General features: G+C 37.0%; 30 protein-coding genes, 2 non-coding genes and 3 pseudogenes across 35 annotated transcripts in view; 14 read left to right on the top strand and 21 right to left on the bottom strand.

The window, feature by feature from the left end:
• Positions 1–8,521: 8,521 nt before the first annotated feature.
• LOC137727045 (GDSL esterase/lipase At1g28580-like) lies at positions 8,522–11,815 on the bottom strand. The gene is made up of 5 exons (XM_068465988.1): positions 11,522–11,815; positions 11,228–11,449; positions 9,388–9,536; positions 9,020–9,296; positions 8,522–8,804 (listed from the first exon to the last, which is right to left on the bottom strand). Exons 1-5 carry the CDS (start codon positions 11,769–11,771, stop codon positions 8,572–8,574), a joined length of 1,131 nt encoding a protein of 376 aa, XP_068322089.1. The 5' UTR covers positions 11,772–11,815; the 3' UTR covers positions 8,522–8,571.
• A 4,880-nt stretch (positions 11,816–16,695) lies between these two features.
• LOC137724348 (signaling peptide TAXIMIN 1-like) lies at positions 16,696–17,000 on the bottom strand. Its single transcript, XM_068463086.1, has one exon. It carries the CDS (start codon positions 16,963–16,965, stop codon positions 16,723–16,725), a length of 243 nt encoding a protein of 80 aa, XP_068319187.1. The 5' UTR covers positions 16,966–17,000; the 3' UTR covers positions 16,696–16,722.
• Positions 17,001–18,443: 1,443 nt separating this feature from the next.
• Positions 18,444–21,527, bottom strand: LOC137722738 (pentatricopeptide repeat-containing protein At1g28690, mitochondrial-like; annotated as a pseudogene).
• A 6,512-nt stretch (positions 21,528–28,039) lies between these two features.
• On the top strand, positions 28,040–31,563 carry LOC137726090 (GDSL esterase/lipase At5g45920). The gene is made up of 5 exons (XM_068464957.1): positions 28,040–28,262; positions 28,364–28,597; positions 30,750–30,817; positions 30,953–31,117; positions 31,246–31,563. The coding sequence occupies exons 1-5, from the start codon at positions 28,164–28,166 to the stop codon at positions 31,403–31,405; spliced, it is 726 nt and encodes a 241-aa protein (XP_068321058.1). The 5' UTR covers positions 28,040–28,163; the 3' UTR covers positions 31,406–31,563.
• Positions 31,564–62,703: 31,140 nt separating this feature from the next.
• Positions 62,704–65,089, bottom strand: LOC137721690 (uncharacterized). Its single transcript, XM_068460718.1, has 7 exons — positions 64,956–65,089; positions 64,514–64,739; positions 64,271–64,430; positions 64,045–64,112; positions 63,869–63,908; positions 63,571–63,745; positions 62,704–63,423 (listed from the first exon to the last, which is right to left on the bottom strand). The coding sequence occupies exons 2-6, from the start codon at positions 64,522–64,524 to the stop codon at positions 63,710–63,712; spliced, it is 315 nt and encodes a 104-aa protein (XP_068316819.1). The 5' UTR covers positions 64,525–64,739; positions 64,956–65,089; the 3' UTR covers positions 62,704–63,423; positions 63,571–63,709.
• Positions 64,722–67,806, bottom strand: LOC137722590 (uncharacterized). The gene is made up of 9 exons (XM_068461634.1): positions 67,743–67,806; positions 67,468–67,603; positions 66,944–67,132; positions 66,055–66,855; positions 65,900–65,907; positions 65,493–65,757; positions 65,307–65,408; positions 64,956–65,087; positions 64,722–64,857 (listed from the first exon to the last, which is right to left on the bottom strand). Exons 1-9 carry the CDS (start codon positions 67,804–67,806, stop codon positions 64,722–64,724), a joined length of 1,833 nt encoding a protein of 610 aa, XP_068317735.1.
• Positions 67,807–71,933: 4,127 nt separating this feature from the next.
• LOC137724565 (magnesium-chelatase subunit ChlI, chloroplastic-like) lies at positions 71,934–74,080 on the top strand. Its single transcript, XM_068463328.1, has 3 exons — positions 71,934–72,188; positions 72,406–72,512; positions 72,778–74,080. Exons 1-3 carry the CDS (start codon positions 72,083–72,085, stop codon positions 73,828–73,830), a joined length of 1,266 nt encoding a protein of 421 aa, XP_068319429.1. The 5' UTR covers positions 71,934–72,082; the 3' UTR covers positions 73,831–74,080.
• A 174-nt stretch (positions 74,081–74,254) lies between these two features.
• On the bottom strand, positions 74,255–76,039 carry LOC137724564 (nudix hydrolase 15, mitochondrial-like). The gene is made up of 4 exons (XM_068463327.1): positions 75,633–76,039; positions 75,386–75,528; positions 74,647–74,766; positions 74,255–74,555 (listed from the first exon to the last, which is right to left on the bottom strand). Exons 1-4 carry the CDS (start codon positions 75,976–75,978, stop codon positions 74,331–74,333), a joined length of 834 nt encoding a protein of 277 aa, XP_068319428.1. The 5' UTR covers positions 75,979–76,039; the 3' UTR covers positions 74,255–74,330.
• A 2,160-nt stretch (positions 76,040–78,199) lies between these two features.
• LOC137722581 (uncharacterized) lies at positions 78,200–78,922 on the top strand. Its single transcript, XM_068461623.1, has one exon. It carries the CDS (start codon positions 78,200–78,202, stop codon positions 78,920–78,922), a length of 723 nt encoding a protein of 240 aa, XP_068317724.1.
• Positions 78,923–79,163: 241 nt separating this feature from the next.
• LOC137726876 (protein IQ-DOMAIN 9-like) lies at positions 79,164–80,544 on the bottom strand. The gene is made up of 3 exons (XM_068465828.1): positions 80,300–80,544; positions 80,011–80,124; positions 79,164–79,882 (listed from the first exon to the last, which is right to left on the bottom strand). The coding sequence occupies exons 1-3, from the start codon at positions 80,477–80,479 to the stop codon at positions 79,565–79,567; spliced, it is 612 nt and encodes a 203-aa protein (XP_068321929.1). The 5' UTR covers positions 80,480–80,544; the 3' UTR covers positions 79,164–79,564.
• Positions 80,545–86,982: 6,438 nt separating this feature from the next.
• LOC137722547 (aspartic proteinase nepenthesin-2-like) lies at positions 86,983–88,838 on the bottom strand. The gene is made up of 2 exons (XM_068461579.1): positions 88,146–88,838; positions 86,983–87,738 (listed from the first exon to the last, which is right to left on the bottom strand). Exons 1-2 carry the CDS (start codon positions 88,836–88,838, stop codon positions 86,983–86,985), a joined length of 1,449 nt encoding a protein of 482 aa, XP_068317680.1.
• A 3,379-nt stretch (positions 88,839–92,217) lies between these two features.
• Positions 92,218–97,675, bottom strand: LOC137722539 (protein ASPARTIC PROTEASE IN GUARD CELL 2-like). The gene is made up of 4 exons (XM_068461568.1): positions 97,259–97,675; positions 96,498–97,143; positions 92,376–92,706; positions 92,218–92,224 (listed from the first exon to the last, which is right to left on the bottom strand). Exons 1-4 carry the CDS (start codon positions 97,673–97,675, stop codon positions 92,218–92,220), a joined length of 1,401 nt encoding a protein of 466 aa, XP_068317669.1.
• Positions 97,676–100,023: 2,348 nt separating this feature from the next.
• LOC137725368 (sodium/calcium exchanger NCL2-like) lies at positions 100,024–103,029 on the bottom strand. Its single transcript, XM_068464029.1, has 7 exons — positions 102,651–103,029; positions 102,108–102,296; positions 101,822–102,003; positions 101,530–101,651; positions 101,166–101,436; positions 100,646–100,954; positions 100,024–100,452 (listed from the first exon to the last, which is right to left on the bottom strand). The coding sequence occupies exons 1-7, from the start codon at positions 103,021–103,023 to the stop codon at positions 100,204–100,206; spliced, it is 1,695 nt and encodes a 564-aa protein (XP_068320130.1). The 5' UTR covers positions 103,024–103,029; the 3' UTR covers positions 100,024–100,203.
• A 2,658-nt stretch (positions 103,030–105,687) lies between these two features.
• LOC137725367 (probable pre-mRNA-splicing factor ATP-dependent RNA helicase DEAH9) lies at positions 105,688–112,741 on the bottom strand. Of its 2 annotated transcripts, XM_068464026.1 has the most exons (22): positions 112,461–112,741; positions 112,225–112,299; positions 111,610–111,694; positions 111,372–111,456; positions 110,993–111,062; positions 110,794–110,879; positions 110,424–110,493; positions 110,126–110,221; positions 109,875–109,980; positions 109,651–109,697; positions 109,467–109,550; positions 109,314–109,367; positions 108,911–109,011; positions 108,418–108,508; positions 107,961–108,125; positions 107,554–107,643; positions 107,237–107,308; positions 107,041–107,139; positions 106,872–106,958; positions 106,600–106,653; positions 106,317–106,396; positions 105,688–106,087 (listed from the first exon to the last, which is right to left on the bottom strand). In XM_068464026.1, exons 1-22 carry the CDS (start codon positions 112,686–112,688, stop codon positions 105,940–105,942), a joined length of 2,073 nt encoding a protein of 690 aa, XP_068320127.1. In that variant the 5' UTR covers positions 112,689–112,741; the 3' UTR covers positions 105,688–105,939. The 2 variants fall into 2 exon arrangements, with proteins under 2 accessions (XP_068320127.1, XP_068320129.1); XM_068464028.1 differs by lacking the exon at positions 112,461–112,741 and having other exon boundaries at positions 111,372–111,451; positions 112,225–112,273.
• Positions 112,742–118,844: 6,103 nt separating this feature from the next.
• Positions 118,845–122,565, top strand: LOC137726822 (glutamate receptor 2.7-like). The gene is made up of 5 exons (XM_068465779.1): positions 118,845–119,162; positions 119,275–120,524; positions 120,620–120,926; positions 121,172–121,551; positions 121,726–122,565. The coding sequence occupies exons 1-5, from the start codon at positions 118,865–118,867 to the stop codon at positions 122,296–122,298; spliced, it is 2,808 nt and encodes a 935-aa protein (XP_068321880.1). The 5' UTR covers positions 118,845–118,864; the 3' UTR covers positions 122,299–122,565.
• A 7,530-nt stretch (positions 122,566–130,095) lies between these two features.
• LOC137726746 (glutamate receptor 2.7-like) lies at positions 130,096–133,809 on the top strand. Its single transcript, XM_068465696.1, has 5 exons — positions 130,096–130,390; positions 130,503–131,752; positions 131,848–132,154; positions 132,430–132,800; positions 132,976–133,809. The coding sequence occupies exons 1-5, from the start codon at positions 130,162–130,164 to the stop codon at positions 133,495–133,497; spliced, it is 2,679 nt and encodes an 892-aa protein (XP_068321797.1). The 5' UTR covers positions 130,096–130,161; the 3' UTR covers positions 133,498–133,809.
• A 527-nt stretch (positions 133,810–134,336) lies between these two features.
• On the top strand, positions 134,337–134,407 carry TRNAG-GCC (transfer RNA glycine (anticodon GCC)). Its single transcript has one exon. It is a non-coding gene; the product is annotated as a tRNA-Gly (tRNA).
• Positions 134,408–134,763: 356 nt separating this feature from the next.
• On the bottom strand, positions 134,764–137,544 carry LOC137725913 (E3 ubiquitin-protein ligase At1g63170-like). The gene is made up of 5 exons (XM_068464753.1): positions 136,760–137,544; positions 136,362–136,481; positions 136,125–136,257; positions 135,425–135,589; positions 134,764–135,210 (listed from the first exon to the last, which is right to left on the bottom strand). Exons 1-5 carry the CDS (start codon positions 137,305–137,307, stop codon positions 135,034–135,036), a joined length of 1,143 nt encoding a protein of 380 aa, XP_068320854.1. The 5' UTR covers positions 137,308–137,544; the 3' UTR covers positions 134,764–135,033.
• An 888-nt stretch (positions 137,545–138,432) lies between these two features.
• On the bottom strand, positions 138,433–145,052 carry LOC137725319 (apoptosis inhibitor 5-like protein API5). The gene is made up of 17 exons (XM_068463966.1): positions 144,893–145,052; positions 144,672–144,791; positions 144,395–144,556; positions 144,049–144,148; positions 143,888–143,953; positions 143,531–143,628; positions 143,367–143,441; positions 142,948–143,097; positions 141,996–142,061; positions 141,835–141,900; positions 141,047–141,157; positions 140,512–140,601; positions 140,321–140,427; positions 139,906–140,020; positions 139,755–139,820; positions 139,555–139,658; positions 138,433–139,032 (listed from the first exon to the last, which is right to left on the bottom strand). The coding sequence occupies exons 2-17, from the start codon at positions 144,756–144,758 to the stop codon at positions 138,825–138,827; spliced, it is 1,671 nt and encodes a 556-aa protein (XP_068320067.1). The 5' UTR covers positions 144,759–144,791; positions 144,893–145,052; the 3' UTR covers positions 138,433–138,824.
• Positions 145,053–145,735: 683 nt separating this feature from the next.
• LOC137726695 (uncharacterized) lies at positions 145,736–148,052 on the bottom strand. Its single transcript, XM_068465632.1, has 4 exons — positions 147,673–148,052; positions 146,732–146,811; positions 146,589–146,647; positions 145,736–146,179 (listed from the first exon to the last, which is right to left on the bottom strand). Exons 1-4 carry the CDS (start codon positions 148,045–148,047, stop codon positions 145,875–145,877), a joined length of 819 nt encoding a protein of 272 aa, XP_068321733.1. The 5' UTR covers positions 148,048–148,052; the 3' UTR covers positions 145,736–145,874.
• Positions 148,053–152,564: 4,512 nt separating this feature from the next.
• On the bottom strand, positions 152,565–155,899 carry LOC137726392 (glutamate receptor 2.7-like). Its single transcript, XM_068465316.1, has 5 exons — positions 155,590–155,899; positions 154,216–155,477; positions 153,794–154,100; positions 153,139–153,533; positions 152,565–152,920 (listed from the first exon to the last, which is right to left on the bottom strand). The coding sequence occupies exons 1-5, from the start codon at positions 155,882–155,884 to the stop codon at positions 152,657–152,659; spliced, it is 2,523 nt and encodes an 840-aa protein (XP_068321417.1). The 5' UTR covers positions 155,885–155,899; the 3' UTR covers positions 152,565–152,656.
• A 4,963-nt stretch (positions 155,900–160,862) lies between these two features.
• LOC137724386 (peroxidase 19) lies at positions 160,863–162,374 on the top strand. The gene is made up of 3 exons (XM_068463129.1): positions 160,863–161,144; positions 161,272–161,472; positions 161,738–162,374. The coding sequence occupies exons 1-3, from the start codon at positions 160,863–160,865 to the stop codon at positions 162,317–162,319; spliced, it is 1,065 nt and encodes a 354-aa protein (XP_068319230.1). The 3' UTR covers positions 162,320–162,374.
• Positions 162,375–162,828: 454 nt separating this feature from the next.
• LOC137726547 (negative regulator of systemic acquired resistance SNI1) lies at positions 162,829–167,581 on the bottom strand. Its single transcript, XM_068465479.1, has 16 exons — positions 167,329–167,581; positions 167,012–167,078; positions 166,721–166,814; positions 166,546–166,626; positions 166,366–166,449; positions 166,047–166,118; positions 165,340–165,421; positions 165,210–165,259; positions 164,877–165,089; positions 164,730–164,800; positions 164,547–164,616; positions 164,336–164,401; positions 164,011–164,166; positions 163,550–163,686; positions 163,335–163,417; positions 162,829–163,176 (listed from the first exon to the last, which is right to left on the bottom strand). Exons 1-15 carry the CDS (start codon positions 167,432–167,434, stop codon positions 163,345–163,347), a joined length of 1,422 nt encoding a protein of 473 aa, XP_068321580.1. The 5' UTR covers positions 167,435–167,581; the 3' UTR covers positions 162,829–163,176; positions 163,335–163,344.
• A 50-nt stretch (positions 167,582–167,631) lies between these two features.
• On the bottom strand, positions 167,632–167,704 carry TRNAE-CUC (transfer RNA glutamic acid (anticodon CUC)). Its single transcript has one exon. It is a non-coding gene; the product is annotated as a tRNA-Glu (tRNA).
• A 2,492-nt stretch (positions 167,705–170,196) lies between these two features.
• Positions 170,197–170,988, top strand: LOC137724381 (ethylene-response factor C3-like). The gene has a single exon (XM_068463125.1). The coding sequence runs from the start codon at positions 170,197–170,199 to the stop codon at positions 170,986–170,988; it is 792 nt and encodes a 263-aa protein (XP_068319226.1).
• Positions 170,989–171,819: 831 nt separating this feature from the next.
• LOC137727051 (pathogenesis-related genes transcriptional activator PTI5-like) lies at positions 171,820–172,673 on the bottom strand. The gene has a single exon (XM_068465994.1). The coding sequence runs from the start codon at positions 172,589–172,591 to the stop codon at positions 172,019–172,021; it is 573 nt and encodes a 190-aa protein (XP_068322095.1). The 5' UTR covers positions 172,592–172,673; the 3' UTR covers positions 171,820–172,018.
• A 3,286-nt stretch (positions 172,674–175,959) lies between these two features.
• On the bottom strand, positions 175,960–177,528 carry LOC137722467 (LOB domain-containing protein 12-like). The gene is made up of 2 exons (XM_068461477.1): positions 176,592–177,528; positions 175,960–176,000 (listed from the first exon to the last, which is right to left on the bottom strand). The coding sequence occupies exons 1-2, from the start codon at positions 177,526–177,528 to the stop codon at positions 175,960–175,962; spliced, it is 978 nt and encodes a 325-aa protein (XP_068317578.1).
• An 18,778-nt stretch (positions 177,529–196,306) lies between these two features.
• On the top strand, positions 196,307–199,152 carry LOC137722134 (WUSCHEL-related homeobox 9-like). Its single transcript, XM_068461113.1, has 4 exons — positions 196,307–196,639; positions 196,888–197,757; positions 198,433–198,650; positions 199,013–199,152. Exons 1-4 carry the CDS (start codon positions 196,501–196,503, stop codon positions 199,016–199,018), a joined length of 1,233 nt encoding a protein of 410 aa, XP_068317214.1. The 5' UTR covers positions 196,307–196,500; the 3' UTR covers positions 199,019–199,152.
• Positions 199,153–204,984: 5,832 nt separating this feature from the next.
• On the top strand, positions 204,985–206,697 carry LOC137725731 (ras-related protein RABA1f-like). The gene is made up of 2 exons (XM_068464502.1): positions 204,985–205,493; positions 205,972–206,697. The coding sequence occupies exons 1-2, from the start codon at positions 205,273–205,275 to the stop codon at positions 206,402–206,404; spliced, it is 654 nt and encodes a 217-aa protein (XP_068320603.1). The 5' UTR covers positions 204,985–205,272; the 3' UTR covers positions 206,405–206,697.
• Positions 206,698–207,513: 816 nt separating this feature from the next.
• LOC137726355 (uncharacterized) lies at positions 207,514–209,709 on the bottom strand. 2 transcript variants are annotated; one of them, XM_068465272.1, is made up of 8 exons: positions 209,446–209,709; positions 208,993–209,030; positions 208,817–208,903; positions 208,627–208,713; positions 208,506–208,540; positions 208,334–208,419; positions 207,907–207,972; positions 207,514–207,785 (listed from the first exon to the last, which is right to left on the bottom strand). In XM_068465272.1, the coding sequence occupies exons 1-8, from the start codon at positions 209,510–209,512 to the stop codon at positions 207,751–207,753; spliced, it is 501 nt and encodes a 166-aa protein (XP_068321373.1). In that variant the 5' UTR covers positions 209,513–209,709; the 3' UTR covers positions 207,514–207,750. The 2 variants fall into 2 exon arrangements, with proteins under 2 accessions (XP_068321373.1, XP_068321374.1); XM_068465273.1 differs by having other exon boundaries at positions 208,627–208,710.
• Positions 209,710–212,440: 2,731 nt separating this feature from the next.
• Positions 212,441–214,220, top strand: LOC137721507 (cyanidin 3-O-galactoside 2''-O-xylosyltransferase FGGT1-like; annotated as a pseudogene).
• Positions 214,221–217,595: 3,375 nt separating this feature from the next.
• LOC137723914 (cyanidin 3-O-galactoside 2''-O-xylosyltransferase FGGT1-like) lies at positions 217,596–218,937 on the top strand (annotated as a pseudogene).
• Positions 218,938–221,627: 2,690 nt separating this feature from the next.
• Positions 221,628–223,301, top strand: LOC137722384 (cyanidin 3-O-galactoside 2''-O-xylosyltransferase FGGT1-like). The gene has a single exon (XM_068461376.1). The coding sequence runs from the start codon at positions 221,878–221,880 to the stop codon at positions 223,255–223,257; it is 1,380 nt and encodes a 459-aa protein (XP_068317477.1). The 5' UTR covers positions 221,628–221,877; the 3' UTR covers positions 223,258–223,301.
• A 2,463-nt stretch (positions 223,302–225,764) lies between these two features.
• LOC137725998 (uncharacterized) lies at positions 225,765–230,117 on the bottom strand. Of its 2 annotated transcripts, none has more exons than XM_068464848.1 (8): positions 229,675–230,117; positions 229,108–229,311; positions 228,463–228,957; positions 228,017–228,127; positions 227,268–227,456; positions 226,743–226,970; positions 226,282–226,402; positions 225,765–226,197 (listed from the first exon to the last, which is right to left on the bottom strand). In XM_068464848.1, the coding sequence occupies exons 1-8, from the start codon at positions 230,065–230,067 to the stop codon at positions 226,085–226,087; spliced, it is 1,854 nt and encodes a 617-aa protein (XP_068320949.1). In that variant the 5' UTR covers positions 230,068–230,117; the 3' UTR covers positions 225,765–226,084. The 2 variants fall into 2 exon arrangements, with proteins under 2 accessions (XP_068320949.1, XP_068320950.1); XM_068464849.1 differs by having other exon boundaries at positions 228,463–228,954.
• Positions 230,118–231,763: 1,646 nt separating this feature from the next.
• Positions 231,764–232,632, top strand: part of LOC137725179 (transcription elongation factor 1 homolog) — a 1,848-nt gene continuing 979 nt past the window's right edge. Inside the window, exon 1 of the mRNA XM_068463777.1 lies at positions 231,764–231,869. The gene's annotated coding sequence lies outside the window, so the exon portion shown is untranslated. The remainder of the gene's footprint in view (positions 231,870–232,632) is intronic.

Raw genomic sequence — 232,632 nt, 5'->3', positions numbered from 1 at the left:
ATAAGCTTCAACTTTCCGCCTCCAATATGAGGATTGGGGAGAGACTCTCTCATGTCATCCTAGGACCCATTTATGTTAATTTTTTTTTCCAGTAAATTATATCTTTTGCAGTTTTACTCATGGGTAAGTTTGAATCTCTGCAAATTCTTTCGCTGGACACGTTCTTTTACAAGTTTGCTCCCTTCTGTTGAATGTTGAACCAGAAAACTGAGTGAGTTTGGAGAATTAGTGAACAATAAATCAAGCCCAAACATACAAAATGGAAAAATTAGTAAAACAATTCATATGAATGCATACCAAAGCCAAACCTTTCAACAAAACTATCCCAAAATCATCTCCTGATAAACAAGAACCAAATGAAACACTTCGTCAATGAAGTTAAATCAAATCAAGCATCCAATTCAGACTTAATTTAGTTTATCTCTTTCCAAGAAACTAAACACATCCAGGGAAAAAATGGGTGTCTGAAACCCTAAATAAATAAAACTGCAACCAAATTATAAAAAGAATTAAGAAAATTTCACTCTTTAAGCTATGCTCGTTTTTGACGGACGAGCCAGAGAAGATGCTAATATTTTCACGTTATCACACACTATCACAATAAAGCATTGAAGAGTCCAAGTGTGGCAACTGTGAATCATACAGCAAACTCCACAGCCAAGTGAGTTCGCATCATGCTCCTGTAAATAGGCCTATACTAGGCCTCTGCTGAAGAAAGTGAAACCGTTTATTACTGTCTCTTTGTCCTCCATGGCCAGTGGCGGATCTAGGATTTTAATATTGGGTGATCCTAATATAAAAACACTAAGAAAAAAAAAAAAGATGAACATTAAATAATTAAACGATGAACTACAACTTTTCTTTTACAGTTTTTGTATTAATTGACGATGATTTTTTCATGTAATATTGTTCTGTATTTCTAATTATACGCATATCAATTAATCAAAATAAAAAACATATCTTGATGAAGCTAAAAAATATGAAAGAACAAACAATATAAAAAATCATGATAAATTAATAAAAATTATACTCTATTATGAATTTAAAATTTTATATGTTTATTTAGATTAAAATAAAAAACTAACTTAACTTACTTAAAAACTTTGGCACAAAGTACTACAGTGTAATAGTATTCTTCTTCACTTGTAAGTGATAGATTTTAAGTTTGATTCTCGTTAAAACGAATTTGAACTACATTATTGTTCACTCATTGTGAGGCTAAATCTAACTCTTTTCCCCTTAGTTAGATAATAAAGTTTGTTCAAAAAAAAAAAAAAAAAAAACTTCCTTAAATTTAGAAAAAGGGGAATTAAATGGTGGTAGAGAAAAAGATAGCAGACAGAATTTGAAAGTCAAACACTTGTATATATTTAATAAAAAATGTCGAGGCGTGCGTTCATTTAAATGACTCAGACATAAACACTTGTGAAAGTCGAACACGTGTTTTCAAACCGTGTATCAAGGCACACCTTTTTATTTAAACGACATGGCCAAAACACACCGTTTCATTTAAAGAGAAAGTAGCCCTCTTGTTCATCTCACTTATCCAAAACACACCGTTTCGTTCGTCTTCTTCTTTTGGTTTGCAGGATGACTGAACAGTGCAGCGGCAACTGCTCCTCCTCCACCACATACCCAGACTTGGGTGGTCCTCGGAGGTCCCTTTTTATGGCTCATGAGGAATACTCATGTATATCATGAAATGTCGTCGACAATGGTCAAAAAACAAAATGCTCCTGTAAGAGAAGTGGTTATGCGAGGTCTCCAAATGTCACATTAATGTATAAGGGAGAAGGGACCAAGAGAACTAGAAATAGATCACTCGTCACAAGAAGAAGTCGTGTTTGTTTAGCCAAAGGGAAAATTAAGGAAGCTTTGATAAAGTTCTAGATAAGAATTTCAAACGACTAGAAGAAAAGTGGCCAAACGATGATGCCAAAAATCGGAAGAAATGATAACAAGATTACGAGATGGCTTATTTTTGGGATGGGATTGTTTAGTGGCCAACACCACAAGATAGTAGAGGCCTCCATGTTGTTTACCCAAACCAAACGTCTTTTTTGTAACCAAGCATCTCCAAAGGATATGTCAAATATGATATGTCAAAATTTTATTTGATGACTGATGTAGCAAAATTGAATACAAGTGCTAAATCTTCTTATTTTCCAATGAATGTGTCAAATATTTATTTTATTGGGTCTAGAGTTACATTAATTATTAAAAAATAATCAAAATTTGTTTTAATTTGTATTATATTGGTTGTTAATGGGACCCATGCATAAAAAAATTAAATTAAATATATTTGACTCATTCTTTGTTTGCTGTAAAAAAAAGCAACTAAAAAGTAAGGAGTCAAATGACTCACATACCACATCATATATGGCATATCCATTGGAAAACACATGAATGTCTTTTAATCTTATTTGACATATTTGACATCTCCTTTGAAGACGGTCTAAGTCATCCAAAATACGTCAATATGGAAGAAAAAAACGTCACAATAACTCAGTCCTATTGTAATCTTGCTCACGGACGGACATAAGGTCCACCTAAAGCTAGAAACACCCAAAACATTTTTCAATCGCATATATGTATTTCAAGGTAAATTGCCAATAGAAGTGATAGGAGCATTCTCTCCGCTAGGTAACATAACCGGTGGCAGTGAAGTTTTGGTGGTGGTGTCGAGCAAGTGCTGGGAGGACGTGTAGTTCGTCGCTTCACTATCAATGAGCCATTGACGAGGGTGCTCTGAAGATTTTGAAAAAATTGGTTCACTGCCTGCGACATTGGTTTGAGGAACAGTTAACGGCGTAGTGCACTTGTTGTTTGTGATGGAAAAGATCTGTTGAAATTGGGTGTCAGAGAGAAATTTGCACCAGGTTGCATGTATATATGTCTCCATTGGAGACGAATATATGAATGAAAATGGGATTAGAGCTCTTTGGGTTGCTTCCATTTGAGCTTTGGTCGTTATTACCATGGCTGGAATTGACGACACAAAGTAAGAAAAATGAAAGAAAAAAATAACTAGCAGTATAGGCTCGAGGAAAATTGATGGAAGCAAGGCAGAGCAGAGCAGAGCTAAGGAAAACCTAGCTCTGATACCATGTAAAATTGGATCATTTGAATATGTTCTGCAGGAATATTTTCATTGATGCTAAATATACAATCTTTGTACAAAGCTTACCTATTAGTCAAAAACTACGGAAAGGCACTAACACAAATCCATTACAAATCAATTTGTTTGGGCCCAAAATAGTATTAACAGTAGTGCAGAGAAGCACAGAAATGCAAAAAGAGAATAAGAGAAAGAGAGAGAAAGTAATTGATTACATTGATACTGAATTAATCTTTACAACTATGAGAATACAATTTATATAGCCATCATGACTAACTTGCAGCCTAAGCTATTTAACTAACTAATTTTGATAACAACTCTAACAACCTTTAGATATTGTCAACATCCCCCCTCAATCTCAACTGGGATTGCCCAGTTTGAGATTGAAGCAGACCATCCAGCAATCAACTTCTTACAATCACAGAAATCAAGAAACACAACCTTCTTCGGCAATCGGCCTTAATGGAGTTGCACACAATAACAACAAACAAAATTTTTCAAGAACGTTACTCCGGCTATAGGCCTTTAAGGAATAACACACAATATCTGAGACAAAACTTTTCACTCCGGCTATCGGCCTTATGGAGGAAACAAAATGCATTCAACACACTCTTGGCAATCGGCCTTTTTCGAGTGCACAAATCTGAACAAATCTGAAGTATACGGCTATCGGCCTTGACACTTCCAAAATTCCCAAGAAAATTCTCACTGAGACGTTGTCACAAACAGTTGATATGCTGGAAAGAAAATTAGTAATCTAAGACAAAACCTGAGAACTTGAACCTTGAAACCCAGAACACAATGTCCTTACTCCGAATCACTTGCAGACACTTCCTTCTCCTTTTCTCTCCCTCCGCCTCCATGGCCGCCACCACTATAGCGCCTCCACCTTCCGCCACAAAACCCACCAAATCGATCACCAAGACGGTGAGGAAAGCCGTAAACGCCCTCATCAAATGGCGAAATGACAAGCTGCAGACCCAGAACCCCGATCTCTCTCTGTTCGCAGTTGTTGAAGCCCGGAGACGCAAAAATGGCGACGGGGTTGATACGGATAGTCCGGGGGAGGAGGCACGGGACGACTTCTTGAGCGGCGGTGACGGCTTCGGTGGAGAGCACAGAGACGCTGTGGTTTTCGTCTCTGTCCAAAATCCCCAACTCGAAATAACATCTTAGCCAGGTCGGATCCGTTATCTTGTGAGGTCGGAGTATCAGCCCCTTAACGAACACAACCGCCGTGTCTCCGTCAATAACCGCCTCGTAAACCACCTTGTTCCATGGAGAAGCCGTGCCGTTAGTCCCAGCCCTCGAGTAGTAATTGCTGCGTCGTCGCAAATCAATGGCTGTGGAGAAACTGAGCGGCGGCAGCGGACACCGGACGATGGATCGGAACTCATCGTAGTCGTCGGTGGATAAAACCGGTCGAACAGCAAAATCCAGGTGCTTATTCTTTTCTTTAACTTCAAGAATGTCGTCACCCGAACCGTTGAACTGCTTGTGGTAAACGCACTCCAACTCCTCGTCTTGGCGGAACCGATTGGGCGCAATGAGAAGCACGTGATCGGGAAACAAGATTCGATCTTGGACTCGAAACGACGGCTGCGATTCTTTGCCGTGGGCAGCGAAGGACTCGAGTATCGAGTTGCTGGCGGTGGAGGAGAAGAGGGAGAGGGTGGTGGAGGAGAAGGCGTCGGTGGAGAAATCTCCAAATCAGAACAATCAACCAACAATTGCAGAAAAATCAACCCAAGCTCGCGGAAGCACTGAAAATTTAATGGAAATTTGGAAAGAAACTAAACTAGGAAAAAAAAAAAAAAAAATTTGCAAACTACTACGAAGAAACCACCAGAATCCATGGCGTGAGCTGGTGGCTCTGATACCATATTAACAGTAGTGCAGAGAAGCACAGAAATGCAAAAAGAGAATAAGAGAGAGAGAGAAAGTAATTGATTACATTGATACTGAATTAATCTTTACAACTATGAGAATACAGTTTATATAGCCATCATGACTAACTTGCAGCCTAAGCTATTTAACTAACTAATTTTGATAACAACTCTAACAACCTTTGGATATTGTCAACAAATAGGGTTAACACATTACAAGTAAAAAGGCTTGATGTTTGAGTTCTTCGTTGCACTCTCTGAAAAATGCTACGAGAGTATATTTTGTCTGACTCTGGATCAAATTTGTATCTGTGCAATTTACAGAAGCAAATATCTGATTTTACGGCCGCATCTTTGGACGCATTTATATCAATAAAATGCCTACTTGAATATCAACGTAGGGTTTCAGTATGTCATTTTTAATCTCTTGCCAGCCATGTAAGCAGCTACATCACCATGTCCTCCACAAACACCTCTATTGTGTTGCCGCTGTTACTTTTTCAAAGAAAAACAGATTACAGAAACCTGTAGTGAACTTTGTAATTGCTTCCTGCAGCGAACACTGAACTGAACTTGCTTCTTGGTTGCTGCTGGACTTAAATTTGTAATTGCATCTCGGTTGCTGCGGTTAACTAAAATTAAAAACAAAAAAACAAAAGGATCCGTGGACCTGCAGGAACTGGTCCGTATGAATTGGGTCGGGTTAGATCCAGTTCTATTTCTTAAAAAAGCAATCCGCCCCATCCCGCCTATTTCATTTACAAACAGGTCATGTTTGGTTCCTCCAATTTCAAACTCGACCCAGCCTGAGCCCATCCCTACTTAAATCTAAATGATAAAAAAATTAAAAATTAAAATATTTGGACGCATAAAATACACACATTCTCTAATAACATGTGTACTTACTATTATGTAGGGACAAGTATATACAAATAACAACACCACCCAAGAAAATAGCTTGGCAATTGACCTGTAGATGTATTGCATAAGCAAACATTTATGCTCACCATCATTAACTCTCGGTATGCCCATCATCTATTTCAAAGATTGCCCCATGTAATTCGCAATAATCTTAGTTAAGCTCAATTTTTTTAATTTATTCCAAATCTTTTAATTTATTCTGCTCTAATTAATTCAATCAATTACTTCCAAATTGACTTTTATATGATATTCTCTCTCTTCTCTTTCATGCCTCCTTGAAACTCTCTCCCAAGGGGTTTTTCTCATTTTCCCCTGGGCTCCGAACGTTTCTGGGCGGGGTTGCTTTTTCTGGGCCTCTCAGTTGTCCGGTAGCTGAAGCCCTGAAAAAAGCAGAACAAAAATTTGAGCTTTTGAGGCCAGAGCAGCTGCTGCTTTGAGTTGCACGGTGGCTGAAGCAATGAAAGTAGGTCGATCTTCCCATATGGAGGGAAGAAGAAGTGGAATGGATCGTCATGGCGGTCAACGGCATTGGTGTACGTGTTGCCAGTATCAGCAAGTGAATCTCCAGACCCAATGATTGATGTGTAGCAACAATTCGCATGCGGGATGATCCCAACTGTTGCGAGGAGGACGACCACGACGTTCACCAAACTTGCCCTAGCCATGGAAATATCTTTCTCTCTACCGCTGATCGATCGAGAGACACACACTCCCTCTCTTTTAAGGTTGACTAATTTTTTATGAAAATGAACATAATTTTTGTCAAAATAAAATTATAGTAGGCGCTCATTCCTTAGGCCATCTCTAACTGGACGAGCCATAAGATCATAGGCCAAAAGAATAGTTTTTTTTTTTTTTTCACAGAAAACTCATCTCCAATGGAGGTATGGGTAAAAAATTCTTGGGACACACGAGCCAAAATCCAGCCATATGGCCAGCGAGTTGGCCATCTTTAGCCAACCAGCTAGCCTCTTTAGTTGGGCAAAGCTGGATTTTTTTTTTAAGACCAAATTAAAAAAAAAATTCTAATTTTTTTCTATAAATACATAAGACATTTCTACACCATTTCTCACATCATTTTCACCCTTTCATGCTATCCTATCTCATTTTATTTCAATTTTTCACATTCTATTCACCTCAAATATTCTTTTCATACACACCCCTCTCTTACCTCTTTCAATAATCTTTACTTTAATAATTCAATAATTTTCAAATGGCCACATCTTCAAGTGGCACTCAAAATATGTCTGGAGGTTTATTCATTTAGTGATAAGTGACACTCAAAATATGTCTGAAAACTTTATTTTAATATGGTAGTTTAATTCAATTAACTAATAAAATTAAAGAATAAACTTCAAATAATAAATTATTGAGAGGGCTAAAAAATAATCCCCTTCGGTTGGAAATAATATATAAATATGACATGATATTGTTCATTAAAAAATAATTTGCTAAAGAACTATAATCTGGACAGAGACTAAATATAGTCGGTAAATTGAAGATGGCTCTAAGCACAAGGTCGCTAGAAAAATACTGGTTCTTGTCCTGGAGTGCAAGAACCAAGAAGTCTCCACCTTTCTGTCAAATAACAGCACGTGACAAAAAATAGAAAAAAACTAATCCACATGATAAATGTGCCCTGCAACTATAAGTTTATCTGAGGAGACAACCGCTTTCCATCTACAAGTCTATGAAAGCAATTCTATATATTAATTTGTACTCCTTTTATTTAAGCGCAGTATACAACTGTTATATTAGTTACAAGCTAAATATTGTGGTAATTATGTCAATTTTGATCTATCTTTCCGTCAAATAATACGGTGAAAAAATAAAATACGTTATAACATTTGTTCAAGAATCAACTTGCTCATACCACATTCATTTCGTTATAACATTTGTTCAATATTTGAAAATTGATCTTCTTCATAATTCTCTCTTTTTTAAGATCTTGTTGTTTTTGTCAACAATTTTAATCTTAAATTGCACCCGATATTCATCATGAATATGCGTTTGCCTTGTTTTGGATAGTACTTGCAACCAATTTCACTATAATGTACTTACAATTGTTTTAAATATCAAATGTTTATTAGCCACATATCCATTGTGAGTAGGGTGTTCCATGTGGGTATAGTATCAAACTCAACGATCTCATATAACCAATCATTTTAATGTCATGCTTAGTTACAAATATGTGGTACCAGGCTCAAGAACGAATCCATAAAATTGATAGATCTTTGGCGTCTCTATTGCAAAGAGAGATTCTTGTGTTTGGCCCTATAAAAAGGAAGGTAAAGTAGTATATTGAAGGGCCCTGCTTCTTCAAGGTTATTGTATAAAATTGCAACTCTGAGCTGGCTTGTGCAAAGCAAGTCAGCATTGGGAATTGCCATTATGACCAAATAGTTCTGAAAATCCTATTAGGACGGTAAAAATGTTACTTTTATCATATTTTATATACCATATTTTTATCACTTTTCTATTAAAGATAGGACTCACTCTCATTTAGATAAGAACAACTCATCACATTTATCAAAAAAAATGTTAGAGAGACTATCTAATTAAATCACATGTGTAGACAATATAACGTATTACCAACAAAACCAAACTAACACTTATAAGCACAGGTGGAGAAGTACACAATACATATCACAATGTGGAAACACACAAGAAACTAATACAAGGATCGGTGTAATTTCCTTTCAACAAAGCATTTGTTATCCACTTGTACGCTGCTTCAGTAAAGTGGATACCGTCCCAGCTGATACACTCTTCAGGATTTTGACAAGCACTTGCCTGTCGCATACCACATTGTGCTGATGAATTGTAATTGTATGTCCCTCCTCCTCCGCAGCACGCTTTTGGAGTTCCCCCGATAAATCCTGCAATTACACGAATCAAATTTTTTTATCGTAAACAGGTTCAGCTTCAGCATTTGAAAACATTGCACCAAAAATCCGCAAGCTATTTCATAAGGCCTATTGAAAAAACTAAGTTTTGAGTAGTGACTAAAATATATGTACATGAAGTTTGAATCTTCATCGTTTAACAAAACATGAAAACAAACGTGGATAAAATTAATTGAGAGTTGAAGTACCAAATTGTTCTGGAGAATGATATAAGTCCATCATAGCATTGTAATAATCTGCATAAATGATGTTGACGTGAGGATGAAGGCTACGAATGCGGTTTAGTTCTGTTTGAAGCTGCTCATTGTAATACTCAACAAACTTGTTTAACCAATTTAAACAACCAGTTGAAGGGTCGTAGTCACTCTTATCTGAACCCTCATAGTTTGTAAGATAGATGGGAAGGCAACCAATTGGAACGTTTCCAGGTACCAAAAGCGTCGCGGCCCCAAGCTCGATTAACTCCTGCAAAGCAATGCAGCACAAAAAGTTAGACAAGCCTAAAGGAGATCGCGTTTTTTAGAACCATTGTGATCCAAGCTTTTCAAACTCTTACATTGATGGATAAACCAATTTCTTCTATCACCAATGGCACATATTCTTGAACCTGTTCTATACTTTTCCCGCCAAGCAAGGCATCGTTGTAATCATTGCCTCCAATCTCTCCCATGAGAATTAGAGAGCCCGAAAGGAATTCACTGCAATCTGCAATAAGAATCGATCAGACAGGCATCATGCACAACCTAATTAATTTCCAAAAGTTACGATTAAATGCCAAGAACTAGAGTTAGTTTTTAATCTTACACAAGGTTTTATTCTAAGAGTAATTTTTTCATGGATTGGAATGAATTTTTATGTTTTTTTTTTCCTTGATACAAGGATACATTTACCTTAAGAGGTGTGAGAATAAAATAGTACTGAACTCGCTATTCATGATATTCAAACTTAATATTTCTTATTTACAAAGCTGGAGATGAGCTCATTATAGCGTAGAGAGGGGGAAGTGTCAATGAGTTCATATGGACCCCAACAACTTTATATTGCTCCTCGGGGTGGGAGGCAGATTCTCTGTCCTCCCACTTCCCGTGTCCTTCTGTTTGTGTGATTACGGTTAAATTATATCAACATTTTATATTACTATTCATTTTTATCTTATTATCTTTATAAAAAAAATAATATAAAATATTAACCTTACTTAATTATGACCACACAAAATAAAATAATACGAAAAAACACGAAAAGTAAAAGGGCAGAGAGTCTGCCTCCTAGGGTGGGGGTGTTAAAGTGTCAATGAGTTCGCATGACCCACCAACAACTTTATATTGCTCCTGGGGGTGGGCCCGTGGGGTGTTAAAGTGTCAATGAGTTCGCATGACCCACCAACAACTTTATATTACTCCACACAAATTTTGCTATTGATCCCCACACCCCAACCTAATTTCCAATATTTAGGTTTATTCAGTAGCGAGCGGGGGTGTCAATGAGTTCACATTGACCCCAACAACTTTATATTACTCCACACAAATTTTGTTATTGATCTCCACACGCCAACAAGAATTTCCAATATTTAGGTTCAGTTCAAGTTTATGCCTGCATGCTTTTGATTTCCATTATTTATCAAAACACTCTACCAATTAACAATATTTCACAGTGAGTTCAATCAATTGAAAGGATTGATCGATAATCTTTCACAAACGTTGGTGTATTTACTTATGGGAGTCAAATTAAAGGTAGTGGCTGCTTAAGTGGAAAAAAAAAATTCTAGTATTACACAATTAAGAACTTAAGATCACTATATGGTTATAATTTGGTTGTATACATTGAAATAAATAATGACACTATTGATAATGATATCGTACAATGACAAGTCAAATATAAGAACCAATCGTGAATTATATATCTAAGTAACAAAATGTTAACACATCTACTTTTTTATCATGACCCCAGTGAATTCAAATCCTATCTCCGTCACTGAGCTCATTCCTTCTCCTCTGCCCCCACTTACAATAATGTATCTTGATCGTAAAAATTTCATAATCAGAACCGTTCAATTTCTTAATCATCATGTGAATATCATCCTTACAAGAAATCATTCGAATCGGAGATCGTTAAGTCGTTCAAATGTTTCAAATAAACCAACGGTCCATCATGAATATGTTACTTGGCACCTACAATTTTGATTTATTTGATACATTTAAATGATTAAACAATCTCCGATCCAAATTGTTTTTTTTAGGGTTAATCTTCAAATGAAGATTAAGAATTTGAACTATTTCAATTACGAAATTTATATGGTAAAAATATGGTATTTGCAAGTGAGAGAATAAGCTCATCCTGGAGGAGAATGCAGATACTATTCTCTTTACGATAAGCATGGGAAGGAATTCCAAACTTACTTGAAGATATGTTGCAAAAATATGGAAGAATTTCTTTAAACCAGTCCATTTGAATTCCCAGAGAGTTGTTGGTACGTGGATTAGAGTCTCCCATTTCTTCAAGAAAGGTGGCGTCAAGGGCCGTGGCTCCTGCCACGGCGAAATTCACTCCCCCTTCAAAGTTTTGGATACTTTTTTGGCTTTCGAGATAAGGTCGAACAAGCGGAAGTCCGAGATATTCAGCTGAAAACGATAATGTGAATTGAGAAGCTGATAAATTTGTAAATGTAAGATATACTGTAAGTGGATGCATACCGATGAAGTCTATGACTAAGCGACCATCGGAGCAGCGTCCGGTGGGGAGATGAAAGTAGGTCATCCCATATGGAGGGAAGAAGAAGTGGACAGTCTCGTTAGGAGAGCTGATCTTTAAGTTTCCGGTATCAGCTAGTGAATCGCCAAAGCTGAAAATTGAACTGAAGCAGCATGAGGCATGAGGGATGAGTATGAAAACTAATAAGAGGAGGAAGTTCATCCAATAATATTGTTGGAAAGATGAACCCATAGAATTGAAAGATCTCTAGCCAACGTCTCCGTTGCAGGGAGAGATTCTTGTGTCTAAACTCGCGTATGAGAATGAATATTGTGGTTGAAGGCTGGCTTGACTTTCTTTAGCAAACTTTATTCCCTTCTCTATGGAGGATTATTAACTGGACTAAAATATGATAATGGGTTTTTAAGTGTGGATTAAGAAATCATAATTGATCTACCTACAAACAGTATAAAAAAGTTTCTGATTACCATGATGGATGGAATTGGTAACGACTAAAATCGTCGCCATGTGTCGAAATTAAATCCCATTTTCAAATACTTAGGAACAAAAATGTTATGGTTCCCAACATGAAGAAGCAGTATTAAAAAGTTTCTGATTTGACACCATGATGGATGGAATTGGTAACGTCTAAAATCGTTGTGATGCGTCGAAATTAAATCCCATTTTCAAAGGATTAGGATACTCTCCTGAGCAAAAGGTGAGGATTCTCTTGACTAAGCCCATCGGGCTGTTAAAATTTTATACAACGACTACAATTATTATAATTTTTAGAGGGACCCTCTGTTTGTAGCCGTTTGATAAAATTTCAACGATCTGATAGACTTGGTCAGGAGGATCCTCACCCTTTGCTCAGGAGAGGATCCTAATCCGTTTTGAAATACTTAGGAACAAAAATATTATGGTTCCCAACATGAAGAAAGCTTGTGCAGTTCTTCAGGTCAACTTTCTGTAGCAAATTAACTTTATTCCCTTCTCTATGGAGGCTTTAAGCTCGGGTATCAGACTTTCAGGGCTTGTTTACGTAATTGTAATCAAAATAAAAGAATTGGATTGAAGAAGAATTGAATTGAGAAGAAATTGGATTGAGGAGGAGTCATAATTAGATTTCTGTTGAAGCTTCTGGAATCAGAATAAAAATGAAACGAAATTCATTTAAGTTGTTTACTAATTCACCTTAATCGGAATAGAAATCAATATGATTACTAAAATGCCCTCATTCCTTTTGTTTTATTTCTTTCCCATGTTTTTTAAATAACATTTTCACAAAATGTCATGATTGTAAACCTTCATCTATCAGACTTCCCTAGCATAAAATAAGAACTCCTCCCTCCCCTTTTCCCTGTCGCTTTCATCTTTCCCACTCACCCTACCCCGTAATCACCACCCCTCCTCCCTGCCAAGTATTTCAATTTCAAGATTTTCTGGGTTTTGAGTGATTTCTTCACCAGATCTATTGGTTTATTATCTGGGGTTTCGGTGACAAATTCTTGAATCCGATTCGGGGGATATGTGGTTGGGTTTTGCGAGGCAGTAGGCATGGCTACAAGGGGAGGTGGAAGGTGTGGTGAAGACAATGAAGATGAAGCGTAGGGAGCGATGGGTTTGTTGGGTTGAATAGCAGCCGAGCGCCAAATCGAAACAGACGATACCGTGAGAGTGAAGGGAGAGAAAGAATGGAGGATTGGGAGGAGCATGAGGAGGAGGTGTTGGGGTCGAGCTTGACGCTTCATAGAAAACCACTACAGAGCTCAGATGAAGAACATTCAAGTACGGAATGAGAGGTAATCTGCAATCTGTAGCTTTGATTGCTTCTGGATTTTCTTACTTAGGCTCTGTTTGGATTGCTGAATAATGTAGATTGGGTAGTAATCCAAGCTCTAAATCGTGAAACTATTCGGTGTTTGAATTGGGTGTTGGCATTTCATGAATTGGTTTCGATTTCTGTTGTTTGGTTGCTGAGAAAATGTGGGAAGAACAAAATGTGTAGAGGATTTTGAGGTAGTGGAGTGAGAGGAGGTGGCGGAGGAGCAGAGGGCTACTGAAGAGGATGGCGGAGGACAACGAGAAGATGGAAATGAATACAGAAGGTGCAGGGTATTTTGGGGAGGAAAATTTGATTCCGGATGGAGCCTTCTCTCCGGAATCCAAATACTACCTTCTTCTAGGTAATTCAATTCCGACAATATCAGGAATTGAAATCCTGATTTTATGTGGGGCCCGTAGAACTATGCATTCCGCTTAAGTTGGTAAACGGAGGAATAATCAAGAATGGGGAATGACTCCCATTCCGCCATATCCATTCCCTATATGTAAACACGCGCTCAAGGCCATGCTTCTCATAGTTAGACAACGATCCCAATCCAAGAACTTCATCGATGCCATTCTTCCCTAGCCTTACCTGTAACAGTTGTAACAAATGAAATTAACTAAGGAAACTATTCCAATATAACATCACGTAACAACATAAAACTAAGTTAAGAGAGGCGTCCGACTTGGTTAATCAAAAGAAAGGCAATTTTGTGACGCTTGATTGCACAAACGAGCATTCAACATCTGGAACCAACTTAAATAAAAAAGAAAAAGCTAGAGATAGAAAGAAAAAAGCTTACTTGCGAAAACAGAGGAAAAATGGTTATTCCAGCAAGACCAACTAGATATTAACGTCTGCAATTTCCGGCAGTCATTTCACGAATATGTATAACAAAAGGGAAAAATACGAAGATAGAACGACGATCTATTGTGTAACATCGATATTGTTCCTAACTTAATCAGATTCACGTCCAAGTAGTGTGAGGTTTACTAGTAGTGGAGCCACTCATTTCTATGCTATATTCTATTTTGTCAAATATCAGATGTACATTTTCGGTTACAAGTCCTTCTACTATACATAATTACATATGGGCTTTTTAGCCAAAATAGTCTCTGAGATTTGCATAATACATCACTTTGGTTCCTGAGGTTGAAAATCAATAGAAATGGTCCCTGAGATTGTCCACCATCCATTATTTTGGTCCTTCCGTTAAGTGTCTTCGAGCTCTTGCCCAGAAGTTTGAGCAAATTTCAAAGCTTCGTAACTCAATCGTTTATTAACCAAATTTGATCCATAATATATCAAAATGAAGATAGGAAAGTGTAGAACAAGTTTACACCTATTTGGAAGCCCAATGGTTACAGGAGATGGCCGGAAAATAGCTTGAAATGTGACTGGTCCGTGGGAAAACTGGAAAACTCACCGGAAACTGGGTAAACGTTAAATGTTCATAACTTCTTCAATACTCAATGAAATCGAGTGATTCAACAACAAAAATTATACTTCTTGACAAGATAAAGAGAATTCTACCTTTATCAATGGTTAAACCGCCATGGTTTGACCGAAAAACGGTTCGAAAGTGGCTAACTTGATGACCAAGACAACCACTTTTGATCTGTTTTCCGGCCAAACCATGGCGATTTAGCTTAGAGAAGGTACCATTCTCTTCATCTCGTCGAGAAGTATGATTTTCGTTTTTGAATCACTCAATTTCGTTGGGTATTGAAGAAGTTATGAACGTTTAAAGTTAACCCAGTTTTCCTGCAAACCAGTCACTTTTCAGATTATTTTCCGGTTATCTTTGGCAACCATTGGGCTTCCAAATAAGTATAATCTTGTTCTACACTTTCTTATCTTCATTTTGATATATTATGGGTCAAATTTGATTAAGAAACGATTGAGTTATGAAGCTTTGAAAATTGCTCAAACTTCCGGGCAAGAGCTTTAAGACATTAACGGAGTTTTTAACAGAATGACCAAAATAATGGATGGTGGACAATATTAGAGACTATTTCTATTGATTTTCAATCTCAGAGACCAAATTGATGTGTTATGCAAATCTCAGGAACCATTTTAGATAAAAAGGCTTATATATGCTTTGCATTTTTGGCAGTTCAAATTGATCCACTAAATTCCAGTCATGCACTGATGTGGTTTAGAATTGGTACTTTCGGTTTCGGGTCCGAAATATTGTTTCAGTAGTTGGTGGCAAAGCCATGAGTGCCCGGAATACAATGCTGTAATACAAAATAATCAACATGTCCTACTCCTACTGCATGAAATTTGAAAAACCAATTACAGCATGAAAATACATTTAGTGATGATTTTTGTAGAACTTCGCATCATATTAAAAGTGTAGATTTGATTAATTTATTACTTCTATATAAAAAGGGGTTAAGCCAAAGAAATTTAACATGTCATCTTTGTAAATGGGCCATACTATTGTGGTTGGTGTAATTACAAATTTTATTGGATGTTCCCGTAGGGACATTCTCTATACATATTGTAAAATGTGGAAGAGATGATCCAGATATTTGCTTCTTGTAGAAGCATTTAAAGTATTTTTTTCATAATTCATTTGAATTTTTATTAAGGATTGACTTCAAAAACATTTTCACCAAAAACACTTTCAATCATATTAAAAGCACTTCCAAATAAGCAAAAAATGATTAAACAAGAAGTAGTGTAAGGAGGTACAAGTCAGAAGACGCTGCAACAATGGACATGATTATACATGAATATATGTGCTAAAATTGTTGTGTGTGTATCATTTCCGTAACCACAAAGAAGTATTATGTCCCAAAATCAAGAATATTGCATGTTTCTTGGTAACTATTTCCTAATCCTACCAGGATAGGAACTCCATATTAGAAAGGTACCACAGCAAATTATGATGTAAAATTTGTGAACTATTGATAGCAACGAAGCCTCTTAGGATAAAACTCTACACTTGAATGTTGAATGAATTCATTGAGCCTTATCTCACCCAATTAAGTTCAGAATAATATATGTTGAAATTGTATAGCCACCAATAAAATTGCAGTAAGTAAACAAATGCTCACGCTATGGAAAAAAATTCAGTAGAGCAATAAAATTTCCTTTGCATTGTCGAAGTTTTCTAAAAATAAAAAAAAGAATAATAATGAAGATTTGTAATAACAAATAATTAATGAAACTTTCTAATTGCCAACCCAAATTTCATAAATTTACCCTAATTCATCGAACAAGGATTCGTAAGGCTTTCTTTTGCAATGTTTGAACAAATCTTCAACAAAAAAAAATCAACAGAAAGTGGAAAGATCGAGAAAAAAAAACTGTGGTTGAAAAATGAACAAACCACTATTAGATTACACGCTACGTATCAGATAGTAATTAACAAGGAATCTTAGATGTGAACCACTTCATGATCGAAAAGGGAAGCTTGATCAACGCCAGAGCAAACTCAACTATGATCGTCACGCACAAGCAGCACGGACATATGCAAGTCAACGCCAACCCGACTATCCAGATGACGACGCCGATGACGGAGAGAATGAGAGCGACGAAGGCAAAGGGCAGGCCGAGGAGAAACCCTAGCGGCCTGCATTCACAATCGTCTCCGCAGCAGCAGCTCATCGCTTGTCTTTTGGTGTTCTTGTCTCTCTTCTACTTCTTTATAGTTTGCAGGTTGCGGAAGACGATAACTACGGAAGGCAACTTCGTTTGGTTTGTTGTCGATTGTAGGAAACGATATGACTACGGAATAGGTATAGTTTGGGGGTGTATATAGTCAAACAAGGACTTGTATTCTATTGCCGGCTTTCCTCTAAACTACAAGAATTCCTATATATTTTATACTAGGAAGATTAAATTTGTAAACAAAACTTTATAAATTAAATGATATGAAAGTTGATAATTGGATTACTAAGTAAGCATTGATAAACGTGTTCATTCCTATTGATGGCACATCATTTAATTTACCAATTTTATCTACAAATTTAATATATCTAGCATTACCCTTGTCGCAGCTCATCCTGGCTGTTCATGTTTGTGGAATTCACAGTAGCAACGGTTAAGATCAGCTGCACCACACAATTTATTTATCCTCTAGGTGGTTTTTTATTTCATTTTGATAATTACGATAAGGGCATATTTTTGTAAACATATAAAACTCAAGATTTAAAACGATTTCCATTCTTATTTATTGGAATTAAACGTGCAATATATTTATCCAAATAAGAAAAATACAAACTTATATTCATAGAGCAAAACACATTGATTTATTTACTTTGATCAAACTCAGGTTTGTAAAAATAAACAAATCGTTGGAAAATAAAAAAAATAAAAAAAATCTTCGAACATGAGAATCGAATCCGGATCATCTTTGTGAGAATTTCGGGGATCCGTAAATTGTGTCCGTTTATCATACATTATGCGGTCAGAAAATTATTTTAAATTATTTTTATTTAAAATTGAACAAAAACAGTATCTGATAAAAACTGACCGCATAATGTATGATGAACAGAGACAATTCATTGATCTCCGGAATCCTCACAAAGAGGATCCGAAGATAATTCTTTTGGATGAGAACCAACCAATAACACATTCCCAGGTCGTTCTCCCACTTTTCTTGACCAACGAACCTCCTTTTCCGATTCCAAGCTCCACATGGACTTGCATTTAATATGCAAATATAATGATTCAAGGAATCCAAATAGCCGTTATAACTCTATTATTTTTCGGCTGTATTCAATATTTTTTTTTTAATTATAAACGAATTTTTTTTTTTTTTCCAAATAATTATAAACGAAATTAGAGGAAGAACTCCAGGCTTCAGATGAAAAGATAAATGACAAATTGAGCTATAAGTTCTGTGCACGTGAATTCCATAGCTGTTGGACTTGTATTTGACTAGTAGACGCCCATTAAAATTGACATTTTGATGGTGAAAGAAGTTGTGATTATCACATTGTCTATTGAGTAATGCTAGGTAACCAATTTTTTAGATCAAATTTGTAAATTATATAATGTATCACCAATAAACATTAAACAATAAGCACGTTAATCAACAGTTGACGTGATTTTCAAAATATAGTCGAAATAAATGGTCTCCCTAATATTACCCCTATGCGTTTCAATGTAAAATTACAATTAGGTAACTATTTAATTTGTGATCAGCAAATCATACTGTGGTTTAGCTTTGAGAGTGAACAAACTTGAATTACTGACTGCTAAAGTATAACTTAACAGTAGACTGCAATCCGATTCTTGCTCCACACGAATAAGTATCCCCTTTCCACAGAAAATTACCTCTGGACATGGTTATGGCTTGTCAAATTGAGCAACATTCTATGCTCCCCGAAAGCCGGAGCAGTCCCGCTGCACGAACTCAATGAGACACCGGCTGAGTTAGCACCCGTTAATTTGTTTGTCAGGTTCAAAACTGAGCTAGGAGGCTTTTCCTCAGGCTCCATACAGCTTGAACATCGTGTGCTCTTGAGTCTTTGCAGTGAACTTGTCCTCAACCATACGAAAGCTCATCAACCACTATCAGTATCAATCCAACTGCAGGCGGTGTCTTTAGATATCCCGCTTAACTTCATTTTCTCTCTAAGCTCAATTACACTTTCCCATTTCCCAGCGGTCGCCAAAGTATTAGAGAATGCAACATATGCCCCTGGCCGGCCATCAGGATTCAATTTAAAAAGTTCCTTGGCAGCTATATTTGCCATCTCAACATCACCATGTAGTGTGCTTGAACTAAGAAGAGCTGCCCAAACATCGGAGTTGGGCTTCTCAGGCATCTCCATTGCAAACTCCCACGCTTGACGCAAACTTCCTGCACGTCCCAAGAGATCAACCATGCAAGCATAATGCTCCATCCTTGGTTTTAATGAGTAGTCCCTATCCATACTTTCAAAGATCTCCATGCCTTTGTCTACTAGCCCAGCGTGTCCGCAGGCTGAGAGAGCACTGAGGAATGTTACAAAATTGGGTTCAATTTGGTGTTTTCTTTGCATTATATGAAAGAGCTCAAGTGCTTTGTCAGGATATCCATTCTTCCCATAACCATCGATCATTGAAGTCCATGAAAACACATTTTTTTCGGGCATGTGGTTAAAAACTCTCCGAGCATCCTCAACTCTTCCACATTTTGAGTACATGTCAATAAGAGCACTGCCCATCTTTATGTCCAAAAACAATCCAGTCTTCATAAGATGACTATGGACTTGTTGGCCAACTTCAAACAATGCCAACACTGAGCAAGCTCCAATAACACTAGCAAATGTAGAGAGATTAGGTAGGAAATTCAATCGTTGCATGTCAATATAAACCTCAAGTGATCTCCTCGCATATTCAACCGATTTGCTGTAACCTTCAATCATTGCGTTAAATACCACCACATCTTTTTCAACCGTTTTCCTAAATATATCTTCAGCATCTTCCACAGACCCCCGATTCATGTATCCAGAAATCATGGACGTCGAACATATCACATTCTTTTCCAACGTCATATCAAACACAGTCCTCGCATACTGGACCTTCCCATTCTTAACGTAAGAGTCTACAAGCGCAGTATAAAGTACATCATCAGGCTCAACGTCTTTTCTAATCATCTGGCCATGAATTACTCGTCCTAAACTACATGGCAATGCAACAATACCAGCACAAGTAGAGGCTCTCAAGATCATCGAAAACGTATACCTATCAGGCTTTTCACCAGATAAAACCAGTCTCCGAACCAAACTAAGCGATTCTTCTACCTTCCCACGTTTGAGGTAACCACCAATCAAGTAATTATAAGCGGAAAGAGTTTGTGCAGGCAATTCATCAAACACTTTGCGTGCATAAGCCAATGAACCGCATTTGAGGTGGAGGATAAGGAGTTTGATGGAAATATTGACATTGGGTCGGAACCCAGATTTGAGAATATGGGTATGGATCTTTTGTCCATGGGAAGGGTTATCTGAGTTGATGAAGTGTTGCAGAGCAGATGATAGAGTGGTGGCAATTGACTGAGAGACGGAGCCTTGTGGTGGCGGGAGAACCTGATTTGGTGGGGGCGGCATTTTCTGGTAAATCGACGGTCTGATTCTGAGTTAGTTTTCCATTATTCACTTACACCGTTGGATCTGATATCAGGTGTTCCTGGAACACTGAGTAGGATATTCTCGCCATTTCGATCTTATGTAATTTTTGGGCCAAAAGTTATGGCCAATAGGCCCATCAACTTCAAAGGGTGCATGTCATTTATGATAAGTACTTGGCTCCTTAAGAATAGATGACCAACTTTTCTTAAAATATTTCATGGTTTATTTACAAAATTTTGTGTTTATGATGGGTACAATTTATATTATAAATTACTATGCAAAGATTATCTCTACATAAAATCAATTAAAACTAAGATCATGTAATCATCGAACTATTTAAAAACAGATGGACGGATTCAGTAAAAGTATTATGAATTGTCTATTTATTTGCTACAATTTAGTAACTAAACGATCTTAGTTTTAATTGATTTTTTGTAGAGATGATATTTACAGAGTAAATTATAATATAAATAGTTCCCATCATAAGCACGATATTGTATATATAGGCCACATAGTGTTTTGAGGATAAACTCCTCCTTAAACTTAAGGAGCCAAACTTTTCTCTTTCTCAAATATGAAAAAGAAAAGTTGTTTATACAAATATAATCTCCTCTTTTTCAGGCATATGTGGATTTAAGAGTAAATTTGATATAAGTTTAATTTCATAAAATAGAAAAACTGAACTAAATCCAATAACTCCTCAAATTTTTGGACCTAAATCGAAGTACCCCTTAAAATACCAAAAAAAAATTAACACAATTTTTTTTTATGAAGCGGTTACAATGTTAAAAGGGATGACTTTAGTGTGAATTCTATTGTGGTTGATAACGGGTTATAAATGCCCCACCCCTGGCACTAATATTTCGTTCGGCCAGCAATCATTTACATGTGCTTTGAGTTTGCCTCTTTTTGTGTGCCTCGCTTTCCATTCGCCGGCCCAACTCGTTTTGCATGCACGAAGCCTGCTTTGTTTTACTTGCATGGAACCCGCCTCATTTCTATGAGCAGAGCCTACCTAGTTTTGCATGCACAGAGCCCACCATATATTCCCTTCAGTGGCCACTCTACCTCTTTCTGCTTCGGCACGCTGCCGCAAAGCTTCCCCATGGTCGTAAGAATGTTTGACGCCATTGATGAGGTGAGAGTCTTGTGTGTTTGGCGCCATCTCGAAAATGTTCTTATTGCTTTTGCACTTCCAAAATGGGTGAACCCTAGTTTGGCAATGTTTTCAGGCCTCGTTGCTATTTATTCCCTTTATTGTCTAGTTTTCGACTTAAATATTATGTTAAAAACACATTTGAGGCTCAATAAATGGTAAAACCAACTCCAAGTGCCTTATCAAGTTTTCCTTAACAAGCACGAAAAATATTTTGTGAGAACAAAAAATTTGCATTTTTCCTAAAACAAATTTGTTAACACATAGTTTTTAGTCAATTTTACGATCTTGTACAAAGTTCATTATAAAATCCATTTGCTTTCATCTCGTCTTCACTGTGAGCTTTTGAGAATTTATGGAAGACTTTTCGTTGACATTCTTGAGAGTGAAACACTATTTTGGCAACGTTTTGGGCATCGCTCCTATTTATTCCACTTATTGTTTAGTTTTTGACTTAAATATTCTATTAAAAATACATTTTGGGCTCCATAAATGGTAAAATCAATTCCATATGCCTTAGAAAGTTTTCTTTAATGCTTGAGACAAATATTTTCGTGAAAATAAAATTTTGGATTTTTCCCAAAAAAAACGCATGTGTTAACTCTCATGATTTTTAATCAAGTTTAAAATTTTGTACAAAGTTCATCATAATACCCATTTGCTTTCACCTCCGCCTTACCATGAGATTTTGAGAATTCATGTAAAATGGAAGTGACGACTGTAGTGTGAATTCTATCGTGGTTGACAGCAGCTTATAATTGCCCCAATCTCGGCACCAATGCTTCGTCCCGCCAACCATGGTTGACCGCCTCGCATTCCATGCGTCGACCCGTCTCGTTTTGCATGCAGTTTTTTCGTGCATGGAGCCTGCCTCTTTTTACGTGAGCAAGCCTACCTCGTTTTCTATGTGCCACCTCGCCTCGTTTTGCATGTGCGGAGCGTACCTTGTTTTGCATGCGCAGACTCAGCCTCATTTCTCGTGCTAGAAGCCCACCTCGTTTTCTGTGAGTAGACTTAACCTCGTTTTGCGTGCACATGGCTCACCAAATATCCACTTCGGTGGCTACTCTGCCTCTTTCTGCTTCGGTACTAGACAAATAAATAGAAGTGTGCCCAAAAAAAATGTGCTAAATTCATTTTTATAAAATGTATCTAGCTTTAATTTGTTCTTGATGATTCTATAACTTCTTCTTCTTCTTCTTCTTCTTCTTTTTTTTTTTTTTTTTTACTTTGCCTCTTTCTACTTCGGTACTAGACAAATAAATAGAAGTATGCACAAAAAAAATGTACTAAATTCATTTTTATAAAATGTATTTAGCTTTAATTTGTTCTTGATGATTCTATAACTTCTTCTTCTTCTTCTTCTTTTTTTTTTATTTTTTTATTTTTTTTACTCTGCCTCTTTCTGCTTCAGTACTAGACAAATAAATAGAAGTGTGCACAAAAAAATGTGCTAAATTCATTTTTATAAAATGTATCTAGGTTTAATTTGTTCTTGATGATTCTATAACTTCTTCTTTTTTTTTCTTTCTTTTTTTTCTTTTTTTCTACGTTCTTTTTTTAAACAACTTTAGGAGTGCGGGATTCCAAACATATAATGCTGACCCAATGGTCCCATATTCAAAAGAATTAGCATATTATGCAGTGGTTTAAGAGTTCTTGGCCATCACTTCTTCCAAGCCAGTTTTTAGGTGCAAAATCTATAAATCGACTCTTATCAAAACCTTGTTTCACCATGCGACTTCTACAATCGAGTCATTGAGCACTACTAGAGGACTGAAACCACCTCAAAGGGAAGGAAATGGCTACCGCTAAGTCAGTGCCGATAGAGGTGAACCAACATGGATGTTGGGTACGTTAGCAACTCAGCATGGTGGAGTATTAATATTCAATTGCCCACATCGAAATAGTTAGCATAATTTGAGGTAGCTTTTGGAGACCCTTCTTTAACAAGCAAGTTTTTGAGAAAATCTGCTTGTGTTCTCAGAAACCGAATACATATTCTTAACCAACTGAATCACAAACACGTTATCATAATTTTATAGCTTTAACGCCACCGGTGTAGCTACTTTGGCGCAACCCCACTTGCAAGTTGCAACTGTCATTTTAAGAAGAAAAGTGACTACGCATGAGGAATTTTCTTCATTGTGGGGACAGGGAAAACAACTTCCATTTTGATTCTAGATCCTACACATACAAACCCTTATTGAGTGGATTGGTTGGATTTCAAGGGATTAGGATCCTCTCCTGAGCAAAAGATTCTCCTGACCAAGCTCATCGGGCCGTTGAAATTTTATTCAACGGCTACAAACAAGGGGCCCCTCTAAAAGTTATAATAATTGTAGTCATTGGATAAAATTTCAACGCCTCGATGGGCTTGGTCAGGAGGATGCTCATCCTTTGCTCAGGAGAGGATCCTGATCCGATTTCAAGAACCTTTTGCTTTCCCACATTTAAAAAAGAGTAATGCTAATAAGTAAATCAATTTTTTAGACCAAATTTACAAATCATGTGAACTGTCACCAATAAAAAATCAACACGTAAGTAATAATCATATTATTAACAACCACGTCATATATTTTTACAAATTTAATCTAAATAATTGATTTCATTAACATTACCCTTTATATTACGTTACATTACAAAGCTACGTAAATTACAAACCAATTGGCCGGTTTTGCTTTACTCAAACTTTTGGGATTGCACTAACCAATAATTATAGCTCTGCTGATGATTGATATTAAACAAGTGGGGCTGTTGTGGACTTTCTTTCACAAAACCTAACAAATGAAAACGAGATCCACGAATCGACATTGGAGTAAAATATCATATTCAAACAAAGCTATCACTCTTGAGTCCCACTGGTGGGCCACAAACTTGCATGTATTTGTTGATACTTCAACTCTACATATGTTGATAATTGTTGATATGTAATATTCATTTACTTAGGAACGTATTACGACCGTTCATTTATGCTTACATATGTAAACCATCAGAGGTTATTGAAGAAGAAGGTTAAACAGAAGCAAGAAAGAAGAAAGGGATAGAGAGAGAAGTAGAAGATCGAGATATTAGAGAGAAATCTGTTGAGAATTGTAGTATATTTTCTTATTTTTTACAATGGTTTGTTACAATCTATTTATAATAGCATTTGGTAGCTTACAGTAACAATATAACCAACTTAACTAACTTCATAATCTTTTGACACTTGTCTATTTCATAACCATTGGATCTTAATCCTCCTAACAACATATACTTGAGTAATAGAGATGTGATGCCATAATTACAGTGGCTTTGTGGGCGTGCAAATTAGTAAATCCTAAAACTAGACAAAAAGGCATTCGTTAATCATGCTACTGAATCATTGATATGTGCATGTTAATAGTATGATGGGAAAGGCATATAAGAGGAAAGGAAACTTTATAATCTTGCAAAAAGGCCGTTGATCTCCACACGTTCAACAGATGGTTAAACACTTTTTTCAATTGGAAATGATGAATATTAATCCAGATTATTTTAACATCAAATTTAATCGTTCTTTCAATTAGTAATCATAGTTTCAAGGTGTGCAGAGCTTCATCACCAGTTATTATATTCTTATACACCTTTTGTGTAAAAAGACAGTGCCAATTCTAAATATTAAATCCATTTTGATTTATCTGCAAGTATCTACTGCGATTCATGCATATGATAATTTTCTTTTTGCAAATTGTATTTCCAATCCCTGGCTTCTAAACCCTAGTATGGCTTTACGTACTGTGTCGGTAGGTTTACTAAAATAGGTCAAGAGAGTTATTGTTGCCTCTTCAGATGCCTCAAGAGACAAATGTATATCGAACTTGACGATGGCATAACCATATCGATCAGTTTTTTCATCAACACGGGAGCATGAAGTCGAGCTGGAGACATTTTTTTACATCGGGAAGAGAAATATCACTAAATAATTAAGAGATAATTGACCATCTCGATCAATATTAGTATTAGTACTGCTAGATGTAGAATGAATTTATGTATTAATTGTTTGGTAGATATGTTTACCTACCTTTACTTGCTAGCATTTGAGTTGCTCTCTTTAAAGTTGATGCATGGTCCTTCAGTTCATCCCCAAGTCGATGAGTTGAAGTCATTGATAAAGTTCTTAAGTTTCCTTTGGGATCCTACCTTTACTTGCTAGCATTTGAGTTGCTCTCTTTAAAGTTGATGCATGGTCCTGCAGTTCATCCCCAAGTCGATGAGTTGAAGTCATTGATAAAGTTCTTAAGTTTCCTTTGGGATCCTACCTTTACTTGCTAGCATTTGAGTTGCTCTCTTTAAAGTTGATGCATGGTCCTTCAGTTCATCCCCAAGTCGATGAGTTGAAGTCATTGATAAAGTTCTTAATTTTCCGTTGTGGTGGGGGGGGGGGGGGGGGGGGGGGTTGGGTTAGGTGGGTGGGTGGGTGGGGAGAGATAGACAGGAGGAGAGGCCAAAGGACCCACGAATGACAGCACGCATTACAAACAATTTAATGTAAAGTCAAGCAGGGTCATGTCACCAATCCATCAGTAGCAGTTCAGCAAATATATCATCTCTGAAGACTGTTTAACTATCCAGATTGGAACACAAGACTTCAGTGCAAGAATATATAATCATGTTTACTTGAGCTATAAGTTCTTTGTAAGAAAAAGACAAAGCTTTTGACTTCTTGATGTGTGAAGTCTTAAAAGGCTAAATAAACAAAGAGATGTGTTATCCACACATCTCATTTTACTTCTCATACATCATTTAATAATTTATGTCCGTTGATCTTCTTCAATTCATCTGATCCGATGGTTGAAAATAAAAAATGTGTGTGAGAAGTAAAATGGGATATGTGGATATCTCAACCCTAAATAAAATAGAGAGATTGAGCAAGTCACAGTGAAAAATATGTTGATAATTTGGTCAGATATCGATAATGTACTAGATATTGTAGATTAAAACCGGTAACTTTGACACACTTGTTTAATTCTATCCACTCCTTTTGTAAGTGCATAGAGAAAATAGTAAGATTTTTAATTTGAAATGTAGACTAAATTTGTAAACTATATTTATAGGATAAGAAAATATAGGAGCGTCTCGATTTGTATATGCTTGAACAAATATGTTGTATATGCTTGAACAAATATGTTGTATATGCTTGAACAAATATGTGGTCTAGCAATCGAATACAAGAGTCTCGATTTGTATATGCTTGAACAAATATGTTGTATATGCTTGAACAAATATGTGGTCAAGCAATCGTATACAAGAATCTTTCTAAAAGATGAGCACCAAGATAATTACTCTAATACTTGTGGAGAGTGGAAAACCACCAACAGAGAATTAAGGGATTTTGTGTGTGTTATAAGGAAATGGGATGTTCTTTATGTTGTCAATTGATTTTATGATAAAAACTTAATTTTTTTTTCTTTTCAAAATATTAGAGCATGTTACCTGAATGTTGAGCCAACGTACAACTCACGTGTTCCCACATCATTTAATAAGTGTGTTGTCGACGTTAAGTTTAAATGACTCTACAGAGAGTGCAAATTCCACATTTAAAATCATGACCCTACATATAAAAAATCATGTTGAGAACATAAATCTCACGCTGAGAATTACTAAACTTTATGAGCTCGTTTGGATATGCTTTTAAAATAACTGAAAGCATTTTTGATGAAAATGTTTTTGATACCAATTCTTAGTAAAAATCTAAGTGGATCCTAAAAAAAACACCTTAAATGCTTCCTACAAGAAGTACATATCTGGTGTTTCTTTCAAGAAGCACTTAATTGGTGCTTTTGGAACTCAAATCCATTTAACCAAAAATGTTTTTAGTTATTTTAAAAGTATATCCAAACAAGCCGTATATGTTCTTCTTACTACTAGTTGATTTTAGTGGTACCAAAGCTTCCTTTGATACCATCAGTATCAATCACTCCACAAAGGAAAATCTAGAAAAATTATGTTTTTAGATCAAATTTTATAGATCGCATGATATGATGATTGATAATTGAATATTTTTTTTAGTAACTTGAAAAAAAAAAAAAAAAAACTCAACCAACTATTATATCATGTGATTTACAGAATCTAATTCGAACAATGAAACCAAAATTTTAAATTAAATTTGCAAACCAGATGTGTCATCAATAAAAAATAAACACGTTAATTTATATTTAAGTAATAATCTAATCATTAACTAACACATCATTTAGCTCATAAATTTAATTTAAAATTTTGTCCTTCTTAACATTATTCTAATTCGAATAAATCCACAAATAATGTTCGTTTCCTCTTTCTCTCTCACCCATCCATACCAAACTTTTTGGCTTGGGTGCATTGCAATTTATTAAAAAGTCTATCGATGTATGAGAGAAGAGCTAGGAGGCTAACGCATCAACAGTCAGTCATCACAAATGGAAGTAGCTGAGGTTTGAGCTGTCGTCTTGCATGCCACATGAAACTTGACATCAACAAGTACTAGCTATCGTCATATTTCTACATATAATATAACATCCCCTTGGAAACCACAAACTTCGCAAAAACAAAGGTTTCAATTTTGGTCCGCGATCGACTCTTCCCAAATTATGAGGCCAAAGATTTACCTTTTCGGCGACTCCATCAGCGAGGAGTCCTTCGGAGACGGCGGCTGGGGGGCCTCTCTCGCCCACCACTTTTCCCGCACGGTATTTCTGACTCGTCAAATTTACATCTGGCACTGCAGTTTTGATCCGAAGTCGGAGCCTTTGACTTTTCTTGTGCGATTTGTGAATTGGGTTTTGATTAGGTGGACGTGGTGCTGAGAGGGTACAGTGGATACAACACCAGGTGGGCCTTGAAAGTTTTGGAGAGGGTGTTTCCGGGTGGCGGTGTTGAAGGAGGTGAGGAGGAGCCGCCGCTTGCTATCACCGTTTTCTTTGGCGCGAATGACGCTTGCCTTCCTGACAGATGCTCTGCTTTTCAACACGTGCCTCTCGACGAGTACAAGCAGAATCTCCTCTCGATTGTCTCATTTCTCAAGGTACCCTGTTTTTGTCTCTTCACACACTCAAAACATAGTAAGGGTGCAGATTTTCAGTTGAATCATATTATAGCAGACTATATTGATTAGTTTCCTTAAAAAGGGTTCACAAAATCTTCATTTTCGGAGTTGAAGATGTATATTGGCTTGGAATATAGCCACAGTGCCATTCAGTTTTTGTCGGATTTTTGGGGTAGGAGAAATGGACACGAGAAGGCGATCATTGTTTGTTGAAGTGATAATATTTGTAGAATCAAGCCTTGTGGTTTTGCCCTTGACTAATAAAATGGGATCATGAATTTGTTATAGAATCAAACATAGTGATCCGAAGAGGTGGTATAAATTGTATAAGGTTATCGAAAGATGTATGGTTCTGTCTTTTGCCCTCTAGCCACTCGGCCGTTGTTGCACAGAAAAATGGATCCTTTGCTGCTGAGTTTACTTCTTCCTCTAGATGGTTTTCTTTCTGGAAAATAATTTCCGCACTCCTTCCCCAACACTCGTTTTCTTTTTTTTCTTTTTTCTTTTTTCTGACATTTGGATTGCATACACTAAAAAAAAAAAGGGAAATGTTATTAGCACTAAAAAAATCTTATTCTACACATCAAACTTTTTATATTAAGAAAGAAAAATACACTTACGAAGAGTGTAGAATAAGATTTTTTAAGTGTCAATAACACTTCTAAAAAAATGACAAAAACAAAAGAAAAAGGCCAAAAGAGAAAACGTGAAGGCGAAAATAATTGTTCTTTTTCTTTGTAAATAAAAGGCGGAGGTCATTGCTGATTGCGCCAACAGGAGCAATGGATTGGTGGCCTTTCTTAATTTCTGCCACGTTGATAATAGTATACGTATTGTATAGTATGGGGGGGTGTATTGTATTTTGTTTCAAGGATTGGAAGCTGGGGACTCTAAAGTTTACCTTTTTATTTATTATTTCTTATCTAAGTTTGGGACCCTAAAAGTTGGCACATAATTCAAAAAGGACTTGAATAGTATTTCAATGTTGTTTTAGCTTTAAGATCCTTAGTTTCACAGGTTACGTGGTTGTTGGGTTTTGTATGCCTTTAGTTTCCTCTCCATATGCCTGGTTGTTTCTTCATTTTTTTTTTTGGTTTCTCAATTCTTGTGTATCTTATTGATTTCTCATATGGCATAACCTTTGATATTATACTTTCAATGGGTCACTTCCAGCATGCTTAAACGAATTTACCCGGTCCTCCGGGTGCTAACCTTGTCTGGAACTTCTTAGAATCGTGGTCTGTTTGGATGGAGACGTCAGAAACGTGACAACCAACATTCGTGAGGCTTTTGTTTCTCATGCTCAAAATCTTCTATTATAAAAATGTAGTCCGGGAGTACTAGATATTTTCGATTCGATGATGCATATTGGTCATTGACTCATCGCATGTGGTCCATGTGAATCTGATGCCTAATAGGTGTAACCTTAGCAGAAGTCCTGCTATTAGGTATTGCTTTTGCATGAGAGCTTTAATCTATCTGAGAAATGAAGAAAAAAGGGGAGGAAAAAAAAAAAGGTATTGATTTCTATTTCATATTTTAGGCCAATAGGGATCGTTTATATGTAGATGGTGGTTGCAATCATAAAGTGGAAATGACAGAAGAAACGAAGGCTGCAAGCCTGTAAGTTATGAATAAATTCTCGCAGGATTAGGTTGAATCTGATCCTTTTCTTTAGGTTTCCTTCTTAGTCACAAATAATGAACCTAATATCCACATCAGTGTAGGCACCTTTCGATTTCATATTGTGAGGCAACTTAAACATGGTTGATAGTGATGGTGGGATCATCGATTTACTCAAATGTGGTTTTCATTTTCATGTATGACATTTGAGGACGTCTGTATAAGTTTAGGACCGTTACATGACAAACAATCGGAAGCTAAGTTGTATATTTTTGTATGATTGATATCGTACGAGTGCACCTGCACTCGTATGGAGCGACCATTATTCGGAAGCTTGTAAAGCACGTGTATATTGAAGCTTCTCTACTTCGACCACAGAAAAGTGTGTTTTTCTTTTTCTTTTACATGAAACACAAGTTGTTTGCTGTTGGTATCAGCACATAAAACTACCCTTTTGTTCATGCTTTGTACATATGTATATATTTTCTTCATATCTATTCTATTTCAGAAGCGATGGCCTTCAACTCACATTCTCCTTATCACCCCTCCTCCAATCGATGAAGATGGGCGCCTCCGGTATGGTTTTACTATTTATGGCTTTCGTAATATTCTCTCATTCTTGAACCAAATGTAAATAACTTTACCATATATTAAGATATGAAATTGGTTGACAATAGAAGAGTTTGATTTCAGTTTGTGTTTATGGTCCAGATTTCCCTATATTGATAATCCATTGAATCAGCCTGAGAGGACAAATAAAGCTGCTGGGGCTTATTCAGAAGCATGTATTTCTGTAGCTCGAGAAAGTGGGATCCCTGTAATAGATCTCTGGACCAAAATGCAGCAGTTTCCTGACTGGGAAAAAGCTTTCCTGAGGTCTCTCTCTCTCAGCCGTGATATTGGTCTACATGCAGTTTTATATGCATCAACACACAGCACTTTCATGTGTACACATTGCATTGGCATTATGAATATGTAATTTGATTTGGTGATTGGAATTGCAGGGACGGTTTGCACCTCAGCCCCCGGGGCAACAGGGTTGTGTTTGACGAGGTGGTCCTAAAGCTGAAGGATGAAGGCTTGAGTCTAGAAACATTGCCAGTTGATCTCCCGCTTATAGAGGACATCGACACTAAAGACCCTCTTAAGGCTTTCCAAATTTGAAAGAAAAATATTGTGTATCATGGCCAGGATCTTCTACTTTGAGTCTTATTTTGGCTCTGGTTGTTTCACATCTGGTTCTGTTGGTGTAAAAACACGCTTTCGTTGAATTAATTTTAGTTTCAGTTAGTTTTATACAATAACAACTTATCTTTCTTTTTCCGCCAAATCTTGTTTCAGTCTACAGTTTAGAGTCTTACCAGCAAACATTTCGATATTCAACGAATCCATGGCGAGAAATATCGATAAATATACTTCCTAAAAATAAAGTAATCAAATAAGTTGCATGTTAAAACTTGAAAGAAAGCAAACTCCCTTTATTCATGCAAGATTAGCACACAAGGGAATACAAGAACTTAAAGAAGCAGAAAATGAAAAAGCTCTTAACACCAGGTTTCTTTTGTCGCACACGTTCTTTTCTCCCATATACCACCACAACTCTTTTTAACTGAAAAACTCTAGAGAAGGTGCCATCCAACGCAAGTAGTCCGTCAAGCCATAATCCTTGACGAGTTTCGGAGAGTACTCGGATAGTACCTTAAGATGCTTGAGACTAGGTAATGGTGGGGAGAGTTCCTCTCTCATGCTATCCGGAAAGATGAGAGCCTGCATCAATTTCACAACCACAGCAAGAAAATTAACAAGAAATACACAATTAGGATTGATAAATACATATACTGTTAGTAATTATAGATACCTCAGGGTCAGTCACATATACGGGTAACTTTTCGCAGCAACCGAAATTTGCTAGGAACTTTCTTATACAAGAACTCGCCTGGAAGCTGCAAGTGGTGTGTCGATCCCAGTCCTTCTCGAGCATGATTGTAGCCTTTGATAAATTTGGAGCATTTATACAAATTTTGCACTCTGAGATAGTTACCTTGCCCCTGAACCAAAAATAGCGTAGATTTGGGAGTATCGATTGTGCCACTCCCAAGGGAACACTGCCTTAATTTAAAACATTTTATATTTTGACTAGTGAAGCTATATGTCCCGAGATGCGGCATTTTTTTTAAGGTCAAACTCTCAAGGAGGGTAATCCTGAAACAAAGCTTTCAAACCATTGGCCTTCAAAGTCGGTGTAAACGAAGTCTAGATTCTTAAGTGCTCCAAAACAAGCAAACATGTTGACATTTTTGCACCTCAGAAGACCAATATAAGGAATGCAACCGAATCTACAAGATTCAAGATTCATGGCTTCAACTTCAATATCAGTTCAAGGTTCATGGCTTCAACTTCGATATCAGTTCAAGATTCATGGCTTCAACTTCAATGTTATACTCTACAGAAATCAGTTACTTTCAAGGATTTGAGATGCTGACTCTTGATGCCCATATGTCTCGAGGCATGGCATGCATTTAAGATCAAAATCTCAAGGAGGGGAAATTTTTGATCGAATCAAAGCATCTGTGTACAAACTTTGTGTGCATGAAATCAAGATATCTAAGTGCCCCACAAGAAGGAAAATCGATATTGTTGCAGCTCACACTACGACAATAACTAGCACTTTCCAATCTAAAAGATTCAAGATTCACAGCTTCAACTTTAACTTCATTATGAGTCACCTTATCACCTATACGATAACATTGGAAAGACCAGAACATACTTTTCTAAGGGACATAGACTTTAAATAGGGAAGGCTCGCTGATTCATACAAATTCCAAAGATTTGAGGAAGGAACTTGAAACTTTATGATTCGAAAAGCCAAAGCATGAACTTACCGAAATATTATCAATGGAAGGGCACCAAAAGCAAATGAAAGAATCCCAAGTCACTCAACTGTACTTCGTCAAGGGACAGAGATTTCAAGGATGGAAGCCATATTGAATCATCTGACGTCGTTAATGTCACATACTCCAGATTTAAAATAGTTAAAGACTCGCCATTGAGAACGGTATCGGATAAGCGGAGTGACAACCCCAATAATCCCACGAGGAGTGGTCCACTGTAAGCATGCTTAAGTGGAACGTTTCTCTCAAATGAAAATTTTAATCACGGATCGACGAGATTAGGGTCGACAAGGTATCTTATACGAAGCCTGAATTTATCTATGATATCATCTTAATTGCAGCGCTTCAAACACTTCTGTCACAAAGTCGATAAAATCTTTATTATAAAGCTTGTCGAGGGGGTCATGCTCTTCCTCGTCGAAATCTAATGCATGAACAAAAGACCACCCGCATTCCCATTGCTTGGAAAGAATGCTGGCTCGGATTGCATCCCTAGTGGAAAGGAATTTGAGGATGTGGTGGCCAGCGATGTCGGGTAAGTAGGCGGCCATGACATTTTCTTTTGATCTTCTTGTGGTTTCTGTTTGTATGTCATTGTTGCTGCGGCCACTTCTTTCCTAGACATAAAGGTCTAGAAACTCTCAATTTCTGCGATGTTTATGGAGACGGAGAAACCTGATGAAGATGAAGAGGTGAAATATGAAGAACACAAAGAAAAGCCTAGAATATCTAACGGACAAAGTTATTCACACATCCATTTTTATTTTTCACACATCCTAGTTAAATTTTGATCATTGATATTCTTTAATTCATTAATCTGACGATCAAAATTTGAGAAGAGTGTGTGAGAAATAAAAATAGATGTGTGGATAACACTACGCTATATAATAATCTTCCGTTCCTGCCCTATTAATTAACCCTAGCTTACCTTAGCCTCTAATTCTACGAAGAGGAGGATTTTTCCCCTCTTATTTCCCTCCCCTTCCCTTCCCTTCCCTTCCCTCCTCTCGTATAAACCACAACTTTTCTACCATGCCAACTTAAATTGGGCTATTGTACCGAGGATGAAATATGGGATTTGGATCCTCTCCGTTCATCAAAGATCATGCGGCCATAATTAAATGCTTTTTACACAAAACGAGATTGCTTTACTTTTAAAAATATAAAAAGCATTTAATTGTGGCCGCACGATCTTTGATGAACGGTCCTTGTGCCTTGATCCCCGGGATCCCCAAGGAGGGGATCCGGAGAGGATCCAAATCCTAAAATATGGGTACTGAATAGTGAGTAGTCACCTTTTGATTTGTTCAGTGATATTTAACACATGTTTTATTATTTTATAAAATAATGGACGTATTATTAATTTTTCTTGGAATTTTAAAAACAAGCCACTTGGTATTACGGTTTAGAAGTATTTCTCTTTACTTGTAAGTAAAAAGGTCTTAGGTTCGATTCTTGTTAAAGACGAATACAAACCACATTATTGATATTCCATTGTGAGGTTGAGCCCACCTTCTCTCCTTTAGTATAGATAATAAGGAAAACTAACGAAAAGTCTAAAAAAACTTTAGTTTTAATGAAAAATAACAAGTAAAGGTATATTGAATAATACCAAAGAAAGATAAAAATGTGGTTTTTCGTTAGAAGTGAATAATACCGAGAATGTTTCGTTAAAACTCCTTAGATAATATCTTCTGTTAAAAAAAAAAAATTATATATATATAAAAGAAACACGCGATATTTTTTTATTGGGCTAAATCAGATAGTGAATACATAGCATACTCACTATTTTCCTTTTAATTATTACAGGCATATCGGTCGACTGATTAGTACATATGGTATATTACAAGGGATGTGCTATCCACACACTCCATTTTACTTCTCACACATCCCTTAATAATTTCTATCCATTGATTTTCTTCAATTCATCCGATCCAACAGCTAAAAATTCAAAAGGTGTGTGAGAAGTAAAATAGGATGTGTGGATATCACACCCCTTTTATTTTATCTTACACATGCAGGCACTGCACTTAAGATAACAAACTCATAGGATCTCTCATTGAAAAAAAAAAAAAAAAAAAAAAAAAAAAGAGGAAAAAGGACATGAAAACGTTCCCTCGTTTACCATATGATCTTGTACTCAAATAAGTTGCACCTAACACATATCAATTGGTCCAGTGAACTTCATGAATGATCTGGAATTAGCACCTACGAGTAATAAACTTCCTTTGAAGATCATCTTTGCAGTCCAGTGCCGGAGGACTACTGTTGTGCTGGTGGTCTGGCCCTCCTGGTGAGACTCTGTCAATCAAATTCCTCATCCTCTTTTTATATTGCTGCTGATTCATTTTAGACAAATCATAGCGTAATCCACGTAATATATAAGCGCTATTCATCCTAGTTCTCTGCATCGACTTGCGCCCGCCATAATATTGTGTCGCTTCCAAACCGCTGACATGCAATGACCAAATAAGTATGATCATCAGCACTGATGCTCTCACGATGAGACTTGAATCTGCAGACATTATATTAGCTAGCAACGACTGTTATAAGCGATTTAGTTGATCAAGTGCTTGTGAACAGAAGTGGTGGAACTCCTTGCTTTACAAGCCCAAATTTATAGCACCACTCGGATGTGGATTAGAGTATATTGCCAATGTGGAACTTTGTCTTTTCTCTGACCCTTTGCTTCTAATTTGACCCCACTTTTCGAGAATCTATCACGATCATGTTGAAACATTTCTTTTATCATGTTGCATATCCAGTTGAACCATAATCATTAATTTTGGTCTAGTCACCTCGAATATTTACAACCGTAGTTTAATAATGGAAATCTTTCTTTTAATAATCCAACGGTTGTTGACAATAATCATGGCAGAAAGTTTGACCTAAAACAAAGTGAACGAGAGTCTTGTACGAGTTTATAAGTAAATTAAGTTATTTTATGTATTGTTAATTGATTTTATGGTGAAATTTTAATTTTCTTCATAGTAACAGAGCGGGTTGTCCTACATGTGAAACTCAATGCTACATGTACTCCACGTTACCCATTTTGTGTTGTCAACTGCTTGAAAATTAGCCACATGCAAGGGGGCCTGTTGAGAATGAATTACACATTGATAAGAAGAGAGATCATGCATAAACTTGTAAGTAAGTTAAGTTACATCTTGTATGATCAATTCTATAATAGAAACTCAATTTTCTTCGTGAAGTACACTTGGAGTAAAAACAGGTAAGCATATACCAATTTGTCCAAGGTTCTTATTTGACTTGATAATGTGTTTAAATGTTTTAGATAATTGACGTTGTCTTCTAAGGTCTTTGGGTAGATATCTACCAATTCCCACTTTGGATGTTGCAAATTTTCTTTCCACGTGGTTATTAATAAACAAGTACCGTCTGCTTTTCTTAAAATTGGCATTATACGTCTTTATGTCCGTTTTATGATATGGTGCTCAATTTCATTTGTCAGCTCTTCCTCAATCTTCACAGTTATCTTTCGATTATTTTAGAATATATTTCTCTATCAAAAGTGTACAGATAAATCTTCTTAGGATGATTTATAAACAACGCACTAGCTAAAATGCCACTTGCACTTGACAAAAAAAAAATAAATAAAGGATAAGACCTTTGGCTCTTTCTTTCCCTTCTTTTTGTGGGTTTGAGGTTAGGAATATATTAGGTGTGATATTTACACGTTTTTTTTTTCTCATAGATTTTTTAAATTTTTGATCGTCGAATAAGATGAATTGAAAAAGATCAAATAACAAAAATTAACAAAGAGTATGTAAAAAGTAAAAAAATAATATGTGAATAGCACATTCTTATTTTTATCAGGCTTTAGTTTTTGGCACCTTTTCAAAAAATGTACTGGTATCCTTTAATTTGAACGATAGTTTTTATAATGGAACTATGTCTGCGCATAATAACTTATTTTGATAGTGTGAGAGTTATTTTTGTTCACACACCAAAGTGGTGAAAATGCTCACCACATTATTAATTATTGTTAGATTAATTTAAATTTTAAAATTTGTGTAATAAATAGATTAAATCAAACTCATTAAACAGTAATAAATAGGGATAGTTAACATCACCATTATTTTAGAATGGTGAGCAAAAATATTTCCTAAGACACCCACAACATAAACACTAAGCTTGTTACACTAATCACAATATCATTCTTTGTTATTAACTACTATCTTACCATTATTATAATATAACATTACCTTTCTTGTAAAATTTAGAGGTTGAATGTTAATGCTTTGTTGTAATACTGCCAAAATGAGGTAGTGAGTCCAATATTTTTTTATTTTATTTTATTTTATATATAGTGACTCAGTGTGAGGTTAAGTTCCCCATCTTTTTATATTAGTGTAAATATCATTTGCCAAAAAAAATTATTCAGTGAGTCGTGATTCTTTTGACCACGGATTAAGAAAATAGATTAACCCTTTTCATAAAGGTCCTTTTGCCATGCGTGTGGAGGTTCTTCTTTTAATTAATACAAGTGAGGCGCCGCATATTAATGTATCTTGGTCACTGTTTCTCTCCGCTTTTAGGGTTTTGGAAGGTTTTATGTCTTTCCGCCACTCTTTATTTGCCGTCGTGTCCACAAGTTCGTAAATATATAAAACTCATTTTTGACGTTCAACATTTGGCAGTTTGCTGTCATCATTCGTCTTCAAGTCCACGGGCAGCCTTGTGCACCATCCTACACAAATTTCGTAAAATATTCAGCTAGTGATCTGAGACATGAAAGCAAACCTCATTCGTTAATCAAAACTTAAAGTTGCTTTACTTTTCTTTTCAACCATGAGCTATTCACTTCTTGCACCACATTTCTAGTTGGATTCTTCAACTGGTTCACCGAGTATCTAGTTTAAGCCCTTTTCTCTTCTTGATGCCGATCGAGAAAGAACATCAAGGAATTTGACTTCTGCCCACCAAGCATCAAGCATCCAAAGTCCCTTCAAGTGGTGACATATCGGTTTATTTGACAACACATCTTCTGCACATTTGAAATTAACTTACATTGATCAAAATTTGACTAGCCTCTTATGCATGAATTTCCACATCTCCCACCATGAGAGCTTGCCATCCTCTTTCAATGATGACGAGATATTATTTCACCGCACAAATATAAAAGCGGAACAATTTACTCTATTTTATTATGTAAAGATAATAACTAGAAAATTTCATTTCATATGAATTAAACAAATTGATAGTTTATCAAGAGAGTGTTACGTTTATCAAATCTGCGATTTGTTCAACACATAGAGATACCAATTCCATCTTCAACTTGAATGAATTTTTTTACAAATAATATTTAAATAATAATAAAGAAAATTAACAGTTCCAGCTATGAACTCAGTATGGTAACATGATGCCATGTTGTCATTAAATAAAGAAGCATTCCTTACATGTAGGAAGCCAAAGCCAAATTATACAAAAGGATACATCGTACAAATTAAAAAGTACAAAGAAAGAACTTGGGTAACCGTAACCAAATGCAAACCCAACCTGAACTTGGGCCAACTCAGATGCTAAGGTGCGTCTAGTTTCAGATTTTGTCGGATTACAAAGGACCCATGCTAAAATTAGGTAGTCATCGCAAGCCCAATAATACACAGTTCATTGCTAATTAACTCGCTAACTTTTAATAATTTTCCAACACTCCAGTGAAAACATTAACAAGAGAGACAAAATCAAAACTAATACTGGCTCCATATGAAATAATAGTGATGTGCCTTGTTGATGATGAGTTCTACGTTGATGGTAGATGGACATTGCATGTGCTTATAAGTAATTGAGCTACTTTTCATATTGCTAATTAATTTTATGGTGGAATCTCAACTTTCTTCATGGTATCATAGCAGGTTATCCCATGTGTGAACCCAACGACCATACATATTCTACGTCACCTGATTTGTGTTGTTAACTTGCTAGGCTTGAAAATTCCTATGACATGAGGAGCCGTGTTGAGAGTATTAATCCCACATCGGGAAAAATAGAGACATTGCATATGCTTATAAGCAATTGGGCTACTCCCCAAATTGTCAAGTGACTTTATGGTGGAACCTCAACTTTTGATTCTTTATGGTATCAGAGCAGGTTGGCCCATGTCTCCATGTCATCCCATTTGTATTATCCATGTGTTAGGCTTGACAATCCCCCACACGTGAGGGGTGTGTTGAGAATGAATCTCACATTACCAGGAAGAGAGATATTGTATGTGCTTATAAGTAATTGAGCTACTCTCCATATTATCAATTAATTTTATGATGGAATCTCAACTTTAAAGTATCCCCATAACTAAGAAGAGAGAAGTTTGATGTTGAGGGTGAGTCCACAAGGACCTGAAGCCATACTGGATGTTCTCAACCATGACGGACATCTGACCTTCGGAACAATAAGATGGTTTGAATATATTCATACCCCAATTAAGGTTGGTTTAAAGTATGAAGGGTGTGGTATTTTAGAATTTTCTTGTCCTTTATGAACACCAATATATGATGATAGTGCTTCAAGTTACTGTTATCTTACGTGGACTGGATCGTCCGTGTCGTTTGCCTCATGCATTGTCTACATTGTTGATTGTAACCTAATAACCTTTTATCTGCTGGCAATCAAACTGGTTTGTAAATCCTTTGTCTTGTCATCCCCTATTGTTTACATGCAATTTTGTCTGCGGATGACTTTCGATCGATGTTGGAACATCAAATATGTCATCCCCCAAGTCATCCCATTGCACATATTAAAGGTAATTGTTAATTTTTTGTCCTTTTCCGCTTGTCTTAATACGTCATGTTAGTTAATACTTAGCCTATTATGAAATCAAGTGGCGCTAACCTTTTCCTAGAAAGGGCAATGGGGCTCAAAATAGGAGGAAAATTTTGGATTTTGGTTATAAGTATATTGTTTGATAATAGAAAGGCTTTTTTACTCACCAGGGTGACCATACTATATGGTAACTTACCCTTTGATTTTGAATTGTTTTCTTAATTATAAATGCCTTCATAATAAATGGCGACTTAAATTATTTTCTTAAAAATATAATATATTATGTTGTTAGAGCTGTGAATTTTGTGTTAAATTTATAACTATATGATTTCAAGCTAAAATTATATATTCAATAACATGGTGTGTGAACTTGCCATGCACGCTTGCTAATAATGAAATGGTGTAAAAGTGTTAAAATATAGGGTTCACCCTTGTGTGCCAAACCTTTGGCTATGACTTTATCTTCTTCGATTTGTGTAGTTCTTGTCACTTAATTAATAAGCTCATCCTCTAACACCAAAGGCTCAAAGCTAATCCTTTTCAGCAAATGTGATTATAACAGTTAGCAATCACTCTCAAAACTTTTTCATCTGAATCGGTACTCGTCTTTATTAGATTCTTGGTGCATTATGATCTTCTCTATTTATTTTATTATTATCTTGTACATCTTTCAAAACTTATAGGAAGTGGCTATATAACTAGGTATTTCGGTTTTCTATTGGTTCATGTACAATTATAACATAACCACATTGACTGAAATATCCAAGGATGTACGAACTTCTTATTAACTAGTTCATAACAAATTGATAACGTACTATACAATCTCCAGGGAAGTCGGATCTTCTAGAGACAAGATATATATGCATGATGCATATATGAGAACCTCATATGTATTGTTTGTCATTGAAGGTAGCACATGCTCTATGCAGTGTATACAATATCAGTCATACGTATTGACACACTCAGATTTCAAACCACCAATACAATATTTGATACCATAAATTTAAGGGAGTTACGGGAACACGAGTTATGTAGTGTACTATTTCACTAGTTGAACGATATGATTGATATGTTCCACTTCTAAATTTATTAATAAAAAAAATACAAATCAACCTGTTATACTTTAACTGAAATAGTAACATTACGTAATCGTTTATGTTTCTAATACACTGAAATCGATCCCTTGATACATGAACAACTGTAAAGTGCGATAATATCCATTATTGATTAGTAATGTTCTCATACCAAAAATTATAGTGCCTTTTATTTTCATTTCATTCGGATACATTAAAAACGGGTTTACCGCCTGCAAGTTAATCCTCAATTAAGCAGGAATTACTCGTTCTACCACACATCGATCTAATTCAATATAAAAGAGAGAGAGAGAGAGAGAGAGAGAGAGAGAGAGAGAGAGAGAGAGAGAGAGAGCTATATAAGCTGGAAACCGATTAGGGTTTAATGATGATGTTGGTCAGGTCCTCCAGGACTCACTCTCATCGGGTGTTCGAACTCGCTTGATTTGCGGGCAACGTGAATTGAAGACCGGAAAGATATTTGGCTTGCGTACTTATTCCTACTCAAGAGAGGCCGAGTTTCTGCAGTCCTCGCTGATAAAAGCAAAACCAGAGTAACAATGCACAAGAGGAAGCATACAAGTTTCGTCATCCTCAAAATTAGGAGTGTGCAAGAGTGTTCATTACAATTAATTTTGTAGTTATTTATAGATTAGGGTTTAGGGGTTGGATAGATATTGTGAATTTTTGTTTTTATCTGATTAACTCAGTGGATGAGGTGGTCGACATATCATTGTTATATAATCAGTTGTCGTGTTATAATTTCTACGTGTGATGAGTTGTCGTTTTTCAGTTGCCTGGATATCACTACATATCATATAAGTCCAAGCCTGCTGCCATACATATTTGGCCATGCAGATGATGAGGCTTAATTAAAAAACCAGGGATCCAAAAAGTAACAGCTCCTTTCTGATCTTAATGACGATTGCTGGATCTAGATCCAAAAAGTAACAGCTCCTTTCTGATCTTAATGACGATTGCTGGATCTAAATCCAATGCAATAGTGATGTGGTTGCCATTCTAATCCCATGCAAATTAAGTAGAACTGCCACCGTCTCTGGCAGTTGATGTCAGCTGAGGTAAACTAGAAAGAGTATTGGGTGGAGTCTTTAGCTAGCTAGCTAGGCTGATGCTGCTGATTGCATTCGTTATTTGTCCAGTGGACTCCACCTTGGATGAATTGACCTAAAGTGGATTTGGGATAAGCCATAAGATCAATTAGACATAGATTGAGTACTTGAAGGCGGTGTATTCACTTGGAACTTTTATAGGATGTAGAAAAGTTGAAAAATTCAAGGTTATTCAGTCAAAAATGTTAAAGAGTTTATAGAAGTACATAAAAATTCAGGGGTATTTAATTGTAATTTTAAATGAATGTATAAAAATTACATATTTATTAAATTAAAGGGTGTAGTATATTAAGATTTATATGGACTATTGTTGAGTTTTTAAAGTGATAGACTTTTAATAACTTAGTAAACTTTTACTGACTATTATGAGCTCTATAAAAGTTTAATGATATACTTTTGTAGAATTCTAGAGAGTTTGATGCTAGAATGTTTTAAAATTCTATATATTTTAATGACCAATTTATTAATAAGCATTATTATTTTACTATTGAAATGTGTTGAGGACGAAAGTGGTCTGGTGGTGGAAGTGTCACGTGGTGACTGTTAGCAAGATGGTGGTATTAAAGTTGATGTCTTCAGTGGCAGCAAAAATACTAGGGGTCATGATTAATTGTGGTGGTGGGGTGTTGGGGTGGTGGAGGAGTACGGATGGTGGAGGTGGTGACGATGGTGGTAAAGGTGAGGGTCAAGTGGTGTCAGTGGTGGTCATAGTAAGGTTGGAACTTTATGCCCATGGCAGTGATCGATGGTGGTGCCCATGGTGACAACAGAGGTTGTGGGGATGGAGGGTAGTCATGGTAAGGCGGTGCTCATGGCATGGTGATGAAAGTGATAATAATAATAGTTATTGCGTAATGGTGAGTAGTGTTGTTTATCATTGGAGAATGGAGAAACAATGAAATCCATCAAAATCTTAGATTAAAAGCAATACAAGTTTATCCATGACATATTAAAATCCTCAAATTCAATAAAATGTTGAATACACCTAGATTTTTGTAGACAAAAAAAAAAAAAAAACATAATTGAATACCACAAGATTTTCATAGACTTTTTAGAAGGGATAATGCTAAGGAGACTAAATTTGTAAACAAAATTTGTAAACTAAATGATGTGTCACATAGAAATGAATACGTTTATCAAAACTTAAGTAATAAACTAATCATCAACTTCCATATCCTTTAATTTCCCAAAATTTATCTACAAATTTAGTCTCCCTAGCATTATCCTTTTAGAAGTCATAAAAACTCTTTATTTAATACTGGGTGATTTTTTTTTTTTTTTAACAAACGATATTATCTACACTAAGGAGTGGGGAGTGGGCTAAGTCTCACAATGGGCTAGCAATAATGTTGTTTAAATTTGCCTTTAGCGACAATCAAACCTAAGATCTCTCACTTACAAGTGAAGAGGAATACAATTAGACCATAATACAAAGTGGCTATACAAGGTGATTTATATTGTCTTCTTAAATGTATATATATTGAATACACCTGAATTTCAGAGTCAAGCAAAGTCCATCAAGCTCCATATACAATACATCACCCTAAAATTTGCTTTTAAAGAATTTTGGTAAGAATTTTAAAATGTACTTTATGTTTTAACAAATTCAGCTTCTCTGAATTTTAAATTGTAGTTTACTTCAGTCCTTGCAAATAGGATAAAAGAAGCCCATGAGAATAATATGGTTTGAATATTCTTCCCTTAATTAAGGTTGGTTTAAAGTATGAATAGTTGTGGTATTTATAGATTTTTCATCTTCATGAGAGCAAGTCCATCCATGACCCAAAAGGCAGGGTGAGGGCTTTGGTATTTATAATCGTCCTTGTCATTGTCGAAGCTCAATGGTGGAATTGCACAAGTGCAATCACATTTCAGAAGGCAATTTGTATGCCCTTTCCCTTTTTTTGCCCTTACAATCCTAAAATGAGTGGACTTGCTTTAAGAGTAGTTCCAGTGTTACAAGACTCCTCTGGACAATAGGTAACTCAATCTTATATAAACTGCATGTAGTGAACAGTAACTATATAAGTTTGTTCTTTGAAAATAAAACTCTATGTTTACCTATGATAGTTTAACTTCAAATACAAAATAAAGCATCACATTACAACAAGCATAATTAAAATGCGAATGAAAAAGATGATTGGATATTATAGAATAAAAAATTATCAAAAAAAATTTCCCCATTTTTTTGCATTTTAACGATTGTATTTATCATGACCATTTGATTTTCCTTATTATTGCATATGACGCTCCAGAATACTGAAAATCCAACAGCTCTCGTAGTGCCACGTCAGGCAACCATTGTGATTTCTTTTGCACTTGAAACAGAAAGGCCCATGATATTAGGAGCCATCAGCCCACTCGCCCAATTCACGCGTGTATTACCTGCACCAGACAAGGGGGAAAAAAAAAAACATGACTGATGTCATGATGATGTTAGTCTTGCCCGCTGCCACACAACCAACCTCAAATGAACACCCATTTATGATGATAGTGCTTCAACTTATTGTTATTGTACGTGGACTGGATCGTCTGTGTCGTTGGCCTCATGTACTGTCTACATTATTAATTGCAACCTAATAATCTTTTCTCTGCTGCCAATCAAAATATGGTTTGTTAATCCTTTGTTCTGTCATCCCCTATTGTTTACATGCAATTTTGTCTGCAGATGGCTTTTGATCGAGGTAATTGTTAATTTTTTGTCCTTTTCCTTGTCTTAATACGTTTTGGGCATGTTAATTAATACTCAGCCTATTATGGAATCAAGTGGCGCTAGCCTTTTCCTCGAAAGGGCAATGGGGGCTCAAACTAGGAGGGAAAATTTTGGATATGATTAAGAGTATATTGTTTGATAATAGAACGGCTTTTTTATTCCCCACGGTGACCATAATATATGGTTACTCTTCCTTCGATTTTGAAATCAAAGAGAGACAATTATATGATTTTTTGGTCATCAGGTGACCAAGAGAACAAGATTATGTATAATAAATGTCGAGTTTATTTTTCTTTTAAGTCCAGCATGTTATATTGTTCAAGTTGTGAATTTTGTGTTAAATTTGTGAATATATGATTCCCAGCTAAAATTAGATCTTCAATAACATGGTATGTGCACTCACCATGCATGCGTGCTGGTAATGAAATGGTGATAACGATGGTGGTGGAAGTGTCATGCGGTGATTGTAAGCAAAATGGTGGTATTAGAGTTGTAGTCTTTAGTGGCAGCGATAGTAGTGGGGGTGGTGATTCGTTCTGGTGCCTGGCGGCGTGTTGTTGGGGTGGTGGAGGAGTAGGGATGGGGGAGTTGGCGACGATGGTGGTAAAGGTAACAGTCATGATGATTGTGGTGTCAGTGGTGGTCATAGTAAGGTTGATGGTTATGCCCATGGAAATGATGTGGTGGCCATAGTGACAATAATGGAGGTTGTGGGGGTGGAGGGTGGTCATGGTAAGGCAATGGTGGCGACATGGTGATGAAAGTGATAAAAACAATAGTAATTGGATAATGGTGGGTGGTGGAGGTCTTTTTTTTTTTTTTTTTTTTTGTTTTGGTTAAGCAATGGATTTTGTTAGATTAGGTTTTAGTTTAGCCACCGACAGAATTCAAACCCACGCCGTCATGCAATGACTCAACTCCTCTCCACCAATGTGGTAAAGGGCCACCTACACTGGTGGAGTTTATCATTGGAGAGTTGAGACACATTGAAATCCATCAAAATCTTAGGGAAGAGGTTGGTTTTGATATGACAAAAAGATTACCATAAAAGCAGTAAAAATTCATAAAAATCGATGAAATATTAAAATCTTTTAAATTCAACGAAATTTTGAATACATTGGAGTTTTTGTAGACACACAAAAAATCATAATTGAATACCACAAGATTTTCATAGACTTTTTAAAAGTCATAAAAACTTTTTGTTCAATGCATGGTGATTTTATTGACTCCTTAAAAGTAATATTGAATATACCTGAATATCAGAGTCAAGCAAAGTCCATTAAGCCTCATATACAATACATCACCCTAAAATTTGATTTTAAAGAATTTTGGTAAGAATTTTAAAATGTACTTTATGTTTTAACAAATTCAGCTTCTCCAAATTTTGGAGAAAATTCACTCAAAATATGTCTCTAGAACCAATGAAAACTCCGTCAAACTCCAATAACCAATAGTAATAAATTCCTAATAATCTAATATAGCTTTCATTTTATTTTCAACACTGTCCCTTGATCCAATTTTCAGTCAACGGTGAACTATGGATAGGATCAGATGGTTCTCTCTGCAGCCTTTTGCTGCAAACCATTGTACAACTTTAACCCTATTATTCAAAGGGATAAAACATAATCAATCGCTCCATTTTCAGCATTACACTTTCTACGCAACTTTCTCAGATTATTTTCATTTGAGTTAATAGCCATGGGGTGAGACTTGGTTGAAATCGACTCCATTGAGTTAAAATAGGGATGATCAGGGCAAGAAAAAGGAATGCCCTAGTCTTGAGTTTAGGGCCAAAGCCCTTACCTTAGGCCTAGGTGTTTCTGTTTATTAGCAGCAATGCCAATGCTCGAACTTTTTGTAGGAGTTTCCGTTTTGTAGCAATATATTCAGTTTGTTCTAAATTTACACGTTATTAACAATATACCTGGCACTTCAGAATCGCCTCGGTCGGTTTTTTTTTTTTCGTTTTTTCACTTTCTGTTTTTTGTAATTACTTGCTTCCGTAATGAACAACGTTGGCAATAAACTAATATAACAAAACAAACACCATAAAACTGATCCATAAATAATTACATGTGGGATGGCGTCCTCCATCAAACGACAAAAAAGCATAGGGGGCTAACGTTCGAGTGCATTCTATTGATTCCTCAATGGTGTGGTTAGACTAAGCCTCGTGCACATAAACACTAATCTAATCTTGTCCTCAGGAGATTTTGGTTTGCCCCTTCGCGTTTCTCAAATTGCTCCAGCTAATGAAACGGAGGCTTAAAGCTTTCTCCTCTTAAATCTTAATGTTTCCCTATCTGTTATGGGGCATGACAGAGACTTCGTAGTTTTGGTTTCTTTCCATCTCCACGCGAGCTCTGTCTCGTATATATACTTTGCACAAGCTTTAAAATTTGTTCATATATGTGTTTTGCTTTTCAGCTCCATGACAAATTCTTGCGGACCTACCATGCATGCTTGGGTTTCACAAGTTATAGCATTTAAACATTTGAGACTGAGAGTTTTGACCATACAGATGTAACACGCAAGAATGTGCGGCGTGCAGATGCATGCATGTCCATGTAGGAGAAGGCTTGCATACATTATATGTATTTGATAGCTGGTACCTGGAGCAATTTAAAAGGGTCTTAGAAAGACTGTAAATGTGATGTGGATCATATATTGTGGAATAGACTGTCGATCAAGTTAAAAGATATAAATTTGACAACAAGAAGAAAACTTTATAAATTTGAATTCTGGTGTATGATTTGGGTCATAAAATGTCGTTTTGAAGCCAACAACGTTATAGGTCCAAATCGATCTCAGCCACAAGTCTTCTAGTGGATTAATGATTCCATATACACATGTATCATGCATTCAAACTTCAAAAGGACAAATATATATATATATATATATATGCTGTTTTTTTTGTGTGTGTTATTGATGGCCACTTACTATATAGTTTAAAAGTAGAAAAGAGTTTTGACTTTTGTTAATTTATACATGATGGTTGCATTTTCCCTGTATAACACTTGCAGCTTAATTTAATATATGAAGGTGCTTCAAGCATAAACACAAATAAAAAAATGACTACTGAACACGATAACATATATGAGCGTACCTACTTGCATTTCATATGGACTGAGAAAAGAAAAAGAAAACAGATAAACCCTGGAACCCAGAACGAGTTCAACTTCAAGCTTTGTAATTGTATGTAGAAATTAGAAGACTTTGATCATTGATCAAACCCTAATGCCTTCACTTTCTAACTCTGATGTGACTTCAAAATCTATGTGAAGTCAATGTGAGGATAAGAGAAACATTCCACTTGGGAAAAGCTAAATACCTTTTTAAATATAATTAGTAAATTTTATTTCAGGAAACTTTAACAAAAAGCTTCCGGTACTGTTTACTTTAACGAAAAATCACATTTATACACTACAAAGTCAATTCTAATATTATTCACTTTACCCTTTATTTTATCTTTATCGTTAAAACTTAAAGTTTTCAACATTTTTCATTAGTTTTATTTTTATCTTTATCCCTTGTCACTTCCTAATATAAGAGCATTAGCTATCATTTTCTGTTCACCAATATAAAACTTAAAAAGTGCATGTTCCATGTGAGCCAATCATGTATCCAACTACTAACCCTTCTGTCTTTTTAATTTCTTTCCCATCATCATGATTTTGTGGAAAATGATACTCCTTTTACTCTTTTCCGTACCATTCCAACTGAAAAAGATATATTTATCGGCGTGTTCAAATCACGAACACATTACGCTATATGTCATTATATAAATAAAGGGGCATGTGGAAAAAGAAAAAAAAAATCCCTCCACTTTATGAAAAACATATGACGTACCGTACTATTCTTGTTACATTAAAAAAAAAATCCTGAATAATGAACAAAATTAGGTAAATATATTGCTCAACTGCTGGTATATTTTTATTTCAAAAACCAGAATTATCATTACATACAGTACTGGTAACTTCTCCATGCCACGATCGATAACTAACGATCATAACAAGTTCCTCGAGGTTTCAACAGATTTTCTGGTTCTGAGTACATGCACTCATGTAAAATACACTCAAAACCGAAACATACTTGTGCTAGTGTAGATACTGATTTTTTTTAATGATGTCTGGGATCAGGACCTCCGGGACTTGATCGCTTCGGGTAGTAACGAGTTTGGTTCGCGTCTTTTCTCAACCAAACGTTTAGTAGTTCCCTAGCACTTCCTGCCAATGCTTGTCTCGACCTGGTTAAATTCTTCTTCTCCCGACTCGGACTGAGACGCCGAGTTTCAGCACTAGAAAATAGCAGCAGCATTAGTACGATGCAGGCACAACATCTCCAGTTAATGAGCATTTTTCTGGAAAGGGTTACATAAAAATGCTAGACTTGTAGAGACTCCCCAAGTGAGTATGGTATATATATAAGATTAAACACCATCAAAGTGTTCCATTTTTTGCTATAATACTATTCAAAGTGGGTGGAAATGAGACCTCACAAAGCCCATATTATAATGCTTTTTTGTTGTGTTTTGTCCTTTTGAGCCCTTTTTCACTAATCGAAAATAACAAATACCGACCAACTCTTTGTACTCAAACAATACGCTACATCCCCCCACCACCACGACCACCCCCTCTCCCTCCCTCCCCCTCTACCCTCTACCATTAGATGAAGTCTATAAGCTGGGACATTTAAACTGAATAAATTTCATCTCTTACAACCTCTCAGGCTGTTTGTTTAAGTGAGCATTTGCCTTGGGTGCTCCAATGATAATATTGATTAGGGTTTCAAGGCACCTTTTGAAAATCAAAGGGGAGTAGGTTAATAATTTGGCCGGCTTTAGTCGGCTAAAAATTATGTGTGGCCGGCCGGATTTTCTTTCTCTATACTTCAAGTAGAGTTATAGGCTCTCCATGTCCATATTCTCCTAAACTTTCCATCAACGAAGGAATAGACTAAGGAAATCAAAAGGTCCATATATAGTATTAACAACTGAAGCCACCGAAAATCCTCAAAATATTCCTAAGATGTTATGGTGTCGAGCGCCATTGAAAACTTCAGTGTCGTCGTCGTTTTATTTTGGGAATTCACAGGTTTGGAGAGGAGTTCACGAGCTAAAACAATCCATGTATTGAGTCCTGTAATATATTTTTCAATAATTGGTGGACAATTGCCACAGGCGTCTCAGATAAGTTGGGTAGGTGATTTTAGTTAGAGAACTTTAACGAAAAACTCCCGTACTGTTTATTTTAACGAAAAACCACATTTTTACACTAAAAAATCAATTTTGATACTATTCACTTTACCCTCTATTTTGTCCTTATCGTTAAAACTCAAAGTTTTCAAGCTATTTTTATTAGTTTTTCTTTTTAGAGTTATTACATGAATTGTAAATTATGTAGTGGGTGTCTTCGGCATAGAAGTGCCTTCAAGTAAACGAACAACCACATTTTTACATTAAAAAGTCAATCCTGATACTATTCATTTTACCCTTTATTTTGTCCTTATTGTTAAAACTCAAAGTTTTCAAACAATTTTCATTAGTTTTCCTTTTTAGAGTTATTACATGAATTTTAAATTATGTAGTGGGTGTTTTCGACCTAGAAGTGACTTCAAATAAATTGGGGAGTGGCAATGAAGCCTTCTAGACTAGAAAGAAGACAATACCATTTACATTAAGAATGGGGATAGAACGAAGCTATGGTTTACAAAGTGATCGATCTTTCATGACCTTATCATTTAGATGCCAATGGTAATTCAGAAGTAATTAGGAAGAAATATAATAACCAGAACACCCGTATGTACGAACTTTAGACGGGAGATTTATATACAGAATCGAGTCAGAAACCTGATTGTGTCCAAATAAGAACATAGTATATATATTTAGGAAGGAAAATATAAAAGAGAGATGCCCAACTCATGCTAGCTTCTGAAGAACCGGCAGTCCGACTTCAGAAGAACAGCTTGTAATATGCTAGTAAGAAGTTGTAAACTCAAGGCTTGATTCAACTCTGAAGCGTCGCATTTAGGTTTCAGATGATCCTTCGTGTAGCGGATTCTCGTTGTCTGAATAGAAAGCATAACACGATCCTGATATTCAAACAACATAGTAAATCATCGCTATAACAGTATAACCACAGTTTTACATGCACTACTTTAAGTTTGTAAAGAAAAATAAGGCAACCCAACCTGCCATTGCATATAAGAAGCTTTTTTTATATAACAACTGTCGGCGATCTTGAACATGTCTGAAGCTCCTTTAACACCAGTTTTGCGGCAAATTTCTGAACTTTTATGAATGTGATTAATTATTAAGGAAAATGCAACTTTATCTCAATGATCAAAACGGTAGACAGAAAAACAGGAAATTAACATCTAAAACAGTCTGAAGGATATCTTTGCTTCGTAAATGGGATGGTTAAGCATCAGTAGATTATTGTTGTTCACAATAGTTCTAACTTGCAATTCCTTGGCTTCCTCGTGTTTCTTTCTCAGCACGTTGCATATCTGCAAGGAAGATAATTAGCGATGCACAATCACTCGAAATGGCGCTATATACTCAAATTATGACAGAAGATAATGATGCCTTGCAGTCCTATTTCTCTTTATAATGCACACACAGTGTTACAGTAAAAGTAGTGATAATTTACTCACATCTTCAAGCTCCTTAGCGTACGCTTCAGCCTTTTCAACATTTCCATCATTTTCCATTACTGAAGGAATATCAAGTTCCATCACAATGATCCCACAAGGACTACCAAGTTCAGAGGTCCGATGGTCATCAAAAGTGCTGTTAGTCTTGCTCTCCACATTACTATCATGAATGCAAACCTAGCGAAAACGTAAAGAATATTTTAGTAAGTTTATCTAGTACAGGCTCCCACCTATAATTCACTTCATAGACACACTTAGCAGTCATTATAAATCATTAATACTATAGAGTTAGCCAAGAACCTGTTCTGCAACCACTTCTTTTGAAGGTTCTTTGAAGTTTCTGCACGTATTATTGGAAAAAGAATGTGAGATGTCAGCAGATTTCCAGTAAACCACTTTAGAACACGTAAATAGTAATAGGCTGGAAAAAGATTCAGAACAATAAGTTAAACACATATCTGCAGATCCCTGCAAAATAGCTTCGTGTAAGAAATCGAGAAAGTTTAATAAAATTTTCACAAATCATTTGGATAGAATAGAACACAGCTTCAAATAAGAATGCTAAAGTCATGATATCATTTCAAAGAGAACTCGGAAGTTAAAGGAATGGGTTAATAATAGAAGACCTCAAATTTTTTTCGCTTCAAGGAAAAGTTTGGTGGCTTTTGTTTCTCACTGCGATCAACAATCTGGGCCGTCTTTGATTCCGCATTTCATTGCACTTCCATGTTTTGCTGTGGACTCCTCTGGGAAGCATTCGATGAAACTTTACTGCCACCAATATTCCTACATTTAGAAACATCAAAACATTCAACATCACAATCAAAACATTTCTGCATAGAAAAGAACTGAAGAATAGGAATAATTACATTCGCACCATACTTTGAAATGTTCAAGGTAGAAAGGTCGGTTTTCTTCTGGGCAGGTTTATCAGGACAAAGTTTACTCCCTTCAGCTGTAATGATCTTTGTGTTCCTCATAGACTCCAGGCTTGAAAGCATAGATTTAGGATTTACACATGTCTGAGCACTAGGTTTTATAGTCTTCTCAATTGCGTTGGAAGGATTTGCTTGACCACTGGAAATATTCACATGCCTGAGTACATATATTGACAGTCAGATGTTTCACTAGAAGGTCCTGTGGACCATTGATAATGTTGCTGAACAGTGTACAAAATAAATTGTCATGTGCATGAGAATAAGCAGAGCCACATCTTTGCATAAGAACATCAGTCAAAAGAGCCACATTCTTAATGATAAGATATGCAAAGTAAAGTACAAGATGGAACAAGGTCTTTTATAAATGCCTTACCTTGGATCATGAAGACTTTTTCTCAGTCCACTTCCCAGGACAGGTTCCCTTTCTGTTACTTCTTTGTCAGACAGCCGTGAATTGCGAACCAGTTTGGCCCTGTTTGGTACACCATCAGACTTGAGGTCCTCTCTGTTGATGATTACAAAGGAAGGGACACTGCTATTTAGCATCATCAATAGCTTTATAGTATTTTCTACGAACTAAAATGGCGTCATTTATTGTTTGAGTGATTCAAAATAATACGATATCAGTGTAAAAAGTTTACAAATCTATGTATTCAAAACAAAAAGATTACTGGAATATTGTGCCTAGAGTCATCAGCAGATAATACTAAATTTTTACATTACCTTCCCGATATTACATGTTTTGCTTTTGTTTCTTTATCAACTAACAGGGGAGTATCATGCAATTTGCTTCCAATTTGTGCATCATGAGCATTAGTAACCACCCTGTTGAGGATTATCCAAAACAGCTTACAACTTAAATACCTAATATTCAATTTGTTAAGGGAAAAGTATCACTGTATCATTCACCTTTCCTCAATTGCAGGACGTAGATGCATGGTATCAATCCCGACGAAACCAGATGAGAGAGATTTTGCTCCTATTAATGATGGCTGACACATTTGAGATCCAACTTCCTTCAATCTCTTAGAAATCTTTGAGTGGAATTCTCCACTTTTGCTTTCATTTGTCAGCATAACTTTGTCAACCGCAGATTCACTATATCAAAAGAGGGAAAATGTAAATGACGCGTTGATACTAAAGCTCATATGTTTGCTCCTATCAGAGCTATCTACACAGTCCAAGAGCATACCTGTTATACATACAGATTAGAGTCTGTTGGTTATAAGCATTTTTTTTTTCCGATTAACTCAGTGGATGAGGTGGTGGACATATCATTGTTATGTAATCAGTTGTCGTGTTATATATAATTTCTACGTGTGAGAGTTGTCGTTTTTCAGTTGCCTGGATATCACTACATGTCATATAAGTCCAAGCCTGCCATAGATATTTGGCCATGCAGATGATGAGGCTTAATTAAAAAACCGGGGATCCAAAAAGTAACAGCTCCTTTCTGATCTTAATGACGATTGCTGGATCTAAATCCAATGCAATAGTGATGTGGTTGCCATTCTAATCCCAATCAAATTAAGTAGAACTGCCACCGTCTCTGACAGTTGATGTCAGCTGAGGTAAACTAGAAAGATTATTGGGTGGAGTCTTTAGCTAGCTAGCTAGGCTGATGCTGCTGATTGCATTCGTTATCTGTCCAATGGACGCCACCTTGGATGAATTGACCCCAAGTGGATTTGGGATAAGCGATAAGATCAATTAGACATAGATTGAGTACTTAAAGGCGGTGTATTCACTTGGAACTTTTATAGGATTTAGAAAAGTTGAAAAATTCAAGAGTATTCAGTCAAAAATTTTAAAGAGTTTATAGAAGTACATAAAAATTCAGGTGTATTTGATTGTAATTTTAAATGAATGTATAAAAACTACATATTTATTAAATTAAAGGGTGTAGTATATTAAGATTTATATGGACTATTGTTGAGTTTTTAAAGTGATAGACTTTTAATAACTTAGTAAACTTTTACTGACTATTATGAACTCTATACAAGTTTAATGATAAACTTTTGCAGAATTCTAGAGAGTTTAATGCTAGAATGTTTTAAAATTCTATACATTTTAATGACCAATTTATTAATAAGCATTATTATTTTACTATTGAAATGTGGTGAGGACAAAAGTAGTCAGGTGGTGGCAACAATGGTGGTGGAAGTGTCAAGTGGTGATTGTCAGCAAGATGGTGGTATTAAAGTCAATGTCTTTAGTGGCAGCAATAATACTACGGGTCATAATTAATTGTGGTGGTGGGATGTTGGAGGAGTACGGATGGGGAATGTGGTGACGATGGTGGTAAAGGTGACGGCCAGGTGGTGTCAGTGGTGGTCATAGTAAGGTTGGCGCTTTATGCCCATGGCAATGATGGTGGTGGCCATGGTGACAACAGAGGTTGTGGGAATAGAGGGTAGTCATGGTAAGGCAGTGGTGGTGGCATGGTGATGAAAGTGATAATAATAATAGTTATTGCGTAATGGTGAGTAGTGTAGTTTATCATTGGAGAATTGAGAAACAATGAAATCCATCATAATCTTACATTAAAAGCAATACAAGTTTATCAAAATCCATGACATATTATAATCCTTAAATTCAATGAAATTTTGAATACACCCAGATTTTTGTAAACCAAAAAAAAAAAAAAAACAAAAAAAAACATAATTGAATACCACAAGATTTTCTTATACTTTTTAGAAGGGATAATGCTAAGGAGACTAAATTTGTAAACAAAATTTGCAAACTAAATTATGTGGCACCAATAAGAATGAGCACGTTTATCAACATTTAAGTAATAAACTAATCATCAACTTCAATATTCTTTAATTTCCCAAAGCTTATCTACAAATTTAGTCTCCCTAACATTATCCTTTTAGAAATCATAAAAAACTCTTTATTTAATACTGGGTGATTTTTTTTTTTAACAAACGATATTATCTACACTAAGGAGTGAGGAGTGGGCTAAGTCTCACAATAGGCTAGCAATAATGTTGTTCAAATTTGCTTTTGGCGAGAATCAAACCTAAAACCTCTGACTTACAAGTGAAGAGGAATACAATTAGACCATAGTACAAAGCGGATATACAAGGTGATTGTTATTGTCTTCTTAAATGTATATATTGAATACATCTGAATTTCAGAGTCAAGCAAAGTCCATCAAGCTCCATATACAATACATCACCCTAAAATTTGCTTTTAAAGAATTTTGGTAAGAATTTTAAAATGTACTTTATGTTTTAACAAATTCAACTTCTCTGAATTTTAAATTGTAGTTTACTTCAGTCCTCGCAAATAGGATAAAAGAAGCCCATGAGAATAAGATGGTTTGAATATTCTTCGTCCAATTAAGGTTGGTTTAAAGTATGAATAGTTGTGGTATTTATAGATTTTTCATCTTCATTAGAGCAAGTCCATCCATGACCCAAAAGGCAGGGTGAGGGCTTCGGTATTTATAATCGTCCTTGTCATTGTCGAAGCTCAATGGTGGAGTTGCACAAATGCTTTCATATTTCAGAAGGCAATTTGCATGCCTTTTCCCTTGTTTTGCCCTTACAATCTTAAAATGAGTGGATTTGCTTTTAGAGTAGTTCCAGTGTAGCAAGGCCCCTTTGGACAATAGGCAACTCAATCCTCTTGAATGAATATACACTGCATGTAGTGAACAGTAACTACATAAGTGCATCTCTACCCCTAGACAGAATAGCCCAAACAATTTGTATTAAAATATTAGTAATTTTTATTTTATAAAATAATTAAAAATAATTTTATTTTTAATTTCATATAAGATATTTTAACCAAAGGCAGATGAGCATGGTTAGGTATATTAGAAAAAAAAAATTATACATTTTTTTTCAATATTTTTCTGTATTTTTATAATTTTTAAATAATTTTTGTTATTTTTTTAAAAATTAAAATTGAGGCTGACATCAATTACATGGATTAGGTGCTAGGTGGAATTTCGCCTGATTCAGTCATCGGGCTCGCCTTGAGCCCAATTACACGAATGAGCTGGAGTGTTTTAGAGGGAGATGGAGTGGATTAGGTTGCCTATCAACAGGGCTACAGCCCACAGTGAACTTAGAAAGGTAATGACAAGGCAAAGGCAAGAGCATTTGAATTGCCCTCTAAAAGGTGAGTCCCCTTGTGCAACTCCACCTACTGGGTTTGGGTAAGGGCGAGTACTATTCACAACTATCTTTTTTTTTTTTTTTTATGCCTTGTAAGTGTGTTTAAGTATGAACTTTATAAGTTTGTTCTTTGAAAATAAAGCTCTATGTTTACCTATGATAGTTTAATTTCAAATACAAAAAAAAAAAAGCGTCACATTACAACAAGCATAATTAAATGCGAATTAAAAAGATGATTGGATATTATAGAATAAAAAAGTATCAAATTTCTTTTTTTCCCACCCCCCCCCCCCCTTTTTTGTGCATTTTAACGATTGGATTTATCATGACCATTTAATTTTCCTTATTATTGAATATGACGCTCCAGAACGTTGAAAATCCAACGGCTCTTGTCATGCCACGTCAAACAGCCATTGGGATTTCTTTTGCACCTGCAACAGCAAGGCCCAGGATATTAGGAGCCATCGGCACACTCGCCCAATGCACGCGTGTATTACCCGCACCAGACAATAAAAAAAAAGACGGGACTGATGTCATGATGATGTTAGTCTTGCCCATTGGCACAAAACCAACCTCAAATTCCGACATTTGTTGGCCCATCAATTACCCTAAAAAAAAGACCGGTAGTTTTTATGGAGTAAAGGGTAATTTCAGTCTTTGTTCTGCCTTTTGGATTATGGGTGAACTTGCTCCTATGAACACCAATAGATGATTATAGTGCTTCAGACCCAATGGGTGAACTTGCTCCTATGAACACCAATTTATGATGATAGTGCTTCAACTTATCGTTATCGTACGTGGACTGGATCGTTTGTGTCGTTGGCCTCATACATTGTCTACATTGTTAATTGTAACCTAATAACCTTTTCTCTGCTGCCAATCAAAATATGGTTTGTTAATCATTTGTTCTGTCATCCCCTATTGTTTACATACAATTTTGTCTGCAAATAACTTGCGATCGAGGTAATTGTTAATTTTTTGTCCTTTTACTTGTCTTAATACGTTTTGGGCATGTTAATTAATACTTAGCCTATTATGGAATCAAGTGGCGCTAAACTTTTCCTAGAAAGGGCAATGGGGGCTCAAACTAGGAGGGAAAATTTTGGATATGATTAAGAGTATATTGTTGGATAATAGAAAGGCTTTTTTATTCACCACGGTGACCATAATATATGTTTGCTCTTCCTTCGATTTTGAATTCAAAGAGAGGTAACCATATGAATTTTTGGTCATCAGGTGACCAAGAGAACAAGATTATGTATAATAAATGTCGAGTTTATTTTTTTTAAAGTGTAACATGTTATATTGTTAAAGTTGTGAATTTTGTGTTAAATTTGTGAATATATGATTTCCAGCTAAAATTAGATCTTCAATAACATGGTATGTACACTCGCCATGCATGCATGCTGGTAATGAAGTGGTGATAATGATCGTGGTGGAAGTGTCACGTGACGATTGTAAGCAAGATGGTGGTATTAGAGTTATTGTCTTTAGTGGCAGCAATAATAGTAGGGGTGGTGATTCATTTTGGTGCATGGCGGGGAAGTGTAGGGATGGGGGAGGTGGTGACGATGGTGGTAAAGGTAATGGTCATGGTGATGGTGGTGGTCATAGTAAGGTTGACGGTTATGCCCATGGAAACGATGTGGTGGCCATAGTGACAATGGTGGTTGTGGGGGTGGAGGGTGGTCATGGTAAAGCAATGGTGGCGACATGGTGATGAGCCACTGACGGGGTTCAAACTCACGCCGTCATACAATGACTTAACTCATTTCCACTAATGTGGTAAAGGGCCACCTACGGTGGTGGAGTTTATCATTGGAGAATTGAGACACATTGAAGTCCATCAAAATCTGAGGGACGAGGTTGGTTTTGATATGACAAAAAGATTACCATAAAAGCAGTAAAAATTCATCAAAATCGATGAAATAATAAAATCTTTTAAATTCCATGAAATTTTGAATACACTGGAGTTTTTGTAGACACACAAAAAAAATCATAATTGAATAACACAAGATTTTCATAGACTTTTGAGTTTTTGTAGACACACAAAAAAAATCATAATTGAATAACACAAGATTTTCATAGACTTTTTAAAAGTCATAAAAACTTTTTGTTCAATGTATGGTGATTTTTATTGACTCCTTAAAAGTATATATTGAATACACCTGAATTTCAGAGTCAAGCAAAGTCCATTAAGCCTCATATACAATAAATCACCCTAAGATTTGATTTTAAAGAATTTTGGTAAGAATTTTAAAATGTACTTTATGTTTTAACAAATTCAGCTTCTCCCAATTTGGAGAAAATTCACTCAAAATATGTCTCTAGAGCCAATGAAAACTCCATCAAACTCCAATAACCAATAGTAATAAATTCCTAATAATCTAATATAGCTTTCATTTTATTTTCAACACTGTCCCTTGATCCAATTTTCAGTCAACGGTACCCTATGGATAGGATCAGAGGGTTCTCTCTGCAGCCTTTTGCTGCAAACCATTGTACAACTTTAACCCTATTATTCAAAGGGATAAAACATCAATCGCTCCATTTTCAGCATTACACTTTCTACGCAACTTTCTCAGATTATTTTCATTTGAGTTAATAGCCATGGGGTGAGACTCAGTTGAAATCGACTCCATTGAGTTAAAATAGGGATGATCAGTGCAAGAAAAGGAATGCCCTAGTCTTGAGTTTAGGGCCAAAACCCTTACCTTAGGCCTAGGTGTCTCTGTTTATTAGCAGTAATGCCAATGCTAGAACTTTTTGTAGGAGTTTCCGTTTTCCGGCAATATATTCAGTTTGTTCTAAATTTACGTGTTATTAACAATATGACTGGCACTTAACAATCGCCTTGGTCAGTTTTTTTTTTTTTTTTTTTTTTTTTTTTTTAGCTTTCTGTTTTTTGTAATTACTTGCTTCCATACGTAATGAACAACGTTGGCAATAAACTATCATAACAAAACAAACACCATAAAACTGATCCATAAATAATTACATGTGGGATGGCGTCCTCCATCAAACGACAAAAAAGCATAGGGGGCTAACGTTCGAGTGCATTCTATTGATTCCTCAATGGTGTGGTTAGACTAAGCCTCGTGCACATAAACACTAATCTAATCTTGTCCTCAGGAGATTTTGGTTTGCCCTTTCGCGTTTCTTAAATTGGTCCAGCTAATGAAACGGAGGCTTAAAGCTTTCTCCTCTTAAATCTTAAGGTTTCCCTATCTGTTATGGGGCATGACAGAGACTTCGTAGTTTTGGTTTCTTTCCATCTCCACGTGCGCTCTGTCTCATATATATACTTTGCACAAGCTTCAAAATTTGTTCATATATGTGTTTTGCTTTTAAGCTCATTGACAAATTCTTGCGGACCTACCATGCATGCTTGGTTTCACAAGTTATAGCATTTAAATGTTTGAGACTGAGAGCTTTGACCATACAGATGTAACACGCAAGAATGTGCGGCGTGCACATGCATGCATGTCCATGTAGGAGAAGGCTTGCATACATTATATATATTTGATGCATAGCTGGTACTTGGGGCAATTTAGAAGGGTCTTCGAAAGACTGTAAATGTGATGTAGATCATATATTGCGGAATAGACCGATGGTCAAGTTAAAAGATATAAATTTAAATGTAAGAAGAAAACTTTGTAAATTTGAATTCTAGTGTCTGATTTGGGATATAAATTTAACAGTAAGAAGAAAATTTTGTAAATCGATCTCAGCCACAAGTCTTCTAGTGGATTAATGATTCCATATACACATTTATCATGCATTCGAAATTCAAAAGGACAAATACACACACACACACATATATATATATATATGCTGTTTTTTTTGTATGTGTTATTGATGGCCACTTACTATATAGTTTAAAAGTAGAAAAGAGTTTTGACTTTTATTAATTTATACATGATGGTTGCATTTTCCCTGTATAACACTTGCAGCTTAATTTAATATATGAAGGTGCTTCAAGCATAAACACAAATAAAAAAATGACTACTGAACACGATAACATATATGAGGGTAGCTACCTGCATTTCATATGGACTGATAAAAGAAAACAGATAAACCCTGCAACCCAGAACGAGTTCAACTTCAAGCTTTGTAATTGTATGTAGAAATTAGAAGACTTTGATCATTGATCAAACCCTAATGCCTTCACTTTCTAACTCTGATGTGACTTCAAAATCTATGTGAAGTCAATGTGAGGAAATTAATATTTGGTTTGATAAGAGAAACATTCCACTTGGGAAAGCTAAATACCTTTTTAAATATAATTAGCACATTTTATCTTATCCCTTGTCACTTCCTAGTTCCTAATATAAGAGCATTAGCTATCATTTTCTGTTCACCAATATAAAACTTAAAAAATGCATGTTGCGTGTGAGCCAATCATGTATCCAACTACTTTTCTACTCTTCCGTTTTTCAGATTTCTTTCCCATCATCATGATTTTGTGGAAAATGATACTCCCTTTACTCTTTTCCCTACCATTACAACTGAAAAAAATATATTTATCGGTGTGTCCGAATCACGAGCACAGATTTTTTATGTCATTATACAAATAAAAGGACACTTGAAAAAAAAAAAAAAAAAAAGTTCCCTCCACTTAGTGAAAAACATATGACATACTGTCCGTATTCTAGTTATATTAAAAAAAAAAAATCTTGAATAATGAACAATATTAGGTAAATATATTGCTCAACCGCTGGTACATTTTTATTTCAAAAACCAGAATTATCATTACATATGATACAGTACTAGTAACTTCTCTATGCCACGATCGATAACCAACGATCATAACAAGTTCCTCAAGGTTTCAACAGATTTTCTGGTTCTGAGTACATGCACTCATGTAAAATACACTCAAAACCGAAACATACTTATGCTAGTGTTGATACTGATTTTTTTAATGATGTCTGGGATCAGGACCTCCGGGACTCAATCGCTTCGGGTAGTAACGAGTTTGGTTCGTGTCTTTTCTCAACCAAACGTTCAGTAGTTCCCTAGCACTTCGGGCCAATGCGTGTCTCGACCTGGTTAAATTCCTCTCCTCCCGACTCGGACTGAGACGCCGAGTTTCAGCACTAGAAAATAGCAGCAGCATTAGTACAATGCAGGCACAACATCTCCAGTTACTGAGCATTTTTCTGGAAAGGGTTACATAAAAATGCTAGGCTTGTAGAGACTCCCCAAGTGAGTATGGTGTATATATATAGATTAGACACCATCAAAAGTGTTCGATTTTTGCTATAATATTATTCAAAGTGGGTGGAAATGGGACCTCACAAAGCCCATATTGTAATGCTTTTTTTGTTGTGTTTTGTAGTTGAGTTCTTGTACCTTTTGACCCCTTTTTCACTAATCGAAAATAACAAATACCGACCAACTCTTTGTACTTAAACAATACGCTACATCACCCACCACCCCCCCCCCCCCCTCTCTCCCCCTCCCTCTCTCTCTCTCTCTCTCTTCCCTCCACACCCACCCCCCCACCCTCTACTATTAGATTAAGTCTATAAGCTGGGACATTTAAACTGAATAAAATTAAAGCCTGCTAAAAATTATGTGTGGCCGGCCGGATTTTCTTTCTCTATACTTAAAGTAAAGTAGAGTTATAGGCTCTCCATGTCCACATTCTCCTCAACTTTCCATCAACGAAGGAATAGACTAAGGAAAGCAAAGGGTCCATATATAGTATTACCAACTGAAGCCACCGAAAATCCTCAAAATATTCGTAAGATGTTACGATGTCGAGCGCCATTGAAAACTTCAGTGTCGTCGTCGTTTTATTTTGGGAATTCACAGGTTTGGAGAGGAGTTCACGAGCTAAAACAATCGATGTGTTGAGTCTTGTAATGTATTTTTCAATAATGGGTGGATAATTGCTACAGGCATCTCGGATAAGTTGGCTAGGTGATTTTAGTTATTACATGAATTTCAGATTATGTAGTGGGTGTTTTCGGCATAGAAGTGCCTTCAAATAAATTGGGGAGTGGCAATGAAGCCTTTTAGACTAGAACGAAGACAACACCATTTACATTAAGAATGGGGATAGAAGGAAGCTATGGTTTACAAAGTGATCGATCTTTCATGACCTTATCATTCAGAAGCCAATGGTAATTCAGAAGTAACTTGGAAGAAATCTAACCAGAACACCCGTATATACGATCTTTAGATGGGAGATTTATATACATAATCGAGTCAAAACCCTGATTGCGTCCAATTAACAACATAGTATATGTATTTAGGAAGGAAAATATGAAAGAGAGATGCCCAATTCATGTTAGCTTCTGAAGAACCGGCAGTCCGACTTCAGAAGAACAACTTGTAATATGCCAGTAAGAAGTTGTAAACTCAAGGCCTGATTCAACTCTGAAGCGTCGCATTTAAGTTTCAGATGATCCTTTGTGTGTCAGATTCTTGTTGTTTGAATAGAAAGCATAACACAATCCTGATATTCAAACAACATAGTAAATCATCACTATAACAGTATAACCACAGTTTTACATGCACTACTTTAAGTTTGTAAAGAAGAATAAGGCAACCCAACCAGTCATTGCATATAAGAAGCTTTTTTTATATAACTGTCAGCGATCTTGAGCATGTCTGAAGCTCCTTGAACACCAGTTTTGCAGCAAATTTCTGAACTTTATGAATGTGATTAATTATTAAGGAAAATGCAACTTTATCTCAATGATCAAAATGGTACACAGAAAAACAGGAAATTAACATCTAAAACAGTCTGAAGGATATCTTTGCTTCGTAAATGGGATGGTTAAGCATCAGTAGATTATTGTTGTTCACAATAGTTCTAACTTGCAATTCCTTGGCTTCCTCGTGTTTCTTTCTCAGCACGTTGCATATCTGCAAGGAAGATAATTAGCGATGCACAATCACTCGAAATGGTGCTATATACTCAAATTATGACAGAAGATAATGATGCCTTGCAGTCCTATTTCTCTTTATAATGCACACAGAATGTTACAGTAAAAGTAGTGATAATTTACTCACATCTTCAAGCTCCTTAGCGTACACTTCAGCCTTTTCAACATTTCCATCATTTTCCATTACTGAAGGAATATCAAGTTCCATCACATTGATCGCACAAGGACTACCGAGTTCAGAGGTCCGATGGTCATCAAAAGTGCTGTTAGTCCCTCTCCACATGACTCTCATGAATGCGAACCTAGCGAAAACGTAAAGAATATTTTAGTAAGTTTATCTAGTACAGGCTCCCACCTATAATTCACTTAATAGATACACTTAGCAGTCATTATAAATCATTAATTCTATAGAGTTAGTTGAGAACCTGTTCTGCAACAACTTCTTTTGAAGGTTCTTTGAAGTTTCTGCACGTTTTATTGGAAAAAGAATGTGAGATGTCAGCAGATTCCCGGTAAACCACTTTAGAACACGTAAATAGTAATAGGCTGGAAAAAGATTCAGAACAATAAGTTAAACACATATCTGCTAGTAAAAGAGGACCTGGATTCTTTAGGTGACTGAGAAAGGCGCTTTAGAGGCTTTAAGGATGCTAAACCTGAAGCAGATCCCTGCAAAATAGCTTCGTGTAAGAAATCGAGAAAGTTTGATAAAATTTTCACAAATCATTTGGATAGAATAGAACAGAGCTTCAAAGAAGAATGCTGAAGTCATGATATCATTCCAGAGAGAACTCGGGAGTTAAAGGAATGGGTTAATAATAGAAGACCTCAAATGTTTTTCGCTTCAAGGAAAAGTTTGGTGGTGTTTGTTTCTCACTGTGATCAACAATCTGGGCAGTCTTTGATTCCACATTTCGTTGCACTTCCATCTTTTGCTGTGGACTCCTCAGGGAAGCATTCGATGAAACTTTACTGCCACCAATATTCCTACATTTAGAAACATCAAAACATTCAACATCACAATCAAAACATTTCTGCACAGAAAAGAACTGAAGAATAGGAATAGTTACTCTCGCACCATGCTTTGAAATGTTCAAGGTAGAAAGGTTGGTTTTCTTCTGGGCAGGTTTATCAGGACAAAGTTTACTCCCTTCAGCTGTAATGATCTTTGTGTTCCTCATAGACTCCAGGCTTGAAAGCATAGATTTAGGATTTACACATGTCAGAGCACTAGGTTTTATAGTCTTCTCAATTGCGTTGGAAGGATTTGCTTGACCGCTAGAAATATTCACATGCCTGAGTACATATATTGACAATCAGATGTTTCACTAGAAGGTCCTGTGGACCATTGATAATGTTGCTGAACAATGTGCAAAATAAATTGTCATGTGCATGAGAATAAGCAGAGTCACATCTTTGCATAAGAACATCAGTCAAAAGAGCCACATTCTTAATGATAAGATATGCAAAGTAAAGTACAAGATGGAACAAGGTCTTTTATAAATGCCTTACCTTGGATCATGAAGACTTTTTCTCAGTCCACTTCCCAGGACAGGTTCCCTTTCTGTTCCTTCTTTGTCAGACAGCCGTGAATTGCGAACCAGTTTGGCCCTGTTTGGTACACCATCAGACATGAGGTCCTCTCTGTTGATGATTACAAAGGAAGGGACACTGCTATTTAGCATCATTAATAGCTTTATTGTATTTTTTACAAACTAAAATGACGTCATTTATTGTTTGAGTGATTCAAAATAATATGATATCAGTGTAAAAAGTTTACAAATCTATGTATTCAAAAACAAAAAGATTACTGGAACATTGTGCCTAGAGTCATCAGCTGATAATACTAAATTTTTACATTACCTTCCCAATATTACATGTTTGGCTTTTGTTTCTTTTTCAACTAACACGGGAGTATCAGGCAATTTGCTTCCAATTTGTGCATCATGAGCATTAGGAACCACCCTGTTGAAGATTATCCAAAACAGCTTATAACTTAAATGCCTAATATTCAATTTGTTAAGGGAAAAGTATCACTGTATCACTCACCTTTCCTCAGGACGTAGATGCATGGTATCAATCCCGTTGGAACCAGATGAGAGAGATTTTGCTTCTATTAATGATGGCTGACACATTTGAGATCCAACTTCCTCCAATCTCTTAGAAATCTTTGAGTGGAATTCTCCACTTTTGCTTTCATTTGTCAGCGTAACTTTATCAACTGCAGAAAGAGGGAAAATGTAAATGACGCGTTGATACAAAAGCTCAGATGTTTGCTCCCTATCAGAGCTATCTACACATTCCAAGAACATACCTGTTATACATACAGATTAGAGTCTGTTAGTTATAAGCATTTTTTATTTATTTATTTATTACATTATCGTAAGCATGTGCATGTATCAACTCAAAAATTAAATGGTTCTATGCATTCCTCGTTGTTTCAGTAACAGATGCACCTGAGTTTCTGGTTATTGTTAGTTTCTGTATTCAAAACCATTATGACTCATGACAGTTTCTACTTCTTATAGCTCCAAACATAAGTTAGTAACTTGAAGGATGGAATCAATGAAACAAAGGTGGCAGCTATCAATATGCTCATAGATTTTCTGACCTGCTCTCTGCAGACAAAGGAAGCTTTGAAGTCGAATTTTGGTCATCCTTGATACTTTTGATGTTAAGCAGCATCTTCCTTGAGACGAATGTATTGAAATTGTGTTCAAGATCTAAATCATCTATAGCTGATTCAGTGTTTTCAGTCAAGATATCACTGCCTAACTTTGGTTCAGTGTTTTGTGTAGATATATCACTGCCGGACTTACTCCCATCACCATTCTTGCTATCTGGACTATCAATGTTGACTGGTGATGAATCCTTCAAAGGAAAGTCTTCACTATTAGGACCGTCTCCTGCTGACATTTTCTCATCAACATTGGTATTAAAATCTGTCTGAAGACAACCATCATTCTCTCCTTCAAAAAGGGCACCTCCATTTGAATCAACTCCTCCTACAAGTTGACCAGACAAGTCATCTGTTGCCGGCTTAGCATATGGTTCTGTGGCCAACTCCTCAGATAAATGACTTCGCTGATCTAATTCTTCAACACTCTTAGTCATTACTTTTGCTGGAGACCTTGGACCATATGGAAGTTCCAGATTTTCTGATCTAGATTTTGATGGGCAATTATCATTGATAGAAATAACCTTCCGTAAAATAACTAACGAGGTATCAATCTTTGAAGGGTCTACTCTCTCAGAACCACCATCAAGTGTACTAATATCTTCAGCCAGGTCAATTTTAGAGCCTTGAGGTCCTCTTCTATCAGAAAGAACCTCTTTTCTGCTATCTTGTTTCTTATTTGAACTCCTTTCACTTTTCTTTAAGTTTGGATCAAGATCAAAATCATCCAACTCACTTCCAAGAAAGAAAGTGTCAGGTACAAATAAACTTACATCGCTTACGTAATTCAAATAACGAAACGAAAAGAAAATACAGAGCTTACTCATTGAAATCAAAAGAGAATTTAAAAGGGTCTTGTTTCCCTTGACGGTTTCCTTTGGAAGGTTCTTCTTCAGATCTCTCCTTGGTTTTTGCAGCTTTTCTGGGCGGGCTTGAGAAATCAAGGTCTGGCATGTCCATTTTGAAATACGATATCTTGCCAAAGTCACCATCCAGATTGAAATCCATATCCCTGAACAGAAAAGGCAAAAGGATTCTTATAAGAGTTGTCTGAGATTTCTAGACTCAAACTAGCGTACATTTATTGGAACTGTATCTGTATAACTGGAATAAGCATACTTGAATCCCAAATTCTATCCTCCTTTTCAAAACAATTTGCCACATATTGCCGCGAGTACCAGATACACCAACTAAACGCATAATGGTAGACAATTTACCCATGATACCATACAGAAGCGAAAAGTAACTGTCACGCAAACCTTTAATCTCTAAATATAAGGAACCTGTTAATGTTTAGCAAAGATGGTTCTATAATTTAGTTAAAGAAAAACGCTTCGCAGTACTTACAGCTTCTCAAAGTCAAACACCTTCTTCTTACCCTTGGAGCCTTTGGAAACTGTATCAAAGCGAAAATCCATTCCATCATCTTCCATTACTGATATTGATTTCCAGGAGGTGAGAAATTCGTCTCCGATTTCCTCATCTGTTATAAGAGGAACATAGGATCTGATTACATTGTTCATGTCAAATGAAAAGTTCAGGCTATTAACCCTCACTCAGACACTCTTCTTGCATACGATGACTTACACAGCAAAGATAAAGGTAAGGGACCAAAAGAATACCTAGAAATGAACTTTTTCCTTTTTGATTAACCGAGGAAGATTTTGCCTTCTCTGATTCTGCCATAGTCTCAGACTTGTAGATTTTAATATAATCTCTGCAAATTACACTAACTGTCAACGACTCACTGCGTATTCCAAATCAGGAAGAAGGATTTCAGTCCTTTTCCACATTATGTATTTTCCATCCACCAAATTGACACTCTTGTAATAAAAATTTAAAGAGGCCTGAGAAAACTAAGAGCTTCAATCTACGAAAATTGTAATGATCAGTATATCACAGAGCAAAGCTAAACATAATACACCTCAAATTAGTGTAAAAACTGTTGACTGCTGTGAACTTTTTTCATTAGGAAAATCCAGTGACAGAACAAAGTATGATCTTAAGCAGCAACAATTATTCAGATGATAAGTAAGGGGTCAAATCAAAACGATAACCAAAGGAACTAGCCAAAACATAACTCTCGCCTAAATTTGAATATAAAAAGGTTAGCAAACAGGAACAGTAGCACATTAGAAAACATGAATTTAGAGATTAACGGAGTAATTTCAAACAGCAAGCTTCAAGATGAACAGAATGGAGTCCAAAATTCAAGCGAATCTACAACCTACCAGAAGCTCAGCATTAGGCTCAGCAAACCAAAAAAATGGATCACATACTACTTGCATGCACTTTCTGGGAAAATAAGCAAAATTTCCTGGAAAAATACTCGGAATGGAGCTCAAAATTCAATCAACTCTAAGATCTACCAGAAGCTCAACAAACAGCGGAATCGATCACATTATACTAGCTACTTGCATTCAAATTCACAAGAAATTAAGCAATTTTTTTAGGAAAATACACGGAATCCATCAAGAAACGCACGAAACGAACAGCAACTAGTTCAAACATTCAAACGGATTCTCTTGGTCCAGAACGCATTGTAGTGCTCAAGAATCCGAAACTTTACGTAGCGATTAGGGATTGAGAAACTCACCGATTTCAGAGCCGAAAATTGAGAGATAGAGATTGTGGAGGGCGAGTTGCTAGTGAGAGAGTTCGTTGCTTGGTAAAATGATATCCGACCAAATGTGCGAGTATTTATACTTCTCCAAGTCTGAAGAGGCGGGATGGATACCTGTGATGGAATAGCATGCTCTTTAAACCTGGATTTGTGTAAATGTAAATTAATTAGGCTTGAGCGGGGCCAACACTGGTTTTGGCCCAATTAAATTTGCCAAATGTGGATTTTGGCCCAATAAAAAGGCCTACAGTAATAAGAGTGGTTGGGTTTTTTATTTTTCTTCTAATTTTATTTTAGAATATTAGGGTGGTTAAAAGTGTCACACTTATTTTGGATTCCTAGCTTCGAGCTTAATACGATGGTGGTTAGATGAATCTTTAATGTTTCTGGGAGTCTTTACCAATTCTCAAAAAGATGAACATCATGGTTCATATGATGGTGGCCATAATTCAAATGAAACAAGTCCTCCTGGGTCCATAAACCATCTTGATAATTTTAGCCAATTTTTTTTCATTTCTATCGTTTGGAAATGCATTAAAGCGACAGAAAGCATTTTTGGTAGAAACGTTTTTTAAATCAATTAATATTAAAAATCCAAGTGGATCCTAGAAAACCATTTGAAGTGTTTCCTGCAGGAGGCACATATATGATATTTCTTCCAAAAAGCACTTGCAGTGATTTTAGAATCCAAAATCAATCTCATCAAAAGCATTTTTAATTATTTTAAAAGCAAGTCCAACGAGTCATAAGTCTAATCGATTTCAGAGCCGAAAATTGAGAGGTAGAGATTGTGGAAGTGAGAGTTGCGAGTTGCGAGTAAGAGAGCTCGTTGCTTGGTAAAATGATATATGACCAAATGTGTGAGTATTTATACTTCTCCAAGTTTGAAGAGGCGGGATGGATACCTATGACGGATTAGCGTGCTCTTTAACCTCGATTAGTGTAAATGCAAATTGATTAGACTTGAGCGTAATAGGCTAACACTGGTTTTGGCCCAATTAAATTTGCCAAATGTGGATTTTGGGCCAATAAAAAAGGCCCACAATAATAAGAGTGGTTGGGTTTTTTGTTTTCCTTATAATTTTATTTTAGAAAATTAGGGTGGTTGAAAGTGTCACACTTAGTTTCGATTCCTAGTTTCGTGATTAATACGATGGTGGTTAGATGAATCTTTAATGTCTCTACGAGTCTTTAACAATTCCCAAAAAGAACATCGTGATCCATACGATGGTGGCCATAATTCAGATGAAACAAGTCCTCATGGGTCTGTAAACCATCTTGATAATGTTAGTCAATTTTTTTTCATTTCTATCGTTTGGAAATGCTTTAAAGCGACTGAAAGCATTTTTGGTAGAAATTTTTTTTAAATCAATTCTTATTAAAAATTCAAGTGGATCCTGGAAAGCACGTGAAGTGCTTTCTGCAGGAAGCACATATATGATATTTCTTCCAAAAAGCACTTGCATTGATTTTAGAATCCAAAATCAATCTCATCAAAAACGTTTTTAATTATTTTAAAAGCAAGTCCAAAGAGTCATAAGTCTAACCGATTTCAAAGTTGAAAATTGAGAGATAGAGATTGTGGAGGTGAGAGTTGCGAGTTGTGAGTGAGAGAGCTCGTTGCTTGGTAAAATGATATCTGACCAAATGTGCGAGTATTTATACTTCTCCAAGTTTGAAGAGGCGGGATGGATACCTGTGACGGATTAGTGTGCTCTTTAACCTCGCTTAGTGTAAATACAAATTGATTAGGCTTGAGCGTAATAGGCCAACACTAGTTTTGGCCCAATTAAATTTGCCAAATGTGGATTTTGGCAAAATAAAAAAGGCCCACAATAATAAGAGTGGTTGGGTTTTTTGTTTTCCTTCTAATTTTATTTTAGAAAATTAGGGTGGTTGAAAGTGTCACACTTAGTTTCGATTCCTAGCTTCGTGATTAATACGATGGTGGTTAGATGAATCTTTAATGTCTATGTGAGTCTTTACCAATTCTAAAAAAGATGAACATTGTGATTCATACGATGGTGGTCATAATTCAGATGAAACAAGTCCTTATGGGTCCATAAACATCTTGATAATTTTAGCCAAATTTTTTTTTCATTTCTATCGTTTGGAAATGCATTAAAGTGACTGAAGCATTTTGGTAGAAATATTTTTGAAATCAATTCTTATTAAAAATCCAAGTGGATCCTGGAAAAGCACTTGAAGTGCGTCCTGCAGGAAACACATATATGATATTTCTTTCAAAAAGCACTTGTAGTGATTTTAGAATCCAAAATCTATCTCATCAAAAACGTTTTTAATTATTTTAAAAGCAAGTCCAACGAGTCATAAGTCTAACCGATTTCAGAGCTGAAAATTGAGAGATAGAGATTGTGGAGGTGAGAGTTGCGAGTTGCGAGTGAGAGAGATTGTTGCTTGGTAAAATGATATCTGACCAAATGTGCAAGTATTTATACTTCTCCAAGTTTGAAGAGGCAGGATGTATACCTGTGACGGATTAGCGTGCTTAACCTAGATTAGTGTAAATGTAAATTGATTAGGCTTGAGCGTAATAGGCCAATACTGGTTTTGGCCCAATTAAATTTGCCAAATTTGGATTTTGGCCCAATAAAAAAGGCCCACAATAATAAGAATGGTTGGGTTTTTTGTTTTCCTTCTAATTTTATTTTAGAATATTAGGGTGGTTGAAAGTGTCACATTTAATTTCGATTCCTAGCTTCGTGATTAATACGATGATGGTAAAATGAATCTTTAATGTCTCTGCGAGTCTTTATCAGTTCCCAAAAAGGTGAACCATAATTCAGATGAAACAAGTCCTCATGGGTCCGTAAACCATCTTGATAATTTTAGCCAATTTTTTTTCATTTCTATTGTTTGGAAATGCATTAAAGTGACTGAAAATATTTTTGAAATTAATTCTTATTAAAAATCCAAGTGGATGTTGGAAAAAACACTTGAAGTGGATGTTGGAAAAAACACTTGAAGTGCTTCCTGCAGGAGGCACATATATGATATTTCTTCTAAAAATCACTTGCAGTGATTTTAGAATCCAAAATCAATCTCTTCAAAAACATTTTTAATCATTTTAAAAGTATGTCTAACGAATCATAAGTCTAACCAATTGTCCATGCAAAAGACCTTCAGAATTAAACGACAACACAAAGAGTACCGAACTAAACGTACAAGATAGATACAACTGAAAATCTATCCACGTATCCTCAGCCTCACAAGCCTATAAACAGTCGGAAACCATGCCTACCTCCGAAGCTCAAGAATTATACTTACACTCGAATACAGAGTTGTAGTCCCACTCCCTATTCCCTAAACACTTCTTCCATGGCGTCTGTACTCGGAAGTTGCTCGACAGCAGCAACTTTGGCCCCTCGACATCTCTCATCTCGCACTTCCAGGACTTCAATTCCTTCTCTCCCCATATGTCCAGGTAATCATTCCCCACCAAACAGAAGAAAACCCACTTCTTCTTCCAGCATCTGAACCATGATTTGGGATTGTTTTCTGCAATTTGATTGAATATATGAAATACCCAGTTCGTAATTTGGTGTTGTTGGTGTTTTGATGGGAGATTTGATGTGGGTTTTGGCTGGACAGTGGTGGTGGGTTGCTGTTAATTTGAATGGAATTGTGTTTTTGCATTGCAGGGAAGAGTTTTGGGAGGAAGTTTTATGGAGGGATTGGGATTCATGGAAAGAAAAGGTCTCAATTCCAAGTGACCAATGTTGCTACTGAAATCAGCCCTTCTGAGCAGGTCTGAATTTTCTTCATCTAATTGCAGTATTTAACAACAAATTTTTTATTGGTTTGGTTTGATAAGTTCTATTACTAATAGATGAAGTTTAATTTGAATTGGTGGTTCAGTTTTTCTTTAATGTTGGAGAAAGAAAGATTTTTTGCACTCTTGATGTTTGTTGAACCGAAAATTTCGAGAAATAGTTTGTAGTTTATTATTGGGAATTATACATGTTATGTAAAGATTTAGGTTGTGGAATTTATGTGTGATTAATTGCATTCAGGCACAGAGAGTTGCTGCTAAGGAAAACCAGAGGCCAGTATATCCATTTGCCGCTATTGTAGGACAAGACGAGATGAAACTGTGTCTTCTGCTGAATGTGATTGATCCCAAGATTGGTGGTGTCATGATCATGGGAGATAGGGGAACTGGAAAATCCACAACTGTTAGGTCTTTGGTCGATTTGCTTCCTGAAATTAAGGTAGTTTCTGGTGACCCATACAACTCAGACCCAGAAGATCCAGAGTCCATGGGTGCGGAAGTTAGAGAGAGCATTGTGAAGGGGGAGCAGCTTCCTGTTATCAAGACTAAGATCAACATGGTTGATTTACCCTTGGGTGCTACAGAAGATAGAGTCTGCGGGACAATTGACATTGAGAAAGCTCTCACTGAGGGGGTCAAAGCATTTGAGCCTGGCCTTCTTGCAAAAGCTAATAGAGGAATTCTGTATGTGGACGAAGTTAATCTTTTGGATGATCATTTAGTGGATGTTTTATTGGATTCTGCTGCATCGGGATGGAACACGGTGGAGAGAGAGGGTATTTCAATTTCACATCCTGCCCGGTTTATTTTAATTGGCTCAGGCAATCCAGAAGAAGGAGAGCTCAGGCCACAGTTGCTTGACCGTTTTGGAATGCACGCACAGGTTGGGACTGTGAGGGATGCAGAGCTCAGAGTGAAGATTGTGGAGGAGAGGGCTCGGTTTGACAAAAACCCTAAAGAATTTCGGGTTTCTTACGAAGCTGAGCAAGAAAAGCTTCAGGAACAAATCGGCTCAGCTAGAAGTTATCTTCCATCTGTTCAGATTGATCAGGACCTCAAGGTGAAAATCTCCAAGGTTTGCGCAGAGTTGAATGTCGATGGATTGAGAGGAGACATAGTGACTAACAGAGCTGCAAAAGCCTTGGCTGCTCTAAAGGGAAGTGATAAGGTGTCTCCAGAGGATATTGCCACTGTCATCCCTAACTGCTTAAGACATCGTCTGCGGAAGGATCCTTTAGAGTCGATCGACTCCGGTTTACTTGTCATGGAGAAGTTCTATGAGGTGTTTAGCTGAAGGAGACACTGAAAGGCCCCTTTCTTTTTTAATTTTGTTGGCAAGATTGTTTTTGTTTAAATTCTTTTCCGGGTTTTAACCCATCCCGCTTTTACACAAGCACATTTAGGTTTCACCATCAATATGTTCCGACTACCGTGTTATTTATGGTCTATTTTTTCAAGAAGCATGAAGCTCAGTTGAATTATCTGTATATGGATCCAGTTTTTTGCCTATGGTTTCTCCTAATGTATTTACCGTTGCACGTTGACCTTTCGGTTCATAAACTTGGTTATTATAGTCGGCTTTGTACCTTGTACAAGGCGAATTTTCCTGCAACGGGATGCTATTGTGGTGGGATGTCAAACCAATCCAATGTCTTGCTTTTCAACTTTTTCACACGGCATTGCGTGATTGGAGGAATGATGATCTTTTCCAATACAAATGGATAGCAAAGTAAATATTATTGCAGGAATGATGATCGTTTCCAATACAAATCGATACAATTCGTTGAAAATAATTTACGGCATTATCGTATTTCTATCTACAACTCTAGGAACCTTAAAACGGGGATTCTGCTCCACAAAATCTGGTGGCCGTTTGTATACAATTGATGCGGCCCTAATCAAGATGCCAGCAGTTAAACCCCAGATCATGTACTTCTTGTTCTTGGTTTCGTAGTCAAAGAAATGGATCAGAAACTTGTCTCCCATCCACTCTCTCTCATCTGACGTCCGGTTTTCATCCTGAAGCAAATGCATACACAACGATCTTCAAGAGAATCAAAACGTAACTATATAATTTGTAATCAGAGTATGAAACTAAAACGAGAGAAACCTTGAGGAACATTTCCAGGGGAGCATCGAATATTGCTTCCACTTCAGCAGGATTTGGATCAGGCTTGAATGCTTCCTTCTCATTAAGTATGCCAATAACCGGAACAACTCTTAGTAGGTGCTGTGCACAGAAACCCAATGGTTAGCGAAATCAAGTTCCTCATCCAAAATAGTCTTTCAAGTTACAAGTCCAACACCGAAATTTGCATTGTGTACATCGACCCTAACCACTACATACCCTATTTTTGAAGTCAATAAAAGCACTTACTCAACAATACAGACTACTACACTGCTCTTCCCCAAGACCAACTTCCGAAATTTTCGAACACCTTATGTGAAAACTCAGGATTCGGATACACGCGATTAAAATTCGTAAATATTAAGGGCATGTACTCAACAGAACAACATGAAGCACGACTGAGCACAAACTAAATGGCCGTGTCAGCCAGACACTTCTTAAGAACACCTCCAATCTACCAATATGATTACTCATTTTTCCGGAAACTGATACTCTAAGCCGTAAACTCAAACTCTTTTGCAAACACAAAGTATAAGATAACTCGAGCATTTCTTTCTAGTCTCAAATCAAGTTCCCAACTTTCACCTTCCAATGCCGAGAAACAAACGCATAAAAACTTCACAAACATAATTCAACCAACCAAGTTCTGTGTCCACTCAATTGCACACGTTTGAGCTCAATCAAACCAAAATTTAGAACAAATCATGATCAAACTTTATACCTTTGATAGGAATGGTTCAAGAACAGTGACAACATTGACAAGCTTAGGATCCAAACCAATCTCTTCTTTCGCCTCCCTCGTCGCCGTGTCCCCGTCATCCTTATCCCCCTCCTCTGTTTTCCCACCCGGCAATGAAACTTCACCTGCAAAAACACAAAACCAAAAATAAAATAAAATAAACCAATCTTTCCCATTGTCTTTCAATTTTCTCGGGAAACAAACAAAGGGTAACGAAAATTGCACAAACCGGAGTGAGTGGACAGCTTCGATGACCGCTTAGTGAGAATGACGCGGAGATCGCCGGCGTCCCCTTCAAAGAGGCAGACCAAGACGGCGGCTCTCTTGGGTCTGAACTTTTCTGCGTCCCGCGCAACTGGGGTGTCGGATTCCGCAAATCCCACCTGGGACACGACCTTGCCGGCGGTTTCCTCGATTCGCTGCTCCTCAATGTCGTCGTCGGAGGGCAAAGGCGGCGGCTTGTAGAGGCGGAGCTGCTGGGCCAAGGCGATGAGTCTCTGTGAGCCTCCGCATGAATTGGGCGGCTCCATGAGTAGCGGAGGCGGTGGTGATAGCGTTCTGAGGATTGAGATCATGGGCTGCGCTTCTGCATATTAATTAGGAGCTTGAAAACTTGGGTTTTAACGAAAATGGTAAAAAGGTGCTGGAAGTAAACAGCATCAGTTGTTTTTGTTAAGGTTTTCTATTAATTATTATTAGGCTAAATTGCATAAAAAGTCCTCTATTAATTATGTAATTAATTATTATTAGGCTAAATTGCATAAAAAGTCCTCTATTAATTATGTAATTAATAGAGAATTTTAACGAAAAACTTCCGGTACTGTTTACTTTAACGAAAAATCATATTTTTACATTAAAAAAATCAATTTTAATACTATTCATTTTACTTTTTATTTTATCCTTATCCTTCCACATGCAACATACCATCTAAATTTGCAGCAGCAAGACAATAGTACCATTGTACCCAACTTCTTTTTCTTTAGTCCTCTCCTATGTGGATTTGGATCCTCGTTGGATCCCCTCCTTGGGAATCTAAGGATTAACGAACATAGACCGTTAATTAAAAATCGTGTAGTTCCAATTAAATACTTTTTATATTTTTAATAATAAAGTACTGTTGTTTTACATGAAAAATATAAAAAAGGTAAAAATTGTGACCAATTAAATGATTTTTATATTTTTAAAAATAAAACATCATCGTTTTTCGTAAAAAATATAAAAAAGGTAAAAATTATGGCTAATTAAATGTTTTTTATATTTTTAAAAGTAAAGTACTATTGTTTTGCGTGAAAAATATAAAAAAGGTAAAAATTGTGATCACATGATTTTTAATCAACGGTCCGTATTTGTTAACTCCTAAGATCCCCAGGAAGGGGATTCGACGAGGATCCAAATCCCTCCTCTGTTGCAACTCAGCTGCGGATGCTGTCCTTTTGTACAAACTTCTTCGGTGCAAAACATTTGTACTCCTTGATCGCAAGAGCTCAACTTGGAACAGGTGGTCTTATACAAGGACCCAGCTTCTCTGCCCTCCTAGTTCCCATACACTCTCATCCCCTCTTATTTTGTGTGGTCACAATTAAGCCACGTCAACATTTTATATTGATTTTTTTTATAGAGATAATAAGACAAAAACCAATAGTGATATAAAATGTTAACGTGGTTTAACCATGACCGCACAAATAGAAGAGGATGAGAGTGTATGGGAACTAGGCGGGCAAAGAAGTCAGGTCCCTTATACAAAACAAGCACCATACCTTCCAAACTTCTGTCCATATGCTAATATGGTGCAATATATTGATCTTAGTAGTTAGGGTTCACATATTCTGGCAACTCACACTCTTGTATTGCACCGATATTGTCATCAACTTCACTACTTAGGTTTTGTAGATGATGTGATTAGGTAAATAATGAATACAAAATTTTATCGCAAAAGACTTCAGTTCAAGAAGAACTAGAAACTATTTACATACTTTTTACGTATAATGATCTCTTCTTTGACGTAAGATAATTTGTAGTTCATCGATATTTCCTAACTCTAATCTAGAGTTTGTCCCATCGAAAAGGTAATGTGTCTGGTTGACTAGCTTTTGAGGGCATTAGTTGCTTGCTTAATAAGCAAATGAGACATGAACTCCTCCCAAGAAGCAACCAGACCAAACCAACAATATGATTGACAGTCACTGTCCCTTCCGTTTGTGGAATCTTTAGTATATGTTGTCTATCTTTACCACTGTAAGGTTTTACTTTTGACCAGCTTTCTGAAAATCCACCAAGAAAAAAACAGTGACTCGAAGTCGACGGTTGCAGCAGAAAAGGGTTAATTAATTAAGAGGTGTGACATTTGCATCAAGTCAGCAAGTAACTAGAACTAGGGTTGGCGCCATATTCCTGTTTCATACAAGAGTTTGCAGCTGAACAATAAAGAAGCAATTAGAAAGCCTACTTTTCTGCATTAATGCTATGCTTAGCTTTTAACAGGCGATCTTTATGACGTCTTTTGCTTCCTCAGAATGTGTCATGCCATCTCTATCAAACGCATCTCTCATTTCGTAAATTTTGGAGTACATGGATATTAATACATCGTATGTTGTGTGATGAGTTTAATGACTGGATATGCACTAAAGATTCCGTGAAATTTCAGCGGATGAATCTGAGCCACTTAAAAGACCGTGTATAATTTACATTGATGTATAGTAGGACTCTTCATACCTATATTGCTGGACTATTTGCACTAGTGTCTTCCATGAGAGAGAGAGAGAGAGAGAGAGAGAGAGAGAGAGAGAGAGAGAGAGAATGTTACGACAAAGAGAATCAAAGAATAGGGAAGAACAGAATGAAGATTATCAGCATGTTCACTACTTGATGCCTACTTCAAAATCGGCATTCAAGCAACCGCCGGTCGACAATGCAAGGTATGGAAAGATTGTGAAAGTTTACGGAGGCCACATTGTCCGATCCTTGGCAAGAAAAGACCGGCACAGCAAGGTGTACACTTCGAAAGGTCCGAGAGACCGGAGGTTCCGGCTGTCAGCTCATACTGCTATACAGTTCTATGATGTCCAAGACCGCCTTGGCTACGACTGTCCGGGTAAGGCCTTCGATTGGCTCATTGAGAAGTCCAAAGCAGCCATTGAAGCACTCTCTGAGTCTGAACAACCTTGCCAAGAGTACTATGATTGCACTAATACTAATGTTTTTGGTCAGCAGACTGAGCAAGAAATTGGAGAACAAAGTATGCATCAGTTTTGGAATCACCCGGAAAGCAATGGGGAACTGGAAACAATGAGCAATGTTAGTCCCATGAACAATGTCAACAATCTGAAAGAACCGGTTTTCTATCCTCACCAGTTAAGTTCATTGAACTATGCCGAAGGAGCCCTCGATTCTGCATCAAGTCTATCGGATTCCAAATTCAAGGAGATGGGATGGTTTCAAAGTTTGGTGGCTTGGAATTATAATGCAAATGATGGAGGAGAAATCTGTCCTTACAATTCATCGCATGTATCTCTGCATTAGCCATATATCTTGTCACAAGTTTTATTTGCTTCATGTCTTTTGAATTGTGTTTTTAGCTCGTGTTGAAATTCTAATCTGATCTAAATCGGATTGAGTTACTTTTTCAGTTATTTTCTTGTCGGTCTTCTTCTTTTTCTTTCCATTGCAAGTTTTGTATAATTTAAACTACGAGAAGTGGAATTCGAAGTTGGGATAGAGGGATAGAGCACACATCTAGCTAAGCATGCTGGTGAAAAATCTGAAAGAGAACAACCAAGAGTAACTTCTAATTACATTGTGCAAAAGCACAGAATAATCCACTCCAACAAATATTTTGTATATTTACAATATAAATACAATAATCCTTTTTCCCTTTCACAATATACATTAATATGAAGAAAGAGGGGCAAAAAAAGAATCATAGAAGGATGGTTCAGTCCTAAATCCAGGTCTTTCTCGATAACCCGCTACTGCACGCGCAAGCACATTACTTCCACACCACTACATGTACAAGAATAAGAAATGACGCGTATTTAAACAAATGGCTCTTCCCTCATTTTTCTGCTGTTTGAGTCGATAAGATACCGAAGACATTCTTATTTAGTTTCTTTTTCAACCATTGGATCGGAACCAACAAAGTCAATGTTCATTTCTGAGTGTTTTTTATTCAGTTTTAATGCTCTCTGCAGTTGCCGCTGATTTTTCTTCGACAGCTGAGTAAGACAATCTCCGAGCCTTTGTAGTTGGCTTACCATTTGATGAAGGAAGTTTAACTAAAACCGCAGCTTTTGGCGTTGGTGAATTTATGTTCTTACCAACTGGGCTTGCTTGCTTACTCTGCACTTTCCTTGGACTAGGTGACTGCACACGGCTTTCCCAGGGGCGAGCAGCAATCCAGCGCTCCTTCCAGCTCCATCCCCAATTAGCTTTACCGAGTTCATAATTACCCAAGCTTTGGTTCTGACTACAGTTGGCCCTCCACTACAAATCATGGAATATGTTTTCAATTTCAATTGATTCAAGGTCAAATTAACGGGTTCTACTTCCATGCTACGTAGAATTAAATGCTACGAGAACAAATAACGTACAAATATGAGAAAATAGTCTACCTGATGAGAAAATGCATATGCCATAGCCCGCTCACGCTTAACTGCTGCTTCTTCTCTTTGATATATCCTTGCAAGAATTTCATCCATTGTTTCAGAACCACCACACCACTCCGCCTGTCACCGAATAAGACAATTAATCAATGTTATTATGAAAACAAGCATGTGTAGTCACGAGGGTCCGAGGTTGATGAGGTGATGGTTCTGTAGCACGAGTGCACCAAAATTACAAAAGAAACTTGCAGAATCCTAAGTCTGGCAAGCTCACAGATGTGGAAGCTGCTGGTCTCACCTCTATTTCATGAAGCTTTGCCTCAAGTTTTTGTTGACTCTCTATTTTCTTCTGCTTGATCCGTCCTTCTGTTACCATACAGAGTCGGCGAGCTTTAACCTCAGCCTGTATTTTGCTCCATGAATGAAGATAGCTCAATGTAGTTGTAGTTTGCTTTGTAACAGGATAAGCTTGGGTCATTATTTGCAATCTTACAATCCCTTTCAAACGCCGTAACGATTTTCTAGCCTGCAATGGGTGAAAGAAAATCTTAGGAACACCAAAACCAGCGTAACAAGACGTGCTCCTTCATGCATAAATGTCTACAATGCTCCTCATCTATCACGAAACGGCAATTATATTTAGAACAGTTTGAGTTTTCATTTGAATCAGAAAAGGAAAAAGCTGCCATGTAATAACATCATTCAACTTTATTACCAAATCCTCATTGCTCATCAAGATTCAAACTAAACATCATTCACTGAATAAGAAGAATGCAAAACCAAAGATATAAAACAAAATTCCACAGGATCACCGGGTAAAGAACACAAACAGCGTTGAAATTTTATATTTTGGAGACTTTAGTGCACACATACATACCACATACGCACGGAAAGCAGTCTGAATCCGAATTGCAGCTATATCCTCAATTGGCAATCCAAGATTTTTACCATTCGCAAAAGTAGACTTTTTCAATTTTATGGAGTTTGATTTTCCATGAGCTGAAGATTCCTGTCAGAAAATGTAATGAGGGGTGAGGAATGACAATTTCATACCAATATCAGTCTTGGAATGTTACATACAAATAACTCGCCTTGTAGCAACCTACCGTTAAATCATAAACCACGCATTCACTAGCATGTCTCAGTTTAGTGTAAAAGTCTCTGTTCATGAAGTAAAATGGTAATGTAACTCATGTATGTTACGACTGCAGCGTGGATTTGTGATGCCTTCCAGTATTTATAAGATAAGCCAATTGCAAGATAGCTACGGCATAAATTAGAATTCTAAACCTCCATACACCTCGTTTAAGATTTCCAAATTCCTAACCCGATTTCCTAACTTGATTTCAATTGCTGGTCACTTCACAGCTTCAAATTCATTTCGTTAACAAAAGCTAAACAATGTAAAACAATTTGGAGGCTCTATACCTTCAACTGTTTTGAACTGTCGTCCTTTGATTTCTTTGTGCCGAAAAATACCTTAAACCAACACCCGGAACCCATACCTGATAGTGAAACTCTGTATCCAATTTAACATAACCTGCCAACTAAATACAATCACCATCAACATTAAGCAACAAACAAGGAATTAACTTTAAGCATTCAAAAATTGCTCTCTTTTTTTCCTTCTGAAATCAATCCAACAGTTAAAGATTAAGCTACATTATCCAATAACAAACAGATATAAATCACAATAAGCTAACAGTTGACCAAACTACATAATCCTCACAGTACAGCCTATTCAGCCTCATTTGTTCTTCTGCACTCTGCTTCGTCCCTCGATTCTCCTTCGATGTTTATTCAATCCGAAGGCTAGAACAAGAGGGAGGAGTGCAAGACGAGAAAAAGGAAGTGCGAAAATCACTTCTTCGAAGAAAACCAGTTGAAGTCAAACATTGAAAACTGACTTCCATACCAATCTGCATTCTATGAAAAACCCCTTATGCATTTAGCAACCAGATCCCACCCATATGATATGGCCCATATCTTCCAAATGCACAAAAGGGTTATCTCCAAATCATGTTGTCAACTCAAAAACTAAGACAAACAATGAAAAACCGAAGAAAACAGCATCTGGGTAAGTCTCACATACCAGAGAAGCAGCTTGAAAACTCCAAGAAATCAGTTTTGTTTTGAGAAATGGTTGCTCAAGATTTTGGAGGAAAAAGTCCATGTGGGGGCAGCAGTTGTAAGAGCAGCAGTAAGGAAGAAGCAAAACCCCTGAGAAAGGTGGGGGAGAAAGAGAGAGAATAAAAGGTGGGTGTGGTGGAATGGGGATTGCCATGGCCCCATCACCACCCTTTTTTCTCACCAAAAAACAAAAATTAAAATTTAAAAATTAAATTAAAAATCTTGCAAAGTACAAAATTGCAAACCTTTTTCATATAATATCAAAATTGAATCTATTATTTTTGCCTTACTTAATTTTCTCACACCTCAATCACAGCACAGGCTCAACCAACGCTAATACAACTCAACGTGCGGGGTGGTGGTGGTGGTTTGGAGGATTGAGACTTCAACAAAAGCAGGCTACAGCGATTGCAGAACAAACCAACATTGGCAATTTGGCATTGTCTGATTGAAATGTGCTGCCTTTCTATTGATCTGAAATTCGTCATCAAGCTTCAATCTTTACTAAAATAAGATACCAAATAATAATACTCCAAAATATCCAACGCATAAATCATCATCGTATTATATAATGCACGTTGGTTAGGAAGTCAAGTTGCTTGTAGCTTCAGTCTTAAAAAGTGTATGTTGGTGATTTGGTGAATATATTGCAAAGAAGTCAAATGAGTATTCGTCCATGCACTCGAGATCTTGTGTGAATTTAATGTAGATATTTCTAGGATGCTACTATTCACTCACATATTTTTGTTTTCAATTCATTTGATCCGATGACCAAAAATTTAGAGGGATGTGTAAGAAATAAAATGTTTGTGTTGGTAGCACTACCCTTCTTCTATTGTTTGCAATAATAATAATAATAATAATAATAATAATATTGCAAAGAAGGTGCACACAATGCAATGCAAATTTACATGTTGAGGATGTTGGGAATTTGGCATGGATTTCCAACTGAAGCTGGAGATTGGATGTGAAGTTGGAAAATTTGGTAGGAGATGTGAACTTTTTTTTCCCCTGTGATTTCAGTTATAGTTGGAGAGAAACAAATGTAGCTCCAAATACTTCTGCAACCCCTTTTGTGGCTTAAGCACTCTTCTAGTGTGTTAAACAAGTTTATGATCAAACTATTTTTTTTTTTTTTAAAATCTCAAATATGGTATTTGAGATTTAACTGAATCATCTATCTTTTTATCAACAACAATTTTGTATGAAATTTGAATTCAGGATCTCTTGCTTTCAAATAAAGACTGAATAACGCTTAGACCAAATGATCGTTTGGAATTACATACAACTATTAATCATCATCAACCTCTTCTTAAAACTACAAAATGTTGATTGACTCAATCTTAATTAAACATTTTTGTGAACTTAAATAAATTACCTTTCAAAAACATGAGATTGAAGTTGAAGTTTTTGAATTCCAAATCCTTTTGAAGTTTTACTCCAAATCACAAGCAAATGTACCCAAGCGATTAAAAACATAATTATGCAATAATGCTTGTTGTTGGGCTTTTGGCTCCTCTGCGTTTGTTGCTTTTTAAGTTTAGGCCTCTCTGTGTTTGTTGGTATCCTTCAATTTGTTGTTTTTGAATTTAATGAGTATTAGTTTAGCTGCATTCATCATTTTTTTAAACAACAATAATCAAGCTTTATTTCATTAAATGAAGTCGGATGTATGAATTCTAAAACGCAACTGCTAAACAAGCTCGAAAGCACTCATTTAACTATTAATCATCTTGAATATTAAAAAACAGCTTGAAACCTTTTGTGTCATATATGAAGAGGTGATTAGTCTGTTGGAACGCTCCGATTGAGGTCATACCATGAGGATTATCGTCAGGAATCATTGCAAAGCAAAACTCGATGTTTCCAGCTTCATTCTTCACCATATAGAAAGCATTCAACGCATCAAAATTCAGATCGGCATTGTTGTCGAAATGGAAGGTGATCCACGGAAACCCCGTAAAACCTTGCCGGTTCACCACCTCGTAGCACGGCTCCAAAGGCTTAAAATCGCTAGGGATCCTCCTCACGGTCGCTTCACCCATCGCCGAGAACACTGCTTCTAAACCTGCTACTAATACTGTTGGTATTTGACAGTTTACTAACTCAATACCAAAATATGTGGGTGATAAGTTTACAAACTCTATCACACCTCTTTCACTTTGCACTCTCAAATAAAATCGGACAAAGAAAGAAATAGAGAAAGGAGGGAAGCAACAAGCTTTGGCAAAACACTTGGACTTTGATATATGAAAAGGTTTACAAACTATTGGAATAAGAAAGCTTACAAGCTTCTTCACAATTGGAAGTGGGATTCAAATGGGATGATTTACAATGCTTGAGAGCTTGGGTATTTATAGCAAACCAAATGATTAAACTAAGATTATTTATTACCACACAAAACACATTAATTGCACCTAATAATTTTTATTCAACCATACCTAATATTGCCTAACTTTCAATGCCTAACTTTGACATTGATTTTCAACAATGGCTAGCACCAACTTGTTTTGAGTTGAATTTCCAACACACCTCCTCAAATCAAAACGCCTTCATTCCTAGCATTTCACGCAGTAGCCGGAATGTTTCAATTGGCAATGGCTTTGTGAAGATGTCTGCCACTTGTTCCTTGGTGTGACAGTAGACAAGTTCAATTGTCTTTTGCTTCACATGGTCCCTTAGAAAATGGAACCTGGTATCAATGTGCTTGCTCCTTCCATGTTGAACAGGATTCTTTGCAAGTTTGATTGCAGACACGTTATCTACGTGAATCACAGTCGATTCCACTTGTGGATGACACACTGACTTCAACAGATTTCTTAACCAAATTGCCTCACACACGGTTGAGGCTACAGCAACATACTCGGCTTCACATGATGACAAAGCAACAATTGATTGCTTCTTTGAAGTCCATGAGAAAGCTGTTGATCCTAGAAAAAACACATAGCCAGTTGTGCTTTTCCTTTCATCTTGGTCACCTCCCCAATCACTATCTGAATAACCAAATAATTTTGCATCTTCACCAAAATTATAAAATAGACCATAGTTTAGAGTACCTCTTATGTACCTCAAAATTCTCTTGGCGGCCAGCCAATGAGACTCCCTTGGTGTTTCCATGTATCGACTCACGAGTCCAACACCATAAACTATATCAGGTCTTGTGATTGTAAGGTACCTTAGGCTTCCAACGAGGCTTTTGTACACTGTTGAGTTTACAAACTCACCCTCTCCTCCTTTGGACAGCTTCAATCCAGTTGCGACTGGGGTATTGACAGTGTTGCACTTGTCCATATTGAACTTCTTCAATATGTCTCTCATGTACCTTTGTTGAGAGATGTAGATACCATCACTTTCTTGCTTCACTTTCTTGTTGAGAGATGTACATTTTTGTGAACTTAAATAAATTACCTTTCAAAAACATGAGATTGAAGTTGAAGTTTTTGAATTCCAAATCCTTTTGAAGTTTTACTCCAAATCACAAGCAAATGTACCCAAGCGATTAAAAACATAATTATGCAATAATGCTTGTTGTTGGGCTTTTGGCTCCTCTGCGTTTGTTGCTTTTTAAGTTTAGGCCTCTCTGTGTTTGTTGGTATCCTTCAATTTGTTGTTTTTGAATTTAATGAGTATTAGTTTAGCTGCATTCATCATTTTTTTAAACAACAATAATCAAGCTTTATTTCATTAAATGAAGTCGGATGTATGAATTCTAAAACGCAACTGCTAAACAAGCTCGAAAGCACTCATTTAACTATTAATCATCTTGAATATTAAAAAACAGCTTGAAACCTTTTGTGTCATATATGAAGAGGTGATTAGTCTGTTGGAACGCTCCGATTGAGGTCATACCATGAGGATTATCGTCAGGAATCATTGCAAAGCAAAACTCGATGTTTCCAGCTTCATTCTTCACCATATAGAAAGCATTCAACGCATCAAAATTCAGATCGGCATTGTTGTCGAAATGGAAGGTGATCCACGGAAACCCCGTAAAACCTTGCCGGTTCACCACCTCGTAGCACGGCTCCAAAGGCTTAAAATCGCTAGGGATCCTCCTCACGGTCGCTTCACCCATCGCCGAGAACACTGCTTCTAAACCTGCTACTAATACATCGTAAGCAGGCCTTACAATCGTGACCGGCGCGCCTGAGTGACTGGGTCAATCATAGTTCCCCCTGTTCCGTCGGGTCGAACCACGAAATCCTCCGGCCGAATGTTAAGCCTTCCCCCCATGATGCTAATTGCTAGTAAGTTCAGGTAGTATATTGGGGCGTTGTTGAATCTCCTCAAGGCTGTCACACTTAGGTCGGGTTTTTCCCCTATGCTTGCACTGCACCAAATTTTGGGAACGAACTGGTGGGGCCTGCTTGTTGTTCGCGTCTCAGGCAATACGAGAACCGACCGTCGCCTTGGCCCTTGGCTGGGGGAGCCTAACTGGGTTGCAAACGACCGCGGACCAAAACCAGGACCCAATACACCTGACATCAGATTACCGTCGTGGTTAGATGCTACCTAAAAATAAAAAATGAGGAATAATATTTAATTTGTCGCACAAAAAAAAGAAAAAAAAAAGAAGAGGTTTATTAATTTGGGCCAGTCGATCTAGGTGTTTTTTTATTTACCCAGTATTTATTGTGTTTTGATTGAAAGCTTAATTTTTGCATTTATTTCTTTTTTAGTTGTATGATTATTACTTAGAAATTGAAAAACATCTAACTGTGATGAATGGGGGTAGGGCATCATCATCATTCATTTTCTCAATTATCAATTAAAGATTAGTTTTTTTAATAAAGAATTCACTTTATTTGCTTTCATTGTTTAAAATAGATAGCACATATATTGTCCGGCCGATTAAGAACTTGCAAAGCAATTCTCTGGACCAAAGTACAGTTTGAACTCTTTGGTGTCATATATGAAGCGGTAGTTTGTCTGTTGGAATGCTCCAATCGAGGTCGGCATAATAGGATTGCTTTCAGGAAGCATAGCCAAGCAGAACTCAAGATTTCCAGAAGCACCCGCCCCAGTAACAAAAGCAGCCTCATGATCCATATGCATATTTGCATTATTCTGGAGATTAAAAGTGATTATAGGGAAGCCCAAAAACGCTTCTGGCCTCAGCACCTCATAGCAAAGCTCAAAAGGTCCATACTCCCCAGCTGGGAGCCTTCTCAAAGTGCCTTCACCAGAAGCTGCAAAAACAGCTTCCAAAGCACTTATCAAAACATCGTGTGCATGTCTTGAGATTCGAGTGAAAGTAGATCCTGAGTCGATCATGCTTCCTCCAGTCCCATCGTCTCGGACAGCAAACTCTTCCGGTGGTATGGGAAGCATGTGTCCGTTCACACTTATACCCAGTAAATTTATGTAGTAGTATGCTATTGTGTTGAATCTCCTCAATCCTGTCACACTTAGGTCAGGTCTTTGTTGTATGTCTGTTCCAACTTTTAGGTATGAGGTGATGGGCCCTACAACTCTTTCTCTTCTGAGGCAGTATGAGAAACGACCGTTGCTTTGACCTAGAGGGTCTAATTGGCTGACAAACGTCCGGGGACCAAATCCAAGACCTAGCACGCCAGATATCTGATTAGTATCGCCTGCAAAGGATACCTGAAATTAAGAATGAAAAATCAGTACCAATATATCCGATTAATAAAAACAGGTTTAGGTTATACATAAACACTCATCAATATAAATTAATTAAACAGTTTAGTTAACATTATGGTATCAGTCCAAATTTAATGACAAGCTATTATTTCTAAGGTAAGTAATCTTGTAACTAAAGCAATTTGGTCGCTCAGTACAGTCACATGACAAAAGAACCCATATAGCTTTTTTTGCAAACCAAACATAAGAAACTCGATCTTGGAGTAATTATCTCTAAGAGGGAACCATTTGTCTATATTTTCTATATCTTTGTACAAATACGAAATAAATTGACCAAATTCTCAAGAGATTATGGACCAAATATACAATAAATTATTTATTGACAAGATACCAATAGAATTTATCAATACCTGGTTGCTGTCAATGGCACAACCAAAAACCAAACCTTGAATGGACTCCCTACCAGGGCCTGTGCTGCTGTCGAAACTGAAAGTTTCAGATGAAAGATAGCCAGCTACAAAGCTACGGTCAGCGTAGGTTCTCTCAAACGAACAGAAGTCTCCAATACAGAAGCCCTGACAAAGCGGGTGCGCATTACAAGGTAGATGCTGATAAGAAGTTGATCTGCTACTCGGAAATGGTTCATCTACCACCGCAAAACAGCGGTGCTGCTCACATTCTTCGCATTGCAGCCAAGTGAGATCGCTTGCAGTGTCCACTACAAGGTTGTACAGTTTGAATTGCGGAGACGATGTTGGGATTGTGCCGATCCCAATTTTGACGCTGTAGAGAGCCACAGCCATGTTAAGGTTCATGAGCATTCGGACAGTTTCAGGACTATACGAAAATGTTTGATTGTTTGCAGCTGCTAGGGTTGTCATGGTTTTAAGGTATTGAGCACGAGCGATGGACTGGTTAGTTAGGGCTTGGATTCTCTGTTTGTGGGTGAGGTTTGGTTGGTAGAATGGTGACTGTGGGTCGTTTCCATGGATGAGCTCAATGGTCAAGCCACCAGGTTTTGCAGTGATTATGTGACATTGTACTAGTAGTGCTAACAAGGATGATAGTAGGAACAGGAAAATAGGGTTCTTGGTTTCTGCCATGTACTTCAAAATTATTAGAGAAAATGAGTCTGAAAGGATAGAGAGACTTACAAAGTTTTGACGCCTTTTATAACGGAAGGTTGTTTGAATAGGCAGGAAATAATTAATTCACTCATTAAATTCAAGTTGTCTCTTACTTGATTTTTCCTTTATTACAAACTCCATCCTCATTAATTTCGTCAGAGTATGCATGCATTTCCATTCGTTTGTGCTCACTTTCGATGACAACAATTATTGTTATATATATATATATATTTTTTTTTTTTATGAATCAGTGATATTATCTACATTAAGAAGAGGGGGTGGGCTTAGCCTTACAATAGGTAGCAATAATGTGGTTCAAACTTGCATTTAGCGAAAATCGAACCTAAGACCTTTCACTTACAAGTGAAGAGAAATACCACTAGATTGTAGTAATAAATGGTTAATTGTTGTTATATATTAGTTACAGTGGAAGGAATCGAACTCTTGACCTTGCTCAATTCTAACTAATTTTTTACTGTATGTATATATTGTTAATGAGTAAACTAGATTAATTGAATGATCAAAACAAAATAGATTTTTTTTTTTAGAAAACCTTGACGTCGGTGGTATGAGGGAAATTAAAAAGTTACACCTAGACAGGAGGATGAAAACCTTACCTCTCATAAAACAAGAAAAATAAAATAGATTAATTCAGCGAATTCTTTGTCACAACATCAAATTAATAAGAATACCTAGAGTAAATATCATTGTAACTGTAATGGAATCCATTTAATTAGTATGAACAAAATCAAACAAAAATGTCACACATAACACATTTCGTATATACCATATTTGTAGTTGTCACATCCCACCCCGGGCCCCCACCACATCCCGGGCCCACTCCACCATCGTAGCACGATATTGTCCGCTTTGAGCCCCGACCACGCCCTCACAGTTTTGTTTCTGGGAACTCACACAAGAACTTCCCATTGGATCACCCATCATAGGAGTACTCTCGCGTGCTACTTGCTTAACTTCGGAGTTCTCATGAAACTCGAAGCCAGTGAGCTCCCAAAAGGCCTCGTGCTAGGTAGGGATGAGAATATACATATAAGGATCATTCCCCTGGCCGATGTGGGATGTTACAATCCACCCCCCTTAGGGGCCCGACGTCCTTGTCGGCACACCACAGCCAGGGTTAGGCTCTGATACCAAATTGTCACATCCCGTCCCGGGCCCCCACCACATCCCGAGCCCGCTCCACTACCGTAGCACAATATTGTCCGTTTTGAGCCTCGACCACGCCCTCACGGTTTTGTTTCTGGGAACTCACACAAGAACTTCCTTGTGGGTCACCCATCATAGGAGTGCTCTCGCGTGCTACTCGCTTAACTTCGGAGTTCCCATGAAACTCGAAGCCAGTGAGCTCCCAAAAAGCCTCGTGCTAGGTAGGGATGAGAATATACATATAAGGATCATTCCCCTAGGCGATGTGGGATGTTACAGTAGTTACTACTTATATTGATGAACTCTATTTCTATTAGAGAAGTACAAATATGGTACCATAGTAGGAGAAACTAGTTAAGAGATTGTTTGGTATCCTTCTTGGACCCAATTTTTTGTTTTAAAATCTAATGAGGTATTAAGTAATTTAATTAGCTGCATTTATCAATTTTAAAAACAAAACAAAATTAAATCCGATAAACAAAACAAAACAAAACAAGCTCTGAAGCACTCATTTAATTATTAATCATCTCGAAAATTAAGAAACTCTAAAGCATTCGTCCGTTGGTACGCTTCAGTGGACGTCATACCATGAGGATTATCGTCAGGAATCATTGCAAAGCAAAACTCGATATTTCCAGCTTCATTCGTCACCATAAAGAAAGCATTCGACGCATCCAAATTCAGATCGGCATTGAGGTCGAAATGGAAGGTGATCCACGGAAACGACGTAAAAGGTTGCCGATTATAAGTGGCAATTTGAAATGATGGAGTTGATAAATTAGAGCATTTTCAAAGGAGATGTTAAACATAATATGTCAAAATTTTATTTGATAGCTGATGTGGCAAATTGAATCCAAGTCCTAAATTTTATTCTTTTCCAATGGATGTGTCAAATATTTATTTTATTATTTTATTGGGCCTAGAGTTAAATTAACTATTAAAAAATAATAAAAAATAATTGTAGTTTTTATTCTATTGGTTGTTACTGGAACCCATGTATTAAAAAAATTCAATTAAATATTTTTGACTCCTTATTTGTTTGCAGTAAAAAAATGCAGCTAGAAAGTAAGGAGTCAAATGATTCACATGCCACATCATAATGGCATATCCATTGAAGAAAACCTAAATATCTCATAATCCTATTTGGCATATTTGACATCTCCTTTGGAGATGGTCTTACAATCCAAAGAAAAAATAAATAACCACCGATTCTTACATGCCAATTTTAGACTGAATTAATTAACATGCATGTGTGGGTTTAAACAGCTTTTTTCAGTAACCTTGAGCAAACTGAAAATTGTCTATAACAACTCATTAAGTCAAAGCATCGACAATTCTCTGATATGGCATAAACGAGATGTGCAATGCTAATGGATGCACGAAGAGGTATTTATCAACGAAGAAGAGAACAAACAGAAAGATGGAAAAAAAGTGGAGCCTCTTCATGTTTCTATCTCTAATTGTTTTTATTCATTAATCTCTTGATGTTATTCAATTTTGAATAACGAATATATGTGAGGGATGAGGGTTTGGCGTTTCTATTTATAAGCAAAAATCTCTTGAGAGAACACACTTTGATTTGGGAGACGTATGGTGACGGAGACGCATGGGGACGGAGACGTATATACCAACTCCATCGATTAAAAGATAATATATAATTTCACACGAAAAAGTTATTTGGTGTAACTGATTCGTTTTGTTACCATATGTACTGGTGCGTAATGTCTTTTGCCTGGATTTTAAGGAAAATTAATGAAAATGGCTTGAAAATTTTGAGTTTTAATGATAATGACAAAATAAAGGGTAAAGTGAATAGTACCAGGATTGATTTTTAGTGTAAAAATATGGTTTTTAGTTAAAATGAACAATACCGTGGGTTTTTCGTTAAAACTCCCAAGATTTTACTCTACAAAATTGCCAAATTAAGCATACCAAATGTCCATTCAAGAAGCCCAATATATGGCATGTTAAGAGGGAAGCCAATGAAGCTGTGCAGACTTGCGCGTTTCCGTCTTTCGTATGGAGCATGGATCAAGATTTTATTTGGTTCGAGAGGCCAGAATTATTGTATATCATCTCCTTGTTGAGGATAGTCATATGTAAATCTTCGGTTAAATAATAAAATATTTCGGTCCTAATAATGCGAAGCAGTGTACTAAGATAATAACCTCGCAAATCCTAAAATCCATTAAGGCCTGCGAATATGTAAAAAGTAAAATAGTATTTGATGATATACATGAGAAAATAACACATAAAATTCATAACACATACTTAGGATCTTTTTACTTAAAACTCCTATTTTCTCAATTCAGCTATTTCTCAAAATTTCTTTGTACCTAAACTAACCTGAACCTCATCTCTAATTTTTGCAACACACCACATTCGGTATATTTTCTTTCATTTTGTAGCAAGTCGCTGATCAAGGTTACAACTGCTTGAAATGACTCTTTTGGAGAAACAGTTGGTAGAGCACAACGATCATCTGGATCTTGATCGTCTTTGGTAGGCGTATTCAGTCTCGCTATAATGATCTCTTTACCGACAGGCAATTCTTTCACTGTATCATTTACACTAGGAAGGTGCTCAACATCCATCACTTTTCTATACCGTAGACCATAAATGGCTTCACGCAAATCACACATGCCTTCATCTTCACCATTTTGTCTTAATATCTGACCTGATCTTGCAATGGTGAAAACAATTTACAATGGTTGTTGCCTTCGCATCAGTGTTCCAAGCCCGCATTAACAAAATTGATAGCATTCAATATGTTAAAACCTGTACAAATTTTGTCGAGTTAGTTGTAGAAAAGTATAAATTGTAAATGCTCTCATTTTTTGTAATCCGTTCAACTTAATTTGAAGATATCTGTTCAAGCTTTCGTTTACTTTTAGGGCCTCCATTTTCTTCTTCTTTGTTTCACTGTGATTTAGATAGTTTCATATTACATTTTTCAATGTAGTTAATATATATGTTACCACATATGCAGAGCCACATGAAGACCAAGATGGGCACGAGCCATCCTGAACTGTTTTTTATTTTATATCCGTTATCTGTTAGTTTTAAACTAAAGAGCATGTAGCTCATTAGTTATTGGAGTTTTAATGTTTCTGCGCGCCATGGGTTCAAAACTTGCATCCTTAATGTGTTTTTGAACCATAAAACAAAAACACCTTATAAAAATTAACCCTTTTTTTTGGCGGTTGATATACAACAATCTTTTTTTGTTGCTTGATATTAAACAAGGTTAATTTAGAGGAAAACTCAATTATGTTAAAAAATATCTCATAATAATAGTATTAAATTATGATTTTAAATTTGTGTCTGAATCTAATGTGAACTTTTTTTTTTTATCAAAACTCGTAACAAGTTCTTTTTTTTATGATATAATTATCTCAAACTAAAATTTTCATACGTTTTAAAGGTCTACCATGTAACATCCCCACATAGTTCAAGGGAGTAAATCCTGTAAGCCTTATATGTATATTCCCATCTCTACCTAGCACGAGGTCTTTTGGGAGCTCACTGGCTTCGGGTTCCATGGGAACTCTGAAGTTAAGCGAGTAGCGCACGAGAGCAATCCCATGATGGGTGACCCACTGGGAAGTTCTCGTGTGAGTTCCCAGAAACAAAACCGTGAGGGCGTGGTCGGGGCCCAAAGCGGACAATATCATGCTACGGTGGTAGAGCGGGCACGGGATATGGTGGGGGCCCGGGCCGGGATGTGACAATTTGGTGTCAGAGCCTAACCCTGGCCGTAGTGTGCCGACGAGGACGTCGGGCCCTTAAGGGGGGTGGATTGTAACATCCCACTTCACCCAGGGGAGTGGATCCTATAAGCCTTATATGTATATTCTCATCTCTACCTAGCACGAGGCCTTTTGGAAGCTCACTGGCTTCAGGTTCCATGGGAACTCTGAAGTTAAGCGAGTAGCGCGTGAGAGCAATCCCATGATGGGTGACCCACTAGGAAGTTCTCGTGTGAGTTCCTAGAAACAAAACCGTGAGGGCGTGGTCGGGGCCCAAAGCTGTGACAATTGTTCGTGCATGCTTAACTAATTAAGATACATGAATCTGCAGAATCAAGAAACGAAATTTACTAATTAAGATACATGAATCTGGTACTAATTGTTCGTGCATGCTTAACTAATTAATTATAATTCATGGATTTGGTGACATATCTACTGTATATCTTACCCTAGATCTCAATTCAATGAATGTAAAGAGATTTTTGCTTATAAATATAAACAAGATCACTTCCCTCGTATATGCATCTTATTCAAAATCAACATATAGACATATAAAAACATGAAGACCCTTCTCGTCTTTTCTATCCTTCTAGTTGTTCTCTTCTTCAGTACTATTGGTAAATGTTTCTTCATCCATTACTATGTTAATTTCTGATTGGACATGTTAAACACGTAACTTATATTCTCTTGTCAAACTATTTACCAACGTAAATAAGAATTGGTCTAACATCATAAAAATGGATCGGGACGTGCAATTTATCTTAACAAAGAATATATAATTTATATTAGGGACACTTTGAATACGGTTCCTAACTATTAATATTCTATGACTGAAACCTTGTTGGTTTTCAATTTTTGATCGAAGTTCCTAAAATTAATATGATAATGTATTTCTATGTAGGTGACTATATTTTTTAAATTAAAAATTAAAATTTATAGTTGTTTGTATTAATGAGATTTTAAATAAAAAAAAACCCATAATTTGTGGATTAAAATTATTAAAATATAAATTATACTCTCCAACATATATATATATATATATATTGTGTGTGTGTGTGTGTGTATATATATATGTATGTATGTATATTAAAATTAACAAAAAAATTATTGTACCAAAATATGGGTACATTCTTCAAAACCACACAAAAAAAATAGATATTAGGCTTAATAATATTAGTAAAGTTCTTTGATTAAACTTGACATGGATACATTCTCAAATCAAGAAAAAGAATGTACCCATATAAGTTTAAAAATGAATTAGAAAAATATTGAATAGATTATATATATATATATATATATATATATATATAAGGGTACATTTTACTACAACAAATTGATATATTTAAGAATGGGTACATTTTAAGATTAAAAAATTAATAAAATTACATGAATGGACGTACATATAAGATTAAAAAATTGGAAACCCTTTTATAAAAAATTAAGGGGTACAAACTTATTCTAATTTATTTATTTATTTTGGAAATGTTTTGAATTGAAATTATTTAGGAGTTTAATAAAGGTGTGAGTATTAAAATCCTAACTCAATTATTAATTTTTATTTTAAAAATTACGTAACTGACATGTAAATTCATTATTGCATTAATGCTAGGAACCTTTATCAAAATCTGAAAACTAATAAGATTTCAATAAAGAATATTATTAGTAACTAAGAACCAGATACTAATTTTCCCTTTATACTAATATGCACGTATGGCTTGCAATTGCAGGAGATGAGGTTTTGGCAAATGAGTATACAGGTCATGCTTGCGGGAGAGTAGAGGTGATGCCTAATTGCCAAGAAAAGATATGCAACGACTTGTGTCTGGAAAAATATGCAAAGGGTGTTGGTCTCGATGCTAAAGGCTATTGCAATGGCGATAAATGTCTTTGCATTTTCCCCTGTTAGAAATACATTTAGTGATTTATGATAATAAGGTTGACTCAATTTAAAAACCACCAGAGTATTGGTTTAATATTAATTATGTACTTTTTCCAAATATTAATAGAAGGAAAGGGCCACCATATTTTCCTATATATCTTCACATTTTTAACTTTATAATCTTTCTTGTTAAACTATCTTCACGAGTTGTAAATAAAGTTATTCAGAAGCAGATGATGTTTTACCTCCACGACAGAAAGAAATCATTCTTATGCCCAATGATGCTATTTCAACTTCTAATTCTCCTCCTTAATAACTAACTATTTAATTCACTAATAATATTATTCTACTAAAAAATGAAGTTATTTATAAGAGTAAATTGTAGTAATGGTTCTTCAACTTTAACTCAATGGAGAAGTGGTCCATCAACTAAAAAACCGTGACCATTAGTCTTTTAACTTATCAAAACGTGCAGATATGGTCATTTTTGTCAATTTCGTTAGAACTTTCGTCCAAATGAGTCACATGCCACGCACGTGAGACTGAATGAATGAAAAAATATGGAAAATTAAAGGAGAAAAATTGTAGCAGTGGTCCCTTAAAATTAATCCAATTGGGAGAAATGGTACTTCAAAGGCCAACTAGCTAGTTAAACCCTAGTAGGAGAAAATTAAGCACTCAACTAATTTTTGAGAAAATTAAGCACTCAGCTAAATTTTAATCATCTCACATATTAGGAACTCTCGAAACAATTCTCCGGACCAAAAAACAATTTGAAACCTTTTGTGTCATATATGAAGCGGGAATTGATCTGTTGGAACGCTCCAATTGAGTTCAAACCATGATTATCTAGCTCAGGACGTATTGCCAAGCAAAACTCCATGTTTCCAGACTCATTCTCCACAACAAAGAAAGTAGCCCCATACTCCAAATTCAGATCGGCATCGTTGTCGAAATGGAACGTGATCCACGGATACCCCGTAAAAGCTTGCTTATTCACCACCTCGTAGAACGGCTCCAAAGGCGGAAATCTACTAGGGATCTTCCTCACGATTGCTTCCCCCATCGCTGAGAACACTGCTTCTATACCCCTCACTAACACAAAATAAGCAGGCTTCAGAAGCGTAGTCATTGGCTGGCCTGAGTCAATTATAGTTCCCCCGGTTCTGTCAGGTTGAACGGCAAAAACCTCCGGCGGAATGTTAAGCCTACCGCCCATGATGCTCATTCCTAGTAAGTTTACGTGGTACAATGACGCGTCGTTGTATTTCCTCAATGCTGTCACACTTAGGTCGGGTTTTTCCACTATGTCCGCGCCAAATTTGAGGAATGAAGAGGTAGGGCCCGCTTGTGGTTCGAGTCTGAAGCAGTACGAGAACCGGCCGTCGCTTTGGCCGGCGGTTTGCAATTGAGTTACAAACGACCGCGAACCAAAACCAAGACCCAGTATACCGTACATTTGATTGCCGTCTTTATCAAATGCAACCTGACAATTAGGATAAAATTAACATAGGCTTATACGCACCTGAAACTGAAAACAAAAATAATTATCAAAACCCCCTAAATAAATAAAAAATTGACGTTCTGTATAACATACGTACCCCAGTGTTGTCCATGTTGCAACCAAACACTAAATCTCGAACAAGCTCTCTACTGCACGGAGGGCCAGTACTACTCTCAAAACTGAACGTTTCAGATGCAAGAACACCTTGAACAGTGGTATGGCCGTCACCATAGGTTGTTATAAAGGCACAAAACGCTCCTTCACAGTCAGCCTCGCAAAGTGGGTGGTTTCTGCACGGCAGAGGCTTATATGAAGAAGAAGCGCTGCTAGGAAACGGTTCATCTACCGATTTAAAGCAATGGTGGGTGCGACATCCATCGCATTGGAGCCAAGTGAGATCGCTCCCTGTGTCCACCAAAAGGTTGTATGATTTGTATTGCGGAGAAGTAGAAAGTGTGCCTACCCCGATTCTGACGTGGTAGGATGCCAAGTCCTGAAAATTGTTAAAGATCATACGGACTGTTTCAGGAGTGAAGGGATCAAGTGTGATTTTTTTTAGATGCTAAGGTGGTCATGGTTTTTAGGTATTGGGCACGTGCTATAGACTGGTGGGCAAGTTCTTTGTTCATAAATGAGGTTTGGCTGGTAGAAAGGTGACTCTGGGGAGTTTCGACTGATTAACTTAAGGGTCAAGCCATCAGGTTTTGCAGTGACTCTGTGGCATGGTGGTATTAGGGCTACTAACAAAGTTGATAGTAGGGAGAGGAAAAGAGGGTTGATTGTTGCTTGTGCCATTTTTGTTGCACTTCGAGATATTATCTTACTGAGTAACCTATAACACAATGTGAATGAACACTGAGGCGGAATGTAAAATTATAATCTCCATAATTCTATTCATAGTACAAAGGCTTATATATACAAGCGTGTAGAGTTGTGTACAACTAAGAATCTCTCCAAATCAGGAATATAAAAAATCTCTCCAAATTAGGAATACAAACAAAGTTGAATTGTAATATTAATTACTAAGCTTAAGAGAGATTGTTTTCCTTAGCTACTCCACTAACACGGAATAGTAAAGACTGCATGATGCTTTTATAATGAAAATTTTAACTGGATTAGCAACTAATTAATTTTCACGTGTTTCTTTTTTAAAGAGGGATAACTGGTGGCAAGTCACGGTTATCCACCCCTTCCGAGGACAGAGAAGACTCACAAAGGCAGCCTCCTCCTGGCCACAAGTCTAGCTTCCACACCAGTAGCGGGTTTCGAACCCAAGACCTTCAGTTTTTAGTTTGAAATAAGCCTCGCAATCCCCCATTTACCACTAAACCACCAGTTTGTGGTTTTTAATTTTCACGTGTTAACTTGGCATAATATCCCTTGTCTGGTTTTTTTTTTTTTTTTTTTTTTTTTTTTAAATGTCTAAGGTAAGTTTTTATAATGAATAAAATTAATAAAGGCATGTTGGAAACACAAAAGACATTTAAAGAAAGAAAAAACTTATATAAGTACTGTTGTAAACATATTTAACTGAAGAATTATAGAACCGTAGAGAGGTGTGGCAACAATAGAGAGTGAGAGATTCGGTAAATTTTGAGGTGTGTGTCTTATCCCACTCCTGTTGTGCCTTTGTTAATAGTAGTAAAAAAGTAAATTCCTTACTTTTTAGGTATTACAACTAAATCAACTATCTAAAAGATACTATAAAATCCTAATAAGATTTACACAATCACATTACTAAGTTACTCTAAAATTACTTTTAGATCAAAACCAAAGGCACAAATAAGATTTACTCTTAGGATTTAAAACTTAAAGTAAATCTTATTAGGATTCTATAGTATCTTAGATAGTATCTTAGATTTACTATAATTTTAGAGTAATCTTAGATTACTATCTTAGATTTACTCTTACTAAGTAATCTTAAACTTTTTGTTTTTAATGATTTGGGCACTAAACTTACTTCAAAAAGCTTCATTCAACCCTTAATATTCTATTCTCTGTCATATAGACGGCAAATTCCTATTAATTGAAAAAAGAAAAACAAAACAAATCAAAACCAAGTAAGCAAGCTTAGAGTAATCTTAGATCACAAATAAAGTTAGAAATTTGGCAATAAGAATGCTTACTTGGTTTTGATCTAAGAGTAACTTTATTTGTGATCTAAGATTACTCTAAGTTTTAAATTTCTAACTTTATTTGTGATCTAAGAGTAAATCTTATTAGGATTCTGTTGTGCCTTTATTTGTGATCTAAGAGTAAATCTTATTAGGATTCCTTACTTTAACTTTTAAATTTCTAACTTTATTTGTGATCTAAGATTACTCTAAGCTTGCTTACTTGGTTTTGATTTGTTTTGTTTTTCTTTTTTCAATTAATAGGAATTTGCCGTCTATATGACAGAGAATAGAATATTAAGGGTTGAATGAAGCTTTTTGAAGCAAGTTTAGTGCCCAAATCATTAAAAAAAAAAAGTTTGGACCGTCGATTCTGTGAAAGAAAAAGAAAAAAAAAAAAAAAACTTCCTATGTCACCGCACTTGTGATCGATGATTTAACGGGTAGGAGAGCCTCAATTTTACTACACTAAAGTGTGACATTGTGACATTGGGCTTGGCCAGCGATAAACCGAACCAAACAACTGATTTTGTGAGAGAAGATGTACTAGCCCCACGTTGGGGCAAATCGGTGCGTATCTTTTAGTTAGTGTTTTGATTTACAGTCTAAATTATATTTGGTGTAACATTTAGTTATTTTTTCTTCTTTTTTACAAGGAAGACAACTAGTAGCAAGCTATGATTATCCATTTATTCTGGGGACCGGAAAGATTCACAGAGACATTTCAGTCTTCTCCTAGCCACAAGTCTAACTTCCACATTGTAATATTTAGTATATTGTTATTGGCAACAACGAAAAGCAAATTTTTCTGCAATAATATTGGTACTTACCACCAACAACTATCTAATACAATGCATAGGTTATATGCTGAATTCAAATAGAGAAGAACATGTAAAGTTTGTGTTTGATTAGCAACGAAACTGCTGGCTTAAGACCATCCGATAACAGCGACAAGAACATAAAGCAGAAGCAGTGATAGGGGGTACAGAGTGTATGCTAGAATGCTTGTCCAAAATGGGAACTTTCTGCTGAAGCTGGCAGAAAGACCAACCGCTGTCGAAATAAGTAAAACAACTAAAACTTCAGCAGAGACGTCCCATGATAAATTGCGTATGTAAACAAGGGCCAAAAATACGACCAACCCCGAAATGTTGTTCATGAACGCCGCGTTGTAAATCTGCAGAGAACAATTCAAATGTTAGATAATGTTGATTATATGAGGTTCCAGTGTTGTGTTTTGGCTCACCAAAAGTGTTAGGGACGGATTTTTGGAGTAGAAATCGGTGAAAATAAGTATCTTACATCATCAGACGCTTAAGTGTGTAATAGTAGTTAAAACAATATATTTGAGTTTATGGAGAGAAACAGACCTCAGAAAGTGTTAAAGAAATTGCATTCTCCGTTCTGTCTCTGGCAGACGTTACTGACATTAGTGCCAGTCTGTAGTTTGTAGACAAGGGTATCACAACATAAGAGACCACGAAAGAAGGAATGCTTGCAGCTGTGGAGAACTCTTGGAGACTTACCATGAGCGGCATTGAAAGAAAAACCGTCATGGCAGTTCCTAGAATAATTAGAAAAACAGCCTTCAGGAGATTCATCCACGATTTATCAGCACCCTTAGTCTTCTTTTTCTTAGAGATCAGCGGCGTCTGCTGATCTTCCTTAGTTTTCTCATTCTGCAAGGGCAATTTAATGACCCGGATGAAAATCTAGTTTTTCTAAGCATTGAAATATAGTCCTATCAGGAAAACGTGGGCATCAGAGCAAATGTGCTCCTCCCCTATGCGGGTAATTTCAAGTCCCTCTTCCCGCGGTTTTACATTAGTTTAAAGTAAAATATCATTTGTCAAAAATATATTTATAGTCCTACTAGGGCTGAACTTATACCTTTGAATTATTTCTTCTGAAAAGCGATTTATGTTCATGACCTTTACTGTTGGCAGAGGGCATAACTGGATTAATCCATTTTGAGATTCCATTCACAAAGTCCGTCTCAGCTATTTGAGCGTCGCCAGAGATATCAAATTGCTTCATCACTTCTGCTACATAATCATCGTCATCCAGGCCAAATTCTTCTATTTGTATTCCTAGGATCAATGCTCTAAGTTCATCTGCTGATATGTATGTGCTATGATTCTTGTCTATTCTATGGAACAGCCTGCAAATAAATTTAGAAAACGACTAAATGATGAGATCATGGCATTTCAGTGATTCAGGTGGAGTGAACTAAAAACAGAAACTGGGTACTTACCCTTTTATGTTGGATACATTAGGGTTTCCGCGTACTGTCAGAAGACTTGGCAGTATGTTTTCCGGTCTGTATTTACGCATCAAATATTCATGCCTTCTGCTCTGAATCCATGGCTGAAAGAACTGCATAATGGTTTTCTATCAGTTAAGAAGTTCACAAATACAACATTTCTAACTTATACTGAGTTCATCATTGCTTAAACAATCAAAAGTTTTCTTCGGATTCTTATTATTTCAGTCGTTCAACTAAGTATTGCCGAGGCAAATTTTATGTTCTTGAAATTTTGTGTTACCTGGTAGATGAAGTAATTGACAAGGAATGCAGATGCAATCAGTAAAGAAACTAAGATCACAACTCGAACTGCTCTGGTTGAAGTCAAGATTTTTGCCAGTTGAAGAATGAGAAATGGGATCAACGACAGCATCATGATTCTTGCAGTATCTTGGGTTTCGACATCAGTTCTTACACCAGAACCTGCACAGCCATGTTTACTTATACATCAAGTTATCTTATTTTAGATCTTTTTGTCTCAGTGAGTGTGTTGATTAGTGTTTGTGGAAATCAGATAAGAAGTAAACCAGTTAAACTGAAGGGTTTCTTATTTTCTGGATTTGATGAAGTTTGAGAATCCGAGAGGTCGTAGCTGCCGAAAGCAACAACAGAACCCCAAATTAGGGTAAGAATCATGATTGTTGATCCTGCAAGCATGCCCATGCTCATTTCTGCCATTTCCTCCACAGTTGTTGAAGTTGCTGTAACTCCGGTAACTGGAGAACAAAATGTGAATTTTTGTTATTAATTTATTACATGTCTGTATTTCTACTTCGATTATAAACCAGAACTTCTGAACATTTATCATGAATCTTTGTCATGAATTTACAAGACATATTACATATCATTGTTGACTTCACATTTTCTTATAATTGCAGTTCCCCAAATTAACACTTGTTAACGCAGTGAGAAATACTCGGACGATTTTTTTTTTTTTTCTTCAAAATGGTGCTTTACTTGTCTATAATTATGAAACGAAGTTTGGAGGGACTTATTTTTTAATAGGATTCATACAAACAATATAGCATAATAGATTTCATTGAGAAGGAGCAAGAAATTAAGGAGCTTACCAAGAACCATTCCAACTTGTGGAATCAAGCCAAGCATGTGGAAAGCACTAGCACCAAAGATACCAGTTCCAAACAATTCAAAAAAGAATTCAGATCCTTTTGAAACATACTGATCTGCAACGGAAAGCAAGACCTCGTAGACGATTATCAGGAAAAGCAGCCCCCAAACTGAAGTTGCACAAGGCAAGAAGCCATAAGTTGGTTCACAAGTCACAGAATCTGCTTTAAGATTCGGTGCTTCGAGGATCGAAGATTGGCGTATTACGTCATTTATTCCATCGGATAGAAGACCGGAGTCTCTGACAATCCGGCCACTTCCCAAATGGACTGGTTGGAGGACCAGGAAAATGATGAACAAAACTTGTCCAGACATATCCAGAGACACTTAGCTCTGTAAATGAAAAAATGTGAATGAGAAGGAAAACTTTCTACTTGTTTAGGTTTGAATGGAGATCAATACCATGCAAATTGTGGCATCAGAAAAAATGGACAAAAAACTCAAACATGTGTGACATGAGCAAAATCCCTCTTTTCCTTCCTATAGATTTTGAACAAGTACGAACAAAAGTTGGTAATTTATAGAATGTAGCAGGTTTGCAGAAAAAGCTACCTGCCTATTTGGATTTTAAAATAATTTTACCAAATATATTCTTCTATACTTGCTCCACAATGCCATTAATTATTGCATAGTTTTGGATTAATATATAAGTAATGAATCACTGTAAATATAAATGCACACATGCATCTAATTATGCACATATAAGTTAGGCTAGTTGGTCAGAACAATGTGCATGTATTTTTGCATCCAAGGATCAAATCTCCTTCTCGATAAAATAGTTTAAAATAGAAGAAATTGTAGTAATGTTCCTTCAACTTTAACCCAATTAAAGCAATGGTGCATCAACTAAAAATATGTGGTCATTGGTCCCTTAACTCATAAAACCATGTAACTATGATCATTTTTGTCAACTCCGTCAGATTTTTCATCAAAATAAGTCATTTGTCATGCACATGAGGCTGAATTAAGGGGCAAATATGAGAATCAAATGAGAAAATTGTAACAACAGTCCCTCAACTCTAACTAAATTGAAGCAATGCTCCCTCACATATGTAACTATTGGTCCCTTAACTCATTAAAACGTGTAGCTATGGTCATTTTCGTCAATTCAATCAGCATATCCATCAAAATCAGCATATCAATCAGCATATCCATTAAAACATGAGACTGAATCAATGAGAAAATATAAAAAACCAAAAATACCCCACAACCATGACACGCTTCCCTCGACCCTCCATGCCATGCCTCCTTTACACCTTCAACACATCTAAAATGGCATTGTCTCCTCCTTTGAAAGCCTCTTCCCTCGTACCACTTCCCGCAATTCTCTTCCAGCAACCTAGAGCGCGCCGAGGAGGACAAGGAGCCATGGTGGATGGACTCCACGGACAAACTGATAATGTACCCCCACAACCATGATACATTCAGTTTAGCCTCATCTATGTGAAAGGTGACTTATTTTGGCGGAATTAATAAAAATGACCATAACTACATGTTTTGATGAGTTAAGAGACCAATAATCACAGATTTTTAATTGATAGACCATTGCTACAATTTTCCCTTTAAAATATATATCATCTTATGACTCTTATCAATTAAAACAAGTATTCACCCGAGGAGAAGACTAACATACTAACATGTCATGATTCCAACGCATAGTATGTAGAAACGCATTAATAATATAGCCTAGCTACCAACACAAATCCATATGAAGCTTCATCAGTGAGCTGTAGTTCTAATTATCTACGGAATCCGAATTAAATAATCAAAGTACTGAGCATATTTTCAATGCCAACTTGGTCTGCAGACTGCACAGTGGTACAGGTGGGTTGATTTATATTGGAGAAATAGCTTGCTTTCTAGTTTTTTATTTCTTCATCAATACAAGGAGTTTTGTATCCCATGCATATGACAAGATCTGGACTAGTAGTTAGGATAATCAAGATTACTTTTTAAACAATACGATATTTTAAACTATCCCAATTTACGTGAAGGTAGATTTGAACTTGAACATAAAAGTACATGCACACCATCCGACTAACTGGCCCAACACACATATCTTATAGTAGCCGTCTAATTACCCATGTACGTCCACTAGTAAGGGGTTGAATAAGCATTTTAGAAATTTTAGTGTCAATGATTCGTTTGGATGTACTTTTAAAATGATTAAAAGTACTTTTGATTAAAGTGTTTGTGGAACCAAAAATCGTTAGTAAAAATGTAAGCAAATTCTGGAAAAGCGTTTTAAGTGCTTTTAGAATCCAAAAACAATTTTGCGCTTTCAATCATTTTATAAGCACTTTCAAAGAAGCTCTAAATCATTTAATAAAAAATTTGGAGCAAAAGAAAATTTAGATGTCACAGCATGTCTGACACAGCGAAGTGTATCAATAAGCAAGCAAACCAAACATAAACAGCCAAATTAACTCCATCTGCCCCGAGTTCATTTGCAATTCGATGGCTTACCAAGAACCCTCCAATGGTGAAGCCGCAGTGAGAGGCGGTTCGATATGGAAGGAGTGAGATATCGTCAAGGATGACTTCTCATTAAAATTTACTTTTACGTAATTTTGTGGAGAATACTAACTATCTCAACAATTTTGCGCTCGACTCTTGATTATTTCTAATATTGTGATGTTTTGATAAGAGCAAGATAAGATTCTTTCTAAAAATAAAAACAAAATTTTTGACTCATTTGAAAGTATTTTTATAAGTGATTAAAAGTACTTTCATCAAAAGTGTTTTTTGAATCAATCAATAGTTAAAATGCAAATGAATTAAAAAAAAACACTTGAAATACTTTCTGCAAGAAGCACATAACTGGTGCTTCTTGTAGAAAGCACTTAAAAGTGCTTTTGAACCCAAAAATAATTTCATAAAAAACGCTTTCATTCAATTTAAAAGCACTTTCAAACGAGTCATTATAAAAATTAAATATTAAATAAATAAAAGAACTGAAAATGAGCATGCAAGTGGCGAGGTAACAACACTCCAATTCAACGTAATCCATTAGTGAATGGTTTTGTTTGAAACAGTTGGCCCATTTGGTTGGAAGAAAGAATGAAACTTGTAAAAGATACAATTTACAGACAAATTTGAAATGGTGTTGATCCTTTTGGATAAATTTTACTAATAAGAACGTAAGCACGTTTTATTTACAACAAAACTCCAGAACCAAGTTATATCGAGGTCATTAGGTTATAATGAGCAAAACCGACACCGACGGCAGGATTAGCGAACCATCGAGTTGAGTCGCTGGTGCTGGTAAAAATGTGGAGCTGCCTCTGTGAGCCAAGAAGGATCTATCGAAATCACATTCCGCATGTACTGCTTGTCGGTTGAGACAAGAGAATGGTACAGAACCCACTTGGGATTAACTCTGCAAGCAAAATGAATTAACACAGCTTAAGATCGTCTAACTAAGCTCTAATAGAAAGATAGTGACAGAAAGGCGAAAAGAATAACAGTTGAAACGTCGCTGCTTAGGTCCGGCGAAGCATAATTTAAGAAACGTATATGCGATTAAAGTCAAGAAAGGGGCGACGGATGGGAGGGGGGGGATTCAAATGAACAGTAAGCAGTCCCTAAGTAAATAATTCTTTACTTACCTGAATAACACGGATGATGGGTGAATATAAACTTCTTGAGAACCTCTAATAGTCTTGTACTTCCCGTCGTGACTTGATGCCTTCAGAGTTCAGACAACGGAACAGTTATCAAACAGTAAGAAAATTTTGTACAAGCCATCATGGTATAATAAAAAAAAAATAATCTAATAAAACAGGACAAGGTGAACTTAAAAAAAGTTTTAACTGGAAAGAAAATGGTTGAAACTCATAAAACCAAAAGAAATAAAGCATTAGTGCAAAAGTAACAAAGAAAATTACTCACATCTAATCGACTTGCATTAGCGAAAAACCCACTAGTAATGGCCTTCCTCACTACCTGCAAGATGTAAACAGTAGAAACATTCAGAAACCAGAAAAAAGAAAGCCCTTTACCACCCCAAAAAAAATTGAAAAAGATAAAACTTCCAGGTCTCTAGAAAAGTATGCTCTCAAATGAGGACCATAAGAAAATGAATCAATCCTACTTGGGTCGGGAACTTTGGATGCTTGATGCCAATTGAATTGTTGCTTTTATACTGACTGGAAAAAACTTACCACTGTGTCTCTTTCACAAGATTTCAAGACAATGCCTAATCTCTGAGCCGTTCTTCTGAGTTGTCCTCTAATTTCAATAACCTTTTTCTGCACAAAAGAAACATGTCACTTAAAAAAGGTGCATCGACCACCGTCTGGGAAATTGATCAATCCAAATACTGATACAAACCATGGCTTGGTAGTTTACAAAGTTCTTATGGCACCACTGCGGCGATTTACTAGACTGAAGAAATCCTTTGTAGACATTTAGGAAACTCACGTGGTCGCCCTGCATGGAATCAAGAATATCAAACAGGACAGCACTAAGCATAGAAAGATTAGACAAGTTGAATATATATTCCATTAAAGATTTTGAAATTTAGTACCTCAGCAGCCGCAAAATTCAACTTGGCTTCATCCAGTTCCTTCTGCGATCCCCTACCCGAAACCCAGATAGTCTGCAGGACGAATATTTTAATTGTGAAGTACTGAACGGAAGATTTCTTTTCAAGTAGCATTCATATACAAAGTACAAATTGAGATATTTTCTGTAAAACTGAATGTGGTTTATTGTAACGAATGTGCAACCTAAATATATATGCATATTTAGGTTGTTCTTCAATAATTTGATTCTAATGGTGAGTTGGAGAGAAGAAAAATGTACAAAACATTCAGTAGTGTTAAGAGAATTAATGGGATTTACTTGAATGGAGAGAACGGCAGCAATGGTAATTATCTCTTCTGAACACCCCAGTTCACCTGAAGATAATATCATTTTTGCAATCATTGGTTCCTACAAAACATTTAATTTAAACAAATTAGTCAAATTCTTATTTACAGCAACCCGTACAGAAGTGTGAACATTAAAAAAAAAATATGAAGAATTTCAGACGACAAAAACGACATATGAAACCAGTATTTTCACAACTGCTTCACTAAATGCATTTGAGAAGGTGGTTAGCTCAAGAAAAGATATTAGTGGGAGATATAAAAAACGAAATGCAACTGTCATACTGCATTCCATTAATTGTGGCATACAAATCCAATATGACAACAAACTGGAATTAGTATGCAGAAGCAGAAAGATCACACATTTCATTTGCAATGTACCAATGGAAACTCAGCAATTTGAAATCCAGTTGGCGAAGTAAGTTTTGCATCATCATCTAGGACTCCAAGTGAATAAAGCACTTCAAGCGCTCGAACCATTGCTTCGGAAGAAGGAGATGCTGGCCAATCAAAACCCAGGATATTATCTATTCCCAAGGCTTTTAACTGGAAGGCAAGAAGACACTATTAGCATCTACATTCCAGAAGAAAGCTCTTAGCTCATAGTCAATTATTAAACATCAAAGTATTGCACACAAAAGAATCACTAAGTCTGCAGGCATGAGACTCATGGAAAATTTGATTAATTTGAAACGAATATTCTAACATTAAGTTCATAGACTATTGTATGTCCTAGAACTATGGGATAGCCGTATCACATATTTGAGACATATACAGGGTGCTCCAGATGGAGGCCTACTGGCAATGAAAAGCATGGCCTTGCACCATAAGAGAATACCTGAATCACACAGGACACAAGATTTGACCTCTGTATCTCTGGAATCCCCTCATCAGACATTTCCTTTGCAAAATACTCTTCCGTATATAGCCTGTTGTAGCCATGGAAACATAAAGGGGAAAAGCAACTCTGTTAGGACTCAGAATTAGCTTAAAGAGAAATGGTTATTAGTTTATAAAGCATCCATCAAAATAGTCATATCAGGACTTATTCTGTATCTGTTGCATATTACTTCTTATGGGAAGTATATCTCTGTCAGCTTATATAATAATCTTGTAGGTGCATAAGATTGATAACTTGTCTATAAACTTAAAATCTCAAGTGATTTTCTTTTTATCTTTTAACAATAATATACCTATTCTGGAAAATTTTGAGGAGTGTCTTAGAATTAATTGCATCCACAAAACTAACACATTACATAAGGTCTTTTCACAATATGGCACAAGTTCGTGGAACAACAAAGTGAAGTAAAATAACCATAAAGGGTGCAGACCTGTAACATTTCCCAGGCCGAACTCTTCCAGCCCTACCAGTTCTTTGTCTAGCAGATGCCTTGGATATTGGTGCCACTACCAGATTTTCAATATCTGTTATCTATGAAAAGTAGATATAGAGTAAAAAATAAGAACAGTCAGATAGGCCTTGGATATCAATGTTTCACTATCAGCAAGAATCACAAGTTCAAAGATTCCTATTAAACCAAACAAAGTACATAATCTTCAACATAGCAAATCTTATACATAAGTGGCAGGAAGGCAAGTCCTGCAGTCAGTATATACAGGCAATGAACATACTCGCTTTAATAAATGTGTGCCTCTGTGTGTGTGTGTGTGTGAGAGAGAGAGAGAGAGAGAGAGAGAGAGAGAGAGAGAGAGAGAGAGAGATGATGAATATACCGGGTTGTAGAAACGCTGCTTCGAGAACCCACTGTCAACAACATAGACAACGCCCTGTACCAATTAAAGGAATATGGTCAGATGATGATGCAGTGCCTAATTGCTTCAAAGTGAAAACTTTACAGCTATCACCCTATTTAGCATATGTGTTACCTCCAAAGTTATTGACGTCTCTGCTATATTGGTTGATATCACTACTTTCCTCTTCCCTCTGGGAGTAGGAGTGAACACCAGCTCCTAAAAAGCACAAAAATAGAGGCCAAGATCAGAATTTGAAAGAAATTCGCAAGCCAGCAAGAATAGTCTACTTCATCTAAGTACACAAAGTGTAGCAAACCTGCTCAGCACGTGGAAGTCCTGAGTAGAGCGGCACAAGCATCAATCCTGAAACATGAAGACATAATCCTTATAAAAATTGATGCATGTAGCAGAATCTTAAACTTTGGATTTTTAAACCCTAAACCGGTAAACCCTACTATTCCAAATTACACTATTTGGAACTTGGATTTTTAAAACAAATATTTACTATTAGTAATAATATATCTGCTAAAGATTCTGCACCTGATGAGTTATTTCCGCGGTTTTGAGCTTCTTCAGTAATCAGCTGTACAGCAGCATCAATATCATCTTGACCAGTAAGAAAAACCAGAATATCTCCCATTGGTTCCTATACAATAAAATCAGTAAGGTTTTGTAGTAGAACTGAAAATATATGCATGTATACATGCAGGATGTTCATGAATGTAACAAACTGAAAACCTGTCATTTCGTTATACAAAGAAAAATTTTAGTGTCATCCAAATATCAGCTACCTGGTCATGGATCAATAACACAGTTGACACAGCAGCCCGAAGATAGTCAGATACAGGCTCCTCCACATAATGAATTTGTACATTAAACCCTCTACCCTGAAAACAAAAAGGATTTGTTGATGTCTCAGTTTTTATAGCTCGAAACTTTTTGCACCGCCATATAAAGTTTCTTCTGTGATGAGTGAATGAGTGAGAGAGAGAAAGAGAGACAGACAGACAGACAGACAGACAGAGACAGATAAAGAGACAGAGAGACAGAGACAGAGACAGAGAGAACCATTATCTTACGGGAACTTACCTCAACTGATAGGACTGCAGGCTCCATATTTGGTGCAAGATCCTCTCCGTCTGGTCTGCGACGACTTTTTCTGTTTTACCATAAAACAAGATATCAACACTAACATTTCAAGTTTATTATACACAAATGCTCATGATATACACAGACAAATGTAATGGCAGAATTTCTAGTTGTATTTTACCCCCGACAATAAATCAACAAATCATATATTCCTGTAAAGAACAGTGTGAATATAAATTTGCCGACTTTTCACTTTTCAGGGCAGTGATTACAATCCACAGAAAACTAAGTAATCACAAGCAGGCAATAGCATACTAGTAACCCAAAGAACGAAAGAACAAAATCATGTGATCAAATGCTAAAAACAAACCTGGGCTGAAAGAATTCAGACATCGACTTTGCTTGAATTGTGGCAGATGAGATAATCAGACGCAGCTCAGGTCGGCGTCGTTGGATCTAGAATTTCAGGATTCAACAGACATATCATAAAAACGCCAAAAGAAAACACTAAAAACCCAAAATCTTTTGTTGTTTTGTGAGGCAACGGGATATGATTTTTTAGCTGATACCTTTTTCAGGAGACCCAATAAAATGTCAGTTGCGATAGACCTTTCATGAGCCTCATCAACCATTATGACGCTGACAACCAAATCAGAAGAGATTGTGAGGAAAATGAAAATTGATAGAAAGATAGTAATAATATTAATAACCAACTTTTTCATGCAAATAACTCCCCCTTCACCAAAAAAAAATACAAAACAAAAGAAAAAAGAAAGAAGTCCTACTTAATTTTCTACAAGCCACAACCTATCAATGTAAAAAGACATGGAATTTCACTTTGCACACCATAAGGAATGGGCAGCAAGTATGTCATATCTCATTATTAAAGACACTTTTGTATCAGTTCTAGGAAGGCAGTAAATACTATACAAAAATGATAGCCAGTACCTATATTTAGTCAAAAGAGGATCATCCATCATTTCCCTGAGTAGCACACCATCAGTCAAAAACTTTATCATAGTTACACCCTGTGCTGCCAGAACAGTAAAACCGCCATTCACGACATGGAACTACAAACATGATAAATGGCATTGCAGACAATCCAACAAGAGATATGGTATGTGAAAAGACAATCCATCAAGAGAAAGTCAGAGCTTAAAATGATTAATAATGGGTCTCATTGTACTTGTAACATCTTCAAATCTTATAGTGTAGCCAACTTCCTCCCCAAGCTTGACCCCCATTTCTTCCGCGACCCTTGCAGCAACTGCCTGCATCAAAGGAAACCTTAAGAATCAGCTTTAGTTAAGACCATCAATATTAGTCCATAACATTTACTGTCAGTTGTGTATATTCATAAAGTTTTTATCTTTAATGTCTACCGGGTTCGGATGTAAGTTTAAATAAATAAAGCGGCCAAAAGTTTCACTTTTTCCTTAGGAGAGGAGAACCAGTTACTTTCTACCGAGACATCTCTATAAAAGTATTTACAAACTAAAAGCTGCATAACAAGAAAGATAAAGAGGGTCCGATGACGCATTTAATTCAACATTGAAATTCAGGCAATAAGAAATCTTCAATGTGAAGATTTTCAAGCACGGTTTGAACATTCATGCAAATACCACAACTTTCAGATGACTTAGAACACTATAGTAAAACTGGGAATAGCTGAATACCACAACTTTCAGATGACTTAGAACACTTTAGTAAACCTGGGAATAGCTACCTGATGAAATTAATGAAACAAATTATGCAAGCAATGCTATGCTTAATATGGGAATAGCTAAAACCAATGAATCACCTGGACAGCCAGCCTCCTTGGCTGGGTGCACGCTATAACCCGCCCTCCGTCAGCCCAACCGGCTTCTTTGAGGTACTGCAATTCCAGTAGACATATCATAAACACTTTGAACTCACTTCAATTCATCAACTCAATAGAAATTCTGAATTCGAAACTAACAAATAACACCAAAGCTCCACTCGGGTTATTGAAAGGTATGAAAAAAAAGTCTTGGGTTTCAGAAAAAAGAAGCAAACCTGAGGAATTTGGGTGGTTTTGCCGCTGCCCGTTTCGCCGACTACGATGGTAGTGGCGTGAGTCTCCACCAGGTAAAGAATGGCGGTGCGGTACCGGAACACGGGCAGCCTTTGCCTCTGCCGCTCAATGTTCGCGTACCCAGAAGGGGAATTGAAGAAAAGGACACCGCCCTCTTCGTCGTCGATGAGGCGGGGCTTCTCGGCCCCTGGTTTCCAGAACTGCGACATTGTTGTGGCTCTTGCTTTTTTCCTCGGTGATTTCTTCCGTTGGGGTTTTAGAGCTTTACAGGTAACTGCTCGCTCGAACACGGCGCGCAGGGCAGTCTCTAACCCGTCGTGTTGGGCTCCAACACCTGGACCCGTCGTGTTTGGACTTTCAAGCCCACCGTTTGGTTCGTTTGCCTAATCCCCAACCCACTCGAAACCAGCATATTAGATAAATAGAAGAGTTGGGTCTTAACCTTAAGCCCACTCACATACAATAAAAACTAGCCTCTCTGCAAGCATTGAAGACAGTTTCGTTTAATGGATTTTTTTGTTGCTTTCTATTTGATTTTCCGAATCGAGTTGGATTGACCCGCCCATTAGGGATCGGTTTCTCGGGCTTGGCGGGCAGGTCGAGTTGGGCCCTCATACATTTTTAATAAGGGAACTTTAACGAAAATCTCTCGGTACTGTTCACTTTAATGAAAAACCACATTTTTACACTAAAAACTCAATCCTGGTACTATTCACTTTACCCTTTATTTTGTCTTTATCGTTAAAACTCAAAGTTTTCAAGTCATTTTCATTAGTTTTCCTTTTTAATAATGCAAATGATTCATTGGATATGTGGGCACACGAGAAAGGGTGACATTAAAAATAAGGATATCAAAGTAAAGTAAGAGTGGCCACAATTGAAGATAAGATGAGAGAAAATCGGTTAAGGTGGTTGGAAATGTAACGAAGACCTACAGATGCTTTGGTAAAAAATAAAATAAAATAAAAAAGAGAGAGATTATGAGATAGAAACTCAAGACAAAAAGGATAGAGGAATACTTAGGAAGACTTAGAGACTTCAAGAAAAAAACATGGAGTACTTGGAGCTAACGGAAGGCTTGGCACAAAACCGAAGACAGTGACGTTCTAGGATTCATATAGTCTACCTCACTTAATAGGATAAGACTTTATTGTTGTTGTATAGGTGGGCATAGTTGAAGCCCCATTAATGATGTAATCCATTCCAAAGATTGCCATGGAAATAATTTACCAATAAACAAATCCTTGTTGGAGATAAAATATAAAAAGAAAAAAAAAATACAGAGAGAATGGGAAGAGATAAGAGTATATATTATTCACATTAGATAGCTTATTTATAGGCCTTAGAGTTTACATAAAAAGGCGTTAAACTATCAAAATATTAGATATTGACAAAAAAAATGAACGATCATATCACAAATATTATTTCCAACGAACATAATAATAATATCAAGGCCATGAAGCATGGAGCCCTGCGTACGGTCAACCCTTGGATCTGGTCATGTGTTACTTAATGAGCAAACTAAATCTTACTTTGACGTATCTTTCTATCATTCATAGTACATTACAATTTACAACTAATTAAGGTGGAAGTTAAGGAGGAAAGTTATGGAAAGGGAACAGCTAAGGGAAAACACAAAAATAAAAAAAAGGGAAAGACACCCGATCGACTCACCAACATCAAACACAACAAAGACATTCTAATTCCGTATTTTTAAGTTTGATTTCCCGATTAAGTTGGGTTTTATGTTTCTTGTTTTAGGGTGTTATCTTTTGTGTTTCGATTAGGATTCTTGTTTCAATTAGAGTTATTAATTAAGTTTACTATATATATAAACAATTGTTTGAGGTGAGTTTGTCGAATTTCAGTTACGTACACATTGTGTTTCTTGTACCTCAAGCAATTGCAATCGTGCGCGCACAACACTCTCTTTCCTTAAGAGCTCATGCGGATTCATACATATTTCTGGAAGTGACTTTCAAGTGTCCATGTGAATGGTGTGGAGATAAATTAATCGAATTTGTATCTGAAATTGATGGTGTACTATATAGTAAGATTGTTGATGTGGAGCAAGGGAAGTTGGTTGTGACAGGAACCCTTGGTAAAAGGCAACTCATCACGGCGATTAAACATTCAGAATTTTTAGTGGGTGTGAAGCTTTGGGGAAGTCAAAAGGGTTCGAAAAACTGGCGAATTCAACTCGAAAACCAGTTCAAGGACATGGTTACTGGTGAAAATAGCAAAGGTGGTGGCAAAGGAAAAAAAATTGTCGACCTCGATTTGTCTGATGAAGAGGTGCTGGATGATGATGGTTTGGGGAGATGGGTTGGCAGAAATATAAGTAAAAGACTGAACTGCATGAAACGGGAATGTCAAGGTGGTGACGAATACAATAGTGCTAATAGTTCAAGGATTTGCAAGAAGCAAGAATCAAGAATGTCAAGGTGATAGTGTTCCAAACCTATCATGTGTTCTTATGTGTTTTGACTTTCCCACATGATTTTAGAGGATTTGGTTGGGACACCTCTCATGCATTACTACGAATTTTAAATTTTCCACATAACGTTGGGTGATTGATTGTAAACATGGCCCCTTTAAAATCGTCATCGGTTTATGTAAGTCTTTATTTAAGAATGCAGTCAAACATTATGGGAATAAACATGAAAATAAGCAACTAATGAAGAACACGGAACTTGACATTAATTGATGCTTCGAATCATAGCAAAGAAGGGAACGACGGCGCCAAAGAAGTCAAGGGAAGCAATCCTGATAACTTACAGGATCTTCTGTTGTCCTCCCCTTGGGGTGGTGGGGAGAGAATACACGAAACCTCCTGTGTGTGTGGGTGTGTTCGGACCATGTGGACGGCATATCAGCCGGACCTTAAAATTTCTCCCGATAATCAACTGCCGCAACAGCAGGATACGATGGCGGCGACTATGATGGATGAAAATATAGCAATTGATCCTTCCACTTTATTCAGTGGTGAAAATGTTCATAGTTGCGTTATTTTGTAAAATTGCAACATTTTTTCTCTATTTTTTTGGGCGATTCAATTTATTTCCTCGGATTGTTGTGTCCTCTAGGATTCATATTTTTGTTTGAGTTATAAGATTTTATTTTACTTTTCAGTTACAGTGTTATTTGACTTTTGCTTATTATGCTACTTTTTAATGGGTAAATTTTTCAAATTAAACTTTCTTTGACTTCTCTTTCTTTCACCATGACAATTGACTTTGTAAGTCAACAAACAAGTTTCAATGAAAACTGAGGAATGATACGTTTTCATACAAGAGATTTTTTAGTGTATCTGAAATACAGGATAATATGTCATCTGTTATTATATAATAATACACAACGTCGTATTCGAATTACATTGAAAAATCTCTCTATACCTGTAAGTAAAATTATGGTTTGCTTCATTATAATTTTTAATTATTCTCTCAAGATGTCTTTTCACAGAGGTGTGGAGAAAACATTCTTTTTAGGGTTTTTATCACAAATGATCCCTGAAATTGACCATCACTATCAAGATGGTCCCTGAAATTGAAAATCAATCAATGTATTCCCTAAAAATAGGTGTCGCAAATCAATGTAGTCATTTCGTCACAATTCTATTAAAAATTTCGTTAAGTGCTGATGTGGCACATAAATGGGTCTCATAAGTCATTTTTTTCTCACAAATGGTCCTTGAAATTTACCCGCGACATCAAAATGGTCATTGAAACTAAAAATCAATCAATGTAGTCCCGCAAGTAAGTGTCCCAAATCAATGTAGTCATTCCGTCACAATTATGTCAAATATTCTGTTGTGTGCTGATGTGACACAAAAATAGATCACACAAGTCTAATTAAATTTAAAAAATTACAAATAGGTTTAACAATTTAATAGTTAATAAAAAGTTATGAACCCAAAAACCCAGTCCTGCAATCACCTCTGATCTTAGTCCACATTCCTCTACCTCCTTTGCTGTTTATTCTTTAAAAAAAAAAAAAAATCTCAATATAGCCATCTTTACACACTTTGACATCCTTCATCAAATTGAACCTGGATCGAGATCACCTTTGGTGACAGCTTGGCTGATTGGCAACGACTTATGGGACATCACCATTAACATTTAGGCGATCAACATCTTCACAACCTTAATCTTGGAGAGCTTGTTTGGCACTTCTCTGCTGGTCTGGTGACTCAAAGAACGGAAATGACACGCCTTGATCCCGATGTCCGAGGGACATTGGGATGGCCACATGTTGGCCGATACCCGAGGGTGACGAAAGCCATTTAATGAATGCATATGCTAAGAACATGTAAAACATGCATTTTAGAAGGGGTCCACTGACAGATACTTCATCGTCGAAGAGCCATGCGAAACAACTAGGAAGAACGGAATTGCCGCTAATAATCGCACCTAAGCACATAAAGTGTCCAATTAATAAAACTCTATTCAAACGATTGAATTTGGAAAAACGTACATAAAAAAACTTATCCAGGACATCGAAATTAGCCCAGGAAGGGTTCCGAACCCGTTGACTTTGACTGGTCAACATTCAACGTTGACTTTTGTTGCTGTTTGGGAGAATACCAGGGTTTGGCATGTTAGGAGAGGTCTACATTGAGATAATGAGGTTATAACCAAGGTACATTTATTGTTGGTTGAAAATTGTTTCCAAACCCCCTCTTAGGCCTTGGTTAAGCCTTGTGCCCTTGAGAATTTATGAAGGGGATCTCTCTTCGGAATTAGTCCTACTATAAGAAAAAAATTCTATTGTGCAAAAAGGTATTTAGACAACTTTTTAATTAATTATTTATTAAACCTACATTAGCACATAACAAAAAAATTAACAAAATTGTGACGGAATGATCATATTGATTTGTGACACTTATTTTCAAAAACTACATTCATCGATTTTCCATTTTAAGGACAATCTTGATGGTGTGAGTCAATTTCAGGGACCATTTGTGATAAAAACTCATAAATCTTGTAGTGCCCATTTATGTGCCACATCAACACTTTTTGAACATAATTGTAACGGAATAACCACATTGATTAGCGATACCTATTTTCAAGGACTACATTGATTGATTTTTAATTTCAAAGACCATATTGATGGTGATGATAAATAGCAGAAACCATTTATGATAAAAACCCTTCTTTTGATTAATCGCATTGTTGATTGTTTTAAAGTGGTTTTTTTTTACTATTCAATTCTAGCAATTTGGAATTCTAATTTTGAATTGGTTAATCGTTTCGATCTTAAGTTTCAATCTCAGATATACTAAATTGTGACCAGAATTTGAGATATTCATCTACGCTAATGCAGTCCTTTCAAGGGTTTAAAGAATGGTCCGCAATGGTGGCTACACGAGACTACAAGTGAGGTTGAGATCCAAGTCTAATGTTTGCATTCGGAAAATTAATGAGGCAGAGATATGTCGGCACTGATAATTCCGTATGGAAAGTCATATCAATGACAATTCAGAAAGAAAGAAATAAAAATAAATAAAAAAAAGTAACCATGAAGTTTGGAGCTACTTCAAAAAAAAAGTACCAACACTTATAATTTTTACATAACCACATTCAGTATCTAAAGTTTAACAATTCAAGTCACTCTGGTAATCTAAATCAAAATCGTGAGAAAATAATTGGTTTGAGAGTCGGTCTACTTGCTTTATAGAAGAGATCTCCTCACTTTTGATGCGTAAGCAGATAGTGGAGAAGAAATTTTTCAGTGTGACCGGCACATGAAGTGGTACACCACGTGTCAGTATACAAATAGTGGGATATGTGTTAAAATGTTAATAACTTAAAAAATACAATTTCCCACCATTTACGTCAAAACACGTAGTGTACCACTCGTGTTCTCCTCACAATTAAAAAATTCTCCTAATGGAGCTTGGACAATAAGTGAGAAACGAACTCAATCCTCACGAGTGTATTTGTGTGTGCAATGCAAACAAGTTCATTCGGAATTCAGATTTTTTCCTAATTCTAACCTTACCAATCGAATTGAAAGTCAAGTTGAACTCTGAGCAGGTTCGGTTTAACCCAACCCAAATAACACCTTTTGTAATTAGCTAAAAAATAAAAAGAGACGCATGCATGTTGCTTGGAGCCTTGGCGATTACCTCTAAACTTAAACCCTAATTCCTAAACTTGAAGGGTAAAGTTAGAAATTAAATTTCTGTTCATAGAAGACCAAGTCACATGTATTGGTATGCCAAGTTCTCACTGTGCCAGACGAAGTCAAGGACAAATTTTCCTGGAAAATTTACTAACGCGTTTTTTCTAACACACAACCTTATATATGCCGTAGGACATACGTAAAATGTCATCATATAAACAAGTTACATGGAGCATGTTCTGTCATTATTTGTTGCTTCAAAATGCAAACCGAAATGTCTGTCGGTCTCACCAGCGCGAATCGAATCCAAAGGCCATGGTTTCTGTTTCCCAGGCTCATCATCTACTTTCTCACCATTCTCTCCTATGGAGTTGAAGCTGGCAGTAGCACCAATGCCACCAATGTTGGCGCAGTCATTAACGTTAATTCTCGTATTGGAAAAGAGCAGAAAACCGCCATGGAGATCGCAGCTGAGAGCTTCAACAACCATTCAAAGACTCATAAGCTTATCCTTCATTTTCGCGACTCCGGCAGAGACCCCTTTCTTGCTGCTTCTGCTGGTGAGTAAAGCAGTTAACACATGACATGACGGAATTTATAATAGTTAATTAGTTTGGACATGTATAAGCGTTGATGAAGATTTTTGATTTTTCGTTTTAATTTCTGTTGCAGCTGAAGAGTTGATAAAGGAAAAGAATGTAGAAGTAATAGTTGGCATGGAGACATGGCAGGAAGCAGCTCAAGTAGCTGATCTTGTCGGAAACAAGGCTCAAATTCCGGTGATTTCATTTGCAGCACCCTCTATAACCCCACCATTAATGCAACGCCGATGGCCATCTTTGATACGAATGGCAACATATGGTTCTGTTCAGATGAAATGCATTGCGGATATAGTTTCAGCTTACCATTGGAAAAGGGTGGTTGTGGTATACGAAGATGATGGCTATGGCGGCGATGTTGGGATGCTAGCTCTTTTGACCGAGGCCCTTCAAGATGTCGGTTCAAAGATTGAGCACCGTTTGGTTCTTCCGCAGATTTCTTCGCTGTCTAATCCAAACTGGGTTGAGCTAGAAGAGATGTTGAGGTTTCCCACCATGCAATCTCGGGTGTTTATCATTCTCCAGTCATCGTTGCCTACGGTGACTAATCTATTTCGATTGGCTGGAAAGATGGGACTTGTTGGAAAAGAGTCAGCTTGGATCATCACCGAGAGTATTGCAAGTTTGCTTGACCCTCAACACACCTCTGACATGAAGGGCACTCTGGGAATCAAGACCTACTATGCCAATAATACTAGTTCTTATACAAATTTCCGGAAGAAATTCCAAACGAAGTATTCAGAAGGAAATAGCGCCCAGCCAGGAATTTACGCTCTTCGAGCATATGATGCTATTGGAATCATTTCACAGGCCATAGGAAGAATGACTGATAACAAAACTAGCCTTGAGGTGTTGAAAACCGTAATGAGCAGTTATACAGGTTTGAGTGCGAACATGCGGTTAAACGGCGGTGAGGTACTGTACTCTCCAGTTTTCAGGATTGAAAATATTTTGGATGACAATAGATTCCAAGAATTGAACTATTGGAAACCGGAAGTTGGGTTCTCATCGGATGAAGCAGGGAAATACAGATTCAGTGATGTTGGTGGAGTAATCTGGCCCGGGAACCTAACTAGTGCCCCGAAAGGCTGGGCAATGCCTACTGTTGAGAAGCCGATGAGAATTGGGGTGCCGGGTAAAACTTCCTTCAGCAAATTTGTGAAGGTTGATCGGTCCAGGCAAGACTCAGATAAGAAGAAGTATGTCGGTTTCTGCATTGCAATTTTTGATATGGTCATAAAACGTTTGAACTATTCTCTCCCGTATCAATTCGAAGTTTTTGATGGCTTGTACGATGATCTTGTGGAACAAGTCCATAAAAAGGTAAAACCATCATTTATTTTTCTATTTTTTCATGAAGATGAATTCGAGTACTGGTTCGCTCTTTCATTGGTTTTGATTCGACTGTATGCTTGCAGGTTTATGATGCTGTGGTTGGTGACATAACCGTGCTAGCTGACCGGCTGGACAAGGTTGAATTCACTCAGCCATATATGGAGTCTGGTTTGTCCATGATAGTTCCGGCAGAACCCAAAAAATCAACATGGATGTTTATGAAACCTTTCACATGGCAAATGTGGGTGGTGACTGGTTCCATCTTAATCTACACAGTGTTCATCGTATGGTTCCTGGAGCGCCCGTCAAATCCAGAATTTGGTGGCCCCTTGAAGAATCAGATTGGCACAGCAACTTGGTTCACCTTCTCCTCTTTGTTCTTTGCTCACAGTAAGTACCAATTTTGTACATTTCACTACCAAAAAAGTGAGTATTAGAATTTTGTACGTACGCCCCTATTTGGCTTTGTAGCCACCATTCTAAACGCCCCTACCGCTCTTTTCTTCTTCGTAATGTATGATAACCAATGACAATCTAAAATTTTCAGGACAAGCCTAACTATGAAAATAGTCGGATCCAAAATTATTTGAGAATTAATCTTATCCTCATTGTAAACTTATGTATTTATTTCACAGAAGAGAAAATCTACAGCAACTTAACGCGAGTGGTGGTCGTAGTTTGGCTCTTTGTTGTACTGATCCTGACCTCAAGCTACACCGCTAATCTCACTTCAATGCTCACCGTCCAGCGACTGAAACCGAATGCAACATACATCGACACCGACTCGAAAGTTGGTTGCGACGGGGACTCATTTGTCATTGAGTACCTGCAGAATGTCCTTGGATTCAAAAACATCATCAAAGTGAAAAGCGAATACGGCTACCCGAATGAATTCAAAAACAAAACTATAGAGGCCGCCTTTCTTGAACTCCCATATGCAGAAGTCTTCATGAATGAATACTGCGAAGGATATACTGCCACTGCACCCACCTATAGATTTGGAGGCTTGAGCTTTGTGAGTAATGACTAAATTGTCCACATTCTATTTCTTTCTGCGCTTACAAAATACGAAAATATGCATAAATAGAACTGGTTACAAACTTTTGGTCTAAAATATCTCAGTAGAAGTTACCATATTTCTGACCAACATAGCGAAACTAATAAAATTGTTTTCGTGTTCACCTTGCAGATATTCCAGAGAGGTTCTCCAATAGCGCGTGATTTCACAAAGGTGATTCTAGAGCTGCTGGAGAATGGAGAAGTGAAGAAGCTACAAAATGAATGGTTGACTCCCAAGAAGGAGTGTCCAAGAAATACAACTTCAAACGAACCAGAAAGCTTGACCCTCAACAGTTTTACAGGCCTCTATGTAATATCAGCTGCAACTTCCACCTTATGTTTTCTGCTCTCTTTTACTATCTGGCTGAGGAGGTTTCAGCACCAAGAGGCTTTGGAACAAGGCAGTGCAAGTCCGAGCGCGAGCGGAGAAACGCTTTGGAACAAGGCAGTCAGAATGGCAAAATTTTTTTACAATAGAGAGATTAACATTCCAACCAGAGCTCCAACTTTAGCACATTACGCAGAAGAATGGAGTTCTCCAAGGTGGGAGCACTCCACCAGGACCACCACTTCAAGTTACACTACTCCCGAGCATCCTTATCAGACCAAAAATCCACCAGAAATTGAATGCCTTACAATCCAATCCAATCCAACACGCCTAAACCAAAATCAACACAACCGGTTCAATTCCTTTGACTCATAGATCATTATTAGCTAAAATGCCGGCATGATGTTGCGGGTTGTAAAACTATGTTAAACGTGTGAAATATATTAAAATCTATTTATATCTATATCAAAATCTAAAAATCATTCAAAGTGTATTTAGAGATCACAAAATATAAAATGTCTTGAGTAAATATAGAAAATCATAAATGCATTTGGGGCACACGTACCATTTGAACAAAAGGGACAGGGTTCCTGGTATGCTGCAACCAGTAAAGTAGCTAGCTAGGTCCAAATATCATCCACATTTTCCCCATCTACATTATGAAATGCTTATTATTCAAAATACTCTAGCAACCTTTATAAAACAGATTGGTTGACCAATCAACTTTTCAAATATTGATCCGAGTAGTACAAAAGTATGTAATCTCACATCTCTGATTGCTCATCCCTATATATGTAGCAAAATAGTTATACAACTCCATCATCGCCTTATATCATCTTTCATTGCATCCCTGACAAAAACAAAAACAAAAAAAAAAACAAAAAAAGTGATTTAAAAATATATTTTCCCTAAAGTTTAGACTTTCAAGCACCCCGTTTGGTTCGTTTGCCTAAATCCCTAAGCCCACTCAAAACATAGATAGAAGAGTTGGGTCTTAACCTTAAGCCCACTCACATAAAATAGATAGAAGAGTTGGGTCTTAACCTTAAGCCCACTCACATAAAATAAAAACAAGTCTCTGTGCAAGTGGTAAAAAGAGTTTCATTTAGGGAATTGTTATTCGTACTTCAAAAATCTCATTCTATACTCCTCATAAGTGTATTTTTATTTCTAATAGTTTGGAGTGTCAAATGAGATTTTTGGAGTGCTAATAACAATTCCCTTCATTTAATAGACTTTTTGTTAGCCAGATATAAAAAATAAAAAATATATATTGGGTAAATTTTATTTTATCTCCTCATGTTTAGGTGCAATTACAATATCTTTAAAATATTTCAATCTCCTACATTTCCTATTGTTTCATTTCAATTTCATACATTCGTTAGAAAATTTGTTAAATTAACCATCAAATGATGCCGTGATAAATATGGGATCCTCATTTATGCTGACATGGCAAACAACAAATGACAAATAAAAACATTTTAAAATGATTTTTCAATTCGAGTTGGATCGGCCCGCCCATTAGGCATCGATTTCTCAGGCTTGTATGGGCGGGCCAGGTCGAGTTAAGCCCTCATATATTTTTTCATAATGATCTTTATACTTCTTCTTCTTCTTTTTCTTCATAAAGGCTATATCTAACTAAAACCAATAATAAGGTGTTTAATTATTAATTTATTAATTACTATAGGTGGGCCTAGTAAGCAGTCAAATATCAACACGTGCAAAAAATGTGTCTAGAAATGAGAATGATTCTTGGATGTATGGGCACACAACAAAAGGCGAGATTAAAAACGAGGATATCAGAAATAAAGTAGGAGTGGCCGCAATTGAAGATAAGATGAAAGAAAATCGGCTAATTTGATTTGGAAATGTGAAATGAAGACTTATATATGCTTCAGTCAGAAAATGAGATTATGAGATAGAAGTTCAGGATAAAAGGGATAGAGGAAGACCTATGAAGACTCGGAAAGAGGCTTTAAGAAAAGACATAGAGTACTTGGAGTTAACAAAAGACTTGACGCAAAACCAAAAGGCAGTGACGTTTTATAATTCATTTAGCCGACATCATTTAGTGGGATAATAATTAACCTTGTTGGAAATAAAATACAAAGAGAAAGAGAGAATTGAGGAAGATTGGGAAGAAAAATCAGAGTATCTATTATCTCATTAGATAGCCTGTTTATAGGTCATTAGATAGTCTATTTACAGGTTTTAGAGTTTACATGAAAAAAGTGTTAAACTATTCAGATATTACATATTGACCTATAAGTAAACAACTACATTATAAATATTAATTACAACAAACCTAATAATATCAAGGCCATGAAGCATGGAGCCCTACGTACGGTCAGCCCTTGGATCTGGTCATGTGTTACTTGAAGAGCTAGCAAACTAAATGTTACTTTGACGTATCTTTCTATCATTCATAGTACATTACAATTAAATAAGGTCGAAGGGGGGAAATTTATGGAAAGGGAACAGCTAATAAATTGTAAGAAAACATATAAAAAATGGGCAAAGACACCCGACTCACCAACGTCAAACACAAACGAAGACTTTCTAATTCCGTATTTTTAAGTTTTCCCGATCATTAAGTTGGGTTTTATGTTTCAATTGGGATTCTTGTTTCAATTAGAGTTATTAATTGGCTTTACTATATAAACAATTGTTTGAGGTCAGTTTGTCAAATTTTCAGTTACATACGGTCACATTGTGTTTCTTGTCCCTCGAGCAATTGCATTCGTGCGCGCGCACACTCTCTTTCCTTAAGCTGACGCGGATTCGTACGTATTTTCTGAAAGTGACTTTCAAGTGTCCATGGGAATGGTGTGGAGATAAATTAACCAAATTTGTATCTGAAATTGATGGTGTACTATATAGTAAGATTGTTGATGTGGAGCAAGGGAAGTTGATTGTGACAGGAACCCTTGATAAAAAGCAAATCATCACGGCGATTAAACATGCGAAGCTCTGGAGAAGTCAAAAGGGTTCGAAAAACTGGCGAATTCAACTCGAAAACCAGTTCAAGGACATGGTCATTGGTGAAAGTAGCAAAGGTGGTGGCAAAGGCAAAAAATTTGTCGACCTCGACTTGTCTGATGAAGAGGTGCTGGGTGATGATGGTTTGGTGAGATGGGTTGGGACAAATATAAGTAAAAGACTCGATTGCATGAAACAGGAATGTCAAGGTGGTGAAGACACAATGGTGCTACTAGTTCAAGGATTTGCATGATATGCAAGAATATTGTCCAGGTGGTGATGTCCAAACCTATCGCGTGTTGTTACATGTTTTGACTTCTCCACATGGTGTCGGAGGATTAGTTGGGGATGCTCACACGTCGGTGCATGTTTTAAATTTCCCACGTGCCTTCGGGTGATTGATTTAGGACATGACCGCTTTAAATCGTCATCGGTTTGTGTAAGTCTTTATTTGGGAATGCAGTCAAACATTATGGCAATAAACATGAAAATAAGCAACTAATGAATAACACGGAACATGACACTGATGCTTTGAATCATAGCAAAGAAGGGAAAGACGGCGCCAAGGGAGGCAAAGTAAGCAATCCTGATAACCGAGAGGATCTTCTGTCCTCCTGCCCTTGGGTTGGTGGGGAGAGAATACAGAATACTTCCCGTATGTGTGGGTGTGGTCGGACCACATGGACGGACCTTAGAATTTCTCCCAATAACCAACCACCCCAACAGCAGGATACGGTGGCCATGCTGATGATGGATGAAAACATAGCAATTGATCATTCTGTAACAACCCGTCCCAGGATTTACGGAACAAAAAATGTATTTTTGTATTTTCACTAAGTTTGGAGATATTTTCCTTTGAAAAATGGTTTTTAGGTCTTAAATGATGTGCCCAAGGGGGCCCACCCCTGATTTGTCCCCCGATTCCTTTACCTTTTTCTTTCTTTTTCTGATTTTTATAACTCTATCTCTCACTCTCCTCTCTTCTCTTCCCGTAACCTCATCCTTCTCTCCCTCTTCTTCTTCTCTCTTTCTTTCTCTCGGGTGACTCTCGGACCTCTCTCTCCCTCTGTGATCTCTCCCTCTTTCTCAAGTTTGTCGCTCACATAAGCAACAACCCCAAACCAACACCACTGGACGTAGGAACCTCGGGAAAATTCAAGCAAACCTTATTGGAACCCAAACAGCGACGATGTCATTGTTTATCATCTTCTCCGACGTGTTTCGTGTTTTTTCGATGTTGGTGAGCTTCTAGAAACCCTTGGGTTGTGTTTTAGGGTTAGATCGAAGCTTGTTTTAAGTTGTGTATACGTTTGAATCATAGAAAATAGCTCAAAGTAGCTTTTCCAAATTTTCCAGAGAGCACCGCCCCTTTCGAGGCAATTTACAGCCAAACCACAATGAGTTGGCCGGCATGCAAGGTACCAATCTCTTCCTCTCGCTGAGTACTACAACTTTCCTTTTTGTTTCATCTAATTTCGTTGAGTATCAAAGAAGTTATGGGCGTTTGAAAATGGATCAACCAAACCCATTAACCCATGGTCCAACCCAATTACCCAAGCCCAAGTCTGAAATCCAAACCCAGTCTGAAAATGGATCACTAAGCTCAAGCCCATTTCTTTTTAGTTTTGTTTTATTTTTATTCCTATTTAATTCTAAAGGCCCTTGGACCGTAGTGAAGTCGAGCTTTAGGCCCGTTACCCATTAAACCCGAAACCCTTTTTAATTATTTAAATTAAAGGCCTTTGCACCGTTTCCTTTAGGGCCTTCGGCCTATTAACCCTAAACCCATTTATTTAAACCCTAAAACCAATTAGCCCCAAACCTTAAATACAGACCCGTTTGACTAGATCCGACCCGAACCCATGACCCGTTGACTTTGACCCGGTCTGATTGTTGACCCAATCAACATTGAATGTTGACTTTAACTTCAGGCTGACTTTTCAAGTTTTTTTCCGGGACCTCTACTAGGCTAATTCTGACGTCCTGTGCCCATTTTTGTAGTCCGTTTTTCCAAATTCAATCGTTTGAGTAGAGTTTAACTAAATATACCATTTATGTGCTTATGGACAATTAATTATAATGTTTTTGTCTTCGCTAGTTGCATGGCCCTTCGGCAGCTAAGTACTGTGAGTGGACCCCTTCTGAAAATGCATGTTTTGATAGTAGAAATGCGTACATGAAAAGCATGATTTGATGACTATGTTTTATGAGATAACATGCTTACTGAGGCTAGTTTGAATTATTACTATTTTTCATATAACCCGTGTTCTTATAGAATATTTGATGGATGACGATATGATATTTAGAACATGTTTAGAACATCTCCTTGTAGTATAGATGATGGATGACTTTATACTATGAAGTTGCTTTTCAATATATGTATGTTCAATGGTTTTGTACTTACCTAGTGGTCCTTATTCCGCCACAGGACGTAGGGATAGATTCCGGTTCGTTCCGGGCGACGGTTTGGTGTTGGCATAGGGCATGGAGTATGTTTCCTCTGGCTATTAGCACAGGGACGGGGAGCCGGCATGGGGCCTGGAGTGTATTCTCCTCTGACTGTCTGCTTAAAGACGGGAAGCTGGCATGGGGCCTGGGGGTTATCGGACATTCACTAGTATTATTATATATACAAGTTATGATTTGAGACATTGCACGGCATGCTAGGTTTCGGAAGACTTATGTTTATCATGATATATATGTGTTTTCATAAAACTTAAGGGTTAGTACGTTAATAACTATTTTATTATATATATATCAACTTGGTCCACTCATGTTTGTTTTGCGCCCCCTTCAAGACTTAGAATCGAGGCGTACAATCCTGGCATCCAAGCACTTCCTCATCGGCATCTTCGAGTCCTATCGGCGTAAGACCCATTCTTTTATTCATTCAATTTTATATTATTTATTTTAGTGTTCTAGTTAGTTGTATGTTCTTAGCACGTTCCTTAAATTCATATTCATTATTCTTTTATATTTATAAGCCTTATCTACCCCTTGTTTTCAGTATTTGCACTCAATAAATGACTTTCGTCACCCTCGAGTGTCGGCCAGCACGTGCCTATCCTGGTATTTGGGGAATATCAGGATCGGGGCATGTCACTTTCACTTTATTCAGTGATGAAAATGTTCATAGTTGCGTTATTTTGTAAATTTGCTATATTTTTGTCTGTTTTTTGGGTCGATTAAATTTATCTCATTGGATTGTTATGCCCTCTAGGATTCATATTTTTGTTTCTTCAAAAGAGGACTAGCTGGTGGATTCGTCATGCTAGTCCATTCTTCTAGGGTTTGGGAAGATTCACAAAGATATTTCAGTCTCCTCTAACCACCATTGTATGATTCACCAGCATCAAAAATTGAATCAGGACATTTCGTGTGAAAAACAAGTCTAGAATGCTCTCCAACCATATAACACCCCCTGGTGGTTGTATTCATATTTTTGTTTGAGTTGCGAGATTTTATTGTACTTTTTAGTTAGTGTTATTGGAGTTTTGCTTATTACTTTTAATGGGTAAATTTTTCAAATTAAACGTTCTTGACTTATCATTCTTTCATCCATGACAATTGACTTTGTAAACAAACAAGTTTCAATGAAAAATGAGGAACGATTCCTTTCGTACCCAGAAGCAAAAGTCTGGTTTACATTATTATAATTTTTAATTATTCTCTCGAGACGTCTGTCCATGGACGTGTGGATAAATAATTTTTTATTAAGAGTAATATTAGGTGTCACATCCCGGCCCGGAGCAGACCACTTCCCGGGCCCGCTCCACCACCGTAGCACGATATTGTCCGCTTTGGGCTTACCATTCCCTCACGGTTTTGTTTTTGGGAACTCACGAGCAACTTCCCAGTGGGACACCCATCATGGGAGTGCTCTCGCGCGCTACTCGCTTAACTTCGGAGTTCCTATGGAACCCGAAGCCAGTGACCTCACAAAAGGCCTCGTGCTAGGTAGGGATGGGAATATACATATAAGGATCACTCCCCTGAGCGATGTGGGATGTCACAATCCACCCCCCTTAGGGGCCTGACGTCCTCGTTGGCACACCACGACCAGGGTTAGGCTCTGATACCAAACTGTCACATCCCGGCCCGGGGCGAACCACTTCCCGGGCCCGCTCCACCACCGTAGCACGATATTGTCCGCTTTGGGCTTACCATTCACCGTAGCACGATATTATCCGCTTTGGGCTTACCATTCACCGTAGCACAATATTGTCCGCTTTGGGCCCCGACCACGCCCTCACAGTTTTGTTTTTGGGAACTCACACAAGAACTTCCCGATGGATCACCCATCATAGGATTGCTCAAGCCCCCTTCTCGCTTAACTTCGAAGTTCCTACGGAACCCGAAGCCAGTGACCTCCCAAAAGGCCTCGTGCTAGGTAGGGATGGGAATATACATATAAGGATCACTCCCCTGGGCGATGTGGGATGTCACATTAGGAATATTAAATTTGTAGAGTAAATTTACAAGCCAAATTATGCGTCATCAATAAAAAATAAGCACGTTAATCAACAATTAAGTAATAATTCAATCATCAACTTTCATGTCATTTAGTTTACAAAATTCAATCTACACATTTAGTCTCCCTAACATTACCCTTTTATTAATCTCATTATTGATGATTTTAAAGTGATTTTTTGACTATTCAATATTAGCAATTTCTCTAATTTTGAATTGGTTAATCGCTTCGATTTTAAGTTTCAATCTCAAATTTACTAAATTGTAACAAAAAATTATGAAATTCATCAAAGCTAATGCAGTCTTTTTCAAGGGTTTAAAAAGAAAGGTCTGCAATGGGGGCTAGACAAGACAATAAGTAAGGTCGAGATCCAAGTCTAATGTTTGCATTCGGAAAATTAATGAGGCAGAAATAGGTACACGTACATTCAATAAAATAAGTCAACTATAATAATATGGTGTGGAAAGTGACATCATTTAACAATTCAGAAAATAAAAGAAAAAAATAAAGAACTACCGGCAAAATATCTCCATGAAGTTTGGAGCTACTTAGAAAAAAAAAGACCATCAATTCTTAGATTACTAAATTAAGTATCAAAAGTTTAATACCGCGTATTTTCTTACACACAACCTTTTATTTTCTGTATCACATACGTATAATGTCATCATATAAACAAGTTATATGGAAAATGTTCTGTCATTATTTCTTGCTTCAAAATCAATACCAAAATATCTGTCTCTAAAACCAGCGCGAATCGTGTCCAAAGACTCTGGCTTCTGGTTCCCATGGTCATCATCTACCTTCTCATCATTCTTTCCTATGGAGTTGAAGCTGACAGTAGCACCAATGTCACCAACGTCGGTGCAATCATTAACTTTAGTTCTCGTATTGGGAAAGAGCACAAAACGGCCATGGAGATCGCAGCTGAGAGCTTCAACAACCGTTCGAAGACTCATAAGCTCATCCTTCATTTTCGTGACTCCCGTAGATACCCCTTTCTTGCTGCTTCTGCTGGTGAGTAAAGCAGTAAGCACATGACATGACGGTATTTATAATAGTTAACTAGTTTGGACATGTATTAGAACTGCTGGAGTTTATGTATGTTTCGTTTCAATTTTTGTTGCAGCTGAAGAATTGATAAAGGAGAAGAAAGTAGAAGTAATAGTTGGCATGGAGACATGGGAGGAAGCAGCTCAAGTAGCTGATCTTGTCGGAAACCAAACTCAAATTCCGGTGATTTCATTTGCATCGCCCTCTATAACCCCGCCACTAATGCAACGCCGATGGCCATTTTTGATACGAATAGCAACAGATGGTTATGCTCAGATGAAATGCATTGCGGATATAGTTTCAGCTTACCATTGGAAAACGGTGGTTGTAGTATACGAAGATGATGGTTATGGCGGCGATGTTGGGATGCTAGCTCTTTTGACCGAGGCGCTCCAAGATGTCGGTTCAAAGATTGAGCACCGTTTGGTTCTTCCGCAGATTTCTTCGCTGTCTAATCCAAACTGGGTTGAGCTAGAAGAGATGTTGAGGCTTCCCACCATGCAGTCTCGAGTGTTTATCATTCTCCAGTCATCGTTGCCTACAGTGACTAATCTATTTCGATTGGCTGGGAAGATGGGACTTGTTGGAAAAGAGTCAGCTTGGATCATCACCGAGAGTATTACAAGTTTGCTTGACCCTCAACACACCTCTGACATGAAAGGCACTCTGGGAATCAAGACCTACTATGCCAATAATACTAGTTCTTATACAAATTTCCGGAAGAAAGTCCAAACGAAGTATTCAGAAGGAAATAGCGTGCAGCCAGAAATTTACGCTCTTCGAGCATATGATGCTATTGGAATCATTACAGAGGCCATAGGAAAAATGGCTGACAACACAATTAGCCTTGAGGTGTTGAAAACCGTATTGAGCGGTTATACAGGTTTGAGTGCGAACATGTGGTTTAATGGCGGTGAGGTACTGTACTCTCCAGTTTTCAGGATTGTAAATATTTTGGATGAGAATAGATTCCAAGAATTGAACTATTGGAAACCGGAAGTTGGGTTCTCAACGGATGAAGCAGGGAAATACAGTTTCAGTGATGTTGGTGGAGTAATCTGGCCCGGGAACCTAACTTGTGCCCCGAAAGGCTGGGCAATGCCTACTGTTGAGAAGCCAATGAGAATTGGGGTGCCGGGTAAAACTTCCTTCAGCAAATTCGTGAAGGTTGATCGGTCCAGGCAAGATTCAGATAAGAAGAAGTATGTCGGTTTCTGCATTGCAATTTTTGATATGGTCATAAATCGTTTGAACTATTCTCTGCCGTATCAATTCGAAGTTTTTGATGGCTTGTACGATGATCTTGTGGAACAAGTCCATAAAAAGGTAAAACCATCATTTATTTTTCTATTTTTTCATGAAGATGAATTCGAATACTGTTTCGCTCTTTCATTGGTTTTGATTCAACTGTATGCTTGCAGGTTTATGATGCTGTGGTTGGTGACATAACCGTGCTAGCTGATCGGCTGGACAAGGTGGAATTCACTCAGCCATATATGAAGTCTGGTTTGTCAATGATAGTTCCGGCAAAACCCGAAAAATCAATATGGATGTTTATGAAACCTTTCACATGGCAAATGTGGGTGGTGACTGGTTCCATCTTCATCTACACAGTGTTCATCATATGGTTCCTGGAGTGCCCGTCGAATCCAGCATTCAGTGGCCCCTTGAAGAATCAGATTGGCACAGCAACTTGGTTCACCTTCTCCACTTTGTTCTTTGCTCACAGTAAGTACCAATTTTGTACATTTCACTACCAAAAAAGCGAGTATTAGAAGTGCTTCTGTTAGAGGCAAGGGGCGTATGTCCCCTGACATACGCCCCTATTTGGTTTTGTAGCGACCATTTTAAATGCCCCTACCGCTCTTTTCTTCTTCGTAATGTATGATTACCAATGACAATCTAAAATTTTCAGGACAAGCCTAACTATGCAAATAGTCGGGTCCAAAATTATTTGAGAATTAATCTTATCCTCATTGTAAACTTATGTTTTTATTTCACAGAAGAGAAAATCTACAGCAACTTAACGCGAGTGGTGGTCGTAGTCTGGCTCTTTGTTGTATTGAGCCTGACTTCAAGCTACACCGCTAATCTCTCTTCAATGCTCACCGTCCCACGACTGAAACTATACATCGACAGCGACTCGAAAGTTGGTTGCGACGGGGACTCATTTGTCATTGAGTACCTGCAGAATGTCCTTGGATTCAAAAACATCATCAAAGTGAAAAGCGAATACGGCTACCCGAATGAATTCAAAAACAAAACTATAGAGGCCGCCTTTCTTGAACTCCCATATGCAGAAGTCTTCATGAACGAATACTGCGAAGGATATACTGCCACTGCACCCAACTATAGATTTGGAGGCTTGAGCTTTGTGAGTAATGACTAAATTGTTCACATTCTATTTTTCTCTGTGCGTACAAAATACGAAAATATGCACAAATAAAACTGGTTACAAACTTTTTAGGCAAAAATATCTCAATTAAAGTTAGCATATTTCTGACTAACATATCGAAACTAATAAAATTGTTTTCGTGTTCACCTTGCAGATATTCCAGAGAGGTTCTCCGATAGTGCGTGATTTCTCGAAGGTGATTCTAGAGCTGTTGGAGAATGGGGAAGTGAAGAAGCTACAAAATGAATGGTTGACTCCCAAAAAGGAGTGTCCAAGAAATGCAACTTCGAACGAACCAGAAAGCTTGACCCTCAACAGTTTTACAGGCCTCTATGTAATATCAGCTGCTACTTCCACCTTATGCTTTCTGCTCTCTTTTACCATCAGGCTGAGGAGGTTTCAGCATCAAGAGGCAGCACAACAAGGCAGTGCAAGTCCGATCCCAACCGGAGAAACGCTTTCGAACAAGGCAGTTAGAATGGCAAAAAAAATTTGCACTAGAGAGATTGACGTTCCAACCAGATCTCCATTTTGTACTTTTTTCGCAGAAGAACGGAGTTCTCCAATATGGGAGTACTCCACCACTTCCACTACTCCTCAGCTTCCTCATCACACCTACAATCCACCAGAAATTGAATGCAATCCAATGCAATCCAATCCAATCCAATCCGCCTAAACCGAAATCAACCCAACTGGTTCAATTCCTTTGATCCATAGATCATCATTTTAGTACACTTTTTTATATTCTTCCAGATTGTATATGCTGATAAATTGCGCATATAGTTTTAGACTGATGTTTAGGCAGTTGTCTTTGCTTTCTGTTTCTTTTATACATTTGATTAATTCATGTAATTTGTATAGAATACCTCATTAAGAGATGAATACTGTATAGTCTTATTTTTACCAGAAAGTAGTGTGAACATTGAAGCATGTCGTGGTCTTTTACAGATAATGGTTTCCAACGAAAGCAGCCAAGTCTTATCTCATTAAGTGAGCTGTATGGATTTTAGAACGCCATTACACTCGATTTTGCACCATGTGTTATGTCAGCTCCAAGTACTCCATACCTTTTCTTGAAGTGATCTCTTTCCAAGTCTTCCTCTACCCCTTTTAACGTTAGTATTCGTCTCATAGTTGCGTCTTCTAACCAGAGCATCTGTAAGTCTTCGGTTCACGTGTCTATACTACCTTACCCGATTTCCTCTAATCTTTATCTCAATTGCAGCCACTCCTACTTTACATCCGATATCCTCACTCTTAATTATATCATTTCTCATGCAACCACTTCTACTTTACCTTCCCTTTTCTCTCATCTCCATTCATTTTTTGTTTGTTGATTTTTGAACGCCCAACATTCTTTCAAATTAAAGATCACTTTGTTTATTCCTTTCCAAGGGGACAACCCTTCTTGCATGCAAACTAGACATAAAAGCTTTCAAAGAAAGACAAATTCCTCAAGGATGCAAATCAACCCAGTTGAAGAATAAGATAAAATTGAAATTAAAAGTCCAGCATGCACCAGTGGTCTAGTGGTAGAATAGTACCCTGCCACGGTACAGACCCGGGTTCGATTCCCGGCTGGTGCAGGTTTGGGTTTTTGTCTCATTACATTATTCACCCTCTGTTTTTGCGTATCTACTTCCTCTGGTTGGCACCCAATCTATTGTGTAATCACACATAAAACAATTATACCATAGGGCATTCGTCCCAAAAAATACAAATAAAACAATTATCCCATAGGCTCGTGACACACGTACATGACGAAAGACTTGCCTACATCCGTCCCTAAGATGCCAGTATGGCGTCCCATACCAAATGATGCAAGCTATGTGTTTTAACTTCCGACATAGGACTGTACCATTGGTTTGGGGCACCACGGTGGCGTCCAGGTGTAAGGAACTCGTATGTAGTTATACTTTGAAAGCCAATATCGAACCCAAGCTATTTTGTAAGCCAATACTTCGTAAGGAACTCATATGTAGTTAAACATTTTGTTTATTAGACATCACATAAATGACTCGTAGAAAAAACTCAATATACAAACTAACATTCTAGGAGGAGAAGATGTTCTCGCAACAAACCCGACCTTGAAGTTGCATCTGGATTCCGGCAGAATGGTTCCCGGCAGATGGTGGAATGTTTCTTGGTCTACTATATATACATAGGAGCACGGCATACAATCTCCTCATAACTGTTATACAGAACTTGCTTTTTATACTTCTTCACCGCCACTTTGGCTAACGGACTTCAAAATGTTGAACTTGCAGAGTGGGCAGGTGGCATTGATCTGTAACCATTTGTCTATGCAGGTGCAGTGAAAGTGGTGACAGCATGGAAGTTCACGCAGTTCAGTTCCATCCTCGTAGGCACAAAGGCAGATGCAACATTCCTGAGATTTAACACAACAACTCAGGTAATACGCACACTAGTCATGTAGTGTAGGCTCAATTGCTTGAAAGGCTCAATTGCTGAACAAGTACATGGTATGATTTCCGGTTGGTAATACAAAAACCAATTTCAGCATTCCATTTAAAAAATAAATAAAAAACTTTGTTATGAAACTTCCTAGTAAAAAGAAATCAAGAATGTATCATGGAACTTACAGCATCCTCTGCAGAAAGAACATGTTCAGTAGGTGTAGTAGTGTCGCATTCCGTCATTACTCCTCCAGAAGATTCTTGGATCTCACCATTAACTTTGTCAAAATCAGGTATCTTGTGGAACTTGTACTTTGGCAAATGATCGATCTCTTCCTTTGTTGCTCCTTCCTGTTCAGAAACCAAAAATGACCAGGAAATTAGGGACAGTATTTAACAGCATATAAATGAAAGGAAGGTATAAAACTCACACAGGTTCTGATGAAATTCAAAAATTCTCCTAAAGTAAACGGCTCATACACAGATCGTTAGAAACCATGCAACTTATGATGGTCAAATTTGACAAATAAAAACAAAGTCACTATAAATCTCCAAGAGCGGAAATGAACTCTAGACAATGTCTTCACATGTCATGTTTAGATCTTAGCTCAGTATCCTAGTGGCTATTGGACTATCTACATTCAATTGTACTAGACAATGGGAACATTACAATATATTCTTAGTTTGCCTCATATATAGCTTTGAAGCTTGAGAAGATCAGAGGCTTTATGTTGTGCGATACTAACGTTCACCAATCAAACTAGAGCTTGTGTCTATAAGAAAAGTGACAAATAGTAAATATTTTTTCGAGTGGCATCATAATATCACTGAATATCAAGCTTCTTAACGTATGGAATCAACTCAAACATTTCCTACAAGCACATACCTGATCTGTCACAACATACAATATGGCAATGATGCAGGGGAGGCAGAAGCAAACGGCAATACCAATGAGAGACACGACAGCAACACAGATGACTACGAAGACAACATCCAAAGCAAGAAAAGTGATACAAATCCTGCATAAACAACCCACATTTTATAAGCCAAAGATGATCACATCATGCACATAAATGTCTTGAACGAAAATGGTAGCAAAAAGGGACAGTTAGTTCAAACAAACCAGTATAACTGTGGGGAATCTCGTATCAAACTTTCACCGCCAGCAGTCACCCAGTAGAACCCAAGAAGCCACCAGATAAACGAAAACACCGTATTTGCAGACTCCAAATGCTTTGCAACACTGCCACATCAAACCATCAGAATATTCTTCTACATACACACCACATCAATCAATCTCGGTCAAAACAAATTCTTCAAATGGAAAATGGGTACTTTCCTAAAGGCTCAAATCCAGTCCAAAATTCCCAAATTTAATCAACGAAACAATTTTTCACCCAAAAATAGATATTGCAACAGCTACATTACTACAAATAGTAAAAATTAATACTCAAAACCCCAGTTCAAATTCTCAGTAACCCCACAAAAAAAAAGTTGATCATTTAAAAAAAAATGAAAAACCTGGTGGCAGTGTAGTCGGCGCTCTGCTCAACTCCATAGTCCTCACCATCATCACTCCCAGACCCAGATGAATTTTCCCACCCGGAACTCGCTTCCGCGGCCGCTTGACCTCCGCGCCTCCGCCGCTTGCACTCCACCCCCACGCAGACCATATGGACCAGGCACTGAAACGCGTACCCGCCAATCCAAGTCCTCAAAGGCACCGAAGGTGCCTCTTTCCAGCTCATCGACAGCACCCCGACGGCAATCCCAAGGAGCCCGGCGTTCCACAAGAGGTCCAACACGATAATCGGCCGAGAGTAGGCCCAGTCGCTCTGGCGCTCCTCCAGCTGCTCCGCCGCCGCCTCCCGTACCCGGACCGACGGCTCGCGCAGCATCATGCGTCGGCTGCTGGCGCGACGCAGGAAGCGAGCCGCGCCGCGAAGAGGGCGCGGCGGCTGACGGATGAGCAGCCGGCTGCGGACGAGGTTTTCGGACATCGATTGGCCTAAAAGCGGCGACGAAGCGTCGGAGGGAGACGGGAGTTGGTAGTGATTTGAGTTCAACATCGTCTTTCGGTTTGAATTTTACTGAAATTTTGAAACTAGTTGAATCGGGGTTTTCCTTTTAATCTTGAAGAAGTGAACTTTAGGGTTTGAGAGTGGGGGATTGAATTGAAAGACTGGGTTTTGGGGATGATTTGATCGGAATATTTGGTGAGCTTTTTGTATCGTGGTAAGGAAGAACACACTTATTAAGACAATGAAATGGAGTTTCGTCAACGGTTAAATACAACGGAGCTGACACGCGCGGGACTATCCAACTATATTTTCTTTTCTTTTAAATAGGAAAGACAAAAGAAAATTATTTTTGGATATTTACCAAAAATACAAATTTTTTTTTTTTTTTTTTTTTTTTTACCAAAAACAAATTAAGAGTCCTGAATGTGGCAAAAAGAATCGTCTATTATTTTCTGTTTGTATAATTTCTATTAATATAGGAAAATAAATATTCGATTTTTGCCTAATATTGTATATTAATGGTCGATTTTTGTTCAGGTACGAAAATAAATATTCTCTTTCGATTGAGTTACAAGCTCTTTGCTTTATTTTTGTAGGAGAATAATTCTTTGTTATTTAGAGAGGCAAAGGGACAATAGCCCCTATACATATAAGTTAAAAAGATTAAGAATATGGTGGCGGGTACTCCTGGCATATTTATTTTTGTTCAAATGATTTTAGGAATATATGATCCAATCCTAATGAATAGCGTATTTGATTTCTATACATGCATTTCTTCCTTTTTTAAATTATTGTAATAGTTTTGAATTCTACCCCTAAAAGTTAAAAAGAAAACAAATGATATTTTAAGGTTTCTCTAGTAATACATTGACATAAGTGGACATTCGTTCCTTACTACACATCCAAAGTTCCACTCACTGAGTGCATATCATACGCTGAAACATAATAAAATTTTTAGATGCATGTCCACTCATCCCCTCAAGTGATACTTTAGCGCATGTCTATTCAACAATTCGAACTTAAGTGCAAAGATCGGAGCACATTGTTCCTAGCCAGCTTGGGTAGGCCCAAGTTTGCAAAAACCCTTTCAAGCTTCAACCTTTGGATCCATCACATTTGCCACACTTTGTATCCACAATTTACGGCATAGTTGTACAAAATTTAATGACAAAGTAAAAAGCAAAGAGGTAATTAGTAAAACTAGAAAATGGCAAAAGAAGTCATAATATTCGAACATAATAACGGTCATACATTCACTAACGCACCGAGAGATCCCTGGAGCTGTTTCGGGATGCTGCGTATTTTTTAGACGACGGAGGGAAATACTCGAGAGCGTTAATCCACTCGCCGCCGTTCTTGTTAGACAAAGCTCCAGAAAAACATAATAAGTAGTGTTAATCAACAATGAATCCAGATTATAATCAGCTTGCTCGATGAAACAAAACTTGCTTCTAACTCGTTTTTAAGAGAAGAAAGAATTCAACACATTGCGTACTCATCTGCAAATTCCTGGGGTGCATCCATATCTTACCATCATGATCTTCTGAAATTGTCTCACGGTGCAGCTATCTGTAACCCCTTCCCCTTCCACGTCCACCCCACCCTCTGCCTCTGCTCCTTCCTCCACCACCGCTCCTTCCCCCGCTTCTTCCACCTTGAGATAGACCTTCAAATGCTCTATTAACAAGCTGATTTTGTAAACCACCACCTCCACGGCCCTTTTTTGAAGGCATATTTCCAGATTCATTGGAAAAATTAGCAGGTCGTTTTGCTCTGCACCAGTAGGTTTAAACCATATAAGAATAGATCTTTTAACTATAATTTCAAAAAAATAAAAACGTCGCTTTCACAGTATATTATATGTCCCCCTTCAAGATTCAAAGTGCATCTCGTATGGACAAAGACTAAGCTACTAAATGTCGACGTCTACAGTATATGAATGGTCAGTAATTGCAAAAAAATTGAAAAATATGAAATCAGGAAAAGAAGAAAAATTACGAGAAAACATGCATCATTTAATGAAACTCCAAGAGATGCTCGTGCCATCAGTAACCCACAACTGTGACTAAAAGAATACGATAAAACATAGAAAATTAGTCGTTTGATATTTTTTTTCTCCAAGCCAAGACAACTGAAACCAATGGACTGTAATAACCTTATTCTTTGCACAAGCAATTCAAGAAACTGTATTATCCCAACTTAAACTAACGAATCCAAAAGTAACATAAATCAACATTTATTCTTCAAACCAATGAGAATATAATAAAAATAGGGGATCAAGAGGATTCTTCTTACCCTGCGGTCGGTGAGCTAGAGGGCATAGCAGGTTTTGTTGCTTCTTTCCAAGACAGATTGATGCTCTTATCTCCAATGAATGAGGGTGTTTTTGAATGCAGAGTCTGCATTGTTTCAAATCATTTAAACATAAGTTCTTAGTTCTTACAGATCATGAATAAATGATCATCCATTCAGAATAATCAAATAGTTGCCCTCACCTTTGTCATCGTCAATATGTTATTGCAGGTTCGCAACCCAGTTGTAGTATTCTGCTTTTCAGTTTTCTGCACATCAAATTATTGTTTTCAAGCTAATTGCTATTAGAAAAGGTCCACAAGACAATCTGAAATGTTCATAAAATTAACTCACAATGGTATTCTTTGCTTCTTCAGACTTTGCAGCTGCCATCGCTTTGTTCTTTTCAGCCATTCCCTGCGTTAATTTCTTCATGGTGGCCCTAGTTAGCTCCTCAACATAGCTCAACCTGCACAATCAATCATAATAGTTCCAGTTATAGTCTTATAGAGGTGTGGCCACTTGATTATCCACTTTTCAAAGTAATTGCTGAGATATCAGTAACATGAAAGAATATCTCTTTCGAAAATTAATAATAACTTTAGCTATCCTGTGGCTTGAAAGCTGGGCTGTTTTTTTCTTTTTTTTTGAACAAAAGGCTGGGCTTTTAATTGAAATAATATATACATTGACAAGAAAGTAGGATAATATAGACTAGAATAAGTAATAATATATACAAGGAGTAAAACAGGGAAAAAGAAAGACCAACCTCTCAGTAAACTCCTTATATTGCTCCGAAAAGTCCTCGCCCAGCCTATCTGATGGTTGCCCAGTCACTATCTTGTAACCGCATAGGCTGTTAGTAGCATTAGGAACCTATATGATAAAGAAATCAAGTCAGCACACAAAAATGTTTATTCGCAGTAGTATTGACAAGAGGTTGATTGGAATTCAAAATACCTTGTGAGCAAGATGGTGAAAAGTGTACAACAAGCATTCTACGTAAGTGAAGTTAAACTCCTCTCCAGTCTTTCTCCGAGGCATGTTTTTCTGCAAGGAAAAAATAGAATAAAAATGAGAATTAGTTTGCGACGAGAATAAACAAAAAAATGACTCCAAAAATGGATTGTTATCTAGCCATGGAGCAAACAAAAAAGCCGATACTGTCCAAAGACTGGATGTGAATATATCAATTCTAATAAGTTTTTAAAGGCACAATTGAGGTTCACCTCATAGCAATGCGCCATTACAGTTGAATGATAATTAGTACAATAATAGATATATTTAAATCTTTTTAATTGAATAACTTGAGTCCGTAAAAGGCTTTTTCATTGTCTTGCCAGAATTAAAATGCCTCGCATTATGCATTTACATTTACAAACACTGATTCTAATAGTGGAGAGTATTTACAGGTTGGATCTTCACGCACATAGTCCAAACATCTAATAATTTTGAATATATAAACTGATGGCATTACCGATTAAAACTATTGTACCTTCAACAGCTGAACAACAGAAGGAAGAATCTGACGAGAATCTTGTGGTGCTGTGAAAGGTGAAACTTCTGCAAGGGCTTTGAGCAAATCTAGCCTTCTTTCATCAGGAAGCTGACAAAGAAAAAATTGTTTAAATAAAAATTATTGACGAGCTTTCCCATTACACCAAAACGCTATAAAGACGGCACATCAGAGAATAAAATTGTCAAATAGTCATAAAAAGATACTGATAAATTGAAATGGAATTAAAATTTTATTTATCATCACTAAAGGTTTGCAAGTACTGCAATCCCCAAGCTATTTACTTAATCCTATATTCCATATCGTCCTTGTTTTCATTTCAGAACCTAATGATCATTTCTCAAGAGTCCTCTTAACAATGTAGACAAGTACGAAACAGTATGACTACTTACAGCCAATAAAAACTTCTGGATTCATATGGAAATAAAGGAATCAACTATTTGATCTAAACACTGCTTTAGTATTGGAGTAGTTGATTCAAGAAAAGAAATAAAGCAAGATTAGAAGACCAATAGCAGAAAGGATATATCATCCCAAATTCTGATGGAACATTTCAAACAAAAACAAATAAAGCAAACAAATATAGAAAAAATTACATCCCAGTGTTTAATTATATATCAGCTTGTTTGCTAAAAAATGTGAACATTTTCATTTTTTTTGGGCCAACACTGATGGAAGAATATAGACATAAAACTCTTCAGATTACCAAGAAACTTGACGCACATACATAGAATGATATACCAAGTCAGCGGAAGTGATGATGTTACCTTATCCGAAACAGGAAGGATGTGTTTGTCCAGATAGTTTAGGAACTTGCTGCTTGATGCACCCCTCTGTATCAAATATGAATTAACAGGGTTGGTCCTTGATTCCCAGAAATATACACATCAAAAGCACAAGGAAAAATCTACGATATTTGAGGCTATACCACAACAAATGGCAGAGCCATGAATAGGCAGGATATCAACCTGTCAATATGATCAGCATCTGAAACCTGCATCCCAACCATTTTGGCGTTAAGCTATCGAAAGAACCAAAGTGATTAAAAAGAATACATTGATACTACGATCTTAAAAAAAAGAAGCAGAATATACACTGTAGAAGCATCTTTTCCAATACAATCACTTTTGTTTCCTTCTAGCCTAAAAAGACAATATCATATATAAGGGTGGCTTATATTAAATGACATTAACAAGACACTGGTGGTCGTTATAATTTGAAATAATTTTCTAAATCAAACTTTCAACCCTACAGACATGCATAGTTATAGATGCCCGGATACTTTAAGAAATTGATGAATATCAAGCTTCCAATGAATCTACATATCTTGAAAAACAATCCAATTAGACTACCCCAGCACCAAAAACAACCCGCTCATATACTGGTTTGATTACAGGTCTAATTGGGATCCTGGGACTAGTAAATAACTAAGTGGAGCTTCACCTGTAAACCATTGACAGATTTGTTGATCATCCCAACAGAAAACGGAAAAGTAAACAAATTTATCGCTTAACAAATCTACAGCATGCAGTCAATATTGTGATGAGAAAGCTGGTATAAGTATCATGAATAAGAACTACATACAAGGATTAACATAATCACCATGACTGATATTGGTCCAGGTATGATTATCATTAACCCTAAACCCTAAGCCCATGCCAGAGTCATGCAACCATACATGCAAATAGTAATGAAAATACAAAGTCAATGCATCACATCTAAGAATATCAAAATAAATGCAAGCCATCTTATGGAATGACAGAGTAATATCAAAAAGGCTTATTTCAGCATTACTCATTGTGAGTACATTTGGCATATTGGGCTTGGTCAGAAAGTGCCATTCTTTATCCTTAAATCAACACAATAAAACAAGTGCTTACATTGAATTGGGCATCCAAATCAGCTTGTCCTTCAATAATTCCAATAAGTTCTTTCATGCGTTCAGCAGGCGCTTTCTCCCCAAATATGCTCAAACTTTTTAAGAAGTCCATAAACATTCTAAACTCTGCACCAGTCACATCTTCCAAACTCTACAATTGAACTCAATCATATTAGTCATATACAACCTTGCAACAGAAAAGTACAATAAAATTGAAGAGATCATAATTATAAATGTCCACGGTTTTTCTTTTAACTAAAGGCAACATGAGGGGAAGAGAACAACATATAAATTTACTAATTAGAGGTGATCATGCCACACTTCAAACTAATACTTTCATAGGAATTTAAGTAGACAGTTCCAAGACTCTAAATCTTAACATGCGCATGAAGACAATTGACACAGCATTCACGTACATACCTTTTTTATTAAATCAGTAATATGTCTTTCCATTTCCTCCTGAGGCTTCAAAAGTTCAGCTTTAATAGGAAATACCTACAATTTTGATCATTTAACATCCAGTTATCTTAAAGAGATACATGATATCAATCATATTGGACATTCGAAAAAAGTGGTCTTCTCACCTTATCTCTAATGAAGCTTAAAACCTTCTCGCGAATGAACTCATCTGTGCTTGGTTCATCAACACTCCCAATGTGCTTGAATAATGCTGTCAAAGAAGCTGTACATACAAGAAGATGAGGCACATTATGAAAGAGAGAGATTTCAATGATCCAAGATGTATCAGGTGTTGAACTTAAGGCTAGTAAGAAAAATACATAAATGTACATAAAATATGTATACATTTGTACACATATACAATTTACTTATAAATAAAAATGCCAACTTAAAATCTGATGTAATGATACATCAGTTCATTTGTAATAAACATATAATCTGTAATCATGCACTATCAGTTAATTTGAAGATCACAAATATACCTTTAACATCTTGCCTCAAAAGGGCCATAAGTGCTTTATGCACAGCATCACGCTCCACAAATTCCTCTAAAAGCATCAACAAAGCCCAACATCAGACTCATATAACATACCCACCATACTCACAGAATCACAATTCCCAACAAAGAATGGAAAATAAGTACCAGATGCAAGGAGTTGCACAAGAATGTCTACAATTTTCGCAATGTGTTCAGGCGTATCCTTGCAAAAAAGGGGAAGGCCCCGAATAGCTTGTACTCGTACCTGCACATTTCATTGATGATCGAAACTAAATATTTGAACTAAATTTTAAAACCAACAAGACCCCGAATAAGATAAGATATAAGACATGCTGTCAATTGCTTCAACTATGTCACAACCAGCAAATTTAAAACACTAACTTTTCACCATAGAAAAAATCCGACAACTTTCCAGTTACCAAATATAGCCAGGGCATAAAAAATGAAATGAGTGCAAGTAATTATGAGTGGGGTATAGATATGAACTGACCCCGAGCTCTTCTTCTTCAATCAAATCGAGGTGGGTATCGATGGCGGGCTGCGAAAGTTCGGGGAAGAACTTGAAGAACCTCGGAATAAGCTGGGCAGCCAGCTGCTTGGCCTTGACACTCGTCTTGGCCGCATTGATAATCCCCTGGTAGTCCTGGACATTCTGAATTCACAAACAAACAAAAAAATTCCCAAAAAATTAAAACCCTACATATCAAATTTTAAAAAATAGAAAACACCAAAAGGGTGCAAGAGAAAATTGGCGGGGCGAGGGGTACCTGGGACTTGTCCTTGGACTCGTTGAGGCGTTCGCCAAACTCGTAAAGCTTCTCGATATGCTTAGCCTCGTCGGAGGGGTCGGCCATTGGAGCTCTTCTTCTTCTGGCCCTCTGAGGAAGCTGAGGCGAAATTTGGAACAAAAAATTGAATTATTATTATAACGCAAAGGTTTTCGAAAAAACTTCATAGTTATTATTCTGGAATTCGAAAGAGGGCTTACTGGTTATTAGCTCTGGAGTGTAGAGAGAGAAAGTAGAGAGAGAGAGAGAGAGAGAGAGAGAGAGAGAGTGACCGAGGAAGACGAAGACGAAGACGAAGACGAGGGTTTGATGGGGAAGGGAAAAAGCCGGAGCCAAGCTTCTTCTATTTGCCCTTTACTTTATCTTATACGACGTCGTCCCGCCGGGCCTTTGGGCTTTTTCCTCACCGCAAAAGAAATAAAATAAAATAAAACGTTTCTACTGGCGCAGAAACGCACCGTCTTACCCTTAATGTTTGAATATCTAAAGACGCTCTTGGACATTGGGGCGGTGCGTTCGTTTTCTTGCACCCGAGTTGAAAATTTATATATGTTTTTTAGAAATTGAGTCTGCTTAAATTTGAAGTTTATTTTCTTTATCCAATCGACATGGTTATTGAACTTTGCTAATTGCATGATTCATTGCAATTTTGTTTCATACAACATGCAAAAGAGATAAAACTCGTTTGGAAGTGTTTATTAAATACTGAAAGTGCTTCCAGTAAAAATGTTCTTGGAACTAATGCTTAGTAAAAATATAAATGAATCCTAAAAAAAACACTTATTATGCTTTTCGCAAGAAACATCATTTATGTGCTGCTTGCAGGAAGCATTTAAGTATTTTTGGAACCCAAAATGCTTAAAATAGTTTCAATCATTTTAAAAACACTTCTAATCAAACCCATAGTATTGACTAGAAAAATAATTTCCGCACATTTTTTTTCTTCTCTTTTTGCACTCTTATACCTATTTTTGACTTTTAAATTGAATAACTCATAAGATAACTATGATACAAATAAACATGGGTGTACAACGGAAGAAAATTTGTGTGCGGAAATCACTCTTTTGACCAATCAGAATGAAACATTGTATCCCCGTACGGGGCTTTCTCACAAATACAACACCCATTTTGCAATCTCCTTCTATTACTCCTAGTAAGACAGCTTCGTTTCCGCTGGAGAAATCACAGATTCGGCATTTCTAATGCTTGCAGGACATCCTTGAACTCAAAATCGTGTGTTTGTTTGTTGAACCGTTCGACCAGCTTATACCTCATGTCGTTCAAATAAAATGATTGGGTGGTCTCCACGAGCCACTTTGCCTCCGAGTCAGTGAGTTTGCTTGAGAGTACAACATCCCCTCGGATAAGCACCATGTCCTTGCTTTCTGCAAATTCGTTGTAGTAAGTTACAGCGAAGTAGGGAGAAGCTTGAGTTCCCCTCGCCTTGTAATCTTCAAGACCGGCGAAAATCATGTGTGGCATCTGTACTGCAAGAGAGTTGTAAATCAAAAACTTGATACGACAAGGCGTTATCCAACTGTTTAGTTATTATGACCAGAAAAAAGTTTGTTGAAACTCTTTCATTTTATACTCTAATGAGCAAGTTCTCTACTGATTTACAACATTACAAAATGTCACTCGTCTCGAGAGGTCCCATCTAATGAGCAAGTTCTTTGATGCTGCCACTCAACATTGCAAAATAACATCAAAGAAGGACATAGATAACTCTTGATATAAACTAACAAAAGCAAAGTTTAAGTATTGTTTGCCCCCACATTTGGGGTCCTATATTTGCGAATTATCGCTTCTACACAACAATTACACTGTTCAGTATTGGTAAGATGTGCTAAAGTGATCACTAAAAAGAGTCGTAAATACAGTGACTAGAGGTCAAACCTTGAGCAAACATTGTGGTATAACCATTTCCTCTCCACAAGGGAATGACAAAATACCGGCTGCCAGGATAGACAAGTTGATGGTTAAAACAACGAGAAGAGGAAAGAATATAAAGGAAGACAAGCATTAGGTAAATTGATTACCAATCTACCGCTCTACGCTCCAACAGGTTATATAGTTTTGCTTTCATGGATGCACCGATATGACCTCTTCCCAAGTGAAACTGATATAAGATAACCCATCCAAACATTAATGATATTAGAAAACAATCTTGCAACGGAAGCCTCATTTAGTGAGACACTAATGAAATGATACGCAAGATCAATCCACATGAAAAAACGCTTCAGATACAAATTTCCAGATTAGATGACAGTTCAGGCCAAAGATATTCAAGGGGACCATAGAGACCGACAGAGGAAAGAATGTCTTCATATGGACTTATTCCATCTGCTGTAAAGAAATTTTTGGCTCATTCTGCTTTTCAAACTTTAGCCTGAGGAGTTAACAAGGCTCATACATTCGCATGATGCATGGTAAACACAAATTTTAGTTCATGAGGATATCATGAAAATCAGGTTAGAAAAAGACTCTACACAGTGGCCTCAAGCAGCAGACAGCTTAGATTTGACACATTGCGAATTCGTATTACGGGAAAAGATAGACAAAATGCAGTGGCAAGAATTCCTTTGCACCCGTGTTCGGATCCCCCTTCCGTAAGTTAGAGTAGTTTAGAATAAATATCACATTGTCCGAAAAAATTAAAAACAGTGGCTCAACCAGCACAAAATGTGAGCTTAATTTTCAAGAACGAAGCTTTAAAGCTATGACAAAGCTAGAACTTTTACAGCAACACGTACTGAGCAGCTTAAGGTCGATATTTTTGTTACCAATTCGATCAAATCATAGAATACTATAGCAAATAAGACAAGCTTCTGAAACAATCAAATTAATCGAAAGAAAAGCAGCAAATCAATCAAATTAAGCAAAACAAAGCAAAACCCAATTCAAAAAATCACAGATAAATAAAATTCTACAGTGAAATGTGCAATTGGAGGAGAGGAAAAGTAAGAAAACCGAGGCTTACATCGTCCCAAGCCGAAGCGATGTCCTCGGCCGAGCGATCTTTCACCCTCTCAACATCAATGATTGAATCCAACGGCTTAGCCTTCAAGGGATTGAACCCAGTAGCGAAGCTCGAAGCCCTGAAGAAACCCAGCGAACCCCATTTCAGAAAATCTCCCGGGAACGATTGTTGTTGCGAGTTGTGGCGATTTTGTAGCAAGGTCAGAGTTGTGAAGGAGTGCTTGTGCACAGCACCAGCAGAAGAAGAATGGCCGATGAGGATCGATGGTGGAAGCTTAATGATTCTGGAGGCTCTTCGCATTTTAGAAGATTTTTGAAGTGTTTGGAGTGCTGGAGAGCTGGACGCATTCAGGAATTTTATCAAAACACCTAACATAAAAATTTCTAAAGACACGTAATGTATCATTCGTATTTCGATTACATCGAAAAATCCCTCTTTTAATCTGTACCGAAAATAGAGAGATTTTGAGAGCCCCAAAGAGTTTGGAGGGCTAACCCTGAACGAAGTGGCAATGGATGGGTTTCGGTGCGTAAGCCCAACTAAAGCTCAAGCAATTGCATTTTATGTGTTTTGTAATGTTGTCACATTATTATTTATTTTTAGTTCAATTTTTCTTGAGTATTTTGACGATTATCTATTTAAAGTATTAATAGTATTATAATAGAAACAATATGTGAATAGCCGATAATTTGTTGATATGCTTTGTCATATTAAATGGTCAAACATGCTATGTGATTAGACGTTTTTATCTAAAATTTTCTCCACTAAGTAACTAGATAAACGCATCTTAAGTCATTTTTCACTCACTCGTCGAGGAGGCTAGGCTAGTTATTCACTAATCACGTTTAATTTTATAAATAACTCTTCTTTTTTTTCATTGAACTAATGTGCATATTACAATAAAAAAAGAAGCACTTAGAAACTCCCCATTTCTTGAGAAACAAGAAACGGGACGATACAATAGCCATGCTATGGACATATCCAAAATCTGGCCGAAAGGCCTTATCAAAAAGTAAAATTAAAGAATCTATAACTTTCACTAACATCTACCGTTGCCTTTGTTCTATAAGTTCTTAAATGCATTCAGCTTCCCGCGGCGTCACGAATTCAATTTCCAGTGGTGGCATCAAGGCATGTGGATGATCATCGGGAGTGTTGGAAGCAATCGTGTAGTTCCACCTTAACGAAGAACTACATTCTTCTATATTGGCAAAAGATGGAGCTTCCTTTGGAATAACAAGACTTTGATTAAGGAATCCTGCTACTCTTAACTGTTCTCTTCCAAGTACTCTCATCACTCGGACTTGGACTTGCATTGCCCGGATCAGTTTTTGGCGTTCAAACACTTAAAATTATATTTAGGATTTCAATATGTTTCTCTATTTCTTCTCCTTGAGGAGGAAATATATATATATACCTAGTGATACAAGGAATATTAAAGATAATTATAATCAAACCATCTAGCCGAGATTGCATAGGTCAAAATATCTGCCAATTGTTCAACTGTATTTACAAATGGAATGTCAACCAACTTAACATCCAGTTTCTCTTTTATGAAGTGTCTATCCACCTCAACATGTTTAGTCATATTATACTGCACCGGATTGTTTGCTGTCTCTCGTGCTGCTTGATTATCACAGTACAACTTCAATCCCTAGGAAGTATTTAAGTCCCCCAAGATCTTTCATCTAAAACTCGGAAGACAAGTATCCCTGCAACTGTTCAATCTCAAATGTATCATCACCCGTGACAATCATATCATCCACATATATAATGAGTAAGGTCATTTTACCATCCCTACGCTTGATGAACAATGTATGATCTGAGTTCCCTTGTCGGTATCCATGCTTGTTCATAGCCTGAGTGAATCACCCAAACCAAGCTCTAGGGCGACTGTTTCAGCCCATACAATGTCTTTCAAAGTCTGCATACTTTTCCACTAGAATTCTCAATGCCATATCCTGGTGGAAAATCTATATATACCTCTTCCTCTAAATCCCATGTGAAAATGCATTTTTCACATCAAATTGTCTCAATGGCCAATCAAGGTTAGCAACAAGAGATAATAGAACTCTAATTGTATTCATTTTGCAACCGGAGCAAATGTTTATTGATAGTCAAAACCAAGGGTTTGTGTATACTTTTTGGCTACCAATCTCGCTTTATATCTATCAATCGTCCCGTCCGCTTTATGTTTAATGGTAAATACCCACTTGCATCCCAAGAATTTCTTTCCCTTGAGTAAAGTAACCACACTCCATGTTTTGGTCTTCTGTAATGCCTCAATCTCAATTTGCATTGCCTCTGTCCATTTCGGATCATTCAAAGCTTATTCCACTGATAGGTATTTTGATAGTCTTCATTTGTTGAACAAGTGCACAGTATTTCGGTAAGAGTCGATGATCGAATACATAGTTAGCAGTGGGATACTGCACCTTTCTTTCTGAAGAGTACATGTCTGGTGGTTTTCCTCGATTTTGTCGATAAGGCAACACATAAGGGGGTTCACTTGTTCTTTTTCACTAGAGTTGTTGCTCATCTATCGACAAGTTTATGGATGCCAATCACTTGGGCCTGCAACTGCCATTATTAAATCAGGACCACTTGGGTCAACATTAATTTCGGACACTTGGGTTTTCGGTGCAGTAGCAGTGGCTAATTGATTATGCCCACTTGAGTTGTTAACAGCTGGACAGTTACACAACCCACTTGGGCTGTCAAGGTTTGGGCACTCACATGGCCCGTGGTCAGGATTTTCAAACGTCGTTCCAAGAATGCCATTTCTCAGTGCAGGAGGGTTGCCTTCTTGGGCTCTGCCCATTTGGGCTTTGTCTCTCGGTGTTGCAGCATGATCAACGTGCCTACTTTGGCTAGCAAAAGGAAGTTCAACTTCATCTTTACTGAACCCGCAATAATCGTCAATTAAGGTTATCTCCCCCTAAGGAGTACGGCAAGGATGGATGATAACATCGATAACTTTTTTGTTGTGAACTAAAGCCAACGAACACACACCACAACGCACATAGATCTAATTTGCTTCATTGATTTTTGTGAAGATGGAACGTATGCCACACAACAAAAAACTCGTGGTTTAAATGAAGAGTAGAGGGGAGAGAAACATGATTGACTAGCACAACTAAAGGTGTTCTAAAAGATAGAGCATGCGATGGCAATCAGTTCATGAGATATATAGCATAGGTCACAGCATCATCCCAGTATGTCTTGGGTGCACAACTACCAATAAAAAGGGCACGGTTAATCTCAAGTATGTAGTTATTTTTTCATTCGGCTCCATTTTCCTGTGGTGACTGAGGGCACGTTGTTTCATGGAGAATGTCTTTTTATGTGAAAAACTGAGAAAATATCTTAATTTAAGATACTCACAGCCGTTGTCGGACCGAATCACTTTAATAGGGAGTGAATATTGAGTATAGACCATGTGATAAAACACTTTGAAGATTCCACCCACATCGCTTTTACTTTTTATGAGGTACTACACAACCAAGTCATTTTAGTGCAGTCATCAACAAATGTTACAAATCAACCCACCTCATGCTTAATAGTAACTAGATATGGCCCTACACATCAGAGTGGATTGACTAAAAAAAAAACTGCTATTTTATTCAAACTCGGAGAATAAGAAGCTTGATAAATTTTAGCTAAAGCGCAAACTTTACACTTTAACGAAGAATCTGAGACAATACTAAATAAAAACAAAAGTAATTTTCCAAACCAAAGGCAACATGACCTAGCTGACGATGCCACGACTAAACAGTCTTCAACTTGCCATTATGACAACCTTGAACTTGACGAGCACGACCTTGTGCAACATCATCAACGTAGTACAACCCCCTCCTCTTAGTACCATGCCCAATGATCACTTTTGTCCGGATATCCTGAAGTAAACAGAAAGACAGAAACATTAGCAGTGCACAATTTAGTTGCTCGGTGACTTGTCCCACATATAATAAATGACTAGAGAGTGTGGAAACAAGTAAGCAATTGTATAATGAGAGAGTAGAAGTGAGTGTGATTGAACCCGCCGCTGTGATTGGGGGCAACAACTCCATTTGCAAGGATAATACTATCCCGTGGGGGTGTTGTTCAAAAGGGTGTTGTTCAAAAGGGTGTTGTTCAAAAGACTATGGTCAAAAGTCATATGACTAGTGGCTTTGGAGTCGATAATCTAAACTGTATCAGAATTAACGGATGCAATTAAGGCATTGTTCGTGTTACTTGAATTATCAGATTGTTCTTGGGAAGCAAGGAAATTTAATAATGAAAGTCGTTGGCCCAAACTGTTTGGGTCCGGATCACTTGTACTGCCCAAATTATGATGGATGCCTGCTAGTCGGCTTAGGGGGCCCATGCCCAAGTTGCTGCCGTTACTTGCTTACTGCACATTCAGATCGTGGGCTCCAGGTTTGGGCTCCGTTCCTGTTTTCTTTCAGCTGGTGGACCGACTGAGTCCGTGACAGCCTTGCTCTCAGCACCAGCATCATCACCTTTCTCGCGGGGATTGTGGTCTCCAAACTTGGCAGGCCCAAGTCTTTCTGCGTTGGTAGTTAGGGCCGCTACCCCAGATGTTGCCTCAGCTACCTTTGCTTGTGCCGTACGTCTGTCGTCTGCCATAGTAGCAGCAGGTTGTGTTTTAAGTTTTTTTAATTTTTCTGGGTTTGGGTTTTAACAGATGTCTGGTCTCTTGTTTCAAGACCTGGGTTTGGGATTTCAAACGGTTGTTAGGCAGCCAACAGAGAAGCACTCAAGTCGGCAGTGAACGGGGTTAGGTTTAGAGACAGGCGAAATACCAAGTTAAAATTATCTTTAGATTTCAATCTGTTTCTCTATTATTCTTCTCCTTTAGGAGGATATATATATATATATATACATATATATACACACACATCTATACCTTGTGATACAAGGAATATTACAAAGAATTAAATCAAACTAGGAAATACAAACATTCTTATTCCAACTATAACTATGAGTCACGCCAACACAACTTCCTCAGCAAGATAACAAGAGAGATTAGAAAACAAAATGTAGAAGTGACGCCGGTTATTATATAGAGGCCGGTGAAATTCTTGAGGCTCAAGCTCTTCGGGGTATCTGAAGTCGCATTTCTTGAACACTCTTCATTTGTAGTCAACCACTTATTTTCTAGCTCCTTCAGTTTTCCACGTTCCAATAGCTCTAGAATGACCCTAGTGAAATCCCTCGCTATTGGAGAACCTTTCTGGAATGCCTGCATGGTGAATACGAAATCAATTCTGTTAGTTTCGAAAAACTACTTAAGTTGAGGGAAGTGATTTCCGCACACCCTTGTTTGTTTGTTTTTTGTCCTTTGGATTGAATAAATCAAAAGAGAATCAATAGGAACAAACAACCAACGGTGTGCACAAACTGGTGCCCTTATGTTGAATCGTTAGATGGTGTGCTGTATTTAATGTAGTTGCTACTCACAAAGCTGAATCCTCCGAATCTGTAGGTTGGCGCGGTTTGAGTATATCCTTTACAGTTCTTATTCATGAATAATTTTGCATATGGGAGTTCAAGAAAAGCAGCAGATATATGTTTGCTCTTGAACTCGTCCACGTTGTAAAGGGGGCCTATTTCCATGACGTTCGAGTCATTGAATCCAATAACACGCTGCATGTAGTTCCTGACAAATGTATCTTTATCCGAACCAACTTTTGCTTCGGTTCTCTTCAGCATTTCAATGTCTGCTACGTTTGGTTGCAGCCGTTTGATGGTAAGCATTGAAGAAAGATTAGCAGTGTAGCTTGAGCTTAGGATCAATACAACAAACAGCCACTCTATAACAACTACTCGAGTAAAGTTGCTATAGATTTTCTCTCCTGCAAGATGAAAATTCATGCATTTATCTTATTTGTTTAACAATTTTGGACTGACCCTTTTCATAGTTAGTCTTGTACTAAAATCTGAAAGAAAAATGATTTCTGCAAACTCCTTTTCTCCTTCTAAACGCCTTGTTTATTTATATCCCCTCGATTCTCCTTTGATATACTGAACATAAATGTCATAAAAAAACAAGGGTTTGCAAAAGATAAAATTGTTGTACGGAAATCACTTCCCTATTTGAATTTTTTTTACTTACTCTGAGCAAAGAACAAAGAGGAGAAAGTGAACCAAGTTGCTGTCCTGATTTGATTCTTCAACCCATCACCAAATTCTGGATTTGACGGGCCTTCGAGGAACCAGACTATTAGCGTTGTGTAGAGTAAAATGCCACCAGACACCGCCCACATTTGCCAAGTGAAAGGCTTCAAAAATAGCCATGTCGACTCCTCATCTTTTTCAGGAACAATCATCGACAAACCAGACTCGATATATGGCTGAGTGAAGTCCACCTTGTCCAACCGATCAGCTAGCACAGTCATATCACCGATCACAGCATCATATGTCTTCCATTTTATCAATGTTTTGATGAACATGAAAAGCATACGTTCTCTCTGTCAGATACAAATCAAATGCAGCAGAAAGATATATGGCAAAAGAAATAGAAATTTAAGTTGTTACCTTGTTTTGGACCAGTTCTATCAGAGAATCATAAGTGCAATTTAAGGCTTCGATTTCATGATGCAGAATATAAGTCAAATTTCGTATTATCATTCTGAAAAGTTCAATGCAGAAACCATCGAATTTCTTCTTGTCTGAATTGTTCCGCGACCAATCAACCTTTACAAATGTGTTGAAGGGTGTTATACCAGGAACCAAAATTTTCATTGGGCTCTCTTTAGTAGGCATAGCCCAACCTTTCGGGGCACTAGTGTTTTTCCCGGGCCAAATTATACCAACATCATTACTTCCGTGTGTGCCTGCTTGGCTGACAATGCTTTCTAAAGACCCTACATCTCTTTGTATCTTCCCATCAACAACATTTATGATCCTGAACGTTGGAGAACGAAAAAGTACCTCACCTCCTTTGAAGTACATTTCCCCACTTAGACCGGCATAATTGTTCAACAATGTGTTTAACAATACCTGAAGGCTACTACTAGTAGTAGTAGAACTGTTGTTACTAATCATTCTTCCTATGGCTTGTGTAATGACTGTCATCATATCATAGGCTCGAAGTGCATAAATTCCTGGCGTTGGCACAATGTTATCTTCATCTGAAGGCTTTTTTTCGAACTCCTTTAGGAACTTCATATAAGAACCATTATTTTTATCATAGTCGGTCTTCATTCCGAGAGTGCCTTCCATATCAGAGTTGTCAAGAGAGTCAGGCAAATTACTAATGACAGCCTCTGTGATTATCCAAGCTGAGTCTTTTCCTACAAGTCCCGTCTCCTTCGCTACCTGAAACAGACGAGTCACTGTAGGCAAAGATGACTGAATAACAATAAACACACGGGATTTTATGGTGGTAAGGTTCAGCATCTCTTCAAACCCATCCCCGTTTGGATTATGTATCGAAGAAACTCGCGGGAGAATCAAACGGTGCTCAATCGCCGAACCAACATCTCGAAGAGCCTCAGATAAAACAGCTAGCATCCCAACAGCTCCACCGTAACCATCATCTTCGTATACTACAACCACCCTTTTCCAATTGTACGCAGAAACTATATCCGCTATGCCTTTCAATTGAGCAGAACCGTCTGTTGCCATTCGTATTAGATATGGCCAGCGGCGCTGGATTAGGGGCGGGGTGATAGTTGGCGATGCGAATGAAATCACCGTAACATTCGATTGGTTTCCATGATCGGCTACTTGGGCTGCTTCCTGCCATGTCTCCATGCCAACTATCACTTCTACCTGCTCCTTTATTAATTCTTTAGCTGCAACCATAAAAAATAATATATATATATATATATATATAGAGTTAAGTACTTATATGTACAAATTAATTGCATAACGATGAATATTATAATGACCCATGCGCATACTAACCGGCATAAGCAGCACGAAAGGGGTCTCTGCCAGAGTCTCGAAAATGAAGGATTAGCTTATGAGTCTTCGAACGGTTATTGAAGTTTTCAGCTGCAATTTCCATGGCAGTTTTCTGTTCTTTCCCGATACGGCCGTTAGCATTAATGATTGCTCCAATGTTGGTGACATTTCTACTATTGTTAGCTCCAACTCCATGGGAGATGATAATTAGCAAGTAGATGATGAGCACAGGAGCGAAGGGTCCAAGTTTAGGGAAAGGAAAAGACATTTTGTTCTGATCTAACCTTCCCCACATGTTTTGTTTATAAACGATTACTGTCTTGGACTGTTGCACAAGATTTTTTTTTTTTTTTTTTTTTTTTTTGTGCTAGGTAAAATTCCGATTGTGTGTAAGAGAAAACGCGGTATTTTCCCGGAAAATGTGCGTGTGGATTTGTATATTTGAATTGGTCTGCTAGAAAAAAAGACTATTGAGATATGGGGGAACAAAGTCTTTTAGAATGATTCAACAGAACTATTTTGTACGTTTCAAACTTGTAATTTTTTAATTTTTGTCGAAATCTCTATGACTATTAGCTGAATTATGCCACTCGAGTGTTGAGCTTTCAGGTCATTCTCCTATGCTTATTCATATTGACGAAGGTGTGTCTTCGGCCGGAGGGTTTACTGCACAAAGACTAGGCTTTTGACAAGAGACCTCAGCCTCAATCTGTAGAGGAAGCTTCCGGCTCTGGACGAGTTATCTCCTCAAACGGGGCAATAGTAAGAGTTTCCGGAATTGGTCTGCTAGAAAAGAAGACTACTGAGATATGGGGGAACAAGTCTTTCAGATTAATCAACATAACTATTCACAAAAATGGCATCTCTTGTTTGGATATGATTTGTCAAACATTACAACACTTGGATGTGGGAATAGTCCTTCCGTAATGGAACATTTCACTTGGATGTAGACCTCTCATGATGCATATAGCCTCTCAATTTTTTGGTATTGATTTTAAACTACTCTTATTTACGGGAAGAGATTTGAGCTAGGGTGTAGAAGGACACACACCAACCTAATCAATTGACCCATCTCACATTTTTTTTTAAATTTCGTAAATTCTTTCCGTGTAGACAAAGTTGACCTATTGGTATTTATTAATTTACACATATATCTTTCTGAGTATGACCCCATTAGCTTTTGGAAGTATTTAGAATTTAACAACGTTGCTACTAGTCTTCTAGGTATGAAAGGAATACATAAAACTGGCTAATATAGCAGAGATGTCAAAATAACGCAACAGCTCTGCTGCATCACAATCTTATATTTGAGGGGTGACAAGATAAAGAGAAAAGCAACATAATTCAAATTTACCATTAACCACCAAATTAATAACATAATTAATTAGCAAAAATCCGTTAACATTGGAGCTGAAAAAATAAAAATCCTATAACTCAAACAAGAACATGCGGACACAAGAACCCTAAACCCTAGAAGACAAACACAAACTCAGTTTTTTCGACCAAAAAAAAAAAAAAAAAAAAAAAAAAACCCTACTTAAAATAACACTAAATTAAGTTGACCGATTGGTACTAGTGATGATCACTGCTTGTCATATATTCATGGACGGAGATGGTCTAGCATACATGATACATGTAATGTGGTTGTGGCGGTGGCAGGTAAATACAATTCCAATATGCTACACATTCACCCATCATCATCGCCGGCACGTACGGCTGCTGTTGGTTATATGGATTCCCGAACCCCATCGCTCCTGGCCTGTTGGGTGCATTGGATAGCCACCCATGGGCACCCCTATTGTTTTGGCATTAGATGTATGTTCTCCTCCCTTGTCTTATTTGCCTTCTTTTTCCTTTTTGCCACCTTGTTTTTTGTTCGGTCCCTCTACTTTCATTCCTCTAGGCCCCAGGTCGCCCACGGCCACGATATCATCATCGGACGGTTCAACTCCTCCGGCTTGGTCGTCGTCATCACTTGCATCAAATTCCCCCCCTCATCGGACGAGTTAGACTCGACAACTTTTTTGCGCTTTCTAGTACTTTTCTCATTACGTTTGCTACTTTTACAAATAATGTGAGTTTCATTCTCAACAGACATGTTCTCTACCTCCCGTAATTTCTTTGACTGCATAAGCTTCATGATGAGTATCCCTGCGTCAAGCCTGCCACTCACAACCAACGTCCCTACTCTTTGCTAGCTCTTTATCTATAGTTAGACTATTTTCATAGATACCATCAACTTTCTTCCTCTGCTTCTTTACTTTCACTTCACAGCCTTTACATGCACAGTACTCAAAAGTCAGTTTGAGCTTGACGGTGTGGAACTGCTGCATGAACTCTTGATGATCAGCCATCCTTAACGAGAGAGAGAGAGGGAGCAAATGCGATTGATCGAGCTACAAGAACGAGAGTTTAAGAGTACGCAATTGAAAGTTGCATAAATACTCCTCAAACAAATCCTAGATAAATTATACTTTGATGTGAAATTCAGAGTCTTATTAGGCAGCCGCTAGCCACCATGAAACATGATAACCCCAATTGAAACAAGAATCCTAATTGAAACGGACGGCATAACACCCCCAAACAGGAACTGCAAATCCCCATATGATCAGGAAAGCACGAAACAAGAAAGTCTTCTTGTGTTTTATTGGTGAATGATGATATTATGAGAAACAAAACTAACTAGGGACTGTGCTGCCTAATCACACAAGGAAAGTGCGCAACCTTGTGGTGTTTCACGATGATGAATCGAGCAATCGGCACCCTCCAATTGCGTTGCATTTGTACCGTTTTTGCAACTCTCATCCCTTTTGCAGATATAGACCAGTTGGTCAAGGAAGACCCAATCGATCAGGAGAACTTTTGTTACCCACTTGAGCATGACTTACCTTTTTTTAGTGCTTTCGTAACAATTCTTAGTGGTTTGGTTTTCTCGATCTTCTTCTTTTCGAACTGAATTAGGTTTCTCTATTTTTTTTTTTTCTTCTTTGTTTCAGATCAACTTTACATAAGTTTCCCAGAGTTGGAGGCTCTGCGTCTATATAAGCTTAAATGATCAAAATCTCATATTGCATTTTAACATTGATCCATCCAGGTTTACAATTACATTACAATTACAGTATATCACCCCAGCTAAGGTTTCTCTACCACCTCGGCTATTGGGTGGGTCCAACCCTTGGCTGGGGTGCCAGGGTGGGCTCCAGAAAGCCCAAGAGAAAACAAAATCCTAGATAATCTGTAACTTTGATGGGAAATTCAGAGTCTCAGGCAGCCGCTAGCCACCACAAACATGATCCATATTTTAAGCTCCTGACTTCAAAACCCAAGCATGTTCAAAGTCTGCAGGTCTTTTTGTATATATTTGGCCTCAAAAGAGAAGCCTGCAGGTTTTAAACAAATCATTTTTCTGTTAAAAAGCTGAAACAAATCTGGAAGGAGAGGACCTACTTGATGGGGAATAAAAATATGAAAGCTTAATAAGCATTAGGTTGTGGGCTCCTGCGCCAATAATTACAATTATTTAATCTAATAGCACAGTAAGCATCATGTTATGTTTATTTTATGGTGCATGTGAACATATGATTAAGTGTGCACCAATTTAATTATTCCAATATGTAACAGCATCTCAATTAGGCTAGCATGGTGTTTGAAAGAGTGGATCAAATACAATTGTCGCACATCGAGAGGTATATATATTAATATTTTTTTTTAATTGTATCGACATCTTTTAAGATATATAAAATTTTCTGATTAGAAGTGTTAAGACTCTAGAGTCCTTACCTTACCTTAATTATATGAACTTAGGCGATAAGCTAGAAGTATTATCAGTGCAATGTGGGCATTACTAAACAGTTCAATACAAAGTTTTCTCTTTCTACAATTGAAATACCAAGATAATAGTATTAAAAAAAGGAAATTGTTATTGGCACTCCAAAAATCTCATTTTATACTCCAAACTTTCAATATTTGGAATGAAAAATACACTAACTAATACACTTGTGAGGAGTGTAGAATGAGATTTTTGAAGTGCCAATAACACTTCCCTTAAAAAAATTATCACACACTAATATGTATTTTAATTTTTTTACACGACAGTATGTAAAGGTTCGATACAAAGTCCTTTTATTTTTGTCTACATCACCAATTTACCATCACTAATCTTCTGGGGCCTGGACTCCCACTTAAATTTTGATGTTTCAGCCATTGGCTGCATTCCCTTCTCTTTTTCAGCCATAAATCAGATGGTCCACAGCTTTCACTGCACTCACAACAAAAAGCTTGCATTTATTCAGACAGACAAAAATGGGCAAGTGAATAAGCTATTCTTCCAAACCAAAACAAATTTGTACAAAGGAATTTATGATCTGATACATAAGGTCCCTCCTTGCACATGCTCTCTGCAATAAAAGAATTCATCAGGTTTGGGTGGTCAGTGGGTTTGGGTTCCATCTTACCCCAAGCATGCACCCAGCAAGCATCAGCTGCTGATCAGCCTCTGAATCACTGCTAAATTTGTAGTCACTGTTCCATTCCATGGCCCTGAGCATTTGCCCTTAATCTTCTCACACATTTCCCAAACCTTACATCGCCATTAGAAACTAGTTAGCTATAGTTCAGAACTTTTTTTCGTTTTTTACACCAATATATATTCTAATCTACGTAAAGGGAGTTTGAATTTAAGTGCAAAGAGACAAACGCTCCAGCTTAAAAACATGTCTACGTTGTTATAGACTTATTCAGTTACATAAGAAAATATGCATATTTATGTGGCTAAACAGAATCAATAGAGAAAACCAGGTTGTTAGCCAATAGCTAATTTGGTGTTCATACACGTGAATGATTCTCTATAAAAGTAAGATTAAGCATCTAGACCTCATTAGATATTTTATTCTCAATTGATATATACAAATGATAGATTTTCACACTCTCGTTTTTTTTGTTTTTTTTATTTCTCTTATTGTTCTGTCTCTTGATTATTCTTTAATTTGTTCAGTGCGAAAACAAAGAAACAAAAATGAATGCCAGATAAAACGATGGTAAATCACTTTTCTAAATATATAAGCCAGTCCACTTGTGTAATTTTATATCTCTGCAAGCCTCAATGCGGCTGCTTCATTTTGGCTTTTTATAGATTAGACCTTCATGTGTTTCCACTTCACTTCACGGGTCCTGATTCTCTTTATATGTCCAACAAGGGCAATTTGTCCCCAACGAAGTTCCACTTGCTCCACTCTTTGTCTTAAGCTGCATCACAGTCCAAAGTTCCAAAAACCATGCCTGTCCTTACTTCCTCTTCTTCTATTTCTTCTTCGTTTGCATTCACTTGTTTGACCATTTTCTTGCTGCTTATTCTGCACAATAGTACTGCAATTTCCTCATCCAAAACCGCCGCCAATGTGACTCATCAAAGCCGCCAACTCTCGGTTAATTACTATGCCAGATCATGTCCTCAACTCGAACAACTTGTCGGATCCATCACATCCCAACAGTTCAAAGCATCGCCTGTGTCCGGCCCGGCAACCATTCGCCTTTTCTTCCACGACTGCTTTGTAGAAGTAATCACAACTCCACGCAACAATAATGCACATCTGTTTGGTTTAATAATGTGCATGCATGTAAGTTTTAATGTACTTTTAATGCATATTCACCTTATTAATTTTTTTGGCACGCTATTTTTTGAAGGGCTGCGACGCATCGATAATCATAAACTCAGAGCCGGGCAACAAAATGTTGGCCGAGAAGGATGCAGCTGATAACAAGGACCTGAGACAGGAAGCTTTTGAAAGCGTGATGAAAGCCAAAGCTGTGGTGGAGAGCCGATGTCCTGGTGTCGTGTCTTGTGCAGACATACTTGCAATTGCAGCCAGAGATTATGTCCACTTGGTAAGTCCTAGATCAATTTTTTGCCCTCAAATTTCTACTAAGTTGCAATGTGGAGTGTGGATCTGTGGTTGTTATCCACTCTTATGTGTGATAAGACATAACGTAGTGATTTCAGTACTTTCAATTAAGCTTTTGGCAGTCGAAATTGAGTACTCAATAATTTTACACACCTCGTATGTAGGAGTTTCAAAATCGCTACCTTTTTAATTTTATGCACGTACATATTGACATTTTTCTGTTTCTAATTCTAATTTAACTGGGACAGGCAGGGGGTCCATACTATCAAGTTAAGAAAGGGAGGTGGGATGGAAAAATATCAATGGCTTCGAGAGTGGCCTCTAATATTCCCCAAGCAAATTTCACAGTGGATCAGCTACTCAAACTCTTCAATTCAAAAGGGCTAACACTTGAAGACTTGGTTGTTCTTTCTGGTGCACATACATTCGGCTTTGCTCATTGCCAGAACTTTGTAAGCAGGCTGTATGACTACCGGGGCTCGAAGCAGCCCGACCCAGTTATCGACCCGAGACTCCTGAGGGCCCTAAGAATGTCATGCCCACATTATGGTGGAAATGCCGACGTCGTTGCACCATTTGATGTGACTACGCCGTTTGTGTTTGATCATGCTTATTACGGGAATTTAGAGGCTAAACTGGGATTGCTAGCTTCAGACCAAGCTCTATCTTTGGACCCAAGAACCAAGCCAATTGTCCAGGCTCTGGCACAAGATAAACAAAAATTCTTTCAAGCTTTTGCGGCGGCCATGGAGAAAATGGGTTCAATAGGTGTGAAAAGAGGAAGAAAGCATGGGGAGAAAAGGAAGGATTGTAGCCTGCATATGTTATGATATATTTTTATTTGTTTTGAATTACTCAATTGAATCTTTTTTTTTTAATTTTTTTAATTTTTTTATTTTTAAAGAGAGACAACTAATGGCATGCCATCGTTATCCACCTTTTTCAGAGCCGGGAAAGACTCAATTGAACCTTGGGTAACTCTGTTTTCTTGGTTTACCCTTGGTTCGGCCTTTTTCTTCTCTTTTTCGTTGTCTTGGTTTGTTGTATATTGCTAGCCTAGCTACACGTTCAACGACCATTGTAATATTACTAAGGAATGCCGCCAACATTTGATGCTTTTATCGACCGATTTTTCTTCTTATGCATTAAATTTGCATATATACATATCCCAAATAATCACAAAATAGTACTCCCCTTGTGTTTGCAGTGCATTCCGTCTGCGTTCGACTGAACTTAATTGTGTCAGCAATCATGTCAGGAACTCGAATGATGTGATTGAACACCGATCATGATTTAATCGGTTGGATCGAGTGAAGAATCATTTAGCAGTGGAATGGACTGGAATTTGAAACTTGTGCGGTGTAATATTTGTGTTTCTTGATTGATCATGTGAATCTTCAGGTAGAATATATGGTACATTGAAAGATGGCATTCGTCAATGTCTATACATTCTCCTGGGTTTTTCTGTTTAATACTAGCCATTTCATGAGGCAGTCCAGGACAAACCGTTCGAATACTTGAATTCTATCCTGACTAAACTATATCACTACGATTGTACAACCTGATGCAGATTAATCCTAAAACAAAAGTAGACGGGCATGACGGTTTAGGACTGACGAGAAAAACAACTCTCGCGCACGTTCCTCAGTTCTTGTTAAACTTTCACCAATAGCTACGTGCAGCTGACCTGAAAAAAGAGGAAACGAGCAAAGCTCGGTCATTGTTTCTTCAGACCAAAAATACAGTTGTAGATTAGGATCAGAATCTTTCCCTGATCAACCGACGCAATCAAGATTCAAGTTTAGCCACTATACGTAAGGATACTAGAGCTTTGATCCAGGTTACCTGTAACATACTATGACTTTGCTGATACGATCGTAGCTGCCGTAAATAGTGCTTCCTTTCCAAGTGACAAGACCTCCATGCGCCTAAACCATGTTTGGTTATAATACAAGGTTAAGAAGAAAAAGCCTACGTGCTTAAATTTACTGTGCATAAGAAACATGTGCAAAGGAAATAAAGAAACAAACAAGTAAAAACTGATTCTAATTCGAGCTTACTTGTCTGCTGCCTTCATATTTTTGAATGCTGATATTATATTCTCACATATTTCAACAAGCGAGCTGCTACTTTTTTCTTCATCGGAAGCAGATGCATCTCCAACAAGACGGTTTTCACATGGCAGCGACAAATGAGCCTGAAAAGAACTTCGAAAGTCTAAGAAACTTGTGGTTGAGGCGTAAGACATGCTACTCTGATAGACTTAACATCGTAAACCTTATAGCATAAGATAAAAGCCATTTGGAGTGTTAATTTATCATAGAATACAGGTGACAACGTTTGGTAGTCCCACAAGAAAAGCCAAGCTATATTTATGTGCTACAAACAGTCCACAAATGAACATTTTTGCATCCATGCAAACAGGCGCCCACACAATATGAATGTTACGAAAAAAATAACATCACATCCTTTGAAGAATCAACCAAAACATCGCCCTAGAATGAATAATGAGAATAATCACCTGAAATCCATGTGCTAAAAGCAACTGTACTACTTCTGTCCTAATCTTCTTTATGGTACTTTTTGCGCTGGTGATATTTGAAAGGAACTTCAACGCTCCGTTGAAAGATGCATCATCATCTGGAGGACCATTTGACCTACGAGTGCGAATGGAAGGCTACAAAATGTAGAACATGATGAAGTTAAGGGAGGACATTATCAATGAGGGAAAACTGTTCTTCAACTTCCATCATAACAATATCAAAATGCCTTCAGGAAGACATGAACAGGGAACATAAATAATAAAAGTAATGTCAGGACAATATATAGGCATTCTGAAAACTTACTTTAGCAATATATTTCCACAAGTACTTAACAACCATCTCAAGCTTCCATTTAGGTTCATCGAAAACCTGCAAATGCACCCTCATAAAATATACTGGCAGAAGAAAACAGTACTGCCTGCCTGGTACCTCTGCCACAGATTATACAGGGAAACAGAAACATATAAACCCGCAAATGGGAGAGGGTGAGGATAGCAATTAAAGAAATATGAACCTGGAGAAATGGGTCAAGAATATCTTTATTGTACGTTAGTTCGTCCAGAATTATCTCCAACAGAGGAGTTCTGCACCAAAGCCAAAAGTATTTTTTGTATCAAGACGATCAAAATAAAAGATGATACATAATAATAAGAGAGAGGAAGCAACCATCATTCTTTCAAGAAAACGAAACTCGTACCTGATACCATCAGCTCGGGTAGTAGAACCTTGGATATCTGCACTCTGCTTGGACACATCAAGCTCCATAATCTGAAAAAGTCCAAAATCAGTGCCACTGCTGAAATCATTATACAAACCTCCATTCAAACATTTCTAAGCAACTTACAATTACTAGAAACTTCTGCATGGCTATGCAGGTATTCTTTCCTATCTCGAGTAAAGCAATTGCAGCAGCAGCATCAAAATTTTCAGCGGGTTGTGCCACAGATTTCTTTGAACATATCAGATCATCAGTGAATCCAGCATGGGTTTGATACAATTTACACATAATGGTCAAGCAATCCTTCGTCAAGCTTTTCTGATTTACTTTCCTTGACACCTTCAAAAGATACTTTTGAGGGTAAGAGTCGTGGTATAAGAATCACTTAATGTATTCCACAATAAAAAATAAAATCAAAAAGGCTCCTTGGTATTCATGGCTTGAAAGAGAAAGGTATACCAGAAGCATGTTGACTAACGACTCTCTCAGAACTACCCAGTTCATGGTTTCTGCACACAATAACGAGCAACTTAAAACTTCCAGAAAGCTAGTGGTACATAACACTACAGGTAATCAGATATCAACTTACCTTTATAGATACGGTTACGTGGTAGAAAGTCCCATTCCAAAACATTAATCAGGTATTGAAACAATAGCATGTTTGCTAAAGTCTGCAAAAAAATATCATATAAGACCAAAAAAGGGTGGTAATATTCGCTTATCCAGGGAAACAAGAATAGAGGTTAAGTAATTCTATAGCATTAAACTACCAGAAACATAAATCTCAGTCAAAACTCATAACCACAGGTTGAATGCTTATGTACAATCCAGTCATAAGATGCTCTCTGAATCTAACACCTTCTACCTCTTCAGTTTCCTCTTTAAAGAAAATAACGACAGTGTATCAGTATCTAAACCATGGAATTAATGTTCAGAATATAAGAAGAATTCCTACATTTGGTGAACACAGAACTACATATCAAGTGGAGGCATATTGAACCTAATTGACTCATATTTGCGCCGGAATCACTATGCACATAGATGGACACTATGTTAGTTGTCTCCGTGATCATCCTCACATTTTCGCATTCCAAGATTATCTTAGTTTCCAGAGTACATATCACATGTATGAACTGGTTTAAGAGCAAGATGAATTTGCTTTTCGCACATGTCCCCAAGTCATAAACAGTTATAAACAAACCAATTGCACATGTCCCCAAGTCATATCCACAGATAGACACTAATTCACAATGTTGTCTTATACCTTTTCTATTCTCTTAGTGCAAGTAAACTAACCTTTGTTTCTGATGCTTGGAAGTTTGCTTCATCAGTTGCATCAGCAAGGTCTTGTATCAAAAGTTGGAAACCCTACCATTGGCACGAGAACACTTCAACCAAGGTGAAATTTAAAAAATGAGCTAAGAAAATAGGATTCCCTAGGATCTTAAAACATAACAAAGGGAAGAAGCTTTTACACTAAACTCAAGTGTCTACGGTGCACCTATTACCCTTTGTCTATGCATCGTGACTCCTCCAAAAGAAATAGAAAAGTTAAACTAAACAAACTTATTACAATTTACTAATGAATATGAACATCGAGATAATGCAAACTCACAGAAGAGTCAACTGGTCCCCCAGAGTTAATAGTAGATCCCCTCTCATTACTAGCATTTTCAAAGGAAGCGAATGGATACCAAGCCTAACAAGCACCCATAAATTGCATTATGATACAATATTAGTTAGTTACAACATAAAATATATATCAACAAATGGAAAGAAAATAAAAACATAGTACCTCTTCAACCACGATTAATTCAGGCACACTACTGGATGATGTTGAATTATCTACATCAGAAGAATATACCCGAGGGAAACGCTAAAACATAAGGGAAAAGGAATTTGTAAGAAAATACTGCACCATTTGATTGTATAAAAACATAAATTGAAGATTCAAAGTAGTGTTGGAGTACCTTATCTAACTCATTCAAAAGCTGAAAACTTTCCATGGTCAATTCTAGAGACTTCCCAATCCTCAAGATGGAGAAGATTGCCTCAAACATGGCACTGTCAAACAAAATTGACATGAACAGAAGTTGGTTATTCTTATTTGGGCAAAGATATATATCGTAAACATCGATTACAATGTATAAAACTTTCCATCTTTTTTAAAACTTGGTGCCTATTAACAAGGTAATTTACTCTAAAGATCCAATATTTTTCCTTCCTTTTGAATTTAAATACACAGAGATAGAGAGAGAGACTAGGTAGGTGGAGTTCCGTCTTTCGGTACAATGGAAGCAGCGCGAACGGCTTCCAGAAAGGTGATTCCTGTTCATCAATTTCCAAATAAATAAGCAACCATTGTTTTGATCCATGACAAAAATGTTGGAAGAAAAAAAAAATAGAAATAAACCGGTAAAATTCCCACAGAACGGGGTTATAACTTTCGTTTTCCAGGCATCAAAACAACTGATAGCGGAATTGATTTTAGTTCCCCATGTTCATTTTCTTGGCAAATTTTCTCGAGAACCAAACAGAAAATTATCAACAAAAAGGGAACAACAGAATTAAGACTTACTATCCTCGTAGGCGTCCTGATTGTCTTTAGCCTCGGAAGAATCGAGGATCGCTAATATGTTCTCTTCGATTCCTCCCACGTTTCTTGTACTGCCGGGCTTCTCCATCTTTTTCCTCTGCCGGAATTTCGAAACCCTAATTCGTATTTTGGACTGAGGAAAAAGTAAAAAAGAAAAGAAATTGGGTATGTGTTCCCGCCAAATACCGGAGATGGACTGACGGCGTTTGTGCTCCCGCCAAATACCCACGGACGGACGCCGTTTGTATTTAGAACATGAAATAAGAAAATTGGTAACAAAAAGAATTCCGTTGCCGGGACTTGAACCCGGGTCTTTCGGGTGAGAGCCGAATATCCTGACCAACTAGACTACAACGGATGTGTTGCTATTTCATTTAAGTGATTGATTTTAAATGTAAGAATAAAAATAGAGGGAGGAGAAGATAGAAGAAGTGAGGGAGAATGTAGAGTTGAAAGTGAACAAAATTAAGGGCCTGTTTGGTATCCTATTTGAAAAAATTTATCATTTTTTTAAAACAATTTTCTTTAAGACTCAAAAACTTGATTGGTTTGCGATTTAAAAATTTTAAATCTTACAACTTAAACTAGACAAAGAGATCTAAAAAGAGAGGGACACATGAGAGGGAGAAAGAGGAGAGAGAAGGAAAGAAAGTAAGAGATGATTGAAGGAAAGAGAAAGAAGAGAGAGGATCGGACGAGATAAAGAGGAAGAGGAGTGAAAGAAAGAACCGAGAGAATGAAAAGAGCGGATTGGAGGAGAGACGAAAAAGGTAAAAAAAAAAAAAAAGAGGAGAGAAAGAAGAAAAGATAGAGAGATAGATTTGGAGTGAGAGGGGAGGAGGGAGAGAAAAGAAATAAGTGAGTTTAAGTTTAAAAACTCTAAAAACTCACTTTTTATGTTTTTGGATAATAGACTATATTTTTTAGTTAGTCTTGAGTTCAGTTTTTGAAAATAATCCTACCAAACAAGTTTTTAAGGCCTAAAACTTAAAAATTGTTTTTGAGTTTAAAAAGTTTGATTCAAATAAAGTACCAAACATGCCCTAAACATTCTTTCAATTTTTTTTGGTTTTTAGTTTTCATATACACTTTTTCTTCACCCATCTTATTATAAATTTTCCACACCTTTTTTATCTCTCATTTTCTCCTCTCTTGCTATCAAAAAACCAAAAAGAAGTTATGCCTTAATTAAGTTTATGATTGATTTAAGCACGTATTAATGCATTGTATTTTGCGCTAAGCCACCTTGAAATCCTCCAAGTTAGGTAGAAGTAACCCAAATCTTTATGATCGATGATAAAAATACTCTTAAAAAGTAAGTTACTGGGTTGTTCATGTGACATAAGATATTAATATATATTTTGTACGAAAAGATCAAAATGATTCACGATGAACAAATTCAGGGACCACTTCTATCGATTTTCATTGTCAAAGATTAAAGTGAGGAGTAGTTATGTCAACTAAATCATGGAGATTATAAAATGTAGTTAGCTCTATTATGCTCTATGAAGAAGGTATAATCGAAATTGAATGCAATTGTTTAGGTCTAGAAAAACCGACATCAAGTTGAAGCTTGAGGGAGTGCATGACATCCTAGCACAAGTGACAAAAATCGAGAGTTACCAAACAACTTAAGGTTTGCAAGAAAACGTTCTCCCTTTGCCATCAACAGAAGCAAAGAGAAGTGATCAAAGTCAAACCCTTTGGCTCTGAATGCATTTCTAAAACGCCTAATTCAAATGCACCCACTGACTTCGATAACTATTCCACTCCAAATCCTGTTCATGCGCCGCATATTCATAACAACATCCCTTGTTTTGATCTGCAACAATCAAACCTCCCCTTTTGCCATCAGCCCTTATTATTTTTATTACTCTAGGGTGAAGCGTCCGGCTAGTTTATGACATTGATAGCTTGTATTTATGCATCTACTTGTTAATCAAGCTGGCATTCCTTGGGCTCTAAGATATGCCAGCTTATTGGATACCGTGTGTTCACTGCAATTTCTGGGTTTCTTGGACTGGACTGGACTAGTCCAAAAAATGAATATCACAAAGGTTGAATCGGGTGTAGTTTTACAATTATTTAAACAATTCTATTTGCCATGTAATATTTCAAAAGACTAAAGGGGTTTCAATATTTCATCTTTTTTCAAGAGTACACAGGGATTTTACTTGTGAATACAGTGGCTTCAATTACAAGTCAAAGGGATCTGATCTGCAAGAATTAATTATATATGTTAAAATTGGATATTTCTGCTAATTAATTCATGTTCAGATTGGATATTTCTGCTAATTAATCTACTAAAATGATCCAAATCCTTTTCCACCTGACTCTGCCATCTATATATGATATTATATTGTCTCAGCTGAGTCCTAAAATATAGTTCTAAATTCTGCAGACATCACTTTTCTTCAATTATTTTTTAGAGGGTACTTTAAGGAAAAAAATTATTTTATATGTAGGATTCCAGTGACAATTAAAAAATGATCTTATACTCTATATCCAGCTTTCAATTCGTCGCCTTCTTTATTTCTTATGTTATCTTCATGAATTTGAGGAATGTTTTAACAATATAAAACACTAAGTGCATAGAATCTGTATGGATAAAGCCGCGTAAATGATTAGAACACCACACAAGTCGACGTGGGAGACTTAAAATATGAATCCCACATCTTATTTTATTAATAAGCACTTAAAATCCTGAAATCCTCCATGAAGTTAGCAGCTGGATTGAGCCACAAGTAATCTCAACTATTCACGCGTTTCTCTTTATACCTTTATATTTCCCCATTCTCTCAATCTCCTCTCTCCCTCTCTCCTCATATCAACTTAATATTTTGTGTGAATATGACTGTACATTGTGATATTCCTGCAGAAAAGCCAGCATCTGAAGCTATACAACTAGAGGATGTGTGGGCGAGCTTTATCGGTGTGAATGGAGTGAAAAGAGAAGCGAAAAGCGCAACAGAGTCTCAATCCTGGGAAGATATGCCTCCTCTTGATGGGAGAGAAGGGTCAATGGAAGTTCTACAAAGGCTACCAAGTCTAGGTAGGTGGATATCAATGGGAACTGAGGCCTGGGAGAAACTTCTGGACAGTGGTGTTGCTCCTGCACAAAATACGGAGCAGTCTTGCAATGACAGGTTAGAAGGCAATGGAGCTGCAAATTCGGAATGCGAAGCAAAGGTTGAGAGAGCAAAGAAAGTGGAATTTACGAAGCACTACCGCGGAGTTAGGAGGAGGCCGTGGGGCAAGTATGCAGCCGAGATTAGGGACTCAACAAGAAAGGGAGCTAGGGTTTGGCTTGGGACTTTTGACACTGCTGAGGATGCCGCTTTGGCTTATGACAAGGCAGCTCTGAGAATTAGAGGCTCAAAAGCACATCTTAACTTCCCCCTTGAAACAGTTGCAAAGACTATGGGATTGGATTGCTTCAGCATTTATTCATCCACAAATATCGGTTCAAATCCTCGTAGGAGAAGGTTGAGAGATTGGGAAGAAAATGTTGAGGAAAGAAAACCTGCAGAGAAGAGGAAGGCGAGCATGCAAAAGATGTTGGGTGATCATGATGAATTTGATGTATTTGAGTTCCAAGACCTGGGAAGTGACTACTTGGACAGTTTGCTGTCTTCTTTTTGACAAAACTCAAAATAAGAAAGGAAACTATGCTTCTGATGTATATTTATCTTCTACATGAGTGAGTCCGTAAAACATTCTTTGCTGCCCAAATAGAAATTTAGCAGTCCGGAATTATTTGTAGTTGTAGTCAAGAACATGCTGTGTAAGTTTCTTTGAAACTAGCCTTAGAAGAAGAGATAGCAGAACACGATATACATACACAATTTCTTATGTAATATGCAACATCATCAATCAACAATTATAGTGTGCTTTGTTAAGATTTCAGAGAAGCGTTTAGTGGCTTCCCAACTAAATTAACCCCGTCGACATATCAGCAAGTGTTAGGATTTTATACAAAACAGAAGGCTTCAATGTTATAACCGCTCATTATACGTTGTAATTTATGTTGTCAGGTTCCCGAATAATTTTATGTTCTTTGACATGCTTAATTTTAGTTTACTATTCTCAATCTGAGAGATTGGTTACCATCAAAAGGACCTCTCTAAGCTGGCTTCAAATGGAAAGGGAGATAAAAAGAAAAGGCTGGAAAAGGATATAGACCCACTGCATAACCGAACTTAAATCTTCTTATTACTTACTAATCTCTCTTCCCGATTCGAAGTCAAGTCATTCTATATGCCTGATCAGCTTATCCAAATGATTTCTTTTTCTTAACAACAAAATTTTAAATTGTACAGTCGAAGGATCGTCCTCTTTGTATTCAAATTAGGTACTGGACAAGATGATAATTAATTCTAATCTCATTAGGTACTGGCAAATTGTGACTGGCAGATTATGATTTCTAGTATCTACCTACTTCCTTATCAATATTGTGAAGCTCAAAGAAAGAAAACCAAAAATTAAGAATGTGTCTGTACAAAATAAGCTCCAACTCATTCAATCATATTACAAAACCAATAAAACTCACTTATGGCAGACTTGCAGTACATATGTGTTGGCATAGTAAAAGAGAATAACTAGCCAATGAAAGAAAAATTACACACTTTTCTAATGCTTAGTAACCAGAAGTTTATAACTAAAAAGAACATTTCTAGATGATCTGACCCTGCATATTTGGTACCTCCACAGCACTTAATTCAGTCTCAGATTCCGATCTTGGTGTCCCAACCGAGAGCATACTACAACTTCCACTTGAGTCTGAAGTAGTAGCACTGTTTTTACTATTTAAGCTGCAAGTTACACCAAAACTTGGCCCGACTTTATGAACTGATGATGTTGGTGAAGAAGATGCAGCCCCAATTTCAGCTGGGAAATTAAGCATAGCCTTACTACCACGCATTCGAAAAGCTGCTCGGTCATATGCCAAGGCAGCTTCTTCGGCCGTGTTAAATGTTCCTAGCCACATACGCGCGCCTTGTCGTGCGGAGTCACGGATTTCAGCTGCGTACTTGCCCCACGGACGCCTCCTCACGCCTCTATAGTGCTTTTTTCCGATGTTCTTTGTGGGTTCGAGGCGATTTGGTTGACGATTGATTGGGTATCTTTGTGGCAACAATGAGGGGATGAGAGACATGGGTTCATTTAGGACTTGGTATATGACGATGTCTTGTGAATCATTCTCATTCAATGGGAGTTCATTTTGTTGTGAGAAGTGTAAAGCCATAGCTTCCTAGCTAGTTCTTCCTCCTAAGCTTTATGAATTGGCCAAAAAAAAAAGGATGGTGAAGATTGTGGTATGTAGCTCAAGACTTGTATTTAACTTTGGACTAAAAGGGGAGGCAAGCGTGGGGTCATAATTTTCTTTGGCACGACAAAGATAAAGAAAATTATATCTAATTGTCGGGATGATGATTATTTAAATATATATAATTATTGTAGTCAAAATTAGCTAATTTAACAATTCAGTTGTAATATATACTTCGGCTTGTTGATATGGGTAGGTTGGTAAAGTCAACAAAGGTGATTGTATCCGCAAAAGAACGCATGAAGACGTTTCTTGCTGGAATTCGGACGAGCAATTTGATTTTGGGCTCATATACATCACAACACCAACTTTTCTTGGGTATATGACGTCGTGGCGTTCGTAATATGAACTTTCTTAGGTTGTGGGTCACGTTATTAACCCAATATGGTCCCTACCTTGACTTTTCAACAATTTTTTAAGACTATGATTTAAGAATGGATAATGATAAAGAGACTAAATGTGTAGATTAAATTTTGTAAATTAAATAATGTGAAAGATAATGATTAGATTATTAAGTGTTGATTAACATACTTATTTTTTATTAATGAGACATCGTTTAATTTGTAAATTTAATCTAACTAGCATTACTCTTTAAGAATTATCAAAGACTTCAAAATAAAAAAGCAACCGCAAAAAGTCCTAAATTTTTTGTGAATATTAAGGTGGAAGGTCCTAATTAAAGATTTACAATTAACTCACGTGTGTTGAAATTTAATAATTCTGGGAAGACTATGTTTTGTGGTACTGGGAATAATTTATTCTATCACTTACGTTTATTAACAACAGTTCTAATGCATGAAGATTGTAGCTTGATTGGTTAAAGGTATGTTTACTTAAAATGAATGTATTTGTAAGATCTTTTATGATGGGTGGAAAAAATTGAGTGTGATGTCAATAATATAGAAAAATCAAATTTTTACAATGTACCGAAAATTTTGGTTGCAATGAGAGTGATTTTTTGAAAGATCTTATATTAAATTCTCACCAAAGACGAATTATAACCAAACTATAAAGGAAAAAATATAGCCTAGACTATACGTTAAAAGATATAGAGCTCGTTTATATGTGCTTTTAAAATGACCGAAAGCGTTTTTAGTGAAAATATTTTTGAAAATAATTCTTAATAAAAATGCTAGTAAATCCTGGAAAAACATTTAAAGTGTTTCCTGGGAAGAAACACATAATTGGTACTTCTCATAGAAAGCACTTAAAGTACTTTTTGAATCCAAAAATATTTTCTCTAAAAGCGCTTTCAGTCATTTTAAAAGTACATCCAAACGAGCACATATATATTTGAAGAGCTCAAACGTAGCCTAAGCTATGCCTAACTTTCTATGATTGGAGTTGGCCAAACTACGGTTTTGCACCATTAAGGGTGCGTTTGTTGCATCGGACTATCTTGGATTGGACTAGCTTCAGGGACTAAACTGGACTGGCTTGGACTAGACTAAGCTGGATTAGCTTAGTGAAGCGTTTGATGTAGTGTCAGACTAAGTCATAGACTATATTTTTTTTGCCATTTTTAATTCACTTGTGTCTTAAAAATTAAACAAAAATTAATAATTAAAGGGTAGTGAGGTCTGGAAATGAATGGACCCAAGCAAATTTTCTTTCCCCTTCCTTCCTTTACCCTTCCTCATTTCTCTTCTCCATCATTTTCTCTCTATCAAATTATGCATCAATCTCTTACTTTTCTTGTTTAATTAAGAGAATTTGTTGGTTAACCATTTGCCAAGCCTTCAGTGATTCCAAAAAGAAAGGCAAGCCTTCCAGTAACCAATTAAACCTGCAAATCCCAGGAAAAAAAAAAAAAAAAAACCCAGAAACCAGAAGGAAAAACAACTCAAAAACCCATAACAAAAATCGATTTACTGAGATTGCGAAGCAGTCATGGTGGAGATGACGTAGTCGATGAGGAGGCAAGCTAAAGGCAAAGCCAAAATCAGTAGCTTCAAAATCAGTGGATGTGTTTTTAAAATAACTGAAAGCGTTTTTAATGAAAATATTTTTGAAAATAATTCTTAATAAAAATGCTAGTAAATCCTGGAAAAACATTTAAAGTGCTTCCTGGGAAGAAACACATAATTGATGCTTCTCGTAAAAAGCACTTAAAATACTTTTGGAATCCAAAAATATTTTCTCTAAAAACGCTTTTAATCATTTTAAAAGTACATCCAAACGAGCACATATATATATTTGAAGAGCTTAAACGTAGCCTAAGCTATGCCTAACTTTCTATGATTGGAGTTGGCCAAACTACGGTTTTGCACCATTAATAGTTTTTGCACATTTGGTGACTCCATGCAAGATTGAGCAACATAAAGGTTTTTTAACCAAAATGGTCTATGAGATTGTTATAACTCCTCATTTTGGTCCCTAAGATTTAAAATTGATACAAGTGGTCCCTAAGATTGTCCACTGTCAATCACTTTTGTCCTTTTGTAAAAAAATCTTCATTAAATTGAAGAAACCATTTGTTCAAGTTGAAGGGTTAAATTGATAAAAATACCCTTAATTTAACGGAGATTTTTCACAGAATGACAAAATAATTGGTGAACAATCTTAAGGACCACTTATATTGATTTTAAATTTTAATTTAAAAACCATTTTAACTAAAAAGCCGTGATACAAATATCACATGGAAGAAGATTGAAGAAGACATACTTCAATAATGAGAACAACCCCCGCACTCCCGACGCTCTAATGAACAATAGTTCTCCGCCTTACTATATTTAGAATAGTGATCGATCCCTCAGAAGTTACGAAAGGGAGAGGATCGAAGAAGGCACAGGGCAAGTGAATAAGTTGATAACACGAACAAAAAAGTTTCAAACACAATTTTATATAGCTTCATTGGATAGTTCTATTTAATTCGATTTGTGCAGCAATCAATCGAATAATTACACTTCATAAGCCATGGAATATCTCTTGTTAACACGGGATCAAGTCGAAAAAGTAAACTGATTGTGTTGATGAAAGTTTAATAAGAAAAGAGAAAAGTTCTGTAGTAGAACTACTATTCCAAATTAAGAGTTTCTGAATTCGAATTTATCTTCGTTCATTAATTAAAAACAAAATAACAAGACAATAAAATAGTTTATGACGGAGGCATTACCTTAACTAATTTTCAAGAAAAAGAATTTGTTGTTGATCTGCCCACTGTATATACCCTCAAAAGTAATGGGTACGAACATGGGACTTGGGAGTTTGATCAACTTTGACCCCCAAAAAAACCTATAGATGCTAGAAGTAAAGGAGTAGTTTGCATTCCTTCCACTTTGGATCTTTCATGGCCTTTCACTTTTCCCTTGATTGAACTGTTCTCCATCTACAATCATATAAAAGATAGAGCAACACATCAGGCGCTGACAAACAACCAAATTAAATAACGTCTTATTTTTTTAAACAATAAAATATTGTGTTAAAATATCAATATTGGACCAAAACAAAAAGTCAGTACTAAGTGTTATTCAAAATATATTTTCTAAATAGGAATATGTTAATGAGGGTGAATCCAGTTAGGATTCTCTTTCCTCCTACAGTTAGGCTTGATTTACTTGTCCTAATTGTATTTGTATACTTAAAATCCAGTTTACATAATTCTACAATAAGATTGCCTTATAACAATATATTTATGTCTGCCTCGCTTCTTTCAACAACTACAAAATGTTCATCCTCAATCCATCACATATTAAGATTGCCAATTTGACATGATAAACAATGAATACGAAAAACAAAATGTAGAAATACAATGATATGATACATGTTCACATCAAACAGACACCAAGTAGTTCTGTTAATTACTTGTTTGACCATGATACAACTTAATTTGCTATGTACACATGCTCATAATTATCATACAAAATCAATCTTTGAACAAGAAAATGGAAAGAGAATGCAATTATTGTATGATATGTACCTTGAACGTTGTCGTAATTGTGGCAATTGTTCAACGAGCTGTACTGTTGAAAGTTAGGGTGATTTTGCCCTTGGTTCATCACCTGTCTCTGCGCGTGCACAGGATGATGCGGTTGTTGGTGGTGATAAGGTGAATAAAGGCTTTGAGTAATAGCTGATCTCGTGTGGCCCAGTAAAGAAAAATCACCAAAATGTGGGCCAATTTGAGCTGCCCTGGCTGAGCCTAATGCTCTTTGCTGTCCTTGCCCAACAGAAGGGTCAAAAACCACTTGACCTCTTCCTAGCCCATACATATGAGGTCCTATATTTGGGCGTCCTTCAAATTGCATAGGCCTTTGGGACTGCAACTTTGGGGTGGATATCAAGCCGACCATCCCAAACTGTCCTGCAGAAGAATCGAGGCCAACGACTCCTTGTTGGTCTCGTGCTTGTTGCTTGGCCAAAGCAGCTCCATGATGAAAGCCTCCCCCTTGCCCTAATGCTTGTTGCTCCTGTGACATTTCAGTGGCCTCTTGCCCTTGTAATAATTTAGTATAAGTGCCATTAGAAGACCCATCAATTGCTAAACTTTGATTAGCATAACCATAATTCAGAGCCTTTTGTTCTTCATTCAATGCGTTCCTAAGCAGTTCATTCTCTATCTCCAATTTTCTGTACATCCCTAGGGGTCCGTTCACAGAGTCTTGCTTCCACATATAGGCTTCCCACATGAAAGATTGTACGGCTGTGCCCCTATGATTTTGGTCATCTAGTTGCTTAAGCAACTTTGTCATGTTGCTAACGCCAAAAATTTTGTGCACTGCTTTAAAATCTTCATCCTTGTTTGTGAAGTAAGGAGCCATAACGCAATCGTCTTCGCACCTCTTTCTTTGGTGCCGGCACGCCGCACATGCATGGCGGCCTGCAATTAGTTCCCCTGAAGAACTACTGCTACCCATTGACATACTTGTATGATAAACCTGCACAGATATTGGCTTCAAGTATGTAAAATTTTTGCTATATATATGTTACAGAAGAAAAAGAAAAGAAAAAAGAAGCACGTACGAGAGAGAAAGACCAGCAGGGTGAAAGCCGTATATAGGGGAGGAAGAAGACAGAGAAGAGGGTGTTGTAGTGAAAGAATGAATCAAGAAGGCAGTGGTGAAATTAGGTTAGGATTTTTTTATATGTAGACTTGAAGCCAAAAACTATATGTACCAAAAAATCTACCCCTATTGTTTTTTTTCGAAAAAAATCTACCGCTATTATAATTTATTTATTTACATCCTATTACGTATCTATCATCAGATTTTCTCGAATCTCACCTACGCACATTCCTTATCAAGTTAACCATACCCATTTATGTTGTTGGCCAAAAAAAATTTCGATCAACGGGTGATATTCATCCTTGCAATTTAATGAGATTTCCCATCAGATAAAGAGCGGAACCAATCAATCGCCTATTCCTTAGTATTAGAGTAAGTGTTCAGTGTAACATATGATTTTATCTGTATGGATGGTTATAATCTACAGTCATAATGTTATGATATACATACCAATATTGAAGAAAATGGGTATATGAATTCTTCTATTATATATTTTACTAGGTTATACAATAAGGTTTATCTTTATTTTATTTTATTTTTTTGGTTCAAGACAAGAGAAAAGCTAAAGATGCTGGAGGAGTAAAAGAATGAGTCAATAAGGCAGTGGTAAAATTAGGGCAAGATTTTTACATGTTTTCAAGCCAAAATCTATATGTACCAAAAAATCTCCCCTAATTGTTTTTATGTGAAAAAAATCCACCACTAATTATAACTTAATTATGTTCACTTTAATTTCATATCTACTATAGGATTATGTAATGACCCGTTCCCAATTATTACGATTTTTATAATTTTAAATGTCTTACGAAAATGCCCTTTGAGGCAAAGTGTTGACTTTTTTTTATTGCCGTGTCATGTCACGTAAGGTTCATTTTCTTGGTGTATCCTCGTAGTACTCGTCGCCACGAACACGTGGGCGTAAACGGATCATGATTTGGAATTATAACGAAGGAGATATTAATCTTTAAAGCTGGGGGCATTATAGTAAATTGGTTATTTTCTGGGATACTCCAGATTTTTTGAGCAATATCTAATGGAGCCACGTGTGTGGCCTAGATTAAAAGAAAGAAAGATGGGCGGTGGTGATGAATTATAAAGGTGAGAAAAGAGGAACCGGACCAATCAGAAAATAAGAGATGAGAGGGTGACCAATCAGAAAAGAAAGGAAGGAGGGGAAATGAGAGAAAGGGAAAACGGGTGATCCTCGACCCGACACCGCTCCCATTTGTGTTCTCCGGCGAACCAAGTCACCTAACCACAGGGAAAACATTCCCTATCATTCCCTCTTCCTGTTACACCCCATAAATCATAGATTTTTAGCATGGGATTCGGGAAACATCGCATTGGTGGGTGCAGGGGTTGTTGAGACGATCCTCCCATTTCTGAAACATTTTCTTCCAATTACCACCACCCCTATACTTCCCTTGAGGTCTGGAACAAAACCCAACCAACCTTGGGGGTGGTGGAGTATCGGAAAAGTCGAGTTGAAGCTTACCCTTTATGGGGTTTCCGACTGATCGAGGGGAAATTGATGTGTTTACCGGTTTAATTGGCCTTGGTCACAAGTATGAAAGTTGCTCCACTCACTGATATCTTCATTTATGTGAAGTTTGAGAATTTTTAGAAATAGTTGATTTTTCCGACGAGTCGGGACGGTCGACCGCCACCGGCGGTGGCGCGTGGCCAATGGGCCGCCGATGCTATTTTACACTAAATTGATATCCTGATCTTAGATTTGATATCCATATGATGTGATTTGAGTATTGTGAATCTAGTTTGAGTAAGGTGCGTTATTTGATTATTATAGCAATCGACGATCCGATCATTGGATCGTCACCAAACTTTGATACGTTACAATACATAATGTTTGAGGATATTAGAAACTTACAGATTAGGAATCCGATGTGTGGATCTTCCCAATTAGGACATGTAAGTTCTATTGATAAGAATTCTAAGACATGATTTGATAATTGTTCTAAACGACAATCGTTCGTGACACATTGATATTTGTGCTAGGGAGTCGCAGACTCTAGGTGAGTGGGCTTTTCGGTTTTCTATATATACGTATATATGTTTCCCATTTTTCCCAGAAATGGTTTTAAGTGGAATTTCATTTAAAATGTCATGTCATGGTTACTCTACATTTTAGCTTATGCATTAGTATAGCTTTGTATAATGTTGCATGATGCTACGGAGCCTAGGTAAGCTACAGGTGAGTACATTATGATGTTAGTGGTTGTGAAGTACATGGTTATGCCTAGATGCATTTGGTACTCATTATTCTGCACATCGATGTTAGTGCTCTACCCGAGGTCAGAGCCAGCCTTCACGTGATCGTTCACCTCCTGCACTGTACGCTCACCTTGGATCCAAGGCAGGTGCCAGCCTGTCGTACAGGCCATATTAGGTAGTTCCGACTCGTAGATGACTTGTGATACTTCGCACAACCTTCACGTGATCGTAGCACTTGAGTGTATCTATTTACACCCAGCCTGTCGTATAGCCCACAATAGGTGGTTCTGACTCGTGTGCAGGAGTTAGTTATGAGTTATAGGCTCAGCCGTACAGGTCACTTAGGTGACTCCGGCTGACATCTCACTTTACATTGATTTATTTCACCTGGCTTACTTATTTCATTGTTGAGATACTTGACATGACATATACTTGGTTTTCACTACTCTCGAACATAATTTCTATATACGTATGTATTATTATTTTATGGGAAATTATACGGGTTTTACGGCAAGGGGTTATAATGTTTTCAAAAAAGGTTTTTATTAAAAACTTTATTTTCAGGCCCACTCACTCTTGTTTTTGCGCCCCTCCAGGTTTTAGCTGCTCAAAGTTTGTATCGACGAGGATTTGTGGCGAATCTCAATATAGGTGGCTACCTCTGAGGGTATGATCCTTACCCACACTACTGTACTTTACTTATGCTCTGACGTTGCGTGTGAAACGGGCTCGTTCCCGCTCGCAGTGCACTCTGGTCTTTAGGCATTTTTAGGTTTAAATTTATTCACATTGTCCACATCATTGTACTTTATGGCTTCGTCACCTTCCAGGTGTCGGTCAGCACAACTCGATTCGAAATCCTAGTGAATATTCCGAGTCAGGGTGTGTCAATTATGTTTAAAAATCTTATATACGCATAATCCTAATATATCTAGCTAATCATAGCCGTTCATTTTATCAACCTAAAAACTTATTAATCAGTGATAAACAGGTGATATTTATAACTTGTTAATCAGTGATAAACGGGTGGTATTTATCCTTGCTATCTAATGAACTTTTAGGGTGTGTTTATTGCATCGAACTATCTCGGACTGGACTAGCTTCAGGGACTAAGCTGGACTGGCTTAGACTAGACTAATCTGGACTAACTTAGTGAAATGTTTGATGCAATATCAGACTAAGAAGTTGGACTAACAATAGATTATTATTATTATTTTAATTTCTTTTCTATTAAAAAAATCAATATGTAAAAAATGGCATCTTCTTCGCAAATTGTTGGTGTTCCTCTGCACCTTGGAAATTGCAGAACTTCCAATAACAAATGCTTAACCCAAATTCCAGATAAATCAAAAATCGTTCAATTTGGTATCCTAGAAAAATTAGAACTAATTGAAATCAGTCAAAATTTGATTAACCAGTCCATTCGTAGAATCCAGAAATCGTTCAATTTGATCAAAACGAAATGGTATCCCAAAAAACTCACAAATCCAACCTCCCTTCACAAACCAAAAGCAATGAATTCACAGAATCCGTTATGAAACTTTAAAGAACAGAACAAATAAAGTTAAAAAATAAATAAAATAAAATAAAAAAGAGAGAGAGAGAGAAAGGAAGAACGCAAAACACCCAACCCATAACCCAATAATCTTCTGCAAACCCTCCATAGTTATAATCCTTCGTAAGGAAAATTAAATCCCAGAAAAATTAAATCATTCAAGCTCACTTGTATATGCAGGACCAGAAATTCGATCTGAAAACCTTAAATCAACGTAGTTCTCTCGAATTGGAAATAGAGCTCGTGGGTTCTCTGATTAAAGGTCGAATATGAGATCTCATTCGTGATTCTGGGCTCAGGGTGAGGAGAGAGAGAAAAAGAGATTGGTGGTGGTTTGGACCTGCGGTGTGATCTTGCCATAGTTTGGTGAGTGTAGGACGCGACGCGAAGAAGAAAGCAGAGAAGGACGCGACGCGAAGAAGAAGAACGCAGCGAGGGTAGTATTTGGGGGGTCTCACTAAGACCCTTTAGTGAGAAAGTTAGTGAACGCAAGTCTTCTTTAATCTCATTAAACTTAGTCTCATTATGTAACAAACACAGGACTGCACTGATGAATAGTTCAGTCTAGTCCAGTGAAGGCTAATGAAGCCAAACAAACGCACCCTTACAGTCTTATAATGAGTGAAAACAATTAATCGCCTACCCTTTTGTATTAAGGTCTGGTGCGTCTAACATTGGGTTTTACTTGAATGTGAGGTCATTAGCTATAGTTGTAATATTATCATACCATAAAAAAGACAATGGGAATGGGTATATAAATTCTTCCATTGTAACTTTATAGTAGGTTGTTAGGTTTAACTAGTATCCCATCAAATTTGATCACATAATCTGAAAAAATTGAAATTTATGTTTTAAAAAAGGTATTTTCATATTTCAAATTTTAAATATATAATTGTAAATCATTAATGTGTCTTTTACTCTAAAAATTAAGGAAAACTAACAAAAAATATTTGAAAACTTTGAGTTTTAACCAAAAGGACAAAAAAGTATTGTAAGTGAATAATATCAGGAGTAACTTTTTAGTAAAAACGTCGTTAACGTTAAAAGTAAATAGTCCCATGTGTATTTTGTTAAGACTCCTTAAAAATTATGGGTTTAACCTCCAAAAGTAAATTTTCTTGTCAAACGATAGATTTTTATTAAATTAGATGCTAGATTAGTCACCGATGGAGTTCGAATCCAAAAATTAATTTTAAAATTTTAAAAATAACAAAATTAAAAATTAAATCTCTAAAAGAATATATTCGTTGGTTTGGAAACAGTACAGGGCCATCAGGCCCTGCATTCCGGATGTCCGTACTTGGACTGAGATTGGTGTAAAAGGGATGCAGGGCGACTTTCTTGGCCTGCTTTAGCTTGGTTAATCCTAAACCGAACTTCAAACCAAAGTTGCAAACATAGTCATTAGTTTCCAGGATAATGCTAGAGATAATAAATTTATAGATAAAATTTACAAACTAAATAATGTGTCACCAATAAAAAATGAGCACGTTTATCAACGATTAAACAACAATTCAATCGTCAACTTCTATGTTATTTATTTTATAAATTTTTATTTAAAAATTTAGTTTCCCTATCATTACGTTTAGTTTCCAACTAAACCTAGACCCTAAATAAAATTTTCGAAGTTAAAAAGATTATGAATCTGAAACCATAAAGTCGGTCTCCTTTTATCTGGACACACTTAGCTTAAGGAAGAAGAGTACTTAGAATTTTTACTTAAATCAATGCAACAATGGTCAACGAGAATTAAACAATCATATTTCATAAAGGCCGTTGCTTGCTTCTGACTTGTTGGTTTCTCACTTTCTCTTTCATTTTATTTTGTTATTTTAAGTTTTAACCATGAGTAGTTTATACATAAATAAGAAAACATGTGACTCTAATTTCATCGTTAATGAGTTAATAAACACGCAAATGCTATGACAACCGCGCATGTAAGTAGGGTATTCGAAATTATAATGAGGTCAAATATGTATGTGATTGAGAATTTTATGCACATACGTACGTGATTCAGAATCTTAATGTATAAGTATATAATTTACATTAGAAATTGCAAAACCCAATTACCTTTTTAAGGATCATTATTTGCCTCCCCTTAGGACACATGGGTACGTATATTCTCCAATGACTTGATATATATAATAAGAGTGCTTATAATCCCAAAACATTTGTCTTCCGCAGCTATATATTCCCTAACTATATATGAATATTAAGCCACCGATTCTTCCACTAAGATACGACTTACCAGCATTGACATTCTTAGCTAGCATTCATACAAGAAATGGTATTAACTTATTTACCTTCCCTTCATTATAATCGTGTTTGTGTTTGTTTGTGAGAATGTGGTGTTAGAATTTAATATTTCATTTTGCTGGTAAAGGAACCATAAGTAATATCGGTATGGTAATTTTTTTTTGGGAAATTTTAAAATCTGAACTTTGATATTTAATTTTAGTGTATGTAATTGTTAATTACGCAGGATTGTTTTTGCATTATCTTATATTAAACTTTTCTCAAGATCAATCGTTTAGGAAACTTTTATTTATACTCAAAAAATATCATTATACATTTCAAATTTTCTATATTTAAAACAAAAATATAATACATAATAAGATTTTTAGAATACCAATAATAGTTCCTATTTATTTATTATGAAAATAAAACTGGTGTAAGTGGTGGGAATCGCAAAGATTAGTTCTTTACAATAAAAAAGTACGACTCGTCCCAAGTTTGGATTATATTTCCTCTTCTATGAAGTAATACATATGTTGTGGATGCAAATTTTTTCATTCTTGTTCTTGGATGAAAATGCACTTGTAAAAACAATTAACATCTTAGGGTAGCTAAGATCCTCACACACCTACGATGAATGGAGGGTTTTGGCCAAAGAACCTCCGATGCCTTAGAATTTTGAGAGAAAAGTGTTTAGAGAATTTAGAGAAAATTGGGTGGTATTTATAAGGGTAATATTATATTTTTAACCAAAAAATTCACGTATCACCTCCATATTTTTCTTGATTATTTTTAGCTCCACATATGTTAATTTAGTTAGTGTGTAGGTAAAGTTAATAAGTGGTCATGCAAAACTAATCAAGTTCGGCAGGTGCTTCTCAATTCCCAAGGAGGATGTATCCATGATTTGCAGATTATGCATCCTGGTTTATAAAATAATAATTGGACTCTTCATCGGTCTTCAAATTGAAAATGTTCAGCGGATTTCATATGGATAATCCTATCTAGCTGGTTTTCTTACATTAATTGTATTAGTTTTTCTAGTTGGCTTTATATTCATATGATATCAGATCATGTTATATCTTTTGTGAGAAGATTATGTCGGTCACCGAGTATCTCGCGTTTCTTTGAAAGAAAGATGAATTTTAGCGGATATGGTTAGAAATGTTTATATCATAAATTAGAGTGTTAAATAAATAAAATGACATATCAAACACACTCCATGAAAACTCTCAAGTGTCCTGCTGCAAAACGTGCGTAATTACAACAATAATTAAGTCTTATTTCACCAAGTGATATCGGGTGTATGAATTATAGAACACCACACTGTGTTTAGTTTTGCAGGGTATCCCAATTCTTGAGAAGAAAAATGTATCATCTGGGTGAGAAATAAAACCCAGAATATATTTAAGAAGGTATTTAGATCGAGTGCCTGATTAATAGGATAGGTCTAACACCAATAGACTTTCTAGCAACATTCGAAATCAAAAACATTTTAAATCTCTCACTCTCCAACTCCAAATTTTCCGTGCCAATTAGAAATATTTTAAGCATGTTTTAATCTTCAAACTTGAAACAGATTTAATATTGTACACATATATATAGATCTTTATATATTGGTAAAATCATGTGCACCAAGATGAAGCATTTAAGCTTATCATGTTGTGTATTTACTACATGCACGTTAGCATTTAGTAAAGGCTGTTGGCGCATTTTTTGCTAAGTCACACATACCCATTTCATGTTGCATATTAGACTAATACACCCCATTTATTGTAATCATGTGCAAGTGCGACATTTAGACGAACTTACTCAGAGCCTTTCTTCCAGTTGGGGTTGAAGGTAATGACTAATTGAAGGGCGGAGTTATTGGTAAACAATTAACATGGTCTTCTTGTCTGTAGAAGATGGCAGAATGAATCGAAAAACAGTTTGACAAATGCAAATTTAGTAGCAAATAGTGTGACCATTGCATGTTCGATTTAGTCCATAACCCGTCATTCTGAAAAGAATGACATCGTGATCAAGACATATGATGTAAATAATAGACATTTTTAGCCGAATTCCTTCATTTACTATCCCAAAACAGAATTCTAAGATTTGTGAATATTTTAAGTATTTTGCTTTTTCAAATTTTGTTTCCTATTAGGTTTCCTAGCAAGTCCAGGGTTGAGATACATTATAGAAGCATCATTTCGTGGTACTAGGGTTTGTTATTTTATCCCGACAATAAATCTGAGGTTCTCTCAATTCCTACTGGATTTCTGATTCTAGTGGATAGTTCATGGCTTTGGATTTTCCTATGTAATTTATCACGTTGCATTAGTGATAATTGACCAACTTAAACTAAACTGGGAAATATCGTTTTTTTACTGGGGTTCTTTACTTCTTTGGCAACGGAAGATGTGTTTATCTCACACTGTGAATCTAAACCCATCATGCTTATTGTGTATGTGACCTGAATTTATAGTCTCACGATAAATAAGTCCGGTAAGAGAACAATACTCTTTTTTTTTTTTTTTTGACAAACGATATTATCTACACTAAGGGAAAGAGGGTGAGCTAAGCCTCACAATGGGCTATCAATAATGTGGTAGAGAACATTACTCTTTAAACCAAAGACTTGAGAATGCAGAAAATTATGGCTAGTGCTGATCAGGGATTCATCATGATGATAATTGTCTATATAGGATATAGCTAAGCTCGATCTAGTTGATCAATAGCTTCAAATTTGGTCCAGACAAATTGGTGGGAAGAAACAAGCAATCTGATTGAAAAGGGAAATAGACACAAATATAGGAATTGAATCAACAAATACAACAGACAGACGTACGCACAGACAGGAGAGCACAAGTTGAAGTTAAAGCGAGGGGATGGGGTATTGCATTGGTAAGCAGAGAGGAGAAGGATTCACCGTAATAATTAACGATTGCAGACCTCTCACGGTTGCATCAGACTTTCAGAGAGTGAAATATCTATATATATATATGAGTGTATAGAATCCAAAGTGCCGAAAAGCTACATTCTACATACTAGTATTAATGAAGTTTCAACTGGTAGTACCACACACGTCGACTTCAGTTGCTATAAATATGCGATGCCTTCTTCTTTCCTAGTTTCTGCATACATTTTCTGTCTGTCTCCCCAAAACACACTTATATGCATGCAGTCACAATCACTCACACTCTTAGAGGGCGTGGTCCCATTTTGATCAACCAACAAACCCTATCTCATTTTCCGGGTCAAGATCTATAAACCCTATCTCAAAATACGTACGTTATGGGCTTGGGCATGGATGGATCAAGTTGTACCTATTTTTATTGTGACATCCCACATCGTTTAGGGGAGTGGCTCTTGTAAGCCTTATATGTATATTCTCATCTCTACCTAGCATGAGGCCTTTTGGGAACTCACTGGCTTCAGATTCCATCGGAACTCCGAAGTTAAGCGAGTTCGAGCGAGAGCATTCTCAGGATGGGTGACCCATTGGGAAGTTCTCGTGTGAGTTCCCAGAAACAAAACCATGAGGGCGTGGTAGGGGCCAAAAACGGACAATATCGTGCTACAGTGGAGTTGAGCCCGGGATGTGACAATTTGGTATCAGAGCCAATCCTTGCCCGGAAGTGTGTCGACGAGGACGTCTGGCCCCTAAGGGGGGTGGATTGTGTCACATCCCGGCTCGGGGTCCACCACATCCCAGGCCCGCTCCACCACTGTAACATGATATTGTCCGCTTTGGGCCCCAACCACACCCAGTGAGCTCCCAAAATACCTCGTGTTAGATAGGGATAGAAATATACATATAAGGATCACTCCCCTGGGCGATGTGGGATCTTACAATCCACCCCACTAAGGGGCCCGACGTCCTCGTCGACACACCACGGCCAAGGATTGGCTCTAATACCAAATTGTCACATCTCGGCTCGGGGTCCACCACATCCCGGGCCCGCTCCACCACCGTAGCACGATATTGTCCGCTTTGGGCCCCGATCACGCCCTTACGGTTTTGTTTTTGAGAACTCACAAAAGAACTTCCTAGTAGGTTACCCATCCTAGGATTGCTCTCGCGCGAACTTGCTTAACTTCGAAGTTTCGATCGAACCCGAAGCCAGTGAGCTCCCAAAAGGTCTCGTGCTAGGTAAGGATGAGAATATACATATAAGGATCACTCCCCTGGGCGATGTGGGATCTTACAGATTGTGACATCCCACATCGTCCAGGGGAGTGGATCTTGTAAGCCTTATATGTATATTCTTATCTCTACCTAGCATGAGGCCTTTTGGGAACTCACTGGCTTCGGATTCTATCGGAACTTCGAAGTTAAGCGAGTTCGGGCAAGAGCAATCTTAGGATGGGTGACCCCCTGAAAAGTTCTCGTGTGAGTTCCCAGAAACAAAACTGTGAAGGCGTGGTTGGGGCCCAAAGCGGACAATATCGTGCTACGGTGGAGTCGAGCCCGGAATGTGATGGGGACCCGGGCTGGGATGTGACATTTATTTTTAAATTTTGGCCAGTCAATGGTTTCAATTTAAGGAAAACTAATGACAATGGCTTGAAAACTTTGAGTTTTAACAATAAGAAGCTTTTCGTTAAAGTTCCCTTTAATTTAATGGTTTTTTGCATCCAATTTTATATGTTTTTTATGAAAGTTACTTGAATCTTGAACATTCTCCTATCAATGTACATTAGGGTTTAGGCATTAGCGGTGAAGTATTATGATTAGCACATAGCAAGAGAAGGGATCTTCATTTTTCTAAAAAATGGGGACTAACAAGGTCACACATCGTCTTGCAATGTTTAGCTTGACTTTAGAACACCAAGTTTCATTGTTTGAGGAACCTCTTGATGTAATTTTTTAAATCTTTTGTTTAAGGATAGTATTACTAGTTATGTTGTTTGGTTGAAATTCCCGGCAAGATTTTTATTAAAACCCACTATAAGCACCTTATCCTCCATTTGTACATATTGCCCTTCATTCAATGAATATTGTACTTGAGTTAAAAAAAATAAAGGATTAATTATGGGACTCGCACCACATCGAACTTCAACGATCATAATCATCTATTTTTCAATTTGCACCCCCTAATTATCATTGCAAAATATTAACCAAATCAGAAATATTTGAGGCATCTAATTGAGTTCAAAGAAATTGACGAACACTATATTCTAAGAAACAATGAAACTTCATTGCTTCAATTAAATGGCCAAATAGTATTGGATTGAATTGAATTTTTGTATGGATGATGTATGAATTGAGACTTACAAAATAGATGGGTCGGAGTGTTGAAGTTCGATGTGGAGTGGATCCCACAACTAATCCTCTTTTCTTTTTTATTCAAAAAATAGGAATTCCTTCCCTTAAAAGGTCTGATGATTAGCATATATACGCAATATCCTAGTGCCATGATAGGTCTAATTATTTGTTGGGTGAAAATTGAACCCTTAATCACAAACTAAATTGTGGTCCCTTTCAGAAATTCACCTTTATGTACCCTCCACCCTTTAAAATCCACCCACGCATGGTTCATACCTAATCCCTTCAGCTTGTTGGTATATTTAACTGGAATGTATATATTAAGACGAAAACTATAACGCAACAAAAGTAACAAGATAAAGAACCATCCAATGTCACAGTCTTACACGTAATGTCGGAATTCTTAATGAGAACTCTACAAGTCTATTCGATATAATAATATGACAAGTTCAAGTAGAGCCTCCAATATTTATCTAAATACCTCCAAGATTTATCTAAATACTATCAGCTTCAAAAATAATTACAAAACGAAAAAATATAAACCGGTCGAAAATTGAATGTATCAAATATTTGCTCTAACAAACCACCTTACCTCAAAACGCCAAAGTTTTCCTTATACCACTACGTAACAATGTGTTTTCTCATGTCCCAAATCAAAAACTGGTCCCCGCTTCTTTAGAGAACATAAGATATGTTTCTTTTAAAATTACGTATGTTAAAATGGGGCATAACTTGATCATATAACTATTCTCTGAAATATTATTAATTAATTAGAAATTTCATATTTATGATTTTTTTTTTGTACGACTGTCTCACCGTCACGACATGTTACAATTTTCACTCGAAAACATTTTGATTTTTGAAACATAGATATGAACCAAAGTATGGATTACACATTTTCTTTGTTTTAATCAGCAGAATTCCCCGACCGTTTCAAAGCTAGTTTCAACCGTCCCGGGGTTCCAGCACAAAGCTTTGTTAGGGCTTTTGAGGTACAGAAGGATTATGTTATTTGAAGAAAATTGATGAGTTGGGAACGAGCTTTGCATGTCGGAATCCAACCGACACTAATTAGACTAAAATCTTAACACCTCTCTCTCTCTCTCTCTCTCTCTCTCTCTCTCTCTCTCTCTCTCTCCGTGTATGTGCATGGGGAGTTGGCCACGATATGGTCCACACAATAACACATAGATATGCTTGCTGCATGCTTTGATCAACTTCCCCCAATACCCTGTGAAACTTTGCTGCAATATAATGTATATCTGTCTGTCTCTGACTTTTGAAAACTATATACATATGCACATACTTATCAAATAGCGAAAGAAAATGTTAGAAGATTATGTTTTTAGATTATATTTTATAAAATACATAATTTATAAATTGATAGTTAGATTCTTTTTCTACCATCACTTACCACATTATATCTATAAAATATAATTTAAATAGATGGTTATCAACCATGTCCATATTTTTGTGAGACGTTTCCAGAGAGAAAACGCTAGCTACTTTCATTGTATAAGTTAATTATATACTTATGTACTGGGCATATGCCCACACTTTCATATATTTAATGAAGCGAACCAAGTCGCGTATCAATCATTTTTCTGATGGGACTTTTTTTTCTTTTTTTTTTTAGCTTCGGACATATGTAACCCTTCATCAACGAGTACAGGCATAGCCGCATAGGTTTAGAGTGCAGGTACAAGGTTCGCAACCAATATAACATATAGTCTCTGTATTCTCTTCTCTCCTATTCTCATTTCATTTCCTTTTTTTCCTCTCACATATTATTTTTTGTCTTGTTGTCTTTAACCGTAACCGTTCAAATAAAAAGGAAGGAAATGAGAGAAAATTAGGAGGGAAGAGAGTCCTCCTTCCTCTGTATATATAATATTAATAACATCTCTTGTTAAATCCGAAATAATAATGCTAAAGAAACTTAATTTGTGGACAAAGTTTTAAAAACTAAAGAACATAAAAGTTGATAATTGGTTTATTACTTACATGTTGATAAACTTACTTATTCTTATTGATGACACATAATTTAGTTTGCAAATTTAGTTCCAAATTTGATCTCCTAGCATTACCCAATCAGAAATTACCATGTGCAGTGGTTAATTTCCCTCTAATAAATGTGTGTTCTTGATTTGCACAGATGGATAGACTTCTTAATGGAAAAATAAAAGAGCTCAGTACCCAACAAAATTCAAATCACTCCCATTCAGCGCATAGAGTTATGATTCAGTAATTTTCTCTGTGATCAATTACTAATCTCTTTGCCTGTTTCACTTGCTAACTATCGACAAACAAATGGCAGCTGAGACCAATATTGCATTTAATCGTGCAGACAACTATGAACCCTACTCCACAAACAAAAAGAGGTTTCGCGTGAGATTAATCGTGCGTGCTTAAATGTTCAGCAAGCACTTTTAGAAAGTAAACCCTAGGAATTGGTCTAACGGCCATGGATCATTAAGATTAAATAAGAGTGCTGATATCCCCACTTGTGTCTTATTTTTCACCCACATCTTAACGAAAAATTTATTTACAAATCTACCTCTTGACAAAATGACGCATAAGGACCTAGAAGTTATCAAATTGCAACCTTTGATTTGTTCTTACTTTGCTCTCTCGGTTCCTTTCCATCCTCTTCTCCCTCGCAATGTGTCCTCCCTTTCTTTTTTCCCCATGTGATTTGTTTTGTCTTTAAAATTTTTCATGCTTGTTGGTCACCCCATATGTTAATTTTGGATTTAGGTTTTTACTGGTTGTTGTAACAGAGGATGGTGTTTATGGTAGGCTGGGTGGTGTTTAATGGTCTGTTTGATCTGATGTGTACTATTGTGGCCCCTTCATCATGATGCAAGGTTCCTGTATTTTGTCTTTCAATTTCATCGTGGTGTCTAATGATATGATGCTTTACTAGAATCAGCAGCGTACGCAACGAGAAAGTATCAACAGCGAATGTGAGGAGGAAGAATTGGGAAAAAATATCGAAGAATTGTGAAAAAATATCGTAGTCTGAAAAATTCAAGAGCCATGCCGGAGATTGAGGTTGTTGCCGACAATGGCGACGGCTCCGACGACTGCTGGGATGCAGGCCTTTGCAAAGGTGTGCCACACGCAGAACGTGTCGTCAGGCCCACATCAAGCAGAAGATGCTCGAGGGCGGGTTCACGACGGACGGTGAAAGGGGTTGCCGTTGAGTTGCGTTCGTACGGGTTGGGTGGTAGTTTTTTTGAGTATTTTTTCAGTTTATTTCTTTCAATTTCTGGGAAATAGTAAAATATATGAAGGACATTTTAGGAATATCGGAGGGTGGAGAAAGAGTATTTTTATTTTTTCAACTTTGTTGAGGGATGATAATATAAGCCGGTGGGAAAATAAAATTATGGGATGGGTCTAGTAACTCTCTTAAATAATCAGTTAAAACCCCTTTTTTTCGGCTAGAACTTAATTAGTCAAAGATTAGATATCATCAAAACGCTCCTTGCTTTCACATGTGTATTTTGTAAATCACTCCAATTAATTAGTATTTAAAAATAAAATTTAACTATCAACAATCATATTTATTTGATTTACGAAATAAGTTTAAACTAAACGTAAAACATGTGGTATATGACTAATTTAGACTATCTCCAAAAGAGATGTCAAATTTTGAACATAAAATTTAAATTTTGACAGCTTATGTGACACTTTGAGATCTTTTAAAGTTTTATTCTCCAAACAAGATATATCAAATTAAATTATTATTTTATTATTTTATAAAATAAATTATTAAACTAATTAAAATTTAATAAATAACATTTAAAATTTAATCAGTAATTTGTTCACCTTTCTTGATTGAAAAGAAGAAAAAAGTAGGGTAATTACAACGATCAACTCAACATTAATTATAATAAATGATCAAACTAATTAAAAATTAATAAATACATTTAATAATTAATAAAAAAAACATTTGAAGCTACTGTCAAATTTGACAGCAACCTCTTTTGCTGCCAATTCATGTCATCGCCACATAGGATTTTGCACTTCGGTTGAAGAATATGAGTGTGGTTTTTTTTTTTTTTACTATTATAGCTGATGTATACATTTTGGCATCTCATTTGAAGATGCTCTTAAGATTATAAATTGAACTGTTCAAGTGATGTATTTGTACGTTTCAATGCTGTTTGACATACATTGTAGATATCAGTCATGTTACCTTTGATTTTTCTAGGCATAACCAGTCGAAATGATTGTTGAGGAAGTTTTCTTCTGTACTGATCTGTCCACTTACCCATCAGCTGATGAAGCTAAAACCAGGAAGCAGGGCAAGCACCAGTGCAGTCACATCGCAACACTTTAACCTTCCTTTGCCTCCAGCATTTTTCTGTAACTGCCATTTCCACTGTATGTGTTGCGTGCAAGCTTTTCAAGTGTCACGTCGTTCATCCAATGACTTCAATATATGTAATTACAAATTGGCGTTGTAAGTTAAATTTGCGTATTTCACATACATATTTTTTAATGATTCGTTAAGTTATACATTTTTTCTAAAAGTATATGTATAATAAGTGGCAGATTTAGGATTTTAACATTTGGTAGTCCCAATTTAGAAGCTCTAAAAAAAATTAGACGAAAAACCTTGAAAAATTAAATGATGAACTCCTAACTTTTCATTTACACGCTACATACTACAGCTTGTGATCATTTCCAAAATGAGCCACAAGGTTTCAGTTTCAGCATTTTATACCTAAATGTTTTTATTTTTAGTTTTTATGACTGGTTTAAAACGAAGCAAACAATGCAAGTGATGCATTATCCTGGTGGTTAAAGTTTTCCTATTCAACCATTGCGTCGCGGATTCAAACTCCCTTTCTTTTTTTATTGTAAAATAAGCATAAAAATTGTCTTCTGTAATTAGAAAACGATGCAAACAAATGAAAATAAAAAAAAATGAAGAAAACAAGGGGAAGAACATACACACAAACAAGATGAAATTGATAGCAATTACAAAATAGATCAATAAAAGAAAGGAAGAATGAAAAAGCGGTAGAGAACAAAAGGATATAATTTCAACCAAAAAAAGAAGAAGTAAAGACGTAAAATAAAGTGACGTGGCTTAATTTTCTAATAGCTAGAAAACACCTTGCCCCAAGAACAAACGGCCACAAAGCACATACTTATTAAATGACGGGATGAAACAACGCCATATTGTCAAGCGTTAAAAGTTGAAAAAAGTTGTTTTTCTTCTTCTTCCTCCTCAGGCTGCCCTTTCTGGTTTTCTTTCCTTGCGGCCGCTACCACCAAATGCTCAGATTTAGGTGGTCTTCAGTGGTCTTCACATCCAACTATTCAAACTTTTGGGTGGTCCTAGGACCACCTTGGTCCCTTAATAGACCCGCCCCTACAATACACGTATATTGTACATACAGTCATATTTCATATAGATATTTCTTACACATTTTTAAATAATTCATATAAAATTGAGGTTGGGGGCTTATGCAATGGCACGATAGCCAAGTGAATAACCACCTCATCGAAGGTTGAATCCCTCACCCCAAATTCCTAACTAGTAAACAGAGTTTAACCCTATAAAAAAATAAAGTTCACATATATGTAAATATTTTAGATAAATCAATATTAAAATTTTAAATAATGACCTAATTTTTAAACATACGTTTCATGCTAGAGGCGCCTTGATAACCATTTTACTATTAGTTTTCACTTTTTTTGAAAATTGGAAACCCTTATTTGGTTACTAGAAGTGAAAACTACTTTTTTGAGTTTTCAAAATTTCGCTTTCAATATGAAAACTAAAATTTGAAAGTAGTATCAAACGAGTTTTTAGTTAAAAATAAAAAATGAAAATGAAATGATTATCAAACAACTCCAAAATTACAAATAACACATACGTATTTTTTATGCACTTTATCATTTTATATTTTACGAGGCTTTTATATTTTAGGGCATAAATAAAATTCCTTTTAGACTTTATCCTGAATGGTTTTCTAAACCTAATTTAAGTTTCTATTTTTAAAACTTACCATATTTAAGTAATTATAGCACATTTATTATTTATAAACTTATCATCTGAAATTTATTCAAAATTCAAAGTCAACAGCAAAATAAAAACAATTTATATTAAAAAAAAACTCTTAGGTACGTAAGTTTTGGTACGAATATATTGGTACATAAGTATTGGCACAAATGTATCGGTACATAAGTATCGGCACTAATGTATATGCACATAAATTTTGGTACGAATGTATTGGTACATAAGTTTCTATACGAATGTATCAATATGTAAGTATCTAAACATACATAGATACGTAAAATACATACATATATATATATATATATGAAAAAATTCACGCACAATAAAAAGTGTGGATGATAATATATGAATTTTCTTATTATATGAACTTAATAATGATTATCCCTTTATAATATAACAGTAACAATAAATAAATATATGCCTTCGAGTCAATCCAAAAGCCTACATTACTTTCGCTCAAAATAAACCCAAATGTGAGATATGCAATTACTATACCACGGCTCCCACCACCGCTTTCCAATTAAACCCTACATTACACGGCAACGGCATGCTCCTTTCTCCCATTGCCTTGACTTTCAAACACCCTTCCCCTCCCCTATTTATTCCCACAACGACCTTTGCCATTAGAATAATCCCAATATCTCACTTCCACCCTCCTCTCCTCTCCCGGCCCAATTAATTCCCCACTCAGGGCAAAGCAAAACCCCAAACAATTGATCAGAGCAAGCACGATTCCTCTTTACAAATATCAGAAGATAAAAATGAAAAAGAAGGAGACAAACTGATCAGAACAATCCTCACCTCTCTCTCTCTCTCTCTCTCTCTCTCTCTCTCTCTCTCATATCTCTGATGAAGGTTCCAATTAAGCCCCAGCCAGCAGGTATTCTTTTCTAAGTTCCCTTTGCTTCTCGTCAGGTGGGGGGATTGGGTTTGTACTATACTTTTCGGTATTTGAGTAGAGAGCAAGCATCATTTCATGATCATCATCACTCTTCACTCACTAGTATTAAATCTAAAGTCTAAAAGAAGGGAATGGGTCGATAAATAGTACCTCTCTCTCTCTCTCTCTTTTAGTTTCACCCCACACAACTTTTTTTTATTTTCATTTCCTTTCTTGTCTATCTTTCTAGCAGGCGATTCCTGTTGTGGGTTCTGCCCATTTTATATAAAAATCAAATTATATTTGTTTAATTTATATAATTTCTCATCAGTTTGTATCCTATTTTATATATTTTCTTTGGGAGATGGGAAGGACTAGTGTTTTTTTATTGTACAAGTGTTAATTAATAAACAAGAAACATTGAACTCACAGGAGTAGGTGGTGAGACTATAAGAAGTGATGTTCTGCTCGGCTAAGGAGAGGATATATCCAGTGCCAGAAAAACAAACAGCAGAAAAGGGTTTCTCCTTCTCTTTTGTTTGGCTATACCTATAGCTTCGTAGCTGCTATAATATCTAGCTAGCTTTCTCTCTGTCTCTTTATCCCTCCCTTTGGTCGTCATCATCATCATGGCTTCATCAAACAGACACTGGCCAAGCATGTTCAAGTCCAAGCCTGCTAATTGCAGCACCCACCACCAATGGCAGCATGACATCAACCCTTCTCTTGTCTCAAACGGCTGCCACCGACCCTCCTCCTACTCCTCAGGTAAATCCCCAAATTCCTATTTCATCACTCACTTCTTTATAACCGTCTTCAACACTCATTTATGTTAAAACTCTTTTCAATATTTTATAATTATTTTTCACGAAAGTTTATACAATCCACTTTTCTATGTATAATAATCATAGTATTTTTTTTCATAATCCATACCAATTATGCATAATTTGTTACAAATTATTATGTTAAGTTTATCTGTACATGTACATTTTTGATTAATTATGTGAATGTAACAGTTGGAGGGTGTGAAGAACGCAGTCCGGAGCCAAAACCTAGATGGAACCCGAAACCGGAGCAAATTCGCATACTCGAAGCAATCTTCAACTCCGGGATGGTGAATCCTCCGAGGGATGAGATCAGGAAGATTAGGGTTCAGCTGCAAGAGTACGGTCAAGTCGGAGACGCCAATGTGTTCTATTGGTTCCAGAACCGAAAGTCAAGAAGCAAGCACAAGCTCCGCAACCTCCACAACTCATCCAGGCAACAACAAACCCACCATCACCACACCCAGCTTCCTATCTCCACCCCCGTCTCTGCCGCCACCACTCTCAACATCATCAATGCCGCCGCCCCTTCGTCCTCGTCCTCATCCTCCTCCGAAAAGTCATCCCCCAAAGCACCAAACAACAAGGCCTTCTCCATGGGGTTCTCCACTCATGAGGCTTCAGTCAACTCTCCAACTGCTTCTGTGAACCAAAGCACTAACTTTTTCCAGCCTCACCATCCTCTCCACAACGAGGTCTTGCTCGAATCTCCGTTCTTTTTTCCAGTGCATCAGGCCAACATTAATCCTAATTTGACACAAGGGTTCTGCTTCTCTGAGCTGGCTAATGTGGTTAATGTTCCACGTCATGAGCAAACCAATAATAATAATAACAACATTGGGCCTTGCACTAATATCCTGCTGAGTGAGATCATGAACCATGGAGCAATATCAAGGAAAGAATATCACCACCATCAGGAAGATCAGATCAAGGCCATGAAGAATGTGGATCATCAGCAACACCTCAATTACAATATCGATGCCACCACAACTCCAACTACTGCTGCAGCTTCTACTACTCCTACTGTCGCTGTTCCATCCCCCGTGATCCACAATAGTCGAGGTAAATAAACTCAAAATTTCATGTTTTGCTAATTTAGATCTCCATATATATGTGCAATAATAGTAATAGATTAGAGCATTTTTTTTTGTATTATGAAGCCATAGTATATACCAAAATGTAACAAAGTGGGATTGGTTGATGATGGGTTTTGTATTTTGGGGTGAAAGTAAGGGAAAGGGATCCTCTCCGATCCCTTCCTCCTAATCTAATAAATCAAGGAATCCATTATATTGAAATTTGATCCAACTGTTACAAACATAAGCCTATTTTAAAAGTTATAATAATTTCAATTTTTGGATCAAATTTCAATGACACGGATCCTTTAATTGATGGATTATGAGGAATAGATCCAGAGAGGATCCCTTTCCGAAAGTAAGGTTTTATATCATGGGACGAAAGTGAATGCCATGTTTGTCATATATTAGGTATGGAAAGGAGGGTAGATTTGTCTTTTCGATGGGCATGAAGGTTTTAGCTTGCTAGGTTTTTGCGTTTGGGATTATGATGGACGTGTGCATGGGTTTTGATTGCCTATGTTCTGTAACCTGTTTTAATTTAGGTTAGAATAAATATTACCCGGCCGGACATTACCGGACTGTTCACGTACTGGTGAAACGACGTCGCATACTGTGTGATTGTGTGACTTAATCGGGTGGTGTTTGGAGTTTTGGACAGGCGGTGTTGGTGAAGCGGGTGCAATGGCTCCGGGAGGTGTGGCGAAATCAACGGTATTCATAAACGACGTCGCATTCGAGGTGGGTGTGGGTCCCTTCAACGTGCGTGAGGCTTTCGGGGATGACGCCGTTCTCATTCACTCCTCTGGTCAGCCCGTTCTCACCAATGAGTGGGGTCTCACCCTCCACTCTCTCCACCACGGTGGTTTCTATTATCTGGTATTAAACTCACACTTATTTTCCTTAAATTATTTTGATTTCTTTTTGCTAATTAATCTTTAACAGTAACTTTATTTGGTTCCTTTCTATATGTATATCCCAAATTTAAAAAAAAAAAACGTGATACAATAGAGATCCGAATTTAGCTAAGTTGGCTAGAGTAGTATTTCTTCTTGCCTAAGTTCGAATTCCACTTCGTATGAAATATTTTAGATTATCTTGTTTGTAAAACAATGTGATATGGTTTTGTTTTGCATCTTTATTTGTTGGCATCCAGCTAGACCACTGTTATATATGCGTGTGTATTTATTTTATCTATGCTTGCAGTTGATGATCATTAATGTGTTCTTCTGGGATTGTAGATATAGAAGAGGTGGAAGCTAGCTCGAGGAGACGGGCTGTGGTTTCTGTGTGCCTTTTCTCTATATATGTCTTCTTTAATTTGCGCTAGAGTTTGCAATATTATAAGCCAGGGCTTCATCAATTTAGGGTTATTTCAGAGTTTGTGGACCTATTTATGTACTAGTAATTTACTTGTTTCTGGTTATATAAAGGATGATAATATATATTTACGTGTGAGGTGTGCTTTTTCTATGAAAGGTTTAACCCGCATATCATGCTCATGTGCACGCTGGTAAACTCAAATTCAAATGAGATGATATCATCTCATAATTTCCGCTACTTTTCGATTCACTTTCTTATTGTTGAAGGGATCCAGACATCTGGTACTTTTCAATTTTTTTAACATTTGTTCTACAGCTTCCACCCAAAATTTAGATCTTTTTGCCACGTTTCTTCCGCAAACAACTGTCCACTATTTGTAGTTAGATGGACCTGGATAGTCAGTCCTCCCCCATCCCATATCCTTTCCATCCCTATCTATTTTTGTGGTTACGATTAAACCACGTCTAAATTTTATATTCTCATTGATTTTTGTCTTATTATTTCTATAAAAAAATCAATATAAAATGTTGACGTAGTTTAACCGTGACAAAAAAATATGAAAGGATGGGAAGGGTATGGGATAGGGAGAGCAGACAATCCAGGTCCTAGTTAGATTGTCACCCAAAGTATGGACAAATAAACCTGTAGTTGCTAAATAAACAAACAATATTGGCTAAAAAGAATATCTGTGATTATATGCTATATAGTTCATACGTATATGGTTTCTTTACAAAAATTGTAAACGGATGGGTGTATGATATTGTAGAAGCAACAAGTTAATCATGCATAAATTAAATTAGCTAGGAATTTCAACCAATTGTGCAGACCAAAATAGTATATAAATTAGTAATGAATTGAACTATTAATATATGGATAATGCTTGCAAGTAATGGAATGAGCTCATCCTCAAGCTAGGAATGCAAGTATTATCCTTGGTAGGTATGGTCTGTATATGTGTAAAAGGAAGAGGAGGGGTGGGGGAGCAATATATCTGGCTAGGGTTATCATTGGGTCAGATATGGCCTTGCTATAGGCGTACTCAATGGAAGTTTTTGATGAACCCGATCTCTGTGTAACATATTAACCTATTGTCCGCTTATATATAATAATATGTAAAATGGTAACACCATATAATGATCATGTTTTGAATACAAAAATTCTTGACTCAATGGGACCTTGGTCAAAAAGACCCAAAAACGCTATCTCATGCAATAACGTCAAAGTGGATGCATCATAGCCGATTCAGTTCAATATCTTAGTGACTTTCGGTTCGATCCACCAGAAGACAAAGAATTATGTAAGAAAGAGAAGCTATCTGTTAGATGGTGTACACCATTCTGCAATGTGGTAGGGCGCGTCTTACTTTGTGTACATGCACTGTTAATATGTGTGTCAATGTGTCATATTTTCTCTGAAAAATTTAGAGCATGTGTACTTATGAGAAGAAACTTACACATTAAGGCACGCCCTAAGGAAATAAATAAATTTTAAGATGAAAAAAAAAAGGGTTGATCAGCTGAGTGGTATTTAATATATAACAATGATACACGTGTTGCCAAAATCTTGATCCGGTATTCCCTGCAAGTTGCCATGGATCGTAGGTATGTATGTATGTACACAGCATAATGAAATTAGGGCTTTTTAATGGATCTGTACATATACATACATTATGAGGTATCTGATATGATTGAAGGTGTGTGCATACAGAAAGTGAGCAGGGTGCCTTTCAGTTTCAGCAATACTTGGATACGATAGATCATCACCATTTAATAAACATTATACATCTTGCTTCGACGACACATATCAATGAGAATCATAGGGCCTGACCAGAAACGGAAAAGTATTAATGTTTGACAAACATCCGGAATACATGATGGAATCCCATATCGGTGGGTGAAAAGAAAACAATGAGTTTAAATATGATTACTTCATTTTAACTAATACCGAGATTTTTTTGTGATAAAACCCCATACCTGACGAATTGGGCAGGTGGTAAAGTTAAGAACAGTATCGGTGTCATTAGAGTGGGGTTCCCCAAGCCCGTCGATCTAAAAAATTTCAACATGCTATCCGAGCTAGGTTCGGACCCATGCAAGCTAACGAGCTTAACAAAGAGATGACCTTTGAGTTTCAATTGCTCTTAACAAAGAGCTGACATCTGAGTTTCAATTGCTGACTGTGGATCTTCACACGTGAGGGGGGTTTAAATATGATTACCCCACACCTGACGAATTACGCATGTGGTAAAGTTGAAAACAATATCGATGTTGTTATAGTGAGATCCCCTAACTCTTCGATCCAAAAAATTTCAACAATGCATGCACTCACTACTCACAGCTGTGTGTTTAATTTCTGCCACATGCATTCTTTGCCGTACGTATATGCTTTGCAGTCGGTGATCATCAGAAGAAGGCAAGGCAGATTGTAAGCAGAGCTAGCTAGGTCAACGTTTCTTTTCTTTTTTTGGTGGTGCAGATTTGTTACGTGCAATTTGCAATCTGAGAGGCCAACAGTACGTAGCTAGTGTTCTTACTTGGATTTGATTGAGTGATATATTTCGATCGATTGGATATATCAAACAAGACCTGCAGGTCTACCAAAATTCCTTGCCCTATAGTCTATAGCTACATGAGGCTAGGCCTACCACGTCACGTCGTACAACACTAGTCACTTGTGTGTTTACTTTTGCATGAACTATCACGTATTGTGGTGTAAGAAGATCGACCCTTTTACTGCACAGGAGAGTGTGGAAAGCGATTCAAAGCATGGCGGTGGAAGGGGAAGAAGAAATCATGAAGTATTTGATGAGGTGCCTTTCCGAATCAACGTATCCAGGGTTTCTGAGAGGGATGGTTGTCGGAGAACACTATACAAGCTCGACGTGCCGCGTTAAGATTGGCTGATGTTGATCATGGCCTACACCCATGCAGTAATCTGCATTTACATGCCCCCACGAGGAATCTGGTTGTCTGCCCTCCTACTTTCTATACACTTCCATCATTTTTTATTTGTACGATTACGATTAAATCACGTCAATATTTTATATCACTGTTGTTTTTTGTTTTATTATTTTTATAAAAAAATCAATATAAAATATTAACGTGGTTTGACCGTGATCGTGCAAAATAATAAAAAATAGAAGTGTATGGAAACTGAAAGAGCAGAGAAGCCGGGTCCCTCCACCAGTGGATTAGGTGAAGAGTGAGAGAAGAGAACAGTCACCTTGATGGGATTGTTCTTACATGTCCACAGCACGTATGTGATTTGAAGGTCTCATGTAAATAATTAATTCGGAAATTGACGTGAGGCGACAAAATACACCCATGAGGTTTCTGGTTGCATTTTAAGAAACACAAGCTTTATTATTTTTACATTGCAACATGAAGTATTACAGCTTTGATTTTGGCATGAAGTTTATAACCTAAAGTAAGCTAACTTTAGTGATTTAACTTGGACGGATCAGAGATGTTGAATTATCTTGTGTCAGAGCAAATTTGAGTTGAGTTGTCTCCTAAAAGCCTTCTAGAAGTGAGCCCGCTTGCAACATCCGCAATTAACAGATGTTTGTATAGTTAGACGTAAGTGTGACTTGAATTGTTATTATTTTCAACTCCAAACCTAGAAATGTACTTTGTAATTGACTCTTTCTTTTCTCGGTTAGTATTTGATATGATTAAAATCCACTCGACTACACTCGAGTCTTAAAACAATATGAGCCTCGTGTTAAACCTATATAATTGTATAAGAAATTAATGAAAAAGTTCATCAAGCTGGGTCTTCGAGGGTCTGAGGCCATCTCCAATCGAAATGATCAAATATAGTCCTGTCCAGAATTATAACATCTCCAACCGAAGAAACTAAACATAATCCCCTCAATATTTATTAGTTTTAAGTTTATTCTTTAAATTTATTGGTTAGTTAATTAAACTACCGTCTAATGTTTTTAAATCTAGCCATTGAATTTGAATCAATTATTGCGATTGAGGTTGACCTCCAAGAAAGGGCTAAGCCGATGGCTACATTTAACCAGCATGATGCCCATTTGGCTAAATAATGGTTTGGTTAACTCCATAGAATTATAACTCAGTCATTTGTTGGAGATGAGTTTTTGGGCAAATCATGCCATTTTTTCGCTTTTGAACTTTTAGCCCTCTCCATTGGAGATGACCTGTGTTTGCATGCTTTTTTCTACCGTGAAAGCTGATCCAACATTCACTTTCCTTTTAGTTTAACCTAGCCTAATCTTCAACCTTTGCGCACAATACATAAATTTGTTATAGGGTGGATATGTGGCACTATTTTTTTTACACAATTTTTTACACATGTTTTGTGGAACCCACTCTGTAATGTACTTTAACAATCTAGACCATCTAGTTTTTTGGACATTATTCATAGATCATCCTTGCAAAAAATTAGAAAAATTCAAAACCATTAAGACATTCATTTGTAATGAAGAAAATGGACGAATACTATTATACAAAGAAACCCTTAATTCTCAACTCAACAGTCATATAGTTTCAAATTTCAGTGATTTTTGGCAGACATGATAATACCTAAATGATAGATCGTTCAGATTGTTGAAATACATTACGAAATAGACCCTACAAAAATGATGTAAAAAATTATAAAAAAAAAAATGGTGCCATGAATTCGTCCCCTTTGTTATAATTCAAAACTTATATGATAAACCTCAAATTAATCATGTGTCGGTTAGAAATTATCATGAACATTTGAAAGTAACCAATTATTTAGTCTGGATGAATCTTAGAAATCACGTATCTTACTGGACATCGTTTTTCATTATTTTTTTTTTGTTGGATGTTTTTCAAAGGAGACTCACTCATACAAAAATAAATAATAAAAAAAAATTCAAAATTGAAATGGTAAACGTTGGATTATTGCTGGTGAAATTAACGTGGATTTGAAGCTGATATAGTCGTAAGAGACTAGAAGAGCTGACCTTTCTTCCTAGAAACCATATCTCAAGATATATGGTGTTCCAACAAAAAAAATGTATATGGTGTTGAATCCATATAAATTAAATATATTTCCACAAGTGTGTATGTATTTTGTAATAACAATTGGACCCTTTCTCTATACAATTTTAAATAAAAGAAACAAAATTACAGGTCTATGGGGTTGAATCTAAATAGTAAATGGAGCAATATCATGTTATAAGCAACTCAAATCAGAAAAAAAAAAAAAAAAAAAAAACAAGAGATAATAATTTTAATTTTTGAGAGGAGATTCAAATTTGAATGTAAGAGCAAAACTTCCATATATTCTTGATATGTTATCATGATATTCTAAATAAATAACACAAGATGATATGATTGCTATCACACATTTAACTAAACCACCATTACATTATTACTCTCATTTCATGTTCGTCATTCTTGAATGCAAAAGAACAAACACGTGTCGGCCTAATTTTGAATAATATTTGGCTACTCAAATGATGAATATGAGTTTCTATTCAAAATCGTTCATTGTCAATTTATAAAATTTCGTATTTATAATTAGAAATGTTCATATTATAAATTACTTTATGAAGATCATCTTTTGCAAAATCAATTAAAATTAAGGTCGTTTAGTTATTGAATTGTATAAAAACAGATGAACAGAATTGGTAAAAGTGTTACGAACCGTTTATGTATTTGCTATAATAAATTGACCAAACGATCTTATTTTTAATTCATTTTCTGCATAAATGATATTTACAAAGTAAGTTATAAGATAAACGAATTTGATTATAAGCACAAAACTTCGTAATATATTTTTTTTCTTCGTATCTTTGGTTGTTGTGACTAAAAGGTAAAAAGGTCGAGAACTTTTATTTGGGATCGGGAATTCTTAATCATAACCACAATTTCGCCAACTAAGAGTAAAAAGAAAAAACCACAATTCCAGCTTGCTTTGGGTTGCTGGCTGTCTTCAACCTCCATTTTGCTATATTTCTCGCGAAATCCAACAAAAACCCATTCACCTCATAACTTACATACACACATCCATCCACTGCCATCGCCATGATTCTTCATTATTTATAACCAAATTTCCAAAAACCCATCATCCCAGAACTCCCTCAGATTCCTTCCAAATCGAAAGTAAAAGACAAACCCAAGAGAAACACGACAAAAATTCGCTCCTTTTTTTGCAGTATTTGAATTTTGGAGAGGAGATGGGGGCATACAGAGCCGACGACGATTACGATTACTTGTTCAAGGTGGTGTTGATCGGCGACTCGGGCGTCGGAAAATCGAACCTTTTGGCGCGGTTCACGAAGAACGAGTTCAGCCTCGAATCCAAGTCCACCATTGGCGTCGAGTTCGCCACCAGAAGCATTCGGGTCGATGATAAGGTCGTCAAGGCCCAGATTTGGGACACCGCCGGCCAGGAAAGGTTTGGATCCGCATTCTCTGTTTCTTTAAAAATCTGAAGTTTTCTTAATTAGATCTGGGAATTCGCATTTTGATTTATTTTCTGGGTTTTCTTGGTTTCCTTTGAAAATTGGGGTTGTTTTGCTAATATGGTATTGCACGGATTAGATTATCTTGTTGCTGGATCGGAAAAAGGATTGTTTTTATGGGTCTGTTTGTTTGATTGGTATTGTTTGGTTGCTGAGAATGTTGAGGAAGATATCGTGAAATTGCTAATGAAAACATTGGAGCTTTTATTTCTCATTGTTTCAGCCATGGGAGAAGGGTAACTTTTTAGTTAGCTGAGCTGAATCTTACTGGGTTTGTATTTGTTTTCGGAATCCATTTCGAACAATCTTCATTAAGTATGAACACTAGCAGATTATCTTCTTGTTGGTCGACCCCTAATAGACTGCATTGTTCGTAAATATCCATCTGATTTTGTTCTCCTTATGTAAAAGGTATCGTGCGATCACAAGCGCATACTATCGAGGTGCCGTTGGGGCCTTGCTTGTCTATGACGTTACTCGTCATGTTACGTTTGAAAATGTGGAAAGATGGTTGAAGGAGCTTCGCGATCACACGGACGCCAACATTGTGATCATGCTGGTGGGAAACAAGGGAGATCTGCGTCACCTGCGAGCCGTTTCGACCGATGATGCTAAGGCGTTTGCTGAACGAGAGAACACCTTTTTCATGGAAACTTCTGCCCTCGAGTCCATGAATGTCGAAAATGCTTTCACCGAAGTGCTGACGCAAATCCATCATGTTGTGAGCAGGAAGGACCTTGACATCGGGGATGACCCAGCAGCCTTGCCCAAGGGACAGACGATCAATGTTGGGGGCAAGGACGATGTATCAGCTGTGAAGCAAGACGGGTGTTGTTCTACGTAAAATTTGAAGGAATTGTTCCAAGTGCCTTTCGGAGTTCCATCGGGCGAGGTCATGTCTAATTGTCTATGCAGATGTTGGCCTGACTCCACGAAATTGCTTTTCTCGACAGGATGCTAACTCTTTGAACATTATGCTTTAGATGCTCGAAAGCTTGTCCATGTTACCCAAAAATTTAGGATGTTAAGAATATGTTGTTTTTTCCTTTGATTCGATTTGAACTACTTGCTTCCCGTTGTGTACTATTGTTCTTTCTTGGTTGAGTTTTATATCAAATTCATTTGTTTGGAAAACAAGTAACTTCGCCGCATCTCCAGCACAACAAGTGAAAATTCAAAATTCGAAACGGAATGGCGATTAAACGGGTTCCAAAACTTTTCTTTAGTTATATGAATTTCGCGGTTATCTTGCTGATTGCTAGGACTATCACTATTTTTGTGCCATGTTCTGATTCAGATGAAATATCGAATTCGCACAAGATTGCTTCTTTAAACTTCGATTAATAAGTGCGAGAGCTATTGATTTAAAATTGAATCGAAATTACGGAGAAGAAGACTAGCTCACCAGGAACTGGTGGAGAAATGGGGCTCATGAGCGTTAAGCTTCATCGGGTTTGTCGGGAGGAGGAAGTGGAGGAGAATCGTCGTCGTGGCGGTCGGAAGAGGGTAGAGGATCACCGCCCTTGATGAACCAACCGAGGGCAAAAAAACGAAACTCCAGCGAGAATGGTGCTGCCCCAGGCGGGAGAGTACCACCTACTGTACTGCCTGATGGCAAACTTCCACTGCTCCCGGAGTGTTGCCGCGTCTGGGATTTCTGGGTCGGGCGGGTTCAGGAAGTGGACATTTTGGCCCGAGAAACTACTGTTAGGTTTGTTAGCATGGGAGTTGTTGATATAGGAAATAGGAACGTTTGGAGGTGTTTTGTTGGGTTTGGGTTCAGTCTTGGCTGGTGAATCGGTCGGTTCCCCCAAGTTTTGTTTGTGTTTCAGGTTTCGCCGAAGAGGAAAGTGTTTTTCTTTTGTTATATATTCCCGGCGTTTCCCACCTTTCCTAATGGACATATGGCTAACTCTCGCAGCCGAGGAACTGCGATAGAACTGGCTAACCGACTTGTCCGACCATCAAATATCGACAGGATCTCACTTACATTTCATCGATAACATTAATCTTTTATCGATACAGTAAACCCCTATAAATGTTTTACACAGTAAATATTCCAAAAGTTTCTAAAAGGTCTAAAAAATCCAATGGGTTTTTACCACATAAGAGTAAAATAATTTCTAATTGGTTTTTCCATTACCGATAAAATTCTAACAGCAGCATGACCATGTTTTGCTTCAAGTTAGATCATTTGCGGGCTTCAACCTTCTTCTGTTCTTTGGCTGAAACAATTAGGAGTTGAACAATTACAGTTCTTGAAGATCCAGAGCAGAGAAATCGACCCGAAAAAAGAAAAACGAACAAAGAAAGAAGAAATAAGTTGTGGGGGTCTCAGAACATTACCAGCTTTTTCTTCTTCTCTCTTTTTAGCAGCTTCTGCCCTTTGCTCTCGTATAAGGGCTAAACGCTCTGCAGGATCAACAAAAGGATATCAATAAAATTTCAAAACTATAGCGCTAAAAATGTAAATCCAACCCATAGGAGCCTCCTTTCATTCATTGTTCTTCTCTAAAGAACCCATATCTTTCAGCATTAAAATGTGCAGCAAACAATAGGTGTGATAATAGAAAGTGACTAAATTTTGAAGAGATTCTAACATACAACTGGTTGTAATCCTCTTATTCGTATCTGTCTCATCACGTGAACGTGTCACGTGATGAAAGAGATGATAATAGGAGTTTATCCCCGATTACAACCCAGAATTTCCCCCCAATAGACATTAGAACGGATTTAAAGGTACTTTTTGCAAACAATAATCAACGACAATTACCTAAATCTTTCCTTGCTTGTTCAGTTTTTCCCTGTTCTTGCAACCTCATATATCTCTCACGGGCTCTCTGTTTCTCTATTTCTTCTCTGAAAACAAATGAACAAAAATTGAGGAAGTCCAAACCGATTAAGATGAAATAACTACAAATAGAACTTATATTCCGCTGACAAACCTTTCGCGCCTTGAGAGTTCAGTTGTCCTTCCCATCTGTAGAGATAAAACAAATATTACTCTTTCATAAAATTCACTATCATAATTCACAAGCTATTCTCAAAGAAATTTGCAGAACTTACATCAACGTCTCGAGCTTTCACAGTCTTTGGCTTTACCAAATTCGGATTTTCAATCTCAATAATCCCTTGGATCCCCTTCTTCTTCTGCTAAAATTATTTGACAACATGAAAAAAGATTCACATTATTACAAACCAAGACAAACAAAAAACCAAACTTTTTCTACAAGGATAACAGTTCATGTTAACTAACCTCATCTTGTCCTTCGGATTCATCTCCGGACTCCTCTTCGGAACTTGCTACAAAATCTACTTCAACTTCATCATGTTCAGCTTCTCGCTAACGAAAACAAACAAAATAACTTTCTTAAGCCAAAAAATCAAATGTTTCGCATCACTATATAATATGTGAGTGCGAGAAGGACAAACCTTCGAAAAAGTTGGAGGACGGCTGGAGGTACCAGCAACTGCAAATTTACAAATACAAGAAAAAGGATATCAGAATTGCTTAATTTGGAAACAATTAACCGATTCTGCGACTCAAACAAATCAAAACAACCAAAATTCATATCAATTACCTAAATTTTACGTCAAATCGTTTTCATGGTCTAAAAAAGTTGTAACATCAAACAAACCAACAATCAAAATTCATATAACTTCAATTCAATTACTCACAAAACACAACATGATCAAACAACACATATACAACTTGCCAATTCAACGAGTCCAAGGGCCTTAATCCTCTGTTTGGTTACCCAGAAAACCCCCAGAAAGTTGGATGGAAAGCAAAAGTAAAACAACAAACTAGGTTTATTTTATTTTTTTATTTTTTTATTTTATTTTTTTAAATTAAAGTTAAGAATTAAGATGTATTTAGCTTACGAAGATCTTCGGGAGTGGAGAACTGGCGATGGCCGGTGGGCTTGCTCTTGAACTTCCCCCTTCCCATCGTTTGAATTCAAAAGGAAGACGAAACGACAGCGGAAAATTCCGGCTCAAGAATCTGATCAGAAAATAATCGGAAATTTTGGTGGATTCTGGTGTTTATTTGGGGGCTAGGGTTTCGATACAATTCGACTGGGAAATCGAAAAACCCTAGTCCAATCGTCCTTCTTTGAGATCTGAGCGCCGTGTTGTGGAGGGAAATCCTCAAAATCCCTCTATAAATATGTGAATGCTTTCCGTTTTGTTGACTTTGACTATTCCAATAATTTTGAATGTCCTGCGTAAAAAAAGGGCCCAATTACTTGCAAAGCCCCATTGTAAATATTTAATGAGCTTGACTACAAAGACCCAATTTCTCTCCACTCATACAAAAAGATAGAAAACTCGATAGGAGAGTGGACGGTTAAGCCTCACAATACGCAAACAATAATGTAGTTTAAATTTATCTTTGACAAGAAACGAACTTAAAATCTCTCACTTACAAGTGAAGAGGAATACTAGTAGAATATAATACTAAGTGACACCTTCTTTTAAAAAATAAATTTATTATTATTAAGGGAAGACGGTAGGGTTCGAAATTGTTAAAACTCCATTTAGGGAATCCAACTGCCACATATGAGAACTCATTTAACGACTTAACAAAAATCTTTGTGTCCCTAAAGATTGAACCGTTGGATCCCATAGGTAAAAAGAAGATGAAAAGACAAAAAAATATATGTAGGGCTCGGGCTGACGTTGTGTCAGGCGCGTCTACCATGGCTGCCAGCAGCTTCATTTCATTTGCACGTAGTGGGTTATGAATCCGGATCCTTTTTGTGAGGATTCCAATGATTCGTGAATTATATTTGTTTATCGTACATTGTGTGATTAAAAATCATTTTAATTTTTTTTATTTAAAATTAAACATAAATAGTACCTAACGAAAATTGATCACACGATATACAATGAATGAACACAATTCATAGATTTCCATAATCTTCATAAAGAGGATCCTCTTGGGTGGGTTACATCTAACTCATAATTCATATGGGCCCCACTCAATTTTGAGTCAGTAAAACCAATCCTCATTTGTAGTGTTTTTAATACATATTGCGGACAATCCCTCTAATATAAGGACTAGAATTTTACTCCACTGAAAGCACAAAGATCTTAAATTTAAAGACATACGGTAGTAGAGGGCGGTAAGGGCTTTGATTAAGGACTCTTAGAGATTCTCTAATAATTTTGAGAAGAAAGAAACTTCAAACTCAAAATACATGAGTAGAAACTCAACATACTATTTGCGGATGCAAATTTCTTGCTCCTTGTTCTTGGACAAAATTGCACCTACAAAACAAATAACACCTTAGGTCAAGGCCAAAAGCCTCATGTGGCCACGATGAATAAGGGGGTTTTGGTAGAAAAACCTCCGATGCCAAAGTTAGAATTTTGAGAGAAAAGTGTTTGGAGAATTTAGGAAGAGAATTGGACTTGAGTTTTGGAGAGAATGATGGGGTTTTTATAAGGCCGTGGCCGGGCCCTTTGGGAGAGGGAGAACTGGGCACTTGGATGAATTTGTGGGCTAGGTTCATGATTTGTGTTTAATTAGCTAATTAATTGAATAATTAACCAATTAATCTAGCTAATTAATATAATAAATATGGAACGATTTACGGGTTACCTTGTGGAGAAGATTTGATGAGGATAGATGAAATAGGTTTAAAAATAAATTCCTATTTGGGCACTTTTGACTTGATTGAGGGATGATTGTCTATTGCTCGTGTATAGGAATTTCGGTGTGCATTGAGGGTAATTTTGTCCTTTTAATCCAAAAATTCACATATTGTCTCTTAATTATTTTTGGCTCTACACGATTTATTATAATATTATGATATTGGAAGGATGGAAACGGTTTGGTTTGGGGATGGAAATGCTATATCCATCCCCATAACCACGAAAATTAACCATATCCATAACCGCAAATTAACTATCGGAAATTATCCATAACCATATCCACTGAGTAACGGATTTTCAATCGGTTATTGGTTATATTTATCTTCGTCAAAAAACAAAAAAATATATATATATTTATCCAATTGACGCATTATAAATTTTAGTAGATACTAATTCCGTCATTAAATAGCAACATCCAATTACAAAAAAACTAACAATATATTTGAAGTTGTTCATGATAACATGCATCAATTTCTTGGCAGTAAGACTCTTGAAGAGAGATGAATCTGATAAACTTGTAATATTTGATAATTAATATATAAAATGATTCAATGAATTAATTTGGTTGAGTATAACAATAAAAGTATTGAATTGATGAGGTTATTGCTATGCCCCATGCATGATGTTTGGTGCATAATAAAGATAGTATAGGGTTTGATGCATACATAATGAATTAGTATAGGGAGGGTTCGGTAAATTGAATAAAGTTATATTATATATCAAATATATATATATATATGCGGGTCGGATTTGGGGACAGATATGGATTGGGGACCCCTATAACCGTATCCAAAACTATAACCGAGTAAAGTTCACTGTTTTTCCCCATATTCATATCATACCCGAATTTTCATATCCAAATTTAATTCATTCGGATGGTTATCCAAAATTGTTAGGTTTAACAATTAGAATTGTCATCAGCATATGCATTATTGTAAAAAAGGGACCCCCAATCCCCATTGGCCCACACCCTCTACACCTACTTTTTCACAACGCCATCTGATTGGAAAAAATAAAGAACCAATTCATTATTCACCAACCAGAATAGACAAAAACGAAACTAGAGCCACATCAAATTTAGCGTCACCAAACGACTACGTCTCTTTTTTTTCATGGACGACAAACTACAACGTGTCACTCATCAACTTTTGTTGTGATGGATATGTACTTATAAATACCAGTTGGTCTTCTCCCAAAACCAAAAAAAAAAAAACCAGTTGGTCAAATATCTAAGAAATTTACGGACTCCGTACTTGACTCTTTTCTTTAGGTATGCAAGACTAATTTCCAGGAATGTGCATGTTTTTGCACCATGGCATCTAACTTCCTGTGAATTAAATATACAAGTATTGTTCTGTTTGATCTGAGCGATATTCTAATGTCGTCAGATTACTGACAGGAGAATCCGAGCGTCGGTGTATAGGGTTGTCCCACGCTGATCGAGCTAGCTTGACTACATTCCGTTTGCAAACATGGGGGACAAGAAACTTCACGTTGCCATGTATCCTTGGTTTGCAATGGGGCACCTGATCGCATTCCTACACACCTGCAACAAATTAGCTGAGAGAGGCCACAGAATCTCCTTCTTTGTCCCCTTCAAAACCCTACAAAAGTTAGAGGCTTTTAATCTCTACCCGGATCGCATTGCCTTCATCCACATCAATGTCCCTCACGTTGACGGGCTTCCACCGGGCACCGAAACCACAGCTGACGTTCCTTTCCCCCTGCACTCGCTCCTCATAACCGCCATGGACCTCACCAGGCCTGCAGTTGGATAAGCCCTCAGGGAACTCAAGCCCGATATTATTTTCTTCGACTTTACGCATTGGCTGCCGGAGTTGTTACGTGAGCTTGATATGGGCATTGAGTCCATACATTACTGCACAATTAGTCCTGCAACTACCTGTCAATTCCCGAAAGGAATCCGATGGAGAAACAGCTAACAGCGGCTGACCTTATCCTGCCTCCGCCATCCTTCCCTGCATCATCGATTACCCTACGAACGCATGAAGCTCGTGGGCTTGTAGCGGGTATGTCGACAGAATTCGGCAGTGGGGAGACATTCACGCAACGCCAATTTCTTAGTTTTAGTGGATGTGATGCTATTGCTTTCAAAACTTGTAGAGAGATGGAAGGGCCCTATTGCGATTATATCGAAACCAAATATAAGAAGCCGGTGATTCTGGCAGGGCCGGTGGTGCCAGAGATCCCAACTACAGAGTTGGACGAGAAATGGGCAAAATGGCTTGAAGGGTTCGAGGCCAAAAGCATGATTTACTGCGCATTTGGAAGCGAATGCATTCTGAAAATTGATCAGTTTCAAGAATTGTTGTTGGGTTTTGAGCTCACAGGTTTGCCCTTCTTCGCGGCGCTGAAGCCGCCTATGGGAGCTGAATCGATCGAGTCAGCATTGCCGGAAGGGTTTGAGGAGAGGACACGTGGAAGAGGGGTTGTTTACGGGGGTTGTGTTCAGCAGCCATTGTTCTTGAGGCACCCTTCTGTGGGGTGCTTTGTGACTCATTGCGGCTCAGGGTCTTTGTCCGAGGCGCTAGTGAATGAGTGCCAATTGGTGCTGCTGCCGAATGTGGGTGATCAGATCATCAATGCCCGAATGATGGGTCGCAATCTGAAGGTGGGAGTCGAAGTGGAGAAGGGAGACTTAGACGGGCTGTTCACGAAGGAGGGTGTTGCCAAGGCAGTGGAAGCTGCGATGGAGGATGGCGGTGAGGTAGCTGAGGAGGTGAGGAGCAACCATGCAAAATGGAGGGAATTTCTCTCCGGCAAAGGGCTTGGTAGCTCTTATTTGGATAGTTTTGAACAAAAGCTGCATCAACTGCTTGAATGATTTTCTCTAGGTAGCCTTTGACGAAGTAAACTTCCTCAATTTGTTTTCTTCTGCACGCTACGATAACTATCTTGATTGATAGAGTTTTATGCTTAAATCTTGTTCTTTGAAACTTCATTCCTAAGAAGAATGTTGGAATTTATGTTGAAGTAAATGAAACAAATTACTAGACGTGTTATGAATTGAATGGATTTGTAGCATCACGGCAACATTCCATATATATATATATATATATATGTATGTATGTATGTATGTATATGTTTGATAGAAGTAACAGATTATTATTTTGTTGTTTGTTTCAAGCTTTTTTCTTGGTATGACCTTTTCCTGATTTGCAAATGTCAGTTTTCTACTCTTGCACTTGATCTTCGATTAAGCCTTTCAATTTTTGGGATAAGGATTGTCTGCTCTCCCACTTCTGGTGCCCTCCCGTGCCTCCTGTTTGTGTGGTCACAGTTAAGCCACGTCAACATTTTATATTACTATTCTTTTTTGTCTTATTATATGTATAAAAAAACAATATAAAATGTTAACATGACTTAACCGTGATCACACAAAATAGGAGGGCACCGGAAGTGGGAGAGCAGACGATCCTTGTCTTAATTTTTGACACCCTTACAGAAAATAATATGTGCTGGATAATGGTTTTTGTAAGAGACTGAGACCCAATAAAACTCAATCCTATCCTAACTTTTAGGGACTGACTGACAAGGACCCCAAATTTCCAGAGTAGGAATATCTCCCCTTCTATTATCATCATTTTCCATCCCTTCCTCTCACTCTTCTTTTTGTCTTATTTTTTATATAAAAATTTCAAAACAAGATGTATACGTGGCGTAATCGCAACTGTTTAAATAGGAGATGATAGAAGGAGAGAAAGATTAGAAGGGGAGATAATCCTACTCCCAAATTTCCAATCCCACAAATTTAACAAATCATGATGGTTTACTTTTCAAAATTCGTTATCACAACTAAAGTACTGCATTTATTGAAAAGAAATATCCAATTTTATAATAATTGAGAACTTTAATGAAAAAGTTTTGGATAAATTTTATTTTAATAAAAAACATCTACTAAGTAAGGCATTTTATCACAATAGTAGAAAAATGTTGAGCCATTGCATGAAACATGGGTTTAAATCCTGCTGGTGGCAAAACTAACATCTAATTTAAGAAAATCTATCGTTAGATTAATAAATAAAAAAAATTAAAAAAAATGTACTAATTTTGTTTAATGTAAAGAGCCTCAAATTTAATGAAAATGATAAATACAATATAATAAGAACAAAAAGTAAAGCCCGTAAATAGCAATTATTCCGTCTCCTCTCGATTTGGAGAGATTTTTTTGACCGGTACACGATGTAGTACATCACGTGTTATTATACAAATAATGATATATGTGTATTAAAATTTTAATAACTTAAAAAATAAAATTTCTCACCACTTACATAAAAGCACATGATGTACAATTCGTGTTTCTGTTACAATAAAAATTTTCTCCTCAATTTGTTTGTCAACTAGCTAAAATTCCTCTCAATTCATGATATTTAGAGAGTGAGAAGTGTCGATGGTGGAATATGGTGTTTATTTGGGGGCTAGGGTTTCGATAAAATTCTACGGTGAAATCGAAAAACCCAAGTCGAATGGCCCCCTTTGATATGCAAGCCGTGCTGTGGAGGGAAATCCCAAAAATCCCACTATAAACATGTGAAAGCTTTCGGTTTTGTTTGACTTTGACTCTTCTACTATTGGGTTGGGCCTGATGGTTAATTTACTCTCCATAAACAAGGGCCCAATTACTTGTAAAGGCCCATTGTAAAAAATTGATGGGCTTGACCACAAAGCCCCAGTTTCTCACTCTCCCCAAAAAGAAAACTCGATACGAGACGGAAGCAATAGGCTTGTAGCTTAAATGGTTGAAAGTTTTTATTTATGCATCTCATTTTCACGTCTCATGTCCCAATCTTCCCTCCTCAGTATCATTAGCTTTAGGCTGGACCTATCTGCACACTCTTTGTTAATTTTTATCTTTTGCTCATTTTTAATTTATTTGATCTGACGACAAAAATAAGAAGGGTGTGTATAATAAGGTATATAAGAAACATGATATGGTGATTGAAATGGAAATGGAAATTGGAATTTGGAACGACACCACACAAATTTTACACTTTTGTGGCTTACCCTAGTTAGTCAACTCGGAGTTGGTAAATTCAAGTGTAATATGCGCATGTGCATATTTAAATTTATTTATTTATTTATTGTATCGTATAAATACACGTAATTTTCAAGCAATTTTGAATAATACAGGTCAAATTTAGCATGTTATACACCTATTTTCCCATACATTATTGAAAAAAGACTAATATTAAACAACATTGAAAAAAAAAATCCTTATCTTTTTATGTAAATTTGATGATGCATATATTTTTCACCAATTCATCTAGGGGTGCAACTCAGGCGAGTTGGACGGGTTGGAAGGTCAACCCAATCTTAACCCAACTTTTACAATTTGGGTTTGGGTTGAGTTTCATTCGGGTTCATTTGGGATCGGGTTTAATTGGGTTAGGGTTTACTTGAGTTGGGTTTGGGTTGCCCAACTTTTTCAAGTTAATCTTGTAACAACTTTAGTTTCCAAGAATTCATAAAAAAAATTAAGCCAAGTAGCATCAAAGCTAGCTAACTTTACATAAATCAATTTACTATAAAGCTTTAGGATTTAGAGACTACGAATATAGGATGACTAATTAAAGCCTCTTATTACCTAAAAGTTTAAGTAATTATAAAGGATAATTTATTAAAAAAATATTAGAAAGGGTGGCGATTTTTGGACTTGGCTCACTTGGGTGTAGTATTAGCATTAATTGATATGTGTTTGGTTAGTCTGGTTGGGTTGGGTTGGGGATAAACGGGCAAATGATCAACCCAACTCAACTCAACTCAACTCAGTCAATGAACGGGTTGAAATTGGGTTGAGTTCGGACGAGTTATAATTAAAAATAAACCCACTTGTTCGGGTTTAAAGTCAAGTTAGATATGAACGGGTTTGGATTGGGCCAATCCAAGTTGCACCCCTAAATTCACCATTCACCATTCACCAACCAGAAAAACCAAAGGAAACTAGAAGCACATCACATTTAGCATCACCAAAACGACCACGTCTCCCTCATCTTCTTTTGCCGTGATCGATATCTACTTCTGACTACCAGTTGGTTAAATATCCAACAAATTCGCAGATTTTGTGTACTTTGACTCATTCCTCTTTAGGCATGCAGTACTCATTTCGAACCCCGAGTTAGGTAAACAAATTTTTTTCCTTCTTATTTTTGTCACAACTTACAGCAGCTATTTGTGCTGATCTCTGATTAGTACCAAGAGCTCCTTGGTTCTTCGATGAACAAGGTAAGTACAAGGATTGTTTTGTTTGATCTGAGCGATATTTTGATATTATAATTTAACTACCGAGAGGAGAATTTGAGCTTCGGGTTGCCCCACACTGATCTAGCCAGCTTGACTACATTCGGCCTGCAAACATGGGGGACAAGAAACTTCACGTTGCCATGTATCCTTGGTTTGCAATGGGGCACCTGACCTCATTCCTCCACATCTCCAACAAATTAGCTGAGAGAGGCCACATAATCTCCTTCTTTATCCCCGTCAAAACCCTACAAAAGTTGGAGGCTTTTAATCTCTACCCGGATCGCATTGCCTTCATCCCCATCAATGTCCCCCATGTTCCCGGCCTTCCCCCAGGCACCGAAACCACAGCTGACGTTCCTTTCCCTCTTCACTCGCTCCTCATGACCACCATGGACCTCACCCGGCCTGAAATTGGACAAGCCCTCAGGGAACTCAAGCCCGATTTTGTTTTCTTCGACTTCACGCAATGGATGCCGGAGTTGTTACATGAGCTTGATATGGGCACTAAGTCCATACATTACTGCACAATTAGTCCTGCAACAGTCCTGTACCTGTCAACCCCCGAAAGAAATCTGATGGAGAAACAACCAACGGCGGCTGACCTTATGCTGCCTCCGCCATCTTTCCCCGCGTCATCAATTACGCTACGAACGCACGAAGCTCGTGGGCTTGTAGCTGTCATGTTGAAGGAATTCGGCCGTGGGGTGACATTCATGCAACGCCAATTTCGTTCTTTTAGTGGATGCGATGCTATTGCTTTCAAAACTTGTAGAGAGATAGAAGGGCCCTATTGTGATTATATCGGAACCCAATTGAGGAAGCCGGTGCTTCTGGCAGGGCCGGTGGTGCCAGAGACCCCAACTAAAGAGTTGGACGAGAAATGGTCAAAATGGCTTGAAGGGTTCGAGGCAAAAAGCATGATTTACTGTGCATTTGGAAGCGAATGCATTCTGAAAATTGATCAGTTTCAAGAATTGTTGTTGGGTTTTGAGATCACAGGTTTGCCCTTTTTCGCGGCGCTGAAGCCGCCTATGGGAGCTGAATCGATCGAGTCAGCATTGCCGGAAGGGTTTGAGGAGAGGACACGAGAAAGAGGGGTTGTTTACGGGGGTTGGGTTCAGCAGCCATTGTTCTTAAGGCACCCTTCTGTGGGGTGCTTTGTGACTCATTGCGGCTCAGGGTCTTTGTCCGAGGCGCTAGTGAATGAGTGCCAATTGGTGCTGCTGCCGAATGTGGGTGATCAGATCATCAATGCACGAGTGATGAGCCGCGATCTGAAGGTGGGAGTGGAAGTGGAGAAAGGCGACTTAGACGGGCTGTTCACAAAGGAGGGTGTTTCCAAGGCAGTGGAAGCTGTGATGGAGGATGGCGGTGAGGTAGCCGAGGAGGTTAGGAGCAACCATGCAAAATGGAGGGAATTTTTATGCGGCAAAGAGCTTGAGAACTCTTATTTGAATAGTTTTGAACAAAAGCTGCATCAACTGCTTGAATGATTTTCTCTAGGTAGCCTTTGGGGAAGTAGGATTCCACAATTCGTTGAATCCTAATTATCTTGATTGATTGAGTTTTATGCATAAATCTTATTCTTTGAAACTTCGTTCCAATATTATTTTTTGAAAGACGTAACAAAATATTATTTTGTTAGTTGCTTCAAGCTTTTTTTCTTGGTGTGACCTTTTTCTGATATGCAAATGTCAGTTTTCTACTCTCGCACTTGATCTTGGATTGAGCCTTACATTTTTTGAAACCTTTTCTGTTTGAACGAAGAAATGTAAGATTATTAAAGAATTCTAAAATGATGGAAATTGAAATAATGAAATTTTATTTTCTATAATTTTTGAATTTTTTTGTTTGATTAATCTAAAAGAACAATGAAATTTGAATACATAATTTGTTATTTTTAAACTCTCACTCATAGAAATTGGGAAATGACAAGTTGGGAATATGAGGACCCAAATTCCAAGTTTTTTTTTTCACCACGAAAATTCTAAATTTTTGTATTTATGAATACAAACTTACAACATATTGATCAAATAATGACAACGTAGAGATCAAATATTGACAACAATTAATATCGTCATATAATTACTGTTTCCAAACAACTTAGAATTCACAAATCAAACAATTGAACCTCTCAATCTAAAGGTCCTAAACTTGATAATTTAACTAGTGTAATTTTAGGACAAGTATTCTCTCACCTCTTTTTTTCCTCTCCCCTTCTCTCCCCTTCTGTTTGAACACTTAAGATTTCATCTTTGTCGAGAAAGAAAGAAGAAGAGAAAACTGTGAGAGAAGGGAAGGGAGGAGAAAGAATCCCCATTTGTAATATAAGCACGTTCCATAATACTAGTCAGAGGGGGTGTTGAGGGGGAGCGAAAGGTGCAGTCGCACATGACCCCAAGTTTGAAGGAGCCCCCAAAATTTTTGCCATCTAATGTTATGTAATCATGTTATATATTTAGAAAATTATTTTTTAGTACTTTAAAATTTCTTTGTGCATTCCTTATAAGAGTAAATTTTTTTCCTTTCTATATATAAAAGGGTAATGCTAGAGAGACTAAATTTGTGAACTAAATGATGAGTCAACAATAGGAAATGATCACGTTTATCAATGCTTAAGTAATAATCCATGTTATTTAATTTACAAAATTTTGTCTACAAATTTAGTATCCCTAGCATCACTCAATATAAAAATTTCTAGTACAATGTGATATTTTGATTGTCAATAATAACACCCTAAAAACGATAGCTTTCCAATTTTATTATATAATAAGGTTATATATTCAAGTGAACTTTAAAGTTAGAGTTTTGAAGTTTTTTTTTTTTTTTTCATTTTTGGTTGTTTAAGATTGAACTGCTTTTGATTATCTAGTGAATGTTATGTTTGTAGCTTTTTTATTTATAATTAATGACATTTGTAAACTTGCAATCAGTGAATGCTAAAGTTTATTTTGATTTAAGTGATTGTTTTATAACATCAATACATTGTTTTTCTTTTTTTAATACTATTTGACGAAGGGGCCCTTTTATAAATTTCGCATATGACCTTTGAAATCTCAGAGACGGGCCTGCATACTACATGGGCTACAAGATAGTTGTTCATCATTTCAAAAAACATCTTCAAAAGTAATAAAAATATATCGATAAGATAATAACAACATATCCATCAAACAAGTAGCAACTCACAAATAAATAAGCAGTGCACAACTAAACAAAATGTCCAAGAGCTCGTTTGGATTGCATAAAAAATTTTAGATGGCAAAATTTTTTTGGGGCCTCTTTAAATTTAGGACCCATGTAGGATTTGAACATTTTGCTCCCCTCAAGCCGCCTATGTAATCCAACACCCGCTCCCCCTACTTTTTCGTACATTATTGAAAAGAGGGTTTATACAAAAAATATTAACAAATAGACATTTGTTGTATTAGCAAGGTTTTAAAAGACGTTGCGCTAGTTTGGCAATAACTGGGGACTAGTGCCTCGACAGTTAGGTGGGGTCATAGTTGGGGCATAGGCTTATGTGTTGTCATGGTGGGGGCCTAGGCTTATTAAGCCGATTTAAGTAAATTTATTATATCATATAAATAAGTGTCTATTTATACCTATAAAAATATAATTGTGTGAGGAAAACATAAATTGTAAAGTAAAATGACATTTAGGTTATTAGAACATATTGATAAACATGGAGAACAAGCATAATAGGTGTTCATCTAAGTATTCAACAAGTTTCTTACATTTTATTGAAGAAAAAAAAATGCAAAATGAAAGTTATTGATTTTCTGTCGAGTGCCGACCTAGGTGGGTGCCTAGGTGGTCTAGGCAGGCACCTAGTTGGGCTAGGTGGACACTTAAGCAAGTCTAGGCATTCTTTCTTAATTTTCAAATACCTAATAATTAATCGGAACAGTGACCAACCACCTAACACTTAAACGTCCACCAAACCAAAGGAAACTAGAGGCACATCACATTTAGCATCACCAAAACGACCACGTCTCACTCGTGACCTTTTCTCGTGATCAGTTTCTACTTCTAACCACCAGTTGGTTAAATATCCAACAAATTCGAAGATTTTGTGTACTTGACCCTCTCCTTTAGGCATGCCAGACTCATTTCCAACCCTGACAGAAAAAAAAAATGATCTTATTTTTGTTACAACTTACAGCAGCTTTATGAGCTGATTTCTGTTAAGTAGCGACAGGTCCTTGGTTCTTCGATGGAACCAGGTAAGTACAAGGATTGTTCTGTTTGATCTGAGCCATATTTAAATATAATTGTTCTGTTTGATCTGAGCCATATTTTAATATAATCTAATCTAGTGAGAGGAGAATTCGAGCTTTTGTGTATAGGGTTGCCCCACGCTGATCTAGCAGACTTGACTACATCCGGCCTGCAAACATGGGGGACAAGAAACTTCACGTTGCCATGTATCCTTGGTTTGCAATGGGGCACCTGATCGCATTCCTACACACCTGCAACAAATTAGCCGAGAGAGGCCACAGAATCTCCTTCTTTGTCCCCGTCCAAACCCTACAAAAGTTGCAGGCTTTTAATCTCTACCCGGATCGCATTGCCTTCATCCCCATCCATGTCCCTCACGTTGACGGCCTTCCCCCGGGCACTGAAACCACAACTGACGTCCCCTTTCCCCTGCACTCGCTCCTCATGACCGCCATGGACCTCACCAGGCCTGCAGTTGGACAAACCCTCAGGGAACTCAAGCCCGATTTTGTTTTCTTCGACTTCACGTATTGGCTGCCGGAGTTGTTACATGAGCTTGATATGGGCATTAAGTCCATACATTACTGCATAATTAGTCCTGCAACTATTGGGTACCTGTCAACCCCCGAAAGAAATCCGACGGAGAAACTGCCAACGGCGGCTGACCTTATGCTGCCTCCGCCATCTTTCCCTTCATCATCGATTACCCTACGAACGCACGAAGCTCGTGGGCTTGTAGCTGTCTTGTTGAAGGAATTCGGCCGTGGGATGACATTCATGCAACGCCAATTTCTTTCTTTCAGTAGGTGTGATGCTATTGCTTTCAAAACTTGTAGAGAGATGGAAGGGCCCTATAGCGATTATATCGAAACCCAATATAAGAAGCCGGTGATTCTGGCAGGGTCGGTGGTGCCAGAGACCTCAACTACAGAGTTGGACGAGAAATGGGCAAAATGGCTTGAAGGGTTCGAGGCCAAAAGCATGATTTACTGCGCGTTTGGAAGCGAATGCATTCTGAAAATTGATCAGTTTCAAGAATTGTTGTTGGGTTTTGAGCTCACAGGTTTGCCCTTCTTCGCAGCGTTGAAGCCACCTATGGGAGCTGAATCTATCGAGTCAGCGTTGCCGGAAGGGTTTGAGGAGAGGACACGAGGAAGAGGCGTTGTTTACGGGGGTTGGGTTCAGCAGCCATTGTTCTTAAGGCACCCCTCTGTGGGGTGCTTTGTGACCCATTGCGGCTCAGGGTCCTTGTCCGAGGCGCTAGTGAATGAGTGCCAATTGGTGCTGCTCCCGAATGTTGGGGATCAGATCATCAATGCACGAATGATGGGCTGCGATCTGAAGGTTGGAGTGGAAGTGGAGAAAGGAGACTTAGACGGGCTGTTCACGAAGGAGGGTGTTGCCAAGGCAGTGGAAGCTGTGATGGAGGATGGCAGTGAGGTAGCCGAGGAGGTGAGGAGCAACCATGCAAAATGGAGGGAATTTTTCTCCGGCAAAGGGCTTGGTAACTCTTATTTGGACAGTTTCGAACAAAAGCTGCATAAACTGCTTGAATGATTTTCTCTAGGTGGCCTTGGAGGAAGTAAAATTCCTCAATTCGTTTACTGCGCACGTTACGATAATTATCTTGATTGATCGAGTTTTATGCTTAATCTTGTTCTTTGAAACTTCATTCCTAAGAAGAATGTTAGATTACTAACTTGAAGTAAAAGAAACAAATTACTAGACGTGTTATGATTTGAATAGATTTGTAACACCACGACAACATATTCCATATATATATATATATATATATAGATATGCAGTTTGATCTTTTAAGATAGAAGTAACAGATTATTATTTTGTTCTTTGTTTCAAGCTTTTTTCTTGGTGTGACCTTTTCCTGATCTGCAAATGTCAGTTTTCTAATCTTGCACTTGATCTTCGATTGAGACTTATTTTTTGAAACCCTTAACAGATTTATAGACCCAATAAATTCAATCCTAGGCTAATTTTAGGGACTGACCAACAAGGATCCCAAATTCCCAATCCCACAAATTTGACATCACGATGTTCTACTTTTCAAAATTTGTTATCATAACTAGAGTATCGCATTTATTAGTAACATTCTTGACCGTCTTTTTAATGTAAATCAGTTCTGCGTACGTTAGATCAACAATGTGATTAGTATAAGTAATATATATAGCATTATTTTGACTCGCAACCAAACACCTTGACAACACAATATGATCAATATATGTTGTATAAGGTCAACCTCTATTAAACACGAGCTGAGATCTTCTCTAGATCTCACTGTTCGAAACCTACAAATTAAAAATCTAAACCGTTCAAAAAAGAGAGATCTGGGCCCTAGTTTTGTGTGAGGTGACTAGTGAAATGGATTAATGAGAACTACAATATTCCATTTGAGTCATTCAGGATCCTTGAGCTCCGGACAATTAGATTCGAAGAAAATCTCAGCTGATAAAATACCATATCATTGTTCCTTAATGCATTGCCGTTCATATACCAAAGCTACTTTTTCATTATTTAAAGAATAATTATTTAAAGGCACTCACAAGCTCGAATAAACAAGCAAGTTTATAAATCAGTTTTAAGAGTGAAAAACTCAAAGAGGTAATTTTCCGATAAACTAAAGACAAGCTCAAACTCGAATACTAACAACATACTGATTCGATTATGACAACATATTCGATTTGATAATGATGACATATGGATTATAATTACAATATATGGGTCATATACTAACGGCATATGAATCAAATACTGATAACGTATTGATCAAGTATTGACAACAATTAATATCGTCAAATAATTACTGTTTCCAAACCTATGGCATATGGGGTGGAGGGGAGTAATTGCTTAGAATTCACAAATCAAACAATTGAACCTCTCAATTTAAAGGTCCTTAACTTGATAATTTAACTAGTGTAATATTAAGCACGTTTCATACTACGGGGGGTAAATGATGGTTGTGCATCATTGCGGAAAACATCTCTTTAAAATAATAAAAATACATCAATCAGATAATGACAACATATCAATCACGTAGGCAGCAACTCACAAACAAATAAGCAGTGGATAACTGGACAAAATGTCCAAGAGCCCGTTTGAATTTAAGATCCATGTAGGATTTACATATTTTGCTCCCCTCAAAGTCGCCTGTGTAACCCAACACCCTCTAAACTTACTTTTCCATGCATTATTGAAAAGAGGATTTACATCAAACAGTATTAACAAATAGACATTTGTCGTATAAGCAGTGTGAATACACATGATGACTTTGGACATTAGAACATGGGATGGTAGGTATTGGTCTCCTTGCTTTTGTATTTTACGTCGGCAAATGGGAACTATGGGGTTGAATGAAGAAATGATAGCTGGCCATCTCCCATAAAACTAAGAAGAGAAAAAGTAGCAGTAGATGTAGAAGAGAAAATATATTAGTAAGCTATAAGGTTAGAGAGAATTCGAGTTTCTGTGTAATAGGTTATTCCACGCTGATCTAGCCGGCTTGACTACGTCTGGCCTACAAAAATAGCAATGAGGGAAGACAAAATATGTGATGGCAAAAAAACCATTGCCTGGATTGCCGCCTAGGCTACCTAGAACGCCTAGAGAGCGCCTAACTCCTAGCTGATTTTACTAGATGACTTGGCCTAATTCGTGGCAGTATTTTACCACCCGACGTTTAGGTGGCCGCCTAGGTTGATTTTTAGAATATTGCATAAAACATCTCTTAATGTAATAAAAATATACTGATCAGATAATGACGACATATCAATCAAGCAAGCAGCAACCTAAAAACAAACATGCAGTGTACAACTAGACAAAATGTTTAAACACTCGTTTGAAAATACTTTTAAAATGACTGAAAACATTTTGGTGAAAATGTTTTTGAAACCAATCCTCTGTAAAAATGCAAGTAAATCCTGGAAAAGCACTTAAAGTGCCTTTTGGAAGAAGCACATAACTAGTGCTTATTGCAGAGTGCTTTCAGAACCTATAAACATTTTAGTCATTTTAAAAACTCTTTTACACGAGCCCCAAAACACTTTGAGAGCAAAGTTCAAAAGTTGCTAAGAAATTCAAAATACAGTTGGTCTACAAACTTAAAAGGGAATGCAAAGTTGGCCCCGTCAAATTCTCTCTTGTATAACTGGTTTTTTATTTATTGAGCTTTACCAAAGTAATTGTTTTCTTTTTTCCCCTGACATCTTGCAATTATATTGCAACTAAAATACAAAACCAGACGAAAATTGATTGGCGATGTAACCTAACTTTGACTGTAAACCCTAAAACTCCATACCGCAGGTGCAAAACCACATGGCGTGCCGAGTGCCGATGGCATCACCAGGATGTGCATTCTTGTCGTTGTAACCAATTATCGAACTGGCCTGGCCAAAGCAAAGCAGCCATCTGGTTTTACTGACATTAACAACTCTATGAGGGCGACCTCGTTCGGACGCTGGACCTTAAGACCGGGTTCAGTTAAACCTATTTGAGAAAATCCCATAGGTAAGTCAAGTGGCAGCTAGCATAACATGATATTAACAGGTTACAAAAGCAGCTCGCACTTACCAGGTGAAAGCTTTCGCCCCCTGTATAACTCTTTTGCCAAGGGATTGGCAGCCCAATGGTTAACAGCCACACTGCTTAAAGGTTGGAACCCGACTATCTCACCATCAGTTGACAGAACCACCTAAATATTGCCCAAATAGCATGCAGAAATGTTAAAAACACCAGAAAAGGTACAACGAGGATAATCAATAATAGAGCATTTAAGCCAACAAAATTCTCCTCGGTACTAATGGCACACCAACATGTAGAGTATCGATTGTCGATATCAAACCACAATTAACCATAATAAGCGATCTATTTTTTACCAATAGACAGAAAAAGGAGGGGCTGGGTGCACTATGAAAGATGAAATAAATATCCAAGAAATATTTGAAATGTGTGTTTGTGAAGGAGAATGAAAACTAAGTTGAACGGCGGGTGAAAAAAACACAGAAGAAAGTAAACTTTAACACATGAGTTACCTGATAACTTGCAATATCTTGTGCTGATCCTTTCAAGTCTTCATCAATTTTCTCAGAAGAAGAAATAGTTGACATTGCTTCGTTGTTGGAACAATCATCACCTACCATCCTCAAATAATTTGGTACTTTACCAGTCCAAGCACCCACATCTGTTTCCATCATGATCTCACCCGGCCAACCCAGGGCATCCTTTATCTTTCTGACAACTGATATGCAAAATGCTTCCAACTGTCCAAATAGAATACCAAATTCACATTTTTCTCAGAACAATTGAGAAGCAGAATAAGATGAGGCAAAAAGGTAAATCTTTATTTTTCATTTAATCACGGCCCAATATTAAGTTCACTTCTAGGAAAAACTTCTATATATGCAACATGCTTCCAATTCTCCCATACTTAGAAGCCTCAGGTGAAAATTGTGCACAAAATAACAATATAGATAAGTTTACTTCATAATCCAAAATTTTAAAATTTGATTGACATGGTGGCTAGATCCTAGATATCATCCCTCTCAGTACATGCATACCTTCACAGCATCCACCGACTGGTATAGTGCACTACCAACTTCAGATGATGGAATTGAAATGTGTTCTCTAGAGTACTTTCCACCATTATTTGGGTAAGGAAAACCACGTTGACAAAGAGCACTAATTGTTATGAGAAAAATTCCACTCACAACGGTGATAGGTAGCATTCTTAACAAGAAAGAACCCGTCTGAAATAAATGGAACCAGTTAGCATTGCACCAATTTCGAAATTCATTATCCAATCTGAATTCAATTGACCAAACGGTCCCAGACACACCAGAAGATATTGCAATCTGGGTTGAGAAAACATCCCTTCTACAAGTTATCACGATTTCAATATGTAAAAGTATAAAAGAAACAAAGAGCATCCATAACAAATAGGTTAAGACTAATGAAAAATCCTTAAACAAATAGGAGTATCCAAAGCATTGAAAATGCATGATTCCATCCCACAACTCCCATGGAAGAAAGCAAGTAAAAGCAAACATTACATTTCCTTACACCTATCTTAGTCTAAGTCCCCGATATTCTCATACTAGTGTCATATCACTTGTATATGCCCCCTAACACAAGCTTGAAACTTCAGTAACTTTTCTTGAAAGAAATAGAAAACATGCTACATCCATTTACCTTCTAAGATCTAAATGTCATCACTAATTTTACAACTATTAGCAGAACCCTTTACATACATGATCAGGCTCCAACTGTTAACTTTAACAAAGAGAAATAAACATATGCACAGCAATACCTTTTTATTAGAAAAATTAGCAGAATTGGCAACAACACCACATGATAGCTGTTTATCTGGCATTGTGTAAGGATCTTCGTAATACATATCTATTAGGTCCGCCAATCCAACCTACAAATTTTATAAAATAAAATCATAAAGCAGACTTGATTCCATAAATCAATAGTTCACAACTGGAACTGGTATTAAGTTACATAAACTTAAATGGTAAAGAAGCAAATACACATAATATTGGAAAGAAAGGAAAGGATAAACTGAACCTTCTCCACCATGCACATCATCATCCTATCTCAGATAGATTTAAGCTAAAAGCCTAAAACCTAAGACATTACATGGGACACTTCAACATGTCCAACATGTCGGAACTTGAAAGTACCCAATTTACAGACACTGCAGCAAGAACCATTGAAGGCAAGAAGCCCAACGCCCAGGAAAGAAAAACGTACCATTTGGGAGTGTGTCAAGAGAACTTCACATTTATTCTCTGCAGATTTTCTCCAACCTTCAAATTTCACATTCTCATGTTGATTAGCATCAATTTCTAGCCTATAAGCAGGAACATACTCGCTAGTCCACGAACTAAACTCAGGACCACCAATCTTTTCCAATTTAGAGAGTGCAGTTGGTGTCCACCAATAGTTCTTTGATTTTGTTTTTACGGGCTTAAAACTTCCCTTTGTTGAATTAAAAAGGTCCAGCAAACTCTTAGCATTTTCAACTATCTCATCTTCAAATAATTTGTATATGACAACTGAGGAATCTTCTGACACAGTCCTTTTAGGCTTTCGGAACCAGCGGAGAAGATTACTCGAAGTTTTGCCTACGTAATCTTCAAGAAATTGTTTTTCAGTGCTTTCAAGAGCAGAGCTGCACACAACTTCGGCAAGCACAGAGATAATCCGTTCATCCGATGAACTAAGGGCGAAAGATGCAGGGACCTGCTGATACGAAATGTATAAGAGAACTGAACCTATCAGTATCATGTGGCACCTGCAGGACAGAGATTACTATGATATTACATTTTACAAGATAGTGATGCAGATGTCAAATTCTTTTACCAGAACCATTACAAATAAAGAACAAGGGCAAACCTCTCTTGGGTTCTCGAGATCCTCCATATCCCTTTCCGTTCCCGATTTAAAGACAACCAGCTCAAAGTTCCACAGCAGGTGTAGCACTACTTGCCTAAATGTCATCGAAAGAATGTTTCTCGACGTAGTGGTTGACAGCATATCATCGGTGATGGACCTTCTCAGTTTGCCGGCTTTCTCTTTAACTTTCCTAGCAGGCAGAAACTGTTGAAAATGTCAACTTCACATCACCAATCCAGCAAAAACCAATTCAAAAACACAACAACAAACTCTTGACCAACAATGTCGAAAGTAATTAGTTCAGCAAAGTGCATTTTAATGATTAGTTAGTTCGAATTCTCGACTACATTCATAACTATTATGAAAATGTCAACTTCACAGCACCAATCCAGCAAAAACCAATTCAAACTACGAAAACAAACTCTCAAAGAACAATATCGAAATTGATTAGTTCAGCAAATTGCACTTGATGATTAATTAGTTCGAATTCACAACTACATTCAGAACAATTAGCACAAAGTTACATGCTTTCTAATATACAAAATGGATACATAAAAATGAACTGACCAGTCGGGTCGAAACTGTGCTGCGGGGGCCCGGATGACCCGGGAATAAGGTCTCCACTACCATAGCGGGCATCCCCGAGCTGATGTGCTCGTCGGCTGCTTGTCCTCCGTCGGCAGCAGCAGCCGTCAGAGCCTGCTCGAATTCGACAGCGCCGACTAAAGTGAGCCGAGCAGCGTCGTTCTCGTACGTTCTCACACCGGGGAGGACTTTCTCGTCGGACTCGGCCACGGCTTGGAGGACCTCCTGCTCTGTGACTGGGACGGCTTTCCGATCGGAAGAGCGGGCAAGGGTAAAATGGACATTTCGAGGGGGTTCGAGGGTCATAGGGGAGAGGTGGCGGGGTCTCAGGGGAAAGAGAGGAGCGTGGAGAAAGATAGATTGAATGGACGCCATCAGTGACTCAGTTCGAGCTCTGAACAGGGGCTTAGGGTTTTTGAACGTTGCGGTTGAAGTTGGGTAGTGGCTTTTTATTTTTTTTAACTATAATTTCTTTATTGCCGCTTGCTACTAGGGGTGGTTCGGTATGGGATCCCATACCGAAACCCTTGTCCCGATTCCCAAACCGAAATTTTTGGGAATCCCAAATTCAATACCAATCCCAAACCAAATTTTCGGGAATCCCAATTTTCGGGAATCCCGAAATAATTTCGGGATTTCGGGACAAATCGGGAATCCCGAAATGTTTTTGGGCTTTTGGACTAAAATTTGACATATTATGTTTTTGGGCTAAAATTTGACATATTATGTTTTTGGGCTAAAATTAAGTTTCAATCTACCCACTACCCATTTGTGCACAAAGTTTTTGGGCTAATGCCATCTCACCCCACATTCCAACTTTGATTCCTCCTCCACATAGTTGTAATTAAATGAAAATTTTGGCGGCGCCCATGTCTGAAAGAACAACTATATTGTGTACTCGAAAACAAAAGAAAAAAATTTGTGCTCAACTAATTGCATGCCCTGTACCCACCTTGTCCGTGTATATATATACAATATATGTATACTGATATGTTCATGCATGCATAATGGTCTTTGCTCCTTTGTTTCCTTGATTTGCCTAGGTATGCAGGAAACTAATATCCACATATTAATCACACTAGTGGCTAGGTATGCAGGAAACTAATATCCAAAGATTAATCACACTAGTGGCTAGGTATGCAAGAAACTAATATCCAAAGATTAATCACATTAGTTGAGACAACTGGAATATAGAAACAAACAAATTGAACAAACAAACATTAGTTATTTAGTTGAGACAAAGATTAATCACACTAGTGGCTACCAATACCATTAATTAAAAAATAATTCTCTTATAATTAAAAAATAATATATATATACATAATATTTATTTCTATTCGGTATGGGAATACCGAAAAAATGGAGATGTAATCCCGAATCCCATACCGAAAATTTCGGTTTGGTTCGGGATGACATACCGAAATTTTCGGGAATTTTGGTTTGGGATTTTTTTGGTTTGGGATCGGGATTTTTTCGGTTTGGTTTGGGATTTTTGGGATTTTTTTCCAGCCCTACTTGCTACTGTGAGCACAGTAATACTCTTATTCACTTGTAAGTTTTGTGAGTGAGATAACTTGGTTCAATTTCGACAAAAGCTAACTTAAACCCTAATATTGCTAGTCCAATATGAGACTTAGTCTACTCCCTCTATTAGTATATATAATATCGTTTCGTCCAAAAAAAAAAAATTCTTTAATTGAACCGTTATTGGCCACTGCTTAGGACTAAGCCAACAATTTTTTGCATAATAGGTTTTGGATCAATCTATTAATCATTATCAGATCACTGATTAAGAACTCGAAAACACATCATTTGCTAAACCTAAACATTAGATATGACAAATTTTTATATAATCTGTTAAATTGACACAACTATATAACCCGTTAACGAATCCAATAATTATCGGATCATTTATTAAGAATATATTAAGATAACACATTTGACATATGAAGGTAACATTGTACGACAAACATGACCCAATTGGCCAGGTTGTGGACCCAAACTGCGAACACCAAACGGCATCGTTTCGGTTCCCGCTTGAACGGTGGAACCGCTTCCTTCTCCTGACACATTTTAAAGCGTTTCTCAGTTGGGTCGGGAAGAACACTATATTTTGCAATAAATCCAAAACCTGCAGAGAGTACATTACCAAGTTGGCTCCTTCTTCGTCGATTTCCGTAAGATTTCGCATTCCCTTCTATATTTCATCATTTTTTTGGGATTCGATTGATGCTAATTTCTTTGTGTTTACAAATTACACCTGTTTGGTTCCCGAGAAAACGAAGAAGAAAAGGGAAAATGTAGTTTTCTTATATATGCTATAAATTTGGGTAATATATTCATAGAAAGTTACAATTCGTAACAATCAACTTCTTGTTCGTCTATGAAGAAAACTAGAAAAATAGCTTTAATTTGAAAATTATCGTATGAATTTTTTCGTCTTGTTTCCTTTTCTGAACGGTAAATCTGGTAATCTAGGGTTAAATTTGTTCATGATTTTGGGACATCATACTCGTTTGGAAGGGCTTTCAAAATGATTGAAAGCGTTTTTTATGAAATTAATTTTGGGTTTTAGAAGCAATTTTAAGTGTTTTTTGAAGGAAAAAAAAAAAAAACGAAATATGTGCTTCTTGCAAAGTGTTTTTCCGAGATCCACTTGGACTATTACTTAGGATTGGGTTCAAAAAACATTTTTGCCAAAAACGTTTTCAATCATTTTAAAAACACCTCCAAACGAGATCTCGCTGTACAACCAGATGTTCTACTTAATTACAAACTCACCCGTCGCTGCATATCTTTACCATTAAATCGTCCGTTCTACATATAATTCAGTGTGGAACCCAAGTATTTGTTCATAATTTATGTTTTTTATTTTTTATGTTTAATATTTCAAATGGGATTATGCTTTGCCCTTGTACAATGCTGAGATGCTTGGTTGTG

The sequence above is a fragment of the Pyrus communis genome, chromosome 2, assembly GCF_963583255.1.
Source record: "Pyrus communis chromosome 2, drPyrComm1.1, whole genome shotgun sequence".
Taxonomy (NCBI): Eukaryota; Viridiplantae; Streptophyta; class Magnoliopsida; order Rosales; family Rosaceae; genus Pyrus; species Pyrus communis.
The sequence above is the reverse complement of the archived record's forward strand: the minus strand, read 5'-3'. Positions and strand labels throughout refer to the sequence as shown.

Bases quoted from the DNA above. Each gene is read 5' to 3' on its own strand.
- LOC137727045 (XM_068465988.1), bottom strand. From the start codon at position 11,771: ATGGGTTCATCTTTCCAACAATATTATTGGATGAACTTCCTCCTCTTA. The intron at 11,450-11,521 runs GTATGCATCCAC...TATCGTTTTCAG, and splicing joins CTTAGTCATAGACTTCATCG to CTGAATATCTCGGACTTCCG. The intron at 9,537-11,227 runs GTAAGTTTGGAA...TTCTTATTGCAG, and splicing joins TTTTTGCAACATATCTTCAA to ATTGCAGTGAATTCCTTTCG.
- LOC137724348 (XM_068463086.1), bottom strand. From the start codon at position 16,965: ATGAGCTGCTGCTGCGGAGACGATTGTGAATGCAGGCCGCTAGGGTTT.
- LOC137726090 (XM_068464957.1), top strand. From the start codon at position 28,164: ATGAGGCCAAAGATTTACCTTTTCGGCGACTCCATCAGCGAGGAGTCC. The intron at 28,598-30,749 runs GTACCCTGTTTT...ATTCTATTTCAG, and splicing joins CGATTGTCTCATTTCTCAAG to AAGCGATGGCCTTCAACTCA. The intron at 31,118-31,245 runs GTCTCTCTCTCT...TTGGAATTGCAG, and splicing joins TGGGAAAAAGCTTTCCTGAG to GGACGGTTTGCACCTCAGCC.
- LOC137721690 (XM_068460718.1), bottom strand. The intron at 63,909-64,044 runs GTCCTCTTTTAC...TAAAACGTGCAG, and splicing joins CAGTCACCTAAAGAATCCAG to AAACTTCAAAGAACCTTCAA. The intron at 63,746-63,868 runs GTTCTCAACTAA...CGTTTTCGCTAG, and splicing joins AAGAAGTTGTTGCAGAACAG to GTTCGCATTCATGAGAGTCA.
- LOC137722590 (XM_068461634.1), bottom strand. From the start codon at position 67,806: ATGGCAGAATCAGAGAAGGCAAAATCTTCCTCGGTTAATCAAAAAGGA. The intron at 67,604-67,742 runs GTATTCTTTTGG...CTCTTATAACAG, and splicing joins AGGAAAAAGTTCATTTCTAG to ATGAGGAAATCGGAGACGAA. The intron at 65,088-65,306 runs GTAATGTAAAAA...AATCATCAACAG, and splicing joins AAACATGTAATATTGGGAAG to AGAGGACCTCATGTCTGATG.
- LOC137724565 (XM_068463328.1), top strand. From the start codon at position 72,083: ATGGCGTCTGTACTCGGAAGTTGCTCGACAGCAGCAACTTTGGCCCCT. The intron at 72,189-72,405 runs GTAATCATTCCC...TTTGCATTGCAG, and splicing joins TTCTCTCCCCATATGTCCAG to GGAAGAGTTTTGGGAGGAAG. The intron at 72,513-72,777 runs GTCTGAATTTTC...AATTGCATTCAG, and splicing joins AAATCAGCCCTTCTGAGCAG to GCACAGAGAGTTGCTGCTAA.
- LOC137724564 (XM_068463327.1), bottom strand. From the start codon at position 75,978: ATGATCTCAATCCTCAGAACGCTATCACCACCGCCTCCGCTACTCATG. The intron at 75,529-75,632 runs GTTTGTGCAATT...GTGTTTTTGCAG, and splicing joins GAAGCTGTCCACTCACTCCG to GTGAAGTTTCATTGCCGGGT. The intron at 74,556-74,646 runs GTTTCTCTCGTT...CATTTGCTTCAG, and splicing joins CCCTGGAAATGTTCCTCAAG to GATGAAAACCGGACGTCAGA.
- LOC137722581 (XM_068461623.1), top strand. From the start codon at position 78,200: ATGTTACGACAAAGAGAATCAAAGAATAGGGAAGAACAGAATGAAGAT.
- LOC137726876 (XM_068465828.1), bottom strand. From the start codon at position 80,479: ATGACCCAAGCTTATCCTGTTACAAAGCAAACTACAACTACATTGAGC. The intron at 80,125-80,299 runs GTGAGACCAGCA...ATTCGGTGACAG, and splicing joins CAAAGCTTCATGAAATAGAG to GCGGAGTGGTGTGGTGGTTC. The intron at 79,883-80,010 runs GTAGACTATTTT...CATGATTTGTAG, and splicing joins CATATGCATTTTCTCATCAG to TGGAGGGCCAACTGTAGTCA.
- LOC137722547 (XM_068461579.1), bottom strand. From the start codon at position 88,838: ATGGCAGAAACCAAGAACCCTATTTTCCTGTTCCTACTATCATCCTTG. The intron at 87,739-88,145 runs GTATTGATAAAT...TCTTAATTTCAG, and splicing joins GTGCCATTGACAGCAACCAG to GTATCCTTTGCAGGCGATAC.
- LOC137722539 (XM_068461568.1), bottom strand. From the start codon at position 97,675: ATGATCTTTAACAATTTTCAGGACTTGGCATCCTACCACGTCAGAATC. The intron at 97,144-97,258 runs GTACGTATGTTA...CCTAATTGTCAG, and splicing joins GCAACATGGACAACACTGGG to GTTGCATTTGATAAAGACGG. The intron at 92,707-96,497 runs GTTTGAACTCAA...TTGCAAGATCAG, and splicing joins TCCTGAGCTAGATAATCATG to GTCAGATATTAAGACAAAAT.
- LOC137725368 (XM_068464029.1), bottom strand. From the start codon at position 103,023: ATGTCTGGACAAGTTTTGTTCATCATTTTCCTGGTCCTCCAACCAGTC. The intron at 102,004-102,107 runs GTTTACTTCTTA...ATGGCTGTGCAG, and splicing joins GAAACCCTTCAGTTTAACTG to GTTCTGGTGTAAGAACTGAT. The intron at 100,453-100,645 runs GTCTGTTTCTCT...TGTTCTCTGCAG, and splicing joins TTTCTTTAACACTTTCTGAG to ATTTACAACGCGGCGTTCAT.
- LOC137725367 (XM_068464026.1), bottom strand. From the start codon at position 112,688: ATGTCGCAGTTCTGGAAACCAGGGGCCGAGAAGCCCCGCCTCATCGAC. The intron at 109,012-109,313 runs GTATATTCATCA...TACTTTTCATAG, and splicing joins AGCAGCGTTTCTACAACCCG to ATAACAGATATTGAAAATCT. The intron at 107,140-107,236 runs GTACTAAATTTC...GATTCCATGCAG, and splicing joins TGAATTTTGCGGCTGCTGAG to GGCGACCACGTGAGTTTCCT.
- LOC137726822 (XM_068465779.1), top strand. From the start codon at position 118,865: ATGCAAACCGAAATGTCTGTCGGTCTCACCAGCGCGAATCGAATCCAA. The intron at 119,163-119,274 runs GTGAGTAAAGCA...TTTCTGTTGCAG, and splicing joins CTTTCTTGCTGCTTCTGCTG to CTGAAGAGTTGATAAAGGAA. The intron at 120,525-120,619 runs GTAAAACCATCA...GTATGCTTGCAG, and splicing joins TGGAACAAGTCCATAAAAAG to GTTTATGATGCTGTGGTTGG.
- LOC137726746 (XM_068465696.1), top strand. From the start codon at position 130,162: ATGGTCATCATCTACCTTCTCATCATTCTTTCCTATGGAGTTGAAGCT. The intron at 131,753-131,847 runs GTAAAACCATCA...GTATGCTTGCAG, and splicing joins TGGAACAAGTCCATAAAAAG to GTTTATGATGCTGTGGTTGG. The intron at 132,801-132,975 runs GTGAGTAATGAC...TTCACCTTGCAG, and splicing joins GATTTGGAGGCTTGAGCTTT to ATATTCCAGAGAGGTTCTCC.
- LOC137725913 (XM_068464753.1), bottom strand. From the start codon at position 137,307: ATGTTGAACTCAAATCACTACCAACTCCCGTCTCCCTCCGACGCTTCG. The intron at 136,258-136,361 runs GTTTGTTTGAAC...TTGTTTATGCAG, and splicing joins GATTCCCCACAGTTATACTG to GATTTGTATCACTTTTCTTG. The intron at 135,590-136,124 runs GTATGTGCTTGT...GTTTCTGAACAG, and splicing joins TGTATGTTGTGACAGATCAG to GAAGGAGCAACAAAGGAAGA.
- LOC137725319 (XM_068463966.1), bottom strand. From the start codon at position 144,758: ATGGCCGACCCCTCCGACGAGGCTAAGCATATCGAGAAGCTTTACGAG. The intron at 144,557-144,671 runs GTACCCCTCGCC...TTGTGAATTCAG, and splicing joins AGTCCAAGGACAAGTCCCAG to AATGTCCAGGACTACCAGGG. The intron at 139,033-139,554 runs GTAAGAAGAATC...CTACTGGTGCAG, and splicing joins TCTAGCTCACCGACCGCAGG to AGCAAAACGACCTGCTAATT.
- LOC137726695 (XM_068465632.1), bottom strand. From the start codon at position 148,047: ATGTTAGGTGTTTTGATAAAATTCCTGAATGCGTCCAGCTCTCCAGCA. The intron at 146,812-147,672 runs GTAAGCCTCGGT...ATCTTATATCAG, and splicing joins TCGCTTCGGCTTGGGACGAT to TTTCACTTGGGAAGAGGTCA. The intron at 146,648-146,731 runs GTAATCAATTTA...CTATCCTGGCAG, and splicing joins GAGCGTAGAGCGGTAGATTG to CCGGTATTTTGTCATTCCCT.
- LOC137726392 (XM_068465316.1), bottom strand. From the start codon at position 155,884: ATGTGGGGAAGGTTAGATCAGAACAAAATGTCTTTTCCTTTCCCTAAA. The intron at 155,478-155,589 runs GTTAGTATGCGC...TTATGGTTGCAG, and splicing joins CTTTCGTGCTGCTTATGCCG to CTAAAGAATTAATAAAGGAG. The intron at 153,534-153,793 runs GTAAGTAAAAAA...TTCATCTTGCAG, and splicing joins CTCTTTGTTCTTTGCTCAGA to GAGAGAAAATCTATAGCAAC.
- LOC137724386 (XM_068463129.1), top strand. From the start codon at position 160,863: ATGCCTGTCCTTACTTCCTCTTCTTCTATTTCTTCTTCGTTTGCATTC. The intron at 161,145-161,271 runs GTAATCACAACT...TATTTTTTGAAG, and splicing joins TCCACGACTGCTTTGTAGAA to GGCTGCGACGCATCGATAAT. The intron at 161,473-161,737 runs GTAAGTCCTAGA...TAACTGGGACAG, and splicing joins CCAGAGATTATGTCCACTTG to GCAGGGGGTCCATACTATCA.
- LOC137726547 (XM_068465479.1), bottom strand. From the start codon at position 167,434: ATGGAGAAGCCCGGCAGTACAAGAAACGTGGGAGGAATCGAAGAGAAC. The intron at 165,422-166,046 runs GTTAGTTTACTT...ATTTTTTTGCAG, and splicing joins TCCAAGCATCAGAAACAAAG to ACTTTAGCAAACATGCTATT. The intron at 164,801-164,876 runs GTAAGTTGCTTA...GGACTTTTTCAG, and splicing joins TGCAGAAGTTTCTAGTAATT to ATTATGGAGCTTGATGTGTC.
- LOC137724381 (XM_068463125.1), top strand. From the start codon at position 170,197: ATGACTGTACATTGTGATATTCCTGCAGAAAAGCCAGCATCTGAAGCT.
- LOC137727051 (XM_068465994.1), bottom strand. From the start codon at position 172,591: ATGGCTTTACACTTCTCACAACAAAATGAACTCCCATTGAATGAGAAT.
- LOC137722467 (XM_068461477.1), bottom strand. From the start codon at position 177,528: ATGGGTAGCAGTAGTTCTTCAGGGGAACTAATTGCAGGCCGCCATGCA. The intron at 176,001-176,591 runs GTACATATCATA...ATATGATTGTAG, and splicing joins CAATTACGACAACGTTCAAG to ATGGAGAACAGTTCAATCAA.
- LOC137722134 (XM_068461113.1), top strand. From the start codon at position 196,501: ATGGCTTCATCAAACAGACACTGGCCAAGCATGTTCAAGTCCAAGCCT. The intron at 196,640-196,887 runs GTAAATCCCCAA...TGAATGTAACAG, and splicing joins ACCCTCCTCCTACTCCTCAG to TTGGAGGGTGTGAAGAACGC. The intron at 197,758-198,432 runs GTAAATAAACTC...AGTTTTGGACAG, and splicing joins CGTGATCCACAATAGTCGAG to GCGGTGTTGGTGAAGCGGGT.
- LOC137725731 (XM_068464502.1), top strand. From the start codon at position 205,273: ATGGGGGCATACAGAGCCGACGACGATTACGATTACTTGTTCAAGGTG. The intron at 205,494-205,971 runs GTTTGGATCCGC...CTTATGTAAAAG, and splicing joins GACACCGCCGGCCAGGAAAG to GTATCGTGCGATCACAAGCG.
- LOC137726355 (XM_068465272.1), bottom strand. From the start codon at position 209,512: ATGGGAAGGGGGAAGTTCAAGAGCAAGCCCACCGGCCATCGCCAGTTC. The intron at 209,031-209,445 runs GTAAGCTAAATA...GTAAATTTGCAG, and splicing joins CTCCACTCCCGAAGATCTTC to TTGCTGGTACCTCCAGCCGT. The intron at 208,420-208,505 runs GTTTGTCAGCGG...ATTTGTTTTCAG, and splicing joins GAACTCTCAAGGCGCGAAAG to AGAAGAAATAGAGAAACAGA.
- LOC137722384 (XM_068461376.1), top strand. From the start codon at position 221,878: ATGGGGGACAAGAAACTTCACGTTGCCATGTATCCTTGGTTTGCAATG.
- LOC137725998 (XM_068464848.1), bottom strand. From the start codon at position 230,067: ATGGCGTCCATTCAATCTATCTTTCTCCACGCTCCTCTCTTTCCCCTG. The intron at 228,128-228,462 runs GTACGTTTTTCT...TAAAATTTGTAG, and splicing joins TCTTGACACACTCCCAAATG to GTTGGATTGGCGGACCTAAT. The intron at 226,971-227,267 runs GTATGCATGTAC...CTATTTGGACAG, and splicing joins AGTCGGTGGATGCTGTGAAG to TTGGAAGCATTTTGCATATC.